At 43.1% G+C, this 218,001-nt stretch overlaps 11 protein-coding genes across 18 annotated transcripts; 7 read left to right on the top strand and 4 right to left on the bottom strand.

Moving 5' to 3' along the window:
- Positions 1-12,910: 12,910 nt before the first annotated feature.
- On the bottom strand, positions 12,911-15,532 carry irf2bp2b (interferon regulatory factor 2 binding protein 2b). Its single transcript, XM_074696191.1, has 2 exons — positions 14,468-15,532; positions 12,911-14,106 (listed from the first exon to the last, which is right to left on the bottom strand). Exons 1-2 carry the CDS (start codon positions 15,231-15,233, stop codon positions 13,343-13,345), a joined length of 1,530 nt encoding a protein of 509 aa, XP_074552292.1. The 5' UTR covers positions 15,234-15,532; the 3' UTR covers positions 12,911-13,342.
- A 48,496-nt stretch (positions 15,533-64,028) lies between these two features.
- Positions 64,029-78,162, bottom strand: map1lc3c (microtubule-associated protein 1 light chain 3 gamma). Its single transcript, XM_074696535.1, has 4 exons — positions 77,998-78,162; positions 77,864-77,919; positions 77,680-77,786; positions 64,029-64,291 (listed from the first exon to the last, which is right to left on the bottom strand). Exons 1-4 carry the CDS (start codon positions 78,056-78,058, stop codon positions 64,129-64,131), a joined length of 387 nt encoding a protein of 128 aa, XP_074552636.1. The 5' UTR covers positions 78,059-78,162; the 3' UTR covers positions 64,029-64,128.
- A 5,552-nt stretch (positions 78,163-83,714) lies between these two features.
- On the top strand, positions 83,715-132,324 carry strn (striatin, calmodulin binding protein). 2 transcript variants are annotated; one of them, XM_074696107.1, is made up of 18 exons: positions 83,715-84,054; positions 107,665-107,768; positions 108,501-108,574; positions 110,336-110,420; positions 117,446-117,616; positions 117,697-117,832; positions 119,082-119,247; positions 120,705-120,818; positions 122,827-122,970; positions 123,061-123,197; positions 125,214-125,389; positions 125,471-125,518; positions 125,608-125,729; positions 125,811-125,978; positions 127,470-127,610; positions 127,756-127,857; positions 128,061-128,147; positions 130,830-132,324. In XM_074696107.1, the coding sequence occupies exons 1-18, from the start codon at positions 83,839-83,841 to the stop codon at positions 130,997-130,999; spliced, it is 2,361 nt and encodes a 786-aa protein (XP_074552208.1). In that variant the 5' UTR covers positions 83,715-83,838; the 3' UTR covers positions 131,000-132,324. The 2 variants fall into 2 exon arrangements, with proteins under 2 accessions (XP_074552208.1, XP_074552216.1); XM_074696115.1 differs by having other exon boundaries at positions 119,085-119,247.
- Positions 132,325-135,977: 3,653 nt separating this feature from the next.
- On the top strand, positions 135,978-141,837 carry btbd3a (BTB (POZ) domain containing 3a). Of its 2 annotated transcripts, none has more exons than XM_074696265.1 (5): positions 135,978-136,561; positions 136,874-137,107; positions 137,342-137,432; positions 137,533-137,651; positions 138,386-141,837. In XM_074696265.1, exons 2-5 carry the CDS (start codon positions 136,938-136,940, stop codon positions 139,416-139,418), a joined length of 1,413 nt encoding a protein of 470 aa, XP_074552366.1. In that variant the 5' UTR covers positions 135,978-136,561; positions 136,874-136,937; the 3' UTR covers positions 139,419-141,837. The 2 variants fall into 2 exon arrangements, with proteins under 2 accessions (XP_074552366.1, XP_074552359.1); XM_074696258.1 differs by having other exon boundaries at positions 135,980-136,561; positions 136,877-137,107.
- Positions 141,838-142,820: 983 nt separating this feature from the next.
- acaa1 (acetyl-CoA acyltransferase 1) lies at positions 142,821-149,554 on the top strand. Its single transcript, XM_074696320.1, has 12 exons — positions 142,821-143,105; positions 143,563-143,656; positions 143,916-143,973; positions 144,068-144,147; positions 144,288-144,330; positions 144,446-144,544; positions 144,686-144,766; positions 146,884-147,074; positions 147,150-147,329; positions 147,419-147,474; positions 147,579-147,724; positions 147,794-149,554. The coding sequence occupies exons 1-12, from the start codon at positions 142,932-142,934 to the stop codon at positions 147,867-147,869; spliced, it is 1,278 nt and encodes a 425-aa protein (XP_074552421.1). The 5' UTR covers positions 142,821-142,931; the 3' UTR covers positions 147,870-149,554.
- An 83-nt stretch (positions 149,555-149,637) lies between these two features.
- On the bottom strand, positions 149,638-156,980 carry esf1 (ESF1, nucleolar pre-rRNA processing protein, homolog (S. cerevisiae)). The gene is made up of 13 exons (XM_074696127.1): positions 156,864-156,980; positions 155,574-155,947; positions 155,135-155,442; positions 154,890-155,003; positions 153,594-153,703; positions 153,347-153,499; positions 153,149-153,263; positions 152,683-153,067; positions 152,419-152,546; positions 152,240-152,330; positions 150,472-150,554; positions 150,227-150,382; positions 149,638-150,137 (listed from the first exon to the last, which is right to left on the bottom strand). The coding sequence occupies exons 2-13, from the start codon at positions 155,923-155,925 to the stop codon at positions 149,793-149,795; spliced, it is 2,340 nt and encodes a 779-aa protein (XP_074552228.1). The 5' UTR covers positions 155,926-155,947; positions 156,864-156,980; the 3' UTR covers positions 149,638-149,792.
- A 1,075-nt stretch (positions 156,981-158,055) lies between these two features.
- Positions 158,056-173,200, top strand: ndufaf5 (NADH:ubiquinone oxidoreductase complex assembly factor 5). Its single transcript, XM_074696398.1, has 11 exons — positions 158,056-158,425; positions 168,961-169,001; positions 169,089-169,152; positions 169,238-169,285; positions 169,448-169,551; positions 169,832-169,871; positions 169,968-170,165; positions 170,314-170,374; positions 172,058-172,141; positions 172,844-172,926; positions 173,024-173,200. Exons 1-11 carry the CDS (start codon positions 158,186-158,188, stop codon positions 173,108-173,110), a joined length of 1,050 nt encoding a protein of 349 aa, XP_074552499.1. The 5' UTR covers positions 158,056-158,185; the 3' UTR covers positions 173,111-173,200.
- A 125-nt stretch (positions 173,201-173,325) lies between these two features.
- Positions 173,326-176,204, top strand: LOC141809423 (uncharacterized). Its single transcript, XM_074696436.1, has 2 exons — positions 173,326-173,531; positions 175,308-176,204. Exons 1-2 carry the CDS (start codon positions 173,474-173,476, stop codon positions 176,006-176,008), a joined length of 759 nt encoding a protein of 252 aa, XP_074552537.1. The 5' UTR covers positions 173,326-173,473; the 3' UTR covers positions 176,009-176,204.
- A 1,598-nt stretch (positions 176,205-177,802) lies between these two features.
- On the top strand, positions 177,803-183,487 carry drc4 (dynein regulatory complex subunit 4). Its single transcript, XM_074696246.1, has 11 exons — positions 177,803-177,950; positions 178,095-178,187; positions 179,431-179,628; positions 179,747-179,953; positions 180,036-180,090; positions 180,183-180,385; positions 180,694-180,861; positions 180,938-181,024; positions 181,112-181,321; positions 183,070-183,135; positions 183,227-183,487. The coding sequence occupies exons 1-11, from the start codon at positions 177,948-177,950 to the stop codon at positions 183,371-183,373; spliced, it is 1,437 nt and encodes a 478-aa protein (XP_074552347.1). The 5' UTR covers positions 177,803-177,947; the 3' UTR covers positions 183,374-183,487.
- Positions 183,488-183,651: 164 nt separating this feature from the next.
- On the bottom strand, positions 183,652-209,526 carry kif16ba (kinesin family member 16Ba). Of its 6 annotated transcripts, XM_074696020.1 has the most exons (27): positions 209,132-209,519; positions 206,170-206,239; positions 205,967-206,080; positions 204,094-204,210; positions 203,281-203,378; positions 203,066-203,175; positions 201,146-201,288; positions 200,896-201,064; positions 200,685-200,816; positions 200,426-200,601; positions 200,147-200,212; positions 200,002-200,061; positions 199,697-199,816; positions 199,573-199,624; positions 199,343-199,480; positions 199,186-199,268; positions 199,015-199,103; positions 197,068-197,100; positions 196,660-196,713; positions 195,031-196,374; positions 194,767-194,925; positions 194,575-194,683; positions 192,503-192,550; positions 188,210-188,332; positions 187,818-187,907; positions 186,480-186,563; positions 183,652-185,936 (listed from the first exon to the last, which is right to left on the bottom strand). In XM_074696020.1, the coding sequence occupies exons 1-27, from the start codon at positions 209,176-209,178 to the stop codon at positions 185,775-185,777; spliced, it is 3,990 nt and encodes a 1,329-aa protein (XP_074552121.1). In that variant the 5' UTR covers positions 209,179-209,519; the 3' UTR covers positions 183,652-185,774. The 6 variants fall into 6 exon arrangements, with proteins under 6 accessions (XP_074552121.1, XP_074552103.1, XP_074552113.1 ...); XM_074696002.1 differs by having other exon boundaries at positions 194,767-196,374; positions 209,132-209,521; XM_074696012.1 differs by lacking the exon at positions 197,068-197,100.
- Positions 209,527-210,565: 1,039 nt separating this feature from the next.
- snrpb2 (small nuclear ribonucleoprotein polypeptide B2) lies at positions 210,566-216,842 on the top strand. The gene is made up of 7 exons (XM_074696547.1): positions 210,566-210,659; positions 212,747-212,818; positions 212,946-213,118; positions 213,204-213,338; positions 213,896-213,931; positions 216,149-216,237; positions 216,525-216,842. The coding sequence occupies exons 2-7, from the start codon at positions 212,755-212,757 to the stop codon at positions 216,682-216,684; spliced, it is 657 nt and encodes a 218-aa protein (XP_074552648.1). The 5' UTR covers positions 210,566-210,659; positions 212,747-212,754; the 3' UTR covers positions 216,685-216,842.
- Positions 216,843-218,001: the final 1,159 nt, after the last annotated feature.

The raw sequence follows: 218,001 nt of genomic DNA on the forward strand, positions 1-218,001 counted from the left end.
AGCATGTGATGACCAACTCTCCTTTGGTGACATAAACTGCTCTCTGGAGTCCCTCAGGGCTCTTATCTGGGTCCTCCATGAATTCATATCTAAAGGCTTTATTCTTGGTTCCAGCAGGGTCGGACTGGTTAGGCGTCTTTGGACCGAAAAGGATACATTTCAAGCAAATCAAATCCACTGAATGGCTTTAAATGGTACAATGTGTAAGGAAGTGAGGTTGCCCATAACAATAAGTGCAAATTTTGTTTCTCCATGCCTTCTCAGTTTGTTTATTTATTTATTTATTTAGATTATTTTATATATTTATTTATTTATTTATTTATTTATTTATTTATTTATTTATTTATTTAAATTGAAATTTTATTTATTTATTTATTTAAAATAATAATTTTGTGTATTTATTATTTAAATTGATAATTTTATAATGTATTTATTTATTTATCTATTTATTCATTCATTTATACTGATGATTTTATTTATATTTTATTCATATTTCTATACATAATTATATTTTATTTATTTGTGTATTATCTATTTATATTTTTAAACATATTTATTTATTTTTATATTTTTATTTATTTATCTGTTTGAGCATGGATAAAACTGAAGAATAAATTTGGTAGACATAACTTTATTTTGCTTCATTAAGGTAAAACTGGTTAAAGTTTGATATTTTGTAATTTTGGAGTCCCTCTGGCCTCTATTCTAGATCCTCTTTTGATTAATATCAAAATTCTGTACTTATTTATACACCATAGATGTGAAGAGGATTACTGTGTATCTGTGCTTGATTACTCCTTGAAAACATAGATGTTGTTAAGGTCGTGCTTCAAGAAACAGAAATTTAATTTTGTATTTAATAATTCAAGGAATATTGTGAGTTGAATTTTCAAGTAGGTTGAAAACAATCTCTTTATGCCTCCTCAAATTGTCCCTTCCCACTTCTGAAATTTCACCGCTTTATAATTATTTAGATTTGCCCAAAGTTAAAGAATAGTTTTGCCTAGAAATGACATTTTCATGCTTCATTATGGTAAAACTGGTCATAGTTGATAACATTTTGTGGTTTAAATGCCCCTCACTCTCAGCAGATGCTGCTTTTGGGCCTTTGTATCATCCTGTGGCGTCCCTCAGGGCTTGATTCTCGATCCCCCTCTGATTGATATCTGGTGAGGTCACCCAAAACATGATTAATTGTTCTTCACTTTCATTTCAGAGTACGATGAGATGGTTTTGTTTAATTCTCCTCCTCAGAGCTATGACTTAGCCTGTTGACTTAGCATGCTAACAGTGATGTTTTTCCCACAGTGTCGACAGGCAGCGGGACCTGTGATTTATGGAGTTTTGGGTGAAAATTTTGTCATTTGAAACATTTTGAGCTGCAGCTTTCAGAGAGTTTGACAGACTTTTCTCAAATTATCTGGGTTGGTTAATCCTTTTCTGATTTCCTCTGGTTGCTGTTTCTAAACGAGGTCATTAACTCAGACTCTGGTGTTTACTCAACAGCTGTAACAGGATTAAAAGTGTGTAACAGAGGCCTCAGGACGACAGCGTGATACACCAGTGACATAAACAGATTTTATCTCTGCTCTGTGAAAGTGCAGATAAGAGGAGGCGTGCCGGCGTCCGTGTACACATCAAATATAGCCTCAGCCCGGGGGGAGGGGGGTTTCAAAGGTTGGATCCTGGTTTGGGAAACAACCCAAATATCGAGCTGCTGCTGTTTGAAAGTGCTGAGCAGCTGTTACACATTTACCAGAGGGCGGCTGGCAGGGAAGCAGCTCTTCCTCCTCTAAGCGCTGCTGCTGCTCCTGCTCCTGCTGCTGCTGCCCCTGCCGCTGCTGCGGGGGAGATTTAATTACAAAGCACATCTGAAGGAGACGATCCGGGCCCCCCAACACGACTCGGAGCCCAGCTCCGCCCTGCACGGCTCAAACCGCTCTGTGTTTAAAAGCTAATGCTCAAAACGGAGGCTAAACAGAGGGCCGGAAGGATGGAGCGCTGCGCTTTAAAGCGCTGATCTCTGAGACGTTTGCCAAAAAGCAGATGAAACGACGAGGCTTAGGGGGAGAGGAAGGAGGAACCTCTGCCAGGACTTGATGCTCCGCAGGCCCAGCGAAGACACAGGCAGGTTGTGTCTCCATGAGAGGCCTTTAAAGGGGGAGAAAACGATAAAAAAAACAATAAGAGGTGACCAGAATAAAACTACGATACTTTCAGGAGAGTCAGCGTCTCTGGGGTTCAAACTTCCACTGATCATACAAAAAATAATTCAATTTTTTAAACTATTTTACTGTCACTACACACCTCTAAAGTTTCACCACCTCAGATGCGGTTTTTGAGTCTTGGCCCAAAGTTAAATAATAATTTTGGTAAAAATTATCATCAAAAATCACTGTTCTTTGCTCCATTACGGTAAAACTGGTTACAGTTGATGATATTTTGTCATGTGATCGACCCTCACACTCAGCAGAAGCTGCTTTTGGAGCTTTGTATCATCCTGTGGCGTCCCTCAGGGCTCTATTCTTGATCCTCTTCTTATTAAAATCCAAATGCTGTATTTGTTGATATTTATTCAGCATGAAGACTGTTTTATAAATCTGTGCCACAAGAAAATGAAGTTTGTGTTTTTGTATTTGAAGTATGTTAAAAGTTGAATTTTCAATCAGATAAAAAAAAAAAATATCTTCATGCTTTCTCATATTGTCAATATCAGCTTCTGTAAAATCACCACTTTATAATTAAAGAACAGCTCCAATTAGGTTTTTTTTTTTTAGTTTTTGCCCAAAATTAAAAAACAGTTTTTGACTAAAAATGACTTTAATTTTCTTGATTAAGGTAAAAGTGGCTATAGTTGATAACATTTTGTAGTTTAAATGCCCCTCACTCTCAGCAGATGCTGCTTTTGGGGCTTTGTATCATCCTGTGGTGTCCCTCAGGGCTTGATTCTCGATCCTCTTCTTATTAAAATCTAAATGCTCTATTTGTTTATACGTCATCGACTTAAAGGGGAAACTGAATTTTGTGTTTTTGAATTAAAGGATTGTTGAGAGCTTGATTTTTTAAGTAGGTAAAAAATTATTTCTTCAAAGCCAATAAATTCAGTTTCAGTTTAGGCTTTTCAAATTTGATTTTATATTTTTTATTCAGTTTCTATTGGCACAAATCCCAGCCTGTCGAAAAAGTTTTTTTTTCTACTGTTGTAGACTATAATTCTTTGTTTGTTTTTTTTACTTTTCCCAAAATTTATTTATTTATTTATTTTATTTCATTTCATTTCATTTTACTTATTTCATTTTATTATTTTATTTTATTTTATTTTATTTTATTTTATTTTATTTTATTTTATTTTATTTTATTTTATTTTATTACTATTTGTAGATATACAGTACAGGAGCTCTAGATTATTTTCTGGATTAAGTAAAAAAAATTGTTGTTTTTGTTAGGAATAGTTTGAGTGTAAATTTAAAGGTGCAGTGTGTTGGCAGCAGTTCAGAGTCACAGATTCTGTTTTTGTGAATATTTTGTTGAACTGGTTGAGACTCTCTGAGAACTTTGGTTCCTGCGACTCTTCGTGGCGCAGACGCTGACTTTGACGTGTCACAGGAAGTGATGGAGGACGTTAGTTTGAGTATCTGTTATCACTGCTTTCACAGATAAACTCTGAAATCTCTGACAGCTCTTCCTGCTCTGTGCAGCAGGTAGAGCAGAAAAAGCAGAGTGTGAGATGTGTTTTCTGTGTGTGTGTGTGTGTGTGTGTGTGTGTGTGCAGGGACGGCGGCGGGTCAAACCCAGCAGCTGCACTCTCTATAATTAGCCGTGGAGGCGAGCTGAGGCTCCTGTGTCATTAATCAGCGAACTCCGGGCAGCGAGCACCAAGAAAGGAACGCGCCGCTCTGTTGACTCTTTATCTGGAAAAGAGGTTTACGGAGCCCAGGCCCAAATATAGCAGCCAGCGCCGAGAGCAGGCCGCCCCGTTGCCTGGAGATCCCTGCTGGAAGGTAAACAGAGGGGACGCTGGATTTGCCACGTCAATGAGCTGGCAGGAAGTAAAGGCCACAGGGGGAGGAGGAGGGGGGAGGAGGGGGCAGGAGGGGGGAGGCGATCCCTTTCATCCAGGCTGACACTTTATAACCTGAGAGCAGCAGGCCGGGCCGCCGGCTGGCTGCAGAGGCAGTTTTACAGTAGAGCCGAGGCTTCAGAGGCAGCGTGCAGCTTATCTGGCCGACAGCTTTATGACGCAGCAGACGGAGCCCGGCGGATCTGATATTGATCACATCGGACCTGCAGAGATAAAACGCACAGGAAGCTTTCCTCTGCAGCATCTGTCGGCCGGAAAACCAAGTCCAGAGTTAGGGCGCTCAGGAGGCGTTTGTCTGCACCGAAGGAAAGATGAACGCACAGATCTGCAGCTTCTGAGCTTCACACCTTACAAACCTTTAAAACCAACATCAAAACTTAAAAAAAAAACACAAAACAAGAAGTTATGATTAGAAGATCTGTCAAAGGCAGGGTTCTAGAATTCCGACCATTAGCTCAGACTTCTAGAATTCTGACCTTAATTCCAGATTATTCCGGCCTTAATATCAGACTTTTTGAATTCTGACCATTATCTCAGACTTCAGGAATTCTGACCTCAGTCTCAGACTTTTAGAATTCTGACCTTTTTCTCAGACTTTTGGGATTCTGACCTTACTCTCAGACCTCTAGAATTCTGACCTTAATTTCAGATTATTCTGGCCTTAATACCAGATTTATTGATTTCTGACCATCATGTCAGACTTTCAGAATTCTGACCTTACTCCTAGACTTCTAGATTTCTGACCATAATCTCAGAGTTCTAGAATTCTCACCTCAGTCTCAAACTGACAGAATACTGACCTAAGTCTCAGACTTTTAGAATTCTGACAATGATCTCAGACTTCTAGAAGTCTGACCTTTTTCTCTGACTTTTGGGATTCTTACCTTACTCTCAGACCTCTAGAATTCTGACCTTAATTTCAGATTATTCTGACCATAATCTCAAACTTCCAGAAAACTGACCTCACTCTCAGACCTCTAGAATTCTGACCTTACTTCCAGACTTCTAGAATTCTGACCATAATCGCAGACTTCTAGAATTCTAACCTTGATTTTAGACTCCTTTAATTCTGACCATAATCGCAGACTTCTAGAATTCTGACCTTTTTCTAAGGCTTATTGAATTCTGAAATTTATCTCATGCTTCCTTATCCAGGAACTACAAAGAAAAGTTCAAATCTAAAGCAGAGCCCTTAAAGTGAAGTTTAGTGCTCCTGTTTCTTACTTGGCACATTTTAATGAAATGAATAAACTAATTCAAAGCTAACTTTATCTAAAAATGAAGGAATTTTACATAAACAAAAGGCAACATCAGGTTTAAAAAAATGAAGCCTATGCTAAAATGCTAAAAGTTGTTGTTCAATGACCAGGAACCACGTTCACACCAAGACAGGATAAAACACACAGACAGACTCTCCTGATAAACATGTGAGAAGCGTGAGTTAGCATCCTGGGCTGAGGTTTATACCACGTGAAACTAACGTGAAAAGCATGATCTGAAAATGGATTTAATGATTGATAACTTTTAATTACGTTTGTTGACGTCCTTGTTGTTGATCTGGTTTCAGATTTGTAGCATCGTAGCTCCAGATATTCAGTTTGAGACTTTTCAGGACTGTGTGTCTGAACGTAGAGAGAGTTAGAGACCATCAGTGTAGGAACTGATACTGACAGAGCTCACACTGTGTGTGTGTGTGTGTGTGTGTGTGTGTGTGTGTGTGTGTGTGTGTGTGTGTGTGTGTGTGTGTATGGATAAACAGGGGCTCTAAAGCCTGGGGGCAGATTTGTGAAAGTGCTGACGTGGCGGGGGCCGAGCATTGTGCGACCACGGCGTGTATCTGCTGCTCGGGGTCGGTTTTCACGCCTGACCTTTTGAACAGCATTTGGATCTGGACACACTCCAGATGAAGAGCCCCCACCCCCACCCCCACCTGTACAACCCGCGAGTCCTTTGGACTAAATGACCCCCCCCCCAGCACATGGTAAACATACACTCACCCTGCCCCGGGTAGAAACCCTGGAGCTAGCACAGCAGAGCAGGGTGGTGTGTGTGTGGGGGTGTGTGTGTGTGGGGGTGTGTGTGTGTGTGTGTGGGTGTGTGTGTGTGTGGGGGGGGATGTGTGTTAGCACTTGTTGCTAACGAGTGTTGGCCACGTAGTGAAAGACACTGAACAGCCAGCGACAGCAGCTCCTCTAGATGTTTAAACATCAGGGCCTGTGTCCACTGTGGGCAGTTTCTGTGCTGTCTCCATGGCAACCATCTCCCTATGACATCACGCCTCATATTAAGTTTAGTTAGACATCTTTTACTGGACTGAGACTCTTGAGATGTTGCCGTGCAGTGAAAATACGGTGAACAGTCGTTAGCGATATTTTAAATAACCCATATTTCATAGCTCACCAGCTAGCATTAGCATTTAGCCTCTTCTTCCTTTAAAAAATATAGATTTACAAACAGAAAGGGACAGCGTCACATTGTTCAACTGATGACTCTGTTAATAATAATGTTAATGATGAGATGGAACGGTTCTGAAAACCGAGAGTTTGGATCTTATCACGGGTTTTGGTTCGGTGCAGTTCAGCGTAACATCCCAGAATACCAAACATCCCAATAATCTACTGTTAACATTTTTTTTAAATCATTTATATCAGGTGTATTTATGTTAAATTGCATTGTACTATCGTCACTAATTTCACTTATTTCACTAATGTCGCTAATGTTGCTAATGTTGCTAATGTTGCTAATGTTGCTATTTCTTCTGTTGATTCTTATTTTTTCTATGTCTATCCCATAACAGCTATCACTTCCATCCAAATCCATGGGGATTTTTTTTTACATTTACGTTAAACTTTTTCTTTAAACAAAGCAAATCTGAAGCATACTGAGAGATGCTAATGGTCACGGCTAACAAAAGTAGCAAAAAAAGTGTCACAGTGGACATATGTTCAAACTCAAGCTAAGGGTGCTCTGGTTTTAGGGAATGAATGCTAGTTTGGCTAGCCAAAATAAAACATTAGCATGAAGAAAAAACGGCTAACGCTGAAAGTTATTTTTTTTTACATTATGTGTGAAAAATGTTGTTACAATTTGGGAAACAGGAAGTACAAATCTGAGCTACGAGCAAAGTTCACGTTTCAGTCCCAGAGTGATTTTATTTAGCGTCTCTCGTCTTCTTCAGGTGGTTTTCAGCTCGTTCAGAGGGGAGTCAGCTGACCAGCGGTCAGAGGGGAGTCAGCTGACCAACGGTTGAAGACGGACTTTGATCAGATACGTTTCAGTGATTCCTCGAGCTCTGGTGTTTTCAACGTGTTGTTGCTCATTCGCTGTGTGTTTGTTGTTTTCTCAGACCAATCAGAGCCAGACATGTTTCCTCAGCCCTGTCCTTCACTCCAGACTCAGGAAAGAGGAGGAGGAGGAAGAGGAGGAGGAGGAGGAGGAGGAGGAGGAGGAGGAGGAGGGACAGCTGAACAAACACAGAGCGAGGATCAGGAGGGGGAGCAGCCCCGAGTTTTTCCCTGAGTGTGCCACGTAATGTGAGCGAACCCGTTCCTCTCTGGGGTCCTCTGGGTGTCGAGTTTCGGTGACAGATGAAAAGAAAGGAGCTGTCTCGGCTGGAATCTGAAGCTGACCTCCTCACGCCAAAGCCGGCCTGAGCGAGAGAGGGCGGAGGTCTGGATCTGGTTTGAATCTGCCGTCTGATTGGCTGGCAGACTTCAAAAGGAGCAGCAGACCGAGGCCCTGACCGTCAGAGGGTTTCTGCCGTTTGTTTAAAGGAATGTGAGCGTTTATTCTGGGAGCAGAGCTCATTCTCTGAGCGGGAGAAATATTTCAGAGCTGGTCTCTGGAAAGTTCAGTGTTGTGACTTCACTGAAAAACGGTCGAGTCCTGCCTCAACATTTTTCTCCTCCAAAAACATCTAAAAACATGAGGAAGGTTTGAATCCTGAGAGAGGATTTCAGACTCTTGCCAGTCCCCAGTTTTTGTTTTGTGACATTTATAATCTTGTCTGCTTCCGGCGGGTTAGCTCACTTTAGCATTCTTAGCTGGGAGGTACAGCTACGGTGGCCCTAAAGGTCAACTGTAAAAATAGTTTATGTCCACCAAAAATCGCAACACTGAGCGCTTGGCACATCTCATTAAATATAGAGAGGGTTTCAAAAAGTAGAAAAAATAAAGAAAAATTCACAAACCTCAAAAATATTACCTCAACCAAAAAATTTAACAGAACTCAAAAATATTATTTAAATTTAAAACTCTTTTATGAAATTTGAGAATATTACGCAAAATCACCGGGAAAAAAAATCACAAGGAGTTTTTGCCAGGTAGTGAAACTAAGTCGAGCAACCGTTAGCCATGTTTTGAGTGACATATATTTCTTAGCTCCCCAGCTAGCGTTAGCATTTAGCCACTTAAGTAAGCGTCAAACTATTCCACAATTCTTGAGCCAAGAACCAGCGATCCATGGTTTGTGTAAAACTTTTCCTTGACTGAAAGAAAATATCAAGCCAATACAGAACTAACACAACTAACGAAGAAATTCAAAAACTTTCACTAAAAACCAGAAGTTTTCATGAAATAAAATGATTTTAAAAAAGCAAAAATAATCTGAAACTGGCTATTTGACTAAGGCAAATTACTCAGATATAACTTCAAGAAAGGAAAATCTTTTTTTTTCATTTTGAGGTTTTTGAATTTTTTTAATGTAACTATTTTAATTTTCGTAATTATATTTTTGAATTTCATAAAATGTTTAGATTTAAAAAAAATTTTCTATGCTTGCATCCTACAATCTGTGATCCGTGCCATTTTTTTTTTACATCTTTGCGAAACTTTTCCGTAAAACAAAGCAAATATAAAGCCTACAAAAAGATTTAAATGGTCACGCTGAACAAAGAAGTGTAAAGAAATTAAGCAAAAACAGAAATTTTCATCACAAAAATTGTTTAAAAAATATATATATTTCATGCATCGAGGAAAGTTCTTTGCATAAAACAAAAAAATACGTAAGCAAAAGGAAAATATTTTTTTCATACTCATTTTTTTAAAATGTTTTTGAATGTAACACTTTACCTTCTGTAAAATATTTTTGCATTTTACAAAATTTGTTTAAGTTTTGTGAGATACTATTTTTGTCATACGTAACTTTTTTTGTGGTTGAAATATTTTGCCCGCTCAAAAAAAACATTGTTTAGCATAAATTGTTTGAATTTTATGATTTTTTTAGTTGTTTTTTTATTTTACTTTTTTATTTTAATTTGAATTTTTTATTTGATTTTAATTGTCTCACCTCATGGTATGTTTGTGTTTTTTTTTATTTCAGTCTTTTTTGTTTGCTTTATGAAATGTGTTTGTAGTGGTGATGATAGGTTTGTGCATTTGACCACAGGGGGCGCTGTCATAGATCCTCTCCTTGCAACCCCCTCACCTGTTCAGGTGTAGTGATACTTAGAGGAGTCTCTGTAACCGAGCTGTCTCTGGACCTGGTTTATCCCCTGAGCTGTTTCCTGTAAACAGAATGACGTTCCCTGATCCAGCGCCACCTTCCTCTCGCTGACACTCTTCATGTTTCTGTGTTTTTATGAGGAAAAGGGTTTTTTTTATACGTCTGCTCCTGTTTGGACAGCACAGCCATTCAAACAAACCCAGAGCAGAGAAAAAAGAAAAACTGTATTTGTGTTCTGCTAAGTTTGGTCGATGCCCTCTGAATCAGTTCCTGGAAACCAGGGAGAGAAACTCTGTCAGCGATCCAACCTCAGATCTAATCTTAGGCTCCACGTGGTTTTAAAGAGGCTCAAAAACTGAGCAGAAAACCTGTTCAGGGCTTTTATTGTTGAGGAGAGTTTTATATAACCGCAGCAGAGGTCACACGGTAACGGCGTTAACGATAAGTCGAGAAAAGTGAGTCCGACGGGGAACAAGTTCTGCTGAGTGTGCAGGTTTAAACTTAGAGATCTGTGGACCAGGGTCTGTGGACCAGCGTCTGTGGACCAGCGAAGGGTTAAGGTTTCCTCCTGGCTGCGGCGCTGAATGGCGGCTGAAAGCGACAGGGGCCCCGGCATAAACACACACAGGCCCCATTCATCCGCTCGCTGTGTGATCAACCTTGAACAGTGGAAGGCGTGTTATTGCAGCAGAGGGGGAGGAGGGGGGAGGAGGGGGGACGGTGACTCAGGAATTCCACCGAGGATCACGTGACCTCTGAGCAAGGCATTTATATCCTCCCTCTCCCCCTTTAGGCTGAGGCCGACCTTCTCCTGCTTCATTTTTCCTCCTGGAGGATGAAAGCAGCCGAACGTGGCGATGAGCTAACGAGAGCACACTCTGACGGGCAGAACATCAGCCAAACACTGTCCTCACCCTGAGCCTTAAATATTCAGACGGTTTTAAACCAGCGCAACCCACTCACACAACAACAAACAGCAGTCTTTTTTTTTTTTTTTTTTTTTGCTCAAATTGTTCAGTCTTGATCAAAAACATCAAATATTCAGTTTTTGTTTTTATTATAACCCTTTAAATTCCCATTTGATCACACGGTGTCACTGTTTTTATCTTTAAAAAATGGGGTGAATTAACAAATCTTTCTAAGCACGTATATATTTGGTATTTTTGGACAGGAAGATGACTGAAAGTTTTAAGGGGAAAGAAGAAGAAAAAATTTCTCTTGTTGTTTGTTTTTATGACAGCTTTTGGAGGAGGACACTTTTCCCTTCTGAAGCCATGAAAGGGTTAACCCCCAGGGGGGGGTCAATTTTTGGCCGTGATGCTACTCCACATGACGTGATAATTTTATGACCTTTTGAGGACATTAGAGGACAATAATTTCTCCTTTAAAAAACATCACAGATTATTATTTTTATACTGTTTTTGCTCAAATATGTCAACCAACTTGAGTCCTAATTAAAAATATAGAATATTCAATCATTATTATTATTTAAACATTTACATGCCCATATGGATACATGATGTCACCGTTTTTATGAAAAAAGCTCATTAAATGAGTTTATTTTTGATAGAATTAACATTGGAGGGCTAAAATTGATTTGGATGATTTTTTGCGGAAAGGGTCAGAAATCGAGAATCTGATTCTGCAAAAAAAAACATATTATTTTTTTTTTTTCTATTATCAATAATCTTATCGATGTTGAAGCCTGATCTCAAAGAAACATCCCCAGCTCTCCAACATTAATTACTTGATAAAATAATTTATTCTATGTTTTTATTCTTAAAAAAAATGGTGACATCATGAATACACATGGGCAATAAAAGGGTTAAAATAAAGGAAATATTTAAATGTTTGGTGTTTTTGATCAGGACTGAAGTTAAATGAAGAAATTGAGCAAAAAAAAAATCTGTTGTGCTTTCATAGCAAAAGGACATTTTTTTCCTTTGATGGGTTGTAAATCAAGAATCTGACCCTGTAAAAAAAAAAAAAAAGATAATGATGCATCAAATTAATTTACAGTGCTAAACGTATGTAAAGTTAAGCTTGCTGTTTGAAAATCTCCAGTCCTCCAACTTTTAATATGGGAAAAACTCATTTTTCAAAATAAGAGTGACATCATGTAATCAGTCACTTAAGGGTTAAAATAATAAAAATAATTGAACAGTTGGAAATTTGATCAGGACTTAAGTAAAATGAACAATATAAACAAAATCAGAAAAAAAATAATGTGTTTTTTTTTTTACTTCTGATGTCCTCAAAAGGTCGTGAATTAAAGCGACACATGGAGGTTTAAGCCACTGGACCCTGATAGTTAAAAACAGAACCCAGGAGTTGCTGGTCTACCCTGACAGTTTGTGGGTCAGGTGCTCTGAGTGTTTTTGCTGTGCACTGAACACTAAAGGTAAAAGTTTCCCTTGTTGCATTGCTTCAAAGTTGCTGTAGACCAGCAACTCCCAGGTCCTCCCTCTGCAGGGTTCAGGCTGAAATGATGAAAGTCAGGTCCAGTTATTTAATCCAGGCCTCATGTCTGCGTGGGTTAGCGTGTTTGGCTGCAGCGCTGCAGGGGACTTCATAAAGGTTTTGTTTCATTTTTAAATTCAGGTCTGAACCATCTCTAAAATCAGAATCTGGGTTTTTAAAAACAGGACTCCACTGTGACGACCCGAGCAGAACCAGAGCTAAATGGGTCACAAACCTTCTGTTTGGTAAGAGAGCGTGAGAGCAGGGGAAATGAAAAAAATAAACAAGATTTAAAGCTCATCCAAATCCCCTCAGACAGCAGCCATTTTGTCTGATGAAGCAGCTTTGTTGTGGAGCAGGATCCAGCCCCCCCTCCTCCTGGGGGGACCAAACCGAGCCCGGAGGCGTCTGTGTCATCCCGTCAGCGTGACGGAGCCAGTTCTGTGCAGAAATTTAGTGACGAGGAGCTCTCAGCGCCGCAGAAACAACCCCGAGGGCCTGTGACCTCATGTCACCGGCAGGGCGTCAACAAGCAGCCGGATCTGATCCTGACGCCGCCAAGAGGAGAGGGGGGGGGGGTTAAACTCAACAGGAGGAGTGAGCCGAGGATCCAAACAAACAGGCCCAACAGGCTGGAACGAACCATCACAGAGAGCTCGTGACGCTTTCAGACGCCGCCGAGCGCGGACACTATTTCTAAACCCTGGTTATCTCCAAACGCTGGCAGGACACGCGGCTCGGCGAGGAGCGACCTCGGCCCGCCTACGTGTGATTTACTGTACAAAACGTTTATGCAACACGCTCCTCCTCCCCCCTCCCTCCCTCCTGTCCTCCCACTCTTCCCTGGAAGCCAGTTGGTTCCTGTTGGGAGGTGTTGCATCATGACTGAATCACACACACACACACACACACACACACACACACACTCACACACACACACACACTGCACGGGTTATTACAAGGTCTGAAACTGTATTTGGCAACTTTTCCTTAAACAAGTGCATACATGTACAGCTAGAAGCATTTCTGACTTTTTTTAAGCTTTTTTTTCTCCAAGTGCTCAGATTAGTCACATTCTATGTTTGTCAGTCTCCAGACCTAGAGTACACAGAGAGACCGAGGGGAGACGGCGTGAGGGGGCGGGGCTATGACGCGTACATACCTTTACCTTCAAATTATAGAAACACAGAGTCATGAAAAAGAGAAATCAAAAAATGATACAGCCATGTTTACTTCACTTCCCTTCTGTCCAATATGTACATGTCCGCTGGTTGCCCGGCGACGGCCGTGAGTGTTTTTGTCCTGCTGCTGTTGCCGTAGTCGGGTTACAAAAGGAAAAAGTTCCAGCTGGTGTTTGTTTACGGGTCCCTCTCCTTTTTGACCTTTATGTCCCCGGCCAAGATGGTGGCTATTTCCCCCTGCATGAAGGCCCAGGGCACGTTGGAGCCCACCAGCGGGCACCGCTCCCCGCTGGGACAGTACACCTCGCCGGTGGCGCCCTGCTGCTTGATGCTCTCCCTGGAGCACGGGAAGCAGAACTTGTGCGACGGCACAGACGGGCACTGAACGAAGTGCGTGTCCTCTAGCCGCTCGCGGCACAGAGTGCAGCAGAGCGGCACGCTGCCGGGAGGCACCGAAGAGTCTGGAATGCTCTGCGCCGCCGCGTGGGGGTCCATGCTGCCCGGCGCGTGGAGAGTGGAGGTGTTGGCGCTCACCGGGCCGTCCCTCCCCGCTAGCCGCCGCTGAGAGGCTGAGGACGGCGACAGGGGGCTGCCACTGTTCCGTCGAGCCCCCGCCGATGTGGTGGTGGAGTGTACCTGCCCCGCGTCCTTAGGTGAGCCCGTGCTGCCTGCGTTGTCAGTGGCGAGGATGAGCGCCGCCATCGGGGACTGGCCATTCTGTGCGGTGGCGGCCTCAGGGGGCGTGGTGCGGGAGTGAGGGGAGATGGTGGAAGGGGGGGCGGCCATGAAACCAGGCAGGGCCGCGGGGGGCATCTTCAGGACCTCAGAGGGGGACGGGAGCCAGGGCTGACCCTCGCCGCCGTTCATCTTTGGGGCGCTTCCCTCGCCATCAGGCTCCGGGGAGGCCTTCCTCTTCATGCTGCGTGGGTGCTTCCCCCTGTCTGAGCAGAGGAAGAGGATGAGTTAACACACACATACAACATACACACAAATAACACACTCACACACACACACAGCTCTGAGCACAGTAAAACATAGGAAACTTCACACACACACACACACACACACACACACACACACACACACACACACACACACACACCCTGAGAATGAGGCTTTGTTTATGTTGCTGCTCGCTGCCAGCCCTCCGCGTGCACAGAGGTGAGCGGGTCCGTGTCAGCGCGTGGCCTCACCCCGCGTGTCTGCTGGAAACACGTCAGCAGGGGCTCGCGCGCTGACACACTTCGCCGTGCCTGATAAAGTGTGCTGATTCAGCACGTCCCGTATCAAAAAGCGCCTCACCTGTCTTTGAGGAAGTGGCGCTCGTGTCGTATCCCATCACGCGCTGCATGGCCGCGTGCTCCTTCTTAAACCTGGAATCGAACGTGTGCAGCGCCATCAGGTCCCTCACCGTTTTACCTTTGCCCATCCAGTCCTTGTGGCTGTCCATGTCAGACAGGCTGTCCGGCCTGTGCTTGTCTTTCAGGTCCTCGGGACGCTTACCGTGATCCCCGGGGCCCGGTGCAGACAGAACCCCGGGCAGACCCATCTGCGTGGGGCGGCCGTTCAGCGGGTGTACGGTGGGAATGCCGCCGTTCACCAGCGGCACCAGGCTGGGAGGAACCGTGCTAGTCCTGCGGGGGTTGGGGCTCTGACGGTTCAGCTCAGGCGGCTCGTCTGGTTTTGGAAATCCGTTCGGCATGGGGAGGCCGTTCGCCGTCCTGCCCCCCTGGTACTCCGGTCCCAGCCGGGGCGGCCGGTCAGACAGCGGGTAGCGGTCCAGAGGCTGCGGCGGACGGGAGCCCGGCTCTCCAGCCGAGTGGTTCATGTCCTTCCCGGCGTGCTGGGGCTTCCCCGGGCCCGGAGAGCGGCCGTCCTGGAAGCCGTGTGCCCTCTTTAGCTGCCGGGCCGTCTCAATAACAAACTCAATCCGGTCGGCCCCCTCGTAGTTGACACATCCACGGCAAACAGCCTCGGTAAAATCCCAGATCATCGCCCACGGCATGCGGGGCAGGTCGCACAGATAGCAGGACTGCCTCCTCGAGGCAGCAACCGCCGCGGAGGACATGTTGAAACCCCAAAAGCAAAATTAATCTCTCCAAAATGTCCGTTGGTGTCTTTCCTTCGCCGTGAGGAGGAAAAAAACAGGAATCAGAGGCGGGAAGTGTGAGTATTATCCCTCAGAAAGCGGCAGAGTCGCACCGAGTGCAGCTCATCGTAGCTCTGTTCGTTTCCTCGGCGCGCCTCCGTCTGAAGCTCGCGCTTACAATTCAGCTCGAGCTCTCAATGTAGGGCTGTGACGTCAGCGCCGACACTCGGCTCGTGCTCCGGGGCTCTATTTACTGGATTCTTCGACGACCCCTCAGGCGCATGCTCGCTGAGTCGCTATCTTTATCTGGAGAGCTTACTCTCAAAGACTGTCTATGTCTGAGAAGAGCCTTCACTCTGTGCTAATTTCAGCACATACTTCTCGGCCTCTTCAAGATTTCTTTTAAGCATTTTATTTAATATTTTTTTAAAGAAAAACAAGGACAGAAAATACATCAAAGAAGAACAAGACACAACAATCAATTCATGACATGTTGAGATAAAAATAGGTCCATTGAACACAACTTTTTTAAACATATAAAACTAGATTGAATTTGTTAACAGTTCATTTTTAACAGACATGGAAAGGGCCTTTCTAATTCATTCAAAAAACAACCCCCCCCCCCCCCCCCCCCCCCCAAAAAAAAAGAAAGAAAAGAAAAGAAAAAAGAACATTTATCCACGAGAGACATAGAGAAAATGCACTTAAACTTCAAGAAATATAAAAAATGAATTTTCAAGACGGAAAACTAATAATTTTGAAAGTGTAAAGTTGTAGATTGTCTTATATCTATTGTAATTTCTTATTTTAGCCTGTTAACAGTTTGCACTGTTATGATGCTAGAGACAAGTTAAAAATATTGTTTTAGAAGATGAAATCAGAAATTACCAATAGACCAATTTACACTTTCTGTCATCAAAAATGTGTTTGTGCATTTTTGCAGCGGCAGTAGCATTTAGCTCTGTTCTTTCTGACCAGTTTTTGTCCTTAAACTCTTAATTAAAGCTGTAAGCAACATTAAAATATCTGCTTGTTCTGTGATCACTGTTGATACTACACCATGGAGTTAACTTCTGTCCAGGTTTGACTGTTACAGAGCTACAGGTGTTTTGGAGCAAAGAGTGACCGTGCTAACTGGTGACTCTCAGCTGAACGTGTCAGTTGTGGTCAGCTGAGAGTCACCAGTTAACAGGGTCATACTTTACACTGAAACTCCAGCGATGGCTGTGCATGTCGTAAAATGTGTCTTCTTTATCCAACCTCAGGTAACCTGGTTTGACTGCTAATAAAAAAAATAATCGCTGATTTATCCAAATCTGTTTTTTACTTTGTGATTTTAATTTAAAAGTTGGGTTTGAGCTGGTTATGACCAAATATGGACCCATTATGGAAGATAAAAATAACAAACCCATAATTTAACAGAAACAGATTTTATGTTCAAAGTGAAACTACCATATGTTATCAAACTATTAACCATTCTTATTTGTAAGCTAACATTAATGCTATAACAGGTGTTTAAATGATCAGTCTAGCTCAAATTCTTATGTCATAAGTGCTTTAAATGGGAAAAAAATATAAGCTGAGTATCACTACTAAATCAGTTTGGAAAAAAAAAATGTAAACAAGTGAAGACAAAGATGAGAAACCAAACAGAATCACACATTAAATTTCAGTTTGGTCTGGCGTTTAAATTGCTAAAAAAAAACTCCATCCCAGAAAGTAACGTCCTGTTTACGTCCTGAGTGTTTAAGACACAAGTATTTATCTGCCTTATGATCCAATCACTGTCCTTGGAATTTGAGGCAGAGTGAGAGCTCTTCTCACTCCGTGCCCCTCTCTGCTCTCGGTGAACCAAAGCGCTTTTATAAATACCAGAACCCTGAGCGGAGGGTTCAGCTGACACACACCTATTAAAGAGTTTCACCAGCTGTGTGACCACACACTGTATCCTCACACACCTCCAGCTCTTTTCTACATTTTCTCTATTTCGTATTTGCACCTTTAATTATACTATCCCAGAAAACTAAACCTCTGTTGAGACAAAATAAAGTAAAATAAAAAATCTGCATGGTGTTAGAGTTACAGTTAGCCCTGATGCCAACACAAACATGTCAGGATAAGAGCAGTAAATCTTTGGAGCCCGTTCAGCCTGCAGGGCCCGGTTTCTGCTTCAATCCATCTGTTGAATTCCAGTCCCTGTGCCAGGCACCCGTGACGTCACAGAGCGAACAGCCAATCACAGAATTCAGGCGCTGTTACCAGGCAAACTGTAGCTCTGCCGGCCTCCATTCACTGCTGAGCTAAGCTGACTGTACTCACAGGAGGGACGGAGAGCTGGGGAAACAGAGCAGACCTCCAGGTCCCTGAATCTGGATCTCCCTGAACCCTGGACCAGTTAGAAACAGAGCACAACCAGAACTACAGAGAAATAACTTAGCGGCTTGGTTTTCTGCCACATGAAAACAAATGAGGTGTTAATTATTAATTCATACATATCCTGTGAGAGTTTATCACATATCATGGATTGTTCTGACGGTAAGGAGAGCAGGAAGGGTCAAACCTGTCAGGGAGTGAAACCAGGGGTTCAGCTGTGTTTGTGGTGTCTGGCAGGCAGTGACTCAGCAGCATCGTCTCTTACTCACTTCTGTTTCTGCTCAGAGACCCGTCTGCGCTCGTCCCTGTGCTTTCAGGCCTCACGGCGTCATGACACGGCCTGCCTTGCACTCAGCTGATGGAAAAAAAAAGAAAGAAAGAAAGAAAGGAGGAGGAGTGAAGGAGGAGGAGGATGTTTTCCTTCTGCTGTGGCGGCGGGCTTGGCGGCTGCAGGCAAATGTGCCGGAGCAGAGCGTGTTTGCATCCTGGAAAGAGTTTACACATGAGCTGAGTTTAGTCAAATCTGCAGCGAGGGAGGAAGAAAAACAGAGGTGAAGGGTTATGTAACACAACTGCTCCTGGGTTTCTATTTAAACTAGAGCAGGAGTTTTAAAGTGTAAGGCTGTGAGCCTCTCCTCAGAGGACAGGAAGTCACCTGGGCCTCCCTGTCCACTCTGGGTTAGGGTCAGGGTTAGCTAACACAAGCTAACCTTAACCCCCACAAAATTTTGGTGTTCTCTTGACAGGTGTATTTGGCCATATGTCTGTTGGCTGAGTTTATATGTTCACGCGTGCCTTTGTGATGAGCACACCCTGTGAAGCAGACAGAGAGTCAGGAAAAATAATGTCCCAACCACACCACACAGGCCATCATAATTTCTGCTCTAACTGCTGAGTTCAGACAATTTCTCTTTTTCTGTAAACATTTAATTCATCCGTCATAACATTTTAACAGTTTTTAACCAACAAGAGGATCAGCCCTTTTAAACTGTTGAATGGTGTAACCACAGAATCAGGATAAGTATCAAATCACTTACCTAGAAGTTATATGAGTTTATTGTTTGACAATTTATTAGCTATGAAATACCATCTCAAAGTGTGTTGAAAACATTTCATTTCTAAACTTGATAACAAGGTTTTGTTGTACTGAGAGAGTCAGCGTGCTGTAAACATCAATGTTTTCTCTCTATTCTTGGGTCAGTTGGTTTAAAATCATTTTAAATGTCATTTTTTTACAGTGTAGTAAACTGATTAAACTATATTCAGAGGAACTTTTTGGCACAATAAAAGATTTGAAACACTGGTTACTTTGATTGACATTTATCTGTTAGACATCGTTCACCCCAGCAAAGCAGAATAGGCTCTGAAGATTTACACGAAGGGCAGTCTCCAAATGTTACATAGTTTAAGAAAAATAATAATAATAAATAGAATGAGATCAAAGGAATAAAATGAGATCAAAGGAATATAATTTTTGTTGGACGGTTTGAAGTTGAGCATTCGACTCAGACATTTTTTCTGAAATCTTTCCAGATCCTTCTCCACTACCTTGTTGTGATGGTAGAAACCATCCTGGCTGCTGTTAGTCTCAGTCTGTCTCTTAACAGTGAACAGATTTACACCCCCCCTCCTCCTCAATAATCCCCTGATCAGCTGACTGAAGCCTCCCACGGCGTGGAGACGAAGGGGGGAATCCTTCATGTGATTTCACTTCTCGAATGGAAACAAAAACACGAACTGACAGCAGAGACGACATTTCCCACATCAGTCATTCAGCTCTTTAAACACACACACTCTCTGTACATGCTGTATCTGCAGGAATGGAAACACAGAGTTGAAGGATGTTTGATCAACAGGAAGGCGGAGTCACTGACTGCTACAGTCTGAAGGCCTGACTCTGTGGTTGTAGGGTATAGGACGCTGCGAGCGAACGGCGCCCTCAGCCCAGCTTTCTGCCTGATCAGCGCCTCCGTAAATAACCTCCCTCTGGGACGCTCACGGGAGATTTGCAGACTCGGCCTCGTGTCTTCGAGGGTCAACCCGGTCAGTTTATTCAGCTTAGCAGTTTCACATGAAGGAGGGGGGTGTGTCTGCTCTGCTCGATGGGAAACTAGTCCTCAGACCTCGCTGAAGGTCACAAAGAGGTCAAACTGGGAGGATTTGAACTTTTCTGGACCAGAAATCTTTCTTCTGATAAAGAATATGCTCTTTACATTAAGACGCTGTGCTAAGCCTGAAACCCAACGCTTGTTGACATCCACACGCAGCAGGACGCAGGAACTGGATCCTCCGTACAGAGTCCTGTTTGCCCACATGATGGAAACCAGCAGGGTGGATTTGCTGGAGAGGATTCAGGGGACTTCCCTCCTGCGGTCAGCATATCACTGCTTCTATTTTTACCTCAGACAGGACTGAATTAACCCCCTCCTCCCGGTCCGTGTGGATAACGTTCAGATCACTGAGACCAGCAGAGAGAGAGAATGTATAATGACCAGGTGGTTATGATCAGACCTTAATGTGAAACACTCAGGGTTTGAGTGGATTGTGCCATCGTTAAAGGTAGCGTGAAAGTGACAGGAGAAAAACTAAATGAATGCTAGCTTGAGGATTTCTGTGATTAATGTTGTAGTGACACTGGAGCCTAACTGTCAGGCAGAAAAAGGACAGAAGAGCAGAGGAAAGAGAAACAGGAGGGGGATAGAGCATGAGCTAAAGGCTAACACACAAGCTTAAGGCGTAAACAACAGCAAAAATAATAGCTAAGACCAATCAATGGGTTTAAGGCTAAAACATGTGCTGAAGGCTTAAAAAACTCAAGCTAAAGGTTCAAGCACAAGTTAAAGGGTAAAACAAAAGCTTAAAACTGACACAGGAGCTAAAGGCTTAAACATGAGCTAAAGGCTGAACACAGGCAGAAGGCAAAAACACAAGCTAAAACAATGGCTAAAGACCAATAAATAGATTTAACCAATAGCTAAATATGGTTAAAGGCCAAGACATAAGCTAAAGGCTAAAAAAAACTCAAGCTAAAGGTTCAAACACAAGCTTAAGGCTAAGATATTCGCTAAAGACTAAAACACAAGCTAAAGGCTAAGATATGAGCTAAAGGCTAACAGATTAAAATTAAAAGGTCAAACGATGGCTATAGACTAATAAATAGACTTAAGGCTAAAATATGTGCTAAAGGTTAGATCAGTAGCTAAAATAAGGTTAAAGGCTGAAACATAAGCTAAAGGCTAGAAAAAACTTCAAGCTAAAGACTCAAACACAACACAGAGATAAATCACAAGCTTAAGGCTAAAACATATGCTAAAGGCTAAATCAATAGCTAGAGTACGGTTGAAGGCTGAAACATGAGCTAAATGCAAAAAAAAAAAAAACTCACGCTAAAGGCTCAAACTTAAGCTAAGGGATAAAACATGAGCCTAAGGCTTAAACATGTGCTAAAGGCTAAATTAATAGCTAAATTAAGGTAAAAGGCTGAAACAGGAGCTAAATGCAAAAAATCTCAAGCTATAGACTCAAATATGAGCTAAAGCCTGAAACATGAGCTAAAGGCTCAAACACGTGCTAAAGGCTAAAACATGATCAAAGGGATAAAACACGAGCTAAAGGCTAAAACATGAGCTAAAGGCTCAAGCACACTCTTAAGGCTGAAACATGAGCTGAAGGCTTAAACATGAGCCAAAGGCTATGACAGAGGCTAACGGCTAAAAAAATAGGCAAAAGGCTAGAACAGCAGCTAAAAAAGTAGCTTAAAGCTAAAACCCAGGTTAATGTGTTTGTTCCTCCGCACTGTGAGTAGAGCTGAATATAGCTGGTTGCTAACCTTTGCTACCTTCACCTCTATCCGACAGGTCTACCAGGCTCCACCCCCCCTCACCTGGACCAATAAGGAAGTTTCTTATTTGAGAGCGCAGGTGAACTTCTGTGTAAACAGAAGAGTCTGGTAGATGTCAGGGAAACCATGCTGACCTAAAGTGCAGATGTGTACTAACGTTGTTTGAGTTTGTCTTCTTCTTAAAGTGCCTCTGTCCTGTTTGTCCATGTGTTTCTCACGGTGTTTCTCGCCTGTAGCGCTGGTTTCGTCCCATGAAGGAGAGAAAACCCTCCTCTGTGAAATGAGAGTGAAGAACCTGGCAGATTCCTCCGTCTGCATCCACAGACACCATCAGTCGCCAGCATTTAAACACAGTTTCAAAGGTCTTTTCATTAAATATTGTGTTTAGAGTCGCTCCCACAGGACTGCACAGGCCGGTCTGATTCTCTTTTTGAATTTGAAGCCAGCTCTTAATTATTTGGATGTCTGACAGTTCCTCCGATTGAAGCGAGATAAAACAGAAATGTGTTTAATTTTTCGCCCTGAATGCATCGTCTGTTTGTTGTCATCAAAGCCAGGGAGCTGCTTCATTTACCAACGCTCTGTTTAAAAATTAAAGCTGTTTTAGCACATCAAAGCTAATGCTACAAAGCTGTTTGCTCAATTATTGAGAGGCTCCCCTCGCTGTCGTCAGTCTGAGGCTAAACGAACGTCCACACCATGAAGAGCTTTGACCGACCTGAACGCCACAGCTCCACGCTCCTGACAGGAGGAAACAGGCTCCCTGTCACATGATTATCAATGTTTCAGAGTCTAAAGAGTCTAATGTTTTATCCCCATCCTCTGACAACATTATGCTTATGCTAACAGATGCTAATGGTAAAACCCCAGTGTTTACCACAGTGTTTAACAACACCCTATTGTTCACCAAGCTACAAAATTAGCTAAATTGTTTACTATTACAACACTTACCTAAACTAATGTTTAGCTACATCATTTACCAACGTGGTGCTAAAACTAGCTAACACCTTAGCCACATTGTTTATCACTTTAATGCTAACAGAAGATATGATATAGCTAAACATTAGCTATGGTAAATGTCAAAATAGTAAACAATGTGGCCAAACATTATCTTGTGTTAGCATTGTAGTTTTAACAATGTGGCTAAGCTGTTAGCTTATATTAGCACCACATTTGTAAATGATGTAGCTTAAAATAAGTTATTGAATATGTCATAATAACAACCAATGTGGTTGAACATTATCTTCTGTTAGCATTAAAGTAAAAACAATGTGGCTAAGCTGTTAGCGTATACTAGAACCACCTTTGTAAATAGTGTAGCTAAAAATTAGCTATGGTCAATGTAAGAATAATAAACAATGTGTTTAAACATTATCTTCTGTTAGCAATAAAATAAATGTTATTGTTGCAATGCTAACAGAAGATAATATTTAGCATTATTGTCATTACTGTAATGCTAACACAAGATAATGATTAGCCACATTGTTATTACTATGATGCTAACAGAAGATAATGATTAGCCACATTGTTATAGCTATAATGCTAAAAGCAGATAATGTTTAGCCACATTGTTATTACTCCAATGCTAACAGAAGATAATGTTAAGCCACATCGTTTACTCTTTCTACATTTACCATGGCTAATGTTTAGCTACATCTTTAACAAGTGTGGTTCTATTATAAGCTAACTGCCTAGCCACATTGTTTACCACTATAATGCCAACAGATGCAGAGACCTTAGCCTTATTGCTTATCCCTTCTATGTTAACAGAGGATAATTTTTAGCCACATTGTTTCATTTAGCATGACGTGTTTAGCTTGACTCTGATGTCGCTGATGCTAATCAAAGTTAATAAACATGGTTAAGGGGTTTGGACCAATCAGGATCAAGCATCTTCCACAGCCAGGGGATCAGTTAGCTGCATTTAGCTTTGTTTAACGCCTCATATCTACCTGCTAACCATATATCCTCCCTCACATGATGTGTCTCCTGTCTGTGTGTCGTAAACAGAGGCTGGGCGCTGCTCTGTGATCTCTGCGCTTAAAGCCACGTTGCTCTATTGTCAGGATATTAGCAGTAATGAACTGCTTCCTGTGTGCTGAGGCGCCGTGGCAGCTTTCTTCTTCTCCTCTCTCCAGCTGCAGGACTGTTGGCGAGGCACCAACAAGCGTCTGTTTACCATTTCAACAAACTCATCTCCATCTCATTTACATGCTGAGAGCCTCTCCACAGAGTCAGACAGGCCTCTCAGTGCAGGAACAGAGCCCATCAGAGCAGCTCATCTACCTTCCTGAGGAGATACAGACTCAGGAAAGAACTCGCTGATGAGCTGATTTCCATCAGAGGGAGCTGAGGGCGAATCGTGAGGCTCTTCATTGATGAATGTTTCCAAACGTACTCTGATTTTTGATCAGGAACTTAAACACTAAACACTTAAAGCAGCCACAAGTAAAGGGATTAAAGCAGCAAACACTGGGCTGAGCAATAGAAAAGTGAAATACCTCAAGTGTCCACTAGGAAGTCTTCAAAAGTGAGATTCAATCAGTAGGGCCCCATGTCAAAATGTCCAAGTTAACAGCAGGAAGAAAATGGGTCAAAAGCCTGGTGCTAACAGTTGTAGTTTCTTAAAAAAAATAGAATGACATCAAATTAATAGAATGACATCAAATTAAAAGGACAGGATTTATACAATAGAGAAATATCTAAACAACAAACTGTAATCTAATCAATAAGATGAGCTCAATACATTAGAATGAGGTCAAAACAAGAGAATGCAATCTAATCAGTAGAATATGATCAAAACAATGGAATGTAATCCTATCAGTAGAATAAGGCTAAAAACAACAGAATAAAATCAAAACACTAGAATGAAATTTAATCAATTGTACGAGATAAAGACAGTAGAACGAGGTCAAAACAATAGAATTTTATGTTATCAATACAATGTTGTCTTATCAGTAGAATGATATTACAAAATAGAATGCAATCAAATCTATATAATGTGTTCAAAGCAATATAAGCAATAGAATGAGATCTAATCAATAGAATTGGATTAATAAAATAGAAAAAAATCAATACAATAGAATGCGCTCACAACAGTAAAATGTAATCTAATCAACAGTAGGGGATCAAGACAGTAAAATGAGGTTTAAACAATAGAGTGCAACCCTTAGAAAAAATGAAATCAAAACAATAGAATGTAATCTTTTTAAGATAATGAATTCAAAAACATACAATAAAATCAAAACACTAGAGTAGAATTTAATCAGTTGGACAAGATAAAGACAGTAGAATGAGGTCAAAATGATAAAATCTATTCTTATCAGTAGAAAAAGATCTAAAACAAATAGAATACAATCAAATCAATAGAATGAGATCAAAACAATGTGTATGTCATAAAATCAAAACTGAAATAAAAGTGGTGAAGAAAGATGTTAAAATAGATAAAAACAGTAGAATTATTTAAAAATGTCATTGTTTCCGAAAAAGAGGTGTGGCCTCCGTTACTGACAGTTGGAGGCTGCTAGCTGTCTGTTAGCTGTCTGTTAGCTGTCTGCTAGCTGTCTGTTAGCTGTCTGTTAGCTGTCTGTTAGCTGTCTGCTAGCTGTCTGTTAGCTGTCTGCTAGCTGTCTGTTAGCTGTCTGCTACCTGTCTGTTAGCTGTCTGCTAGCTGTCTGTTAGCTGTCTGCTAGCTGTCTGCTAGGTTTCCTCTCAGCTCACTCAGTCCCTTTGGTTATTTTATTAATCAGATAGCACAAGTTAGCACATCTCTGTGTCTGTGCTCACTACAGCTAGCATGTTAGCTCGTTCAGTATTTGTCCTCTAAATACAGAACTATTTGGTTCAGTAAAACTGTGTACTGTCCCTTTAAGTTACTTGGCGTCCCTTCAGTTTCACGCTCAGCTTCGTTAGTCTTAGTTTCTGCCACAGTGTCAACAGGCAGAGATCTCTGCTGCTGGTGCATGCTCAGATTCGTTAGCGCGCTCTGTCTGATGCGTCTGCGGCCATCTTTGAAGACGTTTGGGTCTCCTCGCTGCTGAAGGCGCCATTTTGGGAGCCCACCCCCCGCCTGAGATACAGTCCCATCAGACGTTTATAAAATGGACGCCTGAGTCAAATGAACCCGCGGAAAAACTCTTTTGGACGCCTCGCATCTGGAGCCGGAGCCGTGTTGATGTCACTGCGAGGAGACAAGAGGAAAACAACAAGGCTCTCTTTTTCCCCTCGCCTCTCCCCCATAATCCTCTCTGCTGGCCTGCAGGGAGCGCTGGGCCGGCTGCCAAGGCAAGGGCTGATGGGAAAACGCGGCGGCTGCCAAGTGGGAGCGGTGGCGGCGGTGTTGCACTCGGCTTTGTTCTGCCAGAGGCCTGGATTCAGACTTTATGGTCGCGCTGGAGCGCCGCCAGACCCAGGCCCCGCCCACCTCTCACTCTCACTCCACTTTGTTTACCCACTTTAACTCTGTCACACACTTTCTGTTTCCCTGACACACGCACACACACACACACACACACACACACTGAACATCTCTCTGCCTGCAGCTCGTACTGGTTCGCCGCGGCTCGCTGCCAAAGACTTCCTGCCAAACATTCGTCAGTTGCCATGGCTGCGGCGAGCGCGAGGGGAGCAGAACGCCGCAGCGAGCCAAGAATAATGAGTCACCCCTGGAGCCAGATGTGGCACATCTGCAGCCAGGAGGCTCTGTCTGAGCTGGAGTGTGCAGAGCGGGGGAGCCGGTCTGGGAGGGGGGGCGGGGTCAAACGGGGAGGACGGGGCTCCAGCTCGCCTTCCAAATAAACCGAGTGACTGCCTGGCGAGGAGCAGCCCGGGCCTCAGGAGGGGAAATGATCGGAATTTCCCTGGAAAAGAAGGAGCGCTCAGAGAGCAGAGGGAGGAGGTCTGCGCCTGGGAATCGGCCTCGTTACCGAGCCCACATGTGGACGAGGATGATGAAGGTGGAGAGGAGTCATCCAGCGGCTCGGAGCCCGGCCAGAGCCTCTCCACGGCTCTCCAGACCGCAGACGATTTAAGAGCGAAAACCAGAATCTGTGAAAGCAGTCACGGCGGCTCTGACCCAGACTCTACTTTTTCCGTCGCTCTTCACTTTTTCCGTCAGAGTCTGGAGGGAAAATCTGCTGAACCCATCAGCAGGGAGCGCCGGCTTTAACGGCCTAACCGGTTAAACGTCTTCTCCTTCTCCTTCCTGAGCGCGCTGCCAACCCTTCTCCAGCCGCCAAAAATAACATCAGCGCCACACGAAGGCGAAGTTCAACCGTGATGTAACCCAGGCCCCCGCAGAACCATGACGACTTACGTAACGTCCCGACAAAAACCAGGACCAAACCCGCTGGATCAGGCCTCCGCCAGGCCGCCGACTTCAAACAGCGAGCCGGCGTTTGGTGGAGCACGAGAGGGAGTTTCTCCTCCGTGGTTTGGAGACGTAAACATCTAAAGTGGCTGCAGGAGGAGGAGGCGTTTGAAGATTCGTCAGATCAGACGCATGATGCAAAACTCTGGGATCAGAGCTGAGAGAAAAAAACTGTGCCAAAAAAACATGAAGCAAAATATCTAACATCTCTTAGATGAAGAGCTTCCCACAACTTTTCACCTGCTAAACCAGCAAACCGGTCAGAAAACAAACCGCCGAGCCACAGAGCACACCAAGGCTTAGAGGCTCCACAAGCTGCTCTTTCATAAAACCTCAGTCCCAGCTGGAGTCCTAGACCCAGGAGTTTCCTAGACCCCCATCCCAGTGAGGATCCTCTCCTGGTCCATGTTAAAACCTCCAACCTGCTGCCTCCTGGTCTGGCTCCTCTCATTACGCCCGTTTGTTGTAGATAAAAAAACAAACAAATAACATCTGGTTTGGACACGCTTTGTTTTATTTTGAAAGTCAACGTGTCTTAACATGGTTTTCCTGTACAACTTCCTGTCTCGCTCAGTCTGATTTGAGTGAACTGATGAATGACAGCTCCAGCATCCAGTGAAAATAGGAGGCTTGAGTACCAGACAAGTAGGGGTTCCTCTGATAACCAACAGGGGGCGCTGCTGTGAGCCCTTCCCCCAATCCAAAACACTCACAGGCAGCCGAATCCTTCTGCTACCCAGTTTGAGTTGATCCAAGTGTCTCAGTCTGGGTCCCTTTTGCTAGCCCTGAGCCCACATACAGGAGGGGTTTTATTTTTACATATCCTCTCCTGAAGCGTCCATGATAACTGACCACTGGCTAAGCCACGCCCCCTTCACTCACTGGGAGAAACGTTTCATCGGATGCTGTTGATGAATGTTGGAGACAGAAATTTCACAGATCATCTTTCAGCTCCCTAAAGTCTCTAAAGTCCACGTTGGAGGGAAATATGAATCATTTTATTGTTGAGAAACTCGATAAAACGTTTCAGTTAGAGGCTAAATTTCCAGATCCCAGAGCAAACCAGACAGATGATCGGCATTGGTCAGAACCTCCTTTTTACCATCTTTACCAAGAGTGTGTCTCTGTTAGTTTGGAGCTACAGGATTTACACTGAATCATTCAGCACAACGTTTGACAACCTTTGTTATCTCAGCTAGTACGGATAAGCTAATGAAGCTAAGCTACAGAAGCTGACGTTAGCTTAACTAGAGCCTTTTGGACAACAGCTAACAATGTAAGATCAGAGACTGTAAAAAAAAATGGACGTCATCTTGCTTGACTCGCAGTGAGGTTGCCACAAAAACTGCTCCCCCTGGTGGCTGGCTGCAGGAAAGCAGTGTGTCTCAAAATCCCATACTTCCATACTGTGTACTCAAAATTTTCAAACTGAGTGTACTAAGCATACTACATACTCACTGGCTTAGTGCGCGAATTTTGAGGGTGTAGTGCTGTCTCAAATCGCATACTGCCGAGCGCCGTACTTACGGGAAATGACGACATGATGTCGACCTCTTCTTCTTCTACGTCTAATTGTGACCGGCTTCCAGCACATTTCCGCCAAATACCGCCACTATTTGCCCGTAAATTCTCAAAGCCTTTTCAGTAGTATATTAAACACAGCTAATAACACGATCAAAATATCAAGATTTTACCATCTTTCATTGGAATTACAATGAATTTCAATCGCGCTTTGCTACGCCGTAATCGGCGCCAACAACATCTCCTCCTCCTCCTACTGGCTGAAGATGCCCTGTAATGTATTGTTTATTTATATTTTTACTGTGCTGAGCAAACGGCCATGGCTCTCTTCCACCATTGCTGCCAGAGGAGGAAATGAGTGCGTTGAGTGTCCACAGCTGCATACTCAAAATCCGGGCTGATTTGAGTACATCATCTGGGTACTTTTGCGTACTCATTTCACATACTATGCATACTGTTTTTCACTGTTTTTCATTTTGACGCAGTATACTCAAAATTTTGAGTAGTTGAGTATGGAAGTATGGAAGTATGCGATTTGGGACACACTACAGGTCAAAAAATCTAGCTCTCCAGTCATTGCAGATGGGCTGTGGTCAAACTCTAAAAAATTAATACAAGTGATAAGAAGTGATTAGACTCTTGAAAGAAAAAAGATATATATTATTTTTGTCACCCAGCTCCCCTCAGATTCTCCCAGAATCCCTCACAGTCTCTACCGCGCAGAATCTGGCTAACAATGGCAGTACCGTACATTGGTAACTGGCGGAGCCACGCTGCCCACTCTATACACAGTCTTTGTGTACGATCACCAAAGAACTAAAACTAGAACAAAACAGGCCAATAACCTCCCAACAAACAAAGAGACATGATGAACAACTCTGCTTGGGGCTAATGCTAGGCTAACTTTAGCTAACGCTAGAGAAGATCCCCCCAAAAGTCCCACAGAGCAGATTTATTGTTATTTACTGCAGAAGTCTGGTCCCATGATCAGATCTGAGAGGACCCAGAGCTGAGTCTGAGTCTGAGTCCTCTTTGACTGGTCTGGACTCCCTGATCCACGTTGTTTTCCTCCGTGTGGAGCTCAGAGGTGAGGACGTGTTATTGCAGATGGACTGTAATGAAGCAGCAGGGCTCAGATCCTGAACTAAAAGTGTCAGATTCATTGAAGGAGCGGTTTTAATGAATGTGTTTGACTTTTCTGTGGTGGTTAAAGTTCCCTGGATCTCTGCGCCCTCTCCAATTAGAGCACTGAGTCATGGGGTTGCACAATAGCAGAGCTGCGTAATCACATAAAGCCGGCTTATCTGTCTCGCCAAGGGCACCCAGTGTACTCTGACCCACTGTGTGTGCGTGTGTGTGTGTGTGTGTAGAGATAAGCAGTCTGAGTGCACATCCATTACAGGAGGAAGTGAAATGGAGTGAAAAACAGGTTGTAGAGAAGCCGAGCAGGTAGACAATCAAATCACACCACATCCATGGATCGAAACCTCAGACGGAGAAGAGACGGCAGTTTGATCAGAGGAGAACAGAAACGCTACAAAACCACAACACAGACTTGTTTTCCACTTTTTGATTCTGTCACAAGAAAAAAAATGGAATTTAAGGCTTTATCAGGTCACATGACCGAGTAAAAACCATCAAAACATAAGGAGGAAGGTAAGCAACAGAGGAGTCGCAGAGCAAAAGCAGGAGTTCTAGAATTCTCAGATCAAAGACAGAACTTTGCCCTTTGATTTCAGAGTTCTAGAACGTTACGAACATTCTAAAGATAGAAGGTCACACCCACAGATTGTATAACATAAGAACACAGTCTCTGTGACATCACCCATTTGTTTCTGATGCAGAGTTTTATAGCCCTCATAGACTGGAGTTGTATTAGGAACACTGAGTGGTCCCAGCTTTGTTTGTGTCAGGATGGGGAAAGCAGTCACTCCCTGATATGGGCAAAACAATCTTTTCATTTCATTGGTGTGAGGGGGGGGGGGTTGAAAAACACGCTGAAGTGTCCTCTTAGAAGCCAAAAATGCTAAAGTTCCTTCTTGGGGGCCAAATGTATGCGAAAGTGCCCTCTTCTAACCTGCCTGCTTGTCTGGTTAAATATGACAAACTGCCCTCTTGGGTGCCTTTTTCTTTCCTTTTTGCCCCTGCTCTTCAAAAAGTCTGTGCACACCACTGTTAAGTTTCATAGAAATTAGTTCCAAAATCATCTTTTGAAGCAGGCTGTAAACATGTTTATTGATAAGATCAGCGTTTCAAATGGGATTGTATGTGGTCTCTGCAGACAGCCTCAAGTGGACATTTGAGGAACTGCGTTTTTTTTTTTTTTTTTTTTTTTTTAAGTTGTATTTATTTATTTTAATTTCCAGAAACTAACACCATCTCAAGAACAGACATTTTCAGACCCAGTCCTGGTAGAGTTTTATCTCTGGAGTCTTTTCTGTGACCTGGATCTGTTTTTGTGTTTTCGTTCCTCAGAAACGTTTGTTTGATCGTCGCTCGTATCTGAGCCATGCGGATAACAAGCTGCACTTTAGAGGGTTCAAAGGTTTATGAAAAACACCTGAAATAGACATGGAAATGAGAACAACACACACACACACACACACACACACACACACACACACACACACACACACACACACACACAGCATGAAGATAACCATATGCAAATAAACAGACAAAGGAGGATGAAGTTTTTTCCATCCTGTCCAATTGTTCTGGTTAGATCAAACACACACCGCCTTCCACACACACACACACACACACACACACACACACACACACACACACACACACACACACACACACACACACACACACGGGACAGAAACAGAAGTGTGGGACAATGGGTGGAGTTGTGGAAAATGTCTGAAGCTGAAAAGTCGTCGGGGACAGGATTCGTGTGCGAGACGTCGTAAAACTGTTTCCTGTGACTCCAGGACTCAGGGAGGAACGAGGCTGTCGCTCTTAACGAGCGTCTCCTCCCAGAGGTCTTCGTTATAACCCCACCAGACTGATGTGGTTTTGATTTGATCCTGTTTCGGGTTTTTAACCCACAGGACGTTGAGATGTCGAGGTCTACAGGAGCTGCTGCTGCACCGTTATGATCTTAATTTGAAAACATCTGTGTTCCCCACGGTGAAGTCGAGCATCCTCCTCCTCTGTTGCAGCCCCACTGTTCAGCAGCCTGACAGGACTTACAGTTTTAATCTACTGTGTCCAAAGAAAGCGCTCAGTAAGGCTTAGGCGCAGTGGGTACACAGGCCACTGGGAGCCAAAATTGCGCTAGAGTGCCCTCTTCAGGGGCCGATATGTGTGCTAAAGTGCCTGAAACATGCTAAACGGGGGCAAGCACACATTTTGGCTCCCAGTACGACACTTTAGCACACTTTTACTCAAGATGGCACTTTAGCTCACAAAAAGTGCATTTAAGGGCTAGTTTTGGTTCCTGAAAGGGCAGTTTAGCGCACATTTTTGTTTAAGTGGGCGCTCAAACATGAGTGATAACTTAAAGGGATAGTTCAGTTTTTTTGAAGTGGGGTTGTATGAGCTCTATGTGACCACTAAGGACATTAGATACAGTAGAAAGTTGTCTCCTCTCCCTCAGTAAGACACAAACTTTAATCGATGGTGACGAGGAAATAGACGCTAACAGGGACAGACGGTACCAAATTCAAAGGCTATTTTCTCTGCCTACAAGAACTAAAATCAAAAAGTAATACCTCAGTTTAAGAGTACAATACATAAAATATTTTTTAAGTGCATTAAGTCTTCGGAGATATAAACATTTATCTGGACCTAACTAACTGGTCATGTGTCCTTCCGCGCAGCGCTAGTGCGCTCCGTCCCCCCTCCTCCTCTCAGCTGTAGGGAATGTAAACAAGCTATGCTTCGAGCGCTGGCTTTAGCCTCGTGTAAGTTTGATCAAGTATTGTAATTCTTTTGTTTGTACTCTAAGGATTGTGAGGCAGCGTAGGAAATTCAAAATGAGTGACTATGACAGCGACGATGAAGTTCCATTCACTTTGGAACCAAAAGGATACCTGTATGAACCGTATGCACCTTTGCACAGATTTTGACTCAAGGAGATGCCTAAGCACTTGTTTTTGCTCCTAAAAGAGCACTTTAGCACATTTTGGCTCAAGAGTGCACATTAGCGTTGTGTTTTTTTATCGAGTGGGCATCTATCCCCCGGCCCCCCACCTGTGTGCACCACTGCTTTAGATTAAAAATGAAGTTAAGATGATGATGATGATGATGATGATGATGATGATGATGGGGCATTAGAGATGAAAAACTGGGTTTGTCTACAGGGTGTTGACCTGGATAAAACAGCGCTGCCTGTAAAAATAGAAAGAGAGCAGGACAGCCGACGGGAGCTCAATGCAGACGGATTAGAGCCAGCAGATGAAGAGGACGAGGAGGAGGAGGAGGAGGAGGAGGAGGAGGAGGGAGGTTCCCTTACACCGTGTTGTCACTGACAATCTGCCATGTCATCAGAGTCCATGGAGCTATGGTTCAGTTATGTAACCTCTGACCTCTGACCTCATTAAGGTGGAGGATCACATGACTCCACCTGAGACCCTGGTGGTTTCTGTCTGTGAGGCGTCTGTTCACCATGTTAGCTCATGATTTACAGCATTTTACACAAGGGACTGAAAAAGCTGTAGTAAGCATGCCAGGCCTGTAGGTGGTGCTGTAACTGTCTTGTCCAGAAGCAGCTTTTGGTGGATCTCCACTGAAGTACAGTTGGGCTGATCATCTGGTGTGTTGGTGAATGCTAAGAGCGGAAGTGGAGCAACAGATGCTCATTTTGTTAAAGACAGTCACAGATTCAGCAGATTGAGCAGCACAAGCTCAACACGGTAGATTACTATTTATACAGCGACGGTGGCTGCAGCGTTTCAGAAAAATTCTCTCCAGAGGCCATTTTCAAAAGTTTTTGTTTTAGGTTGGATAAAACACAGTTTCCGTGTAAACAAGCGGCCGAAACCCAACAATACTTTTGTGTTTCATCCTAAAACCGTTGTTGTGGAAACAGCCCCAGGTCAGTTCTTGAGAGCAGACCTTGGTGGTTGAGGTCCCGCCCCTCCAACACTCCATGAACCAGTGGAGATCTTCATGTGATGACCTCATCATTTCAGCAAATCACGTAAAGATCTCATCAATCTTCTACTTTGTGAATATCTTGTTACATTCTCGCATCTTATGACGATGTTGTGACGACCTCTTGAAGCTGTTTTGAAAACCTCTCAACGACCTCTTGAAGATCCTGTGAACATCTTGTGAAGATCTCGTGAAGAAATCATGAAATCATGAATGTCTCAAGACTATCTTGTGATAATCTCTTGAAGCTGTCTTGATGATTTCATGAAGATCTTGTGACGATCACGGGAAGAACTCATGACTATCTCGTGTATCTCGTAACAATTTCTTAAAGATATTGGAATGATCTCTGGTTGATCTTATTACGATCTGATAAATATATAATGTTGATCTTGTGACTCTCACAGGTCAGTCTCATGGAGATCTGGTGAAGACCTGGTGTAGATCTGGTCGGGTTTTTTGAAAATCTGCACACGCTCAGTCTGAACATCCAATGTTGGGACTTTATAAACATGTTAGAAGTATGAGAAAGCAGCAGATGATCCGTCTCTGGTTCCCGGCTCAGTGAGCTGATCCTGGTTACTCAGAGACAATCTGCAGAGGGCGTGGAGCTCTCAGCTGCCTTTCGGCTGAAGGAAGAGCAGATCATTCATATCTGGTTTTGGCTCCCTGCCCTCATTGTCGTGCAGACGGGGGAGGTTTGTGTTGGCACAGAAACCTGCTGGCACATCCAGACAAACCTGACCTCAGCCGCAGAGCCGGGCTCACCTGTTCCTGCTCTAGAGTCAACACAGAGCGCAGCAGAGGTGAAGCTATGACTAAATAAAGAAGTAACGCAACCCTCAAAGTGACAAAGCGACAGTTAATGTGCTTCAGGTTTGTGACTGTGTTAATGTTAAACCCTTTGAAGAGTAACTTCCTGTTTCATTGACAACAATGCTTCACCATGAGGACGGTATGACACCACCACCTCTGACATTTACACATGGTACACCACTGCTCTGAGGCTGTTATATAACTCTACTCCTCAGGGTGTTGACAACAAGCTGACAAAATTTGGGGAATACCTAAAAATCCACAGGACAATGTTGTTTTTATGATGATTATAATTATATTTATGTTATTATTATTATTATTATTATTATTATTATTATTATTATTATTATTATTATTATTATTTTATTATTATTATTATTATTATTATTATTATTATTATTATAACAATGATAATAATGACAATAATGATTATTATTATTATTATTATTATTATTATTATTATTATTATTATCATTATTATTATCATTATTATTATCATTATTATTATTATTATTATTATTAGCATTATAATAATAATAATAATAATAATAATAATAATAATAATTATTATTATTATTATTATTATTATTATTATTATTATTATTTTTATTATTATTATTATTATTATAAAATAATAATTTTATTATTATTTTATTTATTTTTATTATTATACAATTTATTTATTTTTATTTATTTATCTATTAGAAAAGATCAACAGATCCCTTGTTTGGCTTTCTCCACAACAATAAAAACCTGTTTATCACATGTGAATGAATAACATCCAGCTTTTTATCTTCACAGTGCTGACATTTAAAAACTCAAACAAGGAGTCATTTTTTCCTGAACGCACACCGAGTCCCTCCTTCTCAGATGTATGCGGAAAGTTCAGTGAAGCCTTGAATTTCCATCAAACTTTGACGTCCAGCTACACGCCCACACTTTGACAAAGACTTAAATCATTTTCAACTTTAACTCTTCAGGGTGTAGACCACATGCTGGCCAAATATGAAGGGACTCAGATGAATTTCCTGGGAGCAGTTTGTTGAAATGTTGACCCTACAAAAGGCGAAATAAATCAAATTTGACTTCTTGTCTTTCTCTATAATAAAAGAGAATACTGTTTAACCTGTGCGTTATGATAAATCTAAAGTGTGCATCTTTATAAAGGTGGATTTGGAAGATTTAAAGGGGTGTTGTGTGGTTATTTTGTGAAACTGAACATTTAGGACATGATTGTAAACTGATTTCCTGTTTGGATGTGTGTAAAGTTTGGTGACGCCTTCTAAACTTTGATCTCCAGCTGCAGGAGTGCACTTCGATAAAAACTGTCGATGTTTATAACTTCAACCCTTCAGGCTGTTGGAAACATGATGACCAAATTTGAGAGGAGTGGGATCAACCGTCTCAGAGGAGTTTGTGTAAATACGAGCCCTGTCAGAATAAATAATCTTAAAACACATAGATTGGCCTTCGTCCACAGCGACAGAAAACCTCTGGGTGTTTGGGAAACCTAAACCTAAACCCTGGCTCTGATCTGGACTGGTTGTCCCAAAGTTAAGGACCTCTTTATCTTTAGCCGACACATCCCAGAAAGACGTGGTTAGAGGAACGTGGACGGTTTGGCAGCTCCTCAGACGACTGCTGATGTGTCATCTCCCCGTAGCATGACATCAGCTGCAAACACTGTTATCAGACCAACGCCAAGGCCAGCAGCAGGGAACTGTGGGTAATTCCCTGCTTCAGGAGGGACCTGGATGTGTCACCAGATTTGCAGAGAGCTGTGAGGCGTGGCGTTATGTGTTAGTCACTGTTTATCTGCTGGAGTTAACCTTTAACTGTTGGACCGGACTCAGTGAGATATTAATAACACTCAGAGGAGACAACGGGGACACAACAGGTACTCAGAGTGACTCAACAGCTGTACACCCTGACATATCAGGTTTACACGCCTCCATGAACGCACCATGGCCTGATCTGCAGAGGAGAGGTTTAGGGAAGTCCAAATACTGTGAAACTTGGGGATTGAGGAACACTTACAGGACTTTTTGTCAAATCTAAAAACGGTGAAAACAAAAAGCAGTGAATGTCTTTCTCCCAGAGATGAAGCACAGTTCCTGTTTGGGTTTGGGTTTGAAACCACTCTGTTTGTCCTGGTTTTCAGCTTCTGACTTTAACCATGCAAGTGAAACCCTGGTCCCAACCGCAAGACCGCATCTCCCCAAACACAAGGCAGGAAGAGCACACCTCTCCTCTCTATTCAATGTTCATACCTAAAAACCAAGCAGGAAGAGCACACCTTCTTTCTGTTTCATGCTCATACCAGAAATCCAAGCAGGGAGAGCACCCCTTTCTTTTCTTTCATGTTCATACAAGAAAACCAAGTAGGAAGAGCACACCTCGTCTCTATTAAGTTTTTACCTGAAAACTAAGGCAGGGAGAGCACACCTCTCCTCTCTATTCAACATTCATACCTAAAAACCAAGCAGGAAGAGCACACCTTTCTGTTTCATGCTCATACCAGATATCCAAGCAGGGAGAGCACACCTTACTTTTCTTTCATGTGCATACAAGAAAACCAAGTAGGTAGAGCACACGTCGTCTCTATTAAAAGTTTATACATGAAAACCAAGACAGGGAGAGCACATCTTTCCTCTCTATTCAACATTCATACCTAAAGACCAAGCAGGAAGAGCACACCTCTCTTTTATGTTTCATGCTCATACCAGATATCCAAGCAGGGAGAGCACACCTTCCTTTTCTTTCATGTTCATACAAGAAAACCAAGTAGGAATCTTTTATATTTCCTACCTTAAAGAAACCAAGGCGAGAACACCCCCTCTCTATTTAACGTTCACACCTAAAAACCAAGCAGGAAGAGCACACCTTCCCTCTCTTTTATGTTCATACCTGAAAAACAAGGCAGGGAGAGCACACCTCTGCCCTCTTTTATTGTCATACCAAAAAAAAAAAAAAAAAAAAACGAAGGCAGGGAGAGCGCATCTCCCCTTTCTTTTTAATAATCAAACCTGAAAACCAAGCAGGCAGAGCACACCATCCCTCTTTAACTTTCATACCTGAAAACCAAGGTAGGGAGAGCACATCTTCCCTTTCTCTTTAATAATCATACCTGAAAACCAAGGCAGGGAGAGAACACAGCCCCCCTTGGTCATATTAATACCTGAAAACCATCAAATCGTGTCTGAGTTTGAAGACCAGAGAAGCTCATGATGTGGATCTTTTTCCACAGATGATGCAGAGGTTCCCCTTAGAGTTTCAGTGCTTTCAGTCATGCATGTTGTTGTTTTTGTCACTGAGCGTCCTGCAAAAGAAGCAGAGAGTTAAACGATGACGTCAAGAGTCAGAACATTTGAAGGTTTCAGTGCAGTCTCAGAGGCCTGGTGCTCAGGAGAGGAGAGCACAACGATTCCAGCAAAAACAGAGTGAGACATCCTGTTTGTAGTTTCCCGTCTGTGCGACACAGCGGCCTGTTTCAAAGCCTTCCTGCTCTCAGCTGATGTCACTGTCAGCGAGGTCAGCGTCCAATTTATAAACTCCCATTCATGTCTCCATAATAGCTCACACACCAGTGGACACACACAGACATGAAGTGGACTTTGTTTGTGGAGCCAGAATAGAGGATGACCTCATTGTTCCAGGGATGAATGCTTCGTTTGAAACAGAAAAAGCATCTGGAAAAAAAAGCTTCTCCAATCAGCTGCAGCTCCTCTGGGACCAGGCGAACACAGAGCCCGTGTTTGGGCTGGATTTCCTGCCATTGGCACCGAGACAGCAGGTGACCAGCTGCTCCTCCGAAGCCTTCATCTGCTCACTCACGAGTCTCTGACCGTAAACAATGGACCACAATCACAGGAAGAGGAGGTCGTCACCACTTCTCCGCTCGTATCCGTCCTCCTGACACCCATATTTATCTGAGCCCAGACCCTCAGAGTCCACAGACTCACATTTTCCACAGTTTCACTTTGATAGCCCAGATATCAACCTTCAGTTAGTCCACGGTCTCCAGTCCAGGGTCTGACGTCTCTGGACTCAATCGTTAGCTCCTCAGTGTTTCCTTTGTAGCTAACAGTTAGCGGTAAAGCAAACTGAGGAGATGGTAATCACAAGAAAAACCACAAGAAAACCAGTTTGATTCAGCCTCATACCGCTGAAGGAAGACAGAGTGAAGCGTGTGTGTGACTTACTGTTTACAGTGAAACTGAGACTCACCACAAACACAGAAACTAACACAAGGGAAGTAATGAAACCAGGCATACAACACAAGATCTGTTGATGTGAATATCACCTTGCTCTAACCCGACAGTAACTGACTATTTACAGTCAAACTGGGACTCACCAGGGTCAGATGAACTGGAGCTCTCATGGAGGGTATAAGAACGCAGATATAACAGGATCAGTTTAAAGACCTGTCAACAAGGCCGACTTTTGTAAACAATGTCTGTGTGACTTACTGATTACAGTGAAACTGAGACTCATCACACACACACGAGTGGGGAGATGAACCCAGAAATGAGCATTTTGTCGTGTTAGAGCAAGGGTCTGCAACCTGTGGCTCTGGAGCCTCATGCGGCTCTTTGACTCCTTTGCAGTGGCTCCTTGTAGCTTTAAAAATGTATTATTAAAATAAAGAATTTTTGTTTTTCCTACAGAGGGTATTGATGATAAGAGACACTGGTGTTAAATAACATATGTGTTAACATTTTGTTGAGCAAAATATGCATCACCACTTGAAGAAAAAGCTACTAAGAAAAATGTGATTTTTGCTATTCTTTTTATTTTTTATTTTTATTTTTGAAGGATGTTTGTGAAATATTAAAAATTTTTAATTTAATTTTTATTTTTATTTTAAAGTTTTTTAAATTTCTGCAGATTTTTAAAATATTTATTTAAAAAAATTAAAATTGCAATTTTTGAAAGTTAAGCAAAATTTTGAAATTGCATTATTAAAGATTTTGGCAAATTTATGAAATTTTAGCAAATTTTTGCCCTTTTTAAATTCATACTTTTGAAAATTTGGCAAATTATTGACATTTCAAAATTTCTGAAAAAAATCTAACATTGATATTTCTGAAGTTTTACAAATTTACAACATTTATGACTTGAAAATGTTTTCCTTTTTTTTGTAATTGCAAATTTGTTGAAGATTAAACACTTACGACATCACATGTACAATTTTATAAAAACATAAAACTTCTTGTTTAGACAATTTTTCACTAGATTTTTACTTTCTTTAGAATTTTATAGACTTTTTTTGTCTTTACTTTGAAGACAAAGTACATTTTGTGGCTCCCAGATGACTTTAATTCAGGTAAGCTGACGCAAAATGTCTCCTAAGAAAGTAAAGGTTGCACCCCCTGTGTTAAAAACATATCTGCATATCACATCACTTACAACATGTGTAACTGACTGTTTACAGTGAAACTCAGACTCACCACAGACAGAAAAAATCAGCTTCTTTTCCAGCTTCATACCACTGAAGCCTCTGTGGGACTTTCAGCTTACAGTGAAACTGGGACTCCCTACAAACACACATACAGGACGTAAGGAACCCAGAAATTACAGGGTGCGTTTCAAAGGCCTGTTATGTCACTTCCAACCTGAGTAACTGGTTATTTACAGTAAAACTGAGACTCACCACAAACAGATGGAGTGACATGGTAACAGAGGATGTGATAAATCAACATGTTCGTCCATCTGGACTCTGCTCTTTAAAACCCATCAGAGCGTTGACACGTTTATTTTACAAGTGCTCTTTAAAGTACCGTAAATCCTCAACTATTTGGGCAAGAGATTAAATTCAAACTCTTCTTGAAGAAGAGGAGACAGGCTTTATGGTGATACCTGGGGTTTTATGGTACCGCATATGAATCCACCTGTAACAACGTTCCAATCACAGGAAACAACTGATGCAAGCTGCTCTCATTACCGTAACTCTTCAACTATTTGGGCAAGAGAAAAAAATTAAAACGGTCCCTGAAAGAAGAGAAGATGAGCTCTGACTCAAAAAGTGGCTCTTATTGGTCACTGATTGCTGAGGTTTGTTTTTAGTCTGGTGGCTAGGCTAGCTATGAGTTCTGGGGGCTTATGGGAAGTCTTTGTTAAATTTTTAGTAAAACTTTTTGTGGTGAATCTCTGTGTTTCCTCTAGCTGTGAATTAAAGGTGAACACTTGATGTTTTTGGTTGGAGCATTGCTCTTGAGGATCTACAGATTCATTCAAAGACCAGTCTGGATGTTAGTCAATCATGTCTTGTGTGACGGCGCTGTCAGATTGAGGTCAGTCAGAAGTCGCTCTGACGTCCCTGGACGCCGTTCCTCTGTGATGTTAGCGAAAGCTGCACACAGCATCAGTTTGTTCTGCCCCACAAAGCTCCCCGTCTACGGTTACCGACCAGCAGACCTCTCTGCAGACTCTGAACCCGAGACGTTCACATCACCCCGCGTCGCTTTCTGTCCGGGCTCTCGTCCTCTTCAATGCTCGCTCTGTCTCTGTGTGTTGGCGGCGGCGGCAGCCTGGGCCTCTTGTCTGTCCTGCTGCCTTTGTCCCCAAACTATTGAAGGAAGGAGCGTAAACCAACACTGGCGTTCCCATTTGGGTTCAATATGGCCGAGACCCGACACCATGTGAAGCCAGGGCTCGGCTTCTCTCAGACCGATCCGGTTACTCTGTGACAAAACAGTAAGAGTACCTGGATGTGGGGCGGAGGCGGCGACGGGAAAAGTGAAAGATGGTAAGAATGAAACAGAACGATAAACACCTGAAGTTATTCAACCACCTCAGCAAAACTTCAGCTGGAGTCAATAAATCAAAGTGTTTTCTTCCATCTCAGCACAAAATGTGACTCTTCATGAACTCCTTCAACACATTAAGACACAGGTGCAGCCACTTCCTGTTTGAAGTCTCTCAGAGTGTCAAATTGCACACTTAGATTATCATTTAAACTGTTGAATGATGGTTAATGGATACAAATGGCACCATAGTGGCCATCTTGAAAAATGGTGGCCATCTTTAATTTTTGAGTGGCATACACCTTTTCCAAAAGATGTTTTCTTAAGAGAGTATTGGTGCAAGAAATTATTCCTGTATCAGCACTTGAATTGTGGAAACTATGGTCATTTAATACAAATGGCGCCATGGTGGCCATCTTGAAAAATGGTCGCCATCTTTAATTTTTAAGCATATTTTTTTCAACAGTGGTCTTAGAGAGTATTTGTGTCGAATTGCACACTTAAATCACCAATTTAAACTGTTGAACAATAGTCACTGGATACAAATGGTCGCCATGGTGGCCATCTTGAAAATGGTCGCCATCTTTATGTTTTGAGTGGCAAGCCCCTATTTCTAAAATAGTTTCTTTAAGAGAGTTTTGGTGTCAGATTTTCTGCTTTCATCATCATTTAACTCATTAAAATAATGGTCATTATTAAAGTTCAGAAATGGCGCCATGGTTGCCATCTTGAATGATGGTCACCATCTTTAATTTTACAGTGTCTAACATAATTTTTCCAAAGAGTGGTCCTTTGAGAGTATTTGTGCCAAACTGCATGCTTAAATCATCATTTTAACTTTAAAAATAATGGTTATTTGATACAATTGGCGCCATGATGGCCATCTTGAAAAATGGCCGCCATCTTTGGTTTTTAAGCGTTTAACATCATTTTTCCAAGGAGTGGTCTTCAGAGAGTATTTGTGCCAGATTTGATGCTTACGGCATCATTTGAACTATCTAAATAAAAGTTGTTCGATACAAATGGCGTCATGGCAGCCATCTTGAAAAATGGCGGCAATTTATGTTTTGAGTGGCATACACCTTTTCCAAAAGAGTTTTCTTAAGAGAGTATCGGTGCAAGAAATTATTCCTGCATCACCAACTGAATTGCGGAAACTATAGTCATTTGATACAAATGTCGCCATGGAGACCATCTTGAAAAATGGTCGCCAGCGAGATTTTGTGCCAGATTTCATACTTGAGTCATTATTTGAACTGTTGAAATATGTGATTAATTACTACACTACACATTCAAACCCAGACCACCTGAATATTATGGGGCAACACCTAGAACGCCAGACCATCTGGGCCCCAGGTTTTGTGGTTTTCATGGGACGATAGCGATGACTTGGAGGAGGAGAGGATCAGTATGTCACAGCATCCTGAATCCCTTGGAATGGAGCTGTACGAGACGTGGATCTGGTGGAAGTCTGGAGTAAATTAGGATCAGTTTCAAACAGAGACAACTCCAGCACACTTAACGACGAAATCAAGGCTAATCCGTTTTTCTTTTTCTTTTCTGATCCCTTTGGCTCCTGGGGGAAGAGAAACAAGACGATCTTGGGTGGGAGAGGCCGAACTGGAGGTGTTGTTTGTGTTTACTGAAGCTGTTTCCAGTCCCTGTGCACTCAGAGTGTTTTCTGGAAGAGTCTGTAGAAAACTGTCCCAAACAAACCGTCCTGAAGGCTCCACATGTGACCCAGTTTGGACGGCGTGACGGAACAAAGCTGGAGTTTCCAGAGCCCGGTCCTGCTGACTGCTCCATGTTTGATTAAACCTTTGGAAAAATCTGCCTCATGTCATTTTTCCCTGAATTCATCATCATCATCATCTTCCACCTCAGCTGTGAACCAGAGTCCTGAGCAGAAGCATCCGGACAGACGAGGGATTAAACGGTGAAACGTTTTTTTTGTGTGACTTTGTGTCAGGAACATCTGAACCCTCTGCTCCTCCAACGCGCTGAGAAAACATCCGCCCAGATTCCTCCGACCGGCCGCCAGCCCAGCTCCAGGAGAGCTGTACGCTCAGCGCGGGGAACACGAGGGAACTTTCTGCCTGAATGGACATACCACAGAGCTCCTGTTACCCATGATGCATTATTCAGACAGGCGGCCTCTGAGCCAGGCTGAGCCGACGTATGGGGCCAAACCGAGACTTTAAAGATTAAGTCCTGCAGGATTCTGCTGAGGCAGTGTGTGCCCTTAGGATGGTTTTATCTAACGTGGTTAATGCAAAATTTTACAAATACATGCAACAAATCAACACTGAAGGGCGTGATGTCACAGGACATGACACGACATACATCTGCAGTGAGGTTTTTACTGTTTTTTTTTCTATGTGTGTCCAGAAATCCTACATGTAACCATGGCTGCATTGTTTACATGTGAACTCAGCTGTTAGCAGTCCCTAGCATGTCAATGCTAGATGGTGCTAGGCCAGATGTTTCCCACAAGGAGAGGAGAAGGAGGTGAGGATGACGTGCTGGTTCTCAGGTGTGAGCTAAGAAGTGACGACATGGACCTGTCCTTCCATCCATTGTTAGTGGGAACGTAAGATCTATCTCCAATAAGATGGACGAGCTAGCTGTGCTAACCCAACAACAGAGGGAACAACAGAAGGAAGAGTAGCATCATGCTATTCACAGACATGGCTAACGGAGCTAACACCAGAGAGGGACCAAGTTGTCGCTTAAAGCTATGGTGTACGATTTGGAAACTTTGTACATCTTAAAAACACAGTTTATAGGGCTGTAATGGTCCTATGGTCCAATCTACACAATACAAATACCAAAAAGAACGAAAAAAAAATCCATTCAGTATATCCGCTGCAAAGCTGCATACTAGTTGACCAATCCATCTCCCTCGCTTCGCACCGTCATGCCCATGGTCCCACCTCGTCCTTCCCCACTACCCCTCTCACGTCAGCTAGCTGCTCAGCTACTGAAGCGTCATGGAGCCAGAGAAGACCATAACCAGGAAGCTGTTACTGCTACCCTCCACAGGGAAGGGAAGAAAACTAAAAAGTTTCAAGGAAAAGGCTGAAGCAAGGAGGAATTATGAGCGAATATGACAGGGATTTGGGACTAAAGAGTGACGCCGAGACAGCTGAGTTTCTGTTGAACAGGTGATGACTTTGTTTCCCACAGTGGGAGATGTCAGCTGAATAACTCTGGTTAGTCTGAGCCTATACTGGCTAATAACTGAACGCTGCTGGTCGGAACGGGTCGGCTCTGTCAATAGATGTTAGCATAAGTTAGCCACACATCTTTAGCATTGTAAACTGAGCTGGTGAAGAAACGGTGAGAAAGGTAAAGTCCCGCCCACAGTCGGCTCTGCTCTGATCAGCTGGCAGTGGCAACGCCAGACCCACTTCACCGGCTAATTCATGGTTTTGATCGCGCCGGTCCAATTGAAAAATCTACCACTGTGTGTTACAAGGAGGATGACTGACTGTTTGTTACATTTACTGCCGGCTTCTTGCTCTGTCGGAGGAGAGGGGTGAGTGAGGCTGCGTTTTTCAAATGTGTCTCATCAGCCAAACTGGGTTTCAGATCGTAGACCACAACTTTAATATGTACATGTATATTCTTTCTAAGTTACTCTTACTTTATTATTCTATTTGATGTATTTCTATAGTAATGTTTTTCACCAAACACTTTTGTATTTGCGGTTTAACTTCTGTAAATTTTTTACTTCTGTCTTCAAAAAGTCTGTGCACGCTGCCGGTAGCGACAGGTCAGCATGAGGATGACCTTTGACCTTTATTCTGACAGAGCAACAGGTGGAACAAAGACTGAGAGGAAACAAAGCTCCAGGCTGGAAACCTGCACACACGGAGTGTATACACACACACACACACACACACACACATACACACAAACACACACACACACACACACATATTTACTGCTGACGTCTCATGTTTGTCCTGCCCCACCTCTCTGACCTACTTTGTGCTTCACAAACAAACAGAAACGCGAAGGCGTGGCCGCTGGGCGCGCCGACCGACATAACCACAGCAGCCTGACCGTGAATGAGGCATGATGGGAAACGCAGAGAGAGGAGCAGGGGCGAGGCTGAGCCGGCCTAAATATAGAGCGGAGAGCACCAAACCGGGATGGTGACTCCTCTCTTTCTCACGGAGCGTTAACTCTGTGATGACCACGAGGAGCTCAGTGGACTCTGTGATCCTAATTTAATGCTCGCTTCAATGACCCAGAGAAACTTCTGGAAACATTCAGTCCATGCCGCCTCACAGAGTGTCGAGTCATCAGCCCCGTTTCCACCAAGTGGTCCAGTACGGATCAGAAAAACCACGTCAGCTACGTGTTAGCGTGACGCCACAGCAGCAGTGTACAGCGACCAGGGGAGCCTGTTCGTGACGCCAATTTCTGAGACCAGTTTGTCCATTTCTCTACAGTGTTCTAAACGACCCCTGATCCTGATCCTGATCCTGATCCAGATCTGGTCGGACCCTCAGAGGGTTTTGTTTGTTTCTCGTGTGGAGCTCTGAGGAGACAACATGTGACAGAAAAGTCATTACAGGCCCTGGGGGGGCGCCTTTGTTTTCTGTTTGAAGTGTGATGATGGAGGCTGCACTCATGTAAACACACTCACTGTACTGTATACACACACACACACACACACACACACACACACACACACACACACAGTAATGAAAAGCAGCCTGAGGCGACGTCACCGCCGACGACAGAGAACGGAAAAATGGACGGAGGGAGGAAATGTGAGGGAGATGAAAGAGGGAGGCCCGCTACGGTGGCCTGCAGGGGACAACACATCATCAAACTCAAACTCATCGTGAGCAGACGGCAGCGTTTTCACTCAAACATCAACACAGAGGAAGAGAGTTGAGAGCTGACGGTGGATGGCGAGGGTGTTACATCACGAGGGTGGGGGGGGGTCCTGAGAGCCTGAGAACAACTTGTAGCCGCAGAGCTATTTCTGTCACAGCACCCAGAGGAGGGAGGACGAGCTGCAGAGCGAGATATGCACTTGCATGCCAATGAGAGCGTGGACGTGCAAGCCAACGAGCCAAAGAGCCTAAGAGCCGTCCTCCTCACACATCTTAATCTGACACACACACACACACACATCATCTAACTCTCCAGCACACCCCTCTGTCTCGATCCTTCCTCTCGTGTTAATCTTTGCTCAGAGCAACAATCAGCGACAAACGCAAAAACTTTTAGCAGTGATTTTGTCGCAGCCAAACTTTCGTATTTCTTCGTCATTTCAACCCAAAATTAAGAGACAAACGCTCTGAATGTTTAAAGATGCTATCAGTACAATCTGTTTTAACTGCTCTCCCTCGCCACCTTGTGGCCTGGAGTCTCCGCACACTGTGGTAAATTACTTTAAGCGAAGCATGGGTTTGTTTTGGAACTAAATGGAGATTAGATCAAAATATATTTTCTTTGTTCAAGTCAACTTTTTGCTGGATCCAGCACGCTGAAGTCAGGTATGAGGTTTAAGGTTTATCAGGAGAGTTACGTGGTGCTAACGTCGTAGTAGCCGGCTATATGTAGCGCTATTGGCAGCCCTGTGCTATGGCGTATCTGTACTCTTCTGTTTTTTTAAATATTAATTGAGAAATATTAAAATATTCAATATTAAATATGAAACACATGCAAAGTCATTACATCATGCTTGTGTATTTTTATTTTATTTTTTAAGCGTATGACTTTTACAGACCAGTGGTCATAAAGTGGTTTTGTGAGGAGTATAAAGTGTTTTTTGTTTGGAGTTCAGGGTCTTTTCAGAGCGTCTCTGGGTGCATTGATGGTGTTTCCTGAGAGGTGTTCTGTCAGGTTTTGCTGCCTGGTTTAAAAATACTTCCCTGGTTTGAATGGATCCAACAGGAAGTGGTTTTAAGGCTCCATTCATGTTTTCTGACACACACAGAGGGATCATCAGGGACAAGAAAAGCATCATCTCTCTTTAACCTGAGGCTTGTTTCACAGATTGAACCCAAACCTCATCCTCCCTGGACCCAGACCTGGACCTGGACCCAGATCTGGGTGTTGGGATCCTGCTCCTACAGTCTGTACAGTCACGCTGCTCTCTCTGTTCGCTGCCTCTCTCCAAACATCGTTAGGAGCTGAAGTCTTAATTGTGTTTTGTTACTGAAGCCCTGAGGACAGTCTGTTCCTCGCTGTCCTCTTCCATTAACCGCTGGTTACCGTAGCAACAGATGTTCACGTCATCCTCCTCTGACAGACGAGCCCTGAGCCGTCTCTGTGTAACCCGATCTATCTATAGACGGGAACATGAGCAGGATTATTCAGGGGTCCTGGAAGAAACCACAGAGCCAGGATCCTCAGAGAGGAAACAGGACCAGGTAGAGGGCTGCACCGGGTACTAAACAAGGACCAGAACCAGAACCAGAACTAGTACTTTAAAACAGACATGACTTGATGTGTGTCAGTGAGGTCACAGAGCAGAAACACACTCCCCTCAGATGTGTCACTCACTGGAGAAGGCCAACACACTTTCACTTTATCACACACACACACACACACACACACACACACACACACACACACACACACACAGAAAGACTCCATTATTCCTCTCCTCAAACAAGGCCGCCCATTCATCCACCGCCGAGGACAACGTGCCCGGAATTACATCGCAGAGACACAATGACCTGTGTGTGTGTGTGTGTGTGTGTGTGTGTGTGTGTGTGTGTGTGTGTGTGTGTGCGTGTGTGTGTGTGTGTGTGTGTGTGTGTCCAGCCTGAATGCTAATAGAGGCGCATTACATTTTGTGAAAGGGCAGGTGGGTTAAACAACAGGATGCAACAACGGTACACAATAAGGACACACACCAACAAAGACACAAAACTAAAAAAAAAAAAAAACACTACATAACACAACAACACAAACACACAAACAAAACCACAGATAAACAACAACAAAAAAACACAAGGAAACACAGATCAACACAACAACAAAAAAGACACAAACAACAACATAGATTAAAAAAAAAACGAAAATCAAAAAGGAAACAAATCAAGACAACCACAAAAAAGCACAACAACAACAATACACAACAAAGATACACAGCAAGAAAGACACAACTACAAAGACACACAACAACAAAGACACACAACAACAAAGACACACAACAAAGACACACAACAAAGACACACAACAACAAAGACACACAACAAAGACACACAACAAAGACACACAACAACAAAGACGCACAACAAAGACACACAACAACAAAGACACACAACAAAGACACACAACAAATAAAAAGACACACAACAAAGACACACAACAAAGACACACAACAACAAAGACACACAACAAAGACACACAACAAATAAAAAGACACACAACAAAGACACACAACAACAAAGACACACATCAAAGACACACAACAACAGAGACACACAACAACAGAGACACACAACAAAGACACACAACAAAGACACACAACAACAAAGACACACAACAACAAAGACACACAACAAAGACACACAACAACAAAGACACACAACAACAAAGACACACATCAAAGACACACAACAACAAAAACACACAACAACAAAGACACACAACAAAGACACACAACAACAAAGACACACAACAACAAAGACACACAACAACAAAAACATACAACAACAAAGACACACAACAACAAAGACACACAACAAAGACACACAACAACAAAGACACACAACAACAAAGACACACAACAAAGACACACAAAAACAAAGACACACAACAAAGACACACAACAACAAAAACACACAACAACAAAGACACACAACAAAGCCACAACAACAAAGATACACAACAAAGATACACAACAACAAAGACACACAACAAAGACACACAACTACTCAGACACAACAAGAAGAAAGACACACAACAAAGACACACAACAACAAAGACACACAACAAAGACACACAACAACAAAGACACACAACAACAAAGACACACAACAAAGAAACACAACAACAAAGACACACAACACCAAAGACACACAACAAATAAAAAGACACACAACAAAGACACACAACAAAGACACACAACAACAAAGACACACAACAAAGACACACAACAAGAAGCTGAACCACAACCGGATTTTCTCCTGACAAACATCCCTTCAGTTTGACGAATAACAAGAGACAGAGACACAGTGACCTGTGTGTGTGTGTGTGTGTGTGTGTGTGTGTGTGTGTGTGTGTGTGTGTGTGTATGTGTGTGTGTGTGTGTGTGTGTGTGTGTGTGTGTGTGTGTGTGTGTGTGTGTGTGTTTTGATGATGCAGATTAGGAAACGTGATGTGATGTGTTGTCCCCTGCAGGCCACCGTAGCGGGCCTCCCTCTTTCATCTCCCTCACATTCCCTCCCTCCGTCCATTTTTCCGTCCTCTGTCGTCGGCGGTGACGTCGCCTCAGGCTGCTTTTCATTACTGTGTGTGTGTGTGAGTGTGTGTGTGTGTGTGTGTGTGTGTGTGTGTGTGTGTGTGTGTGTGTGTGTGTGTGTGTGTGTGTGTGTGTGTGTGTGTGTTTTGATGATGCAGATTAGGAAACGTCAAACGTCTGTCCTCAGGAGAAGAGGAAAACTCCTCTAAAGATTTTTTCTGGTCTAAGGTCTACAGAAGAGGACCAGGATGGGGATCAGGTCTGGACCAGGTCTTCCTTAGCATCCCTGGGATCAGACCCGTACAGCGTCTGTCCTCTGCTGTGTGTCTCTGATCCCTGTCTCATTAGTTTCATCTATAAAATCAAAGCCTGGGAGCGCTCACACACACACACACACACACACACACACACTCTGACAGCTGTGATGGCGTCTTCGTCTCTCGTAGAGCGCCGTCCGGGCGGAGCAGACCAGCTCCATCTGACGGACTCTCCTCTGTTTGATGTCTTCATCGCAGACGTCACGCTGGGCTTTGAAGTTTCTGCAGACTGAGGGCGGCCATGTTTGCTTTACCAATGAGCTGATGGCGTGGGCCTGAGGCTGCACGCCATCAGCTTCTGCTCCGTGGTTGGCTCCTTCTGCGAGGAGAGACGAGCAGCCGTCGTTTCTCTTTTTCACTTTGTGTTAAACCCCTCTGAGTGTTTCCGTTTGATCCAGAAGCTTCCCACACTGTAACCTGCAGGTCGTGTCCACACGTCGGGGTGAAGTCAGCGTCCCTGGCTGCTCGCCCTGCTGGCCCCGCCCCCTGTTTGTCCCGGGGTTTGATGTGTTGTTAGGAGGGACACGGTTTCTGGCTGTGGCTGAGAGAGAAGGATGATCAACCCTGACTCCACAGCTTGAAGCAAACGCTCCACATCTGGATCTCTGCGTGCAGACGCCACCAACAAACTCCCACAAACACCTGAAGACCACGTTCTGAGACCAAGCTCTGAGACCACGTTCTGAGACCACGTTTTGAGACCAAGTTCTGAGACCACGTTCTGAGACCGCGTTCTGAGACCATGTTCTAAGACCACGTTCGGAGACCGTGTTCTGAGACCACGTTCTGAGACCACATTCTGAGACCGCGTTCTGAGACCGTGTTCTGAGACCACGTTCTGAGACCACATTCTGAGACCGCGTTCTGAGACCACGTTCTGAGACCGTGTTCTGAGACCAAGTTCTGAGACCACGTTCTGAGACATGTTCTGAGTCCAACTTCTGAGACCGTGTTCTGAGACCACGTATTGAGACCGCATTCTGAGACCATGTTCTGAGACCACGTTATGAGACCACGTTCTGAGACCATGTTCTGAGACCACGTTCTGAGACCACATTCTGCGGCCACATTCTGAGACCGCGTTCTGAGACCACGTTCTGAGACCACGTTCTGAGACCACGTTTTGAGACCAAGTTCTGAGACCATGTTCTGAGACCGCGTTCTGAGACCATATTTTGAGACCACGTTCTGAGACCACGTTCTGAGACCATGCTCTGAGACCACGTTCTGAGACCACGTTCTGAGACCACGTTATGAGACCACGTTCTGCGGCCACATTCTGAGACCGCGTTCTGAGACCACGTTCTGAGACCACGTTCTGAGACCACGTTTTGAGACCACGTTCTGAGACCACGTTTTGAGACCAAGTTCTGAGACCACGTTCTGAGACCACGTTATGAGACCATGTTCTGAGACCACGTTCTGAGACCATATTTTGAGACCACGTTCTGAGACCATGTTCTGAGACCCGTAACCGTCCCACTTTTTGTTTCCCTTCTGTATGGGTGTCAGACGAAACTGATCTGACCCCAGTAGGTGGAGCTAGACACACTGCTGTCCATTGATTGGTCAAAAGAATTGACACTTTCTGTGTAAATCTCGAATCCACTTCCTGAAGAGAACTTCCTGTTTGTTTGGAAATTGGCGTCACGAACAGGATGAAACTTCTGTGGAAACAAACAGTTTCTTTTTTTTCTTCTTTGTCTGATTTACTAGTTAGGTACTCTGTGCGCGCTGCTATGGCGTCATGCTATCACGTCATGCTATCACGTCATGCTATCACGTCATGCTATCACGTCATGCTATCACGTAGCTGACGCGGCTAACAGCATCCACAAACAGAATCAGGCGTTCCTAATCCAGCCCGTCCCAAACGGGACTGATCCAAACCAGACCGCTTAGTGGAATCGGGGCTTTAAGAACCCGTCTCCCTGGTGGGTAAGAAAGGAAGAAAAACCTAAGAGGGGTTTGGATGCTCTGCATGTCGGGAACAAAAACCAGAACTTGTTGTGACCCCCTTTAGTTACGTTTGGAGCAGGGGGTCCAGGAACTTTTAGTTACCCAGAGCAGTGATGCCGGTAACGCGCTACTAAGTAACACGTTACTCTGATTTCACCACCTTTTTCAGTAACAAGTAATTTAACACGTTACTATTACCAAACCAGTAATCAGATTAAAGTTACTTATTCAGCTCACTGTGCGGTACTTTTCTTTTCATTTTTCATGTAAAAAAATCTAAATGCTTTTTTCTTGTGTCTCGGGGATTGACGGGAGTCACGTGTTCATCACGTTTTCAGCATGAGGACAACTCAGGTGTGTTAGCAGCCAGCGACACAAAGGTAAACAGAGGAGGAGAGGAGAGATGTTGGTTTTCTAGCTGGAAACTAGCTGTTTGGAGTTTGTGTCAGATAAAGATGATAATATTATGGTTCGTTGTTCACTCTGTGCTGGCAGTTTGCTTAAGATATTTGACTCAAACATTTAGGAATCAATCAGAGAGAGATTCGCGCACTGCGGCCATTAACGCTTGAGAAGTTGTTTGATTTTTACCTGGGGAAAGGTGAGTCCCGTCTTTCATTGTAACTTCCTGTATTCCAAGAGCTGAACCCTCTGTTTAGCACAAATCCATCCACTGAGGAGCAGTGCAACATAACGTAGGCTACAACGAGGCACCCGGTGGCAAGCAGGGGCATGCCAAGACTTTTTAGACTGGGGTGCCCCGAGTTGTTGTTGTTGTTTGTTGTTACAAATACAGTTCAATAGACTACAGCTTTAAGAAAAATGAAACTGATAAAAACCAAACTAGACCAAAATAAAAAGAATTTAAAAAGAAATTATTTTAATAAAAAATTGTGCAGTGCACCAAAAATGGAACTGTAAAAGCATTCGTTAGTTGTACTTTGGAATTCAAAATGTGTAAAATGAATATTTTTGTTTTTAATTGTTAAGTACACATTTTAAAACTATGAATGTCTGCACGTTACTTTAAGACAAAACATATTGACTCATATTATCATTCATTTTAATTACATTGTACAATTTTTGCCAAATCATGCAGCTGCAGGTGTTGCCGGCAGCTGCTGAAAGTAACTAACAAAGTAACTTGTAACCTAACTTAGTTACTTTTAAAATCAAGTTGTCAGTAAAGTAACTAAGTTACTTTTTAGAGGAGTAATCAGTAACTAGTAATCAGATTACTTTTTCAAAGTAACTGTGGCAACACTGACCCAGAACTAAATGGTTCCTGTGGTCCTTCATTTGTCAAAGACCCAGGTAGAGGATGTAAAACGGCACCAGACCAGAACTGAAGAGCCTGAAGACCACTTAGGACCACATCATCTGCATAAAGCCTGATGCGATGCAAACCCTGGTCGTACCATGGCGCCCCCTTTCATGGAGAGCCAGATCACTTAAAGCACCAACCATTCTGTCCTTGTCCAAGTCCACACCAAGACCCCAGACATCTTTCAGGAGTGAAGACCTGTTCCCCTCAGACCAGGACCCAGGCCGTACCCTGAACCCTGTTTGTTATCCACACAGACAGTCCAGATTAGCCTCCTCAAACAGAGCCGGGCTCAAAGAGGACCTGCTGATGGTCCTGGGCCTGCACAGACCTCGGAGGCTCTGATCCTCCAGCTGATAAAACCTGAAGTTCTGCAAACATCCCTGTTTGATCTGAGCCGCTCTGACCTTCAGCTCCCAGCTGACACAACAAGCAGCGACTCGTCTGATCTCAGAGTCTTCCTGAGCGCAGCCTGCGGGCCGTGTGACAGACTACACCCACGGTGATCTCACAGCGAGCCGCACATTTTCTGAGCGTCAGCATGTGTGGCAGACGGCGTGTGTGTGTCCGTGTGGAGGAGTGCACGGCCGTGACTCACTGCTGGTTCAGCCACATTTCACTGTCGGCAAACAAAAGCAGAACCTGCTCGGGCTGATGTCGCAACGTTAGCCGGAGCGTTTCCTCAGAGCCAGCTGTCAGCAGGTTTTCACCGGGAAGCTGCTCAGGCATGTTCAGCATGTACGCAGAGCGTGTTCAGACGCAGAGCGTGTTCAAGCGCAGAGCGAACACGGGTCAGAGCAGCTGCACGCATCAAACCCCGGCTCTGACGGTTCATCAGCTATGTTGAAACCTCAACTTTCACTTTTACCTCTGCTGTGTCACCACGTTGTCAGCTCCGCTCCCTGACTTTAAAATGATCAGGCGTCTGTTGCAGTATCAGCCAATCAGGTGTCAGCAGGAGATCTAAACTCTGAGATCACACCTCATCCTCCTGGTCGTCCTCTGTAGACCTAGCTTGAATTTAAATCCCAGCCCCCATTTAGGCTCAAATTCATGTTTCAGTCTAAGCTTGTGTTTTAGCCTTTAGCTCTTGTTTAAGTTTTAGCCTTTAGCTCTTGTTTAAGTTTTTGGCTTGTGTTTTAGTCTTAGCTCCCGTTTAGGCTTTAGCTCAGGTTTAGGCTTGGCTCAGATTTTGGCCTAAAGCTCGTGGATTAGCGTACAGCTTAAGTTTAAGTCTTACATTCTGTTTTGGCCTTCAGCTTGTGTTTTAGCCTACTGCTCATGTTTAGTCTTAGCTTGTGTTTTAGCCTTTAGCTGATGTTTTAGTCTTAGCTCTAGTTTTAGCCTTGAGATTGAGTTTTGGTCTTAACTCTTGTTTAAGCCTTTAGCTTGTGTTTTAGCCTTTAGCTCATGTTTAGTCTTAGCTTGTGTTTTAGCCTTTAGCTGATGTTTTATTCTTAGCTCATGTTTTAGCCTTTAGCTTGTATTTTGGTCTTAACTCTTGTTTTAGCCTTTAGCTTGTGTTTAAGTTTTAGCTTGTGTTTTAGCCTTTAGCTTGTGTTTAATTTTTAGCTTGTGTTTTAGCCTTTAACTTGTGTTTTAGTCTTAGCTCCCGTTTAGGCTTTAGCTCAGGTTTAGGCTTCGCTTGTATTTTAGCCTTTAGCTTGTGTTTAGGCCTACTGCTCCTGTTTAGTCTTAAGATGTGTTTTAGCCTTCAGCATGTGTTTTAGTCTTAGCTTGTGATTTAGCCTTAAGCCAGTGTTATTGCTTTTAGCTTATATATAAGTCTTAGCCTGAGTTTTAGCACATTTCTTTTGTTTTAGCCTTTAGCTCATGTTTTAGCCTTCAGCATGTGTTTTAGTCTTAGCTTGTGATTTAGCCTTTAGCCAGTGTTATTGCTTTTAGCTTATATATAAGTCTTAGCCTGAGTTTTAGCACATTTCTTTTGTTTTAGCCTTTAGCTCATGTTTTAGCCTTCAGCATGTGTTTTCGTCTTAGCTTGTGATTTAGCCTTTAGCCAGTGTTATTGCTTTTAGCTTATATATAAGTCTTAGCCTGAGTTTTAGCACATTTCTTTTGTTTTAGCCTTTAGCTCATGTTTTAGCCTTCAGCATGTGTTTTGGTCTTAGCTTGTGATTTAGCCTTTAGCCAGTGTTATTGCTTTTAGCTTATATATAAGTCTTAGCCTGAGTTTTAGCACATTTCTTTTGTTTTAGCCTTTAGCTCGTGTTTAGGTCTTAGCTCATGTTTAAGTCTTAGCTTATGATTTATCCATTGCCGGTGTAATAGCCTTTAGCCAGTGTTTTAGTTTTAGCTCCTATTCAAGCTTAAGCTTGTGTTTAGCGTTTAGCTCTTGTTTAAGCCTTCAGTTTGTCTTTTTGTCTTTAGCTTGTTTATTAGATTTAGCTCAGTGAGACTCAAGAACCAGGTCAGAACCAGCCCGGATTGGATGAAGCTAGCTCATGTAGCGTTCATTAGCTCGTTGCAGCCTCATCACTCATCACTCTCACTCCGTGGTCGTTTGCAGTGATGGCACCGTGCTGCTCCTGTGTCTGCAGAGGAAAGCATCTCTCACAGACGGCGAGCTGCTTTGACAGCCTGCTCCGTGTTTATGGGGAATTTCCTGCCCTGAGTCACGCCTGTCAGGCCGCCGTGATGAAGCATGTGATGACAAACACCATGACACGGAGGAGAAGCCTCCACGCTGCAGACACGGGGGGACGGGGCTCGGATGATTCCTCACGCCAGATTTACAACCACAGCAGCACGCACACACACCATACACACACACACACACACACACACACACACGCACACACACACACACACACACACACACACACACACACACACACACACACTGTGTTATGAGCAGTAAAAGAGGAAGTAGCCAGCACAAAGCGAGGGCTTAGCGTGTTTTCATGCACTCAGAGAATAAACAGGAAACAGGAAGCAGGAGTGTGAGAAAATCTGAGTGAATGAGAGTCATAGAGGTCGGATTGCATCACTGCAGTTACTCTCTCTGGGTGATGGTTAGCGCTCGGGGATGTAAACAGGAAGCAGAAAAGCTTAACTTCCTGTAAAGAGACATACATTAAAACCATGAGCTCTGTTTTTAAATATTCAAAGATCTAACCGAGGAAAAAGGTTTGAAAAGATTTAAATTTTCATCATGACTTAACTGATGCAGAAGTTTTATAAACTGCACTTCCTGGAGCGTCCACTAGAGGCTGGCAGCAGAGGTGGCAGAAACCACATACACACCCATTCAAAAAGCAAGTATCTGATTAGCATTTGGTGTGAATGCAACACGAGTTTAAAACCCCCCAAACCTGACACAGGTCCAGCAGTGACGTGCACAGGAGGGGGGCAGGGGGGCAGTCGCCCACCCTCAGGGCCCATTTGTTAAACAACTGGCTAAAGTGCCCCTTAGAGTCATGTGTGCCAAAGCATCCTCTTTGGAGCTGCAAAATAGTCCGTTTGGAAGCGAAAATGTGAACTTTGGTGCTGTTGTAAGAGCTAAATTGTGCTAATGTGCACTCTAGAATCCAAACTTGTGCTAAAGTGCACATTTCGAAGTCAAAACATGTGCTTATGTGCACCCTAGAATCGAAATGCATGCTACGTTGCTCTTTTGTCAAACAAAATGCACGCTAGAGTTCTCTTTTGATAGCAGAACGTGTTCAAAAAGTTCCCTTTTCTTAGCCATAACATGCACCAAAGCGTCCCCTCTGATAGCCAAACATGCATTAAAGTGCCCTTTAGGAGTCAAAACAAGCGCTTAAGTGCACCCTTGAATCAGAATGCATGCTATGGTACCTTTTTTTAAGACAAAATGTACATCAAAGAAAGCTCTTAGAAGCTAAACTTGCCTAAGTGCCATTTTTTTTAGCCAAAAAGCTTGCCAAAGTTCCCTCTTGGAAGGCAAACGTATGCTAAAGTGCTCTTTTTTAAGCCAAAATACAAGCTTAAGTTGCCTCTTGGTAGCAGAACGCATTCATAGTTCCCTTTTGTAAGCCATAACATGCGCTAAAGTGCCCTTTAGGAGTAAAAACAAGCGCTTAAGTGCACCCTTGAATCAGAATGCATGCTATGGTGCCCTTTTGTAAGACGAAATGCACACTTAAGGAAGCTCTGAGAAGCTAAACGTGCTAAAGTGCCATTTTTTTAGCCAAAAAGCGTACCTAAGTTTTGTCTTGGAAGCGAAACATGTGCAAAAGTGTTTTTTTTTGTCATCCAAAATGCACGCTACAGCTCCCCGTTGTTAGCCAAATGTGTACAAAAGTGCCCTTTGGTTAGCCAAAATAAATGCTAAAGTTTCCTTTTTAAAAGCAGCACGCGTTCTATAGTGCCGTTTTGTTAGCTGTAACACACGCTTAGGGGGGCCCATTGAAAGCTAAACATGTGCTTAAGTGCCCCTTAGGAGTCAAAACAAGTGCTTAAGTGTCAAAATGCATGCTATGGTGCTCTTTTGTCAGTCAAAATACACGCTAAAGTTCCCCCCTTGGAAGCCAAACATATGCTAAAATGTTCTTTTTTAAGCCAAAATGCATGCTAGAGTTTCCTCTTGATAGCAGAATGTGTTCCTAAGTGCCCTTTTCTCAGGCCTCACATGTGCTTAATGTGTGGACTGTGAAACGTGTGGACTGTGAAACGTGTGGACTGTATTCCTGTCGAGTTGTGAGACCCTGTGCTGCTTTTTGATCTCACGCCCCAGCCCTTCAAAAAGTCTGTGACGCCCCTGGAGTCGAGCTCTTTTCTCCAAAGTTTTTTAATCTTCGTTCTCTAAAAAATCTATCTGAGCGAGAAGAGGAGTGTGTGTCTGGAGTCAGATTATAGCACAGTGTGTGTGTATTTCTGTGTGTGTGTTGTAATAAAGCTGACTGTGTTTACACTCAGCTCTACTCTGGGAGCTGCAGTTTTAACGCCTTGATGAGAACATGTAAAAATATGAAAATGAGACTTTTGGAGGTCACTGTTTTCCCTCAGAGACGCCTCTCTGAAGTGATGTCACACTTTGAATCACTCTCCCTCTCAGACAGAGAGGATGCTGGGATGGAAGGATGATGCCTGGACCCACAGTGCCCCCTGCAGGACGAGGGAGGAGCTGCGGCCTGGACTTTGTTATTCTTTAAACCATCTGAGTGGTGTTTCTATCAGAGTGTTGTCCGATTAGTGCTAGAGATGAAAACTTTACACCTCATCTCACTTCTTTATGCATTTAATTGAAACAGAAAACTTGTTTTTTTGAGTTCAATTTTTTTTTAAAAAAAGGAATATTCTGGGTGTTTTTGATGAGTCTTCTCCTCTTATCTTATGAAATGATTGATGAATCCCTCAGTTTGAGGACTCTGTATGTCCGTCTGTTTTGCAGCAGCGTCTGTGGTTTAAGATCTATCGTATCAGCGCCTCCTGAGGTCAGACAAGCTGAGATTTATTAAAGAAACAACCATACTGGGTACGAGGGTAAGAAAAAAATCTACTTTTTTAGAAATATCTGTCAACATGCAGCTTATGCTAACTGTAGCTGACGCAGCGTCTTATTTCCTCGACATATCTTTATTACAATGACGGCTAAAGGTTAGCTACGTTCGAGCATTTGTACTCTCTTGTTAGCTTGTCGCGACCAAGTAAAACTGAGAAAAAACAAAAACAGTTGCAGTTCTTCAAGTGTCCACAAGAGGCTGAGAAAGAAATGAAGCATCTACCATCTTTTTCCATGTTTTCTGGCCCCAAGAGGTTTTTTTTTTTTTTTTTTGGCCAAATTTACGCTTACATCACCACGTGAAGGACTTGTGAGGTTTTTCTGTCAGGACAGGTTTATTTTTTTGTTCTTGAAGCGTTGATATGAAACTAAAACTGAAAATCAGGAACAAAACAAAACCTGGAGCAGATTTATGATCCGACTGCAGCTTTAAATCTGCAGCTTTGTGGTTTCAAACACGCTGATGAAGAGGAGGAGGAGGAGGAGGAGGAGGAAGGCAGCGCAAGGAGGAAACTGGAGCCAAACAAGGACAGAGTCTGGTTTGTGGGAGGTGAGCGTGTCTGTCGGAGAGGTCATGAATATTTAACGCTCATTCCTGGCGGGCTGTGAAGGGAACACATGAACTTTTAATGAGCCGCAGGTTAAATGGGACGTTTTATGTCCGTAAATGGCTCATCGAGCCCGGCGTCAGCGCTCGCTGAATATCAATAAGGACAGAGTCACTTTACCTCCCTGGATGAACCGGGTCCCGGCGTCTCAGGGGTCGGCTGGTCCGTCTCAGGGGTCGGCTGGTCCGTCTCAGGGGTCGGCTGGTCCGTCTCAGGGGTCGGCTGGTCCGTCTCAGGGGTCGGCTGGTCCGACCAGGCTGCGTGGTGTTATTTACAGAGTGAGAGCAGAGGGCACATCCAGGTGTTTTCATGGACCCTGTGTGGACACAGCTGCAGCGTTACAATGCTCCTCACACGTCTTACAGCTCCACCAGAACACCACCCTCTGAGACTAACAGGTCCAAAAACTGCACTTCTCCCAAATGTCCACTAGAGGCAGCCTCCAAACGTGAGTCCATCTCCATGGAGACAGAAATAAAAAGGCTTTTATCACAGCCTGGTGCTGAAACAGTTTGAGCACCGACAGATCAGGTCTCCAGCGCTGGGTCCTGGTTTGAATTAAGACCAAAGCACCTGAAGGGAACAGATTCACCGTCCAGGGGTGTGCACAGGAGGGGGGCAGAGGGTGCCTTCACCCCTCGTTATGGCCCAGTTGTTGAAAAACACACGGTGAAGTGCCCTCTTAGGAGCTGAACATCCTCCAAAGTGTCCTCTTGGGAGGTAAATGCATGTTTAAGTGCCTCCTGGAGCCAAAATGTGGCCTAGAGCGCCATCTTACAAGCCAAAACAGCTGCTATGTGCCCCATCAAGTCAAAAACGCCCACCAAAGTGCCCTCTCAGAAACCAAAACATGCACTTAAGTGTTTCCTTAGGACCCAAAATGCACGCTAAAGTTCCCTTCTGGAAACTAAATGTTTGCCAGGGTGCACTCCTGGGAGCTAACAGATGTGCTAAAGTGTATTTTTGAGCCCAAACACACACTGAAGTGTCTTCTTGGGGGGGCAATATGTGCGCCAAAGAGCCCTGGAAAACATGTGGGACGTAGCGCCCTCTTCAGTGGTGAGAGCACACTGTATGTGCCATTTTTTCCTTTCACCCCTGCCCTTCAAAAAGTCGGTGCACGCAGCCGTTACTTCCGTAAATAAAGTGAAGAGAAAGAATAAACTTTCTGGTGTCCGGGGTTTCCTGGATTCCTCTCTCTGAACTCCAGAGGAGGAAAACTGATGAGTCAGACTAAAACAAAGTCATTTCCCAAACGAAGGGAATGAGAGTGAACCCAGACAGGAGTAATGCGTCTGTGTGAAGTTAAAACCATTAAAGCCGCTGACAACAGGCTTCATTAACGACAGTGATCGTCTCTCAGGAGGCCGGCGGTCACCGGGTGATTGCTGCTTGGCGTCAAACTGAACCTCTGACTCTAAAGTGAGAATCTCCTGAAACAACAACAGGAACTTCTGCTTTAACCAACCCGCTGAGACAAACCAGGTCATCTGAGCTGAACAACTAACCTGTATCTAACATATACCAACACAAATATGAAAATCAGCTGATTTATTGTACAGACAGGGTTTTGTGAGGTGCTCATTCAACCAGCAGATAACCTCCATATGAGGGAAAAACACACAGAGGAAGAAGACACTCACTGTGGGGCTGTTTCTAGCACAGAGACTGGACAAGGTGTTTTTGTTATTGATCGTACAGAAAACTGCAGGAAATACTTTCAAAGATCAACAGTAGAATATAAGATCAAAGGTAGAATTCAAAGATCAACGGCAAAATTCAAAGATAACAGATCAAAGATTAAAGATCAGAATTCAAAGATCAGAATTCAAAGAATAAAGGCAGAATTCAAAGATCAAAGGAAGAATTCTTAGATCAGAGGCAGAATTCAGAGATCAAAGGTAGAATTTAAAGACCAGAATTCAGGGATCAAAGGTAGAATTCTAAGATCAAAGATCAAACGAAGAATTATAAGATCAAAGGAAAAATTCAAAGATAAAAGATCAAAGATTAAAGATCAGAATTCAAAGATCAGAATTCAAAGATTAAAGGAAGAATTCGAAGATCAAAGGAAGAACTCAAAGATCAAAGGAAGAACTCGAAGATCAAAGGAAGAACTCGAAGATCAAAATTCAGAGATCAAAGGTAGAATTCAAAGATCAAAGGCAGAATTCAAAGATCAAATGAAGAACTCGAAGATCAAGAATTCAAAGATCAGAATTCAAAGATCAAAGGAAGAATTCAAAGATCAAAGGCAGAATTTAAAGATCAGAATTCAGAGATCAAAGGTAGAATTCTAAGATCAAAGATCAAATGTAGAATTCAAAGATCAAAGGCAAAATTCAAAGATCAAAGGCAAAATTCAAAGATAAAAGATCAGAGATTAAAGATCAGAATTCAAAGATCAGAATCCATAGATTTAAGGCAGAATTCAGAGATCAAAGGAAGAATTCAAAGATCAAAGGCAGAATTCAAAGATCAAAGGCAGAATTCTAAGATCAAAGGATGAACTCGAAGACCAAAATTCAGAGATCAAAGGTAGAATTCTGAGATCAAAGATCAGAATTCAAAGATCAAATGTAGAATTCAAAGATCAAAGGAAGAGCTTGAAGATCAAAATTCAAAGATCAATGGCAGAATTTAAATATCAAATGTAGAATTCAATGATCAAAGGCAGAATTTAACGATCAGAATTCAAAGATCAAAGGTAGAATTCAAAGGTCAAATTCAAAAGTTAAATTCAAAGATCAAAGGCAAAATTCAGAGATCAAAGATTAAATTCAAAGATCAAGGGTAGAATTTAAAGATCAAAGGCAGAATTAAAAGATCAGAGTTTAAATTCAAAGATCAAAGGCAAAATTCAGAGATAAAAGATTAAAATAAAAGATCAAAGGCAGAATTCAAAGATCAAAGGAAAAATTCAAAGATCATTGGTAGATTTTTTTTAGATCAAAGGCAGAATTTCTGGATCAAAGGTAGAATTCAAATATCAAAGGCGGAAATCAAAGATCAGAGGTAGAACTCAAAGATCAAAGGCAGAATTCAAAGATCAGAGAAAGTACCTTCATAAATTTGATATTTTACTTTCAGATCTAAAGCAGAAGTGCTTACTCAGAGTTTGGTCTTGGATCTATGAACTGCTCAAACAAATATAATTATGCTTTAAGTTCACTATTACAGAGTAAAACCTTTTCAGATCTCAGCCCTGGAGCTGGTCCTGCTCTCTTCCTGTATCTGGTCTCTCTCTAATCACTTTGGTTTATTCCATTACAGTTAATGAAGCACAAACGATGATCCAAACTCCTGCAGGAACAACTCAGAGCCCTAAACTGCTAATGATGTCTGTAATGAAACCCAGCCTCTCAGAAAACGCAGAGTTAATCACTGCAGGACTTTTCCTCCAGACCCGACCCCGTGGGACTCCAGGTACGGAGCGAGAGTGCCCCCCTGTGGACACAACGAGTGCTCCACATGCAGGAGAAGAGCTTTGAAATGCTTTCACAGTTAATCCAGGAGGGTCTGAGTGTTTGCTCTCTGAGCAGGTGAGGGACCGTTAATCCTTCAGATTATCACAAACATCAAGTTTTATAGTAGAAAACAAAAACCTGAAAGATGATTAAGAGAGAAAAGGTTGTAAATAGATCAGCTCTCAGCCAATCAGAGGTGAGTATATTCAGAGTAAAAACGTTTTTATCAGAGGACGCCGTGGGACGTGTCCGTTCAGTGGATCACTGCTGCCACCTACTGTCAGATCACTGCCACTGCTCACACCTCACCTGTGTCTGAAATCCTCCTGGAGCAGAAACTCAACCGGCTCAGCTTTGGACCACGTTCAGGGGGTTCAGGTCTGGGGACTAGGCTGGGTCCCGAATGGATCCTTAGAGTTGGGAAGGAAGCAGCTTTTCTTCCATGATGATCTCGTCCACACCTCAATACATCCTTCACACAGACCTGGATCTGCCCGAGTCCAGCCTCACTGAAGACCCCCCTCCTTCAGATCCTCACTGATCCGCCACCAAATCCCACAGTGGGTGTGACACTCTGTGGCTTGAAGGCCTCACGAGGTCTCGGTCTAACTGTTAGACCATCTGGTGGAGGGACAACTGAAAACTAGACTCAGAGAAGAAGACCTTCCTCCAGTTTTCTTTGGTCCAGTCCATGTGGTCCAGCTCGTGTGGTTTTTGTCAAACCTCAGCCTGGTTCTTCTTTGCTTCTTATGGTACTGGACTTTTTCCAGCCTCACAGGACTTGAGTCCTGCCGGCCTCTGGTTTCACTGATTAGTCCCTGCTCTCTGCTTGAAGGTGAGGTAATCAGTGAAATCAGCTGGTCCCTGATCTAGGAGTCCCACCCACCTCCAGGACCCCCGTTTCTGGCTTCTTGGAGCCCTGTCTCTGAGGCCCCAGGAAGCTGCTTCAGCTCCAACCACGATCCCTGACTCTGAGGTGGAGTCATACTGCAGCCAGCCACCAGGGGGGGCAGTCTGTGGAGACCCCAGTCCACAGTCTTCATGGTGACTTCTCCCAGAGCAGGACATGGATCTGAGGGGTGTGTGAGCAGCCCATACATAGGTCCCCGTCTAAAACCAATCGGGGTCCTTCCTGTTATATTTCAGACTCCTGAAACAACTACCTGAGCCTGTGAGGACCAAAAACAAGCGCCCTGGTGAGAGGACTTTGAGCCGGGTCATTTCCTCGGAGGATTATGTTGCAGCCGTTCCAGCCGGCTGATGAAATCCTCTGGAGCGGCTCCAAAACCTTTTTGCACCCCGTCATCTTTCCTCACACAGCAGCTCATTGAGAAACGGACTCTCCTCTGACTTTGACTTAAGATTTATTGGATCCACATACTTTCATTAAAATCCATCTCATACAATCAGCATATATAACAAATATTACAATATATACAGCTTATTTTCTATGTACAGCAGATAGAGTCTTTACCAGCAGATAAAATCTAAAACACTCAGCGGTTAGCATCCAAACACCTCCTGCGAGGCGTACGTCATGTACAGGAAGCCGTCCTCGTCCTGGTGGTCTTTGTAGACCTGGGCCATGGTCAGGGACATGCTGGCCAGCCCGCTGTTGTTAATGAGCAGGTAGAAGGCCTGGGTGGGCAGCAGGGCCATCCGGTTCCTGAGGGACACAGAGGAGGGGGGGGGGGTTAGAGACATGGAGCTGTCACCGTGTTACCATCGCTGCACGCCACACCACCAACACATGACACCTTGAAATCAGGCGCTCTCACGATTTCTGCTCCCGTTAGACCAGCAAAGCTACGTGTTAGCATGCTAACAGAGAGCAGAGCTACAGACATGCAAGTATGCAAACAGACAGCAGAGCCACAGACTTGTTAGAATGCTAACAGACAGCATACCCAGACATGTTAGCATGCTATCAGACAGCAGAGTGACAAAAACGTTAGCATGCTAATAGACAGTGGAGTCAAAGATGTGTAAGCATGCTAACAGACAGCAGAGCCACAGACATGTTAGCATGCTAACAGACAGCAGAGCCACAGACTTGTTAGTGCCTACAGACAGCAGAGTGACAAAAACGTTAGCATGCTAACAAACAGTGGAGTCAAAGATGTGTAAGCATGCTAACAGACAGCAGAGCCACAGACATGTTAGCATGCTAACAGACAGCAGAGCCACAGACATGTTAGCATGTTCACAGACAGCAGTGGCAGACACATTAGCATGCAAACAGACAGGAGAGCCACAGACTTGTTAGAATGCTAAAGGACAGCATACCCAGACATGTCAGCATGCTATCAGACAGCAGAGTGACAAAAACGTTAGCATGAAAAACAGACAGTGGAGCCAAAGATGTGTAAGCATGCAAACAGACAGCAGAGCTACAGAAATGTTAGCATGCTAACAGACAGCAGAGCCATAGACATGTAAGCATGCTAACACAGCAGAGCCACAGACAGGTTAGCATGTTAAAAGACAGCAGAGCCACAGACATGTTAGCATGCTAACAGACAGCAAAGCCACATATATGTTAGCATGCTAACAGACAGCAGAGCCACAGACTTGTTAGCATGCAAACAGACAGCAGAGTGACAAAAACGTTAGCATGCTAACAAACAGTGGAGTCAAAGATGTGTAAGCATGCTAACAGACAGCAGAGCCACAGACATGTTAGCATGCAAACAGACAGCAGAGTGACAAAAACGTTAGCATGCTAACAAACAGTGGAGTCAAAGACTTGTTAGCATGCTAACAGACAGCAAGCCACAGACATGTTAGCATGCTAACAGAGAGTGGTGCCACAGACATGTTAGCATGCTAACAGACAGCACTTCCTGTCTGTTCCACAGTGCTGCAGCTTTTAACTAAAATAATCCATCACATGTTGATGTTAGCAGGACAAAAGATTTACTGATGGCAAACTTTTTCAAGATGGCTGATGTTTCTATTGAATATTTATTAACACATCTGGAAACTTATCACTCCTGAAAAACGGCAACGCATAAAAAACTCATTTTTCTAGAAGGATGCTATTTACCATTTTAGTCTTTAGCCCATGTTTTCACCTTGAGCCTGTGTTTTAGCATTTAGCTGAAGTTTTAGCCTATACCCTTTAGCTCGTGCTTTATAAATCTCCTGTTCACACATCTTTTGCTCTTCTGTCCTTTTTTTCTGCTCTCTGCTAAACTTCATCAGATGGCGTGGTGTTGTCATGGAGACTCAGACTGAACGATCTGGTCCTGCTCGACCCGATCAGGAAGCTGATCATTTAGCAAAAACCTTTATTAGCGCTGATAATCTCATGTTAAAGTGTGAATGAGGATTGGGCATGTATCTAGAGGAGAGACTTTCTCAGGATCACTGAGAAACTCCTCACAGAGGCTTTAAATAAATAACTTAATTCAGTGTTTAAAGCTTTTCTTAGTATGAGATTAATGTACTAAATTTATTTCAAATATTAATTTTACTTCAAATGATAATTAAAAAAAAAAAAACTGTTAGATGTAGCGTCACTGTGTAATTGGAAGCATTTTGTTCATAGGGGGCGCCAAAACTGACGCAAACTGAGAGTTCCTTACACAAGCTTTAACGCAGGGAGAAAAAAACAAATTAAAAAACTAAAAACTTTGAATTTTGATGAAAGTAGAGCAGCTTTATTAACTCCTGTCCCACCTTTATTTTGTCCTCTTGTCTGGGTCTGTCAGCTAAATGAAGCTTTTCCTCTACTATGGAGTAGAAATGTTTTTTTGTGTGTGTGTTTTCCAGAGTTTGTGTAAAGATTGTAAAATCCAGATTTCTTCAGATCCTGCTCTGACCTGTAGGTGGAGCGTGCCTCTCTTCCTGTTATTGCTGACATCATTCGCCGTGTTTCAGACGAACCTCAGTCTCCACTCACTCCCTGTTCCACTCGGTACACACTCAGCACTCGGCCCCTCGGAGCCCGGCGCTCGGCACCTTGGCGCCCGGCGCTCGTTAAGTCTGTGAGGGTTTAGCTCAGACTTCAGGGTGGAGGTTGGGAACGGGGCCAGAATGTCTCCTTTCTTCTCTGCAAAGTCAGCTCTCATGAATTTTCCCGTCAGGAAATTACTCAAACTGAAAACCTCAGAGCGTGAGAGACGCCCTCGAATCAGGAAAACACTTTGAGACCAGAGCTCCTCAGTTTGGAGACGTCACGTTAACGGAAAGATGGTGGAGGAAAGAGCGTTCAGAAATCTTAGCGGTGAAGCAGCTCACCTCAGATATGTTTTATGGAATTAGAATTAAACCTCTGATACAGTGACCCAGAAAACCTCAACTCCACACAGCTCCACGGCGTTCCCAACTTCATAACAATATGACCCCAAAAATAAAACCAGAGAGGGCCAAACATCAGGAGGAAGATGAGCCGAGGCCAACAGGAACCAAAGAAGTCAGCGACTAAAAGCTAGACAGAGAGAAACCATCAATACGGCCCAGAGACAACCTGATCAGACGGATCAGACCAGTCCACATCCAGGAGATCAGAGCAGGATGGAATGAGTCCACTAGTTTAACCCTCAGAGGTCATCAGGGACATTTTGACCCTTCAGCTCATTGTTTGCTCAATTTTTGGAAGTGATTTTGGTTGTTACTCCACATAGGATGATAAACTGTGAGAAGATTTTAAAAAAAAAGAAATCAAAATTCAAATTTCAAAATTTTCTAAGGTCAGCGATACACTGGGGTCAAATTTACGACCCTTTGAGGACAACAGAGGATAAAAATGTCCTCTACCAAAAACTGCTGTGAAGACATTGATTATTTTTGCTTAAATCTTTCAATCAACTTCAGTCCTAATGGAATATAAAAAATATCTATTTTTTAAAATCATTTAACCCTTTAAATGCCTGTTTGATTACATGGTGTCACCATTTTGATTTGGAAAAAAAAAACACGAAATAAGTTTAATTTTTTTTTTCTTGCTAAAAATGTTTGACGGCAGCAGGATTTTTTTTTAGATCAGGTTTAAACAAAAAAAAAAAGATCAGTAATAAAACTGATTTTGATGCTTTTTATTTTTTTTTTCTGTGTCAGATTCTTCATTTCTGACCCTTTGACGTCAGGACAGATATGTCCCATTTAGTCTCATCATAAAAACAGTTTAAGCCCAGTCACTGCACATTTTGGAGAAAAAAAGTTCAATTTGTCATTTTTGCTGTTCACTATGAGAGGAGACAATTTTCCCATTTTTCATCTAAACACACACACTCACATTTCTTAATGGGAAAAACTACTTTAACAACACAAATGGGTGTTTAAAGGGTTAAAATAATCCAAATAATTTAATATTTGGTGTTGTTAAATTAGGGCTGAAGTTGACTGAAAGATTTGAGGCAAAAAGATAAATCGGTTGTGTTTTTACAGCAGTTTTTGGTAGAGGATATTTTTGACCTCAAATGTCCTTAAAGGTTGTAAATACGGAATCTGACACTGCAAAAAAAAAATAAAATAAAAATAAAAGAATGCATCAAAAAAATTTTTTTTACTCATTTTATGTTTAAGTTGATCTTAAAAAAACAAAACTCAAAATCTATTTTATGTAAAAAAAAAAAAATGTTTTTATCAATTAATAAAAACAGTTAAATAAAAACAGTGATATGTAACTAAATGGGCCTTTAAAGGGTCAAAACAATAAAACAAAGTTAAACTTTTGGTATTTTTGATGAGGACTGAAGTTGATCAGATTTGAGCAAAAAAAAAAAGTAGAAAAATATTAATCCGTGGTTTTTATATCAGCTTTTTGGTAGAGGACATTTTTGACCTCTGACGTCCTTAAAAGGTTGTAAATTAAAAATCTGACACTCCAAAAAAAATAAATAAATAATGCATCAAAATCAGTTTAATAAATAATTTTATGTTTGTTTAAGCTGATCTAAAAAAAAATATAAATATTTTTAATACTAAAAAAATTAACTCCTTTTTTATTATTGAATAAAAACAGTGTTTTTAATTAAATGGGCCTTTGAAAGGTTAAAACAATAAAAAAAAAGCTAAACTTTTATATTTTTGATTGGGACTGAAGTTGATCAGATTTGAGCAAAAAAATGAGAAAAAAATATTGATCTGTTCTTATATCAGTTTTTGGTAGGGGACATTTTTGACCCCTAGTGCCCTCGAAGGGTCATAAATTAAAGGAACACATGAGGGTCAAAGGCACATAAGAATATTGTAGAACCCTAAAGAGACACCAGAGACAACCTGATCACACACAAAACGTTTAAGATAAATCCACAGGAAGTAGTCCGTCACATTTCACCCTTTGACCCCTGCTGGATAACAACATCTGAGAAATCCAGACCGGACCTGAAAGCAGCACGAGGGTCACATAGAGTCTGACCGCTCTAAGGTAAAAGATCCTAAACCAGTTTGATGACGGCACACCTGGACCTGATATGGTCTGTGTCTCCTCTGATCGTCAGCTGGTCACATGACTGGAGATGGATTTAATGAAATCCCTCTCAGTTAAAGAAGTGTCGGCGCCTGCTTCACGGTCTGACAAACAGCCGCGCTCAGAGTCTGAAGCCAGCGAGCCGGGCTGGTTTGGTTCCAGTCCCGTCCTGATCCCTCGAACAGAGCTCGCTTTGTTTCTGATGACATAATTAACTTTAACTCAACCCTGAGATACGGCCAATCACGGAGCAGACATCTGACTCTGACTCAAAAACATCTTCATTCCTCCGTTTCTGCTGAGTAACCGTGACCGAGGGAGGAAAAAGAGGAAACTTCCAGAATGTTAGAGAAGTGAAAACAGAAAGAGACGACTTCAGGATGAGTCGGCGTTAAATACCTTCATCTACCTCGATGAAAAAATATTCACTCTGCAAAAACTGAAATCTTATCAAGTGTTTTTGTCTAACTTTGAGAAAAATTTGTCATGTTATACTTGAGTTGAGCCACATTCACCTGAACAGTCCAGAAAAATGTCTTGTTTTAAGTTATTTATAGACAAAAATGAGGTCTGAGCTGTTTGTAACTAGTAAAAAAACTCTGCCAGTGGAAGAAGAGAAATTTGCTTAAGACTGTAATAATTTCTTAATGCAAGTAACTTTTCTCTCGTCCCATTGGCAGATTATTTTGTTAACTTGTTACAGTAATTCAGACCTAATTTTCAGACCGTTAGTCCCAAAAAAACAAACCTTATCGGCAAGAAACAAACAGAAATTCAATTTTTTTAATGTTTGAAAGTTTTGAAATTTTAAAATTTTTGAAATTTGGGGACTTTTTTTTTTTACATTTTTTTTTGCAACTTTTTGAAATTATTTTTTATTTTTTCCCCAAATTAAAAACACCATTTTTTTTATTTATTTATTTTTGCAATTGTATAAAAAAAAAATAAAAAAAAAAAACTTAGACATCACATGTGCAATTTTATGATTTTTTTTTAAACAATCTAAATAAGTATTGATATTTTCTCAGCAGATTTTAACTCTGTAAAGATTTATTTTTTTTTTTTTTACTTTTTTGCCTTTAAGATTAGAAGTGAAGCTCACAGACTCCTGGTTGAGATGCTGCATTTTTTTTAAAGGGGCACCTTTTTTGTTGTTTTTTTACACATGTTAAAAAATCTGTCTTACATCTGGGCCCAGGCCCCGTGTCTTCTTCAATCCTAAATCCGGCCCTGATCAGCACAGATGTGGACTGGGAACTCCTCCTGTTTCTGTAGAGATTTGTCCTGTAATGTTTTCAGACCATGAGAATAAAAACCTGGGTCTTCAGGGACACAAACGGGAACTTTAACTGAATCCATTTCCCAGAAGTTGGAGCTTTATTTCTATTCATGTCATTTTCAAACCGAGAAAGAGTCAAAATGTTCCCTCTTAAAAAAAATTTCAGGCCTTTGATTAAACATGCACTATCAGTGATGGTACAATTTTGTCTTTAAATAATTTAAAATTAGATATTTTTCCAGACTGGTCAGGTGAATGTGGCTCAGATTGAGTCTAAAAAGATATTTTCTATAGAAAATAAGACAAAAACACTTAATAAGATTTATTTTTTTTCCAGTATAGATATAAAAAAAAAAATAAAGCTGCAGTTCCTTGAGCGCCCACTAGAGGCTACCTGTAGAAACACCAGAAACCACCTTTTCAGACAGCTGATGTTTACAGCAAAAATAAAAGGGTATAATTACTTCATGTTACAGTGCAGGGCCTCAATTAGCAAAGCATGCTAGGTACAAAGTTAGCCTAGCGGTAGCGCCCTATAGTGCTTTTCACCCACAGTAGATCATAACTATGCATTGAAACAGAACGGTAAAGCACCATCTGCAGTAAATAAACCTCATGGAGAGCTCGTTTAATGGAAAAGGCTCTTAAATCCATAACAATAAATGACCAGCAGGGGGAGACAGCACAAGTTCCCATAATTGTTACTGAGAAAGAAAGCTACACATCTGCCAAGAAACGGCACATTGCTGAATGTAGCACAGTTTTATCTGCGTCTCATCTGCAGGTGAGACAAAGGCCATGCCCACACGCAGGTATCAGGGTATCTGAGAAACCTTAAACCGCAGTTTCACTTCATTAAAAACTAAAACTGGGACAACATTCATTTCTCACAATTTGATTCTTTTACGGTTTTTGGGGTGCCTGTTCAATTTATAGTGTGATTCTCCGATAGTTGTGATTTTTGCTATTTTTAGTTTCCCTTTAACACCAGACAATGTGAAAAGTTAAAGATGATAATTATGTCTACAGACTGCAACTTGTACAGTTTCATTTATCAGACGCTTTTGTCCAAAGCGGTTAAAAGAGGTTAAAACTGTGCTGCGTTCAGCAATGTGCCGTTTCTGTGCAGATGTGTAGCCGTCTTTCTGTTGGAGAAAATTTCAAAACACGAAACTTCAACTAAAATCCTTTAAGAGTCTCAACCAACTGTTGACTAACTATTTAAAAAGTGTAGCATTTAATGACAGAGGTTGTTGACGTGTGCTTTGGATACGAGAGTATGGATATCTGCTACATGCGGACGAGGCCTAAATCCACCAAATATTTCAACATAATTCAACAAGAAAAACAAAAACACTTCTTGAAATGTGCCAGCAGCTGCTCCACAGCGAGAGTAAACCCAGACTAAAGGTTGATCCTGCGCTGTAGCGGTGCCAGCGCTCACAGCCAATAAAAGGTTTAAAGTTTCCTAATGTTCCCTCTGCACACTCGGCCCTTGTTGGCTAATCCTCCCAGGTCTAAACCACCTTCACTTGAGAAATAGTCAAAAAGAAATGATCCACGGATTAACCAGAGAGGGTGAAAAACAGTTTCTGGAATGATAATTTAATACTTCAAAACAACAGAATTCAACGCTGGATTCCTGAAATTAAGAAGCAGAATTGGGTCAGTTTTTAAAGTAAGGTATAAAATCTAAAACTTGTCCTGAAATCCAGAGATTGAACTGCAAAGCTGTTTGAAAAATTCAGAGCACTCCCTGAGGTTTCTGTGTCAGAGTTGGAGAAGCAGAAACAAAAACGTGATCGAATCTCGACTCAAAAGGAGCAAGTTGTTTTTGCTTTGTTTGTGTCTTTTCTTAAACATTTCCAGGAAATAGACCGACCCCAACATCTTTCTGATCACTCACTGACTGAACAGGATGAGTAACCAAGTCCTTTATCCACAAACAGCTGTTACAATCTCCTTCAAAGTCATCGAACTCCACTGGGAAAAAAAAACGGCGCTTTAACGGTCATTTTACGGTCATTTTACGGTCGTATAATATTCAGACGTGGGAGTTTTTGGTCTACCCCTGTGTCTGGTTTATGGGCTTTTTGTGTCGTTTGTGGCTTGAAACAGTCAATTCAGAGACAAATGACACAACAGAAACTGAGCAAGGCAGCAGTAAACCAGCAACTTCAGAGTTCTGCAATTACATGTTTAACACGATTCTTTACAGGACTATCAGACCCCACTGACAAAGGAGTTGTTGGTCTACCATCATCTCTATGTGAGTGTCTGTCATTGATCTGCACCATTAAAACCAAACTCCAGCAAAACAGACACTTTTTTGCAGATAATTATGGTTCTTCTTTAACAGAGTTTGGTAGTTTTGAAGCGAGTGATTTAGTTGCAAAGCTTCTTCCATGAAGCTCGCACCAAGGTCTCGTTCAGAAATTAGAAATCATCTGTGAGTTGCTTCTTTTTGCAACTTTGCCAAAGTTTAGTGTGGACAGCAACAATTCTAACTCAGCTTAAACAAACAGATCATTTGAAGTCTACTTTCAGATTCTGCCAGAACCAGAAACTGTTAAATTATTCCCAAAAGTCACTTTACAGCATCACAGAGCAGGAGTTGCTGATCTACGCCTGCCTCTAGTGGCAAGACTGAGCTCTGCGTGTTATCAGGGGTGTATTTAGTGGTTTGGGGGCCCAAGGCAAACCCAGTCAATGGGGCCCTCCATGTCCTTGTAACTCCTCTTCCTCAGAGCTAGACTGGCCTTCCCTGGGTCCACTGTCTCTTTCCTAGAATCAAGGCATGAGACAGTGCTAATCTTGTTCATGCTAACTTAACGCAACTAAATGCATTTCCTCAAGTTCTGTACTTTAGTTTGATTTAGAAAAAAGTGAATCCATCATTTAGTCCACTTTGTCCTGGATTTGAAATCTTTTATGGTCCATTGACAGCTTATTTGTCCCACAGTGGGGAATTTACAGAGTAACAGTAACAAACAAGAAAGTATGAAGTGAAAAACATTACAATAGGTAAATATTGAAACAAATAATTTAGTAAAGAAAAAATATGTAAATATCAAGCACAACATCAAACTGGAAAAAAATCTACTGAAAGAGGTGATATTTACAGTTACCATACTTTTTGGTACTATTATTTTAAAGTGAATGTATTTTTATTTGACCCCCTGTCCAGTGAGTTATGTTTCCAAAAAAGAGATTTATACAATAATGTTTATCACCAACTCAAAAAGTTTGATTTAGAGAAAATGATCCTGTTTCCTGGGCTAGATAAAGTCCTAAAAATCCTAAAAGTCTGATATGTTTATCTCAGATCTCAGAGCAACATTAATTTTATTTCCGACTTGGTTGGAAATAAGAAAAAAAATGGGGAAAAAAAGTGTTTTTACCACTTTCTTCCTGAATCAAATGTTCAGATGTGTTGTAACATGGAATAGCCCATTGAATAAGAAGGGAGGGGGAGGACCCAAACCATCATTAAAGATTAAACCTTTGACGTATTTTGAAGCATGTGAAGTAAGATTTAGAAAAAAGAAATGCTTTCAATTGAAGAGAACTTCATAAATCAGTTTTTAAGAGATGCTTTGGGGGGCCCTGGGAATCTTGGGGCCCCAGGCAACTGCCTGTGTTTGCCTCATTGTAGCTACGCCCCTGCGTGTTATATTACCTCTGAACTCAGCATGGACAGGATCACTCAGGAGGTTAAACCCAAAAAATAGATTTTGACTTCAAGTCATGATACAAAGGTCTCCTTTGGTATGGAAGCCCCTCAGGGCCAAAGAGATAAATTCATCCTGAAACACAAGAAGAGTCACTCTTTGTATCAGAAATAGACACGTTTCTTTTTTTAGAATTGGCTGATTTACCAAAAATACTCTGAGCCCATATCTTTGCTTCTGTTGTAGCTTCGATGACTAATTTAATCAGACACTTCCTGGACCTGAGAAGTCCCAGGCTCCAACTTTTATTGGGCAGAAAACAATTTTCAGACACCCCCTTGATCTGCTCAGGCGACTCAGAGCTGAACAAAATCTCATTATTCACTAGATAAACGTGACTTACAGAAGAAGCTGCACTGTTTCAATACGACGGTTTCAAGTTTTTGAAGGAAAAGAAAAGTTAAAAAGTCAGAGTTGAACTTTTTTTTTTTACTTGAAACCTGTTTTGTTGGATTTCTTTGTATTTGCATTGGACTTTGACACCAAATCCGTCTCTGTAGCTACAACAGAAGCAAAGATACAATTTTCCCCTCAGGCTCAGGGTGTTTCTAGCAAATCGGCCACTTTTTTAAAAACGCATCGGTTTCTGATACAAAACGTAATCTTTTCTTGTGTCTGAGGATAAATTCATTTATATGAACCTAAGGAGCTTCCATACCAAAGGGGACCCTATGCATCATGACTTAAAGTCAAAGGTCAGTAACCCTCCTTGCTAAACTAGCCGAGGTAAACCAACAACTCCTGAACTCAGAGGCAGAATTACCGTATTTCCCCTAAAAGGACACCGATGTCTCTAACGAGCGTGAGGCAGCTTTTAATTGAAGTTAAAACCACCCAGATTTATTAACAGCTGCTGGTTTTCTGCTGTTAGCTTGTTTATGTTGTTGCTTTGGCTCTGAACACTTACAAATTAAACAGACGAGCAACTCCTGTTTTCTGGAAAGTAGAACAGCAACTGACTCTTCCGTTCTTTCAGCAGAGGATGCTAGCTGGCTAACAGCTATGTCTCCATGGCTTTGCTAATGTTTAAAACTAAAATAAATAACTGATGACAAACTGTAGTTTTAACTCAGAACATGGGAGTTGTTGGTCTACTGAGAATAACTGCACAACAACACAACAAAACCAACATGTAAATACCAGGAGCAGGGTGGGGGGAGCTACTTGGGCTCCAGCTCGGAAGGTTTTCTGAAAAGCCCTAATCTGGATTTTACCCAAAAAATTGGGGAAGTAACGTGCAATACCGGAGTCCAACAGAGAGGGCAGCAGCTGTGTGAAACAGCCTGCATGGGAAGACGGAGGTTAACATGGATATTAGGAGGTTTTTGGACAAAAAGTACCACGATAACAATGGCAGCTGTGATTAAACCAGGTAACAATTCTGGTTTGTGAATCTTTTTGAAAAGTGTTCGACGTTACTCTGTGAAGTTACAGCCCAAAGGAGGTGAATGATGGAAAGATAATGTGACGACAGGTGGGAATAACCCAAACAGGCTTGGGTAATAATCAGAAAGAAAGATACCGTTGTCAGGTGTTGAGGTGCAGTTAATGAGTTGGTGTCATTTCACTTCACTAAAGCAAACTAATCAATAAGTGTAATCCAAGGTGGTCACATTTTAAAAGTTGAGACCAAGGGTCTTCAACCTGTGGCTCTGGAGCCTCATGCGGCCCTGTGACTCCTCTGCAGTGGCTCCTTGTAGCTTTAAAAAAATATTCATGAAATAAAGAATAGTTATTTTTCTTACAGAGGGTATTGATGATTAAAGACACTGACACTAAATAAAATCCTGTGTTAACATTTAGTTGAACTAAATCTTCATTCCATCTGTCAATAAAGCCTGCCACCGCTCTACTTCACCTCCTACAACATCAACAGCCCACCAACTTTCCATGCACCTGTGGCTAACCTCAAGTTTTACAGCCCTGGGAAGATAACTACATCTACAAAAACACTATACTGGAAGAAAATACTGATTTTAATTCTGTGTGGATGGATTCATTCAACTGACAACATGCCAGGTTAATATAAATGACTGATATGTGGGAAGATGTGAGTTTAACGATATCAATGTTTTTTTATCATTATTAACATTATTTTATTTTTTATTATTTTTATTTTTATTGTTTTTATTTATTGATTTCAAGTATTCTTTTAAAAATGTGTCTTATTTAAAATGTATCTAATTTATTTGATTTGATTTTTTTGCATGTTTTAAATTTTTGAAATTGAAACAAACATTTGGTAAATTTTTGCATTTCAATTTTAGAAGTTTGGCATATTTTGATATTTTAAAAAAGAATTTAAGAATTTTTGCAAATGTTAAAATTTTCAAAAAATATCGAATTTCTGCATTGTTTATTTTAATTATTTAAAATATAAATAAAAAAAACTAAATCTACAAAAAGACTAATCTGGAAGAAAATACAGATTTTAATTCTGTGTGGATGGATTCATTCAACTGACAACATGCAGGAATAATATACATGATTGATATGTGGTGGGACAAGAAAAAAACTTTTTTTTTTTTCAGTGTTTGAAAGTTTTGAAATTTCAAAATTGCTTAAAATTTTTGGTTAGATTTGATTTTAATTTTTTTTTTTTTAACTTTTTTAAATCTTTCCAAAAATTTTAAACATCAATTTAACTTTTTTTTTATTTTTGCAAATTTATTTTTTTCAATGTTTGAAAGTTTTTAAATTTCAAAATTGTTTAAAATTTGAGGTTATTTTTGATTTTTCAAAATATTTTTTCTATTTTTATTTTTTATTTTTATTATTTTTTTAATTTTTCCAAAATTTTAAACATCAACTGAAGTTTTTTTGTTTGTTTGTTTTTTTGCAATTAAAAAAAAAAAAACTTGAACATCACATTTACCATTTTATGATATTAAAAAAACTAAACAAGTGTATTAATATTTTTTTAGTAATTTTAACTCTGTATAGATTTTAGATTTTTTCCACTTTTTTGTCTTTATTGTGAAGATAAAGTAGATTTTGTGGCTCCTGAGAGACTTTAATCCTTGTATTTTTACACATGCTAAAAAATCTGTCACACATCTGGGCCCGGGCCCCGGGTCTTCTTCAATCTTAAATCCGGCCCTGATCAGCACAGATGTAGACTAGGAACTCCTCCTGTCCCTGTCGAGATTCGTCCAGTAATATTTTCAGACCCTGAGAATAAAAACCTGGGTCTTCAGGGACACAAACAGGAACTTTAACTGAACCCATTCCCAGAAGTTGGAGCTTTTTTTCTACTTGTGTCATTTTCAAACCCAGAAACAGTCGAAACGTTTCATCAGCTGAAAAACTGAGGCCTTTGACTGAACATGCACTTTCAGTGATCGTACTTTGACCGGGCACAGTTACCCCCTGAGGATTACCCCACAGCCTGGCCTGAATCAATCCTCTGTGTGATTGTTAAAGCCATTTTTCAATCAAGAATTCCTGCTCCTGGGTAAATCTGCTCTGCAGGCCGCAGTGTGAGCTGGGAAATGCTGCTCTGATGAGCTCTCTGAGCGTTTGGAGGAAGCGTTCACATGAAACTAACTTTTTCTGACTGTCAAACACTCTAAACATGAGGGCCTCTGGTCCTGGTTCAAACATGCAAATCCACATCCGGCTCGGTTTACCTGATGATGGTGACGAACTGAGTCATGGTGAGCTCATGGGGGACCAGGAACTTGGTTTTATCCAGCGGGGGCAGATACTTCTCCTTGTCGTAGCGCTCGATGATGACCTGCAGGACCCGGGACCAGGTGAGCGCACAGAAAACCAGCTGCAAAGACTCACATCACCGCTGTTCCGGGAACTTACCGGGATTTTGTTGGGGAACTTGGAGCGGATCCCCGCCACCTCCTGTTTCCGTGTAGCTGCAGAGAGAGAGAGGAGAGTCCGTTAGAGGGGTTAGGGTCTGGACCCGGTGGTCCTCCGTGGGTTGTCAGACATACCGAAGCTCTTCCTCTGTTTGAAGGCTTTGGTCTGCGGCTGGCTCTTGCTGAACGGAGGCATGCTGTGTGTGTGAGTGAGTGAGTGTGTGTGTGAGTGAGTGTGTGTGGAGGCAGCAGCAGCTCTGAGCTGGGTGAGACGGATCTGGACCCAGCAGCAGTTAAATAGAGGCGGCTGAGACGCATCAGCTGATTAGCACATGGCGCAGCGGCAGGAGGAGCAGCAGGAGGAGCAGGAGGAGGAGAAGGAGGAGCAGGAATCATGAGGAGCTGCAGAGTGGATCACAAACACACACCTCACACACACACACACACACACCATCACACACACTGATAAAGTATTCAGATGTTAAAAAGTGAATCTAACTTCCTGTCCTGAAAGTGAAACTCCTGTTGCATGTGGTCACCAGCAGGGGGCGCTGTTACAGCCTTCAGTCTAATACTGTATATGTGATTCTCTCAGTGTTGATGTTTCTGATCAGAGTCAGTTTGAGGAGTGGGTCTCAGGGTTCACCTGTCACATGGCTGATCAGCAGAGTCAGGGTGGGGGTCTGAGGGTGGGGGTCTCAGAGCTTATCTCAGTCTGTTCACAGCTGGGTCTCACCCTGATTAAATCACACATGTACAAACAGAGCAAAGATCCTGTTTGTCCCTGTATCAGTGGATAAAATGTCCTCATTCCAGACAAAACGCACTGAAAGTTTCTTCTTTGGAGCTAAAAAGCACTGAGTGCCCTCTGTGTAGATTACACACACTGTCATGTCCTCTGAAGAGCCATGCGCTCTCAAGAATGCGCTCTAATTTGTCACTTTGGGACCAAAATTCTAAAAAACCACCTAAAGTGTCCTCTTTGGAGCTAAGATGGCACTAAGTTGCCTATTTTGGAGCTTAAAGTGCTAAAGTGCCCTCTTTGTAGATAAAAGATGCGCTGAAGTGCACTCTTTGGAGCTGAAAAACACTAGTCAGGCACAAAGTTTCTTCTTTGGAGCTAAAATGCGCTCACCCTAACCCTCTACATGGCTACAACACACGCTACAGTGCCCTCTTCAGAGTGAAAACATGTTAAACTGTCCTCTTTGGAGCTTAATAACACACTAAGCAGTGGCGACTGCTCTAACAGCAAAGGGAAGCTCAGCTTCCTCTAAAATGTCCCTAAAAAAGTGGTGATATGTACTACTGTGTTCATTTTATTGACAAAATATGAGCCAGAATTTAGAGCTGAAACGATTCCTCGAATAATTCGAGGTACTTGATTACAAAAAATGATCGAGGAATGTTCTCCGCCTCGAGGAATCGTTTGATTTTAAAAAAGATCAAAGAGTGGTATTTCAAGTAGAGCTGACGCCATATCTAGAGAGTTTTCAGACCTCTCAAGCTACCTCTTTTTCAGAACAGCGACTAGCAACAAATCTAGCTTCTTTTCTGGAGTTTGGAGACTGATATGAAAGCATGTATTGATCTGCATCAGCTGCTTGTATCTCATATCTCATCAGATCGCATGGAACTTGGGATTTATCACCCAAAGTCACTTGATTTTACACTTGCTTGAAACAAATTTTCATTTGAAAAATAACTGCTCTTTAATTTAACAAAAATGTGTTTTATCCGATTACTCGATTAATCGATGAAATTTTCAGTAAAATACTTGAATACTAAAATATTGGATAGCTGCAGCCCTACCAGAATTCCTTCATCTTTAGTTCAGAATCAGCTCCTATCACAGGTAACTGGCTCCACCTCCTTCTCATTCATCCCCTCAGCGTCTCAACGCTTTAGTAGAATAGAATAGAATAGAATAGAATAGAATAGAATAGAATAGAATAGAATAGAATAGAATAGAATAGAATAGAAAAAACTTTGTTTATCCCCGAGGGGAAATTCAGGAGTCACATCAGCAATCAAGAAAACAAAAGTAAGAAAGTGTATAGAAAGTGCAAAAAGGTCCATAAGAAAACAGATGACGACAGCTCCAACTCTCCAGCCCAGCCAGCCTCCACCTCCACAGGGTCCAGGACTGAGCCTCCCCAGCAGTCTGTTCAGTCTCTGTCTCCTGGATCCTGTCTGCTCACAGCAGGCGAAGCTCCTCCAATGTCAGCTCCGTCAGCCATGTCCGTGAACAGCACGATGCCGCTGGGTAGCTCGTCTATCCTACCGGAGATAGATCCCACGTTCCCAACAACGATGGATGGAAGGACAGGTCCACGTCGTCACCTCCCAGCTCACACCTAAGATCCAGCACGTCGTCCTCACCTCGTCTTCCTCACCTTGAGGGAAATCATCTGGCCTTACACTAGTTAGCATTGACATGCTACAGGCTAACAGCTGATTTCACATGTAAACAATGCAGCCATGGTTACATGTAGGATCTCCAGACAAACACAGGAGAAAAGTTGTAAAAATATCACTGAAGACACAAAAAGTTTGGTGTCCGTGACCAACAATGAACCAAACAAAGTGATGATCCACTCCAAATACAAATATTAAGAAAAAGAGACAAAAAAAATCACAAGAAATGGACAAAGAAGAGAGAGCTGCTGCAACAGGCAGCTACTTGTGCAGTGCCTAGCAAGGAAAAATAACAAAAACAAAACACAGTCGGACGCTGAGCGACTTCTGACTTCAGCGGGGAAGCGTAGAGTGGGTTGTTCCACTGTGGAAACTGGACGGTCATTGGATAAACTCTGGGCTTTGTCCCGCCCATCGGACGCTCAGCGTCCCTGGGGGTCTATGAGGCAGTGGGCTGGCCTGGATGCTGAGCTTCTGCATGATGATTGGATGATCTGTCTGAGGCTGAATCCCTTTTTGATTGACAGTGAAATGAGCCAGTCAGAGATCTTGAAGTACAACCCTCCACCAGAGCATCTTCTCAGTTTTACCGTCAGTTGTTCTGAACTGATCCAGAGGTTTTATCGATCCCCAGTGAATTTACTTTTCTTAAAACGACGAGCGTTGTGTTTAAAGATTCTCTCTCTTTTCACCAATAAGCAGCTACAGCTCCAGCTGTGGAGCTTCTCCCCCTGTCACTCACACTTACAGCCTGCAGGTGTAGAGAGGAGCTCCTGTTTAAAGCAGCTCAAGTCTTACACCCACAACACAATGGGTCAAGGCCGTTTAAGCAGTCTAGCTCTGCTGGCCATTGAGAGAACTCTGGTAAAATCCCTGGAAAAAACACCTGGTTAATACAACAGGGTTACAGATCATTTTATTGAGAAGGAACAGAGGGTAGAATTTACGTTTAAATAAACAAACAAATTTATGATGTTGGCCGGAAAAAAAATGAGCTTCCCCTCTTTGACTGACCAGCTGACACTACGGTGCCCTCTTAGTGCCAAAATGTGTGCTACAGATCCCTCTTTGGAGCCAAAACACGCTAAAGTGCCCTCTTTGGAGCTGAAAAGCGCACTAGAGTGCCCTTTAAAGAGCTGAAACATGCACTAAAGTGCCCTCTTGAGAGCCATGAGCACTCCAAACTGCCCTCATCGCTGGTTAAAATATGACAGACTGTCCTCTTTGGAGGCAAAATTGCACGATGTATGTGCCTTTTTTTTGTTGTTTTTTTGCCCCTGCCCTTCAATGAGTCAGTGCACACTGCTGAGCTGGATATAAACTCAGTCATCCTGAAGGAAACTAAGGGAGGCAGAGGGATGAACCCCGCACTCATTCGCTGCTTCCTTTCCTCTGCCTCTGATCAAAGTTTAGGGCTAAGTTATGATTGATGATGAGGATTTATTCCCTCAGTAACATCTCCCTGATGTCTTTATGTTCAATGTTTATAGTTTCAGGTTTTTTCAATACCGTATAATGTTCATCTAGTCAGCTATGGTTCACTTTAGAGTCACAGTCCCTTCTGCTTTAATGCCTTTATCTAAATCTACTGCTTAGATCTCATACAGTTATTGTCTGAGACATGTTTAATATTTAGACCTTATAAACCTCAAAGAAGTCTCATTCAGCTTAAAGAGTCAGCAAATAAAATCAGACAACTTCCTGTAATAACAGTAAAAAAAATCAGTTATACTTTTGTAGTATTTCAGTGATGTAACCCTTCTTCTTCTCTGATTGGATGATGTTATTGGAATTTTTCTCTACAACCAATGGCGTGTTAAGATTTACAGCAGTGGGCGGGGCTTAGCTGAAGTTGATGTCACCTTTCAGGTGTGTGAAGCTTTTAATGTTGGACTAAATGGCTGTGCCTTCAGAATAAAAGTTTGATCTTCTACTTTCAGGTTAAGCTGTATAAAATAAAAGTTATCCTCTTTGACGTTTTATTAGATATCATGCAAAATATTCTGCATTTTATCACTATCATATTTATTTTTCATTTTGCTCCTTGAAATATTTTTGTTTATATTATTATTTTCTTATTCATTCATTATTTATGAAGCGGTTAGAAACAAGTGTTTCTTATTTGTTTTTATTTTAATTATTTTTTAAATCCTTTTATTTCAGCTTAAGAGCTTTATAAGTTCAAGTCAAAATCAATCTCTGAGGACACCTGCCCAATCTTTACTAGAAAAAGTCATAATTAAGAACCCTTTCAAAAAGGTGCTATTTCTGACATATACACCTCCCTTATTGATAAGTCATTGGAATCATCAGAAGGCAAACTGAAAGCATGGAGTAAGGATTTCCAAGAGGACATAGCACTTGAGGAATGGGAAAAGGCTTGCAGTAACGCACAGACTCGCACAGCAAACACCCATTTTAAACTTCTTCAGTTTAAGTGGTTGATGAGAGTATATGTCACACCAGAAATGCTGAAAAAATTTAATATGGATGGATATGGATATTTGTCTTTTACAAGCCAAAAGTATAATAGCACCTAATTGGAAAAACAGTGAGAGGCCTAGCATTAAATGTTGGTTTCATGAAATGTTTGTGTTTCTTCCCTTGGAAAAAATCACTTACACACTGAAAGATAAACAAGATCTGTTTCACAGCATTTGGGAGCCTTTTATTCAATATCTTAGGGACAATGACTTGTCTAGTTTGCTTGAGGAGGATAGGGAGAAATGATATACATTGCTGATTTCTCTACAGAAGGAAATGTTCCTTTGACCATGTACTCTCGAAGTGTAAATATTTACAATATGGTTTAAATATTATACTTTTATTTTTTATATAAATTAATTTATATTTGTATTTGCTGTACTGATCTTTATTATTGTCATTTTTATTTCATTTTATTTATTATTATTTTATTTTATTTATTCATTTTTATTAAGTTAAGGATGGGTCAAAATGTTTTACAATGTAAATGTCAAAAACTCAATAAACACATTGTTTAAAATTTTATCTATTTATTTTTTTATTTATGTTTTTGTTTCTTACTATTTTATAATTCACAACACACTATATTTTGTTGAGTTATGTTATTTAAGTTTTATAAACATTTTCCAAGTTACTGTGTGAAGATCTTTACCTAATGTTTTGTTTCAAGTAAACTTTATTTGTTTCATTAAATGTTTGAGCAGTTGAGTTGAAGGCCTAAAAATCAAAATAAATTGATTACGTGGTCTTCAGAATAAATAGAATTGTTTTTGTTTTCTGACTTTATCGTAAAATAATTCAAGGGGATTATTCCTGGGATTACAAATAATCATGAACTCTGCTGCACTTGGTCGTGACCGTACGTTTTATTTTGAAGGAATGACCGGAAGTGCAGTTCCATGTTCCCGCCGTTAGCTCAACGGCCGTCTCATCCTCTGACAGCTGGTTCAGACAGGAGTTGAGCGGGCCAGGAGATAGGACTGTTGATGGACTATTTTTCCCTGTTGAGGATTTTTCACCGACTCGGTTGAGGGAACCGGACCGAACCAGAAGCCACATCGCCCCGGTCCGGCCATGGACGAGCAGGCGGGCCCCGGTGTCTTCTTCAACAACAACTCGGGGCTGCCCGGCGCTGGGAATATCAAAGCTCCGCAGACTGGGGACCTTGGCGGAGGAGAGGCGGCCCGGGCTCAGTACAACATCCCGGGGATCTTACACTTTCTCCAGCATGAGTGGGCCCGGTTCGAGGTGGAGAGGGCGCAGTGGGAGGTGGAGCGAGCCGAGCTGCAGGTGAGCGCCAGCAGTCATTGGGGTTTCCATTATCGGACAGTGTATTGTTGGCTAGCTAACCGTCCTGGATGATGTGAACGAGGCGCCGAACCTCCTTGGAATAGATGAGACTTTACAGATTAACCGCACATTTATGAACATGTATGCATTATAAAGGGGAATTATTAAATTAAAAATATTAGGACATTACCTCTGAGTGGTTCGTCTTAAAAATAATCCAATAATCTGCACAATTTGTGAGATTATTTGCACTATTACTGGAGCTTCACGCTGTTTGCTGCTGTCGTCTACCGCGTATGTTTGACTGTTCAAGGAGTGACGCACATTCTTTGTGAAATGTGAAGTTGTGTTTTAACACGATGTGCATTCCTTATTATTGTAAAGCCGAAATAAAAAGCGCATTAATCTAGACAGTGAACATGTATAAATTACTGTTCACGAGCTTTATAACCCAGTATAATCCAAAACGTCATAGAATTACGTAATATTTAAATAGGAGTTTTGTCAGTGTTGTCTTCTGTCATGTTCCTGCGCTTCTCGCTAACCAGGTTAGCTGTGGTTGAGATTCACGACACATCAGATGATCCTCTGTGGAGTTTTATGACATGTTCATGTTGGATCATACATGTATAACACAGCAGGTCTGTGTCGGTAAGTTGCTGATGCAGCGCAGAAAACCCTACGAGTGACATCCATTTACCCTCCAGCCTGTCAGTGCGGTGGTATTTTCCCCTCGTCTCGCTTTTATTGTCAGCAGCTGACCCACACAAAGCCATCAGGGACCATCCAGATCAATATGATCTCCCTGAATGTCACACTGTGTCCGAGAATGGGTGCACAGGCTGTGTTAATGTGGTGCGTGATCTAGGTGAGTCATTAACCGTGGGCGTGCAGGTGTAAAAGCTGTAACTTTATACGAGGAGAGGAGCTGCGGGTGTCCAAAACCAGGAAGAGGTGGATTCACTGCTTCAGAAAGCATCAAAAACCACATTTCTGTGATCCTCTTCTGCTCACACAGTCTCATCATGACTTAACGCTATGCACAACAAACACTGCTTGTGGGGGGTCTCAGTTTCAATGTAAATAGTAAGTTTTTAATAATTGTAGTATTATGTCTTTAAATTGACCTGTTTTTAGTTGATTCATTACATCACTCATTGCAACATTCATTCATTTAACAGTCAGTCTCAGTTTCACTGTAAATTATCTGCTATATGAGTTGATAGTGAAGTAAAACTCACCCTTCAGGACATGCCCATATATCTGTCTCTGTATGAGTCTCAGTTTCACTGTAAATACTCAGTTACAGAGATTGAAAGACAGTGATAATATGAACTTGTTGGTGTAAGGGTTACTTCCTTCCTCTATTTCATGTTTCTAGATCCATCCAGAAAAAATTCCAAGGTCCCTCAAAACAGCAAGGAAGTCTAGATCACTACGATTAAGACATATCTTCTCAGGATCTCCAAAAAATGACAATTTTAAGATGTTGAGAAAGTTTCTTGATTTCCAGTTAAGATCTACAGGATTGTTGAAAAGTTCTGCGGATCTCGAAAAAAGCTTTAGCGTCTCTCTAGATCATAAGGGTTTCTCTAGCCTCCTGAAAAAAAAATCTCAGTCTTTTGAGGACGTGGGATCTTGGATCCTTGAGATCTAGAGAAAGCTTCCCCTGATCTCAGAAATGTTACTCTGTATCTTGAAAAAGCTTGTCAGGTCTCCAAAAGTTTTTCCCTGCGTCTCTTAAGAGACTTGTCCAGGATCTTTGGGGATCCTCAGGAACTTTCAAAAGCTTTGAGTAACTTTCTCAAGAACCTGTAAGATTTATTCATCGTTTTCTGAGGATCTCAAGACAATTTTTCAAGACCCAGAGTAACTTTTCAAGACTGAGGAACTTCCACAACTTCTTTAATTTCTAAGGATATCAAGAGATTTTTTTTTCCAGAATCTAGAAAGCTCGAAGGATAAAGTTATAAATTGGAGATCCCGAGATCTTTTTTTAATTATCATTATTTTTATCTAGACACACTCAAAGATCCAGAGTAACTTCCTCAGGATCCTGAGACAATTCCACGGTGTCTCAGAGCACTTCAAGAACATTTCTCAGGCTCCCTGGAAGGGTTTTTTGGAATCACAAAGTTTTCAGGATCTCAGAAAACTTTCTCAACCTCTTGTTTTTCAGAGGATCTCAAGGCAGGTTTTTCAGGACTTAGATAAAGTTTCTCTAGATTTTGCGTAACTTTCCTTAATCTCATTGTTGCTCAGCATCATCAGAGTTTTTCAGGATGTTGAGAAAGTTCTCATGGATCAAGACGGTGACTCAGAGACTGAATTGTCTTTAGGTCTCAGTTTCATTGTAAATAGCAAGGTCAGCAGAGGTTTCTTTTCTCTGTGACGAACTCTGTGAACTCTGTGACGTTAAATCTCTGCGTCGCCAAAAGTTCGTCCCTCCTTTTTCCTCGTACAGCCTTGTGCTCCTGGACGTTTCCCTCCGTGTGACATCGCTCTGCCCGTGTTTTAACGGTGCTGGATCTTTTTCCTTCACCCTCTTGAGAAGCAGCGTTCAGTCTTATGAAACAACGTCCCTCACTCTCTCTGTTACATAAGACAGACTCATCCTCCGACCTGAGCTCTGATGACACAGCCTCCATAAAGGGAATCACTTCCTGCATCATTTACCTTTACTACAACCTAGCAGCCAATCACAGAGCAGCATCCTCCACAGTGGCATGCACAGATGTTTAAAGGGCAGGGGCGTTAAGGAAAAGAAAAGTTATGTTTGTTTTTTTCACTTTCCTTCCCGTTGACTCGGAGCTGACCGGAGCGGCCGTCTGACCGAGGCTGGAAACCAATTCCTGCTGTAAATCCATTCGTACTGCTGCTGCTGCTGCAGACGGAGAGCGTGTCATTACACAAAGACTCTGCGAGGAAGAGGAAGAGGAAGAGGAAGAGGAAGGGGAAGGGGAAGGGGAAATCCTGGCACTCGAGATGAGAGAGATTACTGTACAAGGAAAACAAAGAAACGTCATGTGTGAGAAAGTTTCATCAGCTTGAGGACAACCCTCGTGGAAATTAGTCAGGAGGGAGAAGTAGAGGGAGGAAGGTGTTTAGGATTCATCATCATCATCATCATCATCATCATCATCATCATCATCATCTCTCCGTGACATTTATTTGTTTACCTGCTGAAACAGAAACCTCTGACTGTTTCTCCTCTTGAATTCTGGGTAAATCTCCAAACAACTACCGCTCAATTACACCCTAATGTTAAAATGAGTTATTCTAGCCCTGGAGGAGAGTGTGTGAGTGTGTGTTGGTGTGTGTGTTGGGGTGTGTTGGTGTGTGTGTTGGGGTCTGCAGGGATGCGACTTTGAGGTGAAGTCATGCGTGAGCTGTGTGTGCGTTTCCACACTCATCTCTCCGGTTGAGGAGGATGTTTGCCGCTCTGCTTCCTTCCTCTCTGGCCGCTGCTAAAAATACACAATACACACTCCAACGCTAACACACACACACACACACACACACACACACACACACACACACACACACACACAGGGGGGGGGTTGAAAATGATCTCCCAGGGCATCCTTATGAATCACATCCAGAGAATCGTCTTTCTGCAGGATTCATTTTCCTCGCAGTGAAACGTCTGTTTGTTAAAGCAGTAAAGAAAACACTGACTGAGATGGAAACAAACATAATCCTGAGCTCTGTCAGCCTCAGGTGAGAACAGGTAGGACTGTAAACTGATTCTCACTCTGTTCCCTCAGGGCCTTTGCTGCTACTCTCACCACCTTGGCTTTTCATGTTTGCAAAAAAAATATGTACAACCTCCTCAGCATGACTTTTAATGTCTGAAAGAGACAGAAGCTGTGCCTCTACCAACGGACTTTCTGTATATCAATTACAGAGGGGAAGGTGTGCTCTCCCTGCCTCAGACTGTCTCAAAATCAATGACAGAGGGAAGGTGTGCTCTCCCTGCCTCAGACTGTCTCAAAATCAATGACAGAGGGAAGGTGTGCTCTCCCTGCCTCAGACTGTCTTAAAATCAATGACAGTGGAAAGGTGTGCTCTCCCTGCCCCAGACTGTCTTTCTATCAGTGAGAGTGGGAAGGTGTGCTCTCCCTGCCTCAGACTGTCTGTAAATCAATGACAGTGAAAAGGTGTGCTCTCCCTGCCCCAGACTGTCTTTCTATCAGTGACAGTGGGAAGGTGTGCTCTCCCTGCCCCAGACTGTCTTTATATCAGTGACATTGGGAAGTTGCTCTCCCTGCCTCAGACTGTCTTTTAATCAATGACAGAGGGAAGGTGTGCTCTCTCTGCCCCAGACTGTCTTTATATCAGTGACAGTGGGAAGATGTGCTCTCCCTGCCCCAGACTGTCTTTATATCAGTAACAGCGGGAAGGTGTGCTCTTCATGCCTCAGACTGTCCGTTAATTAATGACAGAGGGAAGGTGTGCTCTCTCTGCCTCAGCCTTTCCGTTTATCAGTGACAGAGGAAAGGTGTGCTCTCCCTGCCTCAGACTGTCTATTAATCAATGACAGAGGGAAGGTGTGCTCTCCCTGCCTCAGACTGTCTATATATTAGCGACAGAGGGAAGGTGTGCTCTCCCTGCCCCAGACTATCTGTATATTATTGACAGAGGAAGGGTGTGCTCTCCCTGCCCCAGACTGCCCTAAATCAATGACAGAGAGAAATATTGCTCTCCCTGCCCCACAGTGTGTTTAGATAAAAGAGTAAAATTATGAATTAATGGGAAGTTGACTTTCCCCAGCTCAGTCTGTCAGGTGTACAAAAGAGAATCAGCTGATTTACCTGTGATACGACATCATGCCAGACAGGTCCACGGTGTGCTCGCTCTGCACTGATGACAGCATGGAAATCCAAAAACAAACAGCTGCATGAAGGTCTTCTTTCTGCTTCACATTTCTCACTGATGACATGATGTCCTCACACACACACACACACACACACACACACACACACACACACACACACACACACACACACACACACACACACACAGAGGCAGATGTGTGTGGTGTGTTGACAGTCTGACACATTGTTCACATTCCTCCACACCTTGTTTGTGCAGCCTGTGCATGCTTTAGGCAGCACACACACACACACTCATACACACACACTCACAATATACACACATACACACACACACACACACACACACACACACACACACACACACACACACACACACACACACACACACACACACACACACACACACACACACACACACAGTCAGTGTTAGGCCTGATTTAATGTGCAGTATGTGGCGCTGTGTTAGTGCATTATTTCATGATGTGCTCACTGTGCAGCAGCAAAACTTCCATCATTGTCCTCTGCTCATTTACCAACTGTTGTGCCTTAGCCACTCTTTAGAAATATGGGCGACATGCCCCATTCTTTTTCTCTAAAAGTGAAGCCAAATGTCCACACAAATGGTGCTGACATATTTAACAGGTGACACATTTCTAAGCCAAGACCCAAAGGTGGGATTCTAGGATATAGATTTTGAAATCAGAATACTAAAGTTCTGTCTTTGATCTCAGAATTTGAGAACTTTGACTTTAGGATTCCAGAGTTTTTGAATTTCGTCTTTGATCTCAGATATCTAGATTTTATTTCTATTTTCTTTTTTTAATCTCAGGATTCTGGAGATTTGTGTTTGATCTCAGGATCTTAGAACTGTGACTATGATCCCAGAATTCTGAAATCTTCTCTTTGATTTCAGAATTTTGGAACTAAAAGTTTCATCTCAGAAATCAAAAGTTGTTTTTGATCCTAGAATTCTGGAACTTTGAATTTAATATCAGAATTCCAGATCTTTGACCTCAATCCTAGAATTCTAGAACTTTGACTTTGGTCTCGGAATTCTAGAACTGTTATTTTTTCCAGGACTGTAGAGGGTTTTTTGGTATCAAAATTATAAGAATGCTGTCTCTAATACAGGTTTCAGAAAATCTTTAACTGCTCCTTTGAAAATTCTAGAATTCTTTATCAGATCTCAGAATTCCAGGCCCCTGTTCCTGACCCCAGAATTCTGACCTCAGCCTCGGAATTCTAGAGTTCTTCATCTTGAGTTCAGTCTGATCACAGAATTCCAGAAATTATATTTCTCTAGATTTGATCTCACAGCTCTAGAATTCTGTTTCCAGAAATTTGAATTTCTTTCCTAAATTTTGGAATTCCAAGACAAATGTCAACATTTAGAGGAAAAGCCACCTCTCCTCTAAATGATTTGGAAATGTGTCTTTTTGAAATGTCTCTACCTGGGAAATACGACGACCAATGGGAAAGCTTTAACCAGATTGTTGCGCCGTCTTCTGGATATAACATATCGTGATGATTTAGCACTTCTTCCTGTATTTTCACCTGTCGTATCAGTCACTCAGGAGTAACAGAGGGAGTTTTTTAGAGGAGGAGTCTGATGGCTGGGTTTCATCGTGGTCTCAGTGTGTGTGGGAGTCGTGGTCGTCTCACCTGAACAGTCACAGGTGACATCAGCTGTTTGGCTCCCGTCACTCCTCAGACTCTGAGTCCAGGTCTCTGCAGAAGTGTCCCAGAGTCTGGGAGCAGCCGTGCTCCAGCGTCTTTGTCCCTGAATAATGCAGCTGCAGGCCTGTTCGGAGCGGCTTCATGCATGAGAGAGGACGAGGAGTTTGAGAGTGTCTTATGTAAGCAGCCAACCTGCCGCTCTGACAGAAACACTTCCTGCCGCTCTCTGAGCATCAGAGAGGACATAACCAGACCCCACAGCCTCCATCTTCCTCTCCTCCCTCCTCCTCCTCCTCCTCTTCACTCTGGGTCCTTTCGTCTGTCTGTGGGAAGCCGCCCTATAAGGAAAGGCATGCACACCTGCTTGTTTTTCAGACGGCGTCCGCTCAGAGGCGAATGCCACCCTGAGCCACGCCTCAGCGCCGTACCCAGGCTTTGTTTAACCAGGCCAGCCGCCAACGTTCCCCCGAACACGCTTCTCTCAGCCTGACACCAACCTGTAGGCAGGACAGACCGAGGCCTGCAGATGTTAGGGACGTGGAAACACCGAGAACAGGCGCCAGAACAGGTGGACAGAGAAACCGCTGTGTGACCTCCTGTTTACAGTGAAGCTCAGACTCACCACAGACACAGGAATGACAGGTGAGCCCTCAGGAGGAAGTGACCTCTGAGTGCTCAGAGTGAGAGGCTGAGGGTTAGCATGAAGTGTCTATTGCTTACACACACACACACACACACACACACACACACACACACACGCGCGCAGTGCAGCAGCAATGTGAGGTGAAAATTCCTAATGTCTCCTGCTCTCTGCACACACTCGTTTGACACAATACACCCACACACTCTGACACACACTCACACACACATACTTTTAGCAGTGCGTTTAAGGACTGCCAAGATTTCTCTCTCACACACACACACACACACACACACACACGCACACACACACACACACACACACACACACACACACACAGAACCAGTGGAGTGTGTAAGTGTCAAGCGTAGGTGGTATTTATGGAGGAACACAAACACACAGATGCACAGTGAATTCATGGAGTGTGTGTGAGTGTGTGTGTGAGTGTGTGTGTGAGTGTGAGTCAGATGTGCAGGGATGTCCGCCTGCCTCACACTCTGAGGATAACGTGTGTGTGTGTTTAGTGACCTGCTCAGGTAACAGTGGGGAAGGTGTGGGGTAATAACAGCCGTCGCTCAGTCACAGGTTTCTGCTCAGAGCGCGAGTGCAGTTCCTCTGGTGTCCTCTAGAGGCTGGCACCAAAAGCCATGAGTCCACATGAGACCCCATGAAAAACACAATCTAACTCTACAAAAAAAACGTGATTAATTGACTAATCAAAAAATAATCGATAGATTAGTCGACTTTAAAAATAATTGTTAGTTGCAGCCCTATTGGACTGTAAGAGTAAACAGACTTGCCTTTTTGTTTTTTATAATTTTATTCTATATTTTGCATTTTGCTGTGCAAAACAGTGTTGTTTAATTTAGGGATGCATGATATTATTGGCACAATGTCGGTATCGGCTGATAAAAGCTTAAAAACATGTTTATCGGTATCTGCAGATATGAAAATTTCTGCCGATATGCACAGCTGATAAGGTGCTATTCAGTTTAGGATTATTATTATTTTCCATCTGAAAAATAAGCTCCTTAAATAAAATGTAGCACTTCATTTATTTGCACTGCAGAGCTCTGTGTCTGTCACCAGGTTGTTACAGTAGCTCTAAAATAATCAAATGCAACTTGGTTATGTTTAAAAATGCATTGTACATTTAAAGTTCATGTGATCTAAAGAAATTATTTTTCTGTATTTCAATACTGAATGTCTTGAGTTTGAAAAAATAATACATTTCTTATTTATGGTAAAATCAAATGTTTTCTGTCTTGTTTTATGTGTGTTTCTTAAACAAATAAGACCGTCACAATAAGAGTAACATATAAATTCCAGTACAGGATAGCCTTAACTTTCTTTACATTAAAAAAAACAAACAAACTTGTGATTATCGATATCAGTATCAGCCAAAAGGGGTTTCGATATATCGGCATATCGGATATCGGCAGAAGTCCAATATGGTGCATCCCTAGTTTAATTAGCTCTGTTATGAGAGAGATCGTTTTGGCATTTATTTGGGATACATTATGGTTTTGAAATAATTGAACAACAGAAAAATAATTGTGAGACTAATCGTCCAATTAATCGTTAGATTAGCCGATTAATCGATAAAATAATCGCCCGATTAATTGTTATAAAAATAATTGTTTACCCCCAGCCCTAGTCTTTGGGCAGTGGGAAGTTTTGACCATAGGAACTTTCCCCAGATCTACGCTCATTTCCACCGTCAGAAAAGGATCTAACTATAGTAATGGGGATAGATTGACCCCTGGAAACAAGCCTACCTGGGGAAGTAGTCAGGGTCCTTGAAAAGTCTTAAAAGGCATTGAATTCATAATTCTAAAAATAAGGCCTGAATTGGCATTAAAAAGTCTTAAATCCAAATTTCAAAAGTCTTAAAAATTTGAACACATTGGTTACATTTATGTTAGTTTGAAGTAAAAAAAATTAAGTAACATTTATCTATTTTTCTAAATAATTTCCTGATTTACTCTCGTGGTAACATTGTGTAATCACAATAGTGGAACTAACAAAACAGTGATGTGGTTGCACCAGGAACTTTAAAAGCAGATGCATGTCTTGGTTCTACCTAGGGTGGCTGGAGAGAGAAAAAAATGAGGAAAAATTGGCAAAAGAAAATCCAAAAGTGGCTTAGGAAAATTGATTATGGCAGCAAAATTGAGAATTAAATTTGACATTAAATTTCAAAAACCATGTAAAAATTCAAAAAATGGTTGTGACAGTGGCCAAAAAAGATGAATGGGGGCAAAGCATTAAGTTGTAAAAATGGGGTTAAGAAAGGCTAAAAGTGATGCTTTTTGTAAAATAAACACTGGGTTAAAATTGCCTCTAACCCAGGTAATTCATGTGGTGTTTTTGCTTGTTAGTTTTGTTTCAATTGTGGTTTGTTGTCGACTTGTTTTTAAATTTGATTTCCAACGCCATTAAAAAATTCTTAAAAAGTCTTAAATTTAACTTGCCTTGAGCTGTAGGAACCCTGGTAGTACTTTCCAGAGCTCCATGGACTTTGGGGGCGGAGCCTGCAAGTCTGGAAACATTTTAAAAGGAACCAACAGTTCCTGGCTGAAACACAGCTGTAGTAACTTCCACGTTCAGACCCTGATTCCTCCTGTTTCTGTGTTTTTTAAAGTTTGAGTCAACATTTCTGTCACTGCCTGACTTTGAGTTTGAGCCTTTTTGTCACTGGTACGTACAAGTCCTTTCAGGGCTAAAGCAGAAATCCTTTCAAGGAAGTCTACGTTAGGGCTGCACGATTATCGCAATCGCAATCGCAATCGCAATGTCAACACATGCAATTCAGATTTTTCTCCATGATAACCAAGCAAATCTGTAGACTCATCATGACACAACCTTTTTTATTAAATCGCAAGCACAATCGCAATCGCAATATTTTCCACCTAATCGCAAATCGCACCTTTTCCCCAAATCGTGCAGCTCTAGTCTACGTTCAGGCATGAGAAGAGAAGGAGACAGTTTTTATTCAAACAAGCTCGATGTAAGAGAAGGCCTGGTGGACGCAACGACTTTTCAGTCCTGGAGGATCACTTCAAGTCCAGGCCAAGTCACCTTGACTTGATACCTGATGTGTTTGGAGTCAGGATGCTGGTCATGCCTTGAGAGAAGGTTTTGTTTGACCCAGGACGTCATCTTTCTTGGTCTTGAACCTCTTGACAAACCTTCATTTTTCCAGCACGTCTGCGTTGATGACGGCGTTTCTCTTTAGAGTTTGGCGAAGACTTCCTTCATGTTCTCCATCTCCACCCCTTCGGGCATCACACTGCCCTCATCTAAGTCTCGCAGGAGCAAACGTGTCGCCACACTTCCTCGGGCAGAAGAAGCGAGTGGTTAAGGAGCTTCGTCACGCCGCCACCATCCCTCTCCGTCTTCCCTTCCCCCCTCCGCCAATCTCTGCCTCTTCTTGATCTCGCTCCTCCGGGCATCACATCACAAGGCTTCCCATCATCCCTCTGTCTCATTTACACCTCCCATCCTCCCATCCTCCCACCCTCCCTTCCTCCTATCCTCCCATCCTCCCACCCTCCCATCCCAGATTGGTGTGATCAGATGAGCCAGGAGTGATTTGCGTAGTGGAAAGAGGAGCTCAGGTTTTTAGGAAACAGCTCGTTCAGTTTTTTTACTGACCCACACATCTGATCCTGGATACAGAGACAGAGGGTCAGGGTTGGTCCAAACCGTCTGTCTCCTTCCCAAAGTGGGGATCCAGACTCCATCAGACCGACCCCCCTTCCTCTCGTCTCTCTGCGTCTCCTCCTCTCCTCCTCTCGACTCCCTGGAAGTCTAATCCCCTCTCTGCTCCAGATTTAAGCGGCGGGAAATCCCCCTCCCACAGGGCTCCTCTTTGTGTCCCCAAACATCGTCTGCTGCGGTGCTGATGTGACGTCACTCCTCAGGCGTATTACAGGTTTCAGGGCGGGGCGGCGGGGATATGAACGGTGGTTAAATGAGGTAACGGAGGCTCAGACGACTGTTCAGGAGAAGGAAACGACTTTCTATGACCTTCAAGGGACAAAAGAGTTTGAGAAACAAAGACTTAAAGACTTCCTGTCCGTTTCCACCAGGATTTAGACTCAGAAACTTCTGGAGAGGACTTCACGCTCTGCTGGCGATGGTTCAGGTTAAAGTATGATTCATACAAAGAGCACGTCAAAAGCTTCACAAAACCGCAACTTCAGCAGCACAGAGAGAAATATGAAAACATGAATTCATAAGCCATTCATTAAATATCATCATCAGGAAAGGAAGAAATAAAACTAACTACAATATTTCATTGACTCCGTTTGTTAAAGGCAAAGACAACAAAAGGAAGGAGAAAAAATAAAGAAAAGATTTTAGAGAAAGGGATAAAAGAAGGGAAAAGATATCAAGGATAAAGAGAGGGAAAAAAAAGAAAAAGCAGAAAAAAAATCTGAAAAAGTTCGACAAAATAGAAAACAGAAGAGAATAAGAAAAAAGGTAGGAAATAAAAAAGTTTTTGTTAAAAAAGGAGAAAATATGATAAGGAAAAAAAAAAGGGGAATTGTAAAAATAAATTAATAAATAAAACTTAAAATAATTTAAAATGTAATTAAAAGAAATAATGGGGAAAGAACCCTAGGAATTAAAAGAGAAAAAAAGTAAGAACGTAAAAGGAAAACAGAAGACCACAATCAAAATTGAAAGGAGAAAAAACAAAAAAAAAGTGAAGGAAAAAAATATCAAAGGTGTGAAATGGTAAAAGTGATAAAAAAAAGGTTAAAAAAAAAAGAAAGAAAATACAAAATGTGACAAAAAAGGAAAAGGGACTAAAGAACATTTAAAAAAGGAAAAAGACAAAAAAAATTAAAAATTAAAAAAATTAGAGAAAATATAAAAGGACAAAAAAGATATAAAAAGACTAAACAAAAATAAATAAAAAAGTATAAAAAAGTAAAAAACAAAGATTTAAAAAATCAGAAAGAAGAAAATAGAGAAAATAAGAAAAACAAAATATTTAGAGTGAAAAAAAAGAAAAAAAAATTTAAAAAAAATGTGTTAGACCCTGTTGCCTGACCCGTCAAAAAAAGACAAAAAATATATTTTTTTAAGCTGAGAAGTTCATCCATCGTAAAAAAAGAAAATATTTCTTTGTCATTTTCTCTATTTATTATTATTTTATTGTATATTTGATAAAATTGGGTAGTTTCATTAACTGTTTAGAAAAGTTTTTAGCACATATGCATTCTTCAGATGCAGAAAATGCTTGATTAAAATATTGTGTAAATGTTAGACGCTGTTCTCACCACATCATGAAAATGAGCAAACGATCAGGAAACTGTTCATGGTGATGCTGGGACAGAGATCTGTCAGACTCATGAACCTGTGAGGCCTTCAGCCCTCCATGATGACGTGATGCGTGTGTAAATCTCAGCGCAGAGATTATAAACTCAGATTGAAGCCGTCGTGTAGATTTGTGTCCTGATCAGCTGTTTGCTCTCCCACGTTTCCTCTCCTGCAGGACGCAGCGCTTGTTTCCTCCTCACAGGATCCCAGAGGTGAATAAACCGGCTCCTCGGCGTGCGCGTGGAGCTGTGTGGGAGCGCCTGGAGCTGGAGCCCGAGCTGGAGCGTAGTGGATATTGATTTTTAGACGGCAGTAAAATCTGTGGGAGGAGAGTTTGTTTTTCATAACGTGGTCACAGAACAAGCTCTCAAACTCAAACACTCTCTGTCACTTTTTCATTTGTCACAAACTAAGAGCTGCTGTAACTCCAGTCAGACCTCGCTTCACTGGTTTACGTAACCTGTCATGAATCTTTAAACCTGCTCTGAGGAGTTTTTTTTTCGACCCAACAAACTCCTCTCCCTCATCAGCCTGTATGAGGAGGAAATGTCCTTTAGATTCACTGAATCATCAATCCATTCACGTTATTCCTGTTCATTAGCATCACTCGCTCCCGTCACCAACGGACGAGACTCAGACCCTGGAAAAACAGCGTTTCCTGCCTGAGTTTTTAAAGATGAACTCCCTGAACGCATTCAGAGAGGTCTGTGGAGAAGAAATGAGGACGTAGTTAAATATGGAGGCTGCTGCATGTGATGTTATCCAGCAGAGGAGAGCAGAGCTGGACGTTTCCTCCCGTCTGAGCGGCGTTTCCCTGATTGAGGCCAGCTGACAGTTTTTAATCCCCCTCAGGCCTGTAATCCCCGTTATCTTAAAGAAACACCAGTCTGACACTTCCTCTGTGTGATCAGCGGCTCGGGGAGGAAGAGCGCAGATCAAACATGATTATCAGGATGAAGAGTTCACTTTCCACAGATTGACCTCCGAGCTGCTGCGTTCAACACCCAACAACTGTTTCAGGGAGTTGAACAACGACGCTATCTGCAGCTCTCTGCTGTTCATCATGTTTCTGTCTGTCTCCGGTCACCGCAAACAAACACCGACAGAAGCAAATGAAATCATCACAGCATGAGAGGTCAGAGTAAAGGAGCAATGAAAGTGAGAATGATGCACGCTGCTGTCACTTCTAACGTGCTACTCATTTACTTCTGCCGCCAGTTCACCAGATCCATCCACGCCGCCTGGAGTCCTTCATGTTGGGCTGTAAAACCTCAAACCTGTTGAGTCCTGGTCACAAACACCAAAACACACATGCAAAAACACCACACAAGGCACACAAACAACACAACATAAATGGAAACACCATAACACACATGAGAGAGTGACAACAAAAATGCGAATCAAAGCCCAGCTGTTGATAAACAAGCATTAAAGTGCTCTTTCTTGAGCCTAGATGAGCGTAAAACCCCCTTTTCTGGAGTGCAAACATGCATTTGAGTGTCTTCAGTGTCTTTTCTGGAGCCAAAAATGTGTGTTATGGTGCCTTTTCAAGAGCTGAAACGTGTGTGTGTGTGCTAAACCCTTTCTGGAGCCTAAACATGTGTGAAAGTGACCTTTCTAGAACACACACACACAAAAAAAAAGAAAGAGAGATGTGCATTCTAGAGCCTTTTCTGGAGCAAAAAAAAAAAAATAGAGTAACAATTCTATTTTTTTTTCTTTGTTTAAAATTGTGTTACAGTGCCTTTTCTAGAGCTTAAAAGCACGTGTTTTTAGAGCCTTTTCTGGAGCAAAGAAAAAAGGAAAAAATCTTAAAAAAAAAGAAAATAAAAACAATGCTAAAAAATTGTACTACAGTGCCTTTTCTAGAGCTTAAAAGCATGTGTTTTAGAGCCTTTTCTGGAGCAAAATTAAGTGAAAATTCTATTGTTACAGTGCCTTTTCTAGAGCTTGAGCCCGCATGCTTTGGATCCTTTTCTGGAGCAAAAAAAAATGATTGATTAATTAATCAATTAATTAAAAATTACCAAATAAAATAAATTGTTTGACAGTGCCTTCTCTAGAGCTTTATATGATCTTGCCCAAGAACCATTTCTAGAGCCTAAACATGTGTTAAAGTGACTTTTTCTGGAGTTTGAAAAAAAAGAAAGAAAATGTGCTTTAAGTTGTCTTTTCTAGAGCTTAAAACGTGATCACTTTAGTGCCTTTTGAGGAGCCTAAACATGTGTGAAAGTGACTTTCTAGAACACACACACAAAAAAAGAAAGAAAGAGAGATGTGCATTCTAGAGCCTTTTCTGGAGGGAAAAAAAAAGTAATTCTAATTTTTTTCTTTCTTTTTAAATTGTGTTACAGTGCCTTTTCTAGAGCTTAAAAGCATGTGTTTTTAGAGCTTTTTCTGGAGCACAGAAAAAAGGATAAATTCTAATTTAAAAAAACAATGCTTAAAAATTGTACTTCAGTGCCTTTTCTAGAGCTTAAAAGCATGTGTTTTAGAGCCTTTTCTGGAGCAAAAAAAAAAAACAAAAGATTTATTAATTAATTAATTAATAATTATCCAATAAAATAAATTGTGTTACAGTGCCTCCTCTAGAGCTTTAAATGATCTTGCTCAAGAACCCTTTCTGGAGCCTAAACATGTTTTAAAGTGCCTTTTCTGGACCTTAAACGTGTGCCCTGGCTCCTCTGGTTATGTTGGTTTGTTGTTGTAGCAGGATGTCTGTGCATTATAAAAAGGTCTTATAAATGTTTTGTTTTGGTTTCAAAGACATTACGTTTCTCTCAGGACTTTTGCAGGAGATGTTGAGAGGCTTCTCTGATGGATTTTGGTCAGTTTTAGGATTGTTCTGTTTTTCGTCAGTAGCAGACGAAAAGTTGAGCAGAGTGCTGTTTTTAATGTTGGTATTTCTCTGAACCCTGTAACACTGGTGTAGTTTTGTGTCTATGAGGTATGTCAGTGTCAGCTCGACAGTCAGAACTTTGATCTGCTTGAAGAAGTCTGATACATGTAGGAGGCTTTTATTGTGGTAGCCAGCATCAGCATGCACTTCCTGTCGCGTTCAAGCTAGGTATGTACCAGTACCGATCCAAATATCCAGTCTTAAACACATGGTGCTGATCCAGGCAAACAGCTCTGTGCCTTTTTATTTCTGTTTTTTTACCGGCGCTCTCAGCTCCTTGATTTGCAACGTTTCCTCTGATTCACTTTCTTTGATTTGTGCTGCGTCACCAGGCTACAGGATATGAAGGTTTGCATCTGAAAACAAACTTCTGTTCCTGCTGAAGCCACTCTTTCCGGGTTATTATTTAACACCTGGTATCAGATCGGTATCGATATCAGAAAAGTTGGATCAGTGTTTCCCTAGTTCAGACTTTCATTCTGGGCTCTGGTGTGAAAATTATTTACCCGACCAAAGAAAAAACAGACCAGAAAACAACCATCAGTGTGCTCAGGATAAACACCAGGTGGTTTGGACACGCTTTGTTTTATTCTGAAAGTTTCTAATGGTTTCTGTGCACGACTTCCTGTCCTGCTCCATCTGCTATTTGGTTATTTAGTCTTTGGGACTTTTTAGAGAGGAACCTGTGACACCTTTCCAGAAACATCTCAGATTTTAGATCTTTTTAAACTGGATTAACAGCTGAAATGTTTTCTGGTTGTTGTGGTTTTGGTGATAAAACGTTAGTTCCAGATAAAAACATTGAAAAACTGTTAGAAAACATATGTTAGTTACATAATTAGAGTATTTCACATGAGTTACTGTAAGTCAGGCAGCTGTAAACAAAGGTTATATAAGGAACATATGTTCAGTAAGGAGAGAGAAATCACCTCTGATAGTTTCACATGGATCCAGGCTCAGGCCCCTGAACCAGAGTCTCTCTACGTGGACCAACACCTGCTTCTGTGTTTCTGCCGCTCACAGCTTCAGGATGAAAACACCTCAGTTTTTAACGAAGCTTCATTAGCGGGCGGTGTAAAAATAACGGGTTGTGTTGTTTAAGAAGACGCTGAGCTGAGTCTGCAGCTTCAGAAAGAACAGGAAGAGTTTAAGAGCTGGGAGTTATGTCACTTTTTGCCCATTAGAGAGTTTTTCTTCCCCCTCTCTGATCTGATGTGACACTCGCAGTCCATCTAAAAAGGAAGCAGAGGCTGATGGGAGTTTTTAACAAGTGGGTTAGCCCAGTTTGTCCTGCATATAGAGCAGCAGGATTCATATTTTTAAAGAAAGAGCCGTCTCACACTCTAAGATGTTGATTCAAACTTTTCACCTGTGACGTCCCAGTTTCCCAGAGCTCTGTTTGTTCAGTAAACACGTGAGGATCAGGACTGCGTGGTCTGATGGAGATCTGATGGAGATCTGGTTTTCAGGAGTAGAGACTACAGGACAGGAACCAGCAGAAGCGAAGGAGATGGTTTCTACTGATTGTGGAGTTCAGACTTATAGAGATAAACCTCAAAGACAGAAACTCCTCAGAAGTACACAAACGTGATTTACAGCTCAGCTACAGTGGAGAAAATAAGTATTGAACACATCGCCTTTTTTCTCATTACATTTATTTTCCAAAGCTGCAGTTCAAACAAAATTTCTCCCAGACATTGGTATTAACTCAAATAATCCACACATGAAAAGAAATCACAACGTTCAGGTCCATAAATAATGATTATGGTGAATTAAGTACGATAACACAGGAAAAAAGTATTGAACACACCATGGAAAGGCTGAATACTTTGGACAGGAAATGCACCATACCACCTGAAATCTGTCAGTAATTATTACTTGAACTTCCAATTAGTGCAAACCAACATCAGCTGGGCTAGAGCAAATTGATGGTCCTACAGAAAAGGTTGTTTTTTCACCAAGCAGTTAAATAGCACACACCTCATGATGGGTAAAGGCAAAGAGCTCTCTGAAGACATTCACAACCTGATTGTTGCTCAGCATCAGAATGGAACTGGTTACAGACTTATATCAAAGCACCTGAATATTCCAGTCAGCACTGTTGGAGCCATTATTCACGAGTGGAAGAAGCACCACCTTACCATCAACAGGCCACGCACAGGAGCTCCTTGAAGATTTCTGACCAGGGAGTCAGAAAGATAGTCAGAAGAGTACTCAACCAGCCAAGGACCACCCTGAAAGTGCTCCAGAAAGACTTGGAGGCAGCAGGTATAATTGTTACAGAGAAAACAATAGGCAATGCACTCCACCGCCATGGCCTCTATGGACGCTCAGCCTGCAAGACTCCATTCCTCAAGAAAAGGCATGTTGAAGCTGGTTTAAAGTTTGCTAAACAGCATCTTGACAAGCCTGTAGAATACTGGGAGAATGTTGTCTGGTCAGATGAGACCAAAACTGAACTTTTGGGCTGTCATACTACAGACCATGTTTGGAGGAGAAATGGCTCTGCACATCAGCCAAAAAACACTACACCAACAGTGAAGTTTGGAGGTGGAAGCATCATGGCATGGGGTTGTTTCTCATCTCATGGTGTTGGCAAACTTCATATAACTGACGGAGCAATGAATGGAGCCATGTATGGGGAAATTCTTGATCTGAATCTGCTGCCATCCACCAGGATGATGAAGATGAGACGTGGCTGGACCTTCCAGCAGGACAACCATCCAAAGCACACGGCAAAGTTGACTCTCAAATGGTTTCAGAAAAAGAAAATCAATCTGTTAGAACGGCCTAGTCAATCACCTGACTTCAATCCAACTGAACATTTGTGGAAAGAAGTAAAGAAAAGGGTTCACCAGAGGGCACCAAAGAATATTCCAGATTTAAAGACAATCTGTGCAGAGGAATGGGCCAAAATCACACCTGAGCAGTGTGGGCCATTAGTTCAAACATACAAGAAGCTTCTGGAAGCTGTCACTGCAAACAAAGGCTTCTCCACTAAGTATTAGATGAGTCTCAGTTAGCGTCTTCAATACTTTTTTCCTGTGTTATTGTACTTAATTCACCATAATCATTATTTATGGACCTGAACGTTGTGATTTCTTTTCATGTGTGGATCATTTGAGTTTATACCAATGTCTGGGAGAAGTTTTGTTTGAATTGCATCTTTGGAAATAAATGTGATGAGAAAAAAGTTGACGTGTTAAATACTTGTTTTCCCCACTGTATAAGTTTCAAAAAAGAGACACATCTCCTATTTATACCTTTTTTAGCTTTTTGTTTAGTGAATTTGCAAACACCTCTGAGATTTTACAGACTGTCCTGAATTGAAAAGAACCTTTGTATTGAGTCGGGGGGCATTTTTGATTTTGCTCTGAACTGAATTTGCATTATTTTGTAAGAAAACAGATCAGAAATCTATTGGGGGTGGAGCTATGGGCAGACCTTGATGCTTGAGGTCCAACCAGTCAGGAGATCCTCATGCCATGACCTCATCGTTTCAGGGACTGAGCTGTCTGAGTTTAAAGATGAAGATCTGATGAAGAGGTCTGAAATCTGCATCAGTCGATCAAAGAAACGATCAGGATACAGATTCAACAGCATCAGCACCACCCAAACCTTCGGTATGTCGTGTCTGAAAAGCAAATAAAAACCACTTCCTGTCCATCAGCTGGCCTCTTTCCTCATGTTTCCTCGCTCCTGTCTCAGCCTCTCCATGTTTAACCTGATCACTTCCTGTGTAACCTCTGGCACAGAGCGCCTCGTCTCTGAAACGTCGTAACTGTGTTCATGTTGAGGCTCATTTGTACACAGACTCTGTAACTTTCATGTCTGAGCTCGTGTTTGAGTTTCATTTCTCTCCAGCTCTCCGCCGCCTGCTGCGAGCTGCAGATTTAACCTCAGGGATAAATACAGAGAGCTGTCGGCCCGGTTCAGGTTTAGTTTGGATCCCCGACAACATCGGCCCTGATCAGACACAAACACTGTTTTTAATCACCGAGGTTAGCTCAGCCATCTTCTTCTGCGGGGTTTATGAGAGCGTCAGAGTTGGTGATCTGCTGTTTTATTCGCTCCGATGGGATTCCTCGTCCGGGGAGTCAGCTGTGTGAGGGCGTTGGGGGGAAGCATTCACAGCAGAATGTACTTTCCAACCTGTTTAACATATTCGCTGCATCCGCTGATCTCAGAGCAACTGGAGCTGAAACTAATGCAGAGCAGAGAGGATGTTAAAGGACGGGCCATGCTGGATGTAGAGCTATCGGACTGGTTCCTCCCTGTGTCCCCACATCAGACTGCGACCAGCTGCTGCTGCTGAAGCGTTTGGAGATGTCAGTGAAATCTGTAATTATGATAAAAACGCCCCAACATGCCGCTGATGGCTTCCTACACGATCCTTATTGGAAGGATGGTTGTATAAAGACAGACTGCGTGCCTCGAGTGAAGCCAAAATACTCCCCCTATGCCAGAGTGTTCACGACCAAACACGATACTGATTTGAAAGGATACCCAGGCTTGTTGGTGTTGAATGAAAGAGGTTTTTATTGATTGTTTTTGTCTGATGAAACTGATTCAATGGGAATAATCTTCCCGTTGTTGGCCGATAATTTATTGGAATGAATTTGTATTGGGGCTAAAACGATTCCTTGAATAATTCGAGTAATTTGATTACAAAAAAAGATCAAGGAATTTCCTTTACCTCAGGGAATCATTGAATTTATCTTTAAGCTTAAAGCGTGGTATCTCTCCTTTAAAGAAACATTTTTCCCTACAGCACTTCAAAGCTGTGACCATAGTTCAGTTTCAGTTTCTTCTCTCCACATGTCTCCCCTGCTCTACTGTGAGTGTTGCTGGTCAGATCGGTGCAGTGTGAGCTTAAATGAGCTCCATCTGATTAACGTCCTCACTTTTAAGAAGTTACAGAAGTTTTGGCGCTACTTTGTGACTCAGAGGAGTGAAAAAGACGCAAGGGAACTTTTATTCCTCTAAATCACGTTATTAGGCGACGTTAAACACCAGCAGCTGTCAGGCTGTCCAAGCCATAGATGGAGAGCCTCCGTCAGCATGTAGTGCTGTCAGGGCCATGGAGATATTTCCTCGTCAGTACTCTTCATGTGTTGCTTTAGTAATCTTTGTCCAAGAAGTTTCCAATGACAAAGCAGCCCAGTAATTTGATATATAAGTCAGGATCAGCCAAACTGTGAAAAAAGTACAACTCATAGTCCGGGAGGTCACTTTTCCTGGTCCTGAGTCCAGATAAAGGAGGAGGAGGATCGATAGACAAACAAATACTACAAGAAACAACCAAAGAAAGTTCATTTGTGGCTCTAAACACATGTACAGTGTGTCACAACCAAAGCATCAACATCCAGGCAGAGGAGGGGGTTGAGGCAGACACAGACACTGACACTCGATAAGAGGCCTAGAGGGGTCGATAGAGCAGGATTATTCCTGTAAAAATTGCCTTTTTTTTTTTTTTTTTAGGAGAATCCTGCAGACCCTGCCTTTAACTAAACAAAAATATGTTTTATCAGATGAATCGATTTAATGATTAATCAATAGTATTTTCAGTTTGATACTGAATTACTAAAATATTCCACTTCTGCAGCCCTTAATGGTATCACTCCTGCCACTTTCAGTAGTTTTTTATTATGACAATAATAATAACAAAAAACAAATAATAATAATAATAATAATAATGATGATTATAATGACAAAAAATAAATAAATAATAAATAAATAAATACAAATTGATTAATTAATAACAATAATAATAGTGATAATAATAACAAAAAAATAATTGATAAATAAATGAATAAATACAAATTGAATAATAATAGTAATAATAATAAAACAAATAAAAATAAATAAAAATAATAAAAAATAAATAATAGCAAATTAATTAATTAATAATAATTATAATAACAATAATAATTAAAACAATAATAATGATAATGAATACTTTCAAGAACAGGGTTTCAAACTGCTTTAAAAAAATAAAAATGAACCATTGAAGAAAAATGAGTGAAAGAAAAAATAAAATCATCAAGAATAATTAATTAGTGAAACCAATTTCACAGAAATGGAAATGACAGAATGTTCCAACACTTTAAGTTAAGGACTAATAAAGGTGAAATAGATGTTAATAAAGCATAAACTGAAACGTAACGTTAATGACGTCTGAGCTGCTCTCATTTTCAGATCGAGGCACCAGCTCATCTTCGGCTCAGAGGTGCAGACGCCTCCAGTGAGGGGCGACCCACTTTAAAGAGTGTTTGACATGAATGAAGGCCAAAGCGTCCTACTTCCTCCTCGCTGTTTATCACTCTGTGTGTATCAGTGTGTGTGTGTGTGTGTGTTTAAATTGCCTCGAGGTGACGGCCGTTAAACAGAGCATCAGCCTGCAGAGTCCGCTCTGCTCATTAAAACGATCGTTTACTGATTTATTCTTCACCGGCTGACGTCCTGTGGAGATCAGTGAGAGAGGTGTTAACTTTCAGGTCGCTCTCAGAAACACGTCACCTCGTCCCATCAGCTGACACCCAGGTCGTTCCTCAAGGACAAGATCAAAACAAGAAAATGAGACCAAAGAAAAAATGAGACAAAGCAGTAGAATAGGAGGCTGAAACCGTCAAAGAAGGCGTGAAACTAACTTGAGACCATAAGCCCGTCAGTCGCCCTCTGCTGGATGGATGGAAAAGTTGCAGATGTCAGACACGCCATGCGTTCGGTTGACTCTTCTTTTAAAGACGCTTCAGTTAGAAGTTAAACTCCAGAGAGACTCTGATTAGAGAAATGTTTGTTTCTTTATGTTAAGCGTGTTGGTGTCTGAAACACTGATGGGCGCCGTTCACCTGTCAGTCCTCCAAACGCAGACTGCCGCACACAGGCCGACCTTTCTGCCGGCTGGGAGTGTTTGTCTTAAACTCATTTATTAAAACAGCTGACCTGGTTTCAACGCCACTGTACACACAGATCAACGTCAGCATGAGGAGGAGGAGGGGAGGGCAGGACCTCAGGGATCCAGAGGCTCTGACGTCAGCTCTGATGTCATGGATCCAGCTAAGGGAACATCTGGATCCCTGCAGCTCAACACACACCCTACAACACACACACCTGATGACACACACCTTACTGTAACCTTTGAGTCCAGTTTAATTGTGGGATTGACCTTCTCCTCTCACGTGGTTGACCTCTGACCTCTTCAGGTCACATGGCGTCCTTTCTCACGCTGTCCAGTCGTCCCCGGCTCAGTGAGGCGATCAGATTTGGTTCAGAGGGTCACATGTCACCTCTCAGTCCCTGTCTCATTTCTTTGGGGCTGAGTGAGGTTTTACCTGCTGACCCCTCTGAATGTGGGACCTCCCCTCCAACACTAACAAACTCCTGTTGGTGTGATCTGGGTTTGGTGGAAAACCTCTGAGCTCAGCTCAGAGCCGTCAGAGGATTGATCGTCTTTAAAACGAAACAAATTGAAACTAATGAAGCAAAGTTCATTTCTGCTGTATGCTCAGAGTGGTACGGCCTGTTTTAGCAAGTATTATGTCATCAAACTGTGTCCTCAACAAACCATACTTCCTCTGGTTATGGACCAAACCGTATCACTTCGTCAGTGATTGTTCAGTCAGTGATGGTTCAGTCAGTGATGGTTCAGTCAGTGATGGTTCAGTCAGTGATGGAGGCTGAGCTGTGGTTTGTGATTGTTTGAGTTATTTCAGCCTTTACAGCACTTCCCCTCAGAGAAATCACACACCATTTACCTAATCCTCAAACTACCCCACACACACTTACACACACACGTAGACACACACTCACTCACTCCATCCAAAGCTCTGTGGAGCGGAGCAGCAGTGTAGAGATAAAGCAAACAGAATGAGACTGTCTGAAAGTTTAATGATCTCTGAGGGGGCGTTAAACCCACTCAGAGGAGTGTGAATAATTACAGAAACAAAGATTACAGCGGCTGAAAGGATCCCGGCTCCCTCCCTTTGATTTCCTCATCATCACCAGCTTTAATGGAGATTAGATGTTTTTACTGACCTGCTTTAATCTCACCCACACCGCAGAGTCTTTGTCTTTTCCAGCCCGGTGGACTGAACTCTGCTGCTCAACAGAAACTCAGCAGGGATGGACACGTAGAAACATAGAAACGTAGCTGTCAGAGAGGACAGCAGAGTACAGTTTGTCCCTGAGGACTCAGTGTGTGCTGTGTTTGTGGTCTGCAGGCTCAGATCGCCTTCCTGCAGGGGGAGAGACGCGGTCAGGAGAACCTGAAGAAAGACCTGGTGAGGCGGATCAAGATGCTGGAGTACGCCCTCAAACAGGAGAGGTCAGAGCACACACACACACACACACACACTCACACACACACACACACACACACACTGCTAGCAGCTGTTAAATGAAGGTTAGCCAAACATCATCAGGTCTTCTACAAACAGCAGCAGGGTGGTGCTGGCAGAGTTTCATGGAGGCCAAAGAGACATTCAGCCATGCTTCAAAAACACTGAAATACTCCTTTAAACTGGGAAAGGAAACAGTCTACAAACAAAAAAAAATGTTGTCATCCACATCATATTTGACCTGCAGCTCTGACCCAGAGCCTGCGGACCTGGCCCACCTACACTCGGCTGAGTCTGTGATCTGCGGCGTGTCGTCCGATCAGCCCGTTGGTGTGAAATTGATCCGTCCACCTCGCAGAGCAGCTGATCCTCTTATGGAATTATGGGACATAATCTGGCGACAGGTTTCACACGGTTTGAGGGTCCCAGCATTTGATCGTTGGGTCTTGGTGCTGCTCACTGAAGCTTTTGGATGATGAGGGGCATCGTGGGAAAAACTGTAACACTCATTAACGTACAACCCCGATCTAAAAACAGCTGGCGCTCTGAGTGAGAAAAGAAAACACAGAGTCTGATGGTCAAACAGTGAATACTCAGAGCATTACCTGAACCAGAGGACTTCCTGTTAACGTGTGTGTGTGTGTGTGTGTGTGTGTGTGTGTGTGTGTGTGTGTGTGTGTGTGTGTGTGTGTGTGTGTGTGTGTGTGTGTGTGTTTCAGGGCAAAGTACCACAAACTGAAATATGGGACGGAGCTGAACCAGGGTGAAATCAAACCTCCCAGCTATGACTCAGGTCAGTCAGAGTGTCTCTGCTTCACCTTCATGTTAGAGACAACATCACACACACTAAACAGTCCAGCTGTTGGGGGGGCAAGGAGAAAGGAGAGAGGAGAGAGGATGAAGGAAAAAGGAACCAGGAGACCAGGAGAGAGGATATAGGATAGATGATGAAGGAGAGAGGACAGAGGATGAAGGAGGGAGGAACAGGGGAGAGGAGAGAGGAACAAGGAGAGAGGACAGAGGAAAGAGGATGAAGGTGAGAGGATAGAGAATGAAGGCAATAGGATGTAAAAGAGAGGAACAAAAAGAGAGGATGAAGAAGAGAGGAACCAGGACAGAGGAACCAGGAGACCAGCAGAGAGAAACCAGGACAGAAGAGGGAGGATAAAGGATGAAGAAAAGAATAGAGCATGAAGGAGAGAGGATAAGGGATGAAGAAGAGAGGATAGAGGATGAAGGAGAGAGGATGAAAGATGAAGGAGAGAGGATGGAGGATGAAGAAGAGAGGATAGAGGATGAAGAGAGAGGATGAGGGATGAAGGAGAGAGGATAGAGGAACCCGGACATAGGATGGAGGATGAAGGAGAGAGGATGGAGGAGAGAGGATAGAGGATGAAGAGAGAGAGTGGAGGATGAAGGAGAAAGGATGGTGGATGAAGAAGAGAGGATGGTGGATGAAGGAGAGAGGATGGAGGAGGAAGGAGAGAGGATGTTGGATATAGTAGAGAGGATAGAGGATATAGGAGAGAGGATAGAGGATGAAGAAGAGAGGATAAAGGATGAAGGAGAGAGGATAGAGGATGAAGGAGAGAGGATAAAGGAACCCGGACATAGGATGGAGAATGAAGGAGAGAGGATAGAGGATGAAGAGAGAAGATAGAGAAACCCGGACAAAGGATGGAGGACTAAGGAGAGAGGATGGAGGAGAGAGGAGAGAAGATAAAGGAGAGAGAATAAAGGATGAAGGAGAGAGGATAGAGGAATCAGGACATGGGATAGAGGATGAAGGAGAGAGAATGGAGGGTGAAGGAGAGAGGATAGAAGATGAAGGAGAGAGAATGGAGGATGAAGAAATAGGATAGAGGAACCAGGACATAGGATGGAGGATGAAGGAGAGAGGATGGAGGGTGAAGGAGAGAGGATAGAAGATGAAGGAGAGAGAATGGAGGACGAAGGAGAGAGGATAGAAGATGAAGGAGAGAGAATGAAGGGTGAAGGAGAGAGGTTAGAGGATGAAGGAGAGAGAATGAAGGGTGAAGGAGAGAGGTTAGAGGATGAAGGAGAGAGAATGAAGGGTGAAGGAGAGAGGATAAAGGAACCAGGACATAGGATGGAGGATGAAGGACAGAGGATTGAGGAACCAGGATAGAGGATGGTGACTTCAGTGCTAGCCACTGGTGCTCAGGGCTAATTTCCAGTGTATCAAGTGACCGGGTGCCACTGCTTCTTTTCCAGCTGTTGCCTCTTCACAGGCGGCACCTACTCAGTTTAACAACAGTAGGGACAGAGAGGGACACCTAGTGGCCATGTCAGGATCAGATCAGCCCTCCAGCAGGTTTTAGGACTGAATGAGGTCTTGTTGGATCCTCTGAGGGGTTATCATCACAATACGGTGAATTAGTGAAACTTTGGGGATTTTAACTCACAGGGGGCGCTACAGGGTCTCCCAGGAGGAGCTGCAGGGTACGTTTAAGAGTGGAAGGTGACCTCCCTTTGGGATGTGTTTGTGTGTTTGTGTGTAAAAAATGCTGAAAGTTCAATCTCTCCCCCTCAGATGACGGAAATGAAAGTGAAACTCCCAGTCCTCCCAACAGCAGCCATCAGCTCAGCTGGAAACAAGGACGCCAGCTGCTCAGACAGTGAGTTCACACACACACACACACACACATTCAGACTAATTTGGACTCCACGGTGTCATGGGACAGTGGATTGTGTGTGTATTTAGAGTGTGTGTGTGTGTGTGTGTGTGTGTGTGTGTGTGTGTGTGTGTGTGTGTGTGTGTGTGTGATAACAAAGAGCCGAGCGCAGCAGAGTCAAGCTCCTTAATGGAGATTAACACTTTTGATGGGAGTCTAACACTTATCCACTCTGACCAGTACTCAACCAACACAGGTGGAGATCAGCGCTCACACCTTAAACTGAGCTCAGAGAGAAGGAGCTACAGGGGTTAGCATAGGCTAATTCATCAAATCAATACGATCTATGACTGAACTGTGTTAGCGTGAAAAAAACCATCCCTGAAGGAACTACAGGCTGGGTGGAGCTGCTCTAACTGAGGCACAAACTGAGGACATCAGTGGTGACGTCAAATGTTTATCCAAAGGTGAAGATGCTAACAGCTCAGCTCCAATCAGACGCAAAACAAGAGCAAACAGCGCAGAGCTGCACCGCTCTACAGGTGTCTTTGTTTGGTCATTTTTATCCTAAGAGTTATAAGCTTTAAACTGCCACACTGAGTGGACCAGTGAGGGCGCTAATGATGGAGAAAAGAAAAACTATTTTGTTCACTTGGGGGTGCTAGAATCCAAACAGAATGACCATTTCTCAGAGGTAATGTGAGTGGCAGGCAGATCCAAAAGTAGCCTGTTGTGTGCCATTGTTCAGCATCATATGCCAGTCCCTCAGCGACTTGTGCCAATTGCTAAGTGACTCATGGAAATTTCTCAGCTACTATTGCCATTCCATCAACAACTCATGCCAAACCCCTCAGCAACTCATGCCAGTTCCTTAGTGATAGTTCAGTGACTTGTGTCAATCATTCAGTAACTTGTGTCAATCGTTCAGTGACTTGTGTCAATCGTTCAGGGACTTGTGTCAATTGTTCAGTGACTTGTGTTGATCATTCAGTGACTTGTGTTGATCGTTCAGTGACATGTGTCAATTGTTCAGTAACTTGTGTTAATTGTTGAGTTACTTTTGTTAATCGTTCAGCGACCTGAGTCAGTCGTTTAGTGACTTGTGTCAATTGTTCAGTGACATGAGTCAATCGTTCAGTAACTTGTGTTAGTCGTTCAGGGACTTGTGTTAACTGTTCAGTGACTTTTGTCAATCGTTCAGTGACTTGGGTCAGTTGTTCAGAGACTTGTGTTAATCAGTGACTTGTGTCAATCATTCAGTGACTTGTGTTGATCGTCCAGCGACTTGTGTCAATCGTTCAGTGACTTGTGTTGATCGTCCAGCGACTTGTGTCAATCGTTTAGTAACTTCTGTCGATGGTTCAGTGACTTCTGTCAATCATTCAGTGACTTGTGACAGTTGTTCAGAGACTTGTGTTAATCAGTGACTGGTGTCAATCATTCAGTGACTTGTGTCAAACGTTCAGTGACTTGTGTCAATCGTTTAGTGACTTGTGTTGATTGTTCAGTGACTTGTGTCAATCGTTCAGTGACTTGTGTTGATCGTTCAGCGACTTGTGTCAATCGTTAAGTAACTTCTGTCGATGGTTCAGAGACTTGTGTCAATCGTTCAGGGACTTGTGTCAAACGTTCAGTGACTTGTGTCAATCATTCAGTGACTTGTGTCTATCATTCAGTAACTTGTGTCAATCATTCAGTGACTTGTGTCAATCGTTCAGGGACTTGTGTCAATTTTGTTAATCGTTCAGTGACTTGAGTCAATCGTTTAGTGACTTGTGTAAGTCGTTCAGGGACTTGTGTTAACTGTTCAGTGACTTTTGTCAATCGTTCAGTGACTTGGGTCAGTTGTTCATAGACTTGTGTTAATCAGTGACTTGTGTCAATCGTTCAGTGACTTGTGTTAGTCATTCAGTGACTTGTGTCAATCGTTCAATGACTTATGTCAACCATTCAGTGACTTGTGTCAATTGTTCAATGACTTGTGTTAACTTTTCAGGGACTTGTGTTAACTGTTCAGGGACTTGTGTTAACTGTTCAGTGACTTTTGCCAATCATTCAGTGACTTGTGACAGTTGTTCAGAGACTTGTGTTTATCAGTGACTGGTGTCAATCATTCAGTGACTTGTGTCAATCATTCAGTGACTTGTGTCTATCATTCAGTAACTTGTGTCAATCGTTCAGTGACTTGTGTCAATCGTTCAGGGACTTGTGTCAATTGTTCAGTGACTTGTGTTGATCATTCAGTGACTTGTGTTGATCGTTCAGTGACATGTGTCAATTGTTCAGTAACTTGTGTTAATTGTTGAGTGACTTTTGTTAATCGTTCAGCGACCTGAGTCAGTCGTTTAGTGACTTGTGTCAATTGTTCAGTGACATGAGTCAATCGTTCAGTAACTTGTGTTAGTCGTTCAGGGACTTGTGTTAACTGTTCAGTGACTTTTGTCAATCGTTCAGTGACTTGGGTCAGTTGTTCAGAGACTTGTGTTAATCAGTGACTTGTGTCAATCATTCAGTGACTTGTGTTGATCGTCCAGCGACTTGTGTCAATCGTTCAGTGACTTGTGTTGATCGTCCAGCGACTTGTGTCAATCGTTTAGTAACTTCTGTCGATGGTTCAGTGACTTCTGTCAATCATTCAGTGACTTGTGACAGTTGTTCAGAGACTTGTGTTAATCAGTGACTGGTGTCAATCATTCAGTGACTTGTGTCAAACGTTCAGTGACTTGTGTCAATCGTTTAGTGACTTGTGTTGATTGTTCAGTGACTTGTGTCAATCGTTCAGTGACTTGTGTTGATCGTTCAGCGACTTGTGTCAATCGTTAAGTAACTTCTGTCGATGGTTCAGAGACTTGTGTCAATCGTTCAGGGACTTGTGTCAAACGTTCAGTGACTTGTGTCAATCATTCAGTGACTTGTGTCTATCATTCAGTAACTTGTGTCAATCATTCAGTGACTTGTGTCAATCGTTCAGGGACTTGTGTCAATTTTGTTAATCGTTCAGTGACTTGAGTCAATCGTTTAGTGACTTGTTTAAGTCGTTCAGGGACTTGTGTTAACTGTTCAGTGACTTTTGTCAATCGTTCAGTGACTTGGGTCAGTTGTTCATAGACTTGTGTTAATCAGTGACTTGTGTCAATCGTTCAGTGACTTGTGTTAGTCATTCAGTGACTTGTGTCAATCGTTCAATGACTTATGTCAACCATTCAGTGACTTGTGTCAATTGTTCAAGGACTTGTGTTAACTTTTCAGGGACTTGTGTTAACTGTTCAGGGACTTGTGTTAACTGTTCAGTGACTTTTGCCAATCATTCAGTGACTTGTGACAGTTGTTCAGAGACTTGTGTTTATCAGTGACTGGTGTCAATCATTCAGTGACTTGTGTCAATCATTCAGTGACTTGTGTCTATCATTCAGTAACTTGTGTCAATCGTTCAGTGACTTGTGTCAATCGTTCAGGGACTTGTGTCAATTGTTCAGTGACTTGTGTTGATCATTCAGTGACTTGTGTTGATCGTTCAGTGACATGTGTCAATTGTTCAGTAACTTGTGTTAATTGTTGAGTGACTTTTGTTAATCGTTCAGCGACCTGAGTCAGTCGTTTAGTGACTTGTGTCAATTGTTCAGTGACATGAGTCAATCGTTCAGTAACTTGTGTTAGTCGTTCAGGGACTTGTGTTAACTGTTCAGTGACTTTTGTCAATCGTTCAGTGACTTGGGTCAGTTGTTCAGAGACTTGTGTTAATCAGTGACTTGTGTCAATCATTCAGTGACTTGTGTTGATCGTCCAGCGACTTGTGTCAATCGTTCAGTGACTTGTGTTGATCGTCCAGCGACTTGTGTCAATCGTTTAGTAACTTCTGTCGATGGTTCAGTGACTTCTGTCAATCATTCAGTGACTTGTGACAGTTGTTCAGAGACTTGTGTTAATCAGTGACTGGTGTCAATCATTCAGTGACTTGTGTCAAACGTTCAGTGACTTGTGTCAATCGTTCAGTGACTTGTGTTGATTGTTCAGTGACTTGTGTCAATCGTTCAGTGACTTGTGTTGATTGTTCAGCGACTTGTGTCAATCGTTAAGTAACTTCTGTCGATGGTTCAGAGACTTGTGTCAATCGTTCAGGGACTTGTGTCAAACGTTCAGTGACTTGTGTCAATCGTTCAGGGACTTTTGTCTATCATTCAGTAACTTGTGTCAATCATTCAGTGACTTGTGTCAATCGTTCAGGGACTTGTGTCAATTTTGTTAATCGTTCAGTGACTTGAGTCAATCGTTTAGTGACTTGTGTAAGTCGTTCAGGGACTTGTGTTAACTGTTCAGTGACTTTTGTCAATCGTTCAGTGACTTGGGTCAGTTGTTCATAGACTTGTGTTAATCAGTGACTTGTGTCAATCGTTCAGTGACTTGTGTTAGTCATTCAGTGACTTGTGTCAATCGTTCAATGACTTATGTCAACCATTCAGTGACTTGTGTCAATTGTTCAAGGACTTGTGTTAACTTTTCAGGGACTTGTGTTAACTGTTCAGGGACTTGTGTTAACTGTTCAGTGACTTTTGCCAATCATTCAGTGACTTGTGACAGTTGTTCAGAGACTTGTGTTTATCAGTGACTGGTGTCAATCATTCAGTGACTTGTGTCAATCATTCAGTGACTTGTGTCTATCATTCAGTAACTTGTGTCAATCGTTCAGTGACTTGTGTCAATCGTTCAGGGACTTGTGTCAATTGTTCAGTGACTTGTGTTGATCATTCAGTGACTTGTGTTGATCGTTCAGTGACATGTGTCAATTGTTCAGTAACTTGTGTTAATTGTTGAGTGACTTTTGTTAATCGTTCAGCGACCTGAGTCAGTCGTTTAGTGACTTGTGTCAATTGTTCAGTGACATGAGTCAATCGTTCAGTAACTTGTGTTAGTCGTTCAGGGACTTGTGTTAACTGTTCAGTGACTTTTGTCAATCGTTCAGTGACTTGGGTCAGTTGTTCAGAGACTTGTGTTAATCAGTGACTTGTGTCAATCATTCAGTGACTTGTGTTGATCGTCCAGCGACTTGTGTCAATCGTTCAGTGACTTGTGTTGATCGTCCAGCGACTTGTGTCAATCGTTTAGTAACTTCTGTCGATGGTTCAGTGACTTCTGTCAATCGTTCAGTGACTTGTGTCAAACGTTCAGTGACTTGTGTCAATCGTTTAGTGACTTGTGTTGATTGTTCAGTGACTTGTGTCAGTCGTTCAGTGACTTGTGTTGATCGTTCAGCGACTTGTGTCAATCGTTTAGTAACTTCTGTCGATGGTTCAGTGACTTCTGTCAATCGTTCAGTGACTTGTGTCAAACGTTCAGTGACTTGTGTCAATCGTTTAGTGACTTGTGTTGATTGTTCAGAGACTTGTGTCAATCGTTCAGGGACTTGTGTCAATCGTTCAGGGACTTTTGTCAATCGTTCAGGGACTTGTGTCAATCGTTCAGTGACTTGTGTCAATTGTTCAGTGACTTGTGTCAATCGTTCAGGGACTCTGTATTGTTCTGTTGTACTTTGTATCCAGTGTGATTTCTGGTGATGGAGGTCAGGCAGTGGTGGATTAAACTGCTACTGAATGTTTCCAGCCGTGCGACCTTTCAGACTCCAGCGACAACTTTTTTTAAAAAGCAACTAGGGAAAAGTCCAGCAACTTCGGAGACTCTGACCACACGTGACAGAATTAGTTAAAAAAAAAATTCTCAAGGAGGATTATTAGTATATATAGTATTCTGGGGTGTCTCCATGGTTTTTGTAGCTGAACAAAAAACCGTGATAAGGTCCAAACCGTGGATTTTGTGAACCGTTCCTTTCCTAGAGCCATGTTTTCCACGCAGTGGGGCCGTGGTTAAAGATGGACAACTCATGGAGCGCAAGACGATTAAGAGTTAAATCCAACAAGGTCTTTTCTTTATATTTGTTTTCTGTGTGTGTGTGTGTGTGTGTGTGTGTGTGTGTGTGTGTGTGTGTGTGTGTGTGTGTGTGTGTGTGTGGTGACAGTGAATGGAGGATTGTGTGGAGGCGTCGAGGCCTCCTGCGATCGGAGAGGCTGGTACAGAGAGAGGGAGGCCGACCTTCCTCTGTGTGTGTGTGTGTGTGTGTGTGTGTGTCTCTGTGAGTAAACACACTCTGTGTTACTCAGAATAAAACCCTGTGTCCTGAGGATTGGACCTCTCCATTAAATGCTGCTGTGGGGTCATTAAGCGCTGTCTCAGGGTGAAGGTAGGCACCGTTTGAGCTCTGTCTGAGCTCGTTAACATCTTTAAAAACTGACGTTAGATTAAACAAACGCTGCTGTCAGAGGATTAGGGAAATGAATCGACTGAAACTCTTTCTTTGTTCGCTTAAAGCTGGAGTCAGGGCCACCACCGTCTGACCGTGGGTAAGAAAAGTTTTAAATCTGAAGTCTAATTGGTGCAGAGAAAAAGCCTTGTTTTAACATTCCTAAAAGATTTCACAGGTGGTTAAACTTTATCAGGTTTATTTTCCTGTTCATGTAATGTTATGTATTTTCTCATTTTTCTGCGTGTCTTCAGTAACCGTTTGTTAACTGGCCTAAAAATTGGTGGCGTTGCCCTTTAAGGATGCCCCTCACTGATATAATCACGGTGTTGTGTGGCTCGGCGGGTACAGCGTGGCACCAGAGGAAGAGACGGGAAAACAGAGTGAAGAGAGGCGTTCAGGGTCTGCAGGGGATGGTGGGATTTCACAAACTCCGTCTCCACCGGGCGGTTCTTTTCAGTCCGTCTCAGTACAGCACGCATTCTGAGGCGTTTCCTTTGACTAAAACCAGGACAGGTACCCACATTACCGACCCATACCGTCCCACTTTTTAGGACCCTTCTGTCAGGGGTTCAGACAAAACCGATCTGCTAGAGGGAGGAGCTAGAAACACGCAGTCTGCTGATTGGTGGGAAGAACTGTCACTTTAGTGGCTGCTTGGTTGTCTCAGGGCTCAGAACAGAAAAGACCCCTGATCCTCCTCTAACCCGCCCCCTGTCTTCTTTCTGGTCCTCAGATACCTGCAGGAGGTCGGGTACACGGACACCATCCTGGATGTGAAGTCTCAGAGAGTCAGGGCGCTGCTCGGCCTCACCGGAGACTCAGGAGACAAACCCTCAGACGCCAAAGCTGAACCCATGGTCAACGGCACGGAGCCGTCCTCACTAAAGGACAGCGGCATGGTCAGGTACGAGAAGCCACTCCTCCTCCAGAGGTCAGAGTCGTAACCTCTGTTAACGCCTCCTCCTTCCCTCTGTCCCCCTCCAGTAAACCTGACATGTCCGACTCAGCCACCGTGCTGGAGGCCTTCAAGTTCATAGAGAGCGCCGCGGCAGAGTTCAGCGACGATGACGAGGAGGAGGACAGCGAAGGACGGGACAAGACCATCTTAGACCTGGCCACTGTACGGCGTGATCCTGCTCTGGACTCTCTCTGTTCGATGAAGTGTTTTTTGAAGTGTGCTGTGTCAGATTTCTTCATCCTGCTGAGTGAACCAGGCTGTGAGGGCTCAAACAGGATCCTTCAGAGCTGATGGGCAGGGTTTAAGTCCTTGTTTTGGTCCCTGACAGACTCAGAGTCCTTCAGAGTGTTGAGGAGATCCCAGCAGAGCCATGAGGTCAGAGCCGCTACCGCCTGTTTCACTGCCGCAGGATGAGGAAACCTGCTGACTCCCAGCGCCATATTTACCTACAGTCAAGGCGCCATGATGGACAGGCTCTGATCCAGCACAGCAGGGGGCAGAAGAGGGGCTGTGAAGAGGGCAACAAACTTCCTGTTTTTGAGGGCAAATTAGCGCAGATCTTCACTGCACATTTTGCCTCCCAAAGGGCGGTCTAGTGCACGTTTTGGATCTCAAAGGCACTATAGCACGCGATGGGCCCACATGTGTTGGCCTCTAAGCGGGCACCCAAATGCAGTTTCGGCTCCCAAAAGTGCACTTTGGTGCTAGTTTTGGCTCCCAAATGCACTGTATGCCTGTTTTGTCCCCCAAAATTGCACCAAAGTGCACGTCTGACAACTGAGCGCACTAGCAGATGTTTTGGATCCCAAAAGGGTACTCAAGTGCACACTTTGGCTCCCATTGGGAGAACTTTAAGGCTTGCTTCGGCTCCCAGAGGCACTAGTGCACTGTGGCCCCAAGAGTGCACTTTAGTATTCTTGGCTTCCAAAAGGGGACCTTAGTGTGCATTTTGTCATCAAAGTGGGCAGGTTAGCGCACATTTTGGCTTCAAAGAGGGCACTTTCTCAAGCATTTTGCCACCCAAGAGGACAGTTAAGTGTGTTTTTCTAACCAAGAGGGCCCTTTAGCACTCATTTTAGCTCCCAGAAGTTACTGTAGTACTTGTTTTGCCTCCAAAATAGGCCCAAGAGGGCACTTTGACCCGTGTTTTCAAACCCAATCAACTGCTGTGATCCAGAGCAGTTTCCAAACTCTTTGAAGCTTCCGGTTATTTTGATCCTAAAACAAGCTAAAGCTAAAATCTGGACTGAAATTCAGCCTGTGTGGACACATAGGAATAAACAGATCATCATATTCGGGGCCTGAAATCCCTGACGTGCTGTGGTCTGAGTTCTTATCTTCAAATGGACCAGACATCCAGTTCCTGTCTGATGACCTGACCTCTGACACTCCTCTTGTCTTGAACTTCTAGCAGATGGTGAGGAAGAAACAGTCGTCCACACCGTCCTCCACCACCTCCGACCTCAGCGACGACCCCGACACGGAAGAAGCGCTGAAGGGTTTCGACTTCCTGACGAGCCCAGACGAGCTGGACGGATCACCTGAGTCCAGGAGCGGAGAGGACAGCGGAGAGTGGGGTGAGAAAACCAACACGTAGACCACGCAATGACCCCGATGAGTCAAACACACTCTTTACATTTCATCTCATATTCATTCAAACCTTCTGGTTTCAAGACGACCAACTTTACTACTGAGCCACAACCTGCCTCAGAGTCCCTGTTTTTAAACTTTGGTCTGATGTTCCTGTCTGGGGTCTGGATGTCGATACAACGTGGAAACTTTTTTACGGATAGCTCGCTTAAAGGTTTGAGGTGTGTTTCAACAGCAGGAACCAGGGTCTAAACTTGGTTCCTGGGTGGTTGAAAGTTCCTGTTCAGGGGTAAACTTACTGAAGTTTGAAAAAGGCTGGATTTACGTTGAACTTTGTCCACAGGGGGCGCCAGAATCATTGTAAACAGAATCTTGGTCACCTAACCCCTGGTTTTATAGACCTGGTGGATTTGTTTGCAGCAGCTCGCCGCCCCTGCACCGACTCATTTCCTCTCTAAATATAAAACTCTCCTTAAAAAATAAAGTACCCAGCCACTGACCCGTCGTCCCCCGCAGTTTTTACAAAACCCCCCTTTTCCTCCTGTTACCCAGCAACACATTCAGTATGGTTTCGGCCAATGACAAAGCAGGAGCCCCACGCAGTCTGTGACTCAGCCCTTCACAGTCCTGATGGCTGTAAAGCAGAGCTGAGTCAGAGCAGCTCTCACTCTGCCTGAGAGCTGCTCCAGCTCCACAGCGGCTCAGAAACATTGGTCCTCTCTTTGGTTCCCTAAAAACCCCTCAAATAAAAACATGTAGAGGTTTTTCTGCTGCCTCTGTTCCCTCACAAACATGCCACAGAGCAGCTGACAGAGGCGAGTCAAACGGCCTCTCTGATTGGCCGAGAGCTGCTCTGTTATGAAACAGATTTGTCATTTCAGAGTCTTTTCTTCTTGAACCCACGCCACCTCCTCGACCCGGCACGGCACCGGCCCCGGGCGCTCAGGAAGGATGATGAGATCCTTTCTGTGTCTGGGCTCGCAGTTAGCATGGCAGCGCTCAGTCCTGCAGACGCCCCCTCGGTGCTTCCTGCGTGTTTGTCATCCTCACCCAGTGACCATCTGCACGCCATGTTTATTTTTATCAGCGTCTCAGCTGTCAGGGAAAGATGACGGAGGTTTTTCTTTTTGTCCGAACTTCTGAGAAGTGACGATATCTGCAGTCAGAAAACCTCAGAGAGTCACAACTTATTTATACATGATACACACACACACACACACACACCTCTGATTCTCTGAGGTTTTTCCTTGTGGAGATCTCTCAGCCTAGCGTCGTCTGTAAAGATGTTTGTGGTCCCTGACCCCCTCGCAGTCCTCCTCCTCATCCCGCCTGCCTCATCATGTCTCACTGTGATCTTAGTCCGTAAGCTCTGACACTCACTCCAGGTTTCTACCTCACCTTCCTCCCCCTCCTCCCCCCTCCTCCTCCCCCTGCTGGCCTGTAGAGAAGGAAGAGCAGTCTCCTCTGGGCGAGCTGGCCTGGGACGTGGACCAGGGACTGATAGCCCAGCTCAAGGAGCAGTACAAGAAGGAGCGCAAGGGCAAGAAGGGGGTGAAGAGTAAGTCCTGCAGCAGGCTGAAGCTCATCCTCTTTCCTCACTCTCTGTTTGGTTTTCACTTTTTCTCCTCCTCTTTCTTTTTTCTGTTCATTCACTCCTTTTTTCTGACCAAACTCCACCAGCACTTCATTTGTTAGCTCGTCAGAGGAAGGAAAGAAGTTAGCTGGAGTCTAAGGTATCCCGCTGGGCAGGGGCGGAGGGTGGGGGGGATAAACAAACACAAACAGCACAGGTTGTGCCGCCCAAGAGGGCAGTCCACCATTTTTAAACAACAAAGAGGGCAATTTAGTGTGTTTGGCCAACAGGGGAAGCACATTAGCATAGGTTTTGGCACCAAAGAGGTCACCTTATCACAGGTTTCTGCCCCAAAGGGGGCAATTTACACAGGTTTTGACCCAAAGAGGGCACTGTAGCACAGGTTTAAGTTCCAAAGAGGGCTCTTTTGCACAGGTTTTGACCAAAAGGGGGCACTAAAGCACTGGTTTTGACCCGAAAGAGGGCACTTAAGTACAGGTTTTGACCCAAAGAGGGCACTTCAGCACTGGTTATGATCCAAAGAGGGCACTGTAGCACAGGTCTACTTCCAAAGAGGGCAGTTTAGAACTGGTTTAGTTCCAAAGAGGGCTCTTTAGCATTGGTTTAGTTTCAAAGAGGGCACTTTAGCACAAGTTTTGACCAAAAGAGGGCACTGTAGCACAGGTTTTGACCCCAAAGAGGTCACTTAAGCCCAGGTTTTTGACCCGAAATGGGATCTTAAGCACTGGTTTTGATCCATAGAGGGGACTTTAGCAAAGGTTTAGCCCCAAAGAGGGCACTGTAGCACAGGTCTACTTCCAAAGAGGGCACTTTATAACTGGTTTTGACCCCAAAGAGGGCTCTTTAGCACTGGTTTTGACCCCAAAGAGAGGACTTTAGCACAGGTTTTCACCCAAAGACGGCACTTTAGCACAGGTTTTGATTCAAAGAGGGCTCTTTTGCACAGTTTTTGACTCCAAAGAGTGCACTTTAGCACAGGTTAGTACCCAAAAGAGGGCACTTTAGCAAAGGTTTAGTCCCAATGAGGGCACTGTAGCACATGTCTAGTTCCAAAGAGGTCACTGAAGCACAGGTTTAGTTCCAAAGAGGGCACTTTAGTACAGGTTTTGACCCCAAAGATGGCACCTGAGCACAGAATTCGGAGCTAAAGAGAGCACTGAAGTGGCCTGTTTTCTGTAACAATGGGGCCAGCACATGGGGCAAAAACCCAACCCCCCTCTCTGCACACTACTGCCCTTGGTCGTACCCAGCTTCTTCAGTCTGTACCATCTCTGAGGTCCACCTCGGTCTGTGTCTCTCCTTTGTCCCCTTTTCTGGAACAGCCTCTGCCCTTTTTCTTTACCTTTTTTTTTCTACCCACATGAACTCATTTCCTGAATTTTTGCACTTTCCCCTAAAAAATCCCAAGCATGAACATTAGCCCTGAGGAGCCAGTGAGGAAATGAATCAGAGTGCTGAGTCCAGTCTTAGTGGTCTCTGCGTGTCTCTGAGCGTAGATCAGGGAGGAAGCTGTTTGTGGAGCAGTCAGAGACGTTTCAGTGTTTATCAGAGTCAGGTCTGACCAGCAGCTCTCCTCTGGAGGAGTTTAAAGGAACATATCTGAACATAAAGTCCATCAGTGACTCCTACGTCTCTGTTTTTATGGTAACGAGTTAGTTAACAGCCTCCAGCTAACTGAGGATCAGCCTTTTGGCCACAGTGTCCACAGGCAGGTGAAGCTCCCCTAAGTCTTTCTGTGTTTTCAGTTTCTGTGTTTCTTGGTGTCTCTCTGATCTCCTGCAGCGTCGCTGTGAGACGTCGTTGGTTTTCTGTCTCATTTTGGGCTCTGTCTCTGGTTCCTGCTGACGTTTCTCACTCTGCTGTCGCTTTTTTCTCCTCTCTTCCTCCTGAACTCCTCCCATCCTGTCCCCCTTGTTTCTCTCTCCTCCTCTGATTGTTGTCCCCCATCCTCCTCCTCCATCTCCTCCTCCAGGACCAAACCGCTCCAAGCTCCAGGACATGCTGGCTAACCTGCGGGATGCTGAGGAGATCCCCTCCATGCAGCCGCCCGTCACGCCCCCGGCTCGGCCCGCCGTGCCCCGGCTCAACGAGCACGAGATGGGTCGGCCAGAGGACGGTACGTGTGGCCTCCCTTTAGATGGGGGGTTCCTGGTCTTTTATAGACCGTCTGAGGGGGACTCTCTGACCCAGCTCTGTGTCTCTGTAGAAGCCATGACGTTCCTCCCATCCTCGGGGAAGTCCTTCATCCTGGGCCGGGTGGACGAGGCGGTGTCCAATGAGCTGGGACTGGGAGAACTGGCCGGACTCACCGTGGCCAACGAGGCTGAGAGTCTGGGTTATGATGTGAGTCCTGTCCCCCCTCCTGAGCTGGCTCTGGTCCACAGTGAACCTGGGAGGTCCTGATGAAAAGTCACTGCCAAAGAAAGAGATAACTTAGGAGATAACCTCCGTGGTTTGATTTCTGACTCGTGTTTCACTTTGAGTTAAACGTGAACAGAGCAGAAAGTCTGTCCCCAGAGGAACAAACTGATCCCTTCGCTTTCTTTAAGAAACCAGCAAAGACAAAATTCACCAACCAAGAAAACAACAACACACAGAACATGACGGAGATTTATCCATGACTTAAAAAAAGAAATCAGAGTCTGATTCTCCAACAGGTCAAACATACATCTTTCTACAGACTTTTATTATTTATAACAACTAATAAGACCAATCAGTACATCCATCAGTTCATCCATCCATCTATCCATCCATCCATTCATTCATCAAATCATCCAACATCCATCCATCAATCCATCTATCCATCTGTTCATCCAACCATCCATCCATTCATTCATCACTTCATCCAACTATCCATTACTTCATCCATTACTTCATCCAACATCCATCACTTTAACCACCCATCCAACCACCATCCAGTAGATATCCAACCATCAGTCCATCCATCCATCGATCCATTCATCAATCAGTTCATCAAACCATCCATCCATCCAACCATCCAACCAACCATCCATCCATCTATCCTTCCATTCATCCATTCATTCATCAAATCATCCAACATCCGTCCATCAATCCATCTATCCATCTGTTCATCCAACCATCCATCCATTGGTTAATCCAATCACTCATCCATCCATTCATTCATCCATCTCTTTATCCAACCATCCATCCACTTATCATCCATCCATCCACCCATGCATCCTCCCATCATCCAACCATTCAACCATCCATCCACCCATGCATGTTTCCATCCAACCATCACTTCAACCACCCATCCAACCACCATCCAGTAGATATACAACTTCAGTCCATCCATCCATCCATTCATCAATCAGTTGAATCAACCATCCATCCCTCCATCCATCCAACCAACCATCTATCCATTCATCCATCCAGCCATCTATTCATTTCGTTCATCACTTCATCCAACCATCAACCCATCAACACATCATCCATCCAACCAACCATCCAACCATCATCCAACCATTCAACCATCCATCCATCCATCACTTTAACCACCCATCCAACCACCATCCAGTAGATATCCAACCATCAGTCCATCCATCCATTCGTTCATCCATCCATTCGTTCATCCATCAGTTCATCCAACCATCCATCCACCCATGCATCTATCCATCCGTCTATCTATCCATCCATCCATCCATCCATCCATCCATCCATCATCCATCCATCCATCATTTCATCTTACCATCCATCCATTCATCAATCAGTTGATTCAACCATCCACCCATCCATCCATCCAACCATCCAACCATCCATCCATCCATCCATCTATCCATCCATCCATCCACCCATCCATCTATCCATCCATCCATCCATCTATCCTTTCATTATTTCATCCAACCATTCATCTATCATCCATCCATTAGTTCACCCAACTGTTCTTCCATCCTTAAATCTATCCATTTCTTCATCATCCATTCATTTATCAGTTTATATATCCATCCATTCATTTATTCACCCCACTGACCACTTATAAACCCATCTATTCATCCACTCATCTATAATCCATTTAAACATTCATCCATCATATATTAATACATCCTCCTATCCATCCATTGATCCATCCATCCACCCATTCATTTACTCCTTCATTCATACATTCATCAATCCACCTGTCTTTTTATCAAACCATTCATTCATTCATTCATTCAACCATTCTTCAAACCAAAGGATTTGAGCTTCAGATCAGCTTTTTAAAAATCTGTTTCTCGTGTTTTTCTGAGAAGTGTTTGCTCTCAGCTGTTGGTCCTCTCAGTCTGAGTGTTCCTGATTAGCAGTGTTCAGAGCCTAGCTTAGCTTCAGAAGCTAACAGGAAGTCAACCTCTGCCCCCTCAGATCGGCAACAACAAAGACGCTCTGAGGAAAACCTGGAACCCAAAGTTCACCCTGAGGAGCCACTTCGACTCAGTGCGGAGTCTGGCCTTCCACCCGGTGGAGCCGGTCCTGGTCACGGCGTCCGAGGACCACACGCTCAAACTGTGGAACCTGCAGAAGACGGCGCCCGCCAAGAAGTGAGACTCTGACAGGAGGAGGTGACTGAAGCTGCTGGTGCTTCTCCACCTTATCTCTAACTCTGCTCTTTGACCTTGCAGGTGTGCAGCTCTGGACGTGGAGCCCATCTACACATTCAGAGCTCACAGGTGAGTTGTGGGTCACCTGTGGAGGTGTGGTCATGTGACCTTTCTGTTTGTACGGTCTGTAATCAAACATTCGTCTCTTCCTCTCGCAGTGGAGCCGTTTTGAGCGTCACCATGAGCTCCAGCGGCGAGCAGTGCTTCAGCGGAGGAGTGGACGGCACCATTCAGAGCTGGAACACCCCCAACCCCAACATCGACCCCTACGACTCGTATGGTGCGCCCCAGAATGACATCACAGCTTGAAACCTGTCACAGAGGACAAACCCCTGAATCTTCTGTCTGTATGTTTCTGCAGAGTCCTCTGTCCTGAGGGGGGCGCTGTGTGGTCACACCGACTCCGTGTGGGGTCTGGCGTACAGCTCAGCCCACCGTCGCCTCCTCTCCTGCTCAGCCGATGGAACGGTCCGCCTGTGGAACGCCGCCGACATCGCCCCGTCTTTGGCTGTTTTTAACGAGCGAGGAGGTCAGAAAATATTGTTGTTAAAATAAAGAGTCACAGTAAGAAACAGGTTCATCAGGAACCAAGCTCAGACCTGAAAACTCCACAATAAATGCAGAAACACATCAAACTGCAGTTTCTTTAGTGTCCACCAGGGGCGGTCTCTTAAAGTGGGTCAGTCCCAGGAGAGGCCATGTTTAACTTAACAGCAGAGCTACAGGTTTCCTTAAAGTTTACCTGTTCAGTTTCTTGAATGACTCTGTGCTGACAACTCTGCTGACGACTATCCTTGCGACTTTCTGCTGATGACTCCCCAAGCAACTTTCTACTAATTTCTCTCTGTTGATGACTTTCTGTGCAACTCTTTGCTGATAACCCTTTCTGTGCGACTCTCTTTGACAACTCTTTCCTTGCAACTCAATGCTATCACCTCTTTCTTGCTACTCTCTCCTGTGGTCCCTCCCTGGAGCGCAAGTCTGTACCGACAACTCTCTGCTCAAGACCTCCAACGTACAAGCCTCTGCTGGCAGCGCTGTGCTAACGACTCTCTACTGACGACTCTTTGCTGATGACTCCATCCTGATGACTTATGCCAGACCACTCCTGATGTCTCTCTCTTAACAACCCTGTCTTTTGGTACCACTGCTGACAACCCTCTGCTGCTGACTCTCTCCTGTGGGCTCTTTTTCGGTGACGACTCTTTGCTGATGGCTCCTTAAACACTGTCTCCTTTGGCATCTTTGCTGATGACTCTCTGTTGACGACTCTTTGCTGATGACCATTTCAACACTGTCTCCTGTGGCATCTTCGCTGACCACTCTCTGTTGAAAAACCCCTTCCTAACTAATCCCCGTTGGTGACTCTAATGGTGATGACTCTTTCCTGTGATCTTCCTTGTGATGACTCTTTGCTGACGACTCTTTGCTGATGACTCCATCCTGATGACTCAGTTAACAACTCTTTTAACAACTCTGTCTTTTGGTACCTCTGCTGACTACCCTCTGCTGTTGACTCTCTCCTGTGGGCTTTTCTCCAGTGACGACTCTTTGCTGATGACTCCTTAACCACTGTCTCCTGTGACATCTTTGCTAATGACTCTCTGTTGACAACCCCTTCCTAGCGACTCTCCACTGATGACTTATCTGGTGATGACTCTTTCCTGTAGTCTTCTACCTGACGACTCTCTGTTGATGACCCCTTCCTAACGACTCTTCCCTGATGACTCTCTGTTGATGACCCTTTCCTAGTGACTCTCCCCTAATGATTCTTCTGGTGATGACTCTTTCCTGTAGTCTTCTACCTGACGACTCTCTGTTGATGACCCCTTCCTAACGACTCCCTGCTGATGACTCTTCTGGTCATGACTCTTTCTTGAAGTCTTCCTCCTGACAACTTTCTGTTGATGACCCCTACCTAACGACTCCCTGCTAATGACTCTCCTCTGATGACTCTTGTGGTGATGACTCTTTCCTGTAGTCTTCGTCCTGACGACTCTGTGTCATGTGTTTGTCTCAGAGCTTGGCGTCCCGACCTCGGTGGACCTGGTGAGCTGCGAGCCGGCTCACATGGTGACGTCTTTCACCAGCGGACACATCGGACTCTACAACATGGAGACGCAGCAGCTGGTCCTGAAGCTGGAGTCGGCGGGCCCCCCAGGTAGGCGTGTGATTGGTCCGGGTGTGTGGTGTGTGTTGACCCTGTTGTTTGAGGCGTTCCTGTCAGAGACTCTGAGTCTGTGGCAGAGTCGCAGTGTGTGGCGTTGGACGCTCATGTTGTGTTTGTCACATCCGCCCCCGCACAGAGGCGCCCTGCAAGATCAACAAAGTGCTGAGTCACCCCACGCTGCCAATCACCATCACCGCTCAGGAGGACCGGCACATCCAGTTCTTCGACAACAACACAGGTACCACACAGACCCCCCAAAACCTCCATCACTGAGTCCCCGCTGCTGCAGGACGAACATTTAAAGGAACATTTCACGTTTGGTTTGAAGAGTTCAGCTTTCAACAAACTCTCTCCATAAAAACTCTGACTCTGTTTCTGTGTTTGGTATTAAAGGGTCAAACCGTGCTGTTGTGCTTTCTTTCCCTCCTCTCCTGGTTTCAGGTAAACTGATCCACTCCATGGTCGCCCACCTGGACTCAGTGACCAGCCTGGCTGTGGATCCAAACGGACTGTACCTCATGTCTGGAAGTGAGTTCCTCCTTCTCTCTGTTTGAGCTGAAGCTCCTGTGAGAGAGGATCAGGGCCACGGCGTAAAGAAAGGTTTTCAGAAAAGAGTCGGAGTAAAAACAGGAAGTGAGAAATTTAAGAGGAAGTCTGGTTGTGATGTCACAAGATCATTGTGGAAATAACTCAGAGATTTTGGAGATTCAACCTGATAAAATGACGTTATGGTCCAAATAGGTCAGATTGTTACAAGATTCAAGTTAAAAAATTATTAAAATATTATGGAGTAAAATCATAAAAATAGTGGTAATGTTAAAGGGATAGTTCAGTTTTTTTGGAAGTGGGGTTGTATTAGCTCTTTGTGACCACTAAGGACATTAGATACTGTAGAAAGTTGTCTCCTCTCCCTCAGTAAGACACAAACTGTAATCGATGGTGACGAGGAAATAGACGCTAACAGGGACAGACGGTACCAAATTCAAAGGCTATTTTCTCTGCCTACAAGAACTAAAATCTAAAAGTAACACCACAGTTTAAGAGAACGCTACATAAAATATTTTTTAAGTGCATTAAGTCTTCGGAAATATAAACATTTATCGGGACCTAACTAACTCAACTAGTGTGCTCTGTCTCCCCTCCTCCTTTCAGCTGTAGGGAATGTAAACAAGCTATGCTTCGAGCGCTGGTTTTAGCCTCGTGTAAGTTTGATCAAGTATCGTTATTCTTTTGTTTGTACTCTAAGGATTGTGAGGCAGCGTAGGAAATTCAAAATGAGTGACTCTGACAGCGACAATGAAGTTTCATTCACTTTGGAACCAAAAGGATACCTGTATGAACCGGAGCACACAGAAGAAGAGCTGCTACAGATGGAGACTGAAAGGAATACAGAGGAAACATCCGCGGACACTGGACATCAAGATGCTGAGTGTTACTGCTGCCACGACTGTTGTTGTTGTTGTTGCTGTTACAGGACACTCCAGAATTCAGAAGAGCAGGGAAATCTGTGTGATGAGTTATACAGACGGCTTGAGAGTCAGCAGTGTCCTCAGACAAATCCTGAAGAGTGTCTGTAACCAAGTTCCACTCGTGGCAGCAGTAACACTCAGCATCCGTGGGCATTGAGTCACAGCTCAGACATTTACACCACTGAGTATTTCAGACTCTGTCTTGATGTCCAGTGTCCGTGGATGTTTCCTCTGTATTCCTTTCAGTCTCCATCTGTAGCAGCTCTTCTTCTGTGTGCTCCGGTTCATACAGGTATCCTTTTGGTTCCAAAGTGAATGGAACTTCATCGTCGCTGTCATAGTCACTCATTTTGAATTTCCTACGCTGCCTCACAATCCTTAGAGTACAAACAAAAGAATTACGATACTTGATCAAACTTACACGAGGCTACAACCAGCGCTCGAAGCATAGCTTGTTTACATTCCCTACAGCTGAAAGGAGGAGGGGGGACGGAGCGCACTAGCGCTGCGCAGAAGGACACATGACCAGTTAGTTAGGTCCAGATAAATGATGATATTTCCAAAGACTTAATGCACTTAAAAAATATTTTAATATAACAATAGATAGTGATGGATAAAAAAATATAGCCGAAATGAGCGATTTTGCAGAGATTATGTCCCGCGTTGAAGCTCCCTTGCCGTGGCCCCCGCTAAATGCAGCTAAAATCAGCTGGATCTAAATAACTTCTGAAGGACTCCGAGCTGCACCATGTTTGTCTGACTGAGTATATGAGCATGCACACACCTATAAATAAGGTCCAGGTGTCAAAAAACAGGAGTTGCCCTTTAACAATGTTTTTTAATTTCAATTTTACAAAATAAGAATCAGAATTTGAAAATTTGCGATATTAAACGTAAAATAAAGATGAATGTTATTCAATTTAAAACAGGAAATACCAACCTCATGTGGAATGTTCTCAAAATTAGTAAAATATTAAATTTCATGTTCATGTTCTGAGATAAAAGTAGAAATAAAGTCAAATGTTGTCCTGAACGCTTTGAGATAAAAGTTGAAATTTGGTTGTAGTGTAAGAAACTCGTAATGAGTGACGGTGGAGTTGAAGAGACGTCGGAATGTTTAAACATTTAAATTTGTGGATTCAGAATAAAGTATGAACTTTGTGAGATTAAACATGAAATGAAGTTGTGGTAACGTTTCAGGCTAGACTCTAAAATAAAGTCTGAAAGTTTCCAAATAAAAGTAAACGGAAAAAAGTTTTACAATGTGAGATTAAAGTTGAGTTAAAGTCGGAAAGTGAGGAGTTTAAAAATGTTCATTTAACGCTAACGGCATTTCCATATTAAGAGATAAAAGCAGAAATAAAGCTGTGATGACCCTTTTCTTTAAATCTTTTTCTTTTTGTTCTGTGACCGTGGCCCTGATCCTCCTCCGTAGAGTCCTGTCCTCTGTCTGCGCTCAGAGGAGTCAGAAACCACAGAAGAAGAGTCGCTCTTTCTCTAACAGCTGTTTGTTTCCAGACGTTTTAAAGTCGTCAGAAAAAAAAACAGTTTTTTATTTTTGAAAGAATCTGAAGATGTTGATTCACACGTTCAGCAACAGTTTGATAAATGAAAGTCCTCTGTGCGTCTGTGGGTGTTTGTCCCAGTTTTAGAGGCGTGATGTTTCTTAAAGAGACAGGCGCTGAATTAAAGAGCGCCATACAGGAAGTCTCCTAACGTCTCCGTCTGTCTCCGTCTCCAGGTCACGACTGCTCCATCCGCCTCTGGAACATGGAGAGCAAGACGTGCATCCAGGAGTTCACCGCTCACAGGAAGAAGTTCGAGGAGTCGATCCACGATGTGGCGTTCCACCCGACTAAGTGCTACATCGGCAGCGCCGGAGCCGACGCCCTCGCCAAGGTCTTCGTATGACCTGAAACTGACCTCCAGCGTCTGGGACTGTGGCGCTCAGAGGAGGGCGGAGTCACAGAGACAGAGGAGGAGGGCGGAGTCAGGGGATCTGGCTCCTCCCCTGAGTGAGGACCAGGGAGCAGGATCCTGAAGGTGATCCTGACGCTCCTTTAATTTGTTGAATACCCCTCCTAACCCCTCCCCCACGCTTCGGACTCTGGCTGGCCCGGGTCTCGAACCAACACACCTCTGGACGAGCCGGTGGCTGGAACAGGAAGTGGTGACTGGATAAAACCCTCAGCTGGAGCTCTGCAGCCCGGGCGCCATGAGATGTGCCTTTTGTCCCTCGCTGCACACCGTCTTTAGGTTTTAGGAATCGTCTTATCTCACCTCACCACGACACGTTTTGTGTTTGCCCACAGCCTGAGGAGGGAGGTCAGAGGTCAGAGGTCAGAGGTCAGGACGGCCCCTCAGGAGCTCTGATGGTGACCTGTCGCCATGTGAGCGTCTCAGATCAGACCAGGAGCGTTTTCCAGACCAGGACCTGGACTCTGGGACATGTTGGCGTTCCTTTCTCTCGGTGGTTGTAAAATACTCTGGCTGTGTAGTCTGGATTAACGTTGTGTTGGTGGTTTTTAAAACCTGCTGCTGCTTTCTTCCTCCATGAAACCCCGACCAGCTGCAGACAAAGATCAGCTGACCAGCTCTCCTCCTGAAGAGGTTTTAGTCTACATGAGTTTTATTTTGACCTGATGCCAACAAGTCGACCTCGGAAACGACGCAGCGCTGGTTAGCTCCACTGAGGGTTTAAGGGTTTGAGGTTTTAAGGTTTAAGGGTTCACAGGTTAAAGGTTCAGAGACAAACGAGGTTTAAATCTGCTTCAGTGGATCATCTCACCTTCAGCAGGTAAACGGGCTGTAATCCTGCAACACATTACCCCCGTACGTCCACAAGAGGGCGCTGTTCATGACCCTGACAGGCTCAAAGTCACTCTGAGAGTCTGACAACATCACAGAAAAGATCCCTGCTGAGAGAGGGCAACAGAGGAGGAGGATTCTAAAACACAAACACTCTTTATCAAATATTCCTTACTGCATCTCTCTTTTTCTCTCTTGCTCTCTTTTTCAGTTTTTCAGTTCTTTTTTTCTCTCTCTTGCTCTCTCTTCAGTCTATTTTATTTTCTATTTTGTCATTTTTTTCTCTTTTTTCCATTTTTTTCTCTTTTTCTCTTTTGCCTCTATTTTTCTCTTTCTTTTCTCTATTCTGTTTTCTCCCTTTTTCTCTCTTTTTTGTCTCTTTTCTCTTTCTTTTTTCATTTTGTCTCTATTTTTCTCTCTTTTTCCCTTTTTTCTCTCATTTTCTTGTTCTTTTCTTTATCTCTCTTCTTTTTTATTTTATCTTTTTTCAACTTTTTTTTTTTTCTTATTTTCTCTTTTTTATCTTTCGTCTCTTTTGCCTGTATTTTTTTTCTTTCTTTTTTTCTACTTTCTTTTTCTCCCTTTTTCTCTCTTTTTTGTCTCTTTTCTCCCTCTTTTTTCATTTTGTCTCTATTTTTCTCTCTTTTTCCTTTTTTTGCTCTCCTTTTCTTGTTCATTTCCTTACTGCTCTTCTTTTTTTATTTTATCTTTTTTCTTTTTTTTTCTTATTTTCTCTTTTTTATCTTTCTTCTCTTTTGCCTGTATTTTTTTTCTTTCTTTTGCTCTACTTTCTTTTTTCTCCCTTTTTCTCTCTTTTTCGTCTCTTTTTTGCTCCCCTTTTCTTTTTACCTTCTTTATCCCTTTTCTTTCTCTCTTTTTCTCTGTTTTTGTCTTTTGCTTTCCCTCCCTCTATTTTTCTCTTTTTTTCTTTTTTCTTCTCTTTCTCTTTCTCTCATACTCTCTCTTAATCTCCATCTCCTGAGTTTACAGCCTATTGGCTGTGGTGTAGTACCCCGTACGTCCACCAGAGGTCACTGTGTCTGTCCTTTACAGAGTCACCCTGAGGGTCTTAAAGGGTCCCATCTGAGAGAGCAGGCTTTCAGCAACAGAGGAGGAGGATTCTTAACCACAACTCAATCGCCTCATTGACGTTAGTAAAAGTTGCTGTAACCTCTGAGGAGTCGAGCGGGGGGTGTTGTGTGAGCAGTTTTTCATTGGGAGACTGAGATGTTAGAAATGTCTGTGGAGCTAAATTCAACAACAAAAGTGTAATACTTACACTCACCACTCGGGGGAGCCTCTGCACCATGGAAACGTGATAATAAACCTTTGAGAGCAGGATTCAGCAGGATCAGGAAACAGCCACTGGTTTGTCTAAAACAAAGATGGCAGCCTCCTGTTAGCGCCGTAAGCTAACGAGAATAATCATATTTAGCTTAAATTTACCCATAAACCACCACAGGTCGCCTTTGTTGTTTGGACAGACGGCGATCTCCTCGTAGAACATCCTGGATCAGCTGCTTGTTTCTACCATGAACCGTTTTATTTCAGAGATGATTTTGTAAACAAACCTGTTTACGTCACTTCTGACCTCTGAAAAACAAACAAACAAAAACTTTCCTCAGTTCCTCGTTCCTGTGATGTTGTCAGAAAAAAAACAAAACCATTAGGATCAAAGACGGAAGCGGATCAGTACATGCACCTGTCGCTCGTCCAGCGTTTTAAATCTGTCCCAACCTTAAAAAACAGCAGAATGCCCCTTTAAGCATCAGCTGTTCGTCCACACACACTCCTCCTCTCCACGCTGCCTGCCTGATGTCGTGTTTCCTGCAATTCTCTGAGCGACTGCTCGTTTTTTAAAGTGGCGTTTGGTGACGGTTCGTAGAGATAGGTTTTTTTTAAGATGTTTTTTTTTCTGTTTTTTCTGGAACAGTGAACTTTCTTTCATCGGGGTTGTACGAACAAACACGTCTTCACCTCTCGGCACTGCGTAACACTTTGACTCTGACCAAAGCGTGGTGTGACGGGGCCGCCGTGCTCTCTGGGGCCCTCTGGTGTAGAAAGGATGAAGAGCAACACGTGTACAGTTTTTCAGAATCAGAGCAGATCTATTTATGAACCTGGGGTTACGGGACGCGCAGCGGGCGCTTTATTTATGGACTTCCTCCTGAGCAGAAGGATCAAATGTTTCTGCGTGACCAGTGAACGCAGAGCTGAAGGTCAGCGGCGGTGGCGGCATGAGCTCAGTGATCCTGTAAAATCACCTGAAGATGGGCGGAGTCTGGCTGTTAGGTGTACTGTCCCTTTAAACGGACCCTCCTGGTCCAGGGTCAGTCCGGCTGAAACCGTCAGACTCCGTCGTCTGTTTCCACCGTTTCACTCTCAGAGAAATGGACGTCGTGTTTGCCGATAACTTAGCGTCACTTTTCACGTGGACCCGTCGGAGCTGACGCTTAAAGCACGTCACGCCGTCACTTCCTGTGGAGTCGTCTCGCGTGAACCCGTCACATTAGGAGGCGTGGTCTTCAGCGGCCAAACGGCGAGCTGTGGCCCAGCTCTCCTCTTAGTGGTTGTTGTTGTTTAAGGCGACAGCGACGCCGACGGACTGTACATACGGTAAATACTGCTGTCCTTCCTTTTTCATCGTTGTTCTTTATTTTTCAAACAGGAAGTGAGATTTATCAGTAACAACAATAAAGAGATATGTTGGATATCAGCGTGTGTCTGTGCTGCTTTACACAAAACCGAAGAAAGGATCCACGTCTGGTTCAAGAAAGATCAGCTCCAGAAAGACCAGGACAGACCACAGCCAGAGCTGGATCAACGAAGAGAAAACCAGAGACAGCACAGGGTCAGAGGGTCAAAGGGTCAGAGCGTAAGGGAGTGAAGGCTCTGAGAGCCAGAGACTTAAAGGGTCAAAGGGTCAGACAAACAGAAGGTCAGATAGTCAGAGGGTCTGAAAGTAGGGGTCAAAGAGTCAGAGGATCAAAGGGTCAGAAGGTAAGAGAATAGGGGGGTCTGAGAGCCAGAGACTTAAAGGGTCAGAGAGACAGAGGGTCAAAAAATTTGGCTTTAAACTGTAAACACTGAAACTCAAGACACAAAGCATCAAAACATCATCTCAGAATTTAAAGAACAAAGGAAGAAAGGAAAGAAGGAAATATGATGAGGGAGGGAAGAAAGAAAGAGAAGGTTAAAAAGAAAAAAGGGAAAAGCTGTAGAAAAAAGGATGAGAGAAAAGAAGGTGAGAGAAATAAAGCATAAATGAAAGACAGATAAAAGGAGAATGACAAAAGCAAACGAAAGACGGAAAGAAAAGTTAGGAAATAAAGGTTGAAAACTAGTAGAAAAAAATGCTAAAGAAAGAAAAGAAGGGATAGGAAGACCTCAAAAGAGAAAGAAAAAGGGATGGGGATGAAGAAAGATGAAAAAGTTGGAAAGGATGATGGAAAGATTCTAAAGGGGCATAAAGAAAGTTTAGAAAAAAGAAAGGAAGAGTGAAAGAACAAAAATGAGTTACTGAAAAAGAAAGAAAAAAAAGGAGGTTGGGAGGTAGCAGGAAGATGAAAAGAAAAGGTAAGAAACAGAAGAGCAGAAACCAAAATGAAAAAAGGGAAGACAGAAAGAAAATGAGTTTGAAGAGAAATGGTTGAAAAAAAGGAATGAAAGTAAGAACAGGAAAAAAGGAAAGGAAAACAAAAATACAAAGTAGAAAGAAAGAAGGGAGGGACGGGGTCTGATACCAAGAGAGAGAAAGAAAGAAAAACATGAGATACAAAGAAAGAAAAAAGGAGGAGTAGAGATAAACTGAAGAAAAAAAGAGAAAATGCAAAAAGAAATAAAAGAGGGAGGGGATAGGAAGACCTCAAAAGAGAAAGAAAAAGGAATAATGATAGAGAAAAAAAGAAATAAATAATTTGGAAAGGATGACGGAAAGATTTTAGAAGGGCTTAAAAGAAAGTTTAGAATAAGAATGGAGGATAAGAGTGATAGAAAGAACAAAAAACAAAGAAGGGGATAAAACATATGAAAGAAAAAAGTAGTTACTGAAAAAGAAAGAAAGAAAGAAAGAAAGAAAGAAAGAAAGAAAGAAAGGGAGGAATTTGGAAGATAGCAGGAAGATGAAAAGAAAAGTTAGGAAAGATTCAAAGAAAGAACAGAGCAGAAACTGAAATGGAAAAAAGGAAAGACAGAAAGAAAATGGACAAAAAGAAAATAAAGATGAGGAAGAAAGAAAGAAATGGGTTTGAAGAGGAATGGTTGAAAATAGGAATGAAAGTAGAACAGGAAAAAGGGATGTAAAGGGAGAAAGACAGACAGAGGGGACGGGACCTGATACCAAGAGGAAAAGAAAAACAGGAGATATAAAGAAAGAAAAAAGGAGGAATGGAGAATAAAAGAAAGAAAGAATAAAAGATCATAAATACAGAGTGTCAGTATTTTCAGTTTGTCACTTTGCTCTGAAACTTGGTCAGAAACGTGTGCTGTGTGTAGTGTCACCTCCAGCCGCTGGGTGGCGGCGGAGCGCCGTAAATGAGCCCGAGCTGCCGCAAACGGAAGCAGAAGAAGTTTTCTATCTGCTGTAAACAAAGCTGGACCGACAAACTGCTAAAAGCTGCTGCTGAGGTGGAAACATGAAGGAAACTCGGTCTGAATCCCTCTGAGGTGAGAGAAAAGGGACATTTCACCGTTTTTAACAAAACTCTGAGCGAAAGCGGGTCCGAAAAGTCCCGGTTTACCGGAGTCCGCTCGGTGTGTAGCAGCAGGATGCTAAAGTTAGGCTGAGAGGAGGATCCTGTAGACCAGGGACCCTTTAGATCCACTAAACTGCTGTTTGCAGCTGGGTTACGTTAACACTGAGGTCTCACCGGGTCCATGTGGACTTAAGGAACCCCCTTAGAGGACTTTATCTGTGCTAGACTCAGGGGCAGACTCTGAACCCTCTCTTCAGGGACTTTAAGCCGTTTCTTCTCCCAGCAGAGTCCTCCAGCTGATCAGTCCGGCTCCGGGTCTGCCATGAGCCGGTCTGCGGTCTGAAAGGATGGCTGCAGAGCTGTACCCCACCAAGAAGCTGGTCTCCTCTTCCTCCTCCTCCTCTTCCTCCTCCATCCAGCAGCAGTACCAGCAGCAGAACCTGACCAACAACAACACCAGCAGCGCCGCCCGCAGCTGCTGCAACTGGCAGGGCCTGTACCCCACCATCCGAGAGAGGTCAGGGGGCGGGGCACCTGAGGGGGGCCTTTTTTAGTTTCTGCCAAGAGTTTTCGTTTTGGTTCATCCTTTGATCAAATCGTTAGTTTGTATGAGAATGAATAAATCTGGAGTTTGGTTAAAAAGTTTCTGAAAGATTTGTGAAGTTTTAGGAAAAGTTTGACTCCTGGTCTCGTTCAGAGCGGTGACGGTTGGTTCGTTTGTTAAATCAAGAGTGTGTCTGTGTCCCTGCAGAAATTCAGTCATGTTCAACAATGAGATGATGGCGGACGTTCACTTCGTGGTCGGGCCTCCGGGCGGGACTCAGCGAGTCCCAGGTCATAAGGTAAAAACCAACATGAGAGATCAGGGACAGAGGGACCTTCAGGAGCAGCAGACGCTCTGAGGGGCGTTCTGATGTGATTCCTTCTTCTCCTCTCTGTCAGTACGTCCTGGCTGTTGGCAGCTCCGTGTTCCACGCCATGTTTTACGGAGAGCTGGCCGAGGACCAGGAGGAGATCCGGATCCCGGACGTGGAGCCTCCGTCTTTCCTGGCCATGTTGAAGTGAGTGGAGCGATGACCTTATGAAACGTCCGTCTGTGCCGTCCTGTTTCCTGTCGGCTCCTTTTGTCTGAAACAAATTTTCTAGAAACGACTTTTTCCTCCAAACTTTAAAAAAAGGTGATTTTTATTAGAGGTAGACTGATATATATTCCGGCCGATATATCGGGCCGATATTTGGACATTTGTCTCTATCGGCCATTGGCCGTATTTTCTTTTAAAAAGCCGATTTTTGATCCGTTGTATAAAATGACGCAATTTTTGATCAGGCACAAAAAAGATGAGCACCTCAAACTTGTGGAACCACTTGGATACATTACATACTTTTGTTCAAATTATATAAATAAGTTTAAATTTCTTTTTTGACATTTTAAGAAGAGTGTGAATGTTTACTACTGCTTGTTACATTGTGTGTTTACTCAGACAAAATATTTCATTGTTTTGAAAGCTGAATAAATGTTCAGAGGACTGGACACGACTTGTTGTAATAGATTTCTTTTAGTTGCTCAGAAATTGCTGCGTTTCACAAAAATGTGATAAATATATATTTATTTAACAATCGGCCTGAATATCAAATTGGAAAAATCGGCTATGCATATCGGCATCGGCTGCCCAAATTTGGAAAGCATCGGCATCGGCCCCCAAAAAACCCATATCGGTCGACCTCTAATTTTTATAGAAAAAACGTTTCATGTGAGAATCTAACGTCTATCTGACTCCGCCCCCTTCTTCCTCAGGTATATCTACTGTGATGAGATCGACCTCTGCGCCGACACCGTGCTCGCCACTCTCTACGCCGCCAAAAAGTACATTGTGCCTCACCTGGCCCGGGCCTGCGTCAACTTCCTGGAGACTAGCCTGAGCGCCAAGAACGCCTGCGTGCTGCTGTCGCAGAGCTGCCTGTTCGAGGAGCCCGACCTGACGCAGCGCTGCTGGGAGGTCATCGACGCGCAGGCCGAGCTCGCTCTGCGCTCCGAGGGATTCTGCGACATCGACACGCAGACGCTGGAGAGCATCCTGCGGCGGGAGACGCTCAACGCCAAAGAGATGGTGGTGTTCGAGGCGGCGCTGAGCTGGGCCGAGGCCGAGTGCCAGCGCCAGGACCTGACGCCGACCATCGAGAACAAGCGCCTGGTGCTGGGGAAGGCCATCTACCTGATCCGCATCCCCACCATGGCGCTGGAGGACTTCGCCAACGGGGCGGCTCAGTCTGGCGTGCTCACGCTCAACGAGACTAACGACATCTTCCTGTGGTACACCGCCGCCAACAAGCCCGACCTGCTGTTCTGCACCAAACCTCGTAAAGGCCTGTCCCCGCAGCGCTGCCATCGCTTCCAGTCCTGCGCCTACCGGAGCAACCAGTGGCGCTACCGAGGACGCTGCGACAGCATCCAGTTCGCCGTGGACAAACGCATCTTCATCGCCGGCTTCGGCCTGTACGGCTCCAGCTGCGGCTCGGCCGAGTACAGCGCCAAGATCGAGCTGAAGCGCCAGGGCGTGCCCATGGCTCAGAGGATCATCAAGTACTTCTCGGACGGCTCCAGCAGCACCTTCCCGGTCTCCTTTGACTACCCGGTCCAGATCGAGCCCGACACCTTCTACACGGCCAGCGTGGTGCTGGACGGGAACGAGCTCAGCTACTTCGGACAGGAGGGCATGACCGAGGTGCAGTGTGGGAAAGTGACCTTCCAGTTCCAGTGCTCGTCGGACAGCACCAACGGCACCGGGGTGCAGGGGGGGCAGATCCCAGAACTGGTCTTCTACGCCTGATTCGGAGGGTTTGGGGGGACCACGCCGCAGAGATTCCACCAAGACTTTTATTTTGGAGGGGTGGAGCTCTCAGGAAGCTGTGCAAGGAGGGAGGACTCCTGGATCCACCGCTGAGCCGTCAAGACCTGAAGACGAGACTGAAGAAGACCTCACACCCCTCACATCACCTCTCCGGTTCTGGAGTGGGTTTCTAGTTTCACTCTTTGTTTCTGTCCGAGCAAGATTTTAATTTCAACTGAAACCACTTCAGAGAGAGACCAGGGTCACTCTGCAGTCTGTGAACCGGGTCAGTCAAAGACCCAGCTCTTCAGATCCTCCTAGTAGCTCATGAAATGATCCTCACACTCAGAGATTAAAACCAGAGAGTGAGATCAAGACTTGTCCACAGAGTCCCTGACGTCTTGTCAAAGTTTCATCTTGTGTGTGAAAACGAGTCGCCGTGGAACACATCAGGATTTACCAGGAGTGCACAAGATCAAAACCTTAACGACAGATAGATCCAGACCACGTGCACTCATGGAGGGGCTTGTTGTCAGGGTTATATCTTGTGTGTTCAGTGTGATTTCTCTTGTGCTCAAGAATATTTTTTTCCCTCAAGTTCATAACTCGTGATCCCAACAGTTATATCTTGTGCATTCAAGATGATATCTTGTTGTTGTACGTGATTGTGCACTGGGGATGTCTTGTGCCCTTGAGAGAATTTGTTTCCAGGGTTGTATCATGTGTGCACAAGATGATATCTGGTGGCTCAAGGCAAAATTTGTGCACTCAGGATGATATCTTGTTGTCAGGGTTTGTTGTTAGGTTTGTATCTTGTGCGCTCAAGAATGACAAGTGATTTCAAGATAATTTCTTATGAGCTCAAGATGATAAGTTGAGTGTACAAGATACCCTGAGAGTTCAAGATAAAGCATTTTGTCCTTGAGGTGATATCTTGAGCGCTCAAGATTATAACTTGTGTACTCAAGATGATATCTTGCTACTTGAGGTAAAATTTTGTGCATTCAGGATGATATCTTGTTGTCAGGGTTTGTTGGAAAGTTCCATCTTTTGCGCTCAAGAATAAATTGAGAGCTCAAGATAATGCCTTGCAAGCTCAAGATGATATCTTGAATGCTCATGATAACATGTTGTAGCTTAAGGCGATGTCTTGGTCAAGATCATGCTGTGTCAGCTCAAACGTTATCTTGTTGCTCAATATATTATCTTGAAAGCTCAAGATAAAATGTTTTGTCCTCGAAGTGATATCTTGAGCGCTGAAGAACAATTAATGCAGTCATTAACTCTGATCTGAAGAATAGTATCTTGTGCCCCCAGCAGGATTGTATCTTGTGTGTGCAGGATAAAAATTGAGTTCTTAAGAGAACTACATTTGTGTTCCAGATCGTAAATTGTGCAAAAGATCAAAACTGTGTTTGTAAGAAAATATTTGGAGCTCTGGAGGTGAATCTTGTGCCATCAGGATGATGAAATGCACTTAAATGAGCGTGTGCGGCAGATAATCACAGGATGAAGTAACTTTAGATAAAATGATGACCTCTGTCCAGTTTCCATCAGGACTTGAATGAGTCATCAGATTGTTTCTGTGACCGTGGCTCCACTCAGACTGACGGTTAAAGAAGGACAAACAGGAAACTGAGCTGAAACCAGTCGCTGGAACAGGAAGTAGTTTTGGTTTTCTTCACCGAGGTGAAGCTGAGGAGTTTTTACTTCCTGTGTTCACGTCAGATCTTCTGATTCCTGCTGTTACTGAAGAACTAACGGATGAACTTTGACCTTTTGTGACCTCTGCAGTCGTCTGCTGTTTCTGATGTGTTGTTTTGAAGCTGACCACACTCCTCCAGTTTTTCTCCCTCGTCTGTTTCTCCTCCTCCTGGTGCTCTGATCTCTGAGGCAGCTCCACCGAAACGCAGGAGGCGTTTTCTTCTGTTTGGGGTCTGAAGAATTCTCTGTATAAAGACGTTATACTTCAAAGTCGTCTGGACCCTGGATCAGGGTAAAAAAATGAAGCTGTGGTTTGAAAACGCCGGAGTCTCCATTTGAAAGGACATTTTACCCATAATCCACCTGGAGGTCAGCGCGGCCAGCCTGCAGTTTAAAAGGTTTTAACTTGAACGGTGAAGACACCACTTTACAGACACTGTCTACACTTCCTGTGTTTTATTTTGAAAATCCTAACCTCTGATTTGTACCAGAGTCTAATTTAATGTTTAGTAATCGTTTGTGTGACGTGTCCTGACGCACTTCTTTCTCCGCTCTTTTACAAACAGAAGAAAAAAAACAGTTTTATATGATTCTATACTGAAGAAACTTATTTTTGGATGTCTTTGTTTCCTGTGGTTGGATGTCAGCCTGAATGTGCGGTGAGGCGGCGGCCTTATGAATGTGCTGTGGTGAATAATTTGGAAATAAAAGGTTCACTCTGTTTGAAGTTTCTGTTTTGTCATAAACAAGCATCCAGTTCATGAACACACGTCTATAAGCTTCAAATCTGTTACTTTTAATTTTTACAGTTTGTTTTAGACTTTCACTTCAATTTCAGCTTCATTTCACACACTTTAAAAACCTTTTTTTTGCTTTATTTCAGTTTTTCTGTTATTTACTTATTTTTTCTGAAAGCTATTTTAAGCATTTTTAAAATTTATTTTTGTTTGATTTTTTTTTCTTTGAATTACAGGAAACTGCTCAGTGATGAGATGACAAAAAAAAAAAACTCAAACTGATAATTCACACTGAAAAGCACAACAACTTCTGATATAAAATAGATAATAAAAATTAACTTTAAGTAGATGTAGATGAGCTGCAAATAAATACAAAAATAATCAAATAATAAATAAATACATAATATATATATATATATATATATATATATATATATATATATATATATATATATATATATATATATATATATATATATATATATATATATAAATACATATTAAGTTAATCAGGGCTGAATACACCAGTGTCTGGGGAAAAGATACACAAAATGAAATTAAGGCCCCATTTTCTTCCTTTTTCTTTTTTAAAAAATAAAACAAACAAAAAAACTTTTCAAAATTTTGCATGTGTGGAAAATGTCTACAAACATATTTTTTTATTAGGCTTCATGTTCTCTATTTCTAAATAAAATTCAAAATAAAAAATAGTTTTAGGTTTGAGAATTCCAAAGTAAAATAAAAAGTCTGTTTATTAAGTGAATGGTAGCGATATTGATTTTTTTTTCTTTATTTTACGTGTTTATTTTAAAACACATGGTTTATTTTCTGTATTTGAGCATTAAGTCATATCTTGTGACACTATTTTAAAGTAAGTAGGTTGAAGAAGCTAAAAATGTATAAATGAAATAAAGAAAACGATGTATTTTGTCCCTCCGCTCTCCCCGTCCTTACTCTTGAATAGCGCGGAAGTAAACAGAGTTCAGAGTCCAAACGGACCTGTGGACTGAGGTGGACTGTGGAGGACTCTCTGCGGCTCTCAGATTAAATCTCAGGTGTTTCAGGTGGACACATGCACAGGTTAAAGGTCATCTCGGGCCACCTGGCCCCCCGCGGCTCCTCTGAACCAAGGCGGGACCTGTGGAGGTCTGAGTGCGGGGCAGCGGGGAGCAGCGGCCCGGAGGACGTGGTGGTGGTCCACGGCCGGAGGACCGCGATCGGGAAGGCGAAGAGAGGAGCGTTTAAGGTGAGAGGGGTCCCCGCGTTTACCTGCCAGGTGTGAGAAGACGTCAAGTGACAAAAATATAAACTATAACAGCGAATAAAAACAGAATTTGATGGTTTGAAAAGGACTGAAAGCTCCAAAAAATAACATAAGACCTCACAGCCCGCGGTGAAGCTGATAGTTACTGCAGGTTTCAGGTTTAATGTCAGCACCATGTTCAAACAAAAAGTCAAGAAAACACCAAAACAAACTGTGACGTCATAAAGCAGCTGGATGAGCTTCTCTACCCACCAGGTCAAAGGTCAACAGGTGAGTCACGTGACCGGGTCTGAAAGGGACTCTCCTGAGAGGCTGAGTCCATCATTCAAAGATTCAGAGAGTCTGGAGACACCTCTGATCCAAGGGGACCAGGACCCAAAGCAGGACTGGAAGGACCAGGTCCTCACTGGAACAGTAAACCCTGAGTTTTGTCTTTCAGGACACCACGCCTGACGAGCTGCTGAGTGCGGTGATGACAGCGGTGATGGAGGACGTGGGTCTGTCTCCAAACAAGCTGGGAGACGTTTGTGTGGGTGAGAGGACGCTGTTTTTGTTTTTGTTCAGTGTCAGTTTGGACTAACTGTTTCTCTTTCTTTGTAAACTTTCTCTTTAACCCTCATGAAATCAAACCCTGAAATGCAGATTACACTGTGCAGTGACTGTGTTTATGTCTTATTTCATTTCATAAACTGTCCCAGTTTAAAAAGATTTGAGTTAAACCGCTTCGTTTAACTCTAATCTGGTTCATTTCATGTTGTTGTTTTGTGTTGAAGCCTCTGGTTTTGTCTCCAGGTAACGTCCTGCAGCCCGGGGCCGGGGCCCTGATGGCGCGCGTGGCTCACTTCCTCAGGTCTGATTGATCCTCACTAACTGATCCTCATTAACTGATATTAATTAATCAATCATGACAACCCTGTCTTCCTCACCGTCCCTCCTCTGATCAGCGGCTTCCCAGAGACGGTTCCTACCTACACGGTCAACCGGCAGTGCTCCTCTGGACTACAGGCTCTGTTCAACATCGCAGGTAAAGAGCTGAACGCTCTGAGAGAGGGCGGGGCTCTGTGGGTGTGTTCACAGTGAAACTGAGACTGATGGTCAAATATTAGCTTCATGAACGTGTCAGAGCTGTGTGTGTGTGTCTGTGACTTTAACGTGTGTGAGCAGGAGCCATCAGGAGCAGATCCATCGACCTGGGCCTCGCGTGTGGGTACGCTTTTCATCTTTATCCATCACTGAGACACACAGAAAAACACACTGCTCCTGCTTTGTTTTGACCTGAAATATGACGTGTGTGTGTGTGTGTGTGTGTGTGTGTGTGTCAGTGTGGAGAGCATGTCTCTGCGCTCGGTGGGTAAACCAGGAGACGTGAGCTCTCGGCTGATGGACAACGAGAAGGCCAGAGACTGCATCATCCCCATGGGGTGAGACTGAGCAGTGAGACACGCTCAGATTACAGATTATAATCCCAGAGTGACACAGCTGAACACTGAAACCTGACCCTGTAAGGAGACCTGGTCATGTGAAAAACCACAGAGTGTGTTTGTGTCCCCCGGTCTCTGCAGCATCACCTCGGAGAACGTGGCCGAGCGGTTCGGGGTCAGCAGAGAGAAGCAGGACGCCTTCGCCCTCAGCTCCCAGATGAAGTACGATCAGACCTGCTCTCAGTTTCTGTCCCTGAAGACTCCTGGTTCCAAACTGTCCCCCTGAGGGTAGACCACAGGGACCAGCTGAAGTGGTTTTAAAACGTCCCAGTCTGACTCAGAGCAGCACATGTTCACACCTGATCTGTACAGCTGGAGTTCTCATTACTGCTTTTTTTATTATATTCCCACTTCAAGAGTTCTCAGAGTTCTGATTCTGGTTTTAAATGACAGAATTCCTCAGAATCTCAGAATTCTAACTTTTATTTGTGAAATTCCAACATCAGTTTGAAATTCTAAATGTTTTTCTGCATAATTTTGTTTTTTAATCACAGAATTCCAACATCAGTCTCAGTATTCCTACTTCAATTTGGGAATTCCGATTTCTGTTATAGATCTGGTACAGAATTCCAGTTGTTCATTATCAATCAATCTTTATTTGTTTAGCGCCAAATCATGACAAACGTTATCTCAAGACACTTTACAAAAACATTTACAGGTCTAGACCCGTAAATGTTAATAAAATGTTATTAGCAGAAACCCAACATCAAGACAAGATAAGGAGTCTGATCTTATCTTAATCCACCATGAGTACAGGACTTTGCAGGATTTAGCAAGTTACAATGTTAAGGAAAAACTTCCCTTTAACAGGCAGAAACCTCGGACAGAACCAGACTCATGTTAGACAGACATCTGAGGAGACTGTGTTGGGGTTAGAGAGAGACAGATAGAGGAGAGAGAGTGGGAGAGAGAAGTATAGAGGGGGGGGGGGGGGGGCTAACAGAGAGAGAGGGATACACGCACACAGAAAGAGAGAGAGAGACAGACGCAGTCTGAAGTTTGTGGCGACAGTGAAGGTGAAACCAGCAGTCTATTCCCGGCAACAATCCAAAGCCGTAGCAGCTGGAGTCTGACAGGAGCACAGCAGCAGGCCGTCTTCTTCACCGATCCCCAGGAACCTATAAGACAAACTCAGATCCTCCCAGAGAGGTGTATGGTCAGTAACTATAACAGGACAGTAAGACTAGAAGTTAGACTGACAGAAAAAGAGGGAAACAGGAGCCCTGTGTGTCAGCTTCCCCCCAGCAGTCTAAACCTATAGCAGCATGACTAAGATCTGGTTCAGATCTGATCCAGCTCTAACTGTGAGCTTTATCAAAAAGGAAAGTTTTAACTCTCTTCTTAAAGGTTGAGACCGTGTCTGCTCCCCGGACCTCAACCGGTAAATTATTCCAAAGAAGAGGAGCCTGATAACTAAAGGCTCGACCTCCCACACTACTTTTAGAGACCCTAGGTACAACGAGCAGACCTGCATGCTGAGAACGCAAAGACCTAGACGGATTATACAGAACAATTAAGTCTTTAAGATACGATGGCCCGATGCCATTAAGTGCTTTGTAAGTCAGAAGAAGAATTTTAACTCTATCCTAGATTTTATAGGTAACCAGTGTAGAGACGCTAACACTGGAGAGATGTGCTCTCTCCTCCCAGTCCAAGTCAGTACCCGAGCGGCAGCGTTCTGAACCAGCTGAAGAGTCCTAATAGACTTATTAGGACAGCCGGATAACAGAGAGTTACAGTAGTCCAGCCTAGAAGAAACGAAAGCATGGACTAGTTTCTCAGCATCGCTCCGAGACAAGATGTGTCTAATTCTCTTGATATTATGAAGATGAAAAAATGCCGTCCTTGAAACCTGTTGGATGTGAGAGTTTTCCAACATCAGTCTCAGGATTCCAACTTTAATTCCGGAATTCCGACATCAATCATAGAATCACAACCTCAATTTTTAATATTCCAACTTTATCTTCAGAATTTTTAATTTTCTGAGTTTATTTTTATTTTATTTTTTTAACCGGACCAAACTTCTGTCTGATCAGGGTCCTGACCATAATCTGGAATCATTCCGACTGTTTCCTGACAGAGTTGTGAATCCTTGTTTAAAGAATTCTGGGATTAAAAATCAGAACCCCTGAATTTAATAATTTAATCTCTCTTTTTAAAAAGTCTGTTGTTTTGTCTGGCCCGTTTGGTCTCCTACATGTTGGGCTCAGGGGGTCTGGGTTGGGTCTCAGACCTGGTCTTGCGTGTGTCTGTTCAGCGTGTCTTCATATCCTCCACAGAGCGGCTCGGGCGCAGGCTGGCGGTCTGTTCGAGGAGGAGATCGTCCCCGTCACCGTGAAGTCCGTGGACGAGCAGGGGAAGGAGCAACAGGTGAGCGTCTCCAAAGACGAGGGGGTCAGGGCGGGGACCACCCTGGCAGGACTCAGCAAACTCAGACCGGCCTTCAAACCTGACGGGAGCACCACAGCAGGTCGGTCTCACACTGACACTGACACTGACACACACAGCTGATCACACACACTCACACACTTACGTTCTGTCTCAGGTAACGCGAGCCAGGTGAGTGACGGAGCAGCGGCTGTGCTGCTGGGTCGCAGGTCTGCCGTGGAGGCTCTGGGTCTGCCGGTCCTGGGGGTCCTGAGGGGCAGCGCGGTGGTCGGGGTTCCTCCTGATGTGATGGGGATCGGCCCAGCGTTCGCCATCCCTGCTGCTCTGGAACAGGCTGGTACGCCCCCCTGCTGGTTTTCCTCTGAGTCATCCTGAGAGTCCCTCTTTAAAACCAGTCTCCTTAAATCCTGGTTCCTCTGCACGCAGGTCTGACCGTGGCCGACGTCGACGTGTTTGAGATCAACGAGGCGTTTGCGAGCCAGGTGAGGTCAGGGGTCATGAGGAGCTGTGGGAAGTTGTTAGAGACCTCCTTTAGCGAGGAGCAGACCCCTGCTGTGACCCCCCTGAGACCTGTTTCTGTACCCAGGCGGTCTACTGTGTGGAGAAGCTTGGGATCCCCCTGGACAAGGTGAACCCGAACGGAGGAGCCATCGCCCTGGGTCACCCTCTGGGCTGCACCGGAGCCCGACAGGTGGTGACGCTGCTCAACGAGCTGCGACGCAGAGGCCGCAGGTAAGTCCTCGTCTCTAGATCCCTCCTGGTCTAGACCCAGCTCTGCTCACACCGGCTCTTTGAACGCAGGGCGTACGGGGTCGTCTCCATGTGCATCGGGACCGGGATGGGAGCTGCTGCCGTGTTCGAATACCCTGGACCATGAACCACCACCAAGGGCCCAAAACTGAGACTGTGATCACTGCCCCCCTTAGAGACCTCAGACTTATGATCCGTCAGTCCTCAGACTTCAGGAGAGACCGCCGCGCTGATGGTTACGATCTGACAGCGAATCAAACTCGAGAGAGGATCATGATTCAACCTTTGATTAACACAAAGCTCCAGTGCCTTGATCCAGAACCACCTGATCTAACCTTCTGTTCAAATTTCATGTTTCTAGATCCACCCTGAGAAAACCTCCAAAGTCCTTAAAAACAGCAAGGAAGTCCAGATCACTACGATTAAGACAAATCCTCTCAGGATCTCCAAAAAATAATGATTCTAAGATCTTGTGAAAGTTTCTTGATTTCCAGTTGTAGAAAAGTTCTGCGGATCTAGAAAAAGCTTTGACATCTCAAAATATTTCTCTAGATCATTAGAGTTTTTTAAGCCTCCTGAAAAAAATTCTCAGTCTTTTGAGGACCTGGGATCTTGGATTCTTACGATCTCGAGAAAGCTTCCCCTGATCTCAAAAATGTTACTCTGGACCTGGAAAAGCTTGTCAGGTTTCCAAGAGTTTTTCACAGCATCTTGAAAAGTGTCCTAAAGATCCAGAGTGGGCTCTCAAGAGAGTTTTTATTGGCTCTTTGGAGATCCTCAGGAACTTTCAAAAGCTTTGAGTAACTTTCTCAAGACCCTGTAAGATTTATCCATCGTTTTCTGAGAATCTAAAGAAAATTTCTCAAGACCCAGAGTAACTTTTCGAGACTCGGAGGAACTTCAACTTCCTTAATTTCTAAGGATGTCAAGAGAGGTTTTTTTTTCCAGAATCTAGAAAGCTCTAAGGATAAAGTTATAAATTGGAGATCCCAAGATCTTTTTTTAATTATCATTATTATTTATCTAGACACACTCAAAGATCCAGAGTAACTTCCTCAGAATCCTGAGAGAATTCCACGGTGTCTCAGAGCACTTCGAGAATATTTCCCAGGCCCCCTGGAAGGGTTTTTTGGAATCACAAAGTGTTCAGGATCTCAGAAAACTTTCTCAATCTCTTGTTTTTCAGAGGGTCTAAAGACAGGTTTTTCAGGACCTAGATAAAGTTTCTCTAGATTTGGTGTAACTTTCCTTAATCTCATTGTTGCTCAGGATCGTCAGGGTTTTTCAGGATGTTGAGAAAGTTCACATGGATCAAGACGGTGACTCAGAGACTGAAATGTCTTTAGGTTTAGAGAAAGTTTCACAGGCTCCAGAGTAAGTTGTGAGTATGTCGGATCTAGAAAAGGTTTCTCTGGAACATGAATCAGTTACTCAAGACCCCGATACATTTTGCAGAAATCCTCCAAAACCCATTAAAGACCTAGAGTGATTTTCTCCAGATCTAGAATGACTTACTTGTGGATTTTTTTTAATGTATCTCTAAGTTTCAGGATCTTGTGAAACTTCCTTGGTGTGATGGTTGCCCTGGATCCAGAAAAAGTTGCTCAGGATCTAGAGAATCATGCCTTTCTAACGGTGTTCACCAGGTTTAGAGGACTTTTCTGGACCTTTATGATTCACTGACGATAGTTTCATTAGTAAACTGAGTGAATCAGCAGATCTCGACGTCTTTGATTAAAAATATTCCAGATAGAGAAATGGAGGCTGTTGTGCAGAATTATGTTGGTATGATTTTTCTTTTATTGCTCATAATTAACTCATTAACTCTGAGTCTGTTTCACTAAATGATTTTAATTTTCTAAAAGTTAATTTTCTGTGTAGAAATAAAACATTTTAAATCTCGTCAGTTTCATTTTTCATTTTAATTTTTCAGCTGTCGTTTTTTTCTGTACAAACTCATAAAAAGAAACCAGAGTTCATCAGGAGGATCAGTTTTTAGTCCGTGGTTTGAGGAGGACTCGGAGTCCATCAGTCCGGCTCAGACTCGGACCTAAACCAGTTTCTGCTTCTTGCGGGCCTGGAACTGCTCCGTCTTGCTTTTGATGGACTTGACGAGCAGAGACAGACTCGGGTCCATCGTCCTCTTCGACGTGACTGTTGAAGCCTCCGAGTCGTTCTCCCGTTTCTTTCCTCCAGCTTCCTGTTTCCTGTCGCTCTGCTCTCTCTGGGCGCTGAGCTCGTCCTCCAGGTGGCGCTGCTTCTCCTCTCTGCGCCGCTGTTTCTCGCTCAGGATGCTCTGCGTGGCTTTGGTCTTCTTGTAGCTGGGGTGGGAGGGGTCCAGGTTGAAGAGGTGCGAGGTGAACATGGCCTGGAAACGAGGGTCTTTAACGTCCACCTGCACGCAGACGCAGAGGGGTGGGGTTAAATCAGAGACAGAGACACCTGACTGATGAACAGTACCTGCCGTGACATCATCAGACTCACCTGGAAGTCGTCGTCCTCTGGCTCCTCCCCCTTTTTCAGCAGCTTCTTCTTCTTCTTCTTCTTGCTCAGGTTCTGCTGCTCCACGATCTTATCGTAGTTAAAGTGTTTGTGCTCGGCCTCGTCGCCCTCGTCCTCCATCAGCAGAGCCATCTCAGCCTGCACACACACACACACACACACACAGGTGAGATGCTGACATAAGGTGTGTATTCACAGACTTGTGCAGCTGCTCGTTGACCTCTGACCTTTTGTTTCTCCAGCTCCTCTTCCTCCTCTGCTGTGCGCTCCTCTTCCTTCTCTTTCTTCTTCTTCTGTTTCTTCTTCACGTCTGCTGACACGACACGACAACAAACTTTCACATTCAAGAGATGAACCAGAGAACAGAGAAGCTGAACAGAGAAGCTGAACAGAGAAGCTGAACAGAGGAGCGTACGGTGGCCCACTCCTGCTAATGTGATAAAAAAGGATTCTCTGACACATCACTACAGGAAACTTGATTCAAACCTAAAAACTGTAGTTTTTGGCCAGATCTCGCTCCAAAAAAAGGTTTTTAACCTCAACAGGACCAACCTCGTTAAATAAGTAAGATATATCTAAATAAAAACAGGATGTAAAAATGATGTTAAGACTTAAAAATCTCAAAACTTAATCAACTAAGACAACTTTTGACTGAAGAAAGAAAATTAGAAGTTAAATGAGAAACAATGAAAAAAAACGTTAATTTTTTTTTTCGAAGAATCTCTCTTTGTTTTGGGGGCCTTTTTCAGGATCCAGAGAAAACTTTTCTAGATCTTGAAAATCTTTATCAGGGTCAGAATGTGACCCACAACTTTCTAAGGCTCCACAGAAAAAGGTTTTCAGAATATCCAGAAAATTTAAAGGATCAGGAATTCTAAGGATCTAGAAGACCTTTAGAGAGCTCATCTTCTCAAAAAAAATAAAAAATAAAAAAAAATAATAAAAGGTTTTCAGGATTGTGAAAAAATACCTCTGGCACTAAAAAAAACAAAACAAAAATTTAAAAATGCTCTAAACCTAGAGAAAATATTTTCAAGATCTCAGTGGAGAGGTTTTTTTTTGCTTTCTTAAAATCCTGAAAAGTTTTCAAAGTCCCGTGAAATCTACTGAGAGCTTTCCAGGATCTTGAAAGTGTTTTTAAAGACATAGTGTGATTGACACTGAGTCCTGAGAGACCTCTGTGTTTTTTTTTGGGGGGGGGGGGGGGGGGGGGGGGGTCTTGAGAAAGTCTCTCAGGAATCTCGAGGGAGGGCTCCAGGATCGTGAAAATGTTTTAGATATTCAGATACTAAGAGTTTTTTAATTTCCCATTAAACTTTCTAAAAATAAGGGCAAACTTTTTCAAAATACTGAGACACATCTTTTATTTTTGTTTTCCAAGAGTCTAGAGAAAGTTTTTCAGGATTCTCTACAGAGGTTTTTCCTATATCCATACATCATTGTAGATCCTCGGACACTAATTTTTTAATTTGTTTTTATTCAAACTTTATCAAAATCCAGAGACACTCCCTTGTAGTTTTTGAGAAAGTTTCTTGATTCCAGTGTTTTCCAAGAAATCAAGAAATTTGCTCACGATCTTGAGAAAGTTTGAGATGATGTAGAGCTTCACGTGTAACTCAACAAGTTTAAATAACTGTTATGATCTCACATGAGTGCTGTAGTTTTTTAAGGAGAGTTTTGAGGATCTAGAAAATGCTTCTTAGGCTACAAAGATGTTTTTTTGAACTTGAAGTTTTTCAGAATAATCTTCGAAAGTAAAAAAAATAGTTTATTTTAAAAAAAGAAAGTGAAAAAAAATGTTTTAGATAACTCCCTTGTTGTTTTCATGAGGAAGTTTTTCTGGATCATGGTGGGGTTTTTTTTCCCAGTTTCTCAGGATCGTAGAAAGGATTTTAGACACTCGCTCTGGATCTCCGGGAAATGTTCAGACTTAAATGATCTTTCACAAACACAACAATGAATTTGTAATCAACAAATGAATGAATTGTTGATTACCTGAAGCGGCGAGCTCCTCGGCGAAGAACGGATCGTTGAGGTCGACGTCTGGAGGAAGTTCGTCCTCGCTGAGCTCACTGTCGCCCTCTCCCTGTGAGGAGGAATCAGGCGTGGGTATGGTTGAAGCGACAGACAAGCGGAGAGCTCAGCTTTGGTGTGAAGATGACGATGTGACTCACCTGTTTCCTGTGACTCTTCTTCTGCTTCTTCTTCTCTTTCTTCTTCTCTAGAAACTCCTCCCACGGCGTCAGCTTCTCCTTCCCCTCCATCTTCTTCTTCACCAGCTGCTCCGTCGTCTCCCTCAGACCTGCACGCCAGAAATCAAACACGTTTATGACCACGCCATTTTTCCTGAGTCAGACACAGGAAAGAGTCATGGATGGATGTGGTTTTACGTCGTCTAAAGGTTTTTCTAACAGCAGACCCCCAGTGTGAGCTGGTACCTGGTACCCAGGTGATCTCCATCTCCATGTCTCTGTCTCTCTGCAGATCTTTGTTCTTCTCTTTGATTTCACCCAGCAGCTCTCTGTACTTTGAGATCTGATCCTCCATTTTCTTCTTTTTCTTCTTCTTCTTCTCCTCCTCTGCCTCCGGCTCCGTGACGGCTCCCTCCTCCAGGTTAGCGACTCTGCTCTCTGTCTCACCGGCTACTCCGTCGTCTCCCTTCTCCTGCTCTCTACACTCCACTCCCCCCTCCTCTTCCTCTTCCTCTTCGCTGGAGGAGGCCAGGTAGGCGTTGAAGTCCATGTTCAGGAGCTCGTCTTTGTTGAAGTTCCTGTTCAGGGCAGTGACTCGGTCGTGATCCGTCTCGTCCCACGTCAGCTGGACCTGGTGAGTCAAACAGAAACAGGTTAGAAACCAGAGGATCCAGAGTTTCAGGCCTTTCTCAGCTCTTCGTTGATGATCCACCTTGGACGTCGAGGCAGCTGATGAGGTGAACAGTTTGGGGGTGTACGCCGACACGTTCACCTCCGTGGCCATGTCTTTGGGCTCGTTGTCAAACTGAACGTCGTCAGGAATGAATCTGTGAATCAGAGGTTTGAGGCGGTTGTTCAGCTGGTTTCTGACGTTTGATTGGTTCCTCTGTCCCGTGTTTCTCCCTCTCACCTCAGGTCGATGACGGAGCAGCTGCTCTCGTACTCGTAGCCGTCACACTCCTCGTAGATCTTCGCCGCCGTGTTGACGGAGTCGCACTCCACCACAGCGTAATAATACTTCAGACGCTTGAACTGATAATCTCTCATCTTCTCTCTGTAGACCCTGAGACACGCACAGAGACACTCATTAATATAAAGAGATAGAAAATACACGATCTGCTCCTTTAAACCTCATCGTGTTCGCCTGGTGTGTTTACTTCTCCTCCTCCGTGTCGTTGTCCGAGTCATCGGGCAGAGCTCTCAGCTCCTGTGGTCCCTGCGTCTCCTCCGCCTTCAGCCGCTCCTTCCCAAACTCTGACGGGTACACCTGGACAACAAAACCCAGAATGCACCTGGTGTTTACCTCAATAGTTACACTCTGACCCCACCTGACCTCTGAGAGCGTCAGGGAACTCCTCTAAAAAACATCCAACGTACAGTTCCCGTCTAAACTTCCTCCAGCCAGAGATCTCTGACCCTGGATTTGGCCTCTTGAGCCATAAAAAGAACAAAATTTGGGCGTCACTTTAGAACAACATTCAAGAAGTCTCTGCCTTGGTTTCCCATCATTCAGGAACACTATGCTTTGGTGACGTTCTGGAACTCTCTGCCTCAGTGTCCCACTGTTCCAAGCGTTCGGGATATCTCAACATTCTGGAACTTCTACCTTGTTGTCCCAAGAAATTCTGAACTTTCTGTCTTGATGTTCTTAAAATTCCAGAACCCTCTGTCTTTACAGTCCCAGAGTTCCGGAAATCTTTGTCAGAATACTTTGTTTCGAGATCCCAACATTCTGGAACACTCTGGCTTGATGTCCTAGTAATTCAAGAAATCTCTCCCCTCATTCCCCCAAAATTCTGGAACGCTCTGCCTCGGTTTCCTGGCATTCCGGAAAGCTAAACATTCCAGAATACTTTGCTTTGGTGTCTCAACATTCTGGAAGTCTCTGCCTCAATGTTCTGAGAATTCTAGAATTCTCTTGATGTCCCAACATTCCAAGAGTTCCTGAAACCTCAACATTCCAAAACACTTTCCTTCAGGGTCCAACACTCTGGGACCCTCTGCCTCAATGTCCATCCCCATAAATTTGGAACTCTCTGCCTTAAAGTTCTAAGAATTCCAGAACTCTCTGCCTTGATGTTCCAAGAGTTCCGGAACTCTCTGCCTTGATGTTCCAAGAGTTCTGGAACTCTCTGCCTTGATGTTCCAAGAGTTCCGGAACTCTCTGCCTTGATGTTCTAAGAATCCCGGAACTCTCTGCCTTGATGTTCCAAGAGTTCCAGAACTCTCTGCCTTGACGTCCCAGTATTCCTGAACCCTGTATCTCTGGATGTTCAAACAGTGAGCTCTTTCTGTTTCTCACAGGAAACTCTCGTTGTGATCTGTTTTTTACTCAGAGGTTTTTAAAGTGTTCAGTCAGAGTTTTTTCCACCTCCAACTCCACTTTTTATTTTTGGATTCTGTTTTTCTTTGATCCAGATTTTTCCGTCTCTGCTTCGTTGTTGACGTCTTACCTTCACAGAGAGAACCGCTCCCCCGTTAGGAACGAAGGAGTTGAACAGAACCAGCAGGTCTTTGGCTTTCATGCGGTCCCAGTCCATGTTACAGACGGCCAGCCGGGCAGAGACCTGCACACACACACACACACACACACACACACACACACACACACACAGAAACGTGTTTTATAAAAGTGATAAAGTGAGTTGTCTTTGGTGCTTTGGGTTAAAGAGTTCTTCCTCCTCCTCCTCCTCCTCACCTCCTCGCTCTGCGGAGCGTCTTTGCACAGCTCTCCCCAGTCGTGTTCGATCTCCTCTTCCTCCTTCCTCAGGATGGCGTCCACATCATCTTCATCGTCTTCATCGGAGCTCGTCTCGATGTTCCCTACCCCTCTAGCGAGATCTGGACCGCTGTCACTGTCTGAGTCCAGACCGGACTCCTCTGAGTCTGAGCCACCCTCCTCTGCTTCATCATCATCATCTTCATCATCCTCACTGCCCTCTGTTACACTACCTCTTAAGTGGACTTCCTCGTCTTCTGCAGAGTGCTCCTCTTCCTCTTCATCTCCTGAAAGAATAAATCAAACCATCCTGTTCCAGTTTCCTCCATGTTCGGGGTAAAAACCCTCAGAGATCAGACGTGATTCTAGTTTATCTTTCAAACTGTCGCTCCACGTTAGAGATAAATCACTGACTCACCCTCTTCAACGACTCTGACTCCTCGCTCAGCCGGCTTCTCCTTCACGCTCTTCTTTTTCTTTCCCTCTGCTGCCTTCTTGCACTTCGCTCCCTCCTCCTCCTCGTCTGAGTCTTCGTCCTCTGAGTCGGACACTTTGTAGAAGCGCTTCAGGTCGTCGGTGGAGGTGTGGTTGATGGGGCGTCCTCTCTTGTCCACCGTGTACTTCACCTTGAAGCGCTGGTCGTGAAACATAGACTGGAAACGCTTGTCGATCTTGATCTTTCGTTCCCGTTCGGGCATTTCCCAGAACCTGGGGTCCTTCTGGACCCGGCGGAACCGCTCGTCCACATCCTGGTTCTTCTTGGAAGACATGACTGTGGATTCAAGGTGTCACCTGAGAAACAAATACGTGGTAAACTATACACTTCCATGTCTTTGACGTATTTTACAGTAAATTACTTTCACGCAGCGCTGCCTCTAGCACAGGTTGGTTCTCTGTGAGCGGTTCTCCAGGTCGTCCCAGTTTGCCTTGCGTCCTTCCTCTACATTGTTACCGTAACTCTGAGCAAATTAATTTTAAAACCACCCAGAAAAAAAGACTCCAATGCTGCTCCAAACCGTACAACACCTCAACTAAAATCAAAGACATGCTAAGCTGTTTGGTTCAGTTTTGGTAGAGCTTAAAATCATACCAATATCTGAGGCTTCTAAACTCCGCCTTCAAAACAAATGAGTGACGTCACAGACCACGCCAGGACTGAGAAGTCTCAACATAGCAGGAAAACTGTTGTGAATTCGCTTGTTGTTGCATGTCCTCGTTTAAAATAAAGAATTATCCAAATTCAAAGTGTTTTTAGGAAAGTCAGTAGACTTACCGCCTCTTGGATTATCGGAGTCCAGATCTGACATAGTATCTACTGCAAACAGCTTATTAATTTCCCCAAAACTTTTCCAGGATTATTGAGGGCGTTACTTTTGATCTCAATGACTTTCCAATTTTTTCATAGCCGTGTAAACCCTGTGTTTTCCTTTTCCTCTGAATGGCAGAAACCTGCGGTAAGAGCCGCTCATTAAACAAACATTATTAAATTAATTAACCATGTGTCAGCTGCCCAAGCAGATCAAAAGTCGTAAATGTTACATTTCTCTTGCCGTACTGTCACCCTGGTTTTTATAATGCGTTTTAAATATGTCACCGGGAGCTCAGGGTTAGTTTCTCACATGTAAACAAAGCGTCTGAGCAAACAGCGCGAACAGTAACGGCGGGAAAACCCGACACGAACAAAACCAACAATGAAACAAACACTCACCTTTTACATGAGGCAGGTAGGGACAAACAAAAACCGTTTTTAAACGATAATAGGCTCTATACTCCACCGACACCCCTCTGAGATCCTCACACACGTGTTTACCCAGAATGCACCTCTCCGCTGACCTCTCAGCGGTCCCGCCCAGCTTTCGTAAGGCAAGCAACGAGGGACAAAAAGTAAGAAAAACGCCAGGCTGGTGATTATTTCTCATATCCAAATTGTGAGAAAGCTTTAACCTTCTTAATAAAGTGAGGGAGGTTTGACTAAAATGAAAAAGAAAAAAATGTTGGGAGAAAAATAAGAAAGACAGAGTCATGACTTTTTGTCTCACGGTTTTGATTTACTCAGTGATATTTCTCACCAACAGCAGCAGAAGTCATTTATAATATCATGCATATAATTCAATTAACTTATTTTACTATTTATTCATTTATTTATTATATTTATTTATCTATTTGTTTGTTTGTTTGTAGTTTCCATCCATGGCCAGATATTAGGCTATCTAAAAAAGATCTTATTATAATAAAATAAAATGAAATAAAACAGAATAAAAATATATGCGAGAAAGAAAAAAAAGATAATTAAAATCAGATACCTACAAGATAAACAAAAAGTACAATTAGATGATATCAATAAAGGCAACAATGCTAGTTTTATTTATTTATTATAAAATTTATAAAATAGAATATAATATTACTATATGAACTTAATATTAATTTAATTTATATTTTCAATTAATATCTAATTTATTTATTAATATCATATTAAAACATAAATTAAATATGCAGCAACAATTAATATTTCCTTTGTTGTTTTTTATTTATTTTTTTGTCATTTTTTAAACTAAATCCAGTAGAATAATGTTTACGTTTTTTATTCTTGCTTTAAATTTAAGTTCGTACCTGGAGTAATATTTTGCCCTCTACAAAGGATGAAACATAAAATTGTGCGCTGGAAAACTTGCATGATGAAACCTGCATTTTTGGGGGTAATTTTTTGACATTTTTTGAACCAGACTTGTCCCAAGTCACGGCTCCCAAAGGCTGACAATCTGCCCCAAGAAAAATCAAGCTTTATAAGAGTTTGCAGTGTGACAGTTAGAGTATTTACTGTAACTTTAGGAGATCGATCCGTGTTGAGGCTGTGATCCAGATCCGTGGTTTGTATTTAACCTGAAAGAATCCAGCTCCGTGTTTTCCGTCCTGCTCCTCTGAGAGGTCAGGCTGGTGGAGGACAGGAAGACAGCTCATTTCATAAAACATGTTATGATGTTAAGATTTTCTCAGTTTCACCGTTGGTCAGTTTTTCCTTAGAGCAGCACCATGAGCGGAGGACTGAGCCGGAGAGTCCTGCAGAGGCTGCTCCCCTCCGGGACCGTCCCCGCAGCCTGCCCGGGCAGCTGGAGCCGGGTCACGCCGTCCTGCTGTGGACTCCAGGCCGGGCTCAGGTTCATGTCAGGCCGGGGAACCATGAATGTGTTCAACAGGGAGATGAAGAAGAAGCAGAAGAACTGGGCCGCGTCTCTACAGGACGGACACCACTACGACTACCTGCGGGACGAGGTACGAGCTACAGGGGGGCGGGGCTTAGTCAGGGGCTTTACAGTTTACAGAGCACACCTGAGGTTATCACCTTCACCCTCTAATTTCATCAACACTCATCAAACTCTACACTGGAGATCAAAATTAGAGAACACACCACAATTTTACAAATGTCAACTTCAGTCCATTGTCCTCTCATAAAGTATTCAAACACAAGTTAAATTTATTCTGAAACACAGAATAAAAAACTTAAATCAGATATTCAAAAAAGGACACTGATCAAAATTAGAGAACACTTTCAGATCCCTCCCTGTAATTGGTGTTAGTCTGGCACCTGGTGTCAGTATCCTCAATTATCTGACCACCCTTATTTAACTGGCAGCCTAACTTCCAGTTTTACTGACTTCATAAGATGGCAAGCCGTTCTAAAGTCACAGAAACCCTCAGGCAGCAGGTTGTCCAGATGAAGACCAAAGGGATGACCTTGTCAGCAATAGCGAGAGAAGTTGGGCGTTCCAAATCTGTGATATCCAGAATATTACGTCTCTTCAAAGCCACAAATTCATCTAAGTGCACCAAGAAGGCTGGTCGTCCACAAAAGACAACTGAAAGAGAGGACTGGATAATACGAAGAACCTCAATGGACAATCGGTTTAACACTGCAGCTGAAATTGCTCGCCAGTTCAGTGACCAACAGGGTAGGACAGTTAGTGCGTCCCAAATCGCATACTTCCATACTCAAATACTCAAAATTTTGAGTATACTGGGTCAAAATGAAAAACAGTATGCATAGTATGCGAAAAATGAGTATGCAAAAGTACCAGGATGATGTACTCAAATCAGCCCGGATTTTGAGTATGCAGCTGTGGACACTTAACGCACTCATTTCCTCCTCTGGCAGCAATGTATAAATGTAAGTTATTGATGTTGTTTTTTACACGTGTTGTTTCCACCAAGCACCATCAGCTGTTGACGTTGTGTATGTGGTGTAACTTGTTTTTTTGTTTGTTTTGTTCTGCGAATGATAGGCTATGCCAGTGTTTCTCAATCCTGGTCCTGGGGACCCCCTGCCCTGCATGTTTCAGCTCGTCACCAAGCTCTGCTCGAGCCTGATAACGAGCCATTCATTTGAATCAGGTGTGTTGGAGTGAGGTAACATCTAAAACATGCAGGGCAGGGGGTCCCCAGGACCAGGATTGAGAAACACTGGGCTATGCTAATGCTAGTTGAGCTAACAGCTATCTCAAATGCCAAAGCTCATTGGGCTAACAGTTACTGAACCAGGTAAATATAATAACAAGCGGGTTAGACCCTGCACAGTGAATACATGACCAGAAGCACCACTCAGACATTTAATGTGTGGATGTATTTTAACTGCCACAGCGCCCCGGTAGCTCTCTTGGTAGCTTCAGTCAGCTGCACCGACCCCCATTAATAAACTCTACACCGCTGATCGTGTTATTAGCTGTGTTTAATATACTACTGAAAAGGCTTTGAAAATTTGCTGGCAAGTAGTGGCGGTGTTTGGCGGAAACGCGCTGGAAGCCGGTCACAATTAGACGTAGAAGAAGAAGAGGTCGACATCATGTCGTCATTCCCGGTAAGTACGGCGCTCGGCAGTATGCGATTTGGGACAGCACTACACCCTCAAAATTCCCGCACTAAGCCAGTGAGTATGTAGTATGCTTAGTACACTCAATTTGAAAACTTTGAGTACACAGTATGGAAGTATGCGATTTGAGACACACTAAGTGTCTCATCATACAGTATCTCGACGTTTGAGAGCATTTGGACTGAAAGTCCACTCTGCAGTGACCAAACCTCTCATTAGCAGGAATAATCAAAAGGCTAGACTAACCTTTGCTGGGGAACATGTTGTGTGGACAGAAGAAAACTGGTCCAAAGTTCACGTCAGTGATGTAAGCAAGTTTAATTTGTTTGGGTCTGACAGAAAACATTATGTTCGGCGTCGGACTGGGGAAAGACTGAACCCAAAGTGTGTAAAGAAGTCAGTGAAAGGTGGAGGAGGAAGCGTTATGGTGTGGGGAGTGTTTTCTGCAACAGGAGTTGGGCCTTTAATACAGCTACATGGCCGAGTGAATGCAAATGTGTATAAAAGACTTTTTGATTCCTTTTATGCATTCATCACCCAATCAACCAGAAATTTTCATGCAGGACACCGCCCCCCGTCACACAGCAAAACAAGTAAAGCAGTGCCTTAAAAGTGAAAACATTGAAACACTGAATTGGCCAGCCCAGAGTCCTGATCTAAACCCAATAGAAAACCCCTGGAAAATCCTTGGAACCAAGAAACCCATGACTATCTCTGAACTGTGGGAGAAGAGTGTGTAACGCTCAGCCCAAACCTCGCCTTACAGCGGGGAAAAAAAGGGGACTCCGTGGGCGCAAATAGTGTATAATAACTCTCTTTTTTTCTTTAATTTACACAATCTCAGAAAATAATTTTATAACCCCTCCCGTTTTTTTTTACAACTAAATAACACGCCCCCCAAATCAGTATAAACCAAAAAAAAAAATTACAAAAACCCTTCACGCGTCAGCGTGCGTCTCCGTCATAAAAAAAAACTAAAAAGAAGCACAAAATAACCCTCAAAACCAAGACTTCAGGAAACAGAAAATATCCCCCAAGAACCCTCTAACGAAAAACAAACGTTCACCACCATAAGTCCAATGTACAATAGTTTTTTTTCCTTGTTCTTAACAAAAAAAAAAGATCCTCCTTCGCCTCCTGCCCCGAAGGTTTGGGCTCTTGAAACACAACGTCACCGCAAAAAGGAAAAATAGTCCAGCAAAAAGAAAAAAAAAGATCGATCAAAATTAAAACTCTGGTATACCAGGAAAAAATTTGAAAAAGAAACCACAGCAGCGACCTCACCCAGGTCCGGGAGGGATATTCCACGGCCACGCGCTCCTTTGTCCTTTCCCGGCGGGGACGTCCGCAACCGAGGAAACAGCCCCACAGCCGGCACCGCAGCTTAACGTCCGTTGACTGTAATCACCAGTTTTCTGGTATTGATCATTTCCTGTTTTTTTTCCTTTTCTTTTCTTTAAGCCCCGTTAGTCCACAGTTTCTCTGCGCGTTCCTCCGGCCCCTGTTTCTCTCGACACCTCCCGGTCCTCCACACACACCTCTTCCCCCACGCCACATCCTCCCTTTTATCAACTTGGCTTCTAACATTATTTTTATTGCCCTCCTCAACTACTATTTGTACAGGGACTTACATCAGGCCCCCTACAATGAACTAAGCCTACCTTTTTTTTCCTTTACTCAGTTCATTTATTTTCTATCATTTCCACTCATTTTTTTTCATCACGGTGACCCTGTCACAGTTCCCCCCCCCCCCAGCCGAAGGTAATGGAGGCTGAACCCCAAAATATGGCTTTAGGTTCACTATGTTGACAGTATCCACCCTTTTACTTTGGTCATTCCACTGTACTATGTAGTTTATGGGGCCTAACTTTCTCATCACTGTGGCTGGACCTGACCACTTGGGCGCAAGCTTTGATGAGAACTGATCAACAGCTTTTGAAAGTGGGTGAGAGCGAACCCAGACCTGGTCTCCCGGCAGGAGCTGTGCACCTCTTCTGCGGGTATTATAATACCTGGCTTGTCTAGCCTGACTCATTCCCACTTTCTTTCTGACTTCTTCTGACATTTTTTGTTGTCTTTCAAGGAGCTGATAAGGCGCCTGCTGGGGTGAAGGCGGTGGACTGACCAACCTCTCTAATGGACCTTTGAGAGTTCTACCCAGGGCGAGCTCTGCAGGAGTTCTACCTGTAGTTTCATGTCGTGCCGCATTGATGGCAAAGCGGAACTCTCTGATCCACTGGTCCCAAGTGCTGTGTTGGTTTCCCACATAAGAGGCAATCATGGTCTTAATTGTGCGGTTGGATCGTTCTGATAGATTAGCCTGGGGATGATAGCTCGTTGTAAACTTCTGCGTCACACCCCAGGCTTTACAGAGACTCGCCATCTCGTGGCTCTTAAACTGTGGACCACGATCAGAGACCACCTCCCGGGGAACACCAAAGCGGGTGAAAATCTCATCTTTTAGGATGGTTATGACTCGCTGTGCCTTGCTGTCCTTCAGGGGAAATACTTCAACCCACTTGGTGAAGTAGTCAACAATGACCAACAGAAATCGGTTCCCTGTCTTACTGCGGGGGAAAGGTCCCATGAGATCTATTCCGAGTTTCTCCCAAGCACTCTCAACTGTGGTTGACTGCAAAAACCCGGCTGGTTTTTGGTTTTCAGGCTTGTATGACTGGCAAGTATGACAACACCGCACATGGTTCCACACGTCCTTCCGGACTGTTGGCCACCAGGCCACCTCCAGGATCCGCAGGAGGGTCTTTAGCCTGCCAAGGTGACCACTTAGTGGATGATTGTGAAAGTACTCAAGGAAGGCCGGTACCAAGCTCTTGGGAACTACTAGTTGGAACTTTTCGCCATCATCCTTGACTGGTGACTTTCTCTAGAGCAGTCCCTGTACCATTGAGAAGCTTACTCTGCCGGGCCTACCAGGTGTTGCAGCGCTTTTCTCCATGTCCCTCACTTCAGAGTCTTTTTCCTGTGCTCCCCGAATCTCAGCCAAAGTTGTTGGGAGGTCAGAGGTCCACCTGGAGTAATTCACAGCAACCAAAGCTGGGTTTTGAATTCCTACCCCTCTGGACAAGGCGTCAGGCACAACATTTTGCAACCCCTTCCTATAGCAGACCCTAAAGTGAAACTGCTGTAGACGTAGGGTCCACCGTGTTAGGCGGGAGGAGGTTTTCGGACAGTTAAAGGCCCAAGTAAGAGCAGAATGGTCTGTATACACAGTGAACTCCTTCCCCTCCAGGTAATGTCTCCACTTTTCTACTGCCCACACGACAGCCAGACATTCCTTTTCTGATGTGGAGTAATTGCACTCCGCTCCTCTCAGCCCCCTGGACGCATAGGCTACCGCCTTTTCTCCTTCACTAGTCTGTTGCACCAGCACTGCTCCCAGGCCTACATCACTGGCATCGGTGTGTACCTCAAATGGGAGTGAGTGATCAGGCTGTACTAGGACGGGAGCCATGACCAGAGCTTGTTTCAGCCGATCAAAACTTTGCTGGCACTGTTCTGTCCAAACCCATGCCACGTCCTTCCTGGTCAGTCGATGCAAAGGGGCCGCAAGGTCTGCAAAGTGAGCAATGAATTTGTGATACCACCCTACAAGCCCCAGGAACCGCTGCAGAGATTTCACATTGGTTGGTGTGGGATAGGATGACACAGCTTGTGTTTTTTCAGGGTCCACCTGGACACCCTTACCCGAAACCAAATGACCAAGGAACTTTAACTCCTGGCAAAAGAAGTGACATTTCTTGATGTTGAGGGTAAGGTTCGCCTGATGGAGTTTCTTCATCACTGCATGCAGGTCTTTCAGGTGCTGTTCTCGTGTAGGGGAGAAGATGATTACATCATCAATATACACGAAGCAGATTTTCCCCCTGAGGTCTCCCAGTACCTTCTCCATCAGGCGCTGGAAGGTTGCACCTGCATTCTTCAGCCCAAAAGGCATGCACCGGAACTGGTACAAACCCACAGGGGTGATCACGGCTGTCTTTGCTTTGCTTTCTTCAGACATGGCGACTTGCCAGTACCCAGACTTGAGGTCCAAGGTACTGAAGACCGTAGCTCCATGTAGTGACTCCAGCAGGTCATGAATCAGGGGCATGGGATAAGCATCTTGTTGTGTCTTGGCATTTAGAGGCCGGAAATCAACACAAAACCTTGGTGACTTGTCAGGTTTGGGCACAAGGACCACTGGTGATGCCCAGGATGACTGTGAAGGCTCGATTATGCCATCCCTAAGCATTTGCTCCACCTGCTCTACAATGATCTGCCGTTTGTAGGGTGACACTCTGTATGCTTTGCACCGGACGGGCCTTTCATCTGTGGTGTAGATTGTATGCTCTTCTACAGAAGTTTTCCCTAGCTTGCCTGAACAAACCTGGGGCCAAGCTGTAAACAGTTCTCTTACTTCAGGAGAAAGCTCTGCAAGATCAGAAAGGGGGTTGCCTTGAGCGGGATCTGCTTCTGGTAATGGAAGGGCCATAATAAGACTGACAGTGGACCTAATATTGTCGGAGGGCTGATGCATGAAAGGATAGAATGTGTACCCTCTGGGACCCTTGACTCCATAAACCCTGTCCCCTAGATTAATGATGGTCGAGGTCTTGGTGAGAAAGTCTAGACCTAGAATAAGGGGGAACGCTAGGTTGGCATCTGCAATGATGTACGTCTCCAGTGACCACATCATATCATGCCAGTTATACAGAAGTTGTATTTTGCCTAATGCTCCATGACATGTTTTGCCATCAGCCAGGGCAAAGCTCTGGTTGTCACTGGGCTTTAACATCTCACCTTCCTGAGCTATCTTCACCCACTGACTGTGTCTCATAAGTGAGTAGGTGCATGCTGTGTCAAAAACAGCACTGCACTGGACACCTCTGACTCCTATCGGGACGTGTAAGAGAGAAGGGACAGCTTTCTTTCCTTGCTGCACTATAGTGACTACATCAGCCGGTTTCTTGGAGGACCATTTTTCTTGAGGTTTCTTTAACATTTTCCCTTTTGCCTTCTGCTGGTCTACTTTTCCCCAATATTCTTTTGCTGCAGTGCAGTCTTTCTCTACCAGACTACCAATGGACACCAGATGCTCCACTGTGGTCACTGTGCCTCTAAGACACCCAGCTATTCTTGGATTACAGTTATTGAGAATTTTCCTGACTAGTTCTGCCTCTGTGATTTCCGGTTTCCATCTCAAACAAAGAGCACGATAGTCATAGGCAAAATCTCTCAAACACTGGTCAGGCAACTGTACCATGTCTCTGAGTTTTTCCTCTACCTCTGCAAGGTAATCAGGGGGCAGAAAAGCAGACTGAAAAGCCTCCCTAAACTCTAGCCAGTTGTGAACTTTTGACTTTGCTACACTCCACCAGCTATGAGCTGGCCCTTTAAGGACACTGGACAGGGCTCCTACCAGCTCTGCTTCACTCAAGGGGCGTACCGCCAGAAATGTTTCACACTGATCAACAAAATTAAGGACATCAGCTACCTCTCTAGACCCGCTGAAAGAGGGAAACTCCATGTGAACTGCTGGTTTAGAATAAATCACTGGGGCTCTGGCAGACTGGCTGCCTGAGGTGTTTCCTTGGCTCAAACTGGTAGCTGGAGGTGAGATCAGAGCTTGAGGGTGACTGCTAAAGGAGGCTGGAGTTGACGTGACTGCGGAGTAAGAAGTGGTCTGGGCAGTTCCAGGACAACCCTGTGGAGGAATGGCACCCTGCATGCATGGTGAGGGCAGATGGGAGACAGCAACCTTGGACACACATGAGGTGTTCGTGTTACTATTCGGGGTGAAAAGGTGTTGGTCCGTCGGATCAGGAGCAGCTTGACCCCGTGCAGATCGGCCATGGCCTGGTTGAAAATCAGATCCAGTCGGGAAGAGAGTCTTTTGTAAAGCAGGGAGGCTGGCGCGCTTCAGCCGTTCAAGCTCTGCTTTCCACTTCTCATCACGTCGCTGTAAACACTCCACCAGTTGAACCTCAAAATCTCTCAGTGTTGTCACCATGCGATGTTCCAGCACTTCCAGGCTTTTGTCCACATATTCTCGGAGACTTGCCTCACGGTTGATGGCGCTCCCTACAGAATCTCTAAAATCAGTCTCCAAGGATGTAACCTTCTCTATGACTGACCCTAACTCTGAGCTAATAGAGGCTAGGGCTGGAAGTGTGAGATAAGAAGATACTTCTCCCTCTTCATCCCTGTCATCGAGCTCTTCAGATTCAGACAAATAAAGTGAACTGATAAGTGAAGTCACCTCTCCTACCGGATCTCTTCTCGTAACCCATTCATCCCTTATCCTGTCAGTAGGATTCTCATTATCCTCAAACCCTACAGTAGGAGAAGACATCCTGGTTTCTGCCTCAGTATTATCATTTGCCCCATTGCTATCCAATATTCCCCCCCGTGGCTCCAGATTTCCATCAGCCATGTTTTTTTGTTTTTTTTTTTTTTTTTAACTGTGTGTAATTGTAAATCTTTTACCTTTGCCTAACAAATAAATCATCAAAAACAAACAAACCCTGTTGTTTAAAGTTCAGTCTAACACTCTTTTCCTTTTAAGAGAGATCCCACTTACCTATCAAACAATTTCCCCTTTCCCCGTACGGGCCACCATATGTAACGCTCAGCCCAAACCTCGCCTTACAGCGGGGAAAAAAAGGGGACTCCGTGGGCGCAAATAGTGTATAATAACTCTCTTTTTTTCTTTAATTTACACAATCTCAGAAAATAATTTTATAACCCCTCCCGTTTTTTTTTACAACTAAATAACACGCCCCCCAAATCAGTATAAACCAAAAAAAAAAATTACAAAAACCCTTCACGCGTCAGCGTGCGTCTCCGTCATAAAAAAAAACTAAAAAGAAGCACAAAATAACCCTCAAAACCAAGACTTCAGGAAACAGAAAATATCCCCCAAGAACCCTCTAACGAAAAACAAACGTTCACCACCATAAGTCCAATGTACAATAGTTTTTTTTCCTTGTTCTTAACAAAAAAAAAAGATCCTCCTTCGCCTCCTGCCCCGAAGGTTTGGGCTCTTGAAACACAACGTCACCGCAAAAAGGAAAAATAGTCCAGCAAAAAGAAAAAAAAAGATCGATCAAAATTAAAACTCTGGTATACCAGGAAAAAATTTGAAAAAGAAACCACAGCAGCGACCTCACCCAGGTCCGGGAGGGATATTCCACGGCCACGCGCTCCTTTGTCCTTTCCCGGCGGGGACGTCCGCAACCGAGGAAACAGCCCCACAGCCGGCACCGCAGCTTAACGTCCGTTGACTGTAATCACCAGTTTTCTGGTATTGATCATTTCCTGTTTTTTTTTCCTTTTCTTTTCTTTAAGCCCCGTTAGTCCACAGTTTCTCTGCGCGTTCCTCCGGCCCCTGTTTCTCTCGACACCTCCCGGTCCTCCACACACACCTCTTCCCCCACGCCACATCCTCCCTTTTATCAACTTGGCTTCTAACATTATTTTTATTGCCCTCCTCAACTACTATTTGTACAGGGACTTACATCAGGCCCCCTACAATGAACTAAGCCTACCTTTTTTTTCCTTTACTCAGTTCATTTATTTTCTATCATTTCCACTCATTTTTTTTCATCACGGTGACCCTGTCACAAGTGGACCAAGATCACACCAGAGCAGAGAGAGAGACTGGTTATATCCTGTGGTCGTAGATGTGCTGAAGCCATTCACAGCAAAGGCCTGTACACTTCCTACTAAGTTTTGATCATTGTAACCTCCATGAAATGATGTTATTATCTTTCTTTGTACAACAGGCGTTTCTGTTCTTTAATTTTGATCATTATGTTTTCTACAAAATGAAGTTGTCTTCGTCAATGCTTTATATTTTGATGTAAAACACTGTTCCAGTGGTATGGCATTGCCACCACAAAGAATCCTTTAAATGTTGAACATTGAGGATTACATTATTTTGGAAAAAAACAAGTGTTTATAAATTGTTCTCTAATTTTGATCTCTAGTGTACACGCTGTAATGATGGGAATCCCGGCTCTTTTTAGGGAATTGGACTTTTTGGCTCGACTCACTAAAAGGAAACGACTCTTTCCGCTCCCAAGTGGCTCCTCAGATTTTTTTGTTGCTTAAATTAATTTATTATAACCACAAATATTGTAAAGTAGTGTTTAAATTAATTACTTATGAAAATAACACACATATTATGTCACATGTTTATTATTTATTATGCTTTAATTAAATAATCAACATGCAAAACACCCATCTCAGATAGGTCCAACCCCTCATTATGTGTGGATTATTAATACATTTTGAACTATTAACAGTAAAACAACATAGACAAGCTCACTGAGAGATGGTTATTGAAAATTTTATTGATACCAATATCCTTATTGATTCTGCTTATTGAACTGATTCTGTTTGAAATCCCAAATAATTACTACAGTGATTTTTCACTGTACAAAAAGTAGCTTGACTTAGAACTGTGATATGTTTCTGTGATGTTATACCGATGTATTCTAGCCGCTAGCATGTCATTGTGGTTTCCCATATACTTTAGCATCAAGCTAGTGCTATTTTTCCTATGTTAAATCTGGTGTGAGAGAGTAATGTACATTTCTTTGTTTGTTCAATTCTTCAAACAGAGTTTTCATGGGGAACTGTTAGCATCTGCTAAGCTAGGATAGCTGGGGCAAATAGCTGACGTAGCTCGGGCGTAATGTAAATAAACAACCAATCACATTTGGCTTTAAGACAGAAAGAGGAGGGTCATGTCCGCTTTGTTTCAGGAGCCAGCTCTTGTCGCTCACTTCGAAGAGCTGGCTCAAAGTGCCGGATCGTTCACGACGGACACATCACACTCTGCTTGTTTCTGCTCTTTGAGTCTTGTTCTGTCCTGAATGAAGCTCCTCCCACATTCATCAGGGTCTCTCAGTAATCTCAGTTTCTGTTTGTCGAGCTGCAGGTGGGCCTCAGGGTAGCAGATCGGGTTTACGACATCGCCAGGTGGGTTAAAAAAAAAAAACATGGCTGACGTCCTGCGCCTACATATTTCTCGTTTTCTTCACGTACTCATCATCGATCTCCTCTCAGGACGTTTCCTCTGGCTCTGGACATCGGTGGAGGGAAGAGTCACATTGCAGAGCATCTAAGCAAGGTGTGAGTCACTGACCTGTTGATTTATACCCATCTCACTGACTGGGTTAAATATTGAACTGAATGAACTTTTTTTGTTGTTTCAGGACGTCGTGGAGCGACTGTTCCTCACAGACATCTCAGAGAAAACTCTGGTGAGTGTGAACATTGATCTAAAAACCTCTGACAAACACTGAGTGATGAATAACAGCTGATTGAAACCACTTCCTGTAGCCGTTAGCATAACCACACCTTGTCGTAGTGACAGAGACGGCTCCTGACGCTGGTTTGAACGTTTGTGAAACTCTGATTCACAGAAACAGACCAAACAGAGCGAGATCCCGACTCACTGCGTCTTAGCGGACGAAGAGTTTCTGCCGTTCAAAGAAAACACCTTCGACCTGGTGGTGAGCAGCCTGAGGTGATTCACGCTCCATACACTGAGCCTTTTTCTGCCAGAAGGTGGCGCCAACACATCACTCAATGTTTCTTATTATCTCTGAGAAACATCTGGACTTCAGGTCAAACATCAGGAGTCAGCAAAAATTAATTCACTGTATTTTATATCAACGAGTTACTGAGTCTAAAACTGAGTCGGTCAAAAATGTACTTTCAGTGACAAAACGCCCAAAAGTTGACGAATTGATGACACTTCAGTCTGAAGCAAAGGAGTGACCGATGTTTTTCCCTCTGTGTCTCAGTCTGCACTGGATCAACGACCTGCCAGGAGCCCTCAGACAGGTGAGTCTGAGCAGATGGCTGAACTGACGGCTCTGACCCACCTGAGTTTATCAGAGAAACTCGTCCTTTAATCCCACTAACTGTCCTGCTGCTCAGATCCAGCATGTGCTGAAGCCTGACGGGGTTTTCATCGGCGCCATGGTGGGCGGGGAGACGCTGTACGAGCTGCGCTGCTCCCTCCAGCTGGCGGAGACGGAAAGAGAGGGCGGTTTCTCCCCCCACGTCTCCCCCTACACCGCCGTCACCGACCTGGGCAACCTGCTGGGACAGGCGGGCTTCAGCATGCTGACTGTGGTGAGACGCCATGCGAAGCATCATCAAACACATAAAACATGAAGAAAAATCTGGGATTAAAGACCTCAAACATAAACACGCTGTTAAAAATAAAGAAAACCAGTCGTTCATTTTTTTAACCATCTCTACAACCCTCTGTCTGTTTCAGGACATCGACGAGGTTCAGGTTCACTACCCAGGAATCATTGAGGTCATGACGGATTTACAAGGTAACAGGAAGCTCTGCAACGCATCCTGATGAGACTCCAGACTGTCAGTTTTATCTTATTTTAGAGTTTCTGTGAGGAGTTTCTGAGTGATCCTGAAAAAGTCTCTCTTCTAGATATCTGCCTGATCCTAATCCACACTTTAACATCAGATTATCAACAACAACATTACAGGTTATTCCTGAATCCTACTTCTTAGCTTCCTGATCAGGATCAGATTGATTTACAGCACGTCTAGGTCTCTATGACAACACCCCAACAGCTGATGAAGTTTATCAGGGAGAAGAGAGATCTGTGTTTTTCTCTGCTGAAAATGATTTCTGTGATTAATTTTGTAGTGATGGTGGACACTGGAGCCTAACTGTCAGACAGAAAAAGGACAGAAGAGCAGAAGAAAGAGAAAAAGGAGAGAGATGGAGCACAAGCTAAAGGCTAAAACAGGAGTTATAAGTTTAAACACCAGCTAAGGGCTAAAACAGGAGCTAAAGGCTAAAAACAGGAGCTAAAGGCTAAAAACAGGAGCTAAAGGCTAAAAACAGGAGCTAAAGGCTAAAACAGGAGCCAAAGGCTAAAAACAGGAGCTAAAGGCCAAAACAGGAGCTAAAGGCTAAAAACACCCGCTAAGGGCTAAAACAGGAGCTAAAGGCTAAAACAGGAGCCAAAGGCTAAAAACAGGAGCTAAAGGCCAAAACAGGAGCTAAAGGCTTAAAACACCCGCTAAGGGCTAAAACAGGAGCTAAAGGCCAAAAACATGAGCTAAAGGCTAAAAACATGAGCTAAAGGCTAAAACACAGGCTAAAGGCTAAAACATGAGCTAAAGGCTAAAACATTGACTAAAGGCTAAATTACTTGCTAAGGGTTAAAACAGGTACTAAAGGTTAAAACACAGGCTAAAGGCTAAATTACTTGCTAAGGGTTTAAACAGGTACTAAAGGCTAAAACATTAGCTTTAGGCTTAAACAGGAGCCAAAGGCTAAAACATGAGCCAAAGGCTCAAACACATGCCTAAAGCTAAAACAAGAGCAAAAGGCAAAAAGCAAGCTAAAACGCAGGCTCAAGGCTAAAACATGAGCTAAAGGCTAAAACACCAGCTTAAGGCTAAAAACATGAGCTAAAGGCTAAAACACCAGCTAAAGTCTAAAACACAGGCTTAAGGCTAAAACATGAGCTAAAGGCTAAAACATGAACTAAAGGCTAAATCACATGCTAAGGGTTAAAATAGGTTCTAAAGGCTACAACACAGGCTAAAGGCTAAGACACAAGCTAAAGGCTAAAACATTAGCTTAAGGCTTAAACAGTAGCCAAAGGCTAAATCACAGGCTTAAAGCTAAAACAAGAGCAAACGGCAAAGAGCAAGCTAAAGAACAAGCTAAAGGCTAAAATGTGAGCTTATGCCAAAATGTGGGCTAAAGGCCAAAACACAGGTTAATCTGTTGTGTAGCTAAATATAGCCGGCTACTCAACAACGGTACAAACTGGCAAAGTTAGCTTGTTGCTAAGTTTTAAAAGTAGCTCTGAGTGATGAAAAACCTTCATGTTTACTCATTTCACTTTGATTTCTGTTACTATTGCTGTTGCTGAAGTTGTTGATTTTGTTGATGATGTTCTTGTTGATGTTGATGTTGTTGTTGTTGTTGTTGTTGTTGTTGTTGTTGTTGATGATGATGTCTGCTGTGTGTGGTGCAGGTATGGGTGAGAGTAACTGTGCGTGGAACAGGAGGATGTTGTTGCACAGAGACACCATCTTAGCAGCAGCTGCTGTTTATAAAGGTGAGTCACTTCAGTCAGCCGAGCTTTTACAGTGTGTTTTTTCTTCTCATGTTTTTTCTTCTCATGTTTTTATTTTGGGGAAATTAAGTCACCCTTAAAGCCAGCCACTGTTAAACTGAGAGCTACGGGTGCCTGAGTGGACCAACAGGGGCCCTCCATGCTGATGAAATGGACTAAAAAAGGTCAGAAGACGCAGCTCAGAAAAAGAGGTCTTGGCCACCCTCTGCGTATTTTGGTGGATTAGCTGATTTTATTCCTGACACTTCCTGTGTCTGGGTTCTCACTTTTTCCACTTTAGACGTGTTTCTGTTTTTTCCCAGCAGGACTGGACTCTGGTGGTTTGAAACTTCCTCTTTGTCAGACACCAGATGAAGACGTTTAATAACGGCTTTACACTGCTGATCGTTGGTCACTGTAGCCCCGCCCCCAGCCCGTGACACAGTTAGCGCTTGCTAAGCTCCAGTTTTGAGCACCTTGCCTTTGAGCTTTGCCTGTGGAAACACAAACCAGAGCTGAGTCAGGATCTGGTCTGAAACTAGCATCGGTCTAGAACAGGCCTCCAGAGGGCTGACCAACCAGAGGGGAGGGGGTTTGTGGTGTGGGGAGTCTTAAAGAGACGGTAGCTTAAACAAAGAGTCTCAGACAGAGGCTCAAATAAAAGTTTATAAAACACCAGAGAAAAACTTTCTGTCTTTCTTTCAGAGATGTACGGCAGCGAAGACGGGTCCATCCCCGCCACCTTTGAGATCCTCTACATGATTGGCTGGAAGCCTCATGAGTCTCAGGTAACGACAGGCGATCTCTGAAGACCAGACGTTGCTGCTTTAAATGGCCGAACTGAAACTTCCAACCATGAAATGTTGCTTCTGTTTGTCTTTTCAGGCCAAACCAGCAAAGCGAGGCTCGGCCACAGCTTCGTTTGCAGATTTATCAAAGATGGGAACGCCGACGGACGCAGAGAAGTCGTAGAGCTGTCTGAGCCCATCCACGTCCAGCAGATCCATCAAAATATATTTTATTTAAGGACTTTGTTTTGTAGCTGTCGTGTTTGTTGAATAAAGTGTCACAAAAAGATGGTTTATGTTTTTCCTCAGAGGAAAGTTCACTTTCAGTTTTAGAGCCACAGGTTGTTGAGCTGTTAGCCACGTAGCATCACGTCACTTCCTCTCATTAAGAAGAAGTTTGTTTCTTTCTCACATTATCAGATAAATTTAGTTTTCTGAGGCGTTAAGTTTCCATAGCACGCCCTCACCAGTCATTACTTCCTCTTACGGTCAGAAATAAAGTGTTTTTCAGCTCTGTGTCAGTTCACCGAGGGCTCAGGCTGCAGAGATGAAGCTGCTGTGTCTCCTCTGTCTGCTCACTGGAGGATCCTGTCCCAGCTCGGCCGGTAAGAGAAAACAGCTGCTCGCTATTTCAGCAAGATCACAGATTTAATGCAACAGAATGAGGTCAAAGGGATAAAATGGAAACTAAACGATGTAATCAAGCATTACACTGCAAAAACTGAAATGTTATCAAGTGTTTTTGTCTAATTTTCAGTAGAAAATTCCTTTTTAGACTCAATATGAGCCAAATTCACTTCACCAATCCAGAAAAATGTCTTGTTTAAAGTTATTTAAGGACAAAAATGAGGTCTGAATTGCTCGTAACCAGTAAAAAAAATCTGCCAATGGATCAAGAGACAAGTTACTTGTATTAAGACATTGTTCTGGTCTCAAGGAAATTTTCAAGCAATTTTTTCTTGTTCCATTGGCGATTCAAACCTCATTTTTGTACTCTGATAACTTGAAACAAGACATTTTTCTGGATTGATAAGTTGAAAGTGGCTCATATCGAGTATAATAAGACAATTTTTACTTAAAAAAAGACAAAAACACTTGATAAGATTTCAGTTTTTTGCATTGTAGAGTGACATCCAGGGGCGAATTTAGTTGTTTGGGGGCCCAAGGCAAACCCAGTCAATGGGGCCCTCCATGTCCTTGTAACTCCTCTTCCTCAGAGCTAGACTGGCCTTCCCTGGGTCCACTGTCTCTTTCCCAGAATCAAGGCATGAGACAGTGCTAATCTTGTACATGGTAACTTAACGAAACTAAATGCATTTCCTCAAGTTCTGTACTTTAGTTTGATTTAGAAAAAGTGAATCCATCATTAAGTCCACTTTGTCCTGGATTTGAAATCTTTAATGGTCCATTGAAGCTTATTTGTCCCACAGTGGGGAATTTACAGAGTAACAGTAACAAACAAGAAAGGATGAAGTGAAAAACATTACAATTGGTAAATATTGAAAAAAATAATTTAATAAAGAAAAAATATGTAAATATCAAGCACAACATCAAACTGGAAAAAAAAATCTACTGAAAGAGGTGATATTTACAGTTACCATACTTTTTGGTACTATTATTTTAAAGTTAATGTATTTTTATTTGACCCCCTGTCCAGTGAGTTATGTTTCCAAAAAAGAGATTTTGTACAATAATGTTTATCACCAACTCAAAAAGTTTGATTTAGAGAAAATGATCCTGTTTCCTGGGCTAGATAAAGTCCTTAAAATCCTAAAAGTCTGATATGTTTATCTCAGATCTCAGAGCAACATTGGTTTTATTTCTGACTTGGTTGAAAATAAGAAAAAAAATGGGGAAAAAAGTGTTTTTTTCCACTTTCTTCCTGAATCAAATGTTCAGATGTGTTGTAACATGGAATAGCCCATTGAATAAGAAAGGAGGGGGAGGACCCAAAACCATCATTACAGATTAAGACTTTTGATGGATTTTGAAGCATGTGAAGTAAAATTTAGAAAAAAGAAATGCTTTCAATTGAAGAGAACTTCATAAATCAGTTTTTAAGAGATGCTTTGGGGCCCCTGGGAATCTTGGGGCCCCAGGCAACTGCCTGTGTTTGCCTAATTGTAGCTACGCCCCTGGTGACATCAAAGCAGCAGAATGTGAACAAAGCAGAATAATGTTATTGAGGCAAGAGAAACAATGGAAGAAATGATGTGTGTATAGACAGATAGCATTAGTATAAAATAAACATGCTCTGTGTGACTGAGGCTGAAGTGTTATTGAATAAATGAACACCAGGCTGTGTTGAAGAGAACCACTCACTTTGCTGGTGGCGATTCTTTGTCTCGTCTCAAACTCCCCTGTGTGTTTTTATTTCACAGATATGATAGAAATCTATGCACACCCCAACACCATGGCCTCTCTGCCCTGTCCCGTGGAGACTGGAGACGTCACATGGAGCTACTTGACAAAGAGCGGTCTCACAGAGACTCTGGTCTCCATCGTTAACGGTGAAGAGCGGATAACGAACAGAGACAAATACGGGTCTCAGGCGGATAACGCTCTGCTGATAAAGAAAGTCAACCCCTCAGACTCCAGGATGTATTTCTGCAACAAGAGGAAAGTTTATCTGTTTGTGACCACGGATCCAAACATGCTGGCTCCAAAGGCTGGAAACAGGGACCCTGACAGTGGGGGATCAGACTCAGGGACCCAGGAATCCTCAGACTTATGGAAAGTCCCTGTGGGTGTAGTTATCGGAGCGGTCTCCGTGCTCCTCGTCCTCCTGACCCTGAGATCCTGCTCCAAACGGGGCACAGACACCAGCAGAAACCAGGACAAAGCCACAGCCGAGGTGGTCTACGAAGAGATTAGCGCTGTGGGGGACCAGCTGGGGAGGGGGTCTGACGTGGAGAGTCCTTACTGGACCAGTATCACTGTGACCCCAAACACCCCCACACTGACCAACAGTAACCTATACAGCACGGTGAGCAGGTCCAAAGACCCCAGCAGGGGGGAGTGTGTGTACTACCTGGCTCAGAGTCCCGCTCAGACCGGAGCTGGACTCAGGACTAACCTCTGACAGCGTCATGGACCAGAGATAAACTCACAAACTGTGTCACAATCAGCCGTGCTACAGTCAGTCCCTGCATCAGACCGGATCAAGAGGTTTTAAGGAACGTTGAACTACAGCAAGATTTCATCATTTCCTTTTTTTATTTCACCATTTCTGCTTTGACTTCACCTCGTTTCAACCACAGATCATTTCCAAACCAATAAAATCATCCACAAGTCAATACTGAGAGTCATCTTTGTCATACTTAAAAAATTGTGTTGATTTTAGTTTTTTTTTTTTTTCATGCTATTCTTTTTAGTGAGGTCAAATTTAAAAACAGTTTTGTTTTGGGAATATGAAAAATTTCCTTTCCATTTAAATTATTTTGTAAGAGTTTTTATCTTTTGTCTGTTTTCGTACAACTTTTACCTCTTTACTGTTATAAACCCATTCTACACTGTAAAAACTAAAAAGTTGTGTCAACTTAAAGTTTCAAGGAAACTGCCCGCCAACTAAAAACTTTCCACGTGAACAAATCAATAATTTTTTGTTGATATTTTTCATGTGTAATGCAACTTAAAGCTTTGAGTTTTACACACTTAGAATTCAGAAATGTAATAGTTTTGCCAACCTAACAACCTAATAATTTAAGACCAACTTTACACAACAAACCTCAATCAGGTAGTTCAGATAAATACTTCAGAGTTCTTTTGTTTAAATCTCACTCTACTGTTGTAGTCTCAGGCTATTGTTTTGATCCTGTTCTATTCCTTTAATAATATTCTATGATATTGATCTTATTTGATCTATTGTATCTAAATTTTAACTTAAATAAAAATTCTGAATATTCTGAATTTGAATCTGAATGCTTGTAAGCTTCAAGTTTTTTTTTGTTTTCTTTTTATATAATTCTATTTAACTTAAATACTTTTAATCCTGTTTATATTTATACTTTTATTAGCCTTTTCTCTTAAGGGTTTATTTTTTGATTGATATCACTTTATATAGCTACTTTCTTTCTTTCTTTCTTTCTTTTTTTTACTGAGCACTTTTCTATTTATTTTTTGATTTGTCTTTATATTTATACTTTTATTAGTCTTTTCTTTTATGGATTCTTATATAATTTATTCATTAATTCATTTATTAATTTTGTATAGATTTTTATATAATTTATTTATTTATTCATTTTTTAACTTTTCTTTTATAGATTTTTATATACTTAATTAATTCATTTTTTATTCTTCAATAGATTCTTATATAATTTGTTTTTTAATTCATTTTTCCTTCATTTTTTTATTCATTTATAGATTCTTATATTTTTTTAATTAATTTATTTATTCTTTTATAGATTCTTATATGATTTATTTATTTATTCATTTATTTATTTTCTTTATTTTATAGATCTGTTTTTGTAATTTGGCACTCTCACTACGCCATACACCTTGAAAACATATTGCCAGCAAGTGGTCAATTAAATGAATATTAAAAAAGTAAAAAAAGTAAAAAACAAAAAAAACAAAAAAACATATCAACAAGCAAACACATGTTGAGAGTAAAAAGAGTAGGCTACAAGTGGTACTCTTTTATCTATCAACACATGTAAGTCATGATAGAATAAATGTTTAAAAACGTCAGTTATGATAAAAATATTTGATAAAATCGTTAATAATGTATATATTAGTTTAAGTCTGATGATCATTCTAAATCGTATCGTAATTTCTTCTTTTATTCGTTCATTTCCACCGTTCAACGGTTTCCCGCCTCTCTCTGAGAATGTAACGGGTTTTTTTTTCAATAAAGTTTTATTCAAAGAGAGAGAAAACCCCGCCCCTCGCTGCTGTTGTCATGGCAGCTGTTTGTTTAAAGGAGGCCAGTCGGAGCTAGAATCTGTAGCTGGTGTAGCTCGGAGTTTTTGTAGTTTTTAGACTTTTTTGTGGCGGTAAACAGACTCCTGTGAGCCCAGAGGATGGTAAGAGACGTTAACGGTCACTGCAGGATGTGTTTTGTAGTTTTATTTGATAAAACCAGCTTTGTGAAGAGGTTAACGGTTAGCCAGCTCAGCTAACGGTTCATAACGGCTCTGTTCATTTGACTGTTTCGTTTTTACTCCCAGCCGCCGAAAGCTAAAGGGAAGAAGAAGGAAGCTAAAGCCAAAGCTCCGGCGGAGATGGACGTGTTTTCCACAGAGGAGATGTCCCCAGATCAGGTCAGAGCTGCTGCAGCCTGATGCTAGGCTAACTAGCTCATCAAACACTGTGGAGAGTGGTGGGAGTTGGAGCTACACATGCTAAACTGAGGACGAGGCTGAAGTTGGCATCCAATAAGAATTTCCTGGTCCACCTGAAAAATGTCAAATCTCCTGGAGATGGCGGTATTCAGTCGTTTTCCTGTGTATTCCTGTCTTTTTCTGATCTACACCACATTAGACCAGGTTATTATATAAAACCACAAGATAAAAAGACTTCAAACCTGGACTGAATCAATCTTCAGAGCCTAAACATTCATTCAAACACGGTCTCTGATTTGTGAAACCTTTATTCTATTTGTGAAAATGCAAAAAAGGCACATTCCACTGATTTTTGTCTCATCCAGACCACATAAGACCAGGTCCAGGTCCAAAACCACAACACTTAGAATCCTCAAACCTTGACTGACTGTGTTTATATGAATGATAAGTCCCTGCATAATACTACAGTCCAGGTTCGAGGAGCCTAAGTGCTGTGGTTCTGGACCTGGACATGGTTTTATGTGGTCTGGATGAGACAAAAACCAGTGGGATGTGCCTTTTTTTTTGCATTTTCACAAATAGAATAAAGGTTTCACAAATCAGAGACTGTGTTTTTATGAAAGCTAAGTCTCTCAATAATAATCCAGTCCAGGTTTGAAGTCTTTTTATCTTATGGTTTTATATTAGGACCTGGTCTAATGTGGTGTGGATCAGAAAAAGACACAGGAATACACAGGAAAACGACTGAATACTGCCATCTCCAGGCGATTTGACATTTTTCAGGTGGACCAGGAAATTCTTATCAGATGCCAGTTTACAAATTACAACCGTTACAAACTACATTAAGATTAGATTAGATTAGATAATCCTTCATCCGCCCCACAGGCGACACTTCCAGAGTCACTGCAGCAAACAAGAGAGTAAAGAGCAAAAACTCCAGTAAGAACACATAAAATAAGAGTAAAATAATCCATGACACATTATATGATATAACATAATGTCATATAGAAAGATAGGATGTAATAATGTATATTAAAAGAGAATTATATATAAAGATACATCAATAATTTAAAATATATCAATAACAACATTTTAATTGGACCATATGATAAGTGTCACGTGGGAAAGCCATCCAGTTGTGGTCCCCTGATTGGCCAGCTGTCACCCTCGGTGTCACATGGTGCACTGACCTGGCTAACATGCCGTGTTCGTGACCCTGCAGCTGGAGGAGCACATCGTCCGCCTGCGGGAGGAGCTGGACCGAGAGCGGGAGGAGAGGAGCTACTTCCAGCTGGAGAGGGACAAGATCAAGGCATTCTGGGAAATCCGCAAGGGGAACCTGAAGGAGAGGAAGGCCGAGCTGAGGAACATGGAGAGGGAGAGGAGGGAGGAGCAGGAGCGCCATCGCATGGAGATCTCAGTGAGCTGCACAAACACACGTCACACAGATACTTTGGAAAAGATTCCCAGTTGTTCAGAGTTTGAATATTCTGGCGTCGGATGATTCACCTTTGATTGAACGCCGTGTGGTCACTCAGGTGTACAAGCAGAAGCTGAAGCACGTCATGTCTGAGCAACACAACACGCAGTCTGAGCTGAAGATAGACGACGTGGCCTCCTCCTCGCTGCTCCAGCACCAGCACACGGAGTCGGAGCTGGCGCTGCGCGGAGAGGTCCACAGCCTGCAGGAGGACTTCAGGAAGAAGATGTTTGAGAACGCCAAGCGCATCAAGGAGATGAAACTGGTCAGTCCAGGTTCTAGGTCCAGCTCTGGATGTGTCCTGATCCGCTTTTCTGTCACAGCTGTAGTCTTTTGTTTGTCAACAGAAGCACCAGGTGGAGCTGATGGAGCTGACCAAAGACAACGAGATGAAGATCAGAGGTGAGCCCACATAACGAGGACTAATACAGGAAGTGATACGCACCGGTCCAAAGGGGCCTCTCAGAACCCACTCCACTCCTCCCTCCACGCAGAACAAGCCGAGAAGGATCAGAGGCAGCTGCAGAGCGAGCTGGAGGCGCAGAAGAAGAAGCACCAAGCTGAGATCCTGAGGATGGAGGACGGCTACAGGAGCCTGGTGGAGACCCTGGTGAGGGAGCAGAAGCTGGAGCTGGAACAGGCTACACAGGACCACCTCAGGGCCTGCAACCAGAAGGCCCAGGAGCTGAAAAGCAAGGTCAGAGACCTATGGAAGCAGATTAGGGCCAACATTGATGGGGGAAGTCATGTCAGGCTGATCAAGGTTACAGACGATAATGTCCAGAATAAAGTCAGGTTATAATTTCAAGCATTTCAACAACACATTTGTTTCCCCAACACTTTGCCCTCAGTCTCCAACAGCCCAGAGTGATTTCCCCCCTCAGTGACGGCCCTGATCTGCTCCCAGAGCGTCAGAGTGTTTCTGTGACGGCGAGGGCGGTGTGAAGGGGGAAATCTGATCCAAACATGTTCAGATATTTCAGTGTGACTTCTCTTGCTCTGCAGAGAGCCCTCTCTAACTTCAGGAAGGATCTGGTGAAGGAGGAGAAGAAGGTCTTGGCGGCCCAGCTGGAGAACCAACGTCTGCAACAGTCTCTGCAGGAGGTCCAGCAGAAGATCCCAGAGCTCCTCAAGGAGCGCGAGGAAAACAACCAGGCCAAGGCCGAGATGCTGGTGTGTTCCCGCTCCACACTCTCTGAATCACGTCAGGCTGTGCAGAGTGAGTGACCATGAAACCTGTGTCCCACAGAAGTCCAGAGCTCGCCAGAAGGTCACCGAGAAGGAGCTGAGGGACCTGAGCATGGAGCACGAGCTGCTGCTGCAGGCCTTTGAGAAGGTGACTTCCTCACATCACCCCCCCTCCTCCTCTGAGCCCCACAGGCTCAGTGTAATGTGTGTGTGTGTGTGTGTGTGTGTGTGGCAGGTGGGGCAGGAGCGTGACGAGCTGCTGAAGAAGCAGACTGAGGCCATCCTGGACATCCAGCAGAGGAGCGGGCTGAAGGAGCTGAAGCTCCAGAGGAAGCTGGCCGAGCTGACCGAGGCTGTGGAGAAGGACGAGGCTCGACTCTGTGCGGCGCTCTCATCCTCCAACGTGGACCCGGCTGCAGCCGCCGGCGCCGCCAACAGACTCCAGGTAGTTATGTCATCCTGTTGTTCAAACAGCTGAGCGCGCTCAGTTTGACCTCAGTTTACTTACGTCAGTTACATTTAGATGATGTTGATTTAATCAGACTCACAAGTTTCATCTTCAATAGAATAGAATAGAATAGAGTATCATAGAATAGAATATATTAGAATAGAATAGAGTATCATAGAATAGAATAGAATAGAGTTTCATAGAATAGAATAGAATAGAATAGAATAATGTATCATAGAATAGAATAGAGTAGAATAGAGTATCATAGAATAGAATAGAGTAGAATAGAGTATCATAGAATAGAATAGAGTAGAATAGAGTATCATAGAATAGAATAGAATAGAATAGAATAGAGTATCATAAAATAGAGTAGAATATAGTATCATAGAATAGAATAGAGTATCATAGAATAGAATAGAGTATTATAAAATAGAGTAGAATAGAATAGAATAGAATAGGGCGTCATAGAATATAATAGAGTAGAATAGAATAGAGTATCATAGAATAGAGTATCATAGAATAGAGTATCATAGAATAGAATAGAATAGAGTATCATAGAATAAAATAGAGTAGAATAGAATAGAGTAGAATAGAATAGAGTAGAAGAGAACAGATGCTTGTTGCCATTTGCACAGACACATTGGAATTTTTGTGCCTTGCTCTCTGGGTCAGTTCAACAAAAACAAATAAAAAACAGAGCAAAAGGAGCAGAAAGGTCAAATATTGGGGGATGAATAAGAGAAGAAAAAGTTGTAGTAACTAAGTAAAACAACATAAAGTGTACAGAAGCTGTCCACCACATTAAAGCAGAGATCTAAAACAGAGACAGAAAAAGATCAGAAAGGGAAACACCCTACAATAACAAGAAAATATGAATGTTTCCTCGTTCTTTAATTTCTATGGAAGCCTGTTGCTGCCACAGCAACATGAAAAAAAAGAGTCATCGGTATCACGTAAGAAAGTGATCATTCAGTGATAAAGATGAGAATTTATTTTTTCTGGTTGGCAGAAATAAGCTCCCATTAATTTCTCTTTAGCTCTTATTGAAAATGTTGTTTTTGTTTTATTGTATTAATGAACATGAATCTATTAATGGCATTAACTGAATCTTATCTCCTTTAACTTCATTGATTTAAGAGAATTTATTTCTAATTAATTTTTTTTAACAACTTAAAATGACTTTAATCGTGTTTCCGTTCATTAAATTTTTCACAACATCAACATATTATTAAACTGAGGTCTTTTTGTTTTATTTGTGGGTTTGTTTGTTTTTTTACATACATTTACATTTGTTTTAATGGATGAGTGAAGTCTAATTATATTTATGCAATGTAACTTTAAGTATATATATATATATATATATATATATATATATATATATATATATAGATAGATAGATAGATAGATAGATAGAAAGATAGAAAGATATAACTGTCATTGACTTTAAATAATTTTCTTTAAAAAATTTTTTTTATTAATTTAACCATTATTAATTTTTTTTTCACATTGATTTGATTTTTATTTAAACATAATTGATTTATGTTAATCTATTTAAGATTTAGTAAAAAATTAATCAGGTGAATTCAGTGTACATCAGTGTCAGTGACTTATCTTCATTTCGTTAACATGTATCTTATGTGTGAAGGTGACATCATGGTGACATCATAGTGACATCACTCACTTTGTTTTCGTGGTCAGCTGACCTGCCTCTCTGTGAAAACTGAGCACTTCTGTGTTTGTCGTAGGAAATCTTTGAGTCCAAAGACGCCACGGTGAGCGCCTTAGAGGGGGACCTGACTCGAGCCTGTCAGGTCAGTCTGAGACCCAGACGGGTTCTGGTGGATGTGGTCTGTGGTCTTGAGAGGATCTGACGGTTACTGATTAAGACATGTCTTCCTTCAGGAGTACAACCAGCTGCTGCAGACGTCCAGAGAGAAGCTGCAGGCCCTGGGAGTCCCTCTTCACCACATCCCCTTCAGATCCTCCAGCCAGGTCCTGGGTGGACCCAGCCGGGTTCACAACTCCGCCCCGGCTGGCGCTAAGAAATGACTTTATTTTAATGAACTAATAAATGAATTAATGAATAAACCACAGTCTGAGAGCTTTGGTACATTCCCTTTACTGACATTCAGAGTCAACAGCTTCACACAGCTCATCATTTCACACAGCTCATCATTTCACACAGCTCATCATTTCACACAGCTCATCATTTCACACAGCTCATCATTTCACACACAGCTCATCATTTCACACACTTCATCATTTCACACACTTCATCATTTCACACAGCTCATCATTTCACACAGTTCATCATTTCACACAGCTCATCATTTCACTCAGCTCATCATTTCACACTCAGCTCATCATTTCACACACTTCATCATTTCACACACTTCATCATTTCACACAGCTCATCATTTCACACAGCTCTTCATTTCACACAGTTCATCATTTCACACAGCTCATCATTTCACTCAGTTCATCATTTCACACACAGCTCATCATTTCACACACTTCATCATTTCACACACTTCATCATTTCACACAGCTCATCATTTCACACAGTTCATCATTTCATACAGTTCATCATTTCACACAGCTCATCATTTCACACAGTTCATCATTTCATACAGTTCATCATTTCATACAGCTCATCATTTCACACAGTTCATCATTTCATACAGCTCATCATTTTATACGAGCGCCTGGTTTAGAAAAACTTTGCACATCATCATTTACAGTCAGTGTTCACACAGTATGGCTTCTGAAGAAACGAGAAGAGTCCAGAGCTGCTTCCTGCTCAGAGCCGCTAACCAATCACAGAGGAAGACTTCAGGATCAAGTCCCAGGAGGGAGGGCAACAAAAGAGGTACAAGGACTACATGAAGGTGCTACTTAAAAACTGTAACACCCCTCCTAACAACCTGGAAGCGACAGCAGCAGACCGTGACACCTGGTGCTCCTCCTGCCTCTCAGGAGTCTCCCACCTGGAGTAGGAGACGACACTGAGGCGTTTAGGGAAGCGCAGGCAGTGCCATGAGTGCGCTGCAAGAACTATCCCACCAGGTCCAACACACACCTGCACCACATGTGGAAGAGTGTGAGGATCAGCAATTGGTCTACACGGCCACATGAGGTGGCATGAGCGCGCCAAGCGCTGATCCCCCACCACCCATCGACAACGATGGACAGCAATAAGCAAGTAAGCAAGTGTGTGTGTATCAGAGTGTGTGACAGGCTCCACTGGAAAATGAAGGACCTCAGGTCTGAAGTGTAGAGGTTTCTTCAGAGGGAGCGTTTTGTTCATTTGTTCAGGAGCCACCGTGCTTCTCTGGCCTCTGGAAAGTAACTTTGCTGAAAGGTCAGGTGATCTTTTTAAACATGAGCTGAATTTTGTTTCAGTGTACTTTGGAGCATTGAAGTGCAACAGAGTAATAGGCCACGTTAAAGAGGGAGAAAGTATGTTTACGAGATAATCTCATAAATTTACAGAAACAAAACCGTAAATTTACAAGAATAAATATGTTAATATACAAGTAAAAAGTCTTTGAAATTAATGACTTCATTCTGTTCATTTTGAAACTTTTTTCATGTTATTTCGTGACGTGAATAAACTTTTCTTTAATTTTTAAAGTGACACCTTTGCTCCTCCTCATCCTTTCTTCATGCTTTGTGAGTTTTTCTGCTTTAACGTGAATGTAAACAAATATTTTTTTTGTTGGATTTGACGTGAACAACCACAGCAACATGTGAGGATTTAATGGACCAGCAACTCCCTCAGATTCAAAGACAGTTTTTATCAGAGGAGTCTGAAAACCTGAAATCTGACCCAGTGTTTGTTTTTATTTGTTATAAAAAAAGTCTCTTTATACTTAACGTGAGATGTTACAAACAGAAATGACTGATTGATTAAAGAAATCTGATGAAATTATTGAAATTATTCTTATTTCAATAAATGAAACAAGAACATTTCTCTGAGCATCCCAGACCTGATTTTTTTCTAAATATCTTGAGATCAGATGTTTTTCTGGATTTGTAAGGATTGAATTTTGATCAACCCTTGGAACAGGAAACAGAAGGTTTGAATTCCAGGGAAATAAAGCAGCAGCCTGGATAGTCTCATGTTTATTTCTTCTTTTTTCACCCTTTTCACTTCCTGCTGTATCTCTTTGACCCTCTAACTGTGGCTGTTTATTGCTGGAGCGTGCAGAGTGGAAAAGGAGGAGAGAAGAAAGCTGGAAACATCAGACGTTTCTCTGGGTCTATGAGGAATGAGACTCTTGAAACAGAGCGCTACGTTTCACACTTTAACACGTCTCATGATAAAGTTTGGAGGTGGACTCAGAGCCAAACGTCCTCGAGCCAAACGTCCTCGAGCGTCCCTGACGAGTCCGAGAACAGGAACTGACCTTAGTCTTTGACCTCTTTATTTGGTTTGGAGCAGCCATCGTCAGCCCGTGCCATGGCTGCTGTACTCAAAGACGCCCTTCTTGAAGAACGGCGAGAACTCACAGACGGCGTGTTTGGTGAGGCGGAAGCCGCCATCTGCGTCGGCTCTGAGAGGAGAGCTGGAGGACGTCAGCATCACCCGGAACAAGTTCCTCAGATAGCGCTACGAGAAAACCACATCAGCGTCACATACAACTCAACACCTGAAATTCATTCTTAGGGCCAATCCCAAATCTACCCCTTAGACCCTGGCTTACCCTCCAGACTTTGTTTTACCACTTGGTCCTTTGTTTTGCATGTTCAAGCTGCATTCAGGAGCTGCATTAGCTACATAAGCTATGATGAGCTAACATTACAGTATTCAAAGGCTACACAATGTAGCTTTGGAATACTGTAACGTTAGCTTAATGTTAGCTTTTCCTGGCTTAGCTGTCTCATCACTCATGCAATGCAGTCCATGGTAGTGAAGTCTGTTTGCTGTGAACATGTCTCTCTGATCTGACTTCAGTTCATCATCACTTTGTGAAAAGTGATGGTCAAAGTGACGGTCACATTGATGGTCACAGTGACGGTCAGAGTGGCGTCTCGTTTCTAAGGAGCGTGTTTTCACTCTTTCCCCTTGGCCCTCAGAGCAGAGGACCAAAGGAAAGGGGAGAGAGGGAGAGAGGGATTGGGATTGGCCCCTAAACTGGATTCATCCCCTTACCTCCAGCTGGTTCCGGCGCTCGGCCACCATTCGCTCGTCTCTGTTTCCAAACAGCTTCTTCGGGGGAAACTCGAGCGCTGCGAGCTGTGAATCACAAACATCCAGCTTCAGAAAGGTTTCTGGGTCCAGACCATAGACTGTAAAAAAAATGGACGTCTGCTTGTTCGGCTTGAAGTGAGGTCTCCACAAAAACTGCTCCCCCTGGTGGCTGGCGGCAGTATAGGTTAAAAAATCTAGCTTTCCAGTCATTCCAGATGGGCTGTGGTCAAACTTTAAAAAATTAATACACCTGGTAAAAATGTTTCTCAGGTCTGATTCATGTGGTGATTTGAAGATATCATTTGGCTGTCTTGTATTCAGTCCTATTTTTTCGGAAAAGTTTCGTTTTCATTCGTCATAAGAGGTTAAAAACGAGGCTTTCAATCGTTTAACAATAATTGACAGCTGACATTCTCATGTATTTTTTTCAGGGATCATAAAATATGTCGGGAGGTAGAGTCAAGAAGTAATTAGACTCTCGAAAGAAAAAAATAATATTATTTTTGTCACCCAGCTCCACTCAGATTCTCCCAGAATCCCTCACAGTCTCTACTGCACAGCATCTGGCTCCAAACTGCTACAATGGCTGCACCTGAGACGGAGGTATTTTGGCTTCAAAACTGTACAATGATAAATGGCGGAGCCACACTGTCCACTCTTTATACAGTCTATGGTCCAGACTTGGTTTTTGTAGTTTTTAAACCAGCAACAGGCTCCTCTGAAAGCCTCAGCATTCCGGAACCCTTCCGTAGATTCAGTGTGTTCCGGAACGCTGTGAGTTCCACAGTGTCTTACAGAGACAGTTACAGTCTTAAAGAGACAGTACCATGAAATACAGCCTGACAGCAGTAAGTTCTGAGTACTGAGCGTTTTACTGAAAGTACTTTGTAAGTTCAACCTTTCTTCATCTTAACTTCTTTCCTCACCGTTCTTAGGAAATATATCACTCAGTGTTTGTCTGATGAATCAAAATCATAAAAACTCAATGTTTATTTATTTCATTTTGTTTATAATGAATAAAGAAAATATGAAGATATGTTTGTTGTAAATGGAAAAAAAAAAAGATTTTTCACACTGTTGTTAACATGACTTCATCAGGTCACTGTTCCAGACTACCATAGCCAGGCTTATTCACCTTAAAAGTAATTTAAATATATGTTTGTTACTACATACCATCACTTTGGGTAAAAACTGAAGAGGCAGAACCAAACGAGTCACGGTTATAACAAAGGAACATCAAACATTTGACGCCATGGTTGAACAGACGAGGGTATTTTAAGAAGAAACGAGTTTCCTCACCTCTGGATATTTCAGTTTGAGGCTCTTGTGCATTTCCCGAAAGCGACTGTAACGTCTGAAAACGGTCCACATCTCATCCATCACAGTGATCTGAGCAAACAGAGAGTCTGAGTTACAACTATTTACTTGTGAGGTTCTAACCTTCATTTTGTGGCATCGTCTGATCACAATTTGATTGTTTAAGCACTTCTCCTGGCACTAGATGGCAGCACCAGCGGCTAAATAACTTGAAGCACTTAATCCCTTAAGTCTTCATTTCTTTCATCAATGGGTGATACTCAGAAAAAATTGAAGAGACAGAGAGAAATATGAGCCAGAAATAGGGATTAGGAGCATGTAGGTCAGAGAAACATGACTGATGAAAGTGAAGCTCTGCGTGGGAGAACACTCACCTTCACCTCAAACTCAAAGTGCTCGTCCTTCCCCTGCCCGCGCAGGACGTAGCGAGGGATGCTAATTCTAACAGGCTCCTGAAGGCCGTCGCAGCCTGTTCCCAGGGGACGAGAGACCAGGTGCTGCAGAGGAAGTCAGCAGGTAACAGGAGGGAAAAGGTCAGAGAGGAGGAAAACAGTTAAGGGTACAGGGTGGAAAATCACAACAGACGTCAACAAACCAGGAGATGGATTTATGAGGATTTCAAAATAAAATCAGAGAACAGGAAACTGATAACGTTCAATCTTTATTTTGAAAATTCACTCATTTCATAAACCTTCATCAGAAACATTTCACAGAATCAGGTCAGACATAAGTTACACATATCTGTATAGGGCCGAGTTCATTACATGTTAAACACCAACGTCTGCCCATAGCTCAGCCCCCAACAGGCCTCCAGAAAGCTGGCCAATCAGAGAGAAGGGGGTTTTCTTAAAGAGACAGTAGCTAAAGCAGAAGCACTTCAGTCGGAGACTGGAAGAAGACTTTTCTAAAACACTAGGGAGAGAAAAAGAGAGAATTTTTTACAAGTTGTAAACTATGCAAAGATACTACGGGGGCACCAGAGGGACAGAATAAAAAGTAAAAAATAGCACAATACCCCCTCTTTAAGGTAATCTCCCTTTTAACAACATGAAACTGAAATTCAGAACACAACAAAAACTGACACCAATAATTTGAAACAATGAACATGACATTTATGATTAGACTAAAACTGTTAAAATCGAATGCAACGTTTATTTCAAAGAGATTAACTACAGACATGTCACCATAGGCCCATCAGTTTCCACATGGACCAGACCCAGCAAAAAGCAAAAGTCGATCAGATTTTTAACTCTTAAACTTGGGGCTACAGTGGTTTTTCCTGGGGTCTAGAAGAATTTCAGAAAGGATCCCAACTTTTCTTCAACTTTTCTCCAGATTCACTAGACTCAGTTTACAAAAGCAGTAATTTTGCCTTGCATAACTAAAGAGTTGCTGGTCTGTTTTGTATCATAAGAAAGAGATACGATCCATTAGAGCCCAAAACAAGCCCCTCTATTGGACCTAATCATGTCAGGTCTAATCACCTTCCCCTGAATAACTGGAGGAACTTCAAACTAGTCCCCTGATGCTGTCCTTCCTTTCTCACAAGACAACGCTCTGAGGTTTGTGTAATAACAGCCTGATCATACAATCAATTTGAATATCAATCTTTATTAAAATGTTAAAATATCATTTAAATACTTTCAAATGTACTATTTTTAAGATGTCAACAAAAATCACCTTCCTCCACCATCAACTTGTTTGTAGTCCAATGAGGCTACTCCCTGGTTATGGTTCCCTCTTTGCTCCGTTTGGGATCTACAAGATCCCACAGCTGTTGTCAGTAAAAACTGAGACTGCTGTGAGGTTTATACTTCAGTTACAAAGATGATTAATCAAAGTAACTGCCTCTGAGGTACAACCAAAGGACAACTTCCAGGAGTCACAGCGACGTCCTTGATCTGAAGTCCCTTTAGCCACACCTTGCATTGCCGGAGTCTTCCTTTCTGCTCCTTTTCCATTCATAAACGAGATTTCTATGACCAGCCAATCGTCGTTCTCCTTCGCAAGAACACATTTGATGTCTGCACGCCGACGAATTTCAAGGCCCTGAAACTGTGGCTGTGACGGGACCAGACTGGAGCCCCGCGGCACCGGGTGAAAGACGCCATCCTCCCGGAGGAGAGCCACATGAGTGTCCATCAAGAGGAACTGGAAGATGGTGTCTTGATACATGCGGGAGGAGTTCATGACCTTGACGCTGGTGTAGAGCAGGGGACAAATGTTTGCCAAAGATGGTTTGCCAGGACCGTCCATGTTTCCATGAACAATGTAGAGCAGGTCTGCAAGGATCCTCTTGAACCTGGAGGTGACGTGAAGACCACTGTCCAGGATGATATCGGGGACATACGATGTCCAATCCAAAGAGAGAGTCATGAGGTCCCCAGAGAGCAGCAGGTCATCACTGGTCCCCTTGGAGAACCTTTCAGGACAGAGGACCTTCAGTAAGGCCTTGCAGAACTCTTGGGTGAGCTCTTTGTTGTACGTAAAAACAGCCAAAACCAAGTCGTCAGTCCCTCCGATCAGACGGACGTGCTGCCCTGCCAGGCTAATCTGGACCTTCTTGATTTCTAGGTGATTAAAATGATGAACAACAGAAATGGACTGGTCTACGTTTGTTCCACTTGACAGCACAACGAGGTCATTTTGTGCCAAAACCAAACACCCAGGCTTTGGACTCGGCTGCTTCTTGTTGGCCGTTTTGATCCAGAAGATACTCAAAACTTCCTTGACTTCCACTTTAGGAGCCAGATATTCCAACTTCTCCAAAATCTTCTGTGGTGAAAGTGTCTGCAGCTGGGACAGGACTGGAGGGAGCTGGACCAACCTTTGATGAAACACTTCAGGACTTGTGTCTCTAAGCCTTGACACTGAACCTTTGGGCCAACCTGACACACCCGGGATCCCAGGCACACTGCACTTCTGAGGAGAACCGAGACCACGATCATTTGACAAATCCAGCAAACTGACCTTGTTTTCTGCAGGGGGAGAAGGTTGTGGTTCCTGTTTGGGCTGGATCTGCTGGATCAGTGGGAGCTCTTTGGACATCATGGTCACATACTGAGAGAGTACGTCCTTCATGCTTCCAACTCCCACGTTTCGGATGATGTCCCGTGTACCTTGGATCATGTCTCGTGTACTTTGTATCACATCTCGTGTTCCTTGCAACCTCTTGCCTGCATCTTTGTACGCTTCAGTTAGCTTCCCAGTGAAATAACCCAAAGTGTAACCACTAATGCTCACTTCATTCTCTGCTGATGTCTCAGACTCTTGCTTTCGTTGAGTGCCTTCCTCTGACTCAATACGACAAGCAACAGAGTCCTTGGAGAGACCTTCGTCCCATGCTACCCCAGGGTTACATGTTTGGTGGTGGATTTTATCCGTCAACCCCTGTGCTCTGTCTTCAACCCTTTTCTCATCGATGGAAAGGCAGTAGCCAGAATCATTTCTCGCTCTGTCTGTCTTGTTTTCAACGGATCCGATGGTTGATACGTTTCTTGATGTTGCAAAAAACTTGGGTTGCCCACTGTTGGACTGATCCCACTCCCAAAGTCCTTGGCAAGTTTCTCCTTCCTGGAGTTTCCTGATCTGCTGCAACCATCTGGTGATGTCAACACCTTTGTGAGGCATTTCATTGGTTGCAAAACCTTCAGTGTATGATTCTGGTTTGTCTTTCCTGTGAAACTTCAAAAGATCCTTCTCCGGTTCATCAAACACACTATCCGGGGTGAAGGAAGGGGAGTCTGCAGCCAGGGAGCTAGACCACAACCTGGAGGCTCTCTGTGTGCACAAGGGGGGAGGGGGTCCGTGACTACGTCTTCAATAAGGATGTGAAGGTTGTCTGAATTACAGTCTCCATAGTCCACCCCCATGAGAATTACAGGCTGTCCGTCACCAGGTGCAGAGGTGAGTCATAAGTGATTGGAAATTAACAGTGTGGAGAGGTTTGGCATGCAAATTAAGATCTTCAGTGTGCCACTATAGAAACATGGGTAAAGCAGGATAAGGACAAGGTCGATGACCTACAGAACCGTAGTTACAGAAGACTTATAACCGGTTAAAGATTCACATAAATAACCATCAAGCTTATGACACTGAAAACAGGAACTCTCTTAGAAGATATTTCACAAAATTAAGTCTAAAATTTGATGATTTTTTCATGCACATGAGTAAAAACAGGCACTTCTTTGACCCAAAGGGTGTGTGCAGACCAATTGGCAAGATGAGAGTTTTGCTAACAAACCGTACAAATTTCTCCCCTCCTGATTGTCATTTATAACAACCCCCAAAACTAGCTACTAGCGTTACATTTCACCTGAGGTATGTGTTGAATACCTGCTAAGTCAGGTGTAGAAACGCAATGCTACAGGTGGTTGCTAGGTTAGTGAGTGGGTGGGTGTGCGCCGCTGCTGGTACTGATCCAAGGAGGAGGAGCCTAGTTTGAATGTTGCATTTACAACAAGTAACCACAACCCCTGCATACCCTACCTCAGTGATCTCTACTAACAGAACAGTACGATCTATCTGCTGGGTTTGAAAGTAATTTGTTTGTTATGCTTACAATGGACTCCCATTTGGTCTGAACACACTTTAATAATCTGGGTTTCAGGTCGTTAATGATGGATTATCAGACTGTGTTAATCTAAAAAAAACAAACGTTGTCTTACCTCATATTTAAGCCTCCTTGGATTCATGTTTTGCAGCTTTTCTTCGTCCTGAAACGGTAGAAAAACTTCATATCAACTACCAACCTTGTAATCAGCAGAAATGTGAGCAGAACTTTCCCAAACAATACGAGAGGCAGCATCCTTCAGCAGGGAGAAATCATATGATGACGGGGATCAAATCAAACCAGGAAAACAGAAAGATCAGCTTCAGAGGAGCCTGATTTAAGGAGGGTCAAGGCAAACGGGTCGATAGAGGTGATTGAGGTGATCCATAGCCACGTTCAGGAAGATCATGCAGATTAGAGAGCAGGGAGAGTCTCGGTGGGACGTAGAGAGCAGGCGGGTCCTGGTCTTACCTCATCGGTTAATCTAACAGAGCTACAGTCGCTAACTTCATCGTCGTCCTGCAGAGTTAAAGAGCTAAATATCAGTTCACCACCAAAGAGCAGCGTCACACTCTGCTACTGAACTTCACTTTAACCCCTCAGAGCCAGCTCATCTATATGAGACTGCAGCGTGATCAAAGACAGGGCCCAGCGCTACGGAACGAGTGACAAAACACAGTACAATCTAATGTCCAGCAGGGGGCGACTCAGTCACAACAAATAAACTTCTGATTGCACAGAGGTCTGTACCATCTCTTCACTTGATCGGTTTAATCCAATTCTATACTTTTAAACTCATTCTATTTTGATGATTCTTGAGTTTGACTGTCATTCTATTTTTTGATCTTATTGTATTGTTATGACCTCGTGCTATTACATCCTGTTGCTCCAATAAAATTCTATTGTTTTAATGTCATTCTGACACAATCTATTGTTGACCTCACTCTATTGTTGTGACCTCGTTCTACTGTTGTGACCTCATTCTATTAATTGAATCTCGTTCTATTGTTGTGACCTCATTCTATTGCTTGAATCTCGTTCTATTGCTGTGACCTCATTCTATTGCTTTGATCTCATTCTGTTGTGACCTCATTCTATTGCTTGAATCTCGTTCTATTGTTGTGACCTCATTTTATTGCTTTAATCTCGTTCTACTGTTGTGACCTCATTCTATTGGTTGAATCTCGTTCTATTGTTGTGACCTCATTCTGTTGCTTTGATCTCGTTCTATTGTTGTGACCTCATTCCATGCTTGAATCTCGTTCTATTGTTGTGACCTCATTCTATTGTTGTGACCTCATTCTATTGCTTTGATCTCGTTCTATTGTTGTGACCTCATTCTATTGCTTGAATCTCGTTCTATTGTTGTGACCTCTTTCTATTGCTTTGATGCTGTTCTATTGTTGTGACCTCATTCTATTAAATCAAATCGCTAGGACAATATTCTATTACTTTGTTGTCATTCTGCTGCATTCAATTTTTTCCACCTCATTCTATTGTTTTGAACTCATTCTACTTTATTCTATTTCTATTACAATATCTTTTTGCTTTGATCTGTTTCTATTGCATTCTATTGTTTTAACTCATTCTATTGCATTAGTTTCTTTTAATCTTATTCTACTGCATTCTACTGATTTAGTCTAATTCTATTCATTTAATCTAATTCTATTGTGTTGATCTCATTCTATTGGTCTATGATCTCCATTTATAGTTTGAATTCATTCTACTTTATTTTATTTTATCTCTATGGCTAAAGTCTAGTTTTATGTTATGGATGTCTTTCTATCCCTTTGATGTCATTCTATTATTTTGATCTTATTTTATAGTTTGGAAGTCATTCTACTTTATTTTATTTTATTTTATCTCTATGGCTATAGTCTACTTTTTTTTGGATGGCATTATATCCCTTTAGTGTCATTCTATTGCTATGATCTCAAAATATAGTTTGAACTCATTCTACTTTAATTTATATTTTCTCTATGGCTATAGTACTTTTATTTTATGGATGTCATTCTTTCCCTTTGATCCCATGGTATGACACCCTCTTCCTGTGATGTCATCCTGTTGTTTCCTGCTCTCTTCCTCTGACCTCAGTCTGAACAAACTGTTAGTTTCAAACAGACGAGTCGTGGAGCTGCAAAGATAAAATAGAGTCGAGTAAAGTGCAGAGTAGAGTCTTTTCCTCACCCTGAGGGATTCACAGGACAGGGACAGATCCATGGTGCTGTTGCTGCCGTTGAGGAGGTTCATTTTGCGCAGCCTCCTCTGGACCTCCTCCTCGATGTAGGCGTTGATCCTGGTTCAGAGACAGAGATGGGATGAGGACCAGGTCTGATGGATCGTACCGACCTGAGTGTGAGGGGCTGAGCGGGGGGGCACCTGTCGTCTGACAGCGGCAGCAGCGTGTTCAGGCTCTGGATGTGGCTGACCGGGGAGCTGCTGTGGCTGGACTTCTCCTCGATGCTGATGGAGTGACTCCTGCTGTTGTCTTCTCCTTCGCTGATCCTCTTCCTCAGCTTCTGGATCTCTCGCTCCACCCTGCAGAGAGCGTGTAAGTGTGACCCATCTGATCCAGAATCTGTGTGTGTGTGTGTGTGTGTGTGTGTGTGTGTGTGTGTGTGTGTGTGGGTGTGTGTTTCTGACCTCTGCTGGTCCAGCTCGGACCCGGCCCTCAGGCTCCTGCCCCCTGAGCTCTTGTGGCGCTGCTCCTCAGAGTCGGGCTCCAGGGAGACGCTGCGCCTCAGAGCAGAGTGCCTCCTCTCCAGCCGAGCCACGGCCTGCTCCATGGCCTCCCTCTGCTGCTTCTCCTTGGACTCCAGGATCTCCTTCTCCTTCCTCCTCACCTTCTCCTCCTGCCGGGCCACGTTGGCGGTGAACTCGTAGGTCTCCTGGAGCTGCTGGAGCTGCTGGGCGCTGCGCCAGTGGAGGTTGAGTTTCTCCTCCTTGTCCTCCAGCTCCTTCTCCACCTGGTACAGCGTGTTGTCCAGGCCCAGCGGGCTGTCGCAGTTCCCGTTGCGGCCTCCCTCGCTGCGCTCCAGCACCTCCACAGCTCTCTGCTTCTCCTCGGCGAGCGCAGGGAGGAGGCTGTCGGACACGCTGGCCAGCTGCCGCTCCTTGAACTGCAGCCGGTGCTCCGCCTGTTTGAGCAGCTGCTCCTCCTGGCACACGGCGGTGGCGTCCTGCGCTCCTTTCTCCTGCGCCTCCTTCAGGTGGTGCTGCCGCTCCCTGAGGCTGTGAGCCAGGAGCAGCAGGTTGCTCCTCTCAGCAGCCACCTCCTTCTCCAGGCGCTCCCTCTGCTGCTGCAGCCCCTCCTCCAGCTGGTCCAGCTCCTTCACCTGCGCCTCCTTGAAGTCTGTGTACCGAGCCTTGGCGGCTCTGGCCTCCTCGCTGGCGTCCTCCACGCCTGGCCGCTCCCCTGCCTCTTTGGCACGCAGGAGCGCCTCTCTGATGTCAGCCAGCGCCTGCCGCTCCTCCTCCAGGCGGCGCGTGTCCTCCCTGGTCAGCAGGGTGGAGGCGGCCTCGTGTTTCTCCCTCAGCTGCTCCTCCAGCCGCCCCACCAGGCTCAGCTGCTCCCTCTCCTGCTCCTCCAGGCGCCGCCGCTCCGCCTCCAGACGGACCTTCTGCTCCTCACGCTCCCTCTTCAGCTTCTCCAGCTCCCTGTAGATCTCCGTCTGCTCCACGGCCTCCTGCTGCCTCCTCTGCTCCTCGTCCTCCTCCGACTCAGACTCCTGCAGCGGGTTTCTCCTCTGGAGGTCCGTGCCCTGGATCTCCAGACGCCGCTCCTCCTCGAAGCGCTCCTTCTCAGCCAGGAAGTCGCGCAGGCGGCTCTCGATGTCCTGGCTGCGGTGGCGCAGGTTCTCCTCCTGACGCAGGATCTGCTGCCGCACCTCCTCAGACTCCTTCCTCTGACTTTCCACCTCCTGCTGCAGGCGCTCCAGCTCCGCCTTCTCGCTCTGGTGCTTGGCCTCCATCTCTTTGATCAGCCTCCTGCGGACAGGAGCACACGCTCAGCCAACCAGCGCCACCTGTTTGTACGGAGTCAGATTTGGGCCAAAATCCTGAGCTGAGAAAAAAGTTTCTACAGAAACCAAAATCACGTTTAGTGAAAAAATGAGAAGCAAGTGTTTTTATTCGAGTGTGTGATTTTACTCACACTAAAGTAGATTTAACGTTCACTTATTCTCAGTTTTTCACTAAATTTGATTTTTTGCTCATGTTTTTGGCCCTGATGAGACTCCGTAGCTCCTACAGTCAGAGCAAACAGACCGGTACCTCTTCAACTCCAGCTTCTCCAGCTCCTCCCTCTGCTGCCGCTCAAACTCCAACCTGTGGACACACACACACACCATCAGCTCTGTCACATCACTCACACACACACACACATACATATACACACACACACACACACACACACACACACACACACACACACACACACACACACACACACACACACACACACACACACACACACTTAAACAGCACGGTGAGTGAAACGCCAGGCGATGTGAGAAAGAAACTGTGTTTTCAGCTCGTTACGTGGAGACAGAAGCGGTGAGATGGCGTGCAAAATAAAAACAAAGATGGATGAGGGATGAGGCTGACGGACTGGACGAGTCACACCACGTCTCGACGTTAAAGAGGGGGGGACACTTAGACACAGAGGACAGCTGGGTCTACCTGAGGAAGACGGGGCCCTTCTCAGTGAAGAGACTGTCGACAGGACACAGGGTTCAGACAGTTAATTCAGCTGCTCCTAAAAGTCTGCACACATCAATCAACCAGAGACGGTGTCTGCTGCTAAATCTGCTGCTGGGAGGGATTAAACCAACTCTTTGTTGTGTTGATCAAAACCTGAAGACCAGCTGATCCAGTGTTACACTGTAGGAGGGCTTAAGAAGAGTTTCACTTGGCAGAAAGAAGACAACAAGCTAACTTTGTCAGTTTGTAGCGTAGTTTATCAGCTGCTATATTTATCTCTCCTCACAGCCCGGTGCTCTGAGACGTGTCTGTAACGTGTAACGTTAGTGAATCCTGGTTCTGTCCTACCAGAGCTCATCTACCAACTCCAACCTCACCAAGCAGAGTTAACGTAACCTCACTCTTCATTTTATTGATAGACTCTCAAGTTTGAACAGACCACTGCAGAATAACTGCTGACTGTGGGTTGGAGTCAACATTAGCACAAACAGATTAGCCTGGATTTAGCATTAAGCTCATGTTTAGGTCTTTAGCTAATGTTTAAACCTGTTTTAACTTTTAGCCTGTGTTATGAACTTGTGCTCAAGTTTTAGTCATTAGCAAGTGTTAAAACCTTTAGCTCATGTTTTAGCCTTTAGCAAGTGTTTTAGCCTTAACCTTATGTTTTAGCCTATAGCAAGTGTTAAAAAAATTAGATCATGTTTAAGCCTTTAGCTTGTGTTTTAGCTTTAAGCCCATTTTTAATCTTTAGCTTGTGTTTAAGCCTGTGTTTTAGCTTCTAGCCAGTGTTTTTGCCATTAGCTTGTCTTTTAGCCTATAGCTTGTATTTTGGTTTTAAACCTTTATTTTAGCCTTTAGCTTGTGTTTTTGCCTTTAGCTTGTGTTTTAGCCCGTGTTTTATCCTTAAACTAACACATTAGCCTTTAGCTTGTATTTGTTTTTTTTATCCTTTGTTTTTGCCTTTAGCTTATGTTTTAGCCTTAAGCTTGTGTTTTCAGCCTATAGCTCAAGTTTTAGCCTTTGTTTTTATCCTTTAACTAATGTATTAGCCATTAGCTAGTATTTTGGTTTTTATCCTTTGTTTTAGCCCTTTAGCTTGTGTTTTTGCCTTTAGCTTGTTTTTTAGCCCGCGTTTTATCCTTAAACTAATGTATTAGCCTTTTGCTTGTATTTTGGTTTTTATCCTTTGTTTTAGCCTTTAGCTTGTGTTTTAGCCTTTAGCTTGTGTTTTTGCCTTTAGCTCAATTTTAAGCAGTTAGCTTGTGTTTTAGCTCATGTTTAAGGTCGTTAGCTTTTGTTTTAGCCCTCTAGCTCGTATTTTAGTCTTGATTTCATGTGTTAGCCTTTAGCTCGTGCTCTATCTCTCTCCTGTTTCTCTTTCTTCTGCTCTTCTGTCCTTTTTCTGTCTGACAGTTCGGCTCCAGTGTCCACCATCACTACAAAATTAATCACAGAAATCATTTTCAGCAGAGAAGAACACAGATCTCTCCTCTCTCTGATAAACTTCATCAGCTGTTGTGGTGTCTGGTCCTCATCGACCCGATCAGGAAGCTAGGAAGTAGCATTTAGGAATAACTTTTATTTGAGCTGATAATCTCATGTTAGGGTGTGGATCAGGATCAGGCAGATATCTAGAAAGGAGACTTTTTCAGGATTACTCAGAAACTCCTCACAGAGAGTTTAAGTTTCACCCTCGGAGCGATGTTATTTAAGTAAAGCTGTGTTTGTAACCCTCTAGCTGAGGATGTGGTGGAAGCTGAAGACCTCTCTGTGTCTCACAGCCTGCTCTCCTGGTCTGTCTGTGGGTAAAAAGTGGTGGACTGTTCCTTTATCACCACCTCCCTCTGGGGCTGTGATGCAGAGGGGGGGATGTGCAGCAGGGTCTGCGCTGTCGCCTCATGCAGCGGGAGAAGTGTCTGAACTCACCCCGGGTTGTAGAGCATCACCGTGGACAGGTTCTCGCAGGACTTGGACAGATCGGTCATGGAGAGGCTGAAGGTGGGCAGCAGGCCGCTCTGAGGGGAGAGAGTCAGAACGTCAGGATCTCCTGGTCCTGTAAAGACCCGTCCCTAAACCCTGGACCAGGAGCAGCCTCACCTTCCTCTTCTCCCTCAGCTTGGCCGCCTCTTTGGGATGGTTGAAGCGAAACATGTTGGTCCTGCCCAGCAGGATGACGGCACCTGGACACAAACAGAGCGTGAGCAGACGGACTCTCTGTCACCTGGGATCAGACACACCTGGTCCTGGGTCTGACCTTGGTTCAGCTGCGACGGCTCCGTCACCTGGACTCCATTCACCGAGCACTGAGCTCCGCCCAGCGGGACCAGAGTCACCGTGCCGTTCTGGTTCTCGAACATGCAGTGTTCACTCTCCAGGTCCAGACCGTGCAGGACTAACGGGGACAGGAGAACACAGGAGAACAGAACTTAACCCCAGAGTCCCCCAGAGTCCATGACAGCCCAGAAACAGGTCAGACCCACTCACTGATGTCCTGCTCCGTGGACGCGTCCTCCCGGCCCACGTAGGTCCGCCCCTCCTGAAGGAGAACCAGAGTTAGTTTCTGTCATGTGACACTCGTTGACCTGCTGTCCAGCAGGGGGCGTCTGACCTTTAGGTGGTACAGGATGATGCCGGTGCTCAGGAGGTCGTCGTCGATGCCGATGAGGTGAGGAAGCTCTGAGTCCAGCACCACGCCGATCCCCTCCTTCCTCAGAGCCAGAGTCTCCTCCTGCAGACCAACCAAGACCCAGAACCAGATCAGAGACAACCCCCACACCTTTTCTCTCCCTGACCCTGTAAACCTGCCCCCTGCTGGTCAGCATGAAGAATGCAGCTGGCTTCAGTTTGTTTACACACACTGCGCTCTCTGAGGACAGGACCCTCAAGGACCCACGAGGACTCCTGGAGTCTCACCTTGAGGATGTTCTGCGTCTCGTTCCATTTGTTGGTCCACTCTTTGGTCAGCTCCAGAACCTGGACACACAGGAGGACAAATCAGACACACGCGGAGACGGGAACACCAGGAAACATGGAACTGAAGGTGAGGGGTCGGACTCACCCGGGCCTCGTTCTGGTGCAGTTTCTCCTCCATGCTGAGGGCGGTGGGAGAGTCCAGGAGAGCAATCTGACACAAACACAGAGTCAAAACCCTGAGACCAGAAGGTCGACCAGCATCCGTCACACAGAGTAACAAGCTCCAAGAGGAGGAGTCCAACCAGAACACAAGACCAAGCATAAAAGTTTACACATTAGACTTCTGTACAACTTCTGTACTGTGTTCCCACAGCAGAACGTCACTGAGCGCGCTCAGTGCTGACCTCTGCAGGTGCCTGCTCACCTGGTTTCCTTGGACCAGCAGAGCTTTGAGCCGGGCGATCTCGGCCCTCAGCTCCCTGATCAGCCTGACGTTGCCGTCCTCATTGATGGTGGGTTTGTTGATGATGTTTTTGGCTCTGTTGGCGTACCGCAGCGTGCTGAGCGTCTCGCCGTAGTTCACGTCGGCGGGGGAAACAGCTGTGAGGAGAGAGGAGGTTTTAAAGAGGATACAGACTTCAGGTGTGTCATCCTGAGGTTTTCGTGGCGTCTGAGCGTCTCACTGGCGATCATGATGGTCTTGGAGTTTCCCCCCAGGCTGTCTTTGAGCAGCCAGGTCAGCACGGAGTCTCTGTACGGGACGAACACCGACTTCTTCTTCAGGTTGGTGTTTCCTGCGTCCTGCGTCATGTCGGCTGGAATCAGATCAGCAGTTATCAAACACCGTGAGCGCCCACACAGCGCCACATGACCACATGATGACGAGGCACTGACCCAGAGAGGAGATGACGTTTCCCAGAGTGACCAGAGACTTGTTGATGTTTCCTCCCTCCTTCAGACGGACGCCCGTCGCTCCGGTGGCGTCGGCTCGCTCGCTGCCGGCGAGGTCGACCAGGTGGATTTTACTGACGGTCTCACTGGGCATCTCTGCGTCAAACTTGGCCTGGATAAAAAACAGGAAGTCCTTTAAAGTCTGAAGACCCAGGAACTTACCCCCCACCCCTGGGTCAGTCACTCCTCTGACCTGCGTGAAGTTGATGGTGAAGATGGCGTGCGAGCGGCTGCTGACGTCGTTCATGCCCGTGCTGGCGGTGGTGCGGTTGATGTTCCCGGCCTCCATGAGCTCCTCCACGTCGCTGTAGTTCTGCACCAGGTGTTTGGACAGGTCTGAGGTCAGGAGAGGAGGGGGGGGTCAGTGAAAACTGTCAGCGCTTCATTCATTCATTCATTGACTCATTCACAAACGAGGCTTTGAAACACCAACACACACACACGCACACACACACGTTGGTCAGGTTGAATAATTCTGATCAGTGACCATGGAAAAAAATATCAAGATTAATTTCTGAATTCTTGTTTCTCTAAATTCAAACATTAAAGTCAGAGTTCTTCATTTCATTACTCCAAACTCTGGAATTCTGAAATAAAGTCCAATGTCAAAAATACCACTGACGTTCTCTAAGATTTCTAGAGTTCATCAACAAAAGTGAAAACTCTGAGACTGAAGTCAAAAACAGGAAATTTATCTCAAATGATTTTCTCAGAGTCCAAAGATTAAATCTAGAATCACACAGTTTCATATTTCCTCAGAATTCTGGAATTTTTAGATCTATGTCTGAACTCTGAGACTGAAAACAAACATCTGTGATTGGTTCTTATTGGTCTAGATTTTTTAGTTAAACAACAAAATCCACAGATCACACTGTGTCATGACTCACTGACTCCTTTTTTCTCAAAGATCTGGAACTCAAGGTTTAACTCTGATTTCAAAATCCTCACCCTCGTTTACTGATAACTCTAGAATCGTGACATTACAGTCAGAATTCTTCTTTTTCTTCTCAGGATTCTTGGATTGAAGTCAGAATCTTTAGACCATGTCTGTTTTTTTATGAGTAAGAGAATTCTAGATTTTTTTATTTTTTTTTTATAGAATTCTGTCTTTTTTCCCACAGTGGTCTAAGATAAAACTTAGATTTCTAGTATTTCCATGTTTTCTTACAACTCCAGAATTATGAGAGCAAAGTCTGGCTCCTATTTTTTTCCTTTCTTAAGATTCTAGAATTTTTAGGTAAAAATCTAGAATCATACAGTTTCATATTTCCTCAGAATTCTGGAATTTTTAGGTCTACACCAAAACTCTGTGACCGAAAACAAACGTCTGTGATTGTTTCTCAGAATTCTAGATTTCTAAGATCAAAGTCCAGATTCTGCCTCATTTCTCAGAGTTCTTAAGTTTAACAGAAATAAAAAATCTGCCATTTTTTTCTTATAACTCTAGAATCATGGCAGTAGAGTCAGAAGATTAAACTCGTCTGACCGTGCCTGGTTTTCAGCAAAATGATTGAACTTCAAAAAAGGGTCATATTTCAAGACTTTGTTGTTGTTTTCTCAGAATCCTTGTGTTCTTAGATTTCAATCAGAGGTCTGAGATTCTAAGATTCCAAGTCTCAGATTTCTAAAATTCTCTCTTTAAAAGTTTCCCTTTTTTGAGAATTCTGACTTTTTTTTCCCAGAGTGGTCTCAGATAAAAGTCAGACTCTAAGGATTATGACACTTCTCTTGGCAGTTAAGAAATCTAAGATTGACGGTCAGTTTTTAAGAACTCTGTTGTTTTCTCAGAGCTCTCAAATCATGAGACTAAAGTCTGACTCTGAGAATTGTGGAGTTCTTTAATCTGAGTCAGATCTCTGGGATGAAATTCAAATTTCTGACATTTTTCCTGTAATTCTGTCATGAACATAAAAGTTAGAAACCTGAGATTTAAATCAGAATCCAGCATATTTCATCTGAACTTTTGAACTCTGAGATTAAAACCTGCAGAGCAGCAAAGAATCAGCACTGAGCTCAGATTCACTGTTTGTCCACAGGGGGCAGCAAACTCTCTCAGACAGACAGAGGCGCTCCGAGACGGACTGACGTGATGCACTGTGTGGGTGACCCTCACCTTCCACGTACGGCCCGTCCTTGGGGTGCTCTCGGACCCTCAGGTTGTAGGTCTGGGTGGACTTCCTCCTCAGCAGGTCCCTGACCCTCTCGTTGTAGATCTCCAGGTAACTGAAAGACAGTCCCAGCTCAGTGCTCAGGGTGGGGGGCTCTCCCTAAAAACCAGCCTGCTCTACGCCAAAGCTGAGCTCAGTACCACCCTGGCTCTGCTCTCACCTGACTTCTGTTCTGAACGAGGCTTCGTCCCAGCGAGTGGACTCAGCGATCCGGCTGAACAGACCTTCACAGATCCTGGGGATCAAACCGGCGTCTCCCTTCGTTCACACAGACAGAAAACCATCAGGAGCAGTAAAAAGAGAAACATCAGAGTCTGACAGGAAGCTCATTTCTAGACAAAGGCTGGGAAAATTCAGCTGAAAATAAAAACAACAAATACGTTCAGAATCAGGACTTTCTGCCTTTAGATTTCTACAAAACTCAAATCCTGATTATATCTCACTTTTTTACTTATCTCCATGTTGTGACTTTTTGATTATATTTTTTCAGAGTTGTGATTTTTTTCAAATTCTGACTCGTTACATTAAAGTTTGGTCTTTTCTCTGGCTCCTCACAGAGTTTTGATGATGGTACAAAGTTACAGTCAAAGTCCAACATTTAATCTGACTTTCAGCTTTTTTCTGTCTCATTTTTTAAAACTTTTTAAGCTGTTTTTTTTTTTTTTTTTAGTAAGACTTTGAGTTTTCAGCTTTTATCTTGTAGTTGTGAAGTTTATCTCAAAGTTGTGATTCTGTTACTCAGTGAATTCAATGTGAACTTTAATGTGACTTTGATAAGACCCTAAAATGTGAAACTAAGCCCCAGGTCTCAGAATACCCAGAATCCTGTTCACTGATTGATGAAGACGAGCAGATAATCTGAAACAGTCATCTGTAATCTCTGAGAAAGAGCTGATGGAGGTTGATCAAACACAGCTGGAGCCTTCACTCCTGGTTATTGATCTTTCTGGGGTGACAGAGCGCTGCGTCTCACCGGGTTTCCCATCATGGTGTAGGACTTCCCCGAGCCGGTCTGTCCATAGGCGAAGACGCAGGCATTGTAGCCCTCGAACGCCGCCTTCAGCACGTCTGAGCCCAGATCTTTAAAAACCTGCATCACAGAACAGGAAGGGGAGAAACCTGATCAGTCTGACCCGTTTGATTTCTGCTCAGGTCTCTTTAAGGCCCCCGTCGACACTGAAAACTCTGCTCTTCAGATCTGAGGGTCACATGACTCAGTGTTGACATTACAGAGCTGTGAACTGATCCCAGAGCTCGTGATGAGTCGAGTAAACACACGCAGGGAGGGCGCCAAAACAAGAGCCTGATCAAAGCTGCACAGCTCCAGACCCAGCTCTCTGCCACCGTCTGCCTCCAGAACAGAGGTTAACAAACAAAGACACCACAGAAGAAGACTTCCTGTCTGCCTGAGACCAGAATCTAATCTTTCTGATTCCCCGGTTTGATTTGATTCAATAATTCAGAGCATGATTCGATTACCAACTCACTTTTGATTATGAATGATTCTCAATTAGCGATTATTGATTTTCCATTCGACAGTAGCCCAGAGTTATTGGCCATTAAAAAACAAACTGTCAGTTGCCAAATTAACTTTCCTTTTCCTAAGAAACAGCTCAAAGCATTCTCTGAGTAGTGGACCTGTTGCTTTTTTTTAACTTGAAACAAATGTTCAGACCTGAAACTCAGAAATTGTGTCAGAGTGAGCGCTCTGTTTTTGTTTTTGTTTGGTCTTTCAAAGAAGCGTCAGAGTGAGCGCTCTGTTTTTGTTTGGATTTTTAAAATTAGCATCAGAGTGAGTGCTCTGTTTTTGTTTGGTTTTTTAGTCAGAGAAAGTGCTCAGTTTTTGTTATAGTTTGGTTTTCCAAAGTTGTGTCAGAGTGAGAGCTCTGTTTCTGTTTTTGTTTGGATTTTTTAAATTAGCATCAAAGTGAGTGCTCTGTTTTGGTTTTTGTTTGGTTTTCCAAAGAAGTGTCAGAGTGAGCGCTCCGTTTTGTTTTTGTTTAGATTCTTAAAATTAGCATCAGAGTGAGCACTCCGTTTTTGTTTTTGTTTAGTTTTCCAAAGAAGCGACAGAGTGAGCGCTAGGTTTTTGTTTTTGTTTAGTTTTCCAAAGAAGCGTTAGAGTGAGAGCTCTGTTTTTGTTTGGTTTTCCAAAGAAGCGTCAGAGTGAGCGCTCTGTTTTTGTTTTTGTTTGGTCTTCCAAAGAAGCGTCAGAGTGAGCGCTCTCAATGCTACAGACGATCTTTGATGTTTCTCTCAGCTAGCTCTGCGTTGAGTCCAGTACTGGGACTGCAGAGGGAAAAACAGAGCTGGCTTCAGCGCGTTGGTCATGTGTTCATCCTCATGAGGCTCCAGCCGGCTCAGACTGCGAGGACGGTTACCGTGGATCAAATAGCGCTCTTTAAAAGCCAGGAAACAGCCGAGCAGCTTTTCTGTTGGTGAACTACTCTTTAGCATGTAATCTGAAATGTAATAATCATCCATACTCATCCATAACATAACCCCCACTGAGCAACGATCGTCTCTCCTGGTCTGTAGTGAACCAGTTTCTGAAGTCCTCCAGTCAGCCCAAACAGTGTCATGTGACAGATGGAGATTAAGCCCAACAGTGAGCCATAAAGGCTCAGCTGGGTCATTTTATACTTTGAAACACCGGTCTGAAACAAAAACCCGTATTGTGGATCCAGCCAAGGTCTTAATGTTCAGTGAACGTAAGAATGAAGCTGGCAGGGTTTTAGATTTCCCAAGAAACAGACTCAGACGAACAGAGCGAAGCGTGAACCCTCCCTGACCTCTCTGCGGGCCTCCAGGTAGACCTCAGAGAAACTGTGTCTGCTGTCCTTTACCTTCTCCTGAGAGACGAAGGTGGAGCTCTTACAGTCGGTGGAGTCGTAGGAGAAGTCGTACGTAAAGGTCTTTGTCCGATCCCTCACTGAATCCCCCGCGATGCCTTCAGGGAGCTTTAGGAAATGACAGACACAGAACAGAGTTTCAGATATTTCTATCACAGCTCATCGTGGCTCTGTGTGCAGTGAGCGGTGGTTTCTACCTTCAGGTTGGTGACGGTGGTTTTGTTTCCCTCCATGTGGATGATGCACTTTGCAGTCAGGTCCTTCTCCCTGTGAAAGAGCCACAGATTTACAAACAGAGACCTTAAAGAGGGGGTATTTCACTTTTTTCTAGTCTGTATTCTGTCCCTCTGGGGCCCCCGTAGTATCTTCACATTATTTACAGATATAAAAACTAGAGCCCAACCGATATGGGATTTTTGGGGCCGATGTCAATACCGATACTGGGGGCCAAAAAAGGCCAATATCCAACATATTGGCCGATACCCAATATATATATATATATATATATATATATATATATATATATATATATATATATATATATAATTCATTGTTCATTGATATACACGGGATATATACAGTATATGAACACAAGTTATTATAATACCCATATGATTCCAGACAGAGACAGAACACTATTAAATTAAAACAAGGAACTTTAGTTATAAAATGTCAACATAAGAACTGTAGTGTTAACCAATGATAAGAACAAGCTGTAATTACAATAATAAATAAAGAAGTCAAACTTTGAACACAGAAAGTAGAAAAAAAAGTCAAACTGTAAACACACAATGAGCAACTTACATGACATGAAAACATCTTATCATAGTCTTACATTAGATAATGGTGGACGTGTGAATTAACAGTAGCATTTATCTCTGTTTATCGCACAAAAAAGCGACTAACACAACGTTAAGACGTCGTTCTTTAGTCTTATATTAGATAATGGTGGGCGGAGGGGGCGGGCACTCGGGTGGTGTGCAGCCCAACACACACAGAAACACAAAAGCAGGAGTGACAGAATCTCCGCGGAGCAAAATTTTTTATAATCGGCTACATTTTGGCCGATGTTGAGTAATCGTGACAGGCATAATCGGCCCAATCAATTGGTCAGGCTCTAATAAAAACTTATTTTCTCTCCCTGGTGATTTAGTTAAAACACTTTGTTTTCGCTACTGTCTCTTTAAGAAAACCTCCTCCCCTCTGATTGGCCAGCTTTCTGGAGGCCTGTTGTGGGTGGAGCTATGGGCAGACATGTCTGTAACCTGTCTATAACCCACTACCTGGCTGCTGTCAAAAAGTCCGTCCTATGGTCTTTTCCTAACCACTTTTCCTCGACCTCGATGGGAAACGTCATGAGGTTGAGGAAAGATGTGAAGGAGAATTCAGAAGGACTTAGGAATAGACATATAAACAACAGTTTGATAAAGTATGAAAATGATGTGATTATGTGTTATTTGTAAAGGCGTTATTTAACTGTCTCCAGTGGAGCGCGTGGTCAGCTGACCCAGAGCCTTTCAGTTACACTTTGACCCCAGCGAGCGGGACACTTCTAAAGTGGAGCCCTGATCTCTGAAGGAAGCAGAAAGTAAAAAAATGTCAGTCTCTAATTGACAATGCTTTATAATCAACATTACATGGTGGTCTCCGTCCTTTTTCCGTCATGTTTTCCTCTAGGTACCTTCTTCTTCAGGTTTATTAGTTTGTGTTTGTAAAGGGTTGGTCACGTTAAATATTGTTGCCGCAAGGAATTGTGGGACGGCATCATCTCCTTTCCTTTCAGAAAGGATGGTCAGATCTACCCTATGCTAAAGGAGATCTGAAAGGAAGCATTGAATCTCCTTTCCTTTGTGTCTAGAGAATTCAAACAGCTCTTATCATGGCTGTCACTCAGATACTTCCGGGTCATTTCACTCCATTAGGAACCTTCCAAAGCAAAAATGACTATTCGACCGCAGCCCCTGTCTGTTACCTGTCTGTTGAGGCCCTGTTTCTCCAATGTGTCCTGAACCAATCAGGGGATCCTGATGTGATGATGTCATCATTTCAGGAAGTCTCATGGAAATCTCGTGGACATCTCGCTCTATCGTCAGTGTTTGATCAGTGACAGACGAAGAAGAGGTCTGAAAATCTGCACATGCTCAGTCTGAACATCCAGCTCTGTAACCTTAAAACAGACGTGACTCTGTGGTGGAAATCACTACATGGGCTCAAATCACCTCAAAAACCCAGTTTAACTCTACATCCATAGAGTCTGGTTCAAACTGTAGCGTCCACAGAAGAAACCAGATCTGAACCTGGTCCAGAGACACCAGCTGACATCATTTAACCTCATGTGACTTCACCTGACCTGCGCCAGCTGGCAGGTGTGTTTGTTCAGTCGAGTATGATCACCTGACTCCACCTCAGTTTATTCACCGGGTGGACTCCACCCTGATGATCGAGTGCAAGCATGAAAACAAACTGAGCAAGTCTGAGCGTGAAGATTCAGACTCCAACACGTCAGCAGTGAGCGCACTCAGTGGGACCTTCAGGTGTCTGCTATCAGAGTGAAACAGTAACTGCACAGCTGCTTACATAACCGCTCATATAAAGGAGCTTCATGCAGACACATGGGGCTGCTGAGTCAGCTGGTAGCAACAGAAACTATATTAGATTCAAAAGGGGGCAAGCCCACCCTCAGCCATCCCCTGGATGTGCCCCTGCTTTGGGTCATGGTCTGTGGCGCACTAAGAGTCTGTAAAGTAAATAAACAGAGTGACTTTTTTGAACACAGGTGGATATATTGAGTCGTGTGATTGTTGAAAACTCGTCTTTGGTGGTTAAACAGTTAAAACATGTCGGTGTGTAAATATAAAGTGATTTAAAGTCATGAGCTCTGTCTGTTAGCTTGGTGCACCTGCTCTGCAGCTGCTGTTAAAGCGCTGAGGCTCACCTGTAATAAGAGGTAACACTCTCTGATATGAACCGTGTTAAACTGATGAATAACCCTCATGTCTGCAGCTCCACAGCTCCACAGCTCCACAGAGCTAAGTCACTTCATGTGATTCAAACACCCACACACATCCACAGGAGCCCCAGTTAGCGCCACACTCAGATGAATATGAGCTCAAACACCACGGTGAGCTCCACGCAGCCGTGTCAGTGGGTCAAACTCACCGTCTGTTCATGGGTCGGACCCGGACAGCCACCCGAACCGATGCCATGGCTCATCCCGCTGCGGACGGTCCGGGGAGTGAGTCAGTTAGCTCCAATCAGAGCTGCTGTGTGTCAGCTAACGAGCTCCCGGGCTAACTGAGCCAAAGAGGCAGAAAGGGGACCAAAGTCTCAGAGATAAACTTCAGACTGGACTCCAAATGTTCAAACTGGAGCAGATAGGGAGCCGGACGGAGGGTCGCCACTGGGGACGGATGTTATCGTGGCCCGGTGACACCGCGTCGCTGTCCCGGTGTGAACCGGCTCGAATCCATGGTCACTATGAGCAGCCTGTTAGCCTTTTCGCTGTTAGCCTGTTAGCTGTTAGCCTATTAGCTTTCATATGACACAAAAAGAGGTGAATCAGCTGATATCAACACTAACACTTGTACGGAAGCCAGAGAGGGAGAAAAAACACTGAAATCAAACGGAATCATAAAGACTGTTTTTTTATATATTTCAAATAAAATATTTTTATTTTTATTTATATTGTTTTTCCAACTGCTTTTTCTATTTTTTGTGTTTGTTTGTTTTATGTATTTTTTGTGTCTGTGAATGGGTTGACAGATATGGAAACCTTGCTTTCAACAGGGTAAAAATGAGGGACCCCCCCCCCCAAAAAAAAAATAAAAAAATAAAAAATAAAAAATAAAATAAGGATAAAAAGATAAGCATTTAATTAAAATGTAATATTAAAAAGAACTGAACAAATAGGAAACGTCAAAATCCCAACCCCGGCTTAAAACATGTTTGTTCAGACAGGCTTTTGATACACAGTAATGTGGTGACATGTTTTTTTACTTTGTCTTGTTCTATTTGTTTTTATCTGATTTTATTATCCTGACGTGTTCCATTGTTGCTTTCTTTTAATCTGCTTTTATTTCTTATCTTACTATTTATTTTATCTGGAAAGCAGTCTGGTCACCTCGAGTGTTGTAAAGTGCTCTCTAAATAAATTTTGAGTGATTGATTGATTGAAATAAAAATATTGAAAAAATAATTATGGCACTTGCCTTGTGGGAGCCAGTTTTTACAGAAGCCCGTTTGCAGAAGTATTATTATTATTATTATTATTATTATTATTATTATTATTATTATTAATTATAATAATAATTATTATTATTATTATTATTATTATTATTAATATTATTATTATTATTATTATTATTATTAATATTATTAATAATTATAATAATATATATATATAATTATAATAAAAAAATATTATACCTTGTAACTGTATATCTGGTGTTTTCCTTTATTTTATTTTTTTTTTATTTTTTTACTGGGGGAAATGAGTCTCGTACATTACATTTTGTGACATGTTTGATATAACAGTCATCTCTGCAGGGATTATCATCTTTGAAGCCTGCAGTTCTCCTCCCGGCCTGCTGGTGGCGGCAGAGCTTACAGCCTGTTAACTCAGCAGCCTGTTACCGGCGGCTGTGGGTTGTGTTTCCTGTTGTTAGTGAACGCTGTGAGAGGAGAAGAGGTGAGTTTAATTCTGTTTTTATGATCTCACTGGTCTGTATTTCCATTAACAAACATAAGAACAGAATAAAGATACTTATCGATGCTCTCTGTGTGAGAGATTATTTCATATAAGGCCTAAAACGAGGCCTCACAGTGAGCTGTAGAGCTAACGGCTGCTAACAGTTGCTAACAGCTAACGAGATGAATGAAACGTGCAGTCAACGAAAACCAGGAATGTAGGGGATCATTACACCTCCTTACTTATAAAAACACTAAATAATAATTCATTAATAAATAAAGGAAGCTGTGTAAAGTCAGCTATCTTCACTAAGTTAGCTTCTGTGTTTGATTTAACTTTAAATAACTTCAGAGGAGTAAAAGCGCTCCGTAACAGGATAAAACTTAGTGAAAAGTTTTTTTTAATGTTATTTAAAATTAGATACAATTAATTTTAGTTGCACTGATGTAAGGTTAGGATTAATGTAATGTATTTTGATTTCGTTTGCATTATTATTTGTGACTATTGCTTGGGCTGTATCTCATGAAAATCAGCATATAAATCAAGGGTCTTCAACCTGTGCCCCTGGAGCCTCATGCGGCTCTTTGACTCCTCTGCAGTGGCTCCGTGTAGCTTTAAAAATGTATGATTAAAATAAAGAATTTTTGTTTTTCTTACAGAGGGTATTGATGATTCGAGACATTAATGTTAAATAACATATGTGTTAACATTTTGTTGAAATGTTCCACTTGAAGAAAAAGCTTCTTGAATTAATGTGATTTTTGCAAATTTTTTTATTTTTTATTTTTATCATTTTCGTTTTGAAGGATTTTTGTTAAATATTTAAAACTTTAAATTTAATTTATTTTGTATTTTATTTTAAAATTTTAAAGTTTTTTAATTTCTGCAGAATTTTTAAATATTATTTAAAAAAATTAAAATCACAATTTTTGAAAGTCAAGCAAAATTTTGAAATTGCATTCCTTAAGTTTTGGGCAAATTTCTGAAAATTTAGCAAATTTTTTGCCCTTTTTAAAATCATACCTGGTAAAATTTTGCAAATTATTGACATTTCAAAATTCTGAAAAAAGTCTAACGTATTGATATTTCAGAAGTTTTTCAAATTTACAATATTTATGACTTGAAAATGTTTCCTTTTTTTAAAATTGCAGATTTGCTTAAGATTAAACACTAAAGACATCACATGTACAATTTTATAAAAACATAAAACTTCTTGTTGAGATAATTTTTCACTAGATTTTTCTTTGTTTAGAATTTTATAGACTTTTTTTGTCTTTATTGTGATGACTTTAATTCAGGTGAGCTGATGCAAAATGGCTCCTAAGAAAGTAAAGGTTGCAGACCGCTGATCTAAATGATTTCAATATTTCACAAAGTCTGAAAAATGTCTGGATTTTTTAAAGATAGTTACAGAGTCTGTAATTCTGCTTTGGAAAGAAACTTATCTTATTGTCAGTGTTTTCATTTATTAGCATCTCATTTCAATCGTGATTATATTTGCCTCTTTCTGTAGCGGTAAATAGAGGTAAATTATTAAATCATTGTTAAAACAGAAAAGGTAAGTCTTAATTTGTCTAAAGACATGGAAATTTACAGAGTCAGTGTGTTTTGCCAACCAGGACGCTAGCTAGGTCACTTTAGCATGCTTTAAGCTCACCAGTGCCACTTTAGTGAGTGTTTTGCTCCCAAAGAGGGCCTGTAATGCACATTTTGGCTCCAAAAAGGGCATTTGAGTCTGTGTTTTTGCTCTCTCTTGGGAGTTTTTTTAAGCACTGAAAGAAGAAAGTTGAAGTTCAAACATTACAATAAGATATCAAATATAATAATATAATACATGTAACTGTGAAAATGATCTGTACAGGACTGTTTAATCATAAGAAATATGTAAAGAAGCTGCAGAAATATCTGAATGTGCACAAATTTATAACGGCACAGAGGTTAAAGAAAATCACAGTTTAGTTTTTGTATAAAATTTAAAACAGGGTTAGTGCGCCACCTACAGTCAAAGAGGAACAGAAGCAGGAAGGATCGAATCCTTTGTGTGGTCATGTGACTCTGACAGGAAACACTCTCCTGTTTGTTTTCAGACTCCAACATGGATATCAGACCAAACCACACGATATACATCAACAACATCAACGACAAAGTGAAGAAAGAAGGTGAGCAGGCAGCATGAGGTGGTACAGCAGTGACCTGAGCTGAACAGGAAGTGACGAAAGATCAGTTTAGATCCAGAAAAGACTAAACGCTGTCGTGGTTTCTCTTCTGTCCTCTTGGTTCTTGCAGAGATGAAGCGCTCGCTCTACGCGCTCTTCTCCCAGTTCGGTCAGATTGTCGACATCGTGGCCATGAAGACCATGACGATGAGGGGTCAGGCCTTCGTGGTCTTTAAGGAGCTCGCCGCCGCCACCAACGCTCTGAGGCAGCTGCAGGGTTTCCCGTTCTACAACAAGCCCATGGTGGGTCAACGGGGGGAGGGGGGCTGGTTTTCAGTCAGGTCTGCAGCTCCTCTGAACTCTGTTTCATCTGTTTGTGTTTTTACAGAGGATACAGTACGCAAAGACAGACTCTGAGGTCATCGCTAAGATAAAGGGCACGTACGGCGATAAGGAGAAGAAGAAGGATAAGAAGAAGAAAGCTCAGGAGCCGGCAGCCAGCCAGGCCAAGAAACCAGCAGCCGTGAGTTTATCCCAGGGAATCAATGAAACTGACTTTCTACTGTTCCTCTTATCGTGATGATGATGATGATGATGATGTTTAAGTAGGAGACAGTAGGAGATTAGGTTGAATCCCAGAGGTGCAGCTCCGACATGCAGCCAGCAGAGGAGCAGGAGAGAGAAGCTGCAGAGACACAGAAACCCTGTGAAGCCGGTTATTTCAGACAGCACCAGGTTATTTCAGTGAGCTCAAACCTCCTGAGGCTCCGCTCAGTGTTTTCTCATTTTCTTTGGTGCCGGAGAATAAACTGACCCATGAACTGTGAAACGAGCTCGTCCTCTGCTCAGAGGTGACACACCTTCCCCCTGAGGACGTGATGAGTCTGAGCCGGCCTGGTCCAGGACCTGGTCCAGGTCGATCTCTCCTCCTGCACTATGAACCAGATGATATCTGACATGAGAAACACTCTTATCTCTCCATCATCATCCTCATCTTCATCATCACTCTGCCTGTGACAGGAAATGATCTGAAGTGACCTGCTGCTCTGACGTGTTGTTGTTGTTTCTCTTTGTCTGCAGGGATCAGCAGCGCCCGTCCTCTCTCCTGCGGTTCAGGTAAGACACAAACTAAAACCTTTGAACATGTCTGGACTCACTGTGCCGTCCAGGTGAGCTCACCTGATCCTGAGCTTTCTCTGCAGACCGGTCTGGATGAGGACCGTCTGTGGGGCTTTGGAGCTTTAAACGAGTTTATGGTCGTTTCAGGTCACGAGTGGTTTGATCCGAAAGGGCGGTGGTGATTTTATTTTACTACCTGCTTTGAAACATATTCAAATTATTAATCAGATTTGAAATCAGGTTATCAATCAGAATATTAATCAGATAATTAGTCAGTTCATAAATTAGATATTTAATCAGATTATAATTCATTTTATTAGTCTGGTTATTAATCAGATAATTAATCAGGTTATCAATCAGATTATCAGACTGATGACTGGTGAGGTTATGAACTAGATTACTAATCAGATTAATAGTCTGGTTATCAATCCCTGAGAATCTGCCACTCATTGGTTCAGTGAGTATTTAACAAACAGAACACAGTGTGTACAGGTCGCTGGATCCACCTCTGCTGTTCTGGATGTTCCCAAAGGAGTGCCCCAAGGCTCAGCCCTGGGACCCATTTTATTTTCAATATATATCAATAGTTTATGTTCTACAGTCTCAAATGCATTTTATCACTTTTATGCAAATGATACCATTATTTCCTGCTGTTCATCCTCACTCACCCAGGCTTTTGAGTTTCTACAAGCTGCTTTTAAGGTTGTACAGTCTCGTCTGAGAAACCTGAAACTGATTTTAAACGCTGAAAAGACCAAGCTCATGGTCTTTTCAAACTCAAGTCAGTTACCAGCAAATGTCCCGACAGTGGTAACTCAACAAGGAAACCCAATTGAGCTGGTCTCCAATTATAAATACCTGGGTTTTCTTTTGGATTGTGAGCTTTCTTTTAAAGCACACATTGCTGGCTTAGTCAACAAACTCAGGGTCAAGCTTGGTTTCTTCTTCAGAAACAGATCTTGTTTTTCACTCTGAGCCCGAAAACTGCTTGTGTCAGCAACATTTCTTCCACTGATTGACTATGGAGATGTGCTGTATTTCAGCGCTCCTTTCAAATGTCTCCAATCCTTAAACACTGTTTATCATAGAGCATTGAGGTTTGTCACGGGTGATGGTTGCCTCACACACCATCGTGACCTGTACATTCGTTCTGGGTTACCCTCTTCAAGTGCGCGAAGGTACACGCACTGTCTGACACTGATATATAAAGCAATTCTTGGCTTAGTTCCTGCGGAGAACTCCAAGCCACTATGCCTTATGGTCCTGTGATATTTAAAATCTTTCTGTTCCTGGTGTAAGAACAGAACTAGGGAAGAAAGCATTCAGCTTTGCTGCTCCAACAGCGTGAACTCTCTACAGGCTGAACTGAAGCTCTCAGAGCTCATCTGGCTTGGAGCCTTTCGATCCTTGTTGATGGATAAACAGCGTGAAACCATGAAGCAATGCCTGTGTTTCTGAACAGCTATGTATGTTTAATAATCTTCTGCCCCTTCCTGTACTTCTCTAATTCACCATAACATGTATTTCTAATCACTATTATGTTATATACTGTTTCTAACAATATGTTTTTACCGTGACGTGTGTCGCTGACCTCTTGGCCAGGTCACTCTTGTGAAAGAGAACATGATCTCAATGGGTTTTTTACCTGGTTAAATAAAGGTTAAAAAAACAAAAATCAGATTGTTAGTCAGATTATTAGTCAGGTTAGTAATCAGATTATTAGTCAGATTAGTAATCAGATTATTAGTCAGATTAGTAATCAGATTATTAGTCAGGTTAGTAATCAGATTATTAGTCAGATTAGTGATCAGATTATTAGTCAGGTTAGTAATCAGATTATTAGTCAGGTTAGTAATCAGATTATTAGTCAGATTAAAAATCAGATTATTAGTCAGATTAGTAATCAGATTATTATTCAGATTAGTGATCAGATTATTATTCAGATTAGTGATCAGATTATTAGTCAGATTAGTAATCAGATTATTAGTCAGATTAGTGATCAGATTATTAGTCAGGTTAGTAATCAGATTATTAGTCAGATTAGTCATCAGATTAGTAGTCAGATTAGTAGTCAGATTAGTAATCAGATTATTAGTCAGATTAGTAGTCAGATTAGTAATCAGATTATTTGTCAGATTAGTCATCAGATTATTAGTCAGATTAGTCATCAGATTAGTAGTCAGATTAGTAATCAGATTATTGGTTCTTCCTCAGGTCCCTGATAATCCTCCAAACTACATCCTGTTCCTGAACAACCTTCCTGAGGAGACCAACGAGATGATGCTGTCCATGCTCTTCAACCAGTAAGTGTGTGTGTGTGTGTGTGTGTGTGTGTGTGTGTGTGTGTGTGTGTGTGTGTGTGTGTGTGTGTGTGTGTGTGTGTGTGTGTGTGTGTGTGTGTGTGTGTGTGTGTGTGTGTGTGTGTCTGTGTCTGTGTGTGTGTGTCTGTGTGTGTGTGTCTGTGTCTGTGTCTGTGTCTGTGTGTGTGTGTCTGTGTGTGTGTGTCTGTGTGTGTGTCTGTTGTTTGGTCTGTGTTTTTGCACTGACGGTGTTTGTGTGTGTGTGTGTGTGTGTGTGTGTGTGTGTCCAGGTTTCCGGGGTTCAAAGAGGTCCGCCTGGTCCCGGGGAAACACGACATCTCCTTCGTGGAGTTTGAGAGCGAGACGCAGGCGGGCGTGGCCAAAGACGCGCTGCAGGGCTTCAGGATCACGGCCACCTGCGCCATGAAGATCACCTACGCCAAGAAGTAGATCCTGACCCCATCCTGGTCCTGATCAGGGGACTCAAAGAGACTCTGGATTTCCGTTTGTTGCTTCAGATGGTTTTTGTAAATCCTGCAGATTTTGTTTTTTATTTTCTGTTCTGTAGATTTTCTGACGGCGCTGAGCGGGAAGCGTTTGGTTTCAGTTTTGATTTGTAAAATAAAATCTTTTTACACTAACGAGGGTCTGCTCTCCTGGATCTGACCTCCCTGAGGGCTCTGAAGCCTCTTTTACTGCAGGTGATACCCAAAAACCAGCAAAAACCAACACTGAACCACGTCCTGCAGGGACCACAACAGCGTGGCTCTGTAGTAGAGGAGTCCAGGTGCTGAGGTGTCAACGACCTGGTCCTCCTGATCCTCCAATCAGGTTCAGGCTTTGGACTCGTTGATCATCACTCGTTCTGCTGACATTGAGATCCATACTTATCCTGAGGGCGCAGAGATCTGTCAGAGGTTTTCAGCTCTGCCCATCGACCCGAGGACGGATCGATCGGCGCACAGTGGATCCATAACCACAGGAGGTGGAGATCGGGAAAATATTTAAACAATGAGAGTAAAATAAACCTCAGGACTAGAAATGTCACAAATGTAAAAAGCCAAAAAATCCAAACATAAAAAATAAAGCAGATCTAGAATCAGGATAACAGGGTGCAGATTGAATGTATTCTTCTTCTAAACATTTTTTTTTTGCATGCTGCTACTCCAACAAATTATCAACAATTTTCACCATTCAAATTGTTAAATGTTCAGAATGTTCAGGAAAACCTTGTGTATAAATTTCACGTTTCTAACCCTCATCCTTTTTAAAATATTCAGCAATCTCTGAATGTTTTTGGCCAGTTTAAATGAATGGAGATGATCAGTAACCATGGAAATCTCACAAATGATGATGTCATCAGGGGTTGGGATTAGGGTTCCGAAGGATTGATTTAGCACTGCTCCCCATCACCATGGAAACCACACAGGTGATGATGTCATAAGGGGTTCCGAGGTTGTAAATTGGGTTAGAGGGTTAGAGCCCAGTGTTTCATCATCCACTACAGGGAAATTTTAGCTAAATCTTCTGAATTCTTTTCCAGTCTTTAATCCATCAAGCAGGAATTTTGTATCCTGAAAACTGAGAGCTCAAAAACAAACGCAGAGCAGAGGGGGACTGCTCGAAGGCTCCCTGAGATCTAGCAGAGAAGAACCCGAACAACAAGAGGTTTCAGATCCACGTCAGGGTTTAATCTGTCTGATCAAAAATAAACCAACCACAAAAACCAGATCCAGCAGGGACCCTGCTGGGTGAACCTGGCTGACC

The sequence above is a fragment of the Halichoeres trimaculatus genome, unplaced genomic scaffold, assembly GCF_033239565.1.
Source record: "Halichoeres trimaculatus isolate MK-OKI-2021-1 unplaced genomic scaffold, fHalTri1.1 fHalTri1_scaffold_2, whole genome shotgun sequence".
Taxonomy (NCBI): domain Eukaryota; kingdom Metazoa; phylum Chordata; class Actinopteri; order Labriformes; family Labridae; genus Halichoeres; species Halichoeres trimaculatus.

What these genes read in the sequence shown, in the direction of transcription:
- irf2bp2b (XM_074696191.1), bottom strand. Translation starts at nt 15,233, where the DNA reads ATGTCCTCCGCGGCGGTTGCTGCCTCGAGGAGGCAGTCCTGCTATCTG. An exon ending in CGCCACTTCCTCAAAGACAG is followed by an intron (nt 14,107 to 14,467) that starts GTGAGGCGCTTT and finishes TCCTCTGCTCAG; the next exon opens with ACAGGGGGAAGCACCCACGC.
- map1lc3c (XM_074696535.1), bottom strand. Translation starts at nt 78,058, where the DNA reads ATGCCTCCGTTCAGCAAGAGCCAGCCGCAGACCAAAGCCTTCAAACAG. An exon ending in CAAACAGAGGAAGAGCTTCG is followed by an intron (nt 77,920 to 77,997) that starts GTATGTCTGACA and finishes CTCTCTCTGCAG; the next exon opens with CTACACGGAAACAGGAGGTG. An exon ending in AGTTCCCCAACAAAATCCCG is followed by an intron (nt 77,787 to 77,863) that starts GTAAGTTCCCGG and finishes CGGGTCCTGCAG; the next exon opens with GTCATCATCGAGCGCTACGA.
- strn (XM_074696107.1), top strand. Translation starts at nt 83,839, where the DNA reads ATGGACGAGCAGGCGGGCCCCGGTGTCTTCTTCAACAACAACTCGGGG. An exon ending in CCATCTTAGACCTGGCCACT is followed by an intron (nt 117,833 to 119,081) that starts GTACGGCGTGAT and finishes TTGAACTTCTAG; the next exon opens with CAGATGGTGAGGAAGAAACA. An exon ending in CTGAGAGTCTGGGTTATGAT is followed by an intron (nt 123,198 to 125,213) that starts GTGAGTCCTGTC and finishes CTGCCCCCTCAG; the next exon opens with ATCGGCAACAACAAAGACGC.
- btbd3a (XM_074696265.1), top strand. Translation starts at nt 136,938, where the DNA reads ATGGCTGCAGAGCTGTACCCCACCAAGAAGCTGGTCTCCTCTTCCTCC. An exon ending in AGCGAGTCCCAGGTCATAAG is followed by an intron (nt 137,433 to 137,532) that starts GTAAAAACCAAC and finishes CCTCTCTGTCAG; the next exon opens with TACGTCCTGGCTGTTGGCAG. An exon ending in TCTTTCCTGGCCATGTTGAA is followed by an intron (nt 137,652 to 138,385) that starts GTGAGTGGAGCG and finishes CTTCTTCCTCAG; the next exon opens with GTATATCTACTGTGATGAGA.
- acaa1 (XM_074696320.1), top strand. Translation starts at nt 142,932, where the DNA reads ATGCACAGGTTAAAGGTCATCTCGGGCCACCTGGCCCCCCGCGGCTCC. An exon ending in ACGAGGCGTTTGCGAGCCAG is followed by an intron (nt 147,475 to 147,578) that starts GTGAGGTCAGGG and finishes TTCTGTACCCAG; the next exon opens with GCGGTCTACTGTGTGGAGAA. An exon ending in CTGCGACGCAGAGGCCGCAG is followed by an intron (nt 147,725 to 147,793) that starts GTAAGTCCTCGT and finishes CTTTGAACGCAG; the next exon opens with GGCGTACGGGGTCGTCTCCA.
- esf1 (XM_074696127.1), bottom strand. Translation starts at nt 155,925, where the DNA reads ATGTCTTCCAAGAAGAACCAGGATGTGGACGAGCGGTTCCGCCGGGTC. An exon ending in AGAAGAGTCACAGGAAACAG is followed by an intron (nt 152,331 to 152,418) that starts GTGAGTCACATC and finishes TCCTCCTCACAG; the next exon opens with GGAGAGGGCGACAGTGAGCT. An exon ending in CAGAGGACGACGACTTCCAG is followed by an intron (nt 150,138 to 150,226) that starts GTGAGTCTGATG and finishes GTCTGCGTGCAG; the next exon opens with GTGGACGTTAAAGACCCTCG.
- ndufaf5 (XM_074696398.1), top strand. Translation starts at nt 158,186, where the DNA reads ATGAGCGGAGGACTGAGCCGGAGAGTCCTGCAGAGGCTGCTCCCCTCC. An exon ending in GCTTCAGCATGCTGACTGTG is followed by an intron (nt 170,166 to 170,313) that starts GTGAGACGCCAT and finishes TGTCTGTTTCAG; the next exon opens with GACATCGACGAGGTTCAGGT. An exon ending in GGTCATGACGGATTTACAAG is followed by an intron (nt 170,375 to 172,057) that starts GTAACAGGAAGC and finishes TGTGTGGTGCAG; the next exon opens with GTATGGGTGAGAGTAACTGT.
- LOC141809423 (XM_074696436.1), top strand. Translation starts at nt 173,474, where the DNA reads ATGAAGCTGCTGTGTCTCCTCTGTCTGCTCACTGGAGGATCCTGTCCC. An exon ending in ATCCTGTCCCAGCTCGGCCG is followed by an intron (nt 173,532 to 175,307) that starts GTAAGAGAAAAC and finishes TTTATTTCACAG; the next exon opens with ATATGATAGAAATCTATGCA.
- drc4 (XM_074696246.1), top strand. An exon ending in GCCATCGCATGGAGATCTCA is followed by an intron (nt 179,629 to 179,746) that starts GTGAGCTGCACA and finishes GTGGTCACTCAG; the next exon opens with GTGTACAAGCAGAAGCTGAA. An exon ending in GCATCAAGGAGATGAAACTG is followed by an intron (nt 179,954 to 180,035) that starts GTCAGTCCAGGT and finishes GTTTGTCAACAG; the next exon opens with AAGCACCAGGTGGAGCTGAT.
- kif16ba (XM_074695974.1), bottom strand. Translation starts at nt 209,178, where the DNA reads ATGGCATCGGTTCGGGTGGCTGTCCGGGTCCGACCCATGAACAGACG. An exon ending in TCGTTCAGAACAGAAGTCAG is followed by an intron (nt 203,176 to 203,280) that starts GTGAGAGCAGAG and finishes ACTGTCTTTCAG; the next exon opens with TTACCTGGAGATCTACAACG. An exon ending in CTGCCGCTGTCAGACGACAG is followed by an intron (nt 194,684 to 194,766) that starts GTGCCCCCCCGC and finishes TCTCTGAACCAG; the next exon opens with GATCAACGCCTACATCGAGG.
- snrpb2 (XM_074696547.1), top strand. Translation starts at nt 212,755, where the DNA reads ATGGATATCAGACCAAACCACACGATATACATCAACAACATCAACGAC. An exon ending in CGACAAAGTGAAGAAAGAAG is followed by an intron (nt 212,819 to 212,945) that starts GTGAGCAGGCAG and finishes TGGTTCTTGCAG; the next exon opens with AGATGAAGCGCTCGCTCTAC. An exon ending in AGGCCAAGAAACCAGCAGCC is followed by an intron (nt 213,339 to 213,895) that starts GTGAGTTTATCC and finishes CTTTGTCTGCAG; the next exon opens with GGATCAGCAGCGCCCGTCCT.